Source organism: Dendrobates tinctorius, unplaced genomic scaffold (assembly GCF_039654945.1).
Source record: "Dendrobates tinctorius isolate UK_male_01 unplaced genomic scaffold, ASM3965494v1 ptg000079l, whole genome shotgun sequence".
Lineage (NCBI taxonomy): Eukaryota > Metazoa > Chordata > Amphibia > Anura > Dendrobatidae > Dendrobates > Dendrobates tinctorius.
The window spans coordinates 17,161,065-17,449,422 of NW_027361747.1; the positions used below are offsets into that span (position 1 = coordinate 17,161,065).

Here is a 288,358-nt window from a genome sequence, read left to right on the forward strand (position 1 = left end):
TGCAGACTGGGTCGACCAAAAATATCAAAAGAGGTGCAGCCGTGATTCCAGCCTCACTCGTTATGCTTGCCAAGCGTCTCCCCACGCCCTTTTAAAGCTTCTTGCTACCCGGCATAAAAAAGTTCTCACGTCCTTGTAGATAACTTCTTCTTCTTAGTTGCACATATATTTTTATAGTCTTTTTTCTGTAGTTTTCTTATAAAAATCGGGCAGGCAGTCTCGGAGCGATCACGAGAGGTTCTCCTTCAGGCTGGCTTCCTTTGATCGGTTTCACATGTGGCCACACGCGTTTTTTTGTTTTTTCTTCACTCTTCCAACCTCCAAGCCCTCATCTTCAAATTGTTCCAATGGTTCTTCTGGAGGCAGCTCTCCGGAGCCGCTCCTCCTGGCTGGCTTGCCACTTGTAAGAGAAAATTCTTACTGAGAGCTGGAAGAGCCAGAAAAAGTTGTAGACAATCTTCTTATTGAGCTGAGGTTGAAGTTTATTGAGAGATACATGGCAGAACAGGACAGATAATCAGGAAAGCTGAAGTATGCAGGAAAAACCAGGAAATCAGACGGGCAGAGATTCGCTGTGAAGTCTGGCGGTGAAAAGGCCCCATGTGAAACTATGGGTGCCCTTTTATACATGATACAAACAAAGAAAACTGCATTTGGCCGCAGAGGGCGTTTACATTATAATTCGAAGGCGTTTACATGGTAATCTACAGAAACAGGTATTTTAGAATATAATGATATAATATGACTAGAGTTGAGCGATACCGTCCGATACTTCAAAGTATCGTATCGGATGGTATCGGCCGATCTTTAAAAAAAGTATCGGTATCGCCGATTCCGATACCGGAAGTCCCATTCAAGTCTATGGGACTTCCGGTATCGGAATAAGAAAAACCCTTTCCTGCCCTTGTACAGCCTCTCTGGGGTCTGTACGGGCCTTTCGGGGGGCTGTGCCGGCCTGCCAGGGGGTCTGTGCAGGCTCCGGTGGTCTGTGCCGGCCTGCCGGTGGTCTGTGCAGGCTCCGGGGGGCTGTGCCGGCCTGCCGGGGGGCTGTGCCGGCCTGCCGGGGAGCTGTGCAGGCTCCGGGGGGCTGTGCCGGCCTGCCGGTGGTCTGTGCAGGCTCCGGGGGTCTGTGCAGGCATCGTCCGATGGGACTACAAGTCCCATCGGGCGATGCCTGCTACCATGACAGTGATTGACACATTAGCCAATGATGGGACAGTAGTAGTCCCATCATCCGGCTAATGTGTTAAATGTAAAAAAAAAAAAAAAAAAAAAAATTACATGCTACATACATACAACATGCATACTACATACATGCTACATTCATACTACATACTACATACATGCTACATTCATACTACATACATACTACATATATACTACATGCATGCTACATACATACTACATACATACTACATATATACTACATACATACTACATGCATGCTACATGCATGCTACATGCTACATACAGAACACATATATACTACATGCATGCTACATACATACTACATGCTACATACTACATATATACTACATGCATGCTACATACTACATGCTACATACATACTACATATATACTACATGCATGCTACATACATACTGCATGCTACATGCATGCTACATACATACTACATACATACTACATGCTACATACATACTACATGCATACTACATGCATGCTACATACATACTACATGCTACATACATACTATATATACTACATACATACTACATACATACTACATGCTACATACATACTACATATATACTACATGCTACATACATACTACATACATACTACATGCTACATACATACTACATGCTACATACATACTATATATACTACATACATACTACATGCTACATACATACTACATGCTACATACATACCATATACATACTACATGCATGCTACATACATACTACATGCTACATACATACTACATATATACTACATGCATGCTACATACATACTACATGCTACATACATACTACATATATACTACATGCATACAATACATTCATACAATACATACATAGACATACAGTACATATAACATAGAGTAACATACTTACCAATACTTGTCACATTGTTCCCCGAAGCCATTGTCTTTCCGGAATAAATATTAACATAACAAACCACAAAAATACTCACCCACGATCCGAAGCAGTCCACGAGTGTGTCCCACGACGATCTTGGGTAGAGAACTGCAGCATCAGATGATGCTGCCGTTCTCTACGGGCTGCAGGAATCCAATGATGGAAGGTAGGTATCCTTCCGCACTGTATTCCTCCGCCACTTAAAAAAAAAAAAAGTCCCTAGTCTCACTTTATGCCATTGCTGTGTGGGAATTTCCCACACAGCAATGGCATAAAGTGAGACTAGGGACTTTTTTTTTTTTTAAGTGGCGGAGGAATACAGTGCGGAAGGATACCTACCTTCCGTCATTGGATTCCTGCAGCCCGTAGAGAACGGCAGCATCATCTGATGCTGCAGTTCTCTACCCAAGATCGTCGTGGGACACACTCGTGGACTGCTTCGGATCGTGGGTGAGTATTTTTGTGGTTTGTTATGTTAATATTTATTCCGGAAAGACAATGGCTTCGGGGAACAATGTGACAAGTATTGGTAAGTATGTTACTCTATGTTATATGTACTGTATGTCTATGTATGTATTGTATGTATGTAGTATATATGTGGTATGTATGTAGTATGTATGTAGCATGCATGTAGTATATATGTAGTATGTATGTAGCATGCATGTAGTATATATGTAGCATGTATGTAGTATGTATGTGGTATGTATGTAGCATGTAGTATGTATGTAGCATGCATGTAGCATGCATGTAGCATGCATGTAGTATGTATGTAGTATGTATGTAGCATGCAGTATGTATGTAGCATGTATGTAGTATGTATGTAGCATGTATGTAGTATGTATGTAGCATGTATGTAGTATGTATGTAGTATGTATGTAGCATGCATGTAGTATGTATGTAGCATGTAGTATATATGTAGTATGTATGTAGCATGTATGTAGTATGTATGTAGTATATATGTAGTATGTATGTAGCATGTAGTATGTATGTAGCATGCATGTAGTATGTATGTAGTATGTATGTAGTATGTATGTAGCATGCAGTATGTATGTAGCATGTATGTAGTATGTATGTAGTATATATGTAGTATGTAGCATGCATGTAGTATGTATGTAGCATGTAGTATGTATGTAGCATGCATGTAGTATGTATGTAGTATGTATGTAGTATATATGTAGTATGTATGTAGCATGTAGTATGTATGTAGCATGCATGTAGTATATATGTAGTATGTATGTAGCATGTAGTATGTATGTAGCATGCATGTAGTATGTATGTAGTATTTTTTTTTTTTTTTTTAACATTTAACACATTAGCCGGATGATGGGACTACTACTGTCCCATCATTGGCTAATGTGTCAATCACTGTCATGGTAGCAGGCATCGCCCGATGGGACTTGTAGTCCCATCGGACGATGCTTGCACAGACCCCCGGACATCAGCACAGCCCCCCGGCAGGCCGGCACAGCCCCCCGGCAGGCCGGTACAGACCCCCACAGGGTGCACAGCCCCCCGGCAGGCCGGCACAGCCCCCCGGCAGGCCGGCAGAGACCCCGGGCAGTCCACACAGCCCCCCGGCAGGCCGGCACAGCCCCCCGGCAGGCCGGCAGAGACCCCCGGAAGGCCCGAAATGACGGCGCATCATGATGCGCACACACCGCGCATCATGATGACGTCAGGCCGTCAATCAACTGAACTTCCGATTCCGATGCCGAATTCCGATATTGAAAAAATATCGGAAGTCGGTATCGGAATTCCGATACAGCAAGTATCGGCCGATACCCGATACTTGCGGTATCGGAATGCTCAACACTAAATATGACTATATTAATTAACATTTCCTCACACAACATCAAAACCCATAAAAGTCATTATTATGTATGGCTACTGTCCTTTATCTTATCATTGCCCCCAGACTATATAGATAAATTCGTGCATTTTGACATTTTAATGAGTTTGCTCTTTCTACCAACAATATCACGTATACACATATTGACCATATATTTGGCAACCCTATTCCCCTATTGATCCAATCTTCCTCTATGCACTTCTGCTGAGGTTGCTAGGAGACATGATCTCATTTTCCATCCTCCGTGTAGTACATTTTATTAGCTCTTTTGTAAAAGTGGAATCTTCTCCTAACTTTCACAAGATGGCTGCCTAGCTCATCATGGCTGCTCAGTATATTACAGCTGACCATTCTCTTACAGAGCAACCTTCCCGTTTAGCAGTATAAGTTGTGTTAGGTTGCATACCAGTCCCCGCTGCACTCTAATGCAGACCCTGCCTGCTGCACTCTGATACAAACACTGCCTGCTGCATTTTACTGCAGATCCTGCCTGCTGCACTCAACTGCAGATCCTGCCTGCTGCACTCTGATGCAGATCCTGCCTGCTGCACTCTGATACAGACACTGCCTGCTGCACTCTTATACAAACCCTGTCCGCTGCACTCAGGTGCGAACTCTGCTGCATTTGGATGCAAACTGTCTGCTGCATTCTAATACAAACCCTGCCAGCCGCTCCCTCCAGTCTGTCCCCTGGGTCCAGCTGCTGAGCGTCCGTTGGTCTGTCCTGGAGTGGCACCTCACCATCAGAGGCTCTAGTGAATAGTCAGGTGCTTTCTTAATCATGCCCCTCCAGGCTCTCCATGGTCCGTGGCACAGTGGTTCTACAAACCACGTCTATGACAAAATTAAAGCTGCTAGAATGGCCCAGCCAATCACTGGACCTGAATCCAATAGAAAATTTTTGCAAAGAACTAAAGCTCAGAGTTCATAGAAGGAGCCAACAGAACCTTCAGGAGTTGAAGAGTCTTTGTGTGGAAGAATGAGACAAAATCATAGCTGAGCAATGCGTGCGACTAGTTTCTTCATACATGAGGCATCTTGAAGCTGTCATCACCAACAAAGGCTTTTGTACTAAAAAGCCTTACATTATTAGCTTTATTAAATAAATTTCAGCAAGCATGTTCAATGCTTTTTCCCTGTTTCATGTCTCATTATTGCACATAACTTAATTTAGGGACATCTATGGTTTGATTTATTTGCCTGTGTGGATTGTATTTGTTGTTACTGACATTGGGTGAGAACTTCATGTCAATAGTACCGTTAGAAATATATTTACTTAGAAAATTGGTGACGTGTTCAATATTTATGTCATCCACTGTATATTCTATTGTTTTACATCGCTCCTCCTACCTCCTGGAAAAACATCTCCATTCTGCAGCACATTGCTCCTCTCAGTGTGAGTAGCGCAAACTCCACTTCCTCTCCTTAACTGCATGGGACACCTTATATACCGAGGAAATCAGGAGCACCGTGTATAGCAGCAGAGCGAGATGGGACTGCATTCCTTACTCATTCATTCATGATTCTACCAACTCCACCTTGGACAGATCAGTGATCACGCTTGCACAATCCTACTTCTTCTGAAGAGCTGAAAGTCTAACAGAGGAATCATGGATCAGTCATGTGCGATCCTAGAACTTCAGCACTGCCCATATGCTAATGACAACAGTTACATTGTGCATAATTGACAGTGCAGTTCAGCTGAACACCTATCACGGATGTGTCAGATGCTACAGACAGTCGCTGTGCATCTGGATGCAGAAGGTCTCTGTGTTTGGCATTGCAGACACCTTCTTAATCCTTCTGACTTTTGGACCCAGTGGCAACCTCCCTCCGCCTCTAATTGACACACCTGGACTTGGGTGTTTATAGACTCCCAGTCTGCTTCAGGGAGTGGCCGGTAATATTCACATTTTCCCTTGTGAAGGCTTGGAGCAATAGCTGTCGGCTAACTTCCTTGCTGGTGCTTTTGGAGGACATTTGGTGTTATCTGAGTCTGCTCAAGATAAGTTGTTTCCCCCTTGTTTGTCTTCCTTCTTCTCTTTAGTTCAGTGGGGACTGACCAGTGCTTCCCCCCTTCCCTATTCAGGGCCTAGCTTTAGTGATATACAGGGCTTAGTTTCCTGCTCGGCGATTAATGTGTAAAACCAATATAGGGATGGTAATGAGGCAGGGTGCTATTAGATTTACCTAGGGGTCTCCACTCCCCCTTTGCCTAGCGTTTGGGCTTCCTTCCCCTCTTCCCCTCGTGTTGCACTTAGTCTTCCCACACTGTGTGTGACATTATCACCCGCTGTGCATATTTAGGAAAAAAAAGCAGACACGTGGTTTTATTCGTGTATGTTTTTTTTCCTTTGGGCGTGTTTTTTTCCCCACACTGTGCGTGACAATACCTTATGGGTTCTGTATGTAATGTCACTATTTAATGTCACAGCCCACACAAGTGGCGCATATAACATTAGACAGGTACGGAATTTTCATACAAGTATATTAAAAGTTTATTAACTTTGCTGAGGTATAGCTTAAGGAAAAAAAAATAAAACATTCTAGAGCAACCTCTTTAAAATGCAAAACAGGTTTTAAGAGGTTAATAGGCTTGCTATCCTAAGTCACAGCCAGTCACAATTGTGTGTGGGAGACTGTAATCATACATTTACTGGCTGTATAGAAGAAAAATGGAATAATAGAAAAAGTAAAATTTTTAATCTCACCCCTGCCTGTGATCTACTCTGTTAAATGAGTCATATGGAGGTGAGGTTTTTTTAAGTTCTCCCTGTTAGGGACACTCTGTAGATCGACCCTGACGCTCAGTACTGCTGTATAATATCATCCCGGCTGCTGCTCTTGCTGTGCCTTAACATGTACTACATAGAGAAAAAGAGAGCAGTAATCCCTCATATCTATGTATGCTGTGCATGGGAGACATCATGGTAGATGGTCTCTACCAACTAGCTCTGAGACAACTGAACATCAGAAATAAAGCCTGCAGAAAAACGGGGAAAACTTTTGAGAAATACAAAGCGCAAGTCATGTAAGTTCCAAAAAGTGTTATTCCTCAAGTAAGCATATATGCAAAATTGTTCTGTAAACCTGAAATAACAGATAAACATCTCTTGATTGATTTCATGACGTATGATATTAAATGAAAGTAAATGGTTCCAAACAAATGAATATATTGTAACTTTACTCATTTGCCATGATCTATAAAAATGACGTATGTATCACCTAAATATCATCATTAATGTTTGTTACTTTTGTACTTATAGACTGTTAGGAATTTCAATTAGAGCACCATATACAGTATTTTTGTTCTGTGTGGCGCCTTCAGTTCATTTATGTGCCTTTGTCTAAAATATAACTCAAATTTCTTATTTAATTGTTTAAAGATTGAAGACAAATGTATAAGACCTACTGAATTGTAGCATCTTTCTAAGGCTGGAGTCACACTTAACGTATAAAAATACGGTCCGTTTTACATGGACAAGAAATCGCAGAAATGTTCCCTAAAACAGTGATCCGTATGTCATCCGTTTGCAATGCGAGGATGCGATTTTCTCGCATCTAAGCATCCATGTGACATCCGTACGGCGAGATTTTTTTGCCGGCTTGCAAAGTGGACATATAATGGATCCATGGCCTCAAATATTCGTGAAAACATATATACAGTCTATATATACAACATAAAAACAATGGTCCCTCTCTAGGTTATTAATTTCTGCCCTCAGTCACTGGCTTGCCCTCTATGGCGTAGAAAATTGTGCGGGGGCCCACGCAAGTTTTTTCCGTGAATTAATTCTTTAATTTAACACCTACAGTTCCAAAAATTTACACACACACACACACACACACACACACACACACACACACACACACACTACTAACATTATTAGTGAGTTCTGTAATGATTTTACAGATGCCGACAATTGAATTTTCACCTATTCTGCTATCTGTATCTCTATGAATACTGTATATATACTGTATATACCTATACTATTTGTATACATGTATTCTATTTATTCTAGTTTAACATGTCAGTGTGATTTTACAGTATAGCGCACTGAATTGCCGGCTTTTCTAAAGGACACCGATGCGAATTTCTCGCAAGTCACACGCATGGTTCGTGTGTAATCATTTTTTTTTTCTCACACCCATAGACTTGCATTGGCGAGTCTTGGGCGTAATACGGTGCAAATCGCAGCATGCTGCGATTTCCTCCGCACGTATAATACGGGCGAGAAAAAAACGGATGATGTGAGCTGCCTCATAGATTAACATTGGTCCGAGTGCAATGCGATTTTTTTTCTCGCATAGCACTCGTCTGTACTTCTGTACTTCTCTCTAGTGTGAGTCCGGCCTAAGAACAAGTCTGCTGCTTTCCTTTACTACTGGGGTTGCTCCAGTTTGTACAGAGAGCTGTTCTGGTGATGGTAACATATTAGGAAATCCTCGCAAATGCAAATGAATAGTGGTTTTGCGTCAAGGTAAGATTTTAGCATTTAATGCCATTGCAACTGGAAGTAAATATGAGAAAAAAAACATTTATCACTAGGTGGCAATACAGCATAAGCTGAAAAAATAGCAAACTGCTATAAACCAAACAGAAAGCATTTTCTTAACAAGGACACACAAGATAATCTGGTGCTGCAAGAAAGAAAATATTTAACCTTCATTCTCTTTTTTTTAAATAAACCTAAAGGCAACAAAAATCACACGTAGCCTATACATTTGTATTGCTTTCTCATCCTCTACCTGCAATGTTTCCGCAGTGTCCTTTAAACCAGTTGTGGGTATTTTTTTTTTCAAAATGTTTCACCGAATGTAAAAGTTTACACGCACATACCATTATGAAACAATTTTGAAAGGTCAACAGTAAAAAGCTCTGTTTTCCACTAAGGTTCTGGGAAACTTTGCTGTTCCTATGTTTATGCGTTTGAACTTATTAGATGCTTTCGATGTGATCAGTAAAAATATGTTAAAATGAAACTGTGAAGTCCTTTTTTGCTATTAAACTGCCCCCAATTTCTTGTTGCATTACTGACGTGTTTACCTCAAGCAAAAGGTCCCAGTATTTATCACAAAAATCACTTTTTATACTTTTATGATTGCCCCACTTACCTTCTGTTTCAGTCATAGGGGTGGGGATATCTAGCTTTTCAGTCACGGTGAGTCAAATGCCTTTTTCAAATTCTCTATGCCCATCGCATTATAATTCCTTCCCTTCACTGTTCCCTATGTCACCGCAATCTTCCAGCAGATCCCACGCTTGCGCAATGACTCTCAGCTTTCCAGGCATGCGCACTGAATCTGGGTGTACGTCCCAGCTTCATATCCTATGTGCGCATGCTCCAGAGCCTCTGAGAGTCAGTGAGCGCATGAGCACTATGTGTACCACGGTCTTCCCACTCGCCACTCTGACTCTCAGCGGCTCCAGAGCATGTGCACATCAAGGGATCTTGCTCACTTTTTACAGCTAGCTTGACCTATCCTTTGTGTGTCAGCTTAGTTCTCCTTTCAGGTAACGTAGATGCATGTTCTCTCATCTAAGAAAGGTGGGTGGCTTACGAGAATTGTGACGTCAGCTGCTCCATTGATTGTTAATGTAAGGATTCTCCTCCTGCTCACTGCTGATGGAGTTAATTCACCAATCCTTGGTTCAGTCCTCCCATCAGTGGTAGTGCTGTGATAGGTTTCTGGGCTGGCCCACCTATTATGAAGCGGCTGGGGATTGGCAGAGAGTGCCGGTGTGGGAAGGTTTCTATCTTCAGTTGAGTTATACAAGGTGGCTGTGGTGGCAGTGGTCTCAGACCACACCATGGTCTGGCTGCTATGCCATATGCAAAGGAAAATCTTTCACCTACTATCTACCATTATCCATAATACTTCCAAAAGCATGAAGCATATTGGCATGTATAGTAAAATGTAATGGTTCTAGTCCAGGCCTGGAGTCTGGAGCTAGACTTTAGGAGCTCATTTAAGGCAAATTTAACAGATGTTTTTTTAGGGCGCTGATCCTTGCCATCTTTTTTTGGATACATCACCTAATCATCCTTTTTAGGATGTTTGACAATTACTGCAGGTAGTTCTGAGGCTGTCAACTCCATATATCCTACCGATTGGGGTGGAATTCAAATGACCTATGAGCCTAATGGGGACATAGGATTAATATACTTGAACTGGGCAAGGCAAATGTCATGATCTGACAGTTTTAAATTTGACAAAGTGAATTTTTTTACTTTGTCAAGTGCAAAGTGTGACGTGATTGCCCCCGGTGGCCATTGGAATTATCACACGTGGTGTCTTTCATTCTAAGTTGCCCGGTGGTGGGGAGTGGTATCGCACCTTAGTGGTAGGTTTAATTTGTAATTATAAATCAGGTGTGAGGCTCTATAAATGAGTCTCAGGGTATTCAATCATTGTTGGTGATAGTTGTTCATTTGCAACCAACCTTGGTGGTGGAAGGAGCTGGAGAGATTGCTCAGCTCAATCTGAGTCCTGGTGTGGAAGGAGTCACTGAAGGGAGTTCTTTGCAGCGCTTACTGAACTTGGTGGCAGCTATTCAGGAGGAAGGCTGCAGTCGGTTGCTGGACTCTGTGCTGGAGCATTTGCACAGAGAGAGCTAAGTTTTCTATTTCCCCTGTTTGTGACTTTCCTTATGTGTGATCTAGTGCAGTGGTGGGATTAGTTTCCGCACCGGCCAATGCCATAGTGAGGGACTAGGTTCAGGGCGTCAGGGCATAAGGTTCGCGTGCGGCGACAGGTGCGGAGCCTGTATAGGGAACGTAAGGAGTGCAGGGATGCTTCCTCAGGGGAGCTCAGGAGGTCTCCATGTCCCTATTTCCTATTACAGGGCCCACCACTGTAATTGTTCCTGTGTTTCCCCTTATTATTTAAATTCGCCAGCTGGAGGCGGGGTATCCAGTTTTACGTGTACTTTTTAAATTCGCCAGCTGGAGGCGGTGTATTTGGCTGCACGTCCCGGTATTATTTAAATTCACCCCGCTGGAGGCGCTGTATCCAGGGTCACGTGTGTTATAAATTCGCCCTGCTGGAGGCGCTGTGTCCAGTCACACGTTGACCGTTACATTATCACCAACCATAAAAATTTTTTCTGCTGAGCCATGGACCTAATGCAAACCTTTACCCAGGTACTGCAGACCTTTACTGAAGAGATCAGGGGGCTGCGCGGTGAGATGGTGCAGCAACTGCAGCTGTTGGTGGGCTTTGGAGGTTTGATTCAGGCACAGGCTCAGCCAGAACCCAAGATATCTCTCCCAGACCGGTTTTCTGGGGGGAGAGATCAATTCTTGGTATTTCAGCAAGCCTGTAAATTATATTTCAGGCTGCGTCCTCGTTCTTCAGGGAGCAAAGAGCAACGGGTGGGAATCATTATGTCCCTTTTGAAGGGGGATCCCCAATCCTGGGCCTTCTCCCTGCCGGACGATTCACCATCTTTAGAGTCCGTGGACGAGTTTTTTGCGGCTTTGGCGCTTGTGTATGGGGATCCTGATGGCGTCTCTCTGGCGGAATCCCGACTCCGTAGGTGTAAACAGGGAGCCCGGGTTGCTGAGGAGTACTGCTCCGAGTTTAGGAGATGGGGCACTAACACTCAGTGGAATGACCCTGCACTTAGGAGTCAATTTGTGCAGGGTCTGTCTCCAAAATTGCAGGACACTCTGGTGCAGTACGCCGCCCCCAGGTCGCTGGAGGCCGCCATGTCCCTCGCCATCCGGGTGGATAGACGCCTTAGGGAAAGACATACACAAAATGTGCCCCCTGTAGTCCTCTCCGGGGGGGAGGACCCCCCGGTACGGTTGGTGGAACCCAGGTAGCCCGGTGTTGTTGGTACAAATAGGGGGTTGCCTGGGGTTCGCCGGGGTGGGGGGGTATGCTTTTCCTGTGGGAAGCCAGGCCATTTCATGGGAGCCTGCCCAGGGCGTGCCAAGTCTCCGGACGAACCTATGCAAGTAGGAGGTGTTAGGTTGTGTTCAGGCCTGCCTACGGTTCAGGGAGTGGTGTCGGCATGTTTTTTCTGTGGGCAGACTGGTCATTTCCTTAAGGCGTGCCCATTACGTGCCAAAATATCTGTGTCATCTCAGAAGCCGCAGACCCCTGGTCGTTTGGAGGAAGGCAACCAGGGAGTGTACATTTCCTCCATTTTGCCCTCCCAAGGTATTATGTCAGCAGAAGTGTTGGCTGGCGGGGTACCGGAGGTGGTATCGGTGCTTGTGGACAGCGGAGCAGGAGTCAGTCTGGTGGATGCTCGTTTTGTCCAGACTCATGGCCTGAAGTGTAGGACGCTGGCCCAACCTATAAGCGTCCAGGCCATTAACTCTGTTCCACTGAGCCAGGGGAGCCTTACCCAAGTCGTAGAAAACATCCATCTGCGTATAGGACATCATGAGGAGTCCTTGTCATGCTACGTCTTGGAGGGAATGCCAGTACCTATCGTTTTAGGCTTCCCCTGGCTGAAAAAACACAACCCGGGGATAGATTGGCGAGCAAGGGAAGTAGTCAGCTGGGGGCAGTCGTGTGAGGGCTGCTGCCTTGGGACTACTGTCTCTGCCGTCTCTCTTCAGGGGACCCCTTCCTCTCCAGTGAGAGCAGCGATTGTGCGGCGGGAGAGTAGGGGCAAGTTTCAGCCCTCGCCGCTAGCAAATCCTGTGAGAGGCAGACCTCGTGGTGGAAAGGGTTGGAGTGTGGTGTACCCTATGGTGTAGTGCGGGGGTGTGAGTGTGGTGACACAGGGGGACGCCTCTGTTATCAGGTCCAGAATGAGTTTACCTATTTTATGACAAAACGAATGTGTGCAATAAACGTTCAGGTCCGGACCTGTGTGTGAACGAGCATGTATGGGTGGCCACCAAAAAACATCTTGTGGAAGAGTGTTGTGGAGCCTGATCAGCTCATAACAAAGATACTCATACATAAACTCGTTCCCCAGGTTGGCGCTGGGGAGATGAGTGATGCCTCCAAAATAAACTTTATTGCCAATACCAGCTGTGTGTTTGTCATAAATTTGAATTCAGGTGATGGTGGGGTGAACATTTAGAACACCATTGATTCCATGGTGCTGTACATGAGAAAGGGTTACATGCAAAATACAATATAAATTACAGTCAAGAAACTAACATTCACAGACTGATACAGAAAGGAGAGGGCTGTGAGGTACTCCTGGGGTGGACCCGCTAGACCGTGGCAACGAACCTCCCGGGGGCGAGCTGACCAGGTGGACCACCCCCTATTCAGGGAGTGTTTGGGGCAAGCCCGCGGGTAACTATTACCACGGCAGCTGGTACCCAGGGGATCTATAGACAGACAGAAAGGTAGACACGACTTGGAGACACAGGACTGGCGGGCACGGCTTGGAGACACTGGATAGGCGGGCACAGCTAGGAGACACAGGACAGGCGGGCACGGCTTGGAGACATAGGACAGGCGGGCACGGCTTGGAGACACAGGACAGGGACAGGCGGGAACAGTAGGCACGAACAGAAGGGCACTGGTGCGGGAGCAGAACTGGACGGGACACGACCACGGGCCTCCCGATCCTAGGAGAGAGGACAACGGAAAAGGCAGATGAGTTACGGGCGAAGAGGATGCAGGAGCGTACATAGAGAACGGGCCAGAATCACTAACGAAGCTCAGTGATAATCAGGCACCGCCAGCAGGAAGAGGCGGCCTGATATAGGGGAAGTAGCAGGACCTTCCAGGTCGTGACCTCTCAGTGCAGGAGAGGAAGGCACGCGTCCTCAGGGGGAACAGGAGGCGCGCGTGTGCCCGGGCATAGTGTGTGCGCGCGCCCGCTGAGGAGGAGGGGCGGGAGCGCGCACCCGGCGCGGTCCAGAAGACCGGACGAACGCGATTGCCGGACGGAGGAGAGGAGCCGGGAGGGACCGCGGAGAAGCCTGAGGCAGCCGACGCCGCGGCGAGGAGACCACCGGCGAGCGGGTAAGCTGCGGTCGGGAGGAAACAGTGGGAGGAGTGCGCGGCAGCCGCCGCGTGACAGTACCCCCCCCCTTACGCGCCCCCCTCCGCAGCCCGGAAAAAAATTTAGCCAAGATTCGAGAAGCCTGGATGTTCTCCTGGGGCTCCCAGGACCTCTCCTCGGGGCCAAAGCCCTTCCAATCAACCAAAAAAGGTTCTTCCCTTTTGCCTCCTCATGGCCAAAATATCTTTAACCTCAAACACATCGTCTGCGGAGACAGGCGGAGGCGAGTGAGGAGCCGTGCAATGGAAACGATTGAAGATGACTGGCTTTAGAAGAGACACATGAAAAGCATTAGGGATGCGGAGAGAGGCGGGAAGCCATAGTTTGTAGGAGACGTCTGTTAGCGCGGGTGGTCAGGAGCGGGAACTCCGAGAGTGGACCCTCTGGACCGTGGCACCGAGGGGCCCCGGGCGAGCTGCCAGGTGGAACCGACCCCTATACAGGGACCGTTAGGAGCAGGCCCAGGGGTTCGAGTACCACGGTAGCCGGTACCGAGAGGGGCGGCTCAGGATGGACTGGAGTAAGACTGAGACTGGAGTTGGACGGCAGGAGCACTGAAGACAGGACTGGAGTAGGACGGCAGGAACACAAGGCAGGGCTGGAGTAGGACGACAGGAACACTGCAGGACTGGAGTAGGTCGGCAGGAACACAAGGCAGGACTGGAGTAGGTCGGCAGGAACACAAGGCAGGACTGGAGTAGGTCGGCAGGAACACAAGGCAGGACTGGAGTAGGTCGGCAGGAACACAGGTAGCGGGACTGAGAAGCTGCTGTGAGGAGCAGTCGAGACAGGAACTGCAGCAGCAGTGTGTGCACGAAGGAGCGAGGCCAGAGTGTCAGGAAACACAACGATCAGGCGCCTCCCTCAGGGGGAAACGGCCTGATATGGCCCCGTCTGGTCAGCCATTGGTCCACAGGTGCTTCCGGGTTAGGGCACAGCCGGAGCATAAGAAGCAGGAAGGAGGCGCGGCCGCGGCCTATGGCGCATGCGCATAGCATGCAGGGAAGGCATCGGTCGCGGACCTGTCTCAGGTGACCGCCGCGGCCGTCGGGTGGAGAGAGGCTGCGGCGTGGGAGCGGAGGGCGACTGCGGCGTGGGAGTGGAGGCCGGGTGAGTATGGCGGAGCGGTGTAACAGTACCCCCTCCCCTAAGCCGCCCCCCCCCGGAGGTTAACAAGAAACCTCTTGAGGATACGGGGAGCATTAATATTCTCCCGAGGCTCCCAGGATCTCTCCTCAGGACCAAAGCCCTTCCAATCAACGAGAAAGAAAGTCCTACCTCTAACACTTTTCACAGCGAGGATGTCCTGTACTTCAAAAATGTTGTCGGCCCCCACCGGCTGAGTACCAAGATCAAGCGATAAGTGGAAACGATTCAGCACCACAGGCTTCAGGAGAGAGACGTGAAAGGTGTTCGGGATCCGGAGCGAAGCAGGCAACCTCAATTTGTAGGCAACTTCGTTAATACGTCCCAGAATTTCAAACGGACCAATGTAGCGTGGACCCAACTTGTAAGAGGGCAGTTTTAGTCGGACGAATTTGGAGGAGAGCCAGACCTTGTCGCCAACACGATACGGAGGAGAATCCAACCTCTTTTTGTCAGCATAGTTCTTCATCTGATCAGCGGATCTCTTGAGTGATGTGTTGGTCTCAGCCCAAATCTTAGAAAATTCCGAGGACAAGGCATTGGCCGCGGGTACCTCAGAGGCAGGGGTTATCGGAAGAGGAACACCAGGATGTCTGCCAAAAACAATGAAAAACGGAGACTTGGCCGAAGACTCACCAGCATGGTTGTTATAAGCGAACTCTGCCCAGGGGAGTAAGTTGACCCAATCGTTCTGGTGGGCGTTAGAGAAGTGGCGTAAGTATCCCGTAAGCGTCTGGTTGGTACGCTCTACTTGTCCGTTGGACTGTGGATGGTAGGCCGAGGAGAAGTCAAGGGAAACGTTCATGAGCTTACAAAGCGAACGCCAGAACTTGGAGGTAAACTGAACCCCTCGGTCAGACACAATGCGTCGAGGTAGACCATGAAGCCTGAAGACTTGATGAATGAAGATTTTGGCCAGCTCTGGCGCTGAGGGAAGGCCCGGCAGAGGGATGAAGTGAGCCATCTTGGAAAAACGATCCACCACCACCAGGATGACTGTGCAGCCCGCAGAGCAGGGTAGATCGGTGATGAAATCCATGGCGATGTTCTCCCAAGGAACCGTAGGGACAGGCAACGGAAGCAACAAGCCGGACGGAGATCTTCGTGGCACCTTGTTTTTTTGCACAGGATGGACAAGAAGCCACAAAGTCGAGTACATCTTGGCGAAGTGAGGGCCACCAGTAGTGACGTTTGATAAGGTCAAGAGTCTTCTTAGTTCCGGCATGGCCGGCCAGTTTGGAGGAGTGCCCCCATAGAAGAACCTTTTGCTTGAGATTCTCTGGCACAAGCGTCTTGCCAGGCGGAGGAGTAAGCCAGTTCACTGGAGCCACGGTGATGATCCTAGTGGGATCAATGATATGTGACGGTTCCTCCGTGGATTCGTGTGGTTGGAAGACCCTGGACAGGGCGTCGGCTTTGGAATTCTTGTTGCCGGGACGGAATCGGAGCTCGAAATCAAATCGGGCAAAAAATAAAGACCATCTGGCCTGGCGAGGGGTTAGTCTCTGGGCAGACTGGAGATAGGCCAGATTCTTGTGGTCCGAGAAGATGACAAAAGGATGTACAGCTCCTTCCAGGAGGTGGCGCCATTCCTCCAAGGCCAACTTGATAGCCAAAAGTTCCCGGTCACCGATCGAGTAGTTACACTCGGATGGAGAAAAGGCCTTCGAGAAGAAGCCACAAGGGTGCAGGCGACCGGAGACGGTTCTCTGGGACAACACCGCCCCGGCACCAGTCGAGGAAGCGTCCACCTCGAGTACAAAAGGTCGATCGCTCTCAGGGCGATGCAGGACCGGAGCCGTGGAGAAAGCCCGTTTTAGGGTCAGAAAGGCCTGCTCTGCCTCAGGAGACCAATCCTTGGAAGTAGACCCTTTACGGGTGAGCACAGAAATGGGTCTTGTGATCGCGGAGAAGTGGGAGACAAATTGCCGGTAATAGTTGGCGAACCCGAGGAATCGTTGTATCGCCTTTAATCCGACGGGGCGAGGCCATTTGAGGATGGCAGACAACTTCTCGGGGTCCATCCTTAGACCAGCGTCGGAGATAATGTATCCCAGAAATGGCAGAGAGGTCTGTTCGAAGAGACATTTCTCGATCTTTGCATACAGACGGTTCTCCCGAAGCCGCTGAAGCACCAGGCGGACACTCTTTCTGTGGGACGAGAGGTCCGGCGAGAAGACGAGGATGTCGTCTAAGTACACGACCACACAGGAGTACAAGAGATCCCGGAAGATCTCGTTGACGAACTCTTGAAAGACTGCAGGAGCATTGCAAAGACCGAAGGGCATGACCAGATACTCGTAATGGCCATCTCGAGTGTTGAAAGCGGTCTTCCACTCGTCACCTGCACGGATACGGACCAGATTGTAGGCTCCTCTGAGGTCCAGCTTGGTAAAGACCCGAGCCCCTCTGAGACGGTCAAACAGTTCTGGAATGAGTGGAAGAGGGTACCTGTTCTTGATGGTAATCTCGTTCAAGCCCCTATAGTCGATGCATGGCCGAAGAGTCCCGTCCTTCTTTTTGACGAAGAAGAACCCGGCTCCTGCGGGCGAAGAGGATTTCCGTATAAAGCCTTTGGCGAGGTTCTCTCGGATGTACTCAGACATGGCGGTGGTCTCCACGGGAGACAGAGAGTAGATTCTGCCCCTTGGGGGGGTTGAACCAGAAACAAGTTCAATTGGGCAGTCAAACGGCCGGTGTGGAGGGAGGACCCCCGCTTCCTTCTTATCAAAAACATCGGCGTAGGAGCTGTAAGCTGGAGGAAGACCCGGGAGGTCTGGAGGTGACCGTGGAGCGGCCGCCAGGCGGACAGGAATCAGACAGCGAGCTTGGCACGGGTGCCCCCAGCGGAGTATCTCCCCAGAAGACCAGTCGAGAACAGGCTGATGAGTCCTTAACCATGGAAGACCGAGTAGAATGGCGTGAGAGAGCTTAGGTAAAACGTAAAAGGCTATCTTCTCTCGATGTAAGGCTCCGATTTGCAATTCCACCTCTTCAGTGAATAAAGTGACGGACACCTGTAGCGGTTTGCCATCCACGGTGGCAATCTGAATTGGGTTAGGTAGAGTGACTACAGGAATTCGGTATTTGTCTACCTCCTCCGGCCGAATGAAGTTACCCGCTGAGCCCGAATCCACGTAGGCCACCTCGGAACCACGCCTCCCTCCTGAAACCAAAAGCACAGAAATCGTAAGGGGTTGAGAGGAATCATCATCATCACCTAGGAAGGCCTCTCTTACCTGACCTAGGTGGAGTCGTTTCCCTGTCTCTTAGGACAGGTGCGGATATAGTGTGACGAATGACCGCAATAGAGGCACAGACCTTGTGCCCGTCTCTCTCTCTGACGTAACTTGGCCAACCTGAGATGATCTATCTGCATGGGCTCACCCGAAGAGAGGGAAGAAGATCCGACTGAACGTGAGCTGGCCGACTGAGTGAAAGGAGAAACTGACCTGGAGGAGCGCCTGTCTCTCACTGACTCCCGAGCGCGCTCCAGGAAGCGCAGGTCAATGCGGGTAGCCAGCGAGATAAGGTCCTCTAAGGTGGACGGAGTATCTCGACCTGCGAGTTCATCCTTTATTTTACTAGAAAGACCGCGCCAGAATGCCCCCACCAAAGCTGCGTTATTCCAGCCGAGCTCGGAGGAAATAGTGCGAAAGCGAATAGCGTACTGTCCGACCGTGAGAGAGCCCTGGTGTAAGTTAAAGAGTGACTCAGTGAGAGAGGCTAACCGGCCCGGCTCATCGAAAACCTTACGAAACGTATCCAGGAAAACCGGGAGACTCGAAACGACCGGGTCGTCACGTTCCCAGAGCGGGTTTACCCAAGAAAGGGCCTCTCCCTCCAGATGGGACATGATGAAGGCCACTTTGGCCCGGTCCGAGGGGTATTGCTGCGGCAGCCATTCAAAGTGGAGACTACACTGATTTAAGAACCCCCTACAGAGCTTGGGATCCCCAGTGAAACGAGGCGGCTTGGCGAGGCGGGGCGTCGGAGGAGCAGTAGACGCAGGGGGAGGTGTCGGCACTGCAGCGGCAGCCTGGAGGGCCGACAAGCGACTATCAAAGGAGGCCATGTAGGACAAAATGTGGGTTTGAGTATCTTGCTGCTGACCCAGCTCCTGTTGGAGACTGGCCAGCTGAGTGGCATTTCCAGGATCGGCCACCTGTAAGGCCGACAAACGGGTGTCCATCGACTTCATGATTGACATAATGCGCCCCTGATTCTCCCGTAGGAATAGCAACTCTTTCTGGGTAGCAGCCATAGTACCGGCAGAGTCCATGGCCTGATCGTACTGTTAGCGCGGGTGGTCAGGAGCGGGAACTCCGAGAGTGGACCCTCTGGACCGTGGCACCGAGGGGCCCCGGGCGAGCTGCCAGGTGGAACCGACCCCTATACAGGGACCGTTAGGAGCAGGCCCAGGGGTTCGAGTACCACGGTAGCCGGTACCGAGAGGGGCGGCTCAGGATGGACTGGAGTAAGACTGAGACTGGAGTTGGACGGCAGGAGCACTGAAGACAGGACTGGAGTAGGACGGCAGGAACACAAGGCAGGGCTGGAGTAGGACGACAGGAACACTGAAGGCAGGACTGGAGTAGGTCGTCAGGAACACAAGGCAGGACTGGAGTAGGTCGGCAGGAACACAAGGCAGGACTGGAGTAGGTCGGCAGGAACACAAGGCAGGACTGGAGTAGGTCGGCAGGAACACAGGTAGCGGGACTGAGAAGCTGCTGTGAGGAGCAGCCGAGACAGGAACTGCAGCAGCAGTGTGTGCACGAAGGAGCGAGGCCAGAGTGTCAGGAAACACAACGATCAGGCGCCTCCCTCAGGGGGAAGCGGCCTGATATGGCCCCGTCTGGTCAGCCATTGGTCCACAGGTGCTTCCGGGTTAGGGCACAGCCGGAGCATAAGAAGCAGGAAGGAGGCGCGGCCGCGGCCTATGGCGCATGCGCATAGCATGCAGGGAAGGCATCGGTCGCGGACCTGTCTCAGGTGACCGCCGCGGCCGTCGGGTGGAGAGAGGCTGCGGCGTGGGAGCGGAGGGCGACTGCGGCGTGGGAGTGGAGGCCGGGTGAGTATGGCGGAGCGGTGTAACAACGTCATTAATACGGGACAAGACCTCAAAAGGTCCAATATAGCGGGGACCCAGTTTATGGGAAGGGATCTTGAGGCGAATAAACTTGGAGGCCAGCCAAACTTTATCACCTGGGTGATATGGCGGGGCATCCAGGCGCCTCTTGTCTGCGTGTCTCTTTACCCTGCTACGAACCAACTCGAGAGCGGCCTTGGTCTCCTGCCAGATCCTGGAGAATTCACCGGTCAGAAGATCAGCCGCCGGTACACCCGAGGCAGGAGGAACCGGTAGAGGTACACCAGGATGTTGCCCATAGACGACAAAGAAAGGGGATTTGCCAGAAGACTCACTGACATGGTTATTATAGGCAAACTCAGCCCACGGGAGTAATTCAGACCAGTCGTTCTGGTGGACATTAGAAAAGTGCCGGAGGTAGTTCACCAAACTCTGATTCATCCGTTCTGCCTGACCGTTGGACTGTGGATGGTAAGATGAGGAGAAGTCAAGAGTGACATCCATCGATCTGCATAGGGCTCTCCAGAAGCGAGAGGTGAATTGGACTCCTCTGTCCGAAACAATATGTTGGGGCAGTCCATGAAGACGGAAGATGTGCTGAACGAAAATCTTCGCCAAGGCTGGTGCCGATGGCAAGCCGGGAAGAGGGATGAAGTGTGCCATCTTAGAGAACCTATCTACCACCACAAGGACGACCGTACAGTTGGCAGACTGGGGCAGATTCGTAATAAAGTCCATGGCAATGTGTTGCCAAGGAGACGAGGGTACTGGAAGCGGGTGTAGAAGACCAGAAGGCAGCTGCCTAGGCACCTTGATCTTGGCACAGGAGAGGCAGGAAGCGACGAAATCCCGGACATCCCAGGGAAGAGTCGGCCACCAGTAGTAGCGGGACACCAGGACAAGTGTCTTTTTAAGCCCGAGATGGCCAGCCAGCTTGGAAGCATGTCCCCAGTGTAGGATTCATCTTCGGTCCTTCTCCGGCACAAAAGTCTTGCCAGGTGGAGGTGAAAGGAGAGAAAGCGGTGCCACCGTGATGAGCCTGGATGGATCCAAGATATGCGCGGGTTCCTCTTCGACATCTGCGGAAAAAAAGGACCTGGACAAGGCGTCAGCTTTGAGGTTTTTATTACCTGGACGAAAATGCAGATCAAAATCGAATCGACCGAAGAACAAAGACCACCTGGCCTGTCGTGGGTTGAGTCTCTGTGCAGACCGAATGTAAGCTAGATTTTTATGGTCTGTGAAGATTGTGAAGGGATGTACGGCGCCCTCCAATAAGTACCTCCACTCCTCTAGAGCTAACTTGATGGCAAGCAGTTCTCGGTCTCCGATGGAATAATTCCGCTCTGGAGTGGAGAAGGACTTGGAAAAGAAACCGCACGTAACAAGCCTACCAGAGGGAGACTTTTGAGATAAAACTGCTCCAGCTCCAGTTGCAGACGCATCCACTTCGAGGATGAACGGTTTGTTGACCTCAGGACGATTGAGTACGGGTGCCGTGGCAAATGCTCGTTTCAGAGACAGGAAGGCTTCCTCTGCTTCAGGGGTCCAGACGTGCAGGTTGGCTCCTTTACGGATCAAAGACGAGATAGAGCCAGCCAACGAGGAAAAATGAGGGATGAACTGCCGGTAGTAATTTGCGAAGCCGAGAAATCGCTGAATGGCTTTCACCCCTTGGGGACGTGGCCAGTTAAGCACGGCAGACACCTTCTCCGGATCCATACGCAAGCCAGAGTCGGAGATGATATAGCCTAGGAATGGAAGGGAAGACTGTTCAAAGGCGCATTTCTCCAATTTGGCGTACAGGCGATTCTCCCTCAATCGGAACAGTACTCGGCGGACATCTCTTCTGTGGGTGGACAGATCGGGAGAGAAGACAAGGATATCGTCAAGATACACGACCACACAGGAGTACAGAAGGTCTCGGAAAATGTCAGTCACAAATTCCTGAAAGACTGCGGGAGCGTTGCACAACCCGAAGGGCATGACGAGATACTCGTAGTGTCCACCCCTGGTGTTGAAGGCAGTTTTCCATTCATCTCCGGAGTGAATACGGATGAGATTGTAGGCTCCACGGAGATCCAATTTAGAAAAGATTCGTGCCCCTCGTAGCCGGTCGAACAACTCGGGGATGAGAGGTAGAGGATATCTGTTCTTGATAGTAATCTCGTTAAGACCTCGATAGTCAATACAGGGGCGGAGAGACCCGTCCTTCTTCTTGACAAAAAAGAAGCCAGCTCCAGCGGGAGAAGATGACTTCCGGATGAAGCCTCTGGCCAAATTCTCCTGTACGTACTCAGTCATGGCTTGGGACTCGAGTGGACTCAACGGATAGATTCGCCCCCGGGGCGGAGTCGAGCCGGGGACAAGCTCGATCGGGCAATCATATTGCCGGTGCGGTGGAAGAGTCTCTGCCTCCTTCTTATCAAAGACGTCCGCAAAGTCCCAGTAGGCCAAGGGCAAATCTGCAGGACCCGAGGCTGGAGACGAGCTCTTGAGGGGTTGAACTGGACGGAGACATCTAGTCTGGCAGAAGCGGCCCCAGCGAAGGATATCCCCGGACCGCCAATCCAGGACAGGTTCATGCATCCTCAACCACGGGAGACCCAGGAGCAAGGTGTGGGACAGACGGCAGCACGAAGAAGGTTATTCTCTCACGGTGCAGGACCCCGATCTGTAATTCCAGCTCTTCAGTGACCAGTGTAACGGTCTCGCGCAAGGGAACGCCGTCGACTGAAGCTAACTGCTGAGGAACCTCCAAGGACCTGACAGGTATCCGCAATCTCTTCACCGCCTCGAGTTGGATGAAATTTCCAGCAGCCCCTGAGTCAATATAGGCTATCTCAGAAAAACATTTGGAACCCTGGATAAACAAAACAGGAAGGGTCAAGGGTAGAGAGGTATCAAAGACACCTAGGGAGGCCTCTCTTACCTGTCCTAGGTGGAGGAGTTTCCCGGCCTCACAGGGCAGGAACGCAGGATCGGGAGGCCTGATTATTCTGTGAGGTACTCCTGGGGTGGACCCGCTAGACCGTGGCAATGAACCTCCCGGGGGCGAGCTGACCAGGTGGACCACCCCCTATACAGGGAGTGTTTGGGGCAAGCTCGCGGGTAACTATTACCACGGCAGCTGGTACCCAGGGGATCTATAGACAGACAGACAGGTAGACACGACTTGGAGACACAGGACTGGCGGGCACGGCTTGGAGACACTGGACAGGCGGGCACAGCTAGGAGACACAGGACAGGCGGGCACGGCTTGGAGACACAGGACAGGCGGGCACGGCTTGGAGACACAGGACAGGCTGGAACAGTAGGCACGAACAGAAGGGCACTGGTGCGGGAGCAGAACTGGACGGGACACGACCACGGGCCTCCCGATCCTAGGAGAGAGGACAACGGAAAAGGCAGATGAGTTACGGGCAAAGAGGACGCAGGAGCGTACATGGAGAACGGGCCAGAATCACTAACGAAGCGCAGTGATAATCAGGCACCGCCAGCAGGAAGAGGCGGCCTGATATAGGGGAAGTAGCAGGACCTTCCGGGTCGTGACCTCTCAGTGCAGGAGAGGAAGGCGCGCGTCCTCAGGGGGAACAGGAGGCGCGTGTGTGCCCGGGCATAGTGTGTGCGCGCGCCCGCTGAGGAGGAGGGACGGGAGCGCGCACCCGGTGCGGTCCAGAAGACCGGACGCGATCGCCGGACGGAGGAGAGGAGCCGGGAGGGACCGCGGAGAAGCCCGAGGCAGCCGACGCCGCAGCGAGGAGACCACCGGCGAGCGGGTAAGCTGCGGTCGGGAGGAAACAGTGGGAGGAGTGCGCGGCAGCCGCCGCGTGACAAGGGCCCTACAGTCTACAGCAGGGGTCCCCAACCTTTCATACCTTGAGCGCCACATTCCGCTATGAAAGTTGGTCGAGAGCCACATTGCAGATAAAGACATAGTCAAAGCCAATTTACTAGTAGAAAACAAGAAACAACTGGAAACTAACATGTAGTAGAACTTCAACAGTGCAATGAAACTTGAAAATGTCCAACTTAATTAGTGACTCATTTAAAGGGAACCTGTTACTCCCCCCAGGGCCTATTAAGGTAAAAGAGCCACTTTCAGCAGCACAAAGGCTGCATTCTGTGAAGGTGGCTGCTATGTTTTTTTTTATCCCCATTACCGCAGAAATAATGACTTTTATAAATTTCACACCATACTGGTATTGAGTCAGGGATGTATGTTTTCTCCCCGACTCAAGCGCCTCGTATCCATCTATCATGCCCTCTGGCCATCGGGCGCCGCCTCCTTTGTGTCTCCTCACGTCACCGGCGCCTGCGCTGTACAATCATTTTTCGGGCATGCGCCATGAGCACTGCCCTGGACCTTACATCCACTGATGTACGGAGATCGCGCCTGCGTGTAGCAGAGGCCCCAGATCCCGCCCCGCAGTGTGTTATGATGTGTTCACACTGCGGGGCTGGTAATATGGTGCCTGCGCAGCGAGTCTCTCTGCTCCTGTCCCCATCTCCCTCTGCTTCTTACGACGTATTACAGGCGCAGAGATCCACACTAGACAGGCAACATATTCAGCCCCGCAGGAGGGAGATGGGGACAGCCGCAGAGAGACTTAATGCACAGGTGCCAGATTCCCAGCGCCGCAGTATGAATACATCATAACACACTGCAGGGCGGGATCTGGGGCCTCTGCTACACACAGGCACAATCTCCGTACATCAGTGGATGTAAGTTCCAGGGCAGTGCGCACAGTGCATGCCCGAAAAATGATTGCACAGCGCAGATGCCGGTGACATGAGGAGACATAGAGGAGGCGGCACCCGGGGGACTAAGGGCAATGATGGACAGCTGCAAGGCGCTTGAGTCAGGGGGAGAAAGCTTACCTCCCTGACTCAATACAGGTATGACGCTCAATTTATAAAAGTCAATATTTCTGCGTTACTCGGAATAAAAAACATAAGAGCCACCTTCACAGAATGCAGCCTTAGTGCTGCTGAAGGTGACTCTTTTACCTTAATAGGCCCTGGGGGAGTAACAGGTTCCATTTAAAATGCGGACACTTAAATAAACTTATGGTAAGTGATTTATTTCAATGATCCTGTCCTTCAATTGACAATCAGTGACTGCATTCACGCCTGCGCAGTGGTGCGGGTCACTGTGCTCTATATAAGCAGCAGTAACCAAAGTCTTGTGAGATTTGTGAAGTCTCGCGAGACTTTGCGCGACTTCAATAGATCACAGTGACCCACGCCACTGCACAGGCGTGAATGCAGTCACTGATTGATGCAGGAGGGGCAGCAAATTACAGGCGGTGGGGCAGGTATTACAGGCGGCAGGGCGGGTGTTACAGGCGGTGGGGTGGCTTCCTTTCCTGTGACCGTTGGCGAGCCACGTCAGGAGCAGGTGGTGGGCGGGTATTACAGGCGGCAGGGTGGGTATTACAGGCAGTGGGGAGGCTCCCTTTTCTGTGACCGTCGGCGAGCCACATGTCAGGAGCAGCCGAGCCACATGGCTCGCGAGCTACGGGTTGGGGACCCCTGGTCTACAGGGTAATTGGGAAGGAGACAGTAGGTTGGGGAGTTGCGGCAGCTCTGGTGGTGGTATTGCTGGCTGTAGGTTTTCTTGATGAGATGCGTTTTCAAATTCCATCTGAAACTTCTGAATGTGTTTGATAAATGGACTTGTTGGTGCACAGAATTCTAAAGGATGGGGTTACCTGGGAGAAGTTTTGGATGTTATTCGGTGAGGAACCTGTAAGTGTTGAGAAGAGGAGAAGATCTTGGGAGGACCACTGTTTATGTGTTGGAAGATATCGGGAGATCAGTTCAGAGATACATGGAGACAGACTATGGATGGCTTTGAAGGTCAATGTTAGTAGTCTGAACTGGATACATAGGGGAATTGGGAGCCAATGAGGGGATTTGCAGAGGGGACAAGTCTAGAGGAGTAACAAGGAGAGAGGTGGATTAGGGACGTACTGGAGCACACAGCAGCAGAGGTAAGGATGTACTGGAGAGGTACTGGAGAGGTGCTGGAGTGTTAGCAGGGAGGCCACAGAGAATGCTATTGCAGTAGTCGAGTTCGTGATGAGTTCAGTTTCGTCCACATTGAGTTTTAGGAAGAGAGAGGAGATGAAGAAGGATATGGCCAATAGACATTCTGGGATTCTGGACAGCAAAGAGTTGTTGTCTGGACCAGAGAGGTGGTTCTAAGTGTCATCAGTGCATAGATTGTACTGCAAGCACTGGGACTTTATGAGTTTCCTCAAGACAAAGGAATAGTTTGAGAAAAATAGGGGTCCAAAGAGAGATTTGAGGGACATTGACAAAGAGAGGAAGGGATAAGGAGATTGTACGGGAGTGGGAGACTCTAAATGTGCGATTAGAAATGAATAAGGAGATCCAAGGAGAGGCAAGGGAATTTGATGGCAAGTGAAGAGAGGATATGCAGTAGGAGTGAATGGTTGACTATGCCAACGGCAGAGGATAGATTAGAAGGAAGTGTATAGAGAATTTTCTGTTAGCTTTGGCAGTAATTAAGTTGTTAATAATTTTGGTTAGAGCAGTTTCGGTGGAGTGTTGAGGATTGAAGCCGGTTTGTAGTTTGTCAGAGAGTGAGTTAGATGAGACTTTGGGAGGAAAGCTGTTTGAGGAGTTTGGAGGCGAACAGGAGCAGTCAAATGTGACGATAGCTGGATGTAGAGGTTGGGTCGAGCAATGGTTTCTTCAGGGTAGGTGGCATGTTTGAAAGCCGAAGACAAGGTACCAGAAGTTAACAATAAAGTTGAAGAGATGGGTTAGGGCCAGGATAAGTTTGGTGGTAAGGGTTGGGAGGAGGTAGGATGGATAGAGTCAAGTGCACAAGTAGTGAAGTGCGATTTGGAGAGAAGATGGGTAAGTTCTCCTTCAGGGATGGTGGGAAGGATGTCATGGGTGAAGGGCAGTGGTCTGTTATACATAAGGACTGTAGTGGTTGAGCAGTAAAGACTTGCCTTGTTTGGTGGTTCTTATTTTTGAAATGTGTGGCAAAGTGTTCTGCAGAGATGAGAAAGGTCAGAGCGGCAGTTGTGGGTGGAGGAGGCAGTTAAGTGTTGAATAACCTTTTGAGGTTGTGGAATAAGGAAGATACAATAATTATGAACTAGTCCTATTTAGTAGAGATGAGGGCCAACTTGAATATGAACGTTACTTGTTTGAATGCAGTGAAGTTGTCTAGCGAGTGTGGTTTCTTTCAGGGCCGTTCCGCAGCCTGGACACTTGCCAAAGCTTTTTCGTGAGGTTGTTGTGCCAGGGTTGTCTAATAATTCCACACACTCTGCCATGTATGAGAGGGGTGAACGAGTCAATAGCTGATGCGAGTGGGCAGTTGTGACACTGCCACAAAATGGTGGCACTGTTTGTGTTGTGGAGTAAAGATATGGACAGCAATAGAAAAGACATAGAGTGTATAAATGTCGAGGTGTGTGAGGTTTCAGTGGGGGAGTGTGTTAGTTGCTGGATATGGGGGGGCAGACGAGGAGAACCGGTATGAGAAAATGAGTAGATGGTGGTTAGATAGGGGGAGATATGAGGTTGTAGCTTAGATAGGTGTAAGCAGGTTGCGGGATGCAGTGACGGACAGGTGACAGAGCAAGGGTTAAGAAATGTAACAATTTAATTTAACAGAGTATAAGCTCCTCACACGGAGATAAATGGTTAAAGAGTTAATGCAAGAAACAAAAACAAGGGCACAAAAATGCAGAATAGCAGCAGTCCAATTGCCAAACTTATCGTGTCCTTTAGGTTCCTCCTCCGCAGATGATCCCGCAGGGGTTGCAGCGCCGGCAACGACTGGGAAGAGGTCCATAGCTAGGGTCCTTTAAACGATGATCCGCCTTCTGGCGGTAGCGGACAGTGTCCAGTACCTTCCGCTGAACCCCTAGTCCAATAGCCCGTGCGGCTGAAGCAAGCAGGGCGGCAGCACTCCCAGAGCCAAACTTGAACTGGCATACAGCGGCTGGCTGAGAAGGCCGCAAGCTAATGTCCGGCACCCGGTTTTCTCCCTTCCTCCCTAGTGCGGTACTCACGGTCACTGAGCGCACGGCACCTCCCTCTCTTACTGTCACTTGGCGCACAGCACCTCTCTCTCCAACGTTCCCGCTGGAGACGGAGGGAGCCGACGAATACAGCCTGTCACAGCACTGGTGCTTAGGGGACGGAGCACACTGCTCACCCTGCTGCACCCTGCAGGTTCGCGCCAAACTCCCCGCTATCGTGCGCCCTTTTCTTTTTATATCGTTCCTCCTGTCCAGGTCATGAGGTTGTCTGGTTGGTCTGGTCACTCATTGCTTCCCGCAGGCAACATGGGAGGCAGCCTCAACAATTCCGAACCTGACTTGGTACAGGTATCCACAGCCCGGTTTTACTCCTTACATAGGGAGCAGAGTCGGGTCAAGATAAGGTCTAATGTATGTCCGTCTGTGTAGGTGGCTATGGAGGTCCACTGAGTAAGACCAAAGAATGAAGTGAGCATTGGAGCGTTTGGAGGCTGCCAGACCTGGGGGTTAGTATATGATGGCTATTTGGAGGTTGGAGGTAGAGAAGATTTGGAAAGCGTGTACTTCAAAAGTAGGGAGGGTAGAGATGGGAGTGTATTGAAGGTACAGTTGTTAGGATAAGACCCACTTCTTCACATGTCTATTGCCAGGGCGAAGAGTGTGGATGAAATGAAGGCCACTATAACACAGCGAAGCAGGTGGGGCTGTGTCAGAGGGTGTTAGCCATGCTTCCGTGAGGCCCAGGAAGGATAGAGTGTGAATGGTGAAAAGATAATGAATAACGTGAAGCTTATTGCAGATGGAACAGGCGTTCCAAAGCGCTTCAGAGAAAGGGAGCAGTAGAGTGGGTGGTCTAAGGAATGGGTTTTATGTCGGAGAGATTATGGTAGCTTCTAGGTAGGGAGTGATAGATGTGAGAAATAATGAGGGGGTATCAGCTGGCTGTGGAGATCCAGGACAGGGTTATAGATCATCAGCAGGGAGGATTTCTCTTGTCAATTTTGTCTCCGTACATAGTCTGACGCTGTCAGAACTTACTGGATTCAGGGTATAGGAACACACCCTATTGTCAATAAATGTATGCATTTCCAGGAGGAATAATAATAGAAACATTACAAAGCATTCTTAACAACTGTAAAACTTTTTGTCTCCTTGGTAATAACTAATATTACTTCTGAGTTTAGTGAATGCAATGTTTTATTTATGTAGTTTGCTGAGCTTTGTGGTTTTATTCTGGATGTCCTTAGTGTTACCTCTGAGTATATGCAGAGCAATATCATCTTTTTTGGGCAGTGTATGGTACCAACCTACTGTTTCCTTTTGCATTTTTAAAACCAAAACTTCATTTTCATGTTTTTCTTCTTTCTTTGCAAGAATAATCCCCAAATCTCTTGACACATCATTTTGGTCTGTGCTTTTATGTAAATCACGTCTAAATCAGTATGAAATATATATATATGTTTGCTTTTTTCTTTTACTGAAAGAAAAATATTGCTATCTTCCAATGCATCATAAATATCCAGAAAGAATTTAGTGTGCTTGTTATTTCATCAAAATCTGTATATATAATTGTCTTATGTCTGTCTGTAACCGAAATCCTGCGTCGCTGATTGGTCGCGGCAGTTAGGCCATGACCAATCAGCAACAGTCGCTTAGTCGTCGCGGCAACACGGCCGCATCGCTTATAGTACAGGCACATTACAACCGTTAAAGGCATCACTGCTGCGTCGCTCATTACACAGGCACAGTCCTGTACATATACAATACATTAGACAAGAGCAGAAAAGTGACTGCAGCTCTGGGTGTAACTGGAGTACACTACATTAGGTAACAGCAGAACAGAGACTGCAGCTCTGGGTGTAACAGGAGTACATTAGCTAACAGCAGAACAGTGACTGCAGATCTGGGTGTAACTGGAGTACAATACATTAGGTAAGATCTGAACAGTGACTGCAGCTCTGGCTGTAACAGGAGTATAATACATTAGGTAAGAGCAGAATGGTGACTGCAGCTCTGGATGTAACTGGACTACAATACATTAGGTAAAAGCAGAACAGTGACTGCAGCTCCTGGAATAACTGGAGTACAATACATTAGATAACAGCAGAACAGTGACAGCAGCTCTGGGTGTAACTGGAGTACAACACATTAGGTAACAGCAGAACAGTGACTGCAGCTCTGGCTGTAACTGGAGTACAATACATTAGGTAACGGCAGAACAATAACAGCAGCTCCGGGTGTAACAGGAGTATAATACACTAGATGGTGGTCCAATTCTATCGCATCTGGTATTTTAGAGTCTATGTTAAAATAAAAAATAGTTATATACTCACCTTCCGACGGCCCCCGGACTCTGTCCCTCCTCTCACCACGTGCCCGGCATCTTCCAGTTCCAGTAATGCTTAGCGAGAAGGGCTGAAGATGACGTCACTCTCGCGAGAGCGCAACGTCATCAGCGGTGTTTCGCGCAAAGCATTACTGGAACCGGAAGATGCCGGGAGCGTGGAGAGGAGAGAAAGAGTCCGGGGGCCATCGGAAGGTGAGTATATAACTATTTTTTATTTTAACAGAGACTCTAGAATACCCAATGCGATAGAATTGGGCCACCATCTAGTATAACATAAATGCATAGGCTTGTAGTTCCGTTGCTTCATATTATGAACTGTCTGCTATTGAAACACATAACTGTGTTATATTTATTCAGAGAGCCCCTAAACTGTGGCACAGTTACCCATTAGCCACTCAAGCCAGAGGAGATAGAGGTGACAGCGGCATAGTGAGAGCCAGAGGAGATGGAGGTGACAGCACAGTGAGAGCCAGAGAAGATATAGCTGAGAGCATAGTGAGAGCCAGAGAAGATATAGGTAACAGCATAGTTAGAGCCAGAGGAGATAGAGGTGACAGCAGCATAGTGAGAGCTAGAGGAGATGGAGGTGACAGCAGCACAGTGAGAGCCAGAGAAGATGGAGGTGACAGCATAGTGAGAGCCAGAGAAGATGGAGGTGACAGCATAGTGAGAGCCAGAGAAGATGTAGGTGACAGCATAGTGAGAGCCAGAGGAGATAGAGGTGACAGCATAGTGAGAGCCAGAGAAGATGTAGGTAACAGCATAGTGAGAGATAGAGGTGACAGCAGCATAGTGAGAGCCAGAGGAGATGGAGGTGACAGGAGCATAGTGAGAGCCAGAGGAGATGGAGGTGACAGCAGCATAGTGAGAGCCAAAGGAAATGGAGGTGACAGCAGCATAGTGAGAGCCAGAGGAGATGTAGGTGATAGCATAGTGAGAGCCAGAGGAGATAGAGGTGACAGCATAGTGAAAGCCAGAGGAGATATAGGTGACAGCAACACAGTGACAGCCAGAGGAGTTGGAGGTGACAGCAGCATAGTGAGAGCCAGAGGAGATGGAGGTGACAGCATAATGAGAGCCAGAGGAGATAGAGGTGACAGTAGCACAGTGAAAGCCAGAGGAGATGGAGGTGAAAGCATAGTGAGTGTCATGGTTTGGACAGGGTCAATGTCCAGTCCTCTCAGGGTTAATTGTTGTGGCCTCCTTTTGGATCTGGGAGGGATATTTATACCCATGCTGGACTAGGATTCTCTGTCAGTTATACTCCTGCCCTCGGCTGAGTTAAGTTGACCCTGGTGTTTTGTGTTTTTGTGCCTTGTGCCTGCACTGCGTGTATGTTCCCTGGTTCTGATCCTGTCTGTCCCTCACTTTGCTATTGCCTCTTGATTATGTACCTTGCTGTTCGGCTCTTTTGGTAATTGACATCGGCTTGTCTCCTGACTAAGTTTTTGTCTCACTCCTTTTGTCCTGTGCTGTCCTCCTGTTACTGACCTTGGCTAGCATGACCCCGCTCCCGGCATTGCCGGTTCTTACTTTCTGCCTTGTGCTCCCCAGTTCTCATATTAGCTCTAGCCTTTAGGACCTTCCTGCTCTAGTCACATGACCCACCAGGTCCTTGTCTGTGTCTCTGCACAACGTCGCTTCTGCCTGCTACTTTCTCCGTCCCTCCCCTCTGGAGAGTGTGCTCGGTAAACATCGTCTTCTTCGGTACAGTGTCCTCTCTCTAGTGTGTATGCACTGCACATACTGTCTGACTCTCCCTTCAACTTTAAAAGTACTGTCTTATGGTGAATCCTACTGTATTCCATTTATATGATTTATCCTGGGAACAGACTACACCTACTCCTGACCGATCTTTATCCTCACTCAGTACTGCCTAAGGATTATTCTCCATTAACCTTCATGTGATTGGTGCCTGCGATTACTGAGACACCTTTCGACACCAAGTGGGACTTACTCATCTGCAGCATTTTACTACTTGATTATCAGGACCAGAGGTCCCCTCCTGATTTCATTTGTTATTTGCACTTACCGCTAACCATCTGTATTTATGCTGCTCTTTCGCTTGTTTTAAAGTCTCTCCATATATTAGGAGTTTTAAACCGCAAATTTTACTATTATATTGGAGTACTAGTTCTAGCCTTTAGGACATTCCTGCTCTGGTCACGTGACCCACCAGGTCCTTGTCTGTGTCTCTGCACACCGTCACTTCTGCCTGCTACTTTCTCCATTCCTCCCCCTCTGGAGAGTGTGCTCGGTAAGCACAGTCTTCCTCGGTACTGTCCTCTCTCTAGTGTGTATGCACCGCACACACTGTCTGTCTCCTGACATTATAACTGACCATACAGTTTTTCCCTGGTGGTGAGGTGCGAGTTTATTATGGATCGGGTACGGGCTCTCATGGAGCAGGTTACTGAGCTCTCCAAACTTATGCACAAGCTGTCCATGGAGCAGCAAGCCCTGGTTCACTCGCACCAACAGGTGCAGAGAGACGTGGCGGGCGCCCTACCGGGTCTGTTCCATTGGGGATTCGGGATGGGGGCCCCACTGATGTGTCCCTAATGGACCCCGAACCACTGGTAAAGTTACCTGACAAATTTTCCGGGGATAAAACATTGTTTAGGGTTTTTAAGGAGGGCTGTAAGTTGTTTTTTGTGTTACATCCCCGAGCTTCTGGTAATGAAAGGCAGAGGGTGGGGATCGTTATGTCCTTATTAAGGGGGCTCCACAGGCATGGGCTTTCTCTCTCTCTCTCCCTCTGCTTCTGAACATATGTCGGTGAACCTGTTCTTTGAGGCTTTGGGGCACATTTATGATGAGCCTGATAGAGTGCATCTGGCAGAGGATAAGGTGATGAGTGTGACACAGGGAAGGCACTCAGCCGAATGGTTTTGCTCAGAGTTTAGACCCTGGGCCTCTGAAGTATCCTGGAACGACGCTGCCCTGAGGGGGTTGTTCCGCAGGGGCCTATCCCACCATTTACAGGACTCACTGGCATTACATTATCCCACCGATACCCTGGAGGACGCCATGACGCAGGCGGTCCATATGGACCTGAGGCTCCGTGCTAGAGGAGAGATGCAGCAGGAGACCACATTATACTCCAACTTGTGTGACACAGCATCCATCCCTGAGCCCATGGAGGTTGGGGCTATCTCGATGATTGAAAGAGATTGAAGACACCGCAGAGACAACCAACTATGCTTTTACTGTGGAGCCTCTGGACGTTGGAAAAGGGACTGTTCTTCTTGTCCTTCTTCTGCTATGCCTTCAGGAAATGCCTAAGTCTGGGTAACGATCGAGGAGGTTAACCAGTCAATCAGGTACATCTTTCCTCACTTGCTAAAATTTTGCTCCAGGTGGAATTGGAACTTGCTGGCTGTCCTGTCATGACCCTTGCCTTTGTTGACTGTGGTTCTTCCATTAACCTGATCGATGCCCGGAAGGTAACTCTTAAGAAGATAGGGACAGTCAGGCTTAAGTATCCTGTTAAAATTGTGGCTATTGACTCGTCTCTTCTCATCCGGGACGGAATTTGTTTCCTGTCTGAAGTTTTTCTCTCAAAGTGGGTTCTACTCATGTGGAAAAATTAAATTGTTTTATTCTAGATATTTTGCCTGCTGGACTGGTACTAGGGATGCTTTGGCTTCAAGGCCATAATCCTATCATTGATTGGGTGATGGGGGAGATCACTCAGTAGGGATGTAAGGATAACAGTCTATGTTGTAACCTGGTACCTCTTGTCACCCCTGTAAAATCTGTATCTGTGTCGTCTGTCGGTCTGGAGGGTATTCCGGAATACCTGAAGGACTTTGAAGACGTGTTGTCCCAAAGCAAGGCTGAGGCTCTTCCACCACATAGACCTTTCGATTGTGCCATTGATTTTGTCCCGGGAGCCAAGTTACCCAAGGCTCGCCTGTTTAATTTGTTCGGGACTGAGCATCAAGCCATGAAGGAGTACATAGCAGAGAGTCTCCTAAGGGGCATATTCACCCTTCTGTTTCACCCGTGGCAGCGAGGTTCTTTTTCATAAAAAAGAAAGATGGTGGTTTGCAGCCATGCCTCGACTTTCGGGAACTGAACAAAATTATGGTAAAAAACACGTACCCCTGATCCTCGATTTATTTAACCAACTCACGGGGGCCAAATGGTTCTCTAAGCTTGATTTACGAGGGGTTTATAACCTCACAAGGGTCCGGGAAGGGGATGAATGGAAAACAGCATTCCTGACGACTGAGGGGCTATTTGAAAACTTAGTTATGCCCTTTTGGTCTTACTAACGCTCCTGCTGTTTTTCAAAATTTCATTAATGTTATTTTCTCTGACCTAATTGGGCGTTATGTGGTCATCGACCTGGATGACATTTTAGTGTACTTAGCGGACTGTCAAACCCACTTGCACCATCTGCATATGGTTCTTAGGAGACTCAGGGAGAATCATTTATATGGTAAACTGGAAAAATGCTCATTTTTTATGCAAGAACTGTCTTTTCTGGGTTTACTTGTGTCAGGGGATAGATTCTGCATGGATCTGAAAAAGGACCAGGCTATTACGGATTGGGTGCAGCCTCATGACTTGAAGGGGTTGCAGCGATTTTTGGGCTTTGTTAACTTTTATAGTAAGTTCATTAAGAGTTTTTCTCAGGTGGTAAAGCCTTTGATGGACCGCACCCTCAAGGGGGCTGATGTGAAAAATTGGTCTGTGGCTGCAAAAAATTCTTTCCTGACACTAAAGAAATATTTTACTTTAGCTCCAGTGTTGGCACAACCCGATCCGTCAAGAGTCAAGACCCTTTATTGTTGAGGTTGACGCTTCTGAGGTGGGGGTGGGGGCAGTTTTGTCTGAGGGTCCTTCCACACTCACTAATCTGAAGCCGTGCACCTTCTTTTCTGAAAAATTCTCTCCGGCCGAGAGGAATTATGATGTCGGCAATAGGGCGGATGTTGGCGGTTAAGTTGGCTTTTGAAGAAAGGAAGCATTTCCTGAAGGGGGCCGTCCACCCCATTACAGTTATCACTGATCATAAAAATTTGGCCTATATCGAGTCTGCCAAGAGACTGGCCTCCAGACAGGCTCGGTGGACGCGTTTTTTCTCTCAACTTCAATTTACCATCACATTCCGCCCAGGATCTAAAAATATTAAGGCTGATGCTTTATCTCGAAGCTTTGATTCTGTGTCCCCTCCAGAACCTCCCTCTTCCATTCTTCAGCCAGGAGTAGTGGTGGCTGAAATCTCATTTGATTTGCAGGGAGAGATTTTGGAGGCCCAAACCGGGCTCCTGGTAGTAAACCTCCAGGTAAATTGTACTGGAACGGTTCTGTCTCAGATTCCTGCAGGAGTTTCACATTAAGTGCCCATCCTGGATTGCAGCTACGTGGGGGGCAGTTGCTAGGGGTTTTTGGTGGCCCTCTATGGTATCAGATATTACAAAGTTTGTGACTGCATGTGGAGTATGCGCCCGTTCCAAGAGTTCTCATACCCTGCCGGCTGGGGAATTGGTGTCTTTGCCAATTCCAGATAGGCCATGGACACATTTGTCCATGAACTTTATCACATATCTCCCTCCTTCCAGGGGCAATTCAGTGGTATTAGTGGTGGTGGATAGGTTCTCCAAACAAGCCTACTTTGTACCACTGCCCGCATTACCATCTGCTGAATCCTTGGCCCGCTTATTTATACAGCATGTTGTTCAGTTGCATGAAGTGCCTGTGAATGTGGTGTCGGACAGAGGTGTGCAGTTTGTGGCCAGGTTTTGGAGGGCTTTGTGTAAGAAGCTGGGGATTACGCTGTCTTTCTTCTCTGCCTATCACCTGGAGTCTAATGGACAGACTGAATGCACGAACCAATCTTTGGAGAAAATTCTGAGATGCCTGGCCTCTTCCAGACAGGAGGACTGGTGTGAGGTATTGCCGATTGCAGAATTTGCATTCAACTCTCGTGTGAGTCAGTCCACTGGAAAGTCTCCCTTTCAGGTCAACTATGGGTTTGACCCACATTTTGGGGAATTTTCCCGCATGGATTCAGGTTGTCCTGGAGCTGAATGAATGGTACAATGTTTGAGAACTCTTTGGAGGGAGTTATTCAAACAGGAGCACTTTGAAAGTCATGTGTCAGGATGGGGTGCAGTCTGGAAAAAACCAGCTCCCAAGACCTCAGTCTCAACTGACAGAGACGCTACATTATTTGCAACACATACCAGTGTGAGCTAAGAAGTGTGTGATTTTAGAAGAATTAAACTTCTTCTCGCAAATGAAGCACAAATTATTTTTAACTTTATCCTTAGTCCTTCATGCTCAGTCAGCATAGGAGAAGATATATTTCTTCTCTTGTCACACCATGCTTCTGCGGTAGCTTTGGTATGTGTGCTTATGATCCTGCCACTGTCAGTTGAGACACAGGTCTCAGGAGCAGTGTTTATCAGAAACAGCCCTTCCATAGTGGAAAGAAATAGAGTGCTTGGGATCTTTGTGACTGTATAAATCAGAACGTTGTGGTGACCAGTGCTCATTTATTCTTGTCTTTTGTGGAGAAACTTCATCTTATATACTTTGCACTAGGATTATCCTATCACCAGTGATTTTATGCTTCAGAGAAGGGTCCTACTGATTGGTTTTGTATATTTTTTCCCTATTGATATTTTTTAAAATTCCTTTGACATATTTACATAAAACCTGTCCCCTTCTCATCTCATAGTCCTTTAGATTAATATAAAAAAGTAACATGAACACAAAGTAGGACATTGGATTACATCAGGCATAGTAAAAGTTTGTTAAATTGGGAGTATTTTTATATTAACAGGTTTACAGGGTAATGATAGTGAACATTATATTGTTCATTTAGGTCATCTTTTTCTTTGGAGTTGACAGTAGCAGAAACAAAAAATTGATGTATGTAGTCCAAAGGAGGATGTCTAAATAAATTAATAAGATATGTTTTGCCTCTATCTATCCTCAAGATAATCTGCAGACAGGGACAAGTGCACCCTCCAAATCTAAATTTATGTTCTACATGAAAGATAAATTTCCTTTACTGTGGCAATGGCTGGTGAGCTTGGGCAACACAGTGAGAATGGCTGCTTTAATAACCGATTTTGTGACGCAACAGCAATATCGCTAGTGATCTCGCTTTGTGTGGCACGTACCTGCGACCGACCCGCCCACTGGATATCGCTGATCACGCTGGAACAGCCTGGGCCATTTTTTCATCGCTGACATCCCGCTGGCGCCGACTAGCGACGCATGGACGAAGGCGGAAGTCATCATCGCTGCGGTGTGACAGGTAAGAGCGACCGCCAACGGATTGCTTATCGCTGCTGCGTCGCTGGTGAGATCTGCCTTTTTAGCACCTCACTAGTGACCATTTAGCGATGCACCAGCGATCCTGACCAGGTCGTATCATTGTCATGATCGCTGGTGCTTTGCTAAATGTAACGGGACCCTTACTTTCATGCATACATTCCAGTTTTTACACATTGACAATACACAAGAGATGGTGTCTACATGTGCCATTTCATTTCTACATTGAATTCACTTTGACTTGTTATTAATAAAATGTTGCACATTTAATCCTTAATGATTTACACTGTGCTAAAATTCTAATGTGATTCCAGATTTTAGCCTGAGTATTAAAAAGTTACAAAAGTATTGACTCATCTTTTTGAGAAATTGACGAATTCAGTGAATAATGCATCAAACGTGTTCAGGTAACAGAATGTTTTCTTGCAGTGGTTATATATTAATATTTTATACTGGTACTGAATTCTACTAATAAGTACTTTCAACCTGTAAAAACTATGACAAATACAGAACAGTTTAAGTTAACTTTTTATGTGCTTTCATCCAATATATTGTTGACATACATGCAGAGAAAATGATAAGACTTTTGTGGAGACACAGGGGTCGGCGGGGTGCCCCAGTCCCCTAGCCAAAACCACATGGACCAGGGATCGTCCCACCGAACATCCGCTCTCCATTTAACATGGGCATAATGTTACTAAGACAACATGGGGTTAGGGTAAAGCAGTGTGGCAATACTTTATTGAACCACTAAACAGGCAGATAACATGTAGAATAGTCCTAGCACAGTACCCTAAGATGGTGCACATTACAGAGTTTCACCCTTCTGCTGACTCGCCGGGATAATAGCAGCTGTTTCATCAGATCTTCCAGAGCCGATTACCCCACCTGTGGCATGCACACAGAGAAAAGGTATCAACAAGTGTAAGAAGATGACTGTCCATTCAGATACAAGGGCCAGTTGACGGGAGGATCACAACCTGGCTCCATCTTCCAGGGTTGGCTACCCCACTGGAGGCATGCACACAAAGAGAGGAGGTAACAACAAGCATAGGAAGATGATAGTCCATTCAGATACAAGTGCCAGTTGACTGGAGTGTCACAGTCTGGCTTCATCTTACAGCGTTGATTACTCCACCTGTGGCATGCACACAGAGAGGAGGTAATGACAAACGTAGGAAGATGACAGTCCATTGATGTACAAGGCCAGTTGACCCGAAGCTCACAACCTGGCTTCTCTGAACATCTCCATGGAGCCAGGCGACCGGTGGGTCCCAATCCTGACTTTCTCCAAACGTATCCATGTTTCAGCAATGAGGTAGTGAGGCTGATTTGATCGGTGGAGATCTGCCACCTGAGAATGAGGATGACGATTGAACCTCAGGAGTCTCAGATTGGATTTAAGACAGCCGATGCCCTATTCAGTTGCTGGTGATTCCTTCTGGCTTGTCAGGTCTTCGTTTTCACCTCTGTTCCAGTCATCTAAAGCTAAGTTTTTCTGCTAAAGTTCACACTTGATTTTGTTGGTCTATTCAGTTTTTTGGTGTGGTCAGTCAGCCCCAGCTGGGGGCTGTGCTGAATTTCCACTCTTATTTATCAGTATTTTTCCAATTTGCTTTTTGTCCCTTACTAGTTTGGTCTCTTTTTGCTCTGTCTCAGAATATTTCAGAGTGCTGATATAGTGGGAGAAGTATAGTGACTTCAGGGTTAATTTTGTTATCAGAAGTGTTGGACATTATTTTTGTAGGGCTTTTTGCAGGTTGCAGACATTGTCTTTCCTTTCCTTTCCTCTCTAGTTAGTTTGGGCCCCATCGTTTGCTCAGCCTATTTTCCTGCCTGTGTTTGTGCCTTCATCTTGTTTCACCGTCAATACATGTGTGGGGGCTATCTATTCCTTTGGGGTCTGCTCTGGGGCAGTTAGTTTTTCCCTTTTCATGCTTCAGGCTTATTTAGTCCTCCAGCTGTGACGAAGCATCTAGGAAAATCGTAGGTACGCTCCACGGCTGCTGCTAGTTGTGTGGTAGGATCAGGGATCTGCAATCTGCATAGTTACCAACCTCTCTGGTTTTCTATGACTTAGCTTGTTTTGCTTTTTTCTCCTCGGTGACCCATTCATAACAGAATCACCAGCCATACTGCAGATTCTAGGGTACTCAAAAGCAGGAAAAAGTTGTTAAAAAAAAAAGAAAAGTGTGAGAATGTTTTTTTTTTAATAGCTTTTCCTCTTTTTTCTCTGGGGCTGTAAGAGGATTTTTTTTTCTTTTTCCTAATGGAGATTAAGCAATTGTCTGATCGTGTGGAGCAGCTGGCTACTGAAGTGCAGGGAATTTCCACCTACCTCATTCAGTCACATGCTGCTGAACCTACGATCCCTACTCCTGATGTGTTTTCTGGGGATCGGTCTAAATTTCTGAATTTTAAGAATAATTCTAAATTATTTCTGGCCTTGAAGCCTAACTCATTGGGGAGCTCTGTGCAGCAGGTTAAAATTGTCATCTCCTTGCTGCACGGCGATCCCCAGGATTGGGCTTTTTCTGTGACATCTGAAAATCCTATTCTGACTAATGTGGATGCATTTTTTCAAGCCTTGGGGTTGTTGTATGATGAACCTAATGCTGTTGATCAAGCTGAGAGAACCCTGCTGGCATTAAACCAGGGTCAGGATTCTGCAGAGTTATACTGTCAAAAATTCTGAAAGTGGGCGGTCCTTACTACATGGAATGATAGTGCATTGGCAGCTCTCTTTTGGAAGGGTTTATCAGAGACCGTAAAAGATGTTATGGTGGGATTTCCTGTTCCCTCTGGTCTGGATGATTCTATGTCATTAGCCATTCAAGTTGATTGGCATTTACGTGAACGTAAAACTACACGGGAGGCGCTGCCACCTTTTGAACAAACGTCTGAACCTATGCAATGTGATGGGGTTTTGTCTAGGGCGCAACATCAGGAGTTTAGAAGGCGTAATAAGCTGTGCTTTTTCTGTGGAGACGCTTCTCATATTATTTCTGTCTGCCCAAAACGAGAGAAACGTTTTGCACACACATTTGCTGTGGGCAGTATACAACCTAAGTTTCTTTTGGCAATTACTCTGATCTGCTCCTTATCCACGATTTCCATGAAGGCTTTTGTGGATTCAGGAGCAGCTTTGAATCTGATTGATTTGGACTTTGCTAAACGTTGTGGTTTTTCCATGACGCCTCTGCGGACGCCTATTCCTTTGAGGGGTATTGATGCTACTCCTTTGGCGAAGAATAAACCTCAGTTTTGGACCCAGGTGACAATGCGAGTTGCCCCAGACCACCAAGAAAATTGTAAATTTTTGGTGCTGCATAATTTGCATGATACTATTGTTCTGGGTTTTCCTTGGTTGCAAACTCATAATCCAGTTTTGGATTGGAAATCTGGGTCTGTGGTGAGTTGGGGTTGTCAGTGTATTCTTAGGGACGCTCCTGTTTTCTCCACCTCTCCTCAGTCTCATGATATTCCTGATTATCTAGCCGATATTTCTGATGTATTTAGTGAGAGCAAGTCTGCGTCTTTGCCTCCTCATAGGAGTTATGACTGTGCAATTGAGTTGATGCCTGGGTGTAAATTTCCCAAGGGTCGGCTTTTCAACTTATCAGTACCCGAACATGATGCTATGCGATCCTATATTAAGGAGTCATTGGAGAAGGGTCATATTAGACCATCCTCGTCACCTTTAGGTGCTGGGGTTTTTTTTGTTGCCAAGAAAGATGGTTCATTAAGACCATGTATTGATTATCGTTCCCTTAACAAGATGACGGTTAAATATCAGTACCCGTTACCTCTGATGTCTGATTTATTCTCCAGAGTTAAGAGTGCCTGCTGGTTTACTAAGCTTGACCTCAGGGGGGCGTATAATCTTATTGGCATCAAGCACGGGGATGAATGGAAGACGGGGTTTAATACTCTGGAGGGACATTTTGAGAACCTGGTGATGCCTTTTGGGCTCACTAATGCCCCTTCTGTCTTCCAGTCCTTTATGAATGATATTTTCCGTGACTTTGTGGATAAGTTTTTGATCATCTATCTGGATGATATTTTGATCTTTTCTAGTTATTGGGATTCTCATGTGGAACACGTCCGGACTGTGTTCCGGAATTTTGAGGGAGAATTCCCTGTTTGTTAAGGGATCGAAATGCCTCTTTGGTGTACAGAGGATTTCATTTTTGGGATTTATCTTATCTCCATCGACTATTGAAATGGACCCGGCCAAGGTACAGGCCATTTATGATTGGGTTCAGCCTACTTCTTTGAAGGCCCTCCAGAAGTTTTTGGGTTTTGCTAATTACTATCGTAAATTTATAGGTAATTTTTCTGGTATTGTCAAACCACTAACTGATCTGACCAGGAAGGGCGCTGATGTGCTGAATTGGTCTCCTGAGGCTATCTCAGCATTTCAGGAGCTTAAGCAGAGATTTACTTCAGCTCCAGTTTTACGGCAACCTGATGTCTCACTTCCATTTCAGGTGGAGGTAGATGCTTCTGAGATTGGTGCAGGAGCTGTTTTGTCCCAAAAAGACCCTGTGACTTCTAAGATGAATACCTGTGCCTTCTTTTCTCGAAAGTTCTCCCCATCTGAACGCAACTATGACGTGGGGAATCGGGAATTGTTGGCCATGAAGTGGGCATTTGAGGAGTGGAGACATTCGTTAGAGGGAGCTAGACATCAAGTTGTGGTCCTCACCGATCACAAGAATTTGATTTATCTGGAGTCGGCCAAACGCTTGAATCCTAGACAGGCTAGTTGGCCTTGTTTTTCACGCATTTTAATTTTGTGGTCTCTTTTCTTCCAGGCACTAAGAATGTTAAGGCAGATGCCCTTTCTAGGAGTTTCTTTGCCGATTTTCTTAGTGTGACCGAGCCTACTACCATCCTAGGTGAGGGGGTAGTTCTTTCTGCCATTTCGCCCGATTTGAGACGCACCCTGGAGGAATTTCAGGAGGATAAACCTGAGAGTTGCCCTATGGGAAAATTGTATGTTCCTGACCAGTGGAGAAAGAGATTGATGTCTGAAATTCATTGCTCCGCATTGGCTGGTCATCCAGGTATTTTTGGTACCAGAGATTTGGTGAGTTGGTCCTTTTGGTGGCCTGCCTTATCTCGTGATGTCAGGAATTTTGCACAGTCCTGTGGGACTTGTTCTCGGTCTAAACCCTGTTCTCGTTCTAGTGGGTTGCTGATGCCCTTGCCGGTGCCCAAGAGGCCATGGACCCATATCTCAATGGATTTTATTTCTGATCTTCCTGTCTCTCAGAGCATGACTGTTATCTGGGTGATTTGTGATAGATTTTCCAAGATGGTCCATCTTGTACCACTCCCAAAGTTGCCATCTTCCGCTGAGTTGGTGCCCTTGTTTTTACAACAGGTGGTTCGGTTACGTGGGATTCTTGAGAACATTGTGTCCGATAGAGGAGTCCAGTTTGTTTCCAGATTCTGGAAAGCCTTTTGTTCCAATCTGGGAATTCAGTTATCCTTCTCCTCCGCGTTTCATCCCCAGACCAATGGACAGACTGAGAGAACAAACCAGACCTTGGAGTCTTATTTGAGATGTTTTATATCTGCTGATCAGGATGATTGGGTCTCATTTTTGCCCTTGGCCAAATTCGCACTGAACAATAGAGCTAGTTCTGCCACTTTGATAACACCCTTTTTCTGTAATTTTGGGTTTCATCCTCGATTCTCTTCAGGGCAAGTGGAATCTTCATCCTGCCCAGGTGTGGACACTGTGGTTAAGAGAATGCAGCAGATATGGGACCAAGTGGTGGATAAGTTGTCACTCTCTCAGGAAAGGGTCCAGCGATTTTCCAACCGGCATGGAATCATAGAATCATAGAATCGTAGAGTTGGAAAGGACCTCCTGGGCCATCTGGTCCAACCCCCTGCTCAAAGCAGGATTCGCTAAATCATCCCAGTCAGATGTCTGTCCAGCCTCTGTTTGAAGACTTCCATTGAAGGAGAACTCACCACTTCTCGTGGCAGCCTGTTCCACTCGTTGATCACTCTAACTGTCAAAAAGTTTTTTCTAATATCTAATCTGTGTCTCCTCCCATTCAGTTTCATCCCATTGCTTCTAGTCTTTCCTTGTGCAAATGAGAATAAAGTTGATCCTTCTACAATGTGACAGCCCTTTAGATATTTGTAGACAGCTATTAAGTCTCCTCTCAGTCTTCTCGTTTGCAAACTAAACATTCCCAAATCCTGCAACCTTTCCTCATAAGACAGGGTTTGCAGACCGGTCACCATTTTGGTCGCTCTTTTCTGAACTTGCTCCAGTTTGTTGATGTCTTTTTTAAAATGTGGTGCCCAAAACTGGACACAATATTCCAGATGAGGTCTGGCCAAAGAGGAGTAGAGGGAAATAATGACTTCACGTGATCTAGACTGTATGCTTCTGTTAATACATCCTAGAATTGCATTTGCCTTTTTTGCTGCTGCATCACACTGTTGACTCATATTCAGTCTGTGATCTATTAGTATACCCAAGTCTTTTTCACATGTGCTGTCACTTAGCCCTATTCCTCCCATTCTATATATGCTTTTTGCATTTTTATTGCCCAGATGTAGTACTTTGCATTTCTCCCTGTTAAAAACCATTCTGTTAGTTGCTGCCCACTTCTCCAGTTTATTTAAATCTTTTTGAATCCTCTCTCTCTCTTCTCTAGTATTAGCTATCCCTCCTAGCTTTGTGTCATCAGCAAATTTAATCAGTTTACCCTCAATTCCTTCATCTAAATCGTTGATAAAGATGTTGAACAATACAGGGCCCAGGACAGAGCCCTGTGGTACCCCACTTGAGACATTCTTCCAACTGGATGTGCAGCCATTTACGACCACTCTTTGGGTCCGATCACTAAGCCAGTTATGAATCCACCTAACAGTTGCCTTGTCCATTCCATACTTAGTCATTTTTTCAATAAGGATTGTATGAGAGACTTTGTCAAATGCTTTGCTGAAGTCTAGATATACTATATCTACAGCATTTCCTTGATCCACCCAATCAGTGATACCGTCATAGAAGGAAATTAAGTTAGTCTGACATGACTTATTAGTTACAAACCCATGCTGACTCTGTTTAATCACTTCATTCTTATCCAGGTATTGACATACATGTTGTTTAATAATTTGTTCAAAGATCTTTCCTGGTATTGAAGTCAGACTCACCGGCCTATAGTTGCCTGGGTCCACCTTCTTCCCCTTTTTGAAGATAGGAACAACATTTGCTCTTCTCCAGTCTTCTGGCACTTCTCCTGTTCTCCAAGAATTTTCAAAGATTATGGAGAGGGGTTCAAAAATTTCTTCTGCTATCTCCTTCAGTACTCTGGGGTGTAATTCATCTGGACCTGGAGATTTGAATTCATTTAGGTTAGCTAAGTGTTTCCTCACTATCTTTCTGTTTATAGATATCCTGGATTCTTCTATTCCCTTAATAGGACAGTGAATAACAGTTGATGTTACATTTCCTTTCTGAGAGAAAACAGATGCAAAATAGGAATTTAAAAGTTCAGCCTTCTCAACATCCTGTCTTACCATTTCATCATTTTCATCCTGTAAAAATCCTATAGCATCTTTGACTTTTCTTTTACTTTTGACATATCCCCAAAATCCTTTATTATTGCTTTTGACATCTCTTGCAAGCCTCAATTCATTTTCAGCTTTAGCTAATCTGATTTGTGCCCTGCAGGTTCTGCAGACAGCATTATATTCTTCTTTAGCTATGCCTCCCTCTTTCCATTTTATAAACATTTTTTTCTTCCTTTTTAGCATGTGCTTAAGTTCTGTGTTCATCCATCCTGGTTTCCTTAAATGCTTCCTATTCTTCCCTCTTTTCGGAATTGTTAACAACTGTGCTTTGAGAATTTCATCTTTCAAGATTTCCCATCCTTCCTGGACATTTTTGTCTTTAAGGATATCCAGCCATTGGATCCCTCCAATTCTCTTTCTGAATCCCTTAAAATCTGCCTTTCTGAAATCTAACCTTGACGTCTGAGTCTTCACAGGTCTTCCGCCTCTAGTTATCCAAAATTCTAAAATAGCATGGTCGCTACCTCCTAGGGTCCCAGCCACTTTTACCTCTTCAACCATTTCCTCCCTGTTTATAAGGATTAGATCCAAGGTAGCAGTTCCCTTTGTTTTCTCCCTTACCTTTTGGAAGATAAAGTTGTCAGCAAGAGAGGATAAGAATTTCCTTGACCTGTTAGTTTTGCCTGAGAGAGATTCCCAACAAATGTCTGGATAGTTGAAATCTCCCATGACAACTATGTCATATTTTTTGGAGAACTTGGCCATTTGATGCATGAAGAGTTCATCCATATCTTCAGCTTGCACAGGCGGCCTGTAGTAAATGCCTACAATGGTGTCCTTTCCATTGTTCTGTCCTTGTATTCTTACCCAAACAGTTTCCACAGAACTCCCAGTCTCTGAAGCTTCAATCTCTGTGCAGATATACGTGTTTCTAACATACAATGCGACACCCCCTCCTCGTTTATCAAGTCTGTTTCTTGTAAATAAGTTGTATCCTTCTAGTCTTGTATTCCAATCATGTGTATTGTCCCACCAAGTTTCAGTGATTCCAATGACATCATATTTCTTTTCCTGTGTTAGTAGTTCCAATTCTCCTTGTTTGTTGCCCATGCTTTGTGCATTAGTATAGAAACATTTTAGTTTGTGATTGGTTTCTCTTTCTCCAATATTTTTATTAATTAGATTCTTTCGTCTTTGTTCTTCCTTTTCACTTCTAATAGCAGAGTTCTCAATAGCATTTGTCAGGTGTATGGCTTTTTCTGGTCTTTTGCTTCCCTTCCCATGTTAGAATCATAGAATCGTAGAGTTGGAAGGGACCTCCTGGGCCATCTGGTCCAACCCCCTGCTCAAAGCAGGATTCGCTAAATCATCCCAGTTAGATGTCTGTCCAGCCTCTGTTTGAAGACTTCCATTGAAGGAGAACTCACCACTTCTCGTGGCAGCCTGTTCCACTCATTGATCACTCTAACTGTCAAAAAGTTTTTTCTAATATCTAATCTGTGTCTCCTCCCATTCAGCTTCATCCCATTGCTTCTAGTCTTTCCTTGTGCAAATGAGAATAAAGTTGATCCTTCTACAATGTGACAGTCCTTTAGATATTTGTAGACAGCTATTAAGTCTCCTCTCAGTCTTCTCTTTTGCAAACTAAACATTCCCAAATCCTGCAACCTTTCCTCATAAGACAGGGTTTGCAGACCGGTCACCATTCTGGTCGCTCTTTTCTGAACTTGCTCCAGTTTGTTGATGTCTTTTTTAAAATGTGGTGCCCAAAATTGGACACAATATTCCAGATGAGGTCTGACCAAAGAGGAGTAGAGGGAAATAATTACTTCACATGATCTAGACTGTATGCTTCTGTTAATACATCCTAGAATTGCATTTGCCTTTTTTGCTGCTGCATCACACTGTTGACTCATATTCAGTCTGTGATCTATTAGTATACCCAAGTCTTTTTCACATGTGCTGTCACTTAGCCCTATTCCTCCCATTCTATATATGCTTTTTTCATTTTTATTGCCCAGATGTAGTACTTTGCATTTCTCCCTGTTAAAAACCATTCTATTAGTTGCTGCCCACTTCTCCAGTTTATTTAAATCTTTTTGAATCCTCTCTCTCTCTTCTCTAGTATTAGCTATCCCTCCTAGCTTTGTGTCATCAGCAAATTTAATCAGTTTACCCTCAATTCCTTCATCTAAATCGTTGATAAAGATGTTGAACAATACAGGGCCCAGGACAGAGCCCTGTGGTACCCCACTTGAGACATTCTTCCAACTGGATGTGCAGCCATTTACGACCACTCTTTGGGTCCGATCACTAAGCCAGTTATGAATCCACCTAACAGTTGCCTTGTCCATTCCATACTTAGTCATTTTTTCAATAAGGATTGTATGAGAGACTTTGTCAAATGCTTTGCTGAAGTCAAGATATACTATATCTACAGCATTTCCTTGATCCACCCAATCAGTAATACCATCATAGAAGGAAATTAAATTAGTCTGACATGACTTATTAGTTACAAACCCATGCTGACTCTGTTTAATCACTTCATTCTTATCCAGGTATTGACATACATGTTGTTTAATAATTTGTTCAAAGATCTTTCCTGGTATAGAAGTCAGACTCACCGGCCTATAGTTGCCTGGGTCCACCTTCTTCCCCTTTTTGAAGATAGGAACAACATTTGCTCTTCTCCAGTCTTCTGGCACTTCTCCTGTTCTCCAAGAATTTTCAAAGATTATGGAGAGGGGTTCAAAAATTTCTTCTGCTATCTCCTTCAGTACTCTGCGGTGTAATTCATCTGGACTTGATGAATGGAGACTTGAATACATTTAGGTTAGCTAAGTGTTTCCTCACTATCTTTCTGTTTATAGATATCCTGGATTCTTCTATTCCCTTAATAGGACAGTGAATAACAGTTGATGTTACATTTCCTTTCTGAGAGAAAACAGATGCAAAATAGGAATTTAAAAGTTCAGCCTTCTCAACATCCTGTCTTACCATTTCATCATTTTCATCCTGTAAAAATCCTATAGCATCTTTGACTTTTCTTTTACTTTTGACATATCCCCAAAATCCTTTATTATTGCTTTTGACATCTCTTGCAAGCCTCAATTCATTTTCAGCTTTAGTAATCTGATTTGTGCCTTGCAGGTTCTGCAGACAGCATTATATTCTTCTTTAGATATGCCTCCTTCTTTCCATTTTATAAACATTTTTTGCTTCCTTTTTAGCATGTGCTTAAGTTCTGTGTTCATCCATCCTGGTTTCCTTAAATGCTTCCTATTCTTCCCTCTTTTCGGAATTGTTAACAACTGTGCTTTGAGAATTTCATTTTTCAAGATTTCCCATCCTTCCTGGACATTTTTGTCTTTAAGGATATCCAGCCATTGGATCCCTCCAATTCTCTTTCTGAATCCCTTAAAATCTGCCTTTCTGAAATCTAACCTTGAAGTCTGAGTCTTCACAGGTCTTCCGCCTCTAGTTATCCAAAATTCTAAAATAGCATGGTCGCTACCTCCTAGGGTCCCAGCCACTTTTACCTCCTCAACCATTTCCTCCCTGTTTATAAGGATTAGATCCAAGGTAGCAGTTCCCCTTGTTTTCTCCTTTACCTTTTGGAAGATAAAGTTGTCAGCAAGAGAGGATAAGAATTTCCTTGACCTGTTAGTTTTGCCTGAGAGAGATTCCCAACAAATGTCTGGATAGTTGAAATCTCCCATGACAACTATGTCATATTTTTTGGAGAACTTGGCCATTTGATGCATAAAGAGTTCATCCATATCTTCAGCTTGCACAGGCGGCCTGTAGTAAATGCCTACAATGGTGTCCTTTCCATTGTTCTGTCCTTGTATTCTTACCCAAACAGTTTCCACAGAACTCCCAGTCTCTGAAGCTTCAATCTCTGTGCAGATATACGCATTTCTAACATACAATGCGACACCCCCTCCTTGTTTATCAAGTCTGTTTCTTGCAAATAAGTTGTATCCTTCTAGTCTTGTATTCCAATCATGTGTATTGTCCCACCAAGTTTCAGTGATTCCAATGACATCATATTTCTTTTCCTGTGTTAGTAGTTCCAATTCTCCTTGTTTGTTGCCCATGCTTTGTGCATTAGTATAGAAACATTTTAGTTTGTGATTGGTTTCTCTTTCTCCAATATTTTTTTTAATTAGATTCTTTCGTCTTTGTTCTTCCTTTCCACTTCTTATAGCTGAGTTCTCAGTAGCATTTGTCAGGTGTATGGCTTTTTCTTGTCTTTTGCTTCCCTTCCCATGTTGTTCTAGTTTAAAGCTCTCCTTACAAGTGTAGCAAGGCGACTTCCAAATACCTGCTTTCCAGTCTTCGTAAGGTGCACCCCATCTCTAGCAAGTAGTCCATCGTATAAGTAGTTCACTCCGTGATCCAGAAATCCAAATCGTTGCTGACGGCACCATCGACGTAGCCAGTTGTTCACCTGCAGAATCTTATTCCACCTCCTTGTTCCATGGCCATCCACTGGGAGGATGGAAGAGAAGACCACCTGCGCTCCCAGTTCTTTCACTTTCTTGCCTAAGTCTTCAAAGTCTCTGCAGATGGTTTCCAGGTCGTTTCTTGCGGTGTCATTTGTCCCCACATGTAGTAGCAGGAATGGGTAGTCATCTGTAGGTCTGAAGAGTCCTGATATCCTGTCAGACACATCTTTAATTTTTGCACCTGGAAGACAGCACATTTCTCTTGAAGTTATATCCGGTCTGCAGATAGCGGCCTCTGTTCCTCTCAACAGGGAATCCCCCATGACCACCACTCTCCATTTCTTCTTCACAACATTTTTCTTTCTCCATCCAGGAGGACTCTGAAGGCGTACAAGGTTGCTGTTTGTTGGCAAAGTCTTATCCTGATGTATTTCTTCATCGTTTTCCTGCGTGAGAGCCTGGTACTGGTTTCTGAGCAGTATGGGTGCTGACTGCCTCCTGATCCTCCTGCTTCTCTGGGTCACATGTCTCCAATCCTCTGTTTCTTCAGGTGCACTTCGAATTTCTTCTCTTTCTGTAACATGAAGAGATAATTCTGCTCTGTCCAAGAACTCTTCACCTTCCTTAATGATCTTCAACGTAGCTAACCTCTCTTCGAGATTTTGCAACTTTTCCTCCAACAGGGTCACAAGCTTGCATTTGTGGCATGTGAAGTTTGGCTTTTCCACTGGTAAATCTGTGAACATGTAGCAAGAAATGCAGCTCACCAAATGGCTCCTGGCCTCTTCCATCTTGAGATTTCTTAAAAAGATGAAAGATGAGCCAAAATTCGCGCGCCGACAGGCGTGCGGTTTCTCCGATTTCCTCTTTTCAGCTGCAACGGCCAAAACCCAGTGATCGTTGAGCTCGCGGAGACTCTTCACTTATCCCAGAAGGCACTGGGAATATGCAAATGATCTCCTCAAGACTCTTCCCCTGGTTTCTCCGATTTCCTCTTTTCAGCTGCAATGGCCAAAACCCAGTGATCGTTGAGCTCGCGGAGACTCTTCACTTATCCCAGAAGGCACTGGGAATATGCAAATGATCTCCTCAAGACTCTTCCCCTGGTTTCTCCGATTTCCTCTTTTCAGCTGCAACGGCCAAAACCCAGTGATCGTTGAGCTCGCGGAGACTCTTCACTTATCCCAGAAGGCACTGGGAATATGCAAATGATCTCCTCAAGACTCTTCCCCTGGTTTCTCCGATTTCCTCTTTTCAGCTGCAACGGCCAAAACCCAGTGATCGTTGAGCTCGCGGAGACTCTTCACTTATCCCAGAAGGCACTGGGAATATGCAAATGATCTCCTCAAGACTCTTCCCCTGGTTTCTCCGATTTCCTCTTTTCAGCTGCAACGGCCAAAACCCAGTGATCGTTGAGCTCGCGGAGACTCTTCACTTATCCCAGAAGGCACTGGGAATATGCAAATGATCTCCTCAAGACTCTTCCCCTGGTTTCTCCGATTTCCTCTTTTCAGCTGCAACGGCCAAAACCCAGTGATCGTTGAGCTCGCGGAGACTCTTCACTTATCCCAGAAGGCACTGGGAATATGCAAATGATCTCCTCAAGACTCTTCCCCTGGTTTCTCCGATTTCCTCTTTTCAGCTGCAACGGCCAAAACCCAGTGATCGTTGAGCTCGCGGAGACTCTTCACTTATCCCAGAAGGCACTGGGAATATGCAAATGATCTCCTCAAGACTCTTCCCCTGGTTTCTCCGATTTCCTCTTTTCAGCTGCAATGGCCAAAACCCAGTGATCGTTGAGCTCGCGGAGACTCTTCACTTATCCCAGAAGGCACTGGGAATATGCAAATGATCTCCTCAAGACTCTTCCCCTTGTTTTCCGATTTCCTCTTTTCAGCTGCAACGGCCAAAACCCAGTGATCGTTGAGCTCGCGGAGACTCTTCACTTATCCCAGAAGGCACTGGGAATATGCAAATGATCTCCTCAAGACTCTTCCCCTTGTTTTCCGATTTCCTCTTTTCAGCTGCAACGGCCAAAACCCAGTGATCGTTGAGTTTGCGGAGACTCTTCACTTATCCCAGAAGGCACTGGGAATATGCGAATGATCTCCTCAAGACTCTTCCCCTTGTTTTCCGATTTCCTCTTTTCAGCTGCAACGGCCAAAACCCAGTGATCGTTGAGTTTGCGGAGACTCTTCACTTATCCCAGAAGGCACTGGGAATATGCAAATGATCTCCTCAAGACTCTTCCCCTTGTTTTCCGATTTCCTCTTTTCAGCTGCAACGGCCAAAACCCAGTGATCGTTGAGTTTGCGGAGACTCTTCACTTATCCCAGAAGGCACTGGGAATATGCGAATGATCTCCTCAAGACTCTTCCCCTGGTTTTCCGATTTCCTCTATTCAGCTGCAACGGCCAAAACCCAGTGATCGTTGAGTTTGCGGAGACTCTTCACTTATCCCAGAAGGCACTGGGAATATGCGAATGATCTCCTCAAGACTCTTCCCCTGGTTTTCCGATTTCCTCTATTCAGCTGCAACGGCCAAAACCCAGTGATCGTTGAGTTTGCGGAGACTCTTCACTTATCCCAGAAGGCACTGGGAATATGCAAATGATCTCCTCAAGATCATTGGTCCCCGGTTTAAAGTGGGTGATATGGTTTGGTTGTCGTCTAAGAATATTCCTATGAAGGTTGCATCTCCTAAATTTAAGCCAAGATTTATTGGTCCTTATAAGACTTTGGAAATTCTTAATCCTGTTTCGTTTTGATTGGCTCTTCCAGTTACGTTCAAGATCCATAACGTATTTCACAAATCTCTGTTGAAGAGGTTTGTTGAGCCAGTGGTTCCTATGGCAGCACCTCCTGACCCTGTGTTGGTTGAAGGCAATGTAGAATATGAGGTAGAGAAAATATTGGATTCTCGTTTGGTTAGACGGAGACTCCAGTATTTGGTCAAATGGAAGGGTTATGGTCGGGAGGATAATTCTTGGGTCTCTGCCTCCGATATTCATGCCAATAGATTGGTTTGTGCTTTTCACTGGGCCCATCCTGATCGGCCTGGTGGCGTGGATGAGGGTTTGATGACCCCTCCTCAAGGGGGGGTACTGTTGTGAGTTCATTCTCTGGTTCACCAGTTGTGAGTTCTCCTTCCAGACTCCCTCTGGTGGTAACAGGAGGTAGTGAGGCTGATTTGATCGGTGGAGATCTGCCACCTGAGAATGAGGATGACGATTGGACCTCAGGAGTCTCAGATTGGATTTAAGACAGCCGACGCCCTATTCAGCTGCTGGTGATTCCTTCTGGCTTGTCAGCTCTTGGTTTTCACCTCTGTTCCAGTCATCTAAAGCTAAGTTTTTCTGCTAAAGTTCACACTTGATTTTGTTGGTCTATTCAGTTTTTTGGTGTGGTCAGCCAGCCCCGGCTGGGGGCTGTGCTGAATTTCCACTCTTATTTATCAGTATTTTTCCAATTTGCTTTTTGTCCCTTACTAGTTTGGTCTCTTTTTGCTCTGTATCAGAATATTTCAAAGTGCTGATATAGTGGGAGAAGCCTAGTGACTTCAGTGTTAATTTTGCTATCAGAAGTGTTGGACATTATTTTTGTAGGGCTTTTTGCAGGTTGCAGACAGTGTCTTTCCTTTCCTTTCCTCTCTATTTAGTTCGGGCCCCATCGTTTGCTCAGCCTATTTTCCTGCCTGTGTTTGTGCCTTCATCTTGTTTCACCGTCAATACATGTGGTGGGGCTATCTATTCCTTTGGGGTCTGCTCTGGGGCAGTTAGTTTTCCCTTTTTCATGCAGGTACACTCCACGGCTGCTGCTAGTTGTGTGGTAGGATCAGGGATCTGCAATCTGCAAAGTTACCAACCTCTCTGGTTTTCTGTGACTTAGCTTGTTTTGCTTTTTTCTCCTCGGTGACTCATTCATAACAGGGTCCCTTGGATGTTTTGATGTCTTGGCAGAATCTCTGTCTCTATGTACAGAGGCATGAAACCTATTTTTATGCTTAACAAGTGTCCTTCATTCAGTATTTACATAGAGGGGGGAGTGAACATATAATCCCTATAAAAACTATTTTGTTTCATACATATAAAAAACACCAATTTCCCAGTGAAACCATGGCAAATGCCACAATAAAAGACCTGAACTGAGATGCTGCAAAGCCCTGCAATAAGCCTTTCTGATACCTTCCTATCCGTGGAGGTTGGCACCCTAGGGATCCCGATTTTGGCGCCCCCACTCAGCAAGGACTGTCCCTTACTGCCCTGTAGGTCCCTGATATCACAGGTGTGAAAACAATGACCAATAATGCAGAGATGAATGGTAAAAAAATGCCCTAAACTAATGCAGGCAATCCCAGAAAAATAGAATAACAATTACCACATCATGACATCAGGGTCCACAAAAAATGTAAAAAGACATACCCTCACAATGGAGCATATATATAAACAAAAATGACCACTTATCATTTGTGGAGTACCCCAACGCATTTCATCAGGAGGCAAGAGAGATAGAAACGGTGTCCATCATGTCAGATATCAGGATGAGGTGGAATGATAGATATGTGTCCCTCTTGTTGGAACCATGATGTATCAGCAGCAGTCCTGTAGGGTCGCCTGGATGTTTTGATGTCTTGGCAGAATCTCTGTCTCTATGTACAGATGCATGAAACCTATTTTTATGCTTAACAAGTGTCCTTCATTCAGTATTTACATAGAGGGTAAGAATGAAGATGAGATCAAGTAGCATTATTTGATTATTTCATCTATTTGCATAGTCTTTCCTCTGTTTTTTAAGCAACAACTATCTGGCCTATACAATGCATAATTAGCATAGCAGTAAACATCACTAGTCATTAGAGTTGAGCGAAACGGGTCGAAAAAATTCAAAAGTCGCCGACTTTTGGCAAAGTCGGGTTTCATGAAACGAAACCCGACCCTAGGATGAGGTTGGCCACGAGGTCGGCGACTTACGCGCCAAAGTCGCGTTTCAAAAGTTTGTTTTGCGCTCTTTTTCAGCCAATCAGGATCCACGGACACTGTGGGCAACGTGATGACATAGGCACGGGTCACCACCATCTTTCAGAAGGGCATGCAAGTGATTGGCTTGCTTTGGTGGGCGTCACAGGGGGTATAAAAGGGCGTGCACGCCGACCGCCATCTTACTTCTGCCGATCTTAGTATAGGGAGAGGTTGCTGCTGATTCTGTAGGGAGAGCGTTAGGCAGGGAAGAAGACAAAAAAACTGCTTCTGCTGCTAGCGATTTGGCCTGCACAACACACAAGTCACTGTGTGTGCAGTGCAAGGGGAGGCTATATTGTGGTGTATCAGTGGTGTTGGTTGTTGGGCTGCCTTTTAAGGCTTCCTGACACGCTGGCATTGCTGTTTACCCACTGCTCCGCAAACTGCTTTTTTAAAAGCAATCCAATCTCCCTTATCCTCTCGTCACTTTGGTCACAGGCAGCTGTGCCATCGAGCGTGTCACATAGCGCTCAGATATCAGTGGGCCGCACACAATCCACAAGTGTCCACTGTCCACAAGTGTACGCAGAGATTCAAAATCTCCATTATCCTCTCGTCACTTTGGTCACTGGCAGCTGTGCCATCGAGCGTGTCACATAGCGCTCAGATATCAGTGGGCCGCACACAATCCACAAGTGTCCAGTGTCCAAAAGTGTACGCAGAGATTCAAAATCTCCATTATCCTCTCGTCACTTTGGTCACAGGCAGCTGTGCCATCGAGCGTGTCACATAGCGCTCAGATATCAGTGGGCCGCACACAATCCACAAGTGTCCAGTGTCCACAAGTGTACGCAGAGATTCAAAATCTCCATTATCCTCTCGTCACTTTGGTCACAGGCAGCTGTGCCATCGAGCGTGTCACATAGCGCTCAGATATCAGTGGGCCGCACACAATCCACAAGTGTCCAGTGTCCAAAAGTGTACGCAGAGATTCAAAATCTCCATTATCCTCTCGTCACTTTGGTCACAGGCAGCTGTGCCATCGAGCGTGTCACATAGCGCTCAGATATCAGTGGGCCGCACACAATCCACAAGTGTCCACTGTCCACAAGTGTACGCAGAGATTCAAAATCTCCATTATCCTCTCGTCACTTTGGTCACAGGCAGCTGTGCCATCGAGCGTGTCACATAGCGCTCAGATATCAGTGGGCCGCACACAATCCACAAGTGTCCAGTGTCCAAAAGTGTACGCAGAGATTCTAAATCTCCATTATCCTCTCGTCACTTTGGTCACAGGCAGCTGTGCCATCGAGCGTGTCACATAGCGCTCAGATATCAGTGGGCCACACACAATCCACAAGTGTCCACTGTCCACAAGTGTACGCAGAGATTCAAAATCTCCATTATCCTCTCGTCACTTTGGTCACAGGCAGCTGTGCCATCGAGCGTGTCACATAGCGCTCAGATATCAGTGGGCCGCACACAATCCACAAGTGTCCAGTGTCCAAAAGTGTACGCAGAGATTCAAAATCTCCATTATCCTCTCGTCACTTTGGTCACAGGCAGCTGTGCCATCGAGCGTGTCACATAGCGCTCAGATATCAGTGGGCCGCACACAATCCACAAGTGTCCACTGTCCACAAGTGTACGCAGAGATTCAAAATCTCCATTATCCTCTCGTCACTTAGGTCACAGGCAGCTGTGCCATCGAGCGTGTCACATAGCGCTCAGATATCAGTGGGCCGCACACAATCCACAAGTGTCCAGTGTCCAAAAGTGTACGCAGAGATTCAAAATCTCCATTATCCTCTCGTCACTTTGGTCACAGGCAGCTGTGCCATCGAGCGTGTCACATAGCGCTCAGATATCAGTGGGCCGCACACAATCCACAAGTGTCCACTGTCCACAAGTGTACGCAGAGATTCAAAATCTCCATTATCCTCTCGTCACTTTGGTCACAGGCAGCTGTGCCATCGAGCGTGTCACATAGCGCTCAGATATCAGTGGGCCGCACACAATCCACAAGTGTCCACTGTCCACAAGTGTACGCAGAGATTCAAAATCTCCATTATCCTCTCGTCACTTTGGTCACAGGCAGCTGTGCCATCGAGCGTGTCACATAGCGCTCAGATATCAGTGGGCCGCACACAATCCACAAGTGTCCACTGTCCACAAGTGTACGCAGAGATTCAAAATCTCCATTATCCTCTCGTCACTTTGGTCACAGGCAGCTGTGCCATCGAGCGTGTCACATAGCGCTCAGATATCAGTGGGCTGCACACAATCCACAAGTGTCCAGTGTCCAAAAGTGTACGCAGAGATTCAAAATCTCCATTATCCTCTCGTCACTTTGGTCACAGGCAGCTGTGCCATCGAGCGTGTCACATAGCACTCAGATATCAGTGGGCCGCACACAATCCACAAGTGTCCACTGTCCACAAGTGTACGCAGAGATTCAAAATCTCCATTATCCTCTCGTCACTTTGGTCACAGGCAGCTGTGCCATCGAGCGTGTCACATAGCGCTCAGATATCAGTGGGCCGCACACAATCCACAAGTGTCCACTGTTCACAAGTGTACGCAGAGATTCAAAATCTCCATTATCCTCTTGTCACTTTGGTCACAGGCAGCTGTGCCATCGAGCGTGTCACATAGCACTCAGATATCAGTGGGCCGCACACAATCCACAAGTGTCCACTGTCCAAAAGTGTACGCAGAGATTCAAAATCTCCATTATCCTCTCGTCACTTTGGTCACAGGCAGCTGTACCATCGAGCGTGTCACATAGCGCTCAGATATCAGTGGGCCGCACACAATCCACAAGTGTCCACTGTCCACAAGTGTACGCAGAGATTCAAAATCTCCATTATCCTCTCGTCACTTTGGTCACAGGCAGCTGTGCCATCGAGCGTGTCACATAGCGCTCAGATATCAGTGGGCCGCACACAATCCACAAGTGTCCACTGTCCACAAGTGTACGCAGAGATTCAAAATCTCCATTATCCTCTCGTCACTTTGGTCACAGGCAGCTGTGCCATCGAGCGTGTCACATAGCGCTCAGATATCAGTGGGCCGCACACAATCCACAAGTGTCCACTGTCCACAAGTGTACGCAGAGATTCAAAATCTCCATTATCCTCTCGTCACTTTGGTCACAGGCAGCTGTGCCATCGAGCGTGTCACATAGCGCTCAGATATCAGTGGGCTGCACACAATCCACAAGTGTCCAGTGTCCAAAAGTGTACGCAGAGATTCAAAATCTCCATTATCCTCTCGTCACTTTGGTCACAGGCAGCTGTGCCATCGAGCGTGTCACATAGCACTCAGATATCAGTGGGCCGCACACAATCCACAAGTGTCCACTGTCCACAAGTGTACGCAGAGATTCAAAATCTCCATTATCCTCTCGTCACTTTGGTCACAGGCAGCTGTGCCATCGAGCGTGTCACATAGCGCTCAGATATCAGTGGGCCGCACACAATCCACAAGTGTCCACTGTTCACAAGTGTACGCAGAGATTCAAAATCTCCATTATCCTCTTGTCACTTTGGTCACAGGCAGCTGTGCCATCGAGCGTGTCACATAGCACTCAGATATCAGTGGGCCGCACACAATCCACAAGTGTCCACTGTCCAAAAGTGTACGCAGAGATTCAAAATCTCCATTATCCTCTCGTCACTTTGGTCACAGGCAGCTGTACCATCGAGCGTGTCACATAGCGCTCAGATATCAGTGGGCCGCACACAATCCACAAGTGTCCACTGTCCACAAGTGTACGCAGAGATTCAAAATCTCCATTATCCTCTCGTCACTTTGGTCACAGGCAGCTGTGCCATCGAGCGTGTCACATAGCGCTCAGATATCAGTGGGCCGCACACAATCCACAAGTGTCCACTGTCCACAAGTGTACGCAGAGATTCAAAATCTCCATTATCCTCTCGTCACTTTGGTCACAGGCAGCTGTGCCATCGAGCGTGTCACATAGCGCTCAGATATCAGTGGGCCGCACACAATCCACAAGTGTCCACTGTCCACAAGTGTACGCAGAGATTCAAAATCTCCATTATCCTCTCGTCACTTTGGTCACAGGCAGCTGTGCCATCGAGCGTGTCACATAGCGCTCAGATATCAGTGGGCCGCACACAATCCACAAGTGTCCAGTGTCCAAAAGTGTACGCAGAGATTCAAAATCTCCATTATCCTCTCGTCACTTTGGTCACAGGCAGCTGTGCCATCGAGCGTGTCACATAGCGCTCAGATATCAGTGGGCCGCACACAATCCACAAGTGTCCACTGTCCACAAGTGTACGCAGAGATTCAAAATCTCCATTATCCTCTTGTCACTTTGGTCACAGGCAGCTGTGCCATCGAGCGTGTCACATAGCGCTCAGATATCAGTGGGCCGCACACAATCCACAAGTGTCCACTGTCCACAAGTGTACGCAGAGATTCAAAATCTCCATTATCCTCTCGTCACTTTGGTCACAGGCAGCTGTGCCATCGAGCGTGTCACATAGCGCTCAGATATCAGTGGGCCGCACACAATCCACAAGTGTCCACTGTCCACAAGTGTGTGCAGAAATTCTAAAACTCCCCTGTCCTATAGACACCTTGTACCTTGTTTTACATTACTATATAGTTTGTTGGATTTTGTGTACATTTCTACCAAAAATGAGGAAGGCTGGTGGAAGAGGCCGTGGAATTGGGCGGGGGTTGGCAGCTGGTAATGATGGTGTTGGTGGTGGATCTGATGGTAGTGGCAAGAGCAAAATAGGACCGAATGCAGGAGGTGCTGACCCTGCGTCATCGTCTGGCTACATAAGGACTCGAACGCTTAGTTTTCTAGGAGTTGGCAAACCGCTTTTAAAGGCAGAGCATCAGGAAAAAGTTTTGTCTTACATTGCTGACTCAGCCTCCAGCTCTATCGCCTCCTCTTCTTCAGTTGTAAAAAGTAAAAGCACTGAGTCGTCATTGGAGGCTCATGTTCATGAACCACACCTTTCCTTGTGTCCTTCACCCCAACCAAGATTGAAGGATGTCGCAGGCCATACTACTGATTACTCCATGGAGCTGTTTTCACATACCATGCCTGGATTATCAAGTCAAATGGTGAATTACCCAGGCCAAGATGAATCTGACATGGAGTGCACTGATGCACAGCCGCTGATGGATGATTCTGCTGGTACATTCACTCAGAGCACTACATTGTCCTCGCAGTGTACAGAGCCAGATTTTGACCCTGATGAGACTCAGGTGCCCCTTCCTGCACACTATACCACCATACACGGTGACACAGAGAAAGGTGCACATGACATAGAAGAGGAGGTGATGGATGACCCAGTTGTTGACCCAGATTGGCATCCATTGGGGGAAGAGGGTGCTGCTTCCAATAGCTCAGATGAGGAGCATCCACAGCAGACATCGACATCGCAACAGCTGTTATCTGGCAGGCCCGGAGCACTCCAAAGACAGGTTCCAAACATCAAAAGAGTTGCTGGACAGCTTGTCCAGAGGGTCAAAAGATCACAGCGTGCTAGGCCGCAAAATGTCTGCCAAAGTAGGAAGAGTGCAGTGTGGCACTTTTTTGAACAAAATCCTCATGATCAGGCCAAGGTTAACTGTAAGAAGTGCGCAAAGACCTTTAGCCGAGGGAAAAATCTGAAAAATTTGAATACCAGTTGCATGCTTAGACATTTAACCAGCATGCACTTGCAAGCGTGGACACAACACCAAACCTCAAGTGCCACATGTGCAACTGATCACAACGAAGGTAGTCAGCAACGCTACATTGTTTCCCCCACTGTAAGCCCACCGGTTAGCACAGCAGCAAATGTTGAGGTGTCGTTGCAAGGCCACAGCAGTCAGGGAATCCCACTGTTATATCAACGAAAGACTGATTCTAGGCCATCAGAAAGAACACCAACTCCATCACCATCATCAACCCTCTCTCAGTCCGCCCTGTCCATCGCTACTTCCACCATATGCAGCTCTCAAGTCCAGCTCACCCTCCCAGACACTATGAGTAGGTCAAGAAAGTACTCAGTCTCTCATCCGCGTACACTGGGTTTAAACGCCCACATTGCCAAACTAATCTCGTTTGAGATGATGCCCTTTCGGTTGGTGGAAAGCACAGCTTTCCGCGAACTCATGGCCTATGCAGTACCACGCTATGACCTACCCAGTCGCCACTTCTTCTCTCGCAAAGCCATCCCAGCCCTCCACCATCATGTGAAAGACCGCATTGTCCATGCACTCAAGCTGTCAGTGAGCGGAAAGGTGCACCTCACAACTGATGCATGGTCCAGTCGGCATGGCCAGGGCCGTTACGTGTCCATCACTGCGCACTGGGTTAATGTGGTGGATGCAGGGTCCACAGGGGACAGCGGTGGTGGGACAGTGCTGCCTAGCCCACGGTCTAGGAAACAGTTGGCTGTAGGCGTTCGACCCTCCTCCTCCTCCTCCTCCTCCAGAAGCGACAGCTCGTCCACAGAGCGCAGTCGTACGAGCACTCCATCTGCAGCTGCCACTGTTGCACACGATGTGTCCCCCTATCGAGCAGCTAGTGGAAAGCGTCAGCAGGCTGTGTTGCAGATGATGTGTTTGGGCGACAGACACACCGCCGAGGTGCTGGCCGAGTACTTGAAGCGACAAACTGAGTCATGGCTGGGCAGTGTACATCTTGAGGCAGGCAAGGTAGTTAGTGATAACGGCCGTAATTTTGTGGCAGCCATAGCCCTTTCAAAACTCAGCCACATACCTTGCTTGGCTCACACCTTGAACCTGGTGGTGCAGTGCTTCCTCAAAAATTATCCGGAGTTAACAGCCCTGCTCCAGAAGGTGCGAAGACTGTGTGCGCACATCCGCCGGTCGCCTGTACACTCCGTTCGTATGCAGAAGCTGCAGCGATTGCTCCACCTTCCCAACCACCGCCTCATTATCGACATTGCAACAAGGTGGAACTCCACCCTGCACATGGTGGAGTGGCTGTGCGAGCAGAGGCAGGCCATAATGCATTTGTGGGAGGATACACGGCCAGGCACTTTGAGAGCAGACATGGAGTTGACAGGCGTGCAGTGGTCGAAGCTGAAAGACCTTTGTAAAGTCCTTCAGTGTTTTGAGGAATGCACACGGCTGGTAAGCGCAGACGACGCCATCCTAAGCATGAGCATCCCACTTATGCGTCTGCTCATACAAACTTTGACGCACCTTAAGGAGCAGGCGTCTGCAGCCAATGTTGATGAGGAGGAAGAGGAGGAGGGAATCCTTGATGACATTCAGCCATTGTCTGCTCAGGGACCTCTCCTGGACGAGGTGGAGGAAGAAGAGGAGGAGGAGGATGATGGGGATGATTACTTAGGGGAGGAGGATGCATCTCGTGGGGCAAGTGAAAATGTTGGCGTGGCAAGGTCTGGTACAGGGTTTGTGCGTGACTGGAGGGATGTGGATTTGCCAGAAAGTGCTCCTCCACCCAGCACTCGCAGTGCATCATTGACACCGGGAACATTGGCCCACATGTCAGATTATGCCTTGCGGATCCTAAAAAGGGACCCCCGCATTGCCAAAATGATGAACGATGACGACTACTGGTTGGCCAGCATCCTGGATCCACGCTATAAAGGCAAATTACAAAACATCATGCCACAGGAGAACCTTGACCTAATATTGGCTAATAAACAAGCAACTCTGGTAAATCGGTTGCTTGAGGCATTCCCAGCACACAGCAGCGGTGATGGTTCTCACACGAGCCGTACGGGCCGGGGGCAGCTTGGCAGAGGTGTTCGTGGTGCACACAGCAGAAGTGGCGTTGGAGACAGGGGTTTCATGACAATGTTGTGGACTGATTTTTCAAATACCGCTCACACAACTGGTAATACTGCATCGATGGAAAGTGACAGGAGACAGCAGTTGTCAACTATGGTTACAAACTACTTTTCCTCCCATATCGATGTTCTCCCACACAGGTCATTCCCCTTTGACTATTGGGCCGCTAAACTGGACACCTGGCCTGAATTGGCCCAATATGCCTTACAGGAGCTCGCTTGCCCAGCTGCAAGTGTGCTATCGGAAAGAGTCTTCAGTGCAGCTGGATCAATCCTGACAGAAAAAATGACCCGTCTGTCAACCCAAAATGTGGATGATCTAACCTTCATTAAAATGAACCACGCATGGGTTTCCAAGGATTTTGTCCCACCTTCCCCTGATGACACATAGGGTGACAGAAAAATGGCTTGCTTTGGTCCACCTCTTCCTGGTACTTCACCTATTTCGCCTTTTGCATCAGTTGAATGTCCAACATCAACTTATGCCACTTTCTAAAACTCCCTAACTGTGCTGCCTCTCCCCCCATGGCCGGGGTCACCACCTAGCGCACGACACCGTGCGAGTGCCGTTGCCCTGAACAGGTGGGTAGGCCGACTCTTGGGCGCGGGCACTGGCACAGGGTCCCTCATAGTGCAATCAAGTGTCTCTGACGGTGGTGGTGCACACCCGCCGTCAGACACACCGCTGTACTATGAGGGGCCCAGTGCCAGTACCGACGCCCACGAGTGGGCCCCCCTTGCTTGGCCAGGGCCCCAGCATTTGCAATCTTTACCTCTCCCTGCTCCTCCGCTGTGTAATCTGGGCCGTCAAATCCATACTGTGCCTGACACCGTCTGAGCCTGCCTCCTGAGACATATATTTTGAATGTGTACGCTATCCATACATGTTATCCGGGGATACGGTACCCTTTCTAACCTTTGTGCAATGACGTGCAATCCATACTGGGCCTAACACCGTCTGAGCCTGCCTCATGCTGTATAGACATATATTTTGAATGTGTACGCTATCCATACATGTTATCCGGGGATACGGTACCCCTTCTAACCTTTGTGCAATGACATGCAATCCATACTGGACCTAACACCGTCTGAGCCTGCCTCATGCTGTATAGACATATATTTTGAATGTGTACGCTATCCATACATGTTATCCGGGGATACGGTACCCCTTCTAACCTTTGTGCAATGACGTGCAATCCATACTGGGCCTAACACCGTCTGAGCCTGCCTCATGCTGTATAGACATATATTTTGAATGTGTACGCTATCCATACATGTTATCCGGGGATACGGTACCCCTTCTAACCTTTGTGCAATGACGTGCAATCCATACTGGGCCTAACACCATCTGAGCCTCCCTCATGCTGTATAGACATATATTTTGAATGTGTACGCTATCCATACATGTTATCCAGGGATACGGTACCCTTTCTAACCTTTGTGCAATCACGTGCAATCCATACTGGGCGTGAGAACGGCTGACGAGCTGTTAAGCAAGCTACAGCACCTGTCCAGACAAGTACAGGGATTCCCTAGCGAGGAGACTTATTTGATTGTTTTCAATGTTGGGACAGCAATTTTTGGGTAGCACTATACTCTGGAGAATGATAGGTGGGGCCCACCATACACTGGAACATTCCAAAGGTGGACATCAGACACTGGAGCAGCATTTACAGGGCCCATTATACACTAGAGCAGTAGAAATGGGGCCCATTATGTTTGGAGCATTATTTGGGCCCATAAGACAGTGGAGCTTCATCCATGGGGACCAACATATACTGTAGCATTATGTGGAGCTCATCATATACTGTTTCAAACATTATATGGGACCAATGATTTTGTATGGAGAAATAGATGGGCCTCGTCATGAGATGTAAAAAGTGAGGTATTTTTCATTGTACTATACCGCTATTTCTCTGCCGTATCGGAGCATGATGAGTTGTGGTATGTGTTAAAGGGGCGCTCTTTCGCCCAGGGCACATGAAAACCTGCAGCCAGCCCTCCCCCCCCACAAATTTAGCCAAATAACCCCCATTTTTCAGTGCGTAACTTGTATTATGAAGTTAATTAAGGTTGACAAGCTTAAGTAAGAAGAATTGATGCTTTTGGCATTCAAATGGGCACTGTAGGTGTGTTTCCTGTCCTCCTCTCACTGCCGACTTTTATTCCCCATTGACTTACTTTGGGTTTCGTGTTTCGGGACGACCCCGACTTTTCCCTATAATCGGACGATCTTGCTCGAAACGAAACGCGACCCTAAAAAAGCAAAAGTCGCTCAACTCTACTAGTCATCAAGGATAAGAGCACACTATGTTATATCAAATATCAGCTTACAAGTCAATATTACAGGCTTACACGGACAAAAGTCTGTTTTCTTGACCAGCCAGAAAGAAATGCTTAAATTCAAAAGTCAACATATAGAAAATAGCCTATTCTTTCCGGCTTGCTAAAAATAGTCATCTGGTTAATTAAGATACATTGCTGTGTCTCCACAGCTTTACATTCCTTTTACCAGAATGACCACAAAATCTTGTGAGATACCATATGAAGAAGGGGAGGGAAATTCTTTACAGCATCTTTATGGTAAATTGAGTTTCTTGCTCAGATTTGCTGTATTTGCCGATTTATAGTATTTTATCTTGTTTTGCCATTTAATCGACTCACTTATATATAGAACACAATGGGCAAATCAATATACTAATATTACTCATTAATTCACCAAAAGATAATTATTTCACCAATGTATCCCAGCAAGATGCAAGTCACGCAATGGTTTACCTAACTTTCAAAAAGCCTGAACTTTATTTCATACAAAATCCTGTTCTTACGGCACTGGTGTAGGATATCCCAGGTCTGGGGGCTCCTTACCTATCCCTAAAGATAAGGGTGCTTTAGTTATCCCTGCTTCCTGGATTACTTCTGGTAATGAAGACGATAGGGCCACGTGTTTTGCTGAGCTCCTAAGTGAGTCTTTATTTGTCACTTCCCCCACCCGGGTAAGTGAGCAGTTATGGTGTATAAGAATACACAAACCAGACTAACGAGGTAAGACGTACAGGAATAAATGAAAATACCAATCATATAAACAACAGAGGGGAACATGGGGAAGCAAAGGAAGGAAAAAACAAATAGGAGAGGATGAGGATATGCACACAAACAAATCACCAACAACAGTCTTCTGAACAACACTCCAAATGCCTCCTCAAAAAAACCTCCAACTCCAGAACCAGGCAGTATGAAACTAACACTGGCAATCTCTGATTGCCAGAGGCGAATATATATAGCAAACGGGAGTAGCCAACACTGAACAGGTGAGACCATTAAAGCAGGAAAACTCCAAGAGCTCTCAACTGAACAGATTAACCCCTACTGTTATGAATGAGTCACCGAAGGAGGAAAAAACAAAAATACAAGCTAAGTCCAGAAAACCGGAGAGGTTGGTAGCTATCTGATTGCAGACCCCTGATCCTATCCACAACAACTAACAGTAGCCGTGGGGGTTCCTACGATGCCCTTGACCCCTTGATCACAGCCGGAGAACTAAGTAGGCCTAAAGAAAGAAAGGGGAAATCTAAACTGCCCCAGAGCAGACCCCAAAGCAATAGGCAGCCCCCAACATATAATGACGGTGAAGCAAGATGAAAACACTAACACAGATAGAAAGATAGGTTGAGCAAATGATGGGGCCCAAGCTAACTAAAAAGGACAGGATAGAAAAGCTGCTGTCTGCAATCCATAAAAAACCCTACCAAAAAATGTCCCAACCGTCTGATAGGAAAAACAGGCCCTGAAGTCGCTAGGACTTCAAAAAGACTATATCAGCACTCAGGTAGATACTGAAGACAGAGCAAAGAGACAAACTGATCAGAGACAAAAATGGAACTCAGCACACCCCCGACCGGGGATGGCTGAACTCCAAAAAACAAGGTAAACAAAACAAAACTAATAAGTTCAATAGCCGAGCAAAAACTTATCTTTGGGAAGCAGGAATCAGACTGGTCTCCAAGAATCCAGCAGAGAAATCACCAGCGACTCAGAAGGGTGTCGGCTGCCTTATATCCAGTCAGAATTTCCTGTTACGCAGTCACCATCTACCAGATCAGGTGTTTGGTAATCAGCCTCACTACCTTCCTTCACCAGAAGAGGGAGTTCATCAGATATCGACGGTGAAGGGGAAAATGAAATCACAACAGTACCTCCCCCTTGAGGAGGGGTCACCGAACCCTCATCCACGCCACCAGGGCGATCAGGATGGGCCCGATGAAAGGCACAAACCAATCTTTCGGCATGAATATCGGATGCAGGGACCCAAGAATTATCCTCCTGGCCATAACCCTTCCATTTAACCAAATACTGGAGTCTCCGTCTAGCCAGGCGAGAATCCAGTATCTTCTCAACCTCATATTCCACATTACCTTCAACCAATACCGGGTCAGGAGGTGCCACCACAGGAACTACTGGCTCAACAAACCTCTTTAACAGAGACTTATGAAACACGTTATGGATCTTAAATGTAACAGGAAGAGCCAATCGAAAAGGGACTGGATTAAGAATCTCCAAAATCTTGTAAGGTCCAATAAATCTAGGTTTAAACTTTGGAGAAGCCACCTTCATAGCGATATTCTTTGATGACAACCAAACCATATCACCCACCTTAAACTGGGGACCAATGGTCCTATGCTGGTTGGAAAACCGCTGGGCCTTTTCCTGGGAGAGAGACAACTTATCCACCACTTGGTCCCAGATCTGGTACATTCTCTCCACCACAGTGTCAACACCTGGGCAGGCAGAAGGCTCCACCTGCCCTGAAGAGAATCGAGGATGAAACCCAAAGTTACAAAAAAAAGGTGACCTCAAAGTGGCAGAACTAGCTCTATTATTTAAAGCAAATTCGGCCAAGGGCAAAAATGAAACCCAATCATCCTGATCAGCAGAAATAAAACATCTCAAATACGACTCCAAAGTCTGGTTTGTTCTCTCCGTCTGCCCATTGGTCTGAGGGTGAAACGCAGGGGACAAGGACAACTGAATTCCCAGCTTGGAACAGAAAGTCCTCCAAAATCTAGACACAAACTGAACTCCTCTGTCAGATACAATGTTCTCAGGAATCCCGTGCAAGCGAACCACCTGTTGCAAAAACAAGGGCACCAACTCTGAGGAAGATGGCAACTTAGGGAGTAGTACAAGATGGACCATCTTAGAGAATCTATCACAAATCACCCAAATAACAGTCATTCTCTGAGAGACAGGCATATCAGAGATAAAATCCATTGAAATATGGGTCCATGGCCTCCTGGGCACCGGCAAAGGCATCAACAACCCACTAGAGCGAGAACAAGGTTTAGACCGAGAGCAAGTCCCACAGGACTGCACAAAATTCCTGACATCACGAGACAAGGCGGGCCACCAAAGAGACCGACTCACCAAATCTCTAGTACCAAAAATACCTGGATGACCAGCCAATGCAGAGCAATGAACTTCAGACATCACTCTCTTCCTCCACTGGTCAGGAACATACAATTTTCCAATGGGACAACGCTCAGGTTTGTCCTCCTGAAACTCTTCCAGAGCACGTCTCAAATCGGGCGAAATGGCAGAAAGAACTACCCCCTCACCTAAGATGGTAGCAGGCTTGGTCCCAACAGGAGAATCAGCAAAGAAACTCCTAGAGAGGGCGTCTGCCTTGACATTCTTAGTGCTCGGAAGAAAAGAGACCACAAAATCAAAACGTGTGAAAAACAAGGCCCACCTAGCCTGTCTAGGATTCAAGCGTTTGGCCGACTCCAGGTAAATCAAATTCTTGTGGTCAGTAAGGACCACGACTTGATGCTTAGCTCCCTCCAACCAATGTCTCCACTCCTCAAATGCCCATTTCATGGCTAACAGTTCCCGATTCCCCACATCATAGTTACGTTCGGATGGAGAGAACTTTCGGGAAAAGAAAGCACAGGGATTCATTTTAGATGTTACAGGATCTTTTTGGGACAAAACAGCTCCTACACCAATCTCAGAAGCGTCCACCTCTACCTGAAACGGGAGTGAGACATCAGGTTGCCGCAAAACCGGAGCAGAAGTGAACCTTCGCTTCAGCTCCTGAAAGGAAGAAACAGCCTCCGGAGACCAATTCAGCACATCAGCACCCTTCTTAGTCAAATCAGTCAATGGTTTGGCAATACCAGAAAAATTAGCTATAAATTTACGATAAAAATTAGCAAAACCCAAAAATTTCTGGAGGGCCTTCAAAGAAGTGGGCTGAACCCAATCATAAATGGCCTGTACCTTGGCCGGGTCCATTTCAATAGTTGACAGAGACAAAATAAATCCCAAAAATGAAATCCTCTGTACACCAAAAAGGCATTTTGATCCCTTGACATACAGGGAATTCTCCCTCAAAATCCGGAACACAGTCCGAACATGTTCCACATGAGAGTCCCAATCCTTGGAAAAGATAAAAATATCATCCAGATAAATGATCAAAAATTTATCCACCAAGTCTCGGAAAATATCATTCATGTAGCACTGGAAGACAGAAGGGGCATTAGTGAGCCCAAAAGGCATCACCAGGTACTCAAAATGTCCCTCCGGAGTATTAAACGCCGTCTTCCATTCATCCCCAAGCTTAATGCGAATAAGATTATACGCCCCCCTGAGGTCAAGCTTTGTAAACCAGCAAGCACCTTTAACTCTGGAGAATAGATCAGAAATCAGGGGTAACGGATACTGATATTTAACAGTAATTTTGTTGAGGGAACGATAGTCAATACAAGGCCTTAATGACCCATCTTTCTTAGCCACGAAAAAAAACCCCCAGCACCTAAGGGTGAAGAGGATGGTCTAATATGACCCTTCTCCAACGACTCCTTAATATAGGATCGCATAGCCTCGTGTTCGGGTACAGATAAATTGAAAAGTCGACCCTTGGGAAATTTACACCCAGGGCTCAGCTCAATTGCACAGTCATAACTCCTATGAGGAGGCAAAGACGCAGACTTATTCTCACTAAATACATCATAATAATCAGCCCAATAGTCAGGAACATCATGCGACTGGGGAGAGGTGGAGAAAACAGGAGCATCACTAAGGGCACACCGACAACCCCAACTCACCACAGACACAGATTTCCAATCCAAAACTGGATTATGGATTTGCAACCAGGGAAACCCCAGAACGATGGTATCATGCAAATTATGCAACACCAAAAATCTGCAATTTTCTTGATGGTCTGGGGCGACCCGCATTACCACCTGGGTCCAAAACTGAGGTTTATTCTTCGCCAAAGGAGTAGCATCAATACCCCTCAAAGGGATAGGCGTCCGCAGAGGTGTCATAGGAAATCCACAACGTTTAGCAAAATCCAAGTCCATCAGGTTCAGAGCTGCTCCCGAATCCACAAAAGCCTTAGCGGAAAATGTGGACAGGGAGCAGATCAGAGTAATTGCCAGAAGAAACTTAGGTTGAACACCACCCACAGCAAATGTGTGTGCAAAACGTTTCTCTCGTTTAGGGCTGACAGAAATAATATGCGAGGCATCACCACAGAAGAAACACAGCTTATTACGCCTTCTGAACTCCTGACGTTGCGCCCTAGACAAAACTGAGTCAGATTAGGATCATCAGGTTTCAAAGAAAACGCCCAATCCTGGGGATCGCCGCGCAGCAAAGAGATGACAATTTTAACCTGCTGCGCAGAGCTCCCCGATGAATTAGTCTTCAAGGCAAAAAATAATTTACAATTATTCTTAAAATTCAAAAATTTAGACCGATCCCCAAAAAACACATCAGGAGTAGGGATCTTTGGTTCAGCAGCATGTGAATGAGCAAGATAGGCGGAAATTCCCCGCACTTCAGCAGTGAGCTGCTCCACATGATCAGACAATTGCTTAATCTCCATTGAGAAAAAACTCCTCCTATGGCCTCAGAGAAATAGAGGAAAAAATATACACGAAAAAAAAAATAGTGACACTTTTTTTACAATTCTTTCCTGCTATTGAGTACCCTAGAATCTGCAATATGGCTGGTGATTCTGTTATGAATGAGTCACTGAAGTAGAAAAAAAACAAAAATACAAGCTAAGTCCAGAAAACCGGAGAGGTTGGTAGCTATCGGATTGCAGACTGTTGTGAGTTCATTTTCCCCTTCGTCACTGAGGTCTGGTGAACTCCCTATTCTGGTAAAGGAAGGTAATGAGCCTGATTATCAGGCACCTGAGCCTAATGAGGATGACTGGCTGAGTGGAGTCATGGACTGGATATAAGGCTGCCGACGCCCTTCTGCCCTGCTGGTGATTTCTCTGTGGACTTCTAGGACACCAGTCTGATTCCTGCTCCTCTAAAGCTGTTTTCTGCTTTGCCTGTTAGAATTTATGTTTTGTTTTTGTTTTCCTTGCTTTTCTGGATTCTGCCATTCCCAGCTGGGGTGAGCTGAATCTCCTTTTGCCTGTAGCTCTGTCTTCAGAATATTCCTGAGTACTGACATAGCTTTTTTGAAGCCTAGCGTCTTCAGGGCCTTTTTCACTGTCAGTCTGTTGGCTCTTATTTTCATAGGGTTTTTCACGGATTGCAGACAGCAGCCTTCCTGTCCTTTTCTATCTAGTTAGCTTGGTCCCCGTCTTTGCTCAGTCTATCTTTCTGCCTGTGTTAGTGTTTTCCTCTTGCTTCACTGTCATTATATGTTGGGGGCTGCCTATTGCTTTGGGGTCTGCTCTGGGGCAGTTTAGATTTCCCCTTTCTTTCTTTAGGCCTATTTAATTCTCCGGCTGTGATCGAGGGGTCTAGGGCATCGTAGGAACCCCCCACGGCTACTGCTAGTTGTGTTAATAGGTTCAGGGGTCTGCAATCCGATAGCTGCCAACTTCTCTGGTTTTCTGGACTTAGCTAGCATTTCTGTTTTTGCCTCTTACGGTGACTCAATCATAACAGCAGACCCCTGATCCTATCCACAACAACTAACAGTAGCCGTGGGGGGTTCCTACGATGCCCTAGACCCCTCGATCACAGCCGGAGAACTAAATAGGCCTAAAGAAAGAAAGGGGAAATCTAAACTGCCCCAGAGCAGACCCCAATGCAATAGGCAGCCCTAAACATATAATGACGGTGAAGCAAGATGAAAACACTAACACAGATAGAAAGATAGGTTGAGCAAACGATGGGGCCCAAGCTAACTATAAAAGACAGGATAGAAAAGCTGCTGTCTGCAATCCGTAAAAAACCCTACCAAAAAATGTCCCAACCGTCTGATAGGAAAAACAGGCCCTGAAGTCGCTAGGACTTCAAAAAGACTATATCAGCACTCAGGTAGATTCTGAAGACAGAGCAAAGAGACAAACTGATCAGAGACAAAAATGGAACTCAGCACACCCCCGACCGGGGATGGCTGAACTCCAAAAAACAAGGTAAACAAAACAAAACTAATAAGTTCAATAGCCGAGCAAAAACTTATCTTTGGGAAGCAGGAATCAGACTGGTCTCCAAGAATCCAGCAGAGAAATCACCAGCGACTCAGAAGGGCGTCGGCTGCCTTATATCCAGTCAGAATTTCCTGTTACGCAGTCACCATCTACCAGATCAGGTGTTTGGTAATCAGCCGCACTACCTTCCTTCACCAGAAGAGGGAGTTCATCAGACATCGACGGTGAAGGGGAATATGAACTCACAACACCCTACACTACTAGCAGAAACCTGCAATGTTTAGTATGTTGGTGAAGTGCTTCTAGTTAGTGCAGGACTACTTGAAAACAGACAGCACAGTCTTCTGGCCCCTCTCTGTCACGGTAAACCCGTGACACCTGTCTTTTATCAGATATGTAGTAAGATGTCCCTGTGTGTTTGTTAGCCAGATAACACAGGATACAGCCGCTTTTAAAGGGTTATTCTGTAAGAGGTGGACATAGCTGCTTGTAAAGGATTCATCTTCCAAACAATAAATCAACTGCCTGTAAAACGTTAAAGGAATTGTCAGGGCTAAAATTAAAAATTCTGATTTGTAACAATGTTTGATCTGCACACTGTCAAAATTCCCCATATTTGTGGGTTATCATACAACCACATGAATAGCCTTATCTCACTTCTCTCAATTCTCTTTTATTGAGGGAAGTGCAGGAGTCTAGTCAGCACGTGACCACAAGTATATTGAAAACAGGTACATGTCATAATTCAGCAATCTGCATTCATATAGAGTGCAAATATCAAAAAATTGACCATCACTTCCAAACAGAAAACAGATGTGAATACAGTTGTGACCAAAAGTATTGACACCCCTGCAATTTTGTCAGATAATACTCAGTTTCTTCCTGAAAATTAGTGCAAACACAAATTCTTTGTTATTATTATCTTCATTTAATTTGTCTTAAATGAAAAAACACAAAAAGAATTGTCCTAAAGCCAAATTGGATATAATTCCACACCAAACATAAAAAAGAGGGTGGACAAAAGTATTGGCACTGTTCGAAAAATCATGTGATGCTTCTCTAAATAGTGTAATTAACAGCACCTGTAACTTACCTGTGGCACCTAACAGGTGTTGGCAATAACTAAATCACACTTGCAGCCAGTTGACATGGATTAAAGTTGACTCAACCTCTGTCCTGTGTCCTTGTGTGTACCACATTGAGCATGGAGAAAAGAAAGAAGACCAAAGAACTGTCTGAGGACTTGAGAAACCAAATTGTGAGGAAGCATGAGCAATCTCAAGGCTACAAGTCCATCTCCTGTGTCTACCATACACGTCTTCCCCCGACCTTACCCCCGCTGTACTACAGAACGCCAGTGACTGTCTGTCCGCAGTCTCCAATATCATGTCCGCTCTCTATCTGAAACTCAACCTCTCCAAAACTGAACTTCTGCTCCCGCCGTCTACTAACCTCCCTAAATCTGACATTTCCTTCTCCGTGGGTGGTACCACAATAACACCCCGGCAGCAGGTGCGCTGTCTGGGTGTTATGTTTGACACCAATCTCTCCTTTACATCCCATATACAATCCCTTGCCCGCTCTTGCCGCTTACACCTAAAGAACATCTCTAGAATCCGCCCTTTTCTCACTATGGAAACAACAAAAACCCTCACTGTTGCATTGATCCACTCTCGCCTGGATTACTGCAACGCTCTATTAATTGGCCTCCCCGTCACTCGACTATACCCTCTCCAGTCCATACTCAATGCAGCAGCCAGGATCGTCCATCTGGGTAATCGGTACTCGGACGCGTCCGCTCTTCGCCAGTCCTTACATTGGCTGCCCATTCATTATAGGATCCAATTCAAAGTACTTGTTCTCACCCACAAAGCTCTCCACAGTGCGGCACCCCTTTACATCTCTTTTCTCATTTCTGTCTATCGGCCTAGCCGATCGCTGCGCTCTGCAAACGACTTTCGACTAACCTCTGCACTAATCCGTACCTCCCACTCCCGACTCCAAGACTTCTCCCGTGCTGCTCCTATCCTCTGGAATGCTCTACCCCAAGAAATCAGGACTATCCACAATTTGCATAGTTTTAGGCGCTCCCTCAAAACACACCTGTTCAGAGTGGCCTATCACATTCACTAATCAAAGTCATTCTCTGTGTAAGTGTGCGTGCGTAGCCCATTCACTATCTCCATCCATCCTTCACTCCTGCAAGATGGCTCGACCTTCATTGTAATTACACCATTGTAAATACACACCTGTACTCTATATCTCCCTCACCTCATTGTAGATTGTACGCTCTCACGAGCAGGGTCGTCTTATTTCATCTTATTTTGCTTTAATTATTGTATTGTTAGCGTTGTTACTTATGACTTGTGTTTTGAAACTGTTAAACTGTAAAGCGCTGCGGAATATGTTGGCGCTATATAAATAAAGATTATTATTGTTATTATTATTACCATGCGCAGTGTCATCAAGACGTTTAAAGCCCATGGCACTGTGGCTAACCTCCCTAGATTTGGACGGAAAAGAAAAATTGACAAGAGATTTCAACGCAAGATTGTGCGGATGTTGGATAAAGAACCTCGACTAACATCCAAACAAGTTCAAGCTGCCCTGCAGTCCGAGGGTACAACAGTGTCAACCCGTATTATCCGTCGGCGTCTGAATGAAAAGGGATTGTATGGTAGGAGACCGAGGAAGACCCCACTTCTTACCCCGAGACATAAAAAAGCCAGGCTGGAGTTTGCCAAAACTTACCTGAAAAAGCCTAAAACATTTTGGAAGAATGTTCTCTGGTCAGATGAGACAAAAGTAGAGCTTTTTGGGCAAAGGCATCAACATAGAGTTTACAGGAGAAAAAAAGAGGCATTCAAAGAAAAAAACACGGTCCCTACAGTCAAACATGGCAGAGGTTCCCTGATGTTTTGGGGTTGCTTTGCTGCCTCTGGCACTAGACTTCTTGACCGTGTGCATGGCATTATGAAGTCTGAAGACTACCAACAAATTTTGCAGCATAATGTAGGGCCCAGTTTGAGAAAGCTGGGTCTCCCTCAGAGGTCATGGGTCTTCCAGCAGGACAATGACCCAAAACACACTTCAAAAAGCATTAGAAAATGGTTTGAGAGAAAGCACTGGAGACTTCTTAGGTGGCCAGCAATGAGCCCAGACCTGAATCCCATAGAACACCTGTGGAGAGATCTAAAAATGGTAGTTTGGAGAAGGCACCCTTCAAATATCAGGGACCTGGAGCAGTTTGCCAAAGAAGAATGGTCTAAAATTCCAGCAGAGCATTGTAAGAAACTCATTGATGGTTACCGGAAGCGGTTGGTCGCAGTTATTTTGGCTAAAGGTTGTGCAACCAAGTATTAGGCTGAGGGTGCCAATACTTTTGTCTGGCCCATTTTTGGAGTTTTGTGTGAAATGATCAATGTTTTGCTTTTTGCTTCATTCTCTTTTGTGTTTTTTCATTTAAGACAAATTAAATGAAGATAATAATACCAAAGAATTTGTGATTGCAATCATTTTCAGGAAGAAACTGAGTATTATCTGACAAAATTACAGGAGTGTCAATACTTTTGGCCACAACTGTAGGTGCATACTAAGAGTAGTATTTAGTATACAACTGTTCAAATCTGTTTTCTGTTTGGGTGTGACGGTCAGTCTTCTGATATTTGAACGCTTAGGCTATCTGACCGAGAATTCCACCCATTAGCCAGTAGCGGTTTGAGTCACAGCAGGATCCTACCTACCCATATAAATGCAGGCTATCAGCCCAAGAAAGGAATCATATTAGGTTAGGTTTCCAGAAAAGAGGATTACAATGTCATGGCTACTGGGCAGACATGAATTGGCCAATTTATGTGCTAAGTATGTTTTTTGTTTTTACCTATTTTCTAGCCCAGTAATGCAGTTCAAATTTCATATACTCGTATTTTATGTTTACATGCTATAGCGTTATAGAGTGCAGCTTTATTTTGCAGTCACATAGAAGGAGATAAATAGACATATATAGTTTTGTGAGAAAAAAAAGATTCACTATAACCAGTGTTTTAGTCATTTAAACCTCTGCGCTTCCTTTGTTTCTATAAAAATTTTGGTTAAGTTTTTTCACAATATGTATTAAAAAAATAGATATCTTGCAATTTTCATACTACCCACTGGGGCTATTCTAGACCCAACTTCCTATTCTATTGTAGACTCATTTCTTGTTCTAGTCCAGACTCATACTTCCTGTTCTATTCCAGACTCATACTTCCTGTTCTACTCTAGATTCATACTTCCTGTTCTATTCCAGACTCATACTTCCTGTTCTATTCCAGACTCATGCTTCCTGTTCTATTCTAGACTCATACTTCCTGTATCAGACCGGATATAACCTCAAGAGAAATGTGCTGTCTTCCAGGTGCAAAAATTAAAGATGTGTCTGACAGGATATCAGGACTCTTCAGACCTACAGATGACTGCCCATTTCTGCTACTACATGTGGGGACAAATGACTCCACAAAAAACCACCTGGAAACCATCTGCAGAGACTTTGAAAACTTAGGTAAGAAAGTGAAAGAACTGGGAGCGCAGGTGGTCTTCTCTTCCTTCCTCCCAGTGGATGGCCATGGAACAAGGAGGTGGAATAAGATTCTGCAGATGAACAACTGGCTACCTCAATGGTGCCATCAGCAAGGATTTGGATTTCTGGATCACGGAGTGAATTGCCTATACAATGGCCTACTTGCTAGAGATGGGGTGCACCTTACGAAGACTGGAAAACATGTATTTGGAAGTCGCCTTGCTACACTCATCAGGAGAGCTTTAAACTAGAACAATGTGGGAAGGGAAGCAAAAGGCCAGAAAAAGCCATACACCTGACAAATGCTATTGAGGACTCTGCTATTAGAAGTGGAAAGGAAGAACAAAGACAAAATAATCTAAATAATAAAAATATTGGAGAAAGAGAAACCAATCACAAACTAAAATGTTTCTATACTAATGCACAAAACATGGTCAACAAACAAGGAGAATTGGAACTACTAACACAGGAAAAGAAATATGATGTAATTGGAATCACTGACACTTGGTGGGACAATACACATGATTGGAATACAAGGCTAGAAGGATACAACTTATTTGCTAGAAACAGACTTGATAAACGAGGAGGAGGTGTCGCATTGTATGTTAGAAACGCGTATATCTGCACAGAGCTTCAGAGACTGGGATTTCTGTGGAAACTGTTTGGGTAAGAATACAAGGACAGAACAATGGAAAGGACACCATTGTAGGCATTTACTACAGGCCGCCTGTGCAATCTGAAGATATGGATGAACTCTTTATGCATCAAATGGCCAAGTTCTCCAAAAAATATGACATAGTTGTCTTGGGAGATTTCAACTATCCAGACATTTGTTGGGAATCTCTCTCAGGCAAAACTAATAGGTCAAGGAAATTCTTATCCTCTCTTGCTGACAACTTTATCTTCCAACAGGTAGGGGAGAAAACAAGGGGACTGCTACCTTGGATCTAATCCTTATAAACAGGGAGGAAATGGTTGAGGAGGTAAAAGTGGCTGGGACCCTAGGAGGTAGCGACCATGCTATTTTAGAATTTTGGATAACTAGAGGAGGAAGACCTGTGAAGACTCAGACGTCAAGGTTAGATTTCAGAAAGGCAGATTTTAAGGCATTCAGAAAAAGAATTGCAGGGATCCAATGGCTGGATATTCTTAAGGACAAAAATGTCCAGGAAGGATGGGAAATCTTGAAAAATAAATTTCTCAAAGCACAATTGTTAACAATTCTGAAAAGAGGGAAGAATAGGAAGCATTTAAGGAAACCTGGATGGATGAACACAGAACTTAAGCATATGCTAAAAAGGAAGAAATGTTTATAAAATGGAAAGAGAGAGGCATATCTAAAGAAGAAAATAATGCTGTCTGCAGAACTTGCAGGTCATGAATCAGATTATCTAAAGCTGACAATGAATTGAGGCTTGCAAGAGACGTCAAAAGCAATAAAAAAGGATTTTGGGGATATGTAAAAAGTAAAAGAAAAGTCAAAGATGCTATAGAATTTTTACAGGATGAAAATGATGAAATGGTAAGACAGGATGTTGAGAAGGCCGAACTTTTAAATTCCTATTTTGCATCTGTTTTCTCTCAGCAAGGAAATGTAACATCAACTGTTCTTCACTGTCCTATTAAGGGAATAGAAGAATCCAGGATATCTATAAACAGAAAGATAGTGAGGAAACACTTAGCTCACCTAAATGAATTCAAATCTCCAGGTCCAGATGAATTACACCACAGAGTATAGGCTGGTGAGTCTGACTTCTATGCCAGGAAAGATCTTTGAACAAATTATTAAATAACATGTATGTAAGTACCTGGGTAAGAATGAAGTGATTAAACAGAGTCAGCATGGGTTTGTAACTAATAAGTCATGAGACTAACTTAATTTTCTTCTATGAGAGAATCAGATTGGGTGGATCAGGGAAATGCTGTAGATATAGTATATCTTGACTTCAGTAAAGCATTTGGCAAAGTATCTCACACAATCCTTATTGAAAAAATGGCTAAGTATGGAATGGACAAGGCAACTGTTAGGTGGATTCATAACTGGCTTAGTGATTGAACCCAAAGAGTGGTCGGAAATGGCTACAAATCCAGTTGGAAGAATGTCTCAAGTGGGGTACCACAGGGCTCTGTCCTGGGCCCTGTACTGTTCAACATCTTTGTCAACAATTTAGATAAAGAAATTGAGGGTAAACTGATTAAATTTGCTGTGTCATCAAAGATCTTTCCTGGCATAGAAGTCAGACTCACCGGCCTATAGTTGCCTGGGTCCACCTTTTTCCCCTTTTTGAAGATAGGAACAACATTTGCTCTTCTCCAGTCTTCTGGGACTTCTCCTGTTCTCCAAGAATTTTCAAAGATTATGGACAGGGGTTCAAAAATTTCTTCTGCTATCTCCTTCAGTACTCTGTGGTGTAATTCATCTGGACCTGGAGACTTGAATTCATTTAGGTGAGCTAAGTGTTTCCTCACTATCTTTCTGTTTATAGATATCCTGGATTCTTCTAATCCCTTAATAGGACAGTGAAGAACAGTTGATGTTACATTTCTTTTCTGAGAGAAAACAGATAGGATGGATAGCAAATACTAGAGAAGAGAGAGAGAGGATTCAAAAAGATATAAATAAACTGGAGCAGTGGGCAGCAACTAACAATAGTTTTTAACAGGGAAAAATGCAAAGTACTACATCTGGGCAATAAAAATGAAAAAAGCATATACAGAATGGGAGGAATAGGGCTAAGCAACAGCACATGCAAAAAAGACTTGGGTATACTAATAGATCACAGACTGAATATGACTCAACAGTGTGATGCAGCAGCAAAAAAGGCAAATACAATTCTAGGATGTATTAACAGAAGCATACAGTCTAGATCACGTGAAGTCATTATTGCCCTCTACTCCTCTTTGGTCAGACCTCATCTGGAATACTGTGTCCAGTTTTGGGCGCCACATTTTAAAAAAGACATCAACAAACTGAAGCAAGTTCAGAAAAGAGCGACCAGAATGGTGACCGGTCTGCAAACCCTGTCTTATGAGGAAAGGTTGCAGGATTTGGGAATGTTTAGCTTGCAAAAGAGAAGAATTAGAGGAGACTTAATAGCTGTCTACAAATATCTCAAGGGCTGTCACATTGTAGAAGGATCAACTTTGTTCTCATTTGCACAAGGAAAGACTAGAAGCAATGGGATGAAACTGAATGGGAGGAGACACAGATTAGATATTAGAAAAAACTTTTTGACAGTAAGAGTGATCAATGAGTGGAACAAGCTGTCACGAGAGGTGGTGAGTTCTCCTTCAATAGAAGTCTTCAAACAGAGGCTGGACAGACATCTGTCTGGGATGATTTAGCGAATCCTGCTTTGAGCAGGGGGATGGACCAGATGGCCCAGGAGGTTCCTTCCAACTGTACGATTCTATGATTCTATGTTCTATTCTAGACTCATACTTCCTGTTCTATTCCGGACTCATGCTTCCTGTTCTAGTCTAGACTCATACTTCCTGCTCTATTTTAGACTCATGCTTCCTGTTCTATTCTAGACTCATACTTCCTGTTCTATTCCAGAATCCTATTTCCTGTCCAATTCCAGACTCATACTTCCTGTTCTAGTCTGGACTCATACTTCCTGTTCTAGTCTAGACTCATACTTCCTGTTCTATTTTAGACTCATACTTCCTGTTCTATTCCAGAATCATAGTTCTTGTTCTATTCTAGACTAATACTTCCTGTTCTATTCCAGAATCCTATTTCCTGTTCTATTGTAGAATCATACTTCCTGTTCTATTACAGACATATACTTCCTGCTCTTCTGTTGTCTATGTTGTAGGAGGAGTTCAGCTGTAACATCACTTGTTATGAATGGTACAGTAGCTCCTGTCTTGTTAACTGTGCATTGAGGTGTTACCAAGCACTGTAATCCTGTCTGTGATGATAAAGAAACTATTAGAGACTTGTGGAATAGTTTTAGTGGCCATTTGAAAATTGAAAAATGTCGTTTTTTAATACAGCTTGTGATTAGTGATGAGCGTGCTTGGATATTATCTGAATATCTCGGACATGCTTAAATAATATGTTCGAGTCCCCGTGGCTGCATGTTTCGCAGCTGTTAGACAGTCGCAACACATGCAGGGATTGCCTAACAAACTGTTAGGAGTCAGATTTCTGCCTCTCCTTTGCTGAAATCTAGATCCTCACATTCTGCAGTCTCCTGCTCTTCATCTGCTGTAGAGGAGACTGCAGAGGAGATTGCCTTGCGGCAACTCTCACCAGAGGCTAAGTCTTCTACCCCTGCATCTGAGCATGCTCATGGGACAAACTCCCATTGGAGTTCGGGAGTCAGGTGTTTAGGTCCTGTGTCAGATCCCATTGGCTCCTCTTGGAGACCTGGAGATTTCCGGAAGGTCCCTTTCGCTATAAAAAGCGCGCATGGTTGTTCCGCCATGCGCTAGTATAGCCATACTGCTGCTGTATGTTTGTTGATGGATGCATGGACTGGTGAATGACTCATTGGAAACCCCTACCCTCTGATACTATGTCTGTGAGAGTTCCTGAGTTATTGCCAGTGTCAGCGCCAGTGTGCTATTGCTCCATCGCCTCAGCAGCCTAGCATCAGCATTGCGCCTGCTAGTTAGCAGTGTCATTGCAGCGGCTCTGTTCTTGCTGCACTGCAGTTGCAGCTCTGCGTGCGTTCGTGGTTGCGACGCTCTACACCCGATCCTTGTCTGTAGGTCTAGACGGAGTAAGTGCCGCCATCTAGTGCTACTCCTGTGACCAGATACCGCGGGTGCACTGCTGTAGTTCTGTGTCCTAAACAGACTCAGCGTTTTTGTGTTTATTGTTGTTTCTAGGACTCTGTGAGTTCAACAGAGTCTGTGCAGTGCACATTGGGTGCAGTTAACCCAGTGCACACTACCGCCAGATTGCTCTGTCGTCACCTAGCAGCCGTTATTACATCCTCTGCACGGTGGACCCCGAGTGGCGAAGGCACTTTATTTATATTTTTATTCAGTGCCTTCCGCCACTCCTAACACAAACAGGCAATGCCCGCATGTGTTGACTTGAACATTACTCGAGCATTATTCTGAGACACTTGGTAACACCTGAGCATGCTTGGAAAACACGTTATCGGAGTACGCTTACTCATCACTATTTGTGATATAAAAAAAGTTGTAAAAAAAAGGTAAAAATGCATGTAACACAAAAATGTGATTTATAGGTCATTTTCTGATGATGCATTCCATTTATTTTTTAACATTAAATGTGTGCATATGCATGTAATGTAGGGTGAGTGTATTAATATACTCCTCTGCTCTCTCCAGCGTCCAGTGTCGTTTGTCTTCTCTTCTCAGTGACGTCACCACTTTGCAAAGACTCTCTGGGTCGCGCCGCATGACACGGAAGTGGTTTAAGCCTACGGAGCATCAGAGCGAGACTCAGAACAAGGCTCCATACGCTTACATTATAAAATAGACTTCCGGCTCAGGCATCGAGTAGGAGATAAGCCGGATAGTTGGAATTGTGGTGACGTCACTGCGAAGAGAAGCAGAATGTCACTAGATCCCAGAGAAAGCAGCAGTAGGTAACTATACTAATACACTCACATTACAATACATGCACATGTAATAAAAATAATATAGATGGGAGGGCATTTTTACAAAAGCTGTGTTATTTTATGTGTGTGAAACAATTTATTCTTGTATTTTTGAATCCACAGTAAAACACTGTGACGCGTAACCACACCCTATAGTTATAAATTCATGGATTGAGGATAAACTTTTTCTGAATTTGTTAAAATAAAAGATAAGTTTATTTAGCGTAACTTTTCACTACAATAAGGCAAAAATAAAGTACAAGCGTTGCATTCATCTGGTTGATGGTGACACATGAAATATAACAGCTGCGTAAATAAATGAAACATTCAGTCTAACAGATACAAAATGTTTTAAAACGGTGATCGGAGAATTGCCTTTATTTACAAGACATTATAGACGCGTCCAGCAACTTTCGGAGCGGCAGCATTCTGCATGCAGAGTTCTTCAGCTGCACCTGTCATTAGTCATTCTCATTATACACCATAGTAATACACAGTAGAACACTGAAAAACAATGTTTAAATATGCTTTTAATATAACTGAGAAATAAAGGAAAATTTGGCAGTTGTAGCCAAAAATAATTTATGATAATATCCTTTACATTCTATTGTGATAGATTGTTACAAGTTTACAATATGGGGTGTCCATGTCTTTGTAGTCAGGCCTTCATCAGCCATCTGTAAGAAAGAAACGATAAGGTCAGAGACACGTATGTCCGTTATTGTAAAATGGTAATAAAATTGTAACTACTGCAATATTGAACTTTCTAAAATGGTGTACAAACTAAAAACTAAAAGTATCTAGTGCAACAGTGCACAAACTATTGCACTAGATACTTTTCTTACATGAAAAAACATCTTTCTTCTTGATTGATATTTCCCAGAGGAGCATTGCGGCTTAAAAGTCTCCTCATCTTGTCATCCTTAACATGTCATTCTCCAAAAGGAGAAACGATACCCCTAGAATCCCGGTCAGACGCCTCTCACCCAGCCAAACCAGATCTCACTCTTTGCACTGATGAGGGGCAGTACACCGAAACACAGTGTCTGCAAATTGAGATTCTGGTTTTGGCTTTTATCTTAAGTCATGTGACAAGGTTCATTAAAGGGTCGACATTGACTTCAAGGATTGCTACTTTCCATAGGTGGCACTAGAGTTCTAGTCCTCTTTGTCTTTGAAGAGACAATTTGCATATTTCTCAGAGGAGCATTGTGGCTTAAAAGTCTCCTCAACCCGGCATGCTTGACATGTCATTCTCCGCATGGAGAAACGTTACCCCTTGGACTCCTGTTTGATTGAAATATGAAGGTAGCAGCCAATCATTGATCAGCTGCAGCTGTCATGTGATGCTTGAACCAGATGTTGATGTCTAGAGACTTGTGGGGACACAGTACCTAGTGTGGTGAAATGGCGCTGGTCCAGAAGGTCGTTTTATTTTGTTACCCCACCATGGTATCTTAACTATGCATTTTAGAACCAGTAGAATTTTCAGGTCTTTTTTTGTTAGGAATCACTATGACTCTACCTTTGAAGCTGCTTTAAGGTCTCAAATTTTGCTTTTCAATGTTTTTAAGTGCTTATAAAAATTTATGAATTTTTCGTATTTTTAATACTGTACTTTACGTGCGCTTTGAGGGGGATTTTTTTTGTCGCACTTGAAAGACTTTCTTTAAATTAAAGTGCCTTTGGTGTTGCATTTTAATTCATTAGGGCATGATCACACAGAAGCTTTTTTTTACTTTGTGTTTTTTCCAGCTGACTTGAAAAACTATGGGTCTAATTCCTCATTAGATTTTTGCCATTTTTTTGCGCGAATACCTATCTATAACTATAATAATTACTAGTAATTGTTTGATTTTCCATAATAGATTTGCTACTTTTAAGTTGCCTTTTGTTAGTTCTTAGATTTTTAAATCAATGTTTCTTTTCCAGATTCATTTTTTAAAAGTTGCAAAATATCTACATAAATATTCTCCATCCTCACCCTCCACGTGGGAATTTTTGGATCCCAGAAATTTCTGCACAAAATTTGAAACATTTTGCAGAACATGCAACTATTTGCTCTAAAAAGTAGTAAAAAGGTTAAAGGCAAAATTAACTTCCTCTATAAGCCACTCACACTGCCTCTATCACCATCCCCTGATGATGATTCATTTCAAGGGAAAGGTACAGTGGTGTTTGAAGAATTGACTGTATCGGCGGCTGTGACTGAGGATGTGGTCAATTCTCAATCACCTCAACTGGACCAGGATGTCATTAGCTGTGCTAAGTGATCACAGTGCCACTCCCTGATGGCTTTCTTTTTCCGAAGGAATGATATACTCTGCAGAGAAGTGAGTGCAGCCCCAGCCTCCTGTGACGTTCTGGTTGAGACTCCTCTCAAACATAGCGTCAGAGAAAGTAAAGAAACAAAAGACATATAGGAAACAGCAGTGTAAGGAGAAGTGTAGGGAATTTAATAATGAAGCTGGATACAAAAGTAGTTAGGGCTTAAGAAAGGTATCGGACCACCACTTAAAACTCTTTCCTGGTATTTCTATATTGTAGCTTGTATGGACACCACTCTCTTTCCTAAAGTATCCTCTCTACACTGCATTTGCATTGGTTGAACTGTGTGCTCATTGTATTATATCTTTGCTAAAAATATATAACCCAGATATATGCTTTAAGAATTGATTGTGCCACATAAATAGTAATAATGGGAAATAATGCTTCTCATTCTTCTCGGTAAATTTAAATGGTGAATTGACTGATTTATTAAAAGGAGATCATGCAACTGAAACATAATTTTAGGGTACCAGACTAAGGGAGCCTGCTGTCAATAAATAGTCAAACAGAATAGCACTATCTGGCACGGTATAGACAGAGAGTCTGGATTCCTGCCCTGTTATACACTAATCTAAATAAGAAGCTTAAATTGCCCAATGCATTAAATGTAATGATACCCTACATCCTGTAAATGTAGACAGGCTGCAAAGTCAAGACCCATCAATTTTGCCATTTTTCATCAATTAATTTTTAACACAGTAGTCGACACGACAAACAAGAATAAGACAGCGAAGGTACAGGATCAATATCTACTGAAGCATTTTATGTAAGGCATTTAAACATTGCTGACTGTATGGAGAAATACCAGTATTTTAGCAATAAAGCCCATTTAAAGTGAACGTGAGCAAGTTTTTGACTTGCTGTTTCTATTAATAACCAATATTTAAACATACTGAAACTGGTCATGCATATAGTATAGCGGTCGGCCGAGTGACAGCCATCGCTCCCGACTCCCCACACACACGAGAATGATTGGCCACTACCAGATTGTCGCCTGACCCCTGAATCTGTCGGGGGGGGGGGAGAGTTAGGAAACCCCCATGCACATCAGATTCTTGGCTGATCCCACCAAATTGTAAGATGTTTGGCCTGTCATCTTCCTTTGATGTGCATACGGGTCTTAAGTATTCTAGCTATAGACCTGATTCTTGCCTTTTTTTCTCGCACTGGAACATACATAAAATAAGACACCCTAGTAGCCTGAGCATAGATAGATGTTTATAATTGTGAAAATTATTTACATGCACTAATGAGACTGTAATGTAGATCTTCTAGAATATTTCTTTAATTCATAGGATGCAATTTAAAGGGAACCTATCAGCAGAAAATAAGCTATTAACCTGCAAATAAGGGTTAATCTACAGGTTAGTAGCTTTATTAACCTGCTGGGAGTGTTTTTTTCTGGTGACAGGTTCCCTTTAAATAGCAGAGCTCAGTTAGCTAGTTGCTAAAATTACAAAAAAACTTGCAGCATTTTTGCTAGTACTTCTAACATTTCTTCCTCTTACTACTAACAGAACCAATCCTGATACTAGCTAATAGAAATAATCTTATATTTGTGCATTTCTCTAGTATAATCTTTAGTGTTTGCTCACATGAGTGTTGAAACTCTCATGCGAGAGAATCGGATCAATTATGGTAATTGATCAAACTTGGATCAGAGTTTTATCTGAGTGTCAGCTTAGTGTCATCCGATTCTCTCAGATGAGAAGATCGAGAATAAAATTTCTCCCTGTTCTCCATTGTGTTAGTTTGCGGAAATCAGACTGCACTCAGATGTCATCTGAGGCTTCCAAGGGTGCACCAACCTTGTGGTCACATCAAGGGTGCATCAACCTCATGGCCATGCCAAGGGTGCATCAACCTCGTGGCCTCGCCAAGGGTGCGCCAACCTCGTGGCCACGCCAAGGGTGCACCAACCTCATGGCCACATCAAGGGTGCACTAACCTCATAGCCACATCAAGCGTGCACGAACCTTATGATCATGCCAAGGGTGCACCAACTTCATGGCCACGCCAAGGGCGCACCAACCTCGTGGCCACGTCAAAGGTGCACCAACCTCTTGGCCACGCTATTGGTGCACCAACCACATGATCATGCAAAGGGTACACCAACTTCATGGCCACGCCAAGGATGCACCAACCTTGTGGCCACATCAAAGGTGCACCAATCTCTTGGCCACGCCAAGGGTGCACCAACCTAGTGGCCAAGCCAAGGGTGCACCAATGTTGTGGCAACACCAAGGGTCCACCAACGTCGTGGCCACGTGTGGGTGCACCAACCTCGTGGGCACGCCAAAGGTGCATCAACTTCATGGTCATGCCAAGGATGCACCAACCTCGTTGCCATGCCAAGGGTGCACAAAAGCCTCCTCATTTGCAAAAGGGATATGATGAGTTTTCAAATTGATTACAATGAAATAAATATATACTGCGAATATGATCTTTATAGGGACTAAGTCCTTGATATAACTGTTTATTTTAGTTTACTTTGACAGAATCCCTTTAATGTATTCTTTATAGAACTTATGTAATAACCAGGTACAGTATTTTTTTATTTTTGAAGCTGATGATTTTGCTTTGTGAAATGCTGTAAATGCAGTCAGACAAGAAATATTCATATATTTAGATCTAAATACCTCTTAGCGGAAACCTGCTGATCTTCTTCCATTACGTGGCTGGAAAAGAAAAACAAATTAGATAATGAGTTCTACAGATTAAAAAGAAAACTTGATAATTAGGCAGGTAATATACCCATGATCTAGCTTTTCTTAATAAGCAATTATATTTTTAGAACCTCACGCCACCGGCCATCATGTGGCATAGGAAAGATGAGCTTATTGTATGTGGTCAGGAAAAGGTGTCTTGGTTCTTAAACTGTTATACTAGGGTGTTTGGGGCACACAGATTTTCCATTGCAGTAGACCTTCATATTTGACCAGGCACAGCATGCATATAAATGGGGGAGCTGACAGCTAACTTATGGCAAACATAAGGATTAGGATGTAGGTATACAGTGGGGAAAAAAGTATTTAGTCAGCCACCAATTGTGCAAGTTCTCCCACTTAAAAAGATGATAGAGGCCTATAATTGACATCATAGGTAGACCACAACTATGAGAGTCAAAATGAGAAAACAAATCCAGAAAATCACCTTGTCTGATTTGGCAAGATTTATTTTGCATATTATGGTGGAAAATAAGTATTTGTTCACCTAAAAACATGCAAGATTTCTGGCTCTCACAGACCTGTAACTTCTTCTTTAAGAGGCTCCTCTGTCCTCCACACATTACCTGTAGTAATGGCACCTGTTTGAACTTGTTATCAGTATAAAAGGCACAACCTCAAACAGTCACACCCCAAACTCCACTATGAAGAAGACTAAAGAGCTGACGAAGGACACCAGTGTTACACCGCTCCGTCATACTCACCCGGCCTCCGCTCCCACGCCGCAGCCGTCCTCCGCCCCCACGCCGCAGCCTCTCTCCACCCGACGGCCATGGCGATCACCTCTGACGGGCTCGTGGCCAACGCCATCTCTGCATGCAATGCGCATGCGCCATAGGCCGCGGCCAAGCCTCCATGCTGCTTCTTGTGCTCTGGCTGTGCCCTGACCCAGAAGCACCTTCGGACCAATGTCAGACCAGAGGGAGGCGCCTGATCATTGTGTTACCTTGCACACTGGGCCCTGCTTCCTCCTGTGCTCTCTACAGTCTCTCGGTGCCGTCCTCAGTGTTTCCTGCAGCAGCCTCGCAGCCTGTCTTTCGTGTTCGCTAACAGTGTTTTTCAGTCCTGCTCCAGTGTTTCTGTTTCGTCCGTCTCCTGCCTCCGGTGTTCCTGTTCCATCCTGTTCCAGTCCTGCCGTCCTACTCCAGTCCTGCCTCCGGTGTTCCTATTCCATGCTGTTCCAGTCCTGCCATCCTACTCCAGTCCTGCCTCCGGTGTTCCTGTTCCATCCTGTTCCAGTCCTGCCGTCCTACTCCAGTCCTGCCTCCGGTGTTTCTGTTCCAGTCCTCCCGTCCTCCTTTATTCCTGTCTCCTGTGTTCCAACTCTGTCCTGTCAACTACACTTCAGTTCCTCCACGTTCCAGTCTATAGTCTTACTCCATTCCTGTATCCTGTGTGCCAGCCATGTTCTGTCATCTACACTTCAGTCCCACTGTCCTACTCCTGTCCATCCTGAGCCGCCCCTCTCGGTACCAGCTACCGTGGTACTCGAACCCCTGGGCCTGCTCCTAACGGTCCCTGTATAGGGGTCGGTTCCACCTGGCAGCTCGCCCGGGGTCCCTCAGTGCCACGGTCCAGAGGGTCCACTCCAGGAGATTCCGGCTCCTGACCTCCCACGCTAACAGTATGATCAGGCCATGGACTCCGCCGGTACTACTGCTGCTACTCAGAAAGAGTTGCTCTTCCTGCGGGAGAATCAGGGACGCATTATGTCGATCATGAAGTCTATGGACACCCGTTTGTCGGCCCTGCAGGTGGCTGATCCTGGAAATGCCACTCAACTGGCCAGTCTCCAACAGGAGCTGGGTCAGCAACAAGATACTCAAGCCCACATTTTGTCTTACATGGCCTCCTTTAACAGTCGCTTGTCTGCCCTCCAGGCTGCTACCGCAGCCCCGACTCCTCCCTCCGCGTCTACAGCTCTCCCGACGCCCCGCCTTGCCAAGCCGCCTCGCTTCACGGGGGATCCCAAGCTCTGTAAGGGGTTCTTAAATCAGTGTAGCCTCCACTTTGAATGGTTGCCGCAGCAATATCCCTCTGATCGGGCCAAGGTGGCCTTCATCATGTCCCATCTGGAGGGGGAGGCCCTGTCTTGGTTGAATCCCCTCTGGGAACGTGACGACCCTGTAGTCTCGAGTCTCTCGGTTTTCTTGGATACTTTTCGCAGGGTCTTCGATGAGCCGGGCCGGTTAGCCTCTCTCACTGAGTCACTCTTTAACTCACATCAGGGTTCTCTCACGGTCGGACAGTACGCTATTCGCTTTCGTACTGTCTCCTCTGAGCTCAGCTGGAATAACGCGGCTTTGGTAGGGGCATTCTGGCGCGGTCTTTCAGGCAGAATAAAAGATGAACTCGCAGGTCGAGATACCCCGTCCTCCTTAGAGGACCTTATCTCGCTGGCTACCCGTATTGACCTACGCTTTCAGGAACGCACTCGAGAGTCAGCGAGAGACAGGAGGTCCACCAGGCCAGTTCCCCTTTTCACCCGTTCTGCCAGTCCCCATTCTCCCGGGTCCCTTTCTCCCTCCTCGGTCGCATCCATGCAGATAGATCACCTAAAGTTGGCCGAGTTGCGTCAGAGAGAGAGGCGGGTACAAGGTCTGTGCCTCTATTGCGGTGATTCGTCACACTATGTCCGCACCTGTCCTAAGAGACAGGGAAACTTCTCCACCTAGGTCAGGTAAGAGAGGCCTCCCTAGGTAATGATGATCCCTCTCAACCTCTTACGATTTCCGTGCTTTTGGTTTCAGGGGAGAGACGTGGTTTCGAGGTGGCCTACGTGGATTCGGACTCGGCAGGTAACTTCACTCGACCTGAAGAGCTGGACAAATACCAAATTCCCGTGGTTACTCTATCTAACCCTATCCAGATTGCCACAGTGGATGGCAAACTGCTACAGGTGACCGTCACCTTGGTCACTGAAGAAGTGGAGTTGCAAGTCAGAGCCTTACACCGAGAGAAGATAGCCTTCTACGTTTTGCCTAAGCTCTCTCACGCCATTCTACTCGGTCTTCCATGGTTAAGGACTCATCAGCCTGTTCTCGACTGGTCTTCTGGGGAGATACTCTGCTGGGGGCACCCGTGCCAAGCTCGCTGTCTGACTCCTGTCTGACTGGCGGCCGCTCCTCGGTCACCTCCAGACCTTCTGGGTCTTCCTCCAGCCTACAGTTCTTACGCCGATGTTTTTGATAAGAAGGAAGCGGAGGGCCTTCCTCCACACTGGCCGTTTGACTGTCCAATTGAACTTGTTCCCGGTTCAACCCCTCCAAGGGGCAGAATCTACCCCTTGTCTCCTGCAGACACCACCGCCATGTCCGAGTATGTCCGAGAGAACCTCGCCAATGGCTTTATAGGGAAATCCTCTTCGCCCGCCGGAGCCGGGTTCTTCTTCGTCAAAAAGAAGGATGGAACTCTACGGCCGTGCATTGACTATAGGGGCTTGAATGAAATTACCATCAAGAACAGGTACCCTCTTCCACTCATTCCGGAGCTGTTTGACCATCTCAAAGGGGCTCGGGTCTTCTCCAAGCTGGACCTCAGAGGAGCCTATAATCTGGTCCGTATCCGTGCAGGTGACAAGTGGAAGACCGCTTTCAACACTCGAGACGGCCATTACGAGTACCTGGTCATGCCCTTTGGTCTTTGCAATGCTCCTGTGGTGTTTCAAGAGTTCGTCAATGAGATCTTCCGGGATCTCTTGTACTCCTGTGTGGTCATGTACTTAGATGACATCCTCGTCTTCTCGCCGGACCTCTCGTCCCACAGAAAGTGTCCGCCTGGTGCTACAGCGTCTTCGGGAGAACCGCCGGTATGCGAATATCGAGAAATGTCTCTTCGAACAGACCTCTCTGCCGTTTCTGGGATACATTATCTCCGACGCTGGTCTAAGGATGGACCCCGAGAAGTTGTCTGCCATTCTCAAATGGCCTCGCCCCGTCGGAGTAAAGGCGATACGATTTCTCGGATTCGCCAATTATTACCGGCAATTTGTCTCCCACATCTCCGCGATCACAAGACCTATTTCTGCTCTCACCCGTAAGGGGACTACCCCTAAAGATTGGACTCCTGAGGCGGAGGAGGCCTTTCTGACCCTAAAACGGGCTTTCTCCATGGCTCCGGTCCTGCATCGCCCTGAGAGCAATCGACCTTTTGTTCTCTAGGTGGACGCTTCCTCCACAGGTGGTGGGGCAGTATTGTCCCAGAGCACTGCCTCCGGTTGCCTGCATCCTTGTGGCTTCTTCTCAAAGGCCTTCTCTCCATTTGAGTGTAACTACTCGATCGACGACCGGGAACTCCTGGCCATCAAGTTGGCCTTAGAGGAGTAGCGTCACCTCCTGGAAGGAGCTGTTCATCCCTTTGTCATCTTCTCGGACCACAAGAATCTGGCCTATCTCCAGTCTGCCCAGAAACTCAACCCTCGTCAGGCCAGATGGACCTTATTTTTCGCCCGATTTGACTTCAAGCTCCGTTTCCATCCTGGCAACAAGAATACCAAAGCCGACGCCCTGTCCAGGATCTTCCAGCTACATGAAACAACGGAGGAACCTTCGCATATCATTGATCCCACTAGGATCATCACAGTGGCTCCAGTGAACTGGCTTACTCCTCCCCCAGGCAAGACACTTGTGCCTGAGAACCTCAAGCGAAAGGTCCTCCTATGGGGGCACTCATCCAAACTGGCCGGCCATGCCTGAACTAAGAAGACCCTTGATCTTATCACGCATCACTACTGGTGGCCCACGCTTCGCCAAGATGTACTCGACTTTGTGGCTTCTTGTCCATCCTGTGCTACAAACAAAGTGCAACGAAGACCTCCGTCTGGCTTGTTGCTACCGTTGCCCGTTCCTACGGGTTCCTTGGGAAAACATCGCCATGTATTTCATCACTGACCTACCCCGCTCTTCGGGCTGCACAGTCATTTTGGTGGTGGATCGTTTTTCCAAGATGGCCCACTTCGTCCCTCTGCCTGGTCTTCCCTCGGCGCCGGAGCTGGCCAAAGTTTTCATTCACCAAATCTTCAGACTCCATGGACTACCTCAACGCATTGTGTCTGACCGAGAGGTTCAGTTTACCTCCAAGTTCTGGCGTTCACTTTGCAAGCTCATGAACGTTTCCCTCGACTTCTCCTCGACCTACCATCCACAGTCCAACGGACAGGTAGAGCGTACCAACCAGACATTAACGGGGTACCTACGTCATTTCACCAACGCCCACCAGAACGATTGGGTTGACTTACTCCCCTGGGCAGAGTTTGCTTATAACAACCATGCTGGCGAGTCCTCGGCCAAGTCTCCGTTCTTCATTGTTTTTGGCAGACATCCTGGTGTTCCTCTTCCGATAACCCCTGCCTCTGAGGTACCCGTGGCCATCACCTTGTCCTCCTGAATTTTCCAAGATTTGGGCCGAGACCAATACGTCACTCAAGAGGTCCACTGATCAGATGAAGAATTATGCCGACAAAAGGAGATTGGATCCTCCACCGTATCGTGTTGGGGACAAAGTCTGTCTCTCCTCCAAATTCATCCAATTGAAATTGCCCTCCTACAAGTTGGGACCACGCTACATCAGTCCATTTGAAGTTCTTGGATGTATCAATGAAGTCGCCTACAAATTGAGATTGCCTGCTTCGCTCCGGGTCCCGAACACCTTCCACGTCTACCTCCTGAAACCTGTGGTGCTGAATCGCTTCCATTCCTTGCCTGATCCTGTTCCTCAGTCGGTGGGTGCCGATGATGTCTTTGAAGTGCAGGACATTCTCGCTATGAAGAGGGTTAGAGGAAGGACATTCTTTCTTGTTGATTGGAAGGGCTTTGGTCCTGAGGAGAGATCAATGCTCCCCGTATCCTCAAGAGATTTCTTGCTAATCTCCGGGGAGGGCGGCTTAGGGGAGGGGGTACTGTTACACTGCTCCATTATACTCACCCGGCCTCCGCTCCCACTCTGCAGCCGGCCTCCGCTCCCACGCCGCAGCCTCTCTCCACCCGACGGCCACGACGGTCACCTCTGATGGGCTTGCGGCCGACGCCATCCCTGCATGCAATGCGCATGCGCCATAGGCCGCGGCCACGCCTCCCTGCTGCTTCTTGTGCTCCGGCTGTGCCCTGACCCGGAAGCACCTTTGGACCAATGGCAGACCAGACGGGGCTATATCAGGCCGCTTCCCCCTGAGGGAGTTACCTTGTACACTGGGCCCTGCTTCCTCCTGTGCTCTCTACAGTCTCTCGGTGCCGTCCTCAGTGTTTCCTGCAGCAGCCTCGCAGCCTGTCTTCCATGTTCGCTAACAGTGTTTCTCAGTCCTGCTCCAGTGTTCCTGTTTCCTCCGTCTCCTGCCTCCGGTGTTCCTGATCCATCCTGCTCCAGTCCTGCCATACTACTCCAGTCCTGCCTCCGGTGTTCCTGATCCATCCTGTTCCAGTCCTGCTATCCTACTCCAGTCCTGCCTCCGGTGTTCCTGTTCCATCCTGTTCCAGTCCTGCCGTCCTGCTCCAGTCCTGCCTCCGGTGTTCCTGTTCCATCATGTTCCAGTCCTGCCGTCCTTCTCCAGTCCTGCCTCCAGTGTTCCTGTTCCATTCTGTTCCAATCCTGCCGTCCTACTCCAGTCCTGCCTCCGGTGTTCCAGTTCCATCCTGCTCCAGTCCTTCCGTCCTCTTTTATTCCTGTCTCCTGTGTTCCAACTCTGTCCTGTCAACTATACTTCAGTTCCTCTACGTTCCAGTCTATAGTCTTACTCCATTCCTGTCTCCTGTGTGCCAGCCATGTTCTGTCATCTACACTTCAGTCCCACTGTCCTACTCCTGTCCATCCTGAGCCGCCCCTCTCCGTACCGGCTACCATGGTACTCGAACCCCTGGGCCTGCTCCTAACGGTTCCTGTATAGGGGTCGGTTCCACCTGGCAGCTCGCCCAGGGTCCCTCAGTGCCACGGTCCAGAAGGTCCACTCCTGGAGATTCCGGCTCCTGACCACCCACGATAACAACCAGAAACACAATTATAGCCTTGTACCAGGCTGGGAAGATTGAATCTGCAATAGGCAAGCAGCTTGTTGTGATGAAATCAACTGTGGGAGCAATAAAAAGAAAATGGAAGACATACAAGACCACTGATAATCTCCCTCGATCTGTGGCTCCACGTATCATCCCACCCCGTGGGGTCAAAATGATCACAAGAACAGTGAGCAAAAATCCTAGAACCACACGGGGGGACCTAGTGAATGTCCTGCATAGAGCAGGGACCACCATAACAAAAGGTACCAGCAGTAACACACTACACCACCAGGGACTCAGATCCTGCAGTACCAGACGTGTCCCCCTGCGTAAGCCAGTACATGTCTGGGCCATACTGAAGTTTGCTAGAGAGCATTTGGATTATCCAGAAGAGAATTGGGAGAATGTCATATGGACTGAACTGTTTGGTAGAAGCAAAACACGTCGTGTTTGGAGGAAACAGAATGCCGAGTTGCATCCAAAGAACACCATACCTACTGAAAAGCACGAGGGTGGCAACATCATGCTGTGGGGCTGTTTCTCTGCAAAGGGACCAGGATGACTGATCCAAGTACATGAAAACATTTTGAGTGCAAACCTCCTTCCATCACCAAGTGCATTGAAGATGAAACATGGATGGGTCTTTCAGCATGATAATGATTCCAAACACACCTCCAGGGCAATGAAGGAGTGGCTTCGTATGAAGTATATGAAGGTCCAGGAGTGGCCTAGCCAGTCTCCAGATCTCAACCCCATAGAAAACCTTTGGAGGGTTTGAAAGTCTGTGTTGCCCAGCGACAGGCCCAAAACATCACTGCTCTAGAGGAGATCTGCATGGAGGAATGGGCCAACATACCACCAACAGTGTGTGTCAACCTTGTGAAGACTTACAGAAAACGCTTGACCACTGTCATTGCCAACAAAGGATATATAGCAAAATATTGAGATGAACTTTGTTAAAGGGAACTTGTCACCTGTTTTGGCTGCTATAAGATGCGGCCACTGCCTTTCAGGGCTTATCTACAGCATTCTATAATGCTGTAGATAAGCCCTTGGTCCAACCTGAAAGATAAGAAAAATAAGTTTTATTATACTCACCCGGGGGGCGGTCCGATGCGGTCCGGTCTGATGGGTGTCGCAGGTCCGACACCTCCCATCTTCTTGCGATACCGCCTTCCTGCTTGCTTCCTCGCTCCCGGCATTGCACTTCTTCGCAGGCGTACTTCTCTGCCCTGTAGCAGTAGCAAAGTACTGCAGTGCGCAGGCGCTGGGAAAGGTCAGACCGGACCCAGACCTGCGACACCCATTGGACCACCCTCCCGGGTGAGTATAATAAAACTTATTTTTGTTATCTTGCTGGTCGGATGGGGGGCTTATCTACAGCATTATAGAATGCTGTAGAAAAGCCCTGAAAGATGGTGGCCGCCTCTTATAGCGGACAAAACAGTTGACAGGTGCACTTTAATGTCCAAATACTTATTTTTCAACATAATTTGAAAAATTAAATCTTGCCAAGTCAGACAAGGTGATTTTCTGGATTTGTTTTCTCATTTTGACTCTCATAGTTGTGGTCTACCAATGATGTCAGTTGCAGGCCTCTCTCATCTTTTTAAGTGGGAGAACTTGCACAATTGGTGGCTGACTAAATACTTTTTTCCCCACTGTATACCTACATCCTAATCCTTATGTTTGCCTTATGTGTTTCCCCTCTGTAGGTATACATTATATACACTGTGGTAAGTTACTACACTCGGACCCCAATAACATTCTGGAGCTAGGGTGTCTCACATCTTTTTAGTAATATTTGGAATCATATTGTCACTTCCAGTTTTAAAGGGAACCTGATATGTAAAAAAAAAAAAAAACCCACAATAAACCTGAAGATAAGGGGTTAATTGCATTCTAAAGCCATGTGGCCGCCACACTGAAAGCCCGGCTGCTGGAAGGAAATTAACTTTATCCCTGACAGCCTCAGGCTTTCAGTCACAAAGGCGAGGCTCCAGTCACCATTCAGTACATAGTGAGCGACGGCTGTAACCACACCCCAGTACTGACTGACATCCAACTCAGCAGTGCATCAGTACAGAACCGACAGTCAGTGTCAGCGAGTGATTACAGCTGCCACTCAGTATGATGCCACAGCTCATGACGAGCTGCGGTGTAACTTATGCCAGAAATCTTACTCCAGTCCTTGATCGGAGTAAGATCTGTGGCAAGTCACATGTAATTTTTCAGACGTGTCAGATTCATTAAGAGGCATGAACCTCTAAGGCCTGTTTCACACATCTGTTTTTCCCCATCAGTCAAAATCCGCCGTTTTGCAAAAAAAACAGATCCGCCATTTTTCTTGGCGGATCCATTTTTTTCCCCATTGACTTGTATTAATGGCGGATCTTGACGGATGGTCATCCGTTCGATCCGTTTTTTTACGGATCCGCCAAGATTTTGTCTCTCTCTCTCACTCTTCCTTCGCCGGATCTGTTAAAACAACGGTCCGGTGCCAAACATTGTGGTCAGTACAGGAACGGATCCGTTGTCCACCATTTTAGCGGATTTTAACTGACGAAGAAAGCTGATGTGTGAAACAGGCCTACATGACACAGATGCTTGTGGCTCATACAAGTCCCCTTGAAGTATTTGGGCCATAAAGCTTTATTCTTTGTGTAATTAAAGGGGTATTCTCATCTCCAATATTCTAGCCCAATATGTAATAGGTGTTATAATAATCATATTAGCAAATACCTCCAATTAGAAATGTAGTACAGTTCTTCTGCTAAGCTATGTTGCTTATCCCATGCGCAGAGCATTGCAGTAGCTTATGTGCCAAGGTTGTGACCACTAACAGTTGTCACTATATGAGTGGTCGTAACCATGGATACCTAAGCTACTGCAATGCCCTGCACATAGGGTAAGCGACATAGTTTATCAGAAGAACTATGCTACATTTCTAATTTGACGTAAGTGCTAATATTATTATTATTACACCTATCACATACAAGGATAGTATCCTGGAGATGGGAACACCTCTTCAATTGCCCACCCTATAAAATGTTACAGCATATCACTAATATAAGATGTAATACTAACATCAGTGTGCGTCTGAGCAATAGCCTGTCCATATACTGTAGGCCATCCATCCACCCCTGTGAAGGAAATTTCAATACGGCTCCAGTCAATGGAAGAGGTCCCCCGTGTAGGACAAAGTTGTGAAAAGCCTCTTATTTATTCTGAGATTTGATAGTGTGATCTTAAAGGGAATCTGTCACCAGGTTTTTGCCACCTAATCTGAAAGCAGCATATTGTGGAGCCTGAGACCCAGATATCAGCGATGTGTCAATTGATTGCTGTAGTTTTGATAAAATCATTGTTTTATCAGCAGCAGATTATCACTAAAGGACTTGAAACCTGCTACCATGTAGTCTTCCATTTTCATGAGCTGTGTAAAACCCCACCTTCATCACTGTTTGGCAATTTTCTGCCTATGCACAGTGTACATAGAAAGCTGTCAATCAGTGGTGAGTGTGGGGTTATACACAGAGAACAGCTACATCTTCAGCATTGAAAATGGGGATGTTATCAAAACTGCATCAAGGGGCCATGTAAGTGAATCAGTGTCTCTGCCTCTACATAATGTTGCTCTCAGGTGAACTTAGTGACAGATTCATATTAACTGAACCTTTTGTAATATCATAGTCCACAAATATTTGTCAGATTTTTTTTGCATTTTAAAAATAACATAAATAACATACCCGGAACAAAAAGTACCCTCTGCTTAAAACTCCTCCTGGTCCCTGCACCTCTTCCTGGAATTAAAATGAAAAAAAAAAACACAATAAATTAAATACACATATTTTTGTACACTTTAGAGGTATCAGGTTGTATGTGATTTTTTTCCATGCATATGAGCTGTCAGATCCCTTGGTATACTGTGCTACTGTGCAATTCACAAATTCATTGGGCAGGAAAAACAGTCGTGTTATTGATATTGCCAATTCTATAGAGTCTGAGAAGATACAATAGCATCATTTAGTATGCATGGAAACACAATGCACATGTGCAACACAAACACATGATATGGCAATGAGATAAAATCAAGTATAATAGACATGATGTCAAATGTTTAATGGATAATATTTGTATTCAGTGTTATTTCTGTTTTTTTAAATATACAGACACATATGCAGGTTTAAATGGGGTGTTCTCATGTTCTTAAATTGCTTTAATTAGGCAGCATGACAATAAGCAAGTTTGCAATTGACTTGCTTTTTCTTTCTGCTGTCATTCTCCTGCAATGGTAGATTTGATCTTTGTGGCTATGTTCATAAGTCCAGTAATGATCCATTAGAATGGATCGAGCAACAATCAGTTGTTAAAAAAGAAACCGCTTTTTAGTCCCTTTTTAAAAAACTCATCTCTACTGGATCCGTTTGCCATTGAAGTCTAAGGAAAACTGATCCGTTAATTAGCTATTTGTTTTCTTCAATTTGTATCAGATCCAGTAAGCAAAAAACAAATCCTTTACAAATGAAAGAAAAACTGATTGCTAATTAACAGATCCATTTTCAATAGACTTCAATGTTAAAAGAAAGATCCAACAGAGATCAGTTGTTTAAAAACAGACTAAAAAAGTTGTGTCAGCACAACTTTTTTGCCAATGGATTGCAGCTGGATCCATTCTAAAGGATCATTACTGTACATGTGAAAATAGGCTTATAAAGTATCCATGGAGTCCTGCAGGCGTGAGCAGGAGTTACAATCCAGAAGATGGGTTAACTCTTAACATACCAGTCATCTCTCTCCTTTCCATTGATATACAGCAGCTAGCTGCTCACCTCCCTCCTCGCCCTCTCATCTTTTGAAGAGATACAGCTGATACTGCGCTGAACAGTGCGCTTGTTCAAATATCTTATTATCTGTATATGTAAATTTAGTGATAACTTTGTAAAATCACGGATAAGAAAATGTGTTATAGCAGAACTTGCACTTTGTTTTATAGTTCTGGTAATAGTTCTACTAATACTACATTCTTATTCCTGTCACTCAAGATGGAAAGCCCACCATGCCAGAAACCAGGATGTAAAGAAACTGTTATGAGTATCAAAGCTCTGAACTGCTCAGAAGACAACTTGAGAATACCAATTTAACTGAATATGTGAAGTCGCCATGGATGCATGATGTCTGTCAGTTTAAAGGGGTTGTCTGTGATTTTAACATCCTCAGGATAGGTCATCAGTGTCTGATCGGTGGGGGTGTCATGCCCAACATCCTTGTCAATCAACCGTTCTCGGTGTTGACGGCGGCAGGAATCGCTCAGTTATGGAGCTGCACAACACAGCTCCATTGATGGAACAGTGGTCGCGGCTGGGCACTGGACATCCACCCCCTATTGATTTGAATAGGGGCAGATGTGCAGCCACTATACAGTTAACAAAGCTGTGCTGTGCAGCTCCATAATTGAGCAGTTCTGGCCCCGCCAACACCGCACCATCACCGATCAAACATTGCAGACCTATCCTAAGGATAGGCCATTATTGTTAGCATCCACGATAACCCTTTTAACAATCACAATCCTGGCTCAGTCACAATCCATGTCACTTCAGGCAAAAGAAATGGGGGGAATCAATTGCGCCAGATCATAGAATCATAGAATGTTAGAGTTGGAAGGGATCTCCAAGGACATTGTATCCAACTCCCTGCTCAATGCAGGATTCACTAAACCATCTCAAAAAGATTGTTTTTTGGCAGACATTAAACAGATATAAATGTTCAATGTTAGCGTACATAGTATACAATGCGCAAAGAACTTTTTGTGAAGTAAAATGACTTTTAGTTCTGCTTATACACATCACAGTCATTAGTATTGAAGATAAGATATTCAGGTTTATACGCCATGGCTACATTGCAGTACAACCTATTGTCATTCAATTTTTTGATAGGAAAGAAAGTAATAAATATAGGAAAACAAGGCAACAAAATAACAATGTTCCCATGTAATGCAGATACTGTTTTTTGTGTGCAGAAAATTTGCTGCATTGAACTAGACAAGCAAAGTGGATGTGATTTCATGAAAACTCCTGCTCACTGTACATCTAAGGTCTGTTGAAGACTGGTTTCACATGTCCTGACTCCTGATATTTCCGGTACCGGAGATGTCAGTGTCCGTGTATCTTTGTATGTTATACTTACGGCCTACGTGTGGCTACCATGTGCTGTCTGTGTGCCGCATCAGTACTACACGCATGGACGCCAGGGTATCAGGGGTACACTAAGTGCTGTTCATGCTAAAGACTACTCTCATCATTCTCCTCTGCTCTGCCGATGATCAGAGCGAGCAGGGGAGAATGATGAGAGTTATATTCAAGTGATAGGAGAGTCAGCAGGCTGCAGCTGAAGTGACTATTTCTCCCATTAGCCTACACCTGCTGCCACTAATAAGAGTGAGAGCAGGAGCGGCTGATGGGAGTATTCATCAGCTGGCGCACGTTCTATATATAAAGAAACACATAAAAAATCAGGTGTGTGTTCCCCTGTATTTTTGATAAACATCCAGGCAAAAATCACAGCTGAGGGCTACAACCCTCAGCTGTCAGTGTTAGCAAGGCTGGTTATCTAGAATAGAGGGGTCCCCACGCTGGTGTTTTAAAGTTATTTTTATAAATTATTTTAAAAAACGGTGTGGGGGTTGCCCCCAATTTTGACAACCAGCCTTGCTAAAGCAGACAGCTGGGGGCTGGAATTCTCAGGCTGGTAATGGACCATGGATATAGGCCCCCAGCCTAAAAATAGCAGCCAGCAGCCACCCAGACAAAGCACATCTGTTAGCGGTGGCAAAAGGGGTTCATATTTGTGGGGTTGATGTCTCCTTTGTATTGTCTGGTGACATCAAGCCCAAAGCTAAGTAATGGAGAGGTGACACCTGTCCATTACTAATCCTATAGTTATACGGTAAATAAAGACACAGCAAGTATGAAGTCCTTTATTTAAAATAAAACAAACACGGACTTTTTACATTTTTATTTAAAAATAGATTCATCTAACATCTAATTCCACTGAATCCATAGACTCCTGTAATAAAAAAATAAAAAAATAACAATATCCCTCACCTGTCCGTCATGCTGTCCCACACCATAATCTATGTCTGGGGGATAAATAGTTTTCATCCTGAATGGTGCCAAGTACTACTGTCCAGGCTGAGAACCACTGATGAATGACCTGCTGCAAGCACAGCATCATTGATCAGCGGTGACATCATTGAAGTTACCGCCAGTGAGGCTGCATTCCCAGCTGGACTGAACTGCGGTGACCTCAGCACCGTGGGAAAAAGTCAATGATGAGGTCACCGCAGTTCAGCTCAATGAGTTTACAGCAGAATACGGAGAGACATTCTCACCATGATCTGCTGTGAACTCACTGAGCTGAACTGAGGTATAAAGAACTTTATACTTGCTGTGTTTTTATTTACTATATAACTATAGGATTAGCAATGGATAGGTGTCTTATAGACACCTTTCCATTATTAAGCCATGGGCTTGATGTCACTAAACAATAATATAGGTGATATCAACCCCATAAATATGAACCCCACATGCCATCGCGATAGGACAAGTGGGAAGAGCTAGGCAAAGCACGAGAACTGGCGCATCTAAAAGATGTGCCTTTTCTGTGCAGCTGCAGGCTTCTACTTTTAGGCTGGGGGAAACTACATCAATGGTCCCTTACCAGTCTGAGAATATCAGCTCCCAGCTGTCTGCTTTACCAAGGCTAGTTATGAAAAATGGGGGACCCCATGCCATTTCTTTTAAATTATTTAAATAATGAAAAAAAAAAGAGCATGAAGACCCCTCTATTCTTGATAACATAACCAGCCTTGCTGAAGCTGACAGCTGAGGGTTGCAGCCCCACAGCTGTGAGTTTTGCCTGGCTGGTTATAGAAAACACAGGGGAACCCATGCTGAATTTATTTATTTATAAGATGGGGGCCGACTGATGAATACTCCCATCAGTCGCTTCTGCTCTCACAGTTAGTAGCAGCAGCAGGTGTAGGCTGACGGGCGTAGTAGTCCCATCAGCTGCCGCCTGTTGTCATCATTGTTATCACTTTAATATAACCTTCATCATTCTCCCCTGCCTGTGCTGATCGCCAGCAGAGTGGGGGGGAATGAGAGCTGTCTTCAGCACCCAGCGGGGAACAGCGCTAACTGTACCGCTGCTTCTCGGGTGCCGGGATGTGTCACATGGTTGATATCGTAGTGTGTCATCCGTGTGTACGTGTGTGGGATGTTTTGCGGCCCGTGCTGCTGGTATAAAACAGACATGTCTATGTGTGGGTCACATGGAAACACACTGACATGTGCACAGCAACATAGATTTCAATGTGTCTAAGTCTGTAGGTGTCTTTGGCATGTGTGAAAACTGTCACCACACCTACCGAACGCACTGAACTGTGCATTTCTTTATCTGTACGCTTACATGGGGAGCCTGAGAAAATGAAGGTAAAAAAAGTTTTTACCCCTCTTAACATATTACAATCATCATATTATACAGCATTGTGTACTTACAATTGCTCATTTTGCCTTTCTACCCAGTTAATTCTTCTCTTTACCATTAGGTCTATGACATCATGTGATTAAAAGCTGACAAGCATAATCCTTCTAAGGCTACTTTCACACATCAGGTTTTTTCTGACAGGCAGGATCCGGCTATTTTTAGAAAAAACGGATCCAGCAAAATCAGGCGCCGGAACCGTTTTTCTCTCATTGAATTGTATTAGCGCCAGATCGCGCCGCATGGCCTTCCGTTTCTTCCGTTTTTTGCCGGATCCGGCAAAAATTTTGATTCCGGCGTCTGGAAAAAAACGTCTCTACTAACGTTTTTTGTCTGCGGCGAAAAACCGGCGCTTCCGGCTTTTTGCCACAATGGAAGTCTATGGGCGCCGGAATGCGCCGGATCTGGAAAAAGATGGATCCGGCCACCGGATCTGTTTTTTTAAGTCTGCGCATGCTCAGATCCACTTGGCCAGCCCCCAAGAAACAGATATAAATAATAATAATAATAATAAATTTTATTTTTATAGCGCCGACATATTCCGCAGCACTTTACATTTCAGAGGGGACTTGTACAGATGATAGACATTACAGCATAACAATAATCACATAGATCATAACAGATACCAAGAGGAATGTGGGCCCTGCTTGCAAGCTTACAATCTATGAGGAGAGACACGAAAGGTGGGTGGTAACAATTGCCCTGATTGTTTGGATCAGCCATATAAACCTGCTAGACGGATCCGGTGGAAAAACGGATGTTTCTTCAGTTCTCCAACATTTACGCAGGATCCGTTTTTTCTAAAAATAGCCAGTTCCTGCCTGTCGGAAAAAACTGATGTGTGAAAGTAGCCTAAGCTCTATATGGAAATCGGAAGTCTCTTCCTCCTGACAGGGACTTTTGCAGTGACTCATGAGTCATGCAGGGAGGAGAGAACAGCTGGGTATGGAGTTGATGAGGGGATTGATTTTTGCAGGGAAAAGAGACTTCATGTTTATACATAAAGCCCAGAAAAGAAGAATTTACTGGGTAGGAAGGTAAAATGAGCAATTGTAAGTACACAATGCTATGTAATATGATAATTGCGATGTACAGGATAAAAACTTTGGTGGGAGGAGGAGTGCTTCTTTAAGTGGAGAATTAAAGCTTTTCTGTATACCCCCCCCACCACACATTTGTAAAAATGCTGCTTCAAATTTGCACTGAAGATGAAGATTGTTATTGAGTATGTTGTTACATAAAATGTGGCTAAAGTGCAGCAGAATAAAACCGCATTAACACTATGTGTGAACATGGCCTTGGCATGCTGCAATGTGATGTGTGAGCCTAGTCTGAAAACTCATGCAAATTAGAGAAATGTTTTCATTATGCTGTTGAAATTGGCTAATGACCTTGTTTACACTTATATTATTTTTTACAGCTTGTTTGTGTTGTGGAAAATATATTGTCCAGGTGTTAATTAGAAGTGAATGGGAATTATTATATATATCATATAAGAAAGTTATTAAGGGTTTTCTTTGCTGATTTAAGTGCACTCAACAGTTTACACAGCTCACATACAAATTTTCCTTTAGGATCTGTTCACATGTTCGTTCATCCTTTCCAACTATCTGTTCCATTTACAACAGACAAACAGAACAGATATCAGAATTAGGCCGGGGTCACACTAACCGACGCAAAATACGGTCCGTAGTTTACAGGCGTAATACGGATGAATGACCCCTAAATAGTGCTCCGTATGTCATCCGTAAGCAAGGTGTGGTCGCGTATTTTGCGCATGTGCGCATCCGTATGTAATCCGTATGGCATCCGTATGCAATCCGTATGGCGAGATTTTCTCGTCGCCTTGCAAAATGGACATATAATATATATATATATATATATATATATATACACACAAGTCATTGAGACAAACATATATATATATATATATATTTATATTTCACAGAGTTCTTCATAGCAGAATAGCCACTAATTAAATTGTCGGCTTCTATCAAATCATTCCCCAACCCGACATGAAATGACACATGATTTACATTCAGTAAAGCATTTCATTTCATGTTTTTTAATATGTCCCTGACTAATAATTAGATGAGGGTTTGTGTGCAAAATTTGGGAGTTGTAGTTGTTATTTTAAGGGGTTAATTCGTTGGTAAAAAATGCATTGGCTTCCCATTGCCCTATAGTGGTGGCGAATGGGTTAATCTAACAAAGGGTTAATATCACCTTACAATCGAATGGTGGCATTAACCCTTTGTTAGATTAACCCACTCGCCACCACTGTAGGGCAATGGGAAGCCCACGCATTTTTTAACAATGAATTAACCCCTTAAAATAACAACTACAACTCCCAAATTTTGCACACAAACCCTCATCTAATTATTAGTCAGGGACATATAAAAAAACATGAAATGAAATGCTTTACTGAATGTAAACCATGTGACATTTCATGTCGGGTTGGGGAATGATTTGATAGAAGCCGGCAATTTAATTAGCGGCTATTCTGCTATGAAGAACTCTGTGAAATATAAATATATATACATATATATATATATATATATTTGTCACAATGACATGTATGTATATATATATGTATTCTATGTGTAGATATCTATTCTTTTGTTTCTTTATTAAACCTGTCAGTGTGAGTTTACTGTATAGCGCACTGAATTGCCGGCTTTTCTAAAAGACACCGGGTGCGTATTTCTCGCAAGTCACATGTGTGGTCCGTGTGTAATGCGTATTTTTAGGGCACCCATAGACTTTCATTGGCGTATTACGGGCGTAGTAAGCTGACAATCGCAGCATGCTGCGATTGGCATGGACCGTAGAATACGCCCGAGAAATATACGGCTGTTGGGAGCAAACCCATAGAGAATAATTTGTCTGTGTGTAATGCGTGCTTTTAACGCCTCTCACTCGTCCATATTCCTCGCCAGTGTGACCCCGGCCTTAGTGCCCTGTGCTCCTTTTAATTTATACAGAGTCCGCTCCATCTAGTTTCCATTTGGTGTCAGTTTTTAATAATTCCTGCATACATAACTTTTTCTTCCATTCTAAAGATAATAATCAACAAATGAAAACCTGATGGACCCCATGTTAATCAATGGAGCCCCTCTGCTCCTGTTTGAAGTACAAATGCCCAGAATGCTAATTCCATTGATCTGTAACATTGTTATAAACAAACATGTGAACATAGCCCTATTGTGGTCATGCATGTGAGGTGGGTTCGGGAATGGGCGGCCATGTTCTTGTGATTACCAGGAATTTCAACAGTCCCACCAATCTAACGTTTAACACCTTGGACTATATGGGAGAGAGGAATTTATCAAGATTAGTGCTTCCTACAAGCATTTTGCACCTAGAGCCACAAAATAGCAATTGTAGGGCAGCACCTCAACACAAACTAATTAATATGTATGTAGGGTTGCAAGTATGCCAAAACTGGGATGATCCCAGTCCTCCATAAGATCCAAAAGTGAAGAAAGCGATAACAGCATCCTCGGTAGTATCTTCTTTATTAATACTTAGGGGAGACAGCAACGTTTCGACCTCATAAGATAGACTTATCTTTCTTGTAGGGTCAAAACATTGCGCTTTCCCTGTACTACTGTATGAGATGTAGTAATAAAGATGATTTTTTTTTTTGCTATCGTGGATGCTGTTAACGCTTTCTTCACTTTTGAATCCAAAGCCTAGTGGAGTAAGGTCTATCAAATTTATTTAGATGGGCATCTTAGTAGAATAAAGCCCAGTTTATACCATACATGCTAGATCATAATAATGGTTGTCTCATCAGAAATGACTTCCATTTGCACTTTCATATATCAGATTTACAATATAAGCTGCAGATGAGCATTCTCAGCCAATCTAAAGTAAAAAAAATGTATGACTTCCTTATCGGTCCGATGAGAATACTAGACACTTAAAATACAATATGTTCAAGTCGTCACCGTGACGCAAGACAATAATTAATGGCAAACAATGTAAAAAGCAAAAAAAAAAAATCATGTTACATACTTCAGATTTGAATCTCTTCATCCTCCTGTCATGAAGCTGAGGAACGAGTTGCAGCAAAGGATGCAGGACAGACGACTGAGAGGACATGAAGACAGACAAATGAGCAACAATGGACACCTGGATGCACAGGATGTCTTCATCGCCATTACATGGACAGACGCTAAACAAAAACACTCAACATGTCCCTTTATACCACAAAACTCAAAAAAAAGATGAGAGCTTGTGTTATCTACTTTTCTGGCATTCCTAGAAAAAATAATCATCTGATAAAGAAAGTCAATAACCAGTCATGTTGCTGCTATCTTGATAATCTCCATGCAGAGGTATAACTTCTAGTCTCCAATGCTAAAGCTGGTAAAACTCTCCCAATATAATACTTGTGACTTTTTATCCAGTAGATGCACCTTTGGGCCTCCTCAAGCAGCACGGTCTGGGGGCAGAAGATACTTTGGAACCCCTAAAAGCTGTGCCCATGATTACATAGAAGCTTCAATTATGGTGAACCTACAGGAGTATATTATGCATTTCTATGCTTAGTTGTACAATACAAAATAAAATTGTGGTACTGTGTTAGCCAGAAAAATAGATGTAAATACTTATGTCCCCCCAAAAAAATTGAGAAAAATATTCAAGGTGTGATACCTTTATTGGCTAACCAGAGAAATTATATTTGCAAGCAAGCTTTCAGGGCTCAAAAGGCCCCTTCATCAGGCTGGATTACAAGTGACTCACTTGTAATCCAGCCTGATGAAGGGGCCTTTTGAACCCTGAAACCTTGCTTGCAAATATAATTTCTCTGGTTAGCCAATAAAGGTATCACACCTTGAATACTTTTCTCAATTTTTTGGGGGGGACATAAGTATTTACATCTATGCTTAGTTGTAATAGATGAACAATATGGTGCAGATTTTGCATTGATGATCCTAAGATTAAAAGAAGACTTATGAGGTGAATTATATGAGGTCAAATTATAAAACCTTTCTCAAATGTACAGTACTGTTCAAAAGTTTTAGGCAGGTGTGGAAAAAATGCTGCAAAGTAAGAAAGCTTTCAGTAATAGAAGTTTTAATGGTTTATTTTTATCAATTAACGTAGTCAATAAACGAGAATAAAATTGATTTATTTAAAAATTGATTTGAATCAAAATAATACTTGGTGTGACTCAGTGGCGTAACTACAAAGTTATGGGCCCCGGTACGAACTTTCAAATGGGGCCCCCCATGCCAAAATACACGCACATCTCCGCTCCGTACACCTCGTACACACGCGGCTCCTCTCTATCCACCTCGTACACATGTGGCTCCACTCCGTACACATCGAACCCACGTGGCTCCGCTCCGTACACCTCGTACCCACGCGTCTCCGCTCCGTACACCTCGTACCCACGCGGCTCTGCTCCGTACACCTCGTACCCACGCGGCTCCGCTCCGTACACCTCATACCCACGCGGCTCCGCTCCGTACACCTCGTACACACATGGCTCCGCTCCGCACACCCCATACACACACGGCTCCGCTCCATACACACACAGCTCTACTATGCACACCCCATATTCACACATCTTCGTTCCGTACACCTCGTACACACACGGCTCCGCTCCGTACACCTCGTACACACACGGCTCCGCTCCGTACACCTCGTACACACACGGCTCCGCTCTGTACACCTCGTACACACACGGCTCTGCTCCGTACACCTCGTACACACACGGCTCCGCTCTGTACACCTCGTACACACACGGCTCCACTCCGTACACCTGGTACACACGCGGCTCTGCTCCGTACACCTCGTACACACGCGACTCCGTTCCGTACACCTCGTACCCACACGGCGCCACACACCTCGTACACACGCGGCTCCCCTCAGTACACCTCATACACACACAGTTCCGCTCTGCACACCCTGTACACACACAGCTCCGCTCTGCACACCCCATACAAATGCGGCTGCGCTCTGCAGACCCCATACACACACGGCTCTGCTCCCTACACCTCGTACTCACACGGTTCCACACACCTTGTACACACACAGCTCCGCTCTGCACACCCCATACACACACGGCTCCGCTCCGTACACACACACAGCTCCGCTCCGTACACACACACAGCTAAGCTCTGCACACCCCATACACACACATCTTCGCTCCGTACACCTCGTATACACACAGCTCTGCTACAGCTACCCTGTAAACCCCCCCTGACCCCACAAAGAAACTTTACCTCATCCAGCATCATGAGAACCAGCAGAGTCCTGCATACACAGAGGCTCCTGATCATGTGACTCGTGACTCCTCCCCTCCTGTGACCTCATCACAGGTCCTGTGCACACAGAAAAGGACTTCATTGCAGGCAGGAGGGTGAGGATGGGGTGCATGGCAGGTGGCGGCTCAGTGCGGGAGGTGGGGGGAGTCAAAAATGGGACAATCCCGTGAGAATCGGCAGGGTTGGGAGATATCACGGCCTGACCTACCGGGTCCCTCACTCCCCCCGGGCCCATTCGCAGTGGCGACCGCTGTGATTGTGGTAGTTACGCCCCTGGTGTGACCACTCTCTGTCTTTAAAACAGCATCAGTTCTTCTAAGCAAATTTATCCAAGTTCAGGGATCTTGTGAGATCTGCAATATTCCGGTAAGTTATATGGATATTCTAATTAAAAATAACAAACAGATGATAAGTATCATCATTTTCAAATATGAGTTAAAACTTAGTTATTAACGGAAAAATAAAATAGCTGTGTAGAAAGCGTAAATCCAGCTAAGGAACAGCCAAACTCTGCTACATAGTTGAGGTAGTGGAAGACAGTTTCATCTCAAAGGCCATGCACCATGGCCAGACTGAGATTAGCAACAAGACACAAGGTAGTTATACTGCACCAGCAAGGTCTCTTACATGTGAAGGTTTCAAAGAAGACTGATTTCAAGATGTGTGGATCAAACTCTTTTAAAGAAGCACCAAGAAATGGGCAATGTTGAGGATCATAGATGCAGTGGTCAGCCAAGGAAACTTTGTGACCTGATGATGTCTAGCAGTGCCATCAGCTCAGAACTGGCAGCAGCTACTGGGACCCAGCTACTGTTCAAAGAAGTCTGGCTACAAGTGCTCTTCATGGAAGAGTTGTGGCCAAAGAGCCATACCTTTAACATGGAAGAAAGGCTAAGTGACTCAGCTATGTACAAAAACATAGAAACTGGTATGCAGAAATATGGCAGCAGGTACTTTGAAATGATGTGCAAAAATGTGAAATATTTGGTTGTAATAGAAGGTAGTTTAATCACTGAATTGCCAGAGAGTAACAATAATGAGCATCTGCAGGCAACAGGGAAGCATGGTGGAGGGTCCTTGCAATTTTTTGGCTACATTTCAGCAAATGGAGTTGGGAATTTGGTCAGGATTATTGGTGTCCTCAGTACTGAGAAATACAGGCAGATACTTATTCATTGTGCAATACCATCAGGGAGGCATCTGATTGGCTCCAAATTTATTCTACAGCAGGACAATAACCCCAAACCTATAGCCAATGTTATGAAGAACTATTTTCAATATAAAGGAGAACAAGGATTCCTGGAAATGATGATAAGGCCTCCACAGAGCCCTTATATCAAAATCATCAAGTCTCTTTGGATTTATATGAAAAGACTTTGCATAAAAAGGGGTAATAAACCCAACTCACTCTAGGAGTAGCTTACCTATAGTACTTGGTCATTACTAAAGAGACACATCTCCCTACAGCAATCCAATATTGTGTCATGTTATATTTTGCTCTGATCCCTGCAGTATTGCTTGACAGCCTCTGTTCCTGCATGCATTTTTTACATTACGTTTGTTTAATTAATGACATGTAATAAAAGTGTTATTTATGGCTCATATACTCGTTGGGTTTATCACCTCCTTTTTTGGTCCAATATATGAGTTTGAGTTTGCAAATTCCTAACTTTCCTATCAATGGGCATTCAGTGTACAGGATTTGCATAAGCCTACATCCATAGAAGATTTGGTCTAGCTGTCCAAGATGGTTGGAACAACCTCCTTGCCAAACTCATTCAAAAACCTTGTGCAAGTCTATCAAGAACGATTGATGCAGTTTTGATGCCAAAGGGTGGTCACACAAAATATAGATGAGTTTTAGTTTTCTCTCTTGTTCATCTTCTTTCCATTTTGTTAATTTATAAAAAAATTATAACATTTCTGTTTATGAAGCTTGCAGCATGTTTTCCACACCCAACTAAAGAGTTGGGACAATAGAGTATATATTTAGGAAAAGTATACAAAAAACTTCCCTAATATAGTAATAAAAGCTTTAGCCGCTTGAGAGACGGACGCTGAAGTCATCCAAAGTTAGGATCAAAATCGTCTCACCATTTTGACAACTGTGTGGCTCTGAGCTGGTAGACCCCACTTTGAAGGAGGAGACTGTGTGCACACTGTCTTCATGCTGAGTGTAATGGTTTTTGTTGCAATGTAAGGTTGATTATTGTATATTAAGGATCGTCAGGGGAGAAAGATGCTTGATAAAACAGCTACAGAGGTAAAACCTGTCACAGCTTCTCATCAGTGTGTATTTAGTGAGATACACTGCTAAACCTTTTAGAGACAGTTATGTCCTCCTCTAGTTGTTTAACCCTTTACATGCAGTTATTTCCTCGTCCAGTATATTAACCCTGAATATATTGACTATGCAGTAAAACCTGGCATCTCTGTAATTGTTTTTTTTAATCTCCTAAGCGATAGGTCCTCTTTACATAATACTTCTGCTTATATGATTCCAATAGCTAAAAGAAGAAACTGGGTTAATTTTATTTAACTACAACTTCAATGGACCTAATGATAAGATATTGGAAGCAAAAACATGTGATGAGGTATAAAACAAAAAAATGCAAAAAAAACAGTGATAGTTCATATCCAAATGTCATAAATGTCAATCAGGCCCTAGGAACTCATTCTGCGCCACCTATATTAGGTATTTTAGGACACTTTTTTGACTCGGTAGAAGGGGGCAGAGCTTAAATCTAGCACTGTGTGCCAATATCTGGGTTGCATTAAATTAAACTATCTACAGTAAATAGTTGACACCATTAGTGAATCTGCCGCAGTAAATCAAGCAAACGTGCAACTGTCACCTAATGGATCTGAATAGGAAACCAAATCAGATCTCAGGTTTTCAATATATGGTGCAGTGCCTGAAATTACAGTGTTTGAGAATGGGAAGGTACCATATACTCAAAATAAATTGACTATTAAATACAGTCACACTTTAACTAATACTGCCTCTATGTAGAAAACAAAATTAGACAGTGTGTGTTAGATTTGGCCTATATTGCATAAGTTCTACACATGAGCCTATAATAAATAAATATGCGCCTGTAGATCTCCAAAGCAACTTCTCCTGTTCTACACTCTTGAATACTATCAAATAAGGCATGCAAGTCTGTTTTATTTGCAGAAATCATTTATAGATTTGTCTTAATTCATTTGCACCAAAAGGGAGATGCAACTTACCATATGTCATATATATACAGGGTGGGCCATGTATATGGATACACCTAAATAAAATGGCGGTGGTTGGTGATATTAACTTCCTGTTTGTGGCACATTAGTATATGTGAGGGGGGAAACTTTTCAAGATGGGTGGTGACCATGGTAGCCATTTTGAAGTCGGCCATTTTGGATCCAACCTTATTTTTTCCAATGGGAACAGGGTCATGTGACACATCAAACTTAATGGTGACAGTTTTCTTGCTTAGGGTGTCTTGCATTGAAATCTGCTGCAATGACCTGAGTACTGCATTCACCAGATATCAACACAATTTCTATCTGCTCCTGCAACATGTCAATGACTGTAAACAAAGAGAAACTTGTAAATAACTCATGAAAGAATAAAGTTATGTTAAAACCAAGCACACCATTGATTTTCTTGTGAAATTCTCAATAAGTTTGATGTGTCACGTGACCCTCTTCCCATTGGAAAAAATAAAGTTTGATCCAAAATGGCCAACTTCAAAATGGCCGCCATGGTCACCACTAGTGTTGAGCGATACCGTCCGATACTTAAAAGTATCGGATCGGAATGGATCGGCCGATCTAAAAAAAATATCGGGTATCGCCGATTCCGATACCGGAAGTCCCATTCAAGTCTATGGGACTTCCGGTATCGGAATAAGAAAAACCCTATTTTTGCATTGTACAGCCTCTCTGGGGTCCGTAAGGGCCTTTTGGGGGGCTGTGCCGGCCTGCCGGGGGTCTGTGCCGACTGCCCGGGGGTCTGTGCGGACTGCCGGGGGTCTGTACCGGCCTGCCGGGGGTCTGTGCCGACTGCCCGGGGGTCTGTGCAGGCTCCGGGGGTCTGTGCCGACTGCCCGGGGGTCTGTGCGGCCAGCCGGGGGTCTGTACCGGCCTGCCGGGGGGGCTGTGCCGGCCTGCCGGTGGTCTGTGCAGGCTCCGGGGGTCTGTGCGGGCATCGTCCGATGGGACTACAAGTCCCATAGGGCGATGCCTGCTACCATGACAGTGATTGACACATTAGCCAATGATGGGACAGTAGTAGTCCCATCATCCGGCTAATGTGTTGAATGTAAAAAAAAAAAAAAAATACATGCTACATACATGCAACATGCATACTACATATATACTACATGTAACATACATGCTACATACTACATACATGCTACATACATACTACATGCTACATACATGCAACATGCATACTACATACATGCAACATATATACTACGTGCATGCAACATACATGCAACATATATACTACATGCATGCAACATGCATACTACATATATACTACATGTAACATGCATACTACATATATACTACATGCTACATACATGCAACATACATACTACATACTTGCTACATACATACTACATACATGCTACATACATACTACATACATACAACATATATACTACATGCATGCAACATGCATACTACCTATATACTATATATACTACATGTAACATACATACTACATATATACTACATGCTACATACATGCAACATACACACTACATGCTACATACATGCAACATACATACTACATACATGCTACATACTACATGCATACTACATACATTCTACATGCATACTACATACATACACTACATGCATGCAACATACATACTACATATATACCACATGCATGCAACATGCATACTACATATATACTGCATATATACTACATGCATGCAACATACATATATACTACATACAATACATACATATAGACATACAGTACATATAACATAGAGTACATACTCACCGTCACTTGTCACTTTGATCCCCGAAGCCATTGTCGCCTGAGGAATAAATATCAAAATAAAAAACCACCAATATACTTACCCCAATCCGCAGAAGTTCACGAGGGTCCCACGTCGATCTTGCGTGGAGAACAGCAGCATCAGCTGATGATACCGTTCTCTACCAGCTCCAGTAATACAATGATGGAAGGTAGGTCTCCTTCCGCACTGTATTCCTCCACCACTGTAAAAAAAAAGTCCCTAGTCTCACTTTATGCCATTGCTGCGTGGGAACGCAGCAATGGCATAAAGTGAGACTAGGGACTTTTTTTTTTTTTACAGTGGTGGAGGAATACAGTGCGGAAGGATACCTACCTTCCGTCATTGTATTACTGGAGCTGGTAGAGAACGGTAGCATCAGCTGATGCTGCTGTTCTCCACGCAAGATCGACGTGGGACCCTCGTGGACTTCTGCGGATCGGGGTAAGTATATTGATGGTTTTTTATTTTGATATTTATTCCTCAGGCGACAATGGCTTCGGGGATCAAAGTGACAAGTGACGGTGAGTATGTACTCTATGTTATATGTACTGTATGTCTATATGTATGTATTGTATGTAGTATATATGTATGTTGCATGCATGTAGTATATATGCAGTATATATGTAGTATGCATGTTGCATGCATGTGGTATATATGTAGTATGTATGTTGCATGCATGTAGTGTATGTATGTAGTATGTATGTAGTATGTATGTAGTATGCATGTAGTATGTAGCATGTTTGTAGTATGCATGTTGCATGTATGTAGCATGTAGTATATATGTAGTATGTATGTTACATGTAGTATATATAGTATATATGTAGTATGCATGTTGCATGCATGTAGTATATATGTTGTATGTATGTAGTATGTATGTAGCATGTATGTAGTATGCATGTAGCAAGTATGTAGTATGTATGTTGCATGTATGTAGCATGTAGTATATATGTAGTATGTATGTTACATGTAGTATATATAGTATATATGTAGTATGCATGTTGCATGCATGTAGTATATATGTTGTATGTATGTAGTATGTATGTAGCAAGTATGTAGTATGTATGTTGCATGTATGTAGCATGTAGTATATATGTAGTATGTATGTTACATGTAGTATATATAGTATATATGTAGTATGCATGTTGCATGCATGTAGTATATATGTTGTATGTATGTTGCATGCATGTAGTATATATGTATTATGTATGTAGTATGTATGTAGCATGTAGTATGTATGTAGCATGTATGTAGTATGTAGCATGTATGTAGTATGCATGTAGTATGTAGCATGTATGTAGTATGTATGTTGCATGTAGTATATATGTAGTATGCATGTTGTATGTATGTAGCATGTAAATTTTTTTTTTTTTTTTTTTACATTCAACACATTAGCCGGATGATGGGACTACTACTGTCCCATCATTGGCTAATGTGTCAATCACTGTCATGGTAGCAGGCATCCCCCAATGGGACTTGTAGTCCCATCAGACGATGCCTGCACAGACCCCCGGAGCCTGCACAGCCCCCCGGCAGGCCGGTACAGACCCCCGGCAGGCCGCATAGACCCCCGGGCAGTCGGCACAGACCCCCGGACAGTCGGCACAGACCACCAGCAGGCCGGCACAGCCCCCCGGCAGGCCGGTACAGACCCCCGGACAGTCGGCACTGCCCCCCGGCAGGCCGGTACAGACCCCCGGGCAGTCGGCACAGACCACCGGCAGGCCGGCACAGCCCCCCGGCAGGCCGGTACAGACCCCCGGACAGTCGGCACAGCCCCCTGGCAGGCCGGTACAGACCCCCGGACAGTCGGCACTCGGCACAGACCCTCCGAAGGCCCGAACTGATGGCGCATCATGATGCGCACAGACAGCGCATCATGATGACGTCATTTCGGCAGCCAATCAGAGCCACAAAAGTGGCTCATTGCATTTTGGACTTCCGATTCCGGTATCCGATACGAAAAAAGTATCGGTACTCGGTATCGGAATTCCGATACGGCAAATATCGGCTGATACCCGATACTTGCGGTATCGAAAAGCTCAACACTAGTCACCACCCATCTTGAAAAGTTTCCCCCTCCCATATACTAATGTGCCACAAACAGGAAGTTGATATCACCAACCATTCCCATTTTATTTAGATGTATCCATATACATGGCCCACCCTATATATATATATATAATATAATAATACACCACACTACATTTTTGCAGTAATGAAGAAGAGCTATTAATCAGATAGATATAAAGATAATTCAAATGCATTGAATGTCTACTAATGAGTACAGATCCTGAAATGAGAATTACTGTGTATCAAAGACCACAGTTCAGGAGACACTATTGTACTTCTTATTAAGCTATTATGAGTAGTGTTGAGCATTCCGATACCGCAAGTATCGGGTATCGGCCGATACTTGCTGTATCGGAATTCCGATACCGACTTCCGATATTTTTTCAATATCGGAATTCGGCATCGGAATCGGAAGTTCAGTTGATTGACGGCCTGACGTCATCATGATGCGCGGTGTGTGCGCATCATGATGCGCCGTCATTTCGGGCCTTCCGGGGGTCTCTGCCGGCCTGCCGGGGGGCTGTGCCGGCCTGCCGGGGGGCTGTGTGGACTGCCCGGGGTCTGTACCGGCCTGCCGGGGGGCTGTGCCGGCCTGCCGGTGGTCTGTGCACCCTGTGGGGGTCTGTACCGGCCTGCCGGGGGGCTGTGCCGGCCTGCCGGGGGGCTGTGCTGATGTCCGGGGGTCTGTGCAAGCATCGTCCGATGGGACTACAAGTCCCATCGGGCGATGCCTGCTACCATGACAGTGATTGACACATTAGCCAATGATGGGACAGTAGTAGTCCCATCATCCGGCTAATGTGTTAAATGTTAAAAAAAAAAAAAAAAAAAAAAAAAAATACTACATACATACTACATGCATGCTACATACATACTACATGCTACATACATACTACATATATACTACATACATACTACATACATGCTACATACATACTACATGCATGCTACATACATACTACATATATACTACATACATACTACATACATACTGCATGCTACATACATACTACATACATACTACATACATACTACATGCATGCTACATACATACTGCATGCTACATACATACCACATACATACTACATATATACTACATGCATGCTACATACATACTACATGCTACATACATACCACATATATACTACATACATACTACATATATACTGCATGCTACATACATACTACATATATACTACATGCATGCTACATACATACTACATGCTACATACATACTACATATATACTACATGCATGCTACATACATACTACATATATACTACATGCATGCTACATACATACTACATGCTACATGCATGCTACATACATACTACATACATACTACATGCTACATACATACCACATATATACTACATACATACAATACATTCATACAATACATACATAGACATACAGTACATATAACATAGAGTAACATACTTACCAATACTTGTCACATTGTTCCCCGAAGCCATTGTCGTCTACGGAATAAATATTAACATAACAAACCACAAAAATACTCACCCATGATCCGAAGCAGTCCACGAGTGTGTCCCACGACGATCTTGGGTAGAGAACTGCAGCATCAGATGATGCTGCCGTTCTCTACGGGCTGCAGGAATCCAATGACGGAAGGTAGGTATCCTTCCGCACTGTATTCCTCCGCCACTTAAAAAAAAAAGTCCCTAGTCTCACTTTATGCCATTGCTGTGTGGGAAATTCCCACACAGCAATGGCATAAAGTGAGACTAGGGACTTTTTTTTTTTAAGTGGCGGAGGAATACAGTGCGGAAGGATACCTACCTTCCGTCATTGGATTCCTGCAGCCCGTAGAGAACGGCAGCATCATCTGATGCTGCAGTTCTCTACCCAAGATCGTCGTGGGACACACTCGTGGACTGCTTCGGATCGTGGGTGAGTATTTTTGTGGTTTGTTATGTTAATATTTATTCCGTAGACGACAATGGCTTCGGGGAACAATGTGACAAGTATTGGTAAGTATGTTACTCTATGTTATATGTACTGTATGTCTATGTATGTATTGTATGAATGTATTGTATGTATGTAGTATATATGTGGTATGTATGTAGCATGTAGTATGTATGTAGTATGTATGTAGCATGCATGTAGCATGTAGTATGTATGTAGCATGCATGTAGTATATATGTAGTATGTATGTAGCATGCATGTAGTATATATGTAGTATGTATGTAGCATGTAGTATGTATGTAGCATGTAGTATGTATGTAGTATGTATGTAGTATGTATGTGGTATGTATGTGGTATGTAGTATGTATGTAGCATGCATGTAGTATATATGTAGTATGTATGTAGCATGCAGTATATATGTAGTATGTATGTAGTATATATGTGGTATGTATGTAGCATGTAGTATGTATGTAGCATGCATGTAGTATATATGTAGTATGTATGTGGTATGTATGTGGTATGTATGTAGCATGCAGTATGCATGTAGCATGCATGTAGTATATATGTAGTATGCATGTAGCATGCATGTAGTATATATGTAGTATGTATGTAGCATGCAGTATATATGTAGTATGTATGTAGTATATATGTGGTATGTATGTAGCATGCATGTAGTATATATGTAGTATGTATGTAGCATGCAGTATATATGTAGTATGTATGTAGTATATATGTGGTATGTATGTAGCATGTAGTATGTATGTAGCATGCATGTAGTATATATGTAGTATGTATGTGGTATGTATGTAGCATGTAGTATGTATGTAGCATGCATGTAGTATATATGTAGTATGTATGTAGTATGTATGTGGTATGTATGTAGCATGCAGTATGTATGTAGCATGCATGTAGTATATATGTAGTATGTATGTAGTATGTATGTGGTATGTATGTAGCATGCAGTATGTATGTAGCATGCATGTAGTATATATGTAGTATGTATGTAGCATGTATGTAGTATGTAGTATGAATGTAGCATGTATGTAGTATGCATGTTGTATGTATGTAGCATGTAATTTTTTTTTTTTTTTTTTTTTTTACATTTAACACATTAGCCGGATGATGGGACTACTACTGTCCCATCATTGGCTAATGTGTCAATCACTGTCATGGTAGCAGGCATCGCCCGATGGGACTTGTAGTCCCATCGGACGATGCCTGCACAGACCCCCGGAGCCTGCACAGCCCCCCGGCAGGCCGGCACAGCCCCCCGGAGCCGGCACAGCCCCCCGGCAGGCCGGCACAGCCCCCCGGCAGGCCGGCACAGCCCCCCGGCAGGCCGGCACAGCCCCCCGGAGCCTGCACAGACCACCGGCAGGCCGGCACAGCCCCCCGGCAGGCCGGCACAGCCCCCCGGAGCCTGCACAGACCACCGGCAGGCCGGCACAGACCACCGGAGCCTGCACAGACCCCCTGGCAGGCCGGCACAGCCCCCCGAAAGGCCCGTACAGACCCCAGAGAGGCTGTACAAGGGCAGGAAAGGGTTTTTCTTATTCCGATACCGGAAGTCCCATAGACTTGAATGGGACTTCCGGTATCGGAATCGGCGATACCGATACTTTTTTTAAAGATCGGCCGATACCATCCGATACGATACTTTGAAGTATCGGACGGTATCGCTCAACTCTAATTATGAGATATTAAATAAGACACACTAAAACATATTTCATAACAAAAATCTTAGATGCTTAGCATTTGCTAATAATAAAGCACAGTCCTATGGTAATTACAGAACATTAGCTCTGCAAACCAGATATTCGTGGGCATAGAGACTATAGATATATTTTTTCTCTACATAAATATTTATTTTTCCCAGTAAGCTCTGTCACATTGTTAGCGCTGCTCCACATAACAGGAATTCTACAAATGGTTGTGACTCTAGGCAGAATTCATATTTAGCAGTGTTAGCACCCAGCAGGTAGCCACGAGAACAAATCCTAACAAGGATGCCTTCAGATGTCTGCAAACAGCACAGTGTTGTTCAGACTAAATATGAAGTGAAAGAATACATCTGTGTAATAAGAAAGCAACCTTTGAGTTAAGGATCGAATTCTAGGTTTCTTCCTTTTCGCAGTAGCTTATTTCCCCACAGATCCGCTGTGCTTTACCTTTTATTGTGTTTTCTTCTAGCACAATCATTAGTAGTCGGGTGTAGAATACTTGATCTACAATCTTTCACAATTCTTGACATTTTCGCTACACCATTATTGGAGTAGTGGAAAACATTCATTAGCATTGCGTCCGGTGGGCTCACTTAGCTGCTCTTCGAGGTAGACACAGGCACACATGGGGTTAAAATCTCTAGGTGGTTTATTGTATCATAAACCAAAAACCCAATATGGTAACGGAAAAACAGCCGGTCTGGCGCAAAAGAAAACAAACAGTTCATGCACAGCCCTGCCCAGTACTTCTAGGACCACACACAGAGCAGCGCTCACAGGGGCTTCAGTATGGAGACTTCCTTGCGTCCACACAACACAGACACACAAGAAAAAAAACTGTCGGGACATTTATTTCCCCAGCCACACCCTTGAGGTGGAGATATGGTGAGTAGGCGTCGCGCCCAGCTCTTTACCTACTTACCTAAAAACCCGCCCATAACATGGCGGCTTAACTCCTTTAGCGCATATCATGCTGAAAAGAAACTTACGGGTTTCTAGTTCACGGAGGAAAGCAATCTCCGTGACACATATCTCCCCTCACAAACAGCCTTGTCACAACATACATATTATTTGCTGGACAATCCTCCCTTATCAAAAGAGGAGTACGTTAGTCCGAAGTTGTTACCACTATATCTGGCTTTTAAATGACTTGTATCCTATATTTCCATCAGTTTCTTCTGCAGGCTCCTTCTCTAATTGTCAGCTAGTAGGGAGACACCACGGCTTACTGCTATTATGTGTGCAATACACTGAACAATGCAAAGATGTCAACCCAGGAGAGTTCTTCACAGCGTGACACATAAATAGAAGGTCACTCCAAAAATGTCTTCTTTAGAGGATGTGGCTTATATAACAGACCTCTAACTTAATTCACACCTCAGACCAGACTACACTGTATACTTCTCACACACACCAGGCTCTCGCTTCATTCATCACAAACAGAGGCATCCACCGCTTCACAACCAAAAAAGCAATTGCTCTCCCACACGTCACTTTACTACTCTCTTCTATTAGGCTGTGTGCCCACGTTGCGTTTTTTAAGGGTTTCCGTCGCATTTTTGCCGCTGCGAAACCGCTTAAAAAATGCTAACAAAACGCATCCCATGCAATCCTATGGGATTCCGCAGTTGTTGTGCCAATGCTGCAGATTTTTTGGCTGTGGAATCGCACAGAGGAAAAATCAGCAGCATGTCCATTAATTTTGCGGAATCGCGGCAATTCTGCCGCCATTGGATTGCATTGAAACGCTCACTTTACGCATGTGCCTATGCCCACCATGCGTAAAGTGAGCGCTTCATGTGTGGAAGGTACCCAGGGTCTGGAGGAGAAGAGACTCTCTTCCATACCCTGCGTACCATATTCCTATAAAAAAATAGAATTAAAATAAAAAATTGGGATATACTTACCCTCTGTTGGCCCCCGGAGTCCTCAGCGGCGCTGCCGGCAAGTAACGTTCCCAGGCGTTTTTTGCGAGAATGACTTCTGATGACGTCACAAACATCATTCTCGCAAAGCACGCCTGGGAACGGAACTTGCCAGCAGCGCCGTTGAGGACCAGGATCGCCGCTGAGGAGATCGGGGGCAGCCAGGAGGTGAGTATATCCATATTTTTTATTTTTTTTAAATTATTTTTAACATCTTATCTTTTACTATTGATGCTGCATAGGCAGCATCAATAGTAAAAAGTTGGTCACACTTGTCAAGCACTATACTTGACAAGTGTGACCAACCTGTCAATCACTTTTCCAAGCTTGGAAAAGCGCTAGCATTCTGCAAGTTAAAAACGCTTGCAAAACGGTTGTGTTTTGCAGGAAAACGCATGCGAATTCCGCATGCGTTTTATCCGCGGTGGGGAGTTGCGGAAATGCTGCGGACAATTCCACAGCACTTCTGCAACATGGGCACATAGCCTGAGAGTGCAATACTCTGAGATTAGAGATCTCAAACACAGGACCCTCGTGCCGCATGCGTGATGATTGCAGCCCAGTCCATCAATCCAGAGGCCGCCGATGCCAGCACTTCGCTCCATTAAATTGAAACGTCTGCACCTTAATACCATTACCAGCCACAAGCCAATCAGAGGCAGCTGACGTCGGTGTTCCGGCACATCAATGCCATGCCGCCCTGGCCGTGCAGGAGGAAGAGGTCGCTCTTTGCCGAGCGAGTTAGGTCAGGTGAGAAGGACTTTTTCTCTGTGAATGTAAAGAGCAGTAACATTGGGAATGTTTTCTACAAGAAGTTGACCAGGATAGGGACATTGCTATATGAAACTGAGCTGCTATAAAATTGTACCATAATTCCTATGATGAATGGCATTAAAAAAAAGCCAAAAATGATCAAAAATTTGTATGAAAAAAATAATGCTATCACTGAAAATGTCAGCTCATCCTGCAAATAATGTGGCCTGTTAAAATTCATTTTTTTCTGTCTGCAGCCCATATACCCAATCAAGTTTTGGGCCCCCGGCACTAAATGACAGAAATCACATATATTAATTTGGGTCTGTTCTTCCCTAACTGCTTTCCCAGCCAGAAAACTACTATCTGTTCTGAGGCTATACAGGTGAGTACTCTGCACAATCCAATATTGCCCAGAAATAGCTATATCTCACCAAGCAAGGAAGGCTGAAAACAGGGTGAGTTCCTGTAAACCCGGGTGTGTTGACATGTCTGACGCAGTTGCGTATTTATCAGATCGTGGTGTAGTGCGGTCTAACATAGCTGTCAGGCAGCTATAACATCAATACTAGTGATGAATGAATACATTCGGCACTATTCGTTACTCGCATGAATAGTACGCTATTCAGGCTATTCATTACTCGGCGAGTAATTTGCTATTCGCCTCGGTATATTTGAGTGACCCGCTCAGCATGTTTGGCGCTTTATTTGCAGCCAATGAACATGCTGGGCTGGCTTGCCAATCACAGTAAGGCTGGAGCCATCTTTGGCCTGGCATTACTGTGAATGGCTGGCCTTACAGCGTCATAGGGGATATTTAATCTCTGCCGGCTCCATCCTGCTTACATTGTAGCCGGAAACAGTGTAGTGTGAGCGTAGGGAGAGTAAAAGCAACTTATAGGGAGAGTTTGTGATTCCAAAAAGCTCTTTTAAGAGCTCATGAGGGTGAAGATTAGTTCTTTGTTAGGTGGAGAAAGCGTAGGGAGAGATTTAATAGGAGGGAGAGTAAAAGGCAGGCACCTGGGTGTTATCATCATGCAAGTACATGCTGCAGATCTCTGCTATTTTCCATTTTGTGTATAGTTTAGTATTGGGAACAGACTGTGGGCATTGGGAGAGATACATAATATTTCTACGTACCAGCATATATATTTTATTTTACAGCTAAATAATATTCCTCAGTGCCAGCATATAGTAAACATCCTTTTTAAAAGCTAATTGCTAAATAATATTCCTCGCCTATTCCTAAAATACCTAATATTTATCTAGCAGTTGTGCGACTGGCGCAAAACCTGCTTAGCTACGCAAACGTCACTTTTTACCAGTAATTTTCCTGAGTCTGCTGTTGGCATGTCTCATAAAGGTGATATAAAAAAAATTAAAAAAATCATATTGGTTAACTAAATAGCGTATCTTTATCTAGCAGTTGTGCAACTTCTGCAAAGCCTGCATAGATACGCAAATGTCACAATTTACCAGTGGCAATAATTTTCCTTACTCTGCTGTTGGCGTGTGTCCTAAAGGTGATATGAAAAAATTAGAATTTTCTATCGGTTAAATAAATAGCGTATCTTTATCTAGCAGTTGTGCGACTGGCGCAACGCATGCAGAAATACGCAAATGTCACAATTTACCAGTGGCAATAATTTTCCTTACTCTGCTGTTGACTGGTTTCATAAAGGTGATATAAAAAAATGAACATTTGACTCTTTGTAGCAGAGGTCATGTACAGATGCCTTTCCCAAGACCCTCACGTGAAAGACATTTTGTCCACCATGAAATACTGGTTGTGCACCTTTCTTGACCCACGGTACAAGGAGAAATTTCCTTCTCTCATGTCGGAGCCAGATGTGCCATTTTCAGTGCATGCATGCCAAAGGGCCGGTGTGGAAGACTTTCTGGAGGGGAATGTCCACCAACTGGGCCATTTTCATGAAACCGTCACATCAGCAAGGGCTATCTGTGGGTTCAACTATGATGAGGAGGGAGAAGTTGACCAAGATGGTGAAGGAGCACTGAAGTGACCATACCAGCGTCCTTTCTGATTCTTTAGTGCCCTTTCACTATTGGTTGTTCAAGCTGCACACTTGGCCCGACCTCTCTTTGTACGCCTTGGAGGTGCTGCATGCCCTGCCACCAGTGTGTTATCTGAGCAGGTTTTTAGTTTGACTGGTACAATCATAACGGATAGGCGCATACACCTGTCAACATACAATGCAGATAGGCTGACACTTCTAAAATTGAACTAGATTTCCTCTGACTTTGTAAGCCCTGCGAATGACAGTAACGTAAATGCAGCCCAAATCTTTTTTTGGGAAGTTGTCTTAACGTCCATGCCTTACCATCCAAACCCATTTTCCTCAGGAAATCACATCCTACTCCTCCTGCTTCTGCAACAAGTACTTAGTGGTCATACAGTATATGTATACCCCACGTGTGTAATATTTTTTAATTTTTGGAAACTATTGTGTAGTAGTGAAACTTGTACTCCCTATCTCTACCTATTCTAATAACTGTAAAATGTATTGTGAGGTCCCCATCATGGTCTCTTTCAACGTGTGTGATCCAGACACCTTGAGTAATTTTTGGAAAACTTTGCACATTGTGCAATTGTGAACTTGTACTCCTTATCTATCCCTTCCTGCTCCACTATCTCTCTGTATCATACCCTTAAAAGCAGCAGCATGGAGCAAATTATACAGCAAAGCTGTGCAGAGTAGCTGTGAATGCAGCACTGGGGTGAGATAAAATACTTAAGAGCTGTAGTTTTCTGCATCAGAATACTTCTCCCCTTTCTCATCCCTCTCTAAAGATGTCTATAGACCGCACGTAATCTTATCCCGCCATGAACTGAAAGTCTGTCTTGGCCATAAGAATTTGAGAAGAGGATTCTCTTTTTAGTTTATAAAATTTATCATATTTGCTTGTACTAGTGACCTATGCAAAGTCTATTGAAGAAGCAGAGCCATCTTTTTTCTACCCATAAAATAGACATATTTTCAGTGCTTAGTGCTGCAATAAATAGGTCCCTCGGTTTAAGCTTATACATTGGTTCCAGTTTTTTATCATGCTGCAAATGCCAAAATCAAGTACATGACCAAGGGGATGTCTAATATTAGGCTGCTGTGCCTGAGGAGATAGTAATAGGAACGTGTGAAATCTGCTGGAATTTGGAACCATTACCTTCACAGATACATAAAATTGAGTTAAGCATACCTTTAACTCATTTTCCTTAGTTTATGAAAAAACTAAAAGGATGTAGTAAACTGCAATAGACAAATGTTTGCCCTATCCACATGAAAGAACAATAACAAAGATACACTATTGATATTTAACGAAAGTGAGTGAATACTTGTTTCATCACCTATTTATCCTTTTCCTTCTATTTATTCTTAAACTATCACTATATCATAGAGATCTGCAACTACGTTAAGGTAGTTGGTATATAGCCTGTTCTGCCCATTCATGTGCAGCAAGACATTTCTTATGTGCTGTTCCAGCTATGGCCATTAGATGTCATAGTTGCCCTTCTCTTTCCTATTCAAGTGTTTAGAATCCTTTCCCTTTAATGGCTAATCTGTTCAGAACCGCCCCTTCATCTTCCAGAACTGAAGCATGTAGCCATTTTCCCTCGGATCCCTTAGCTGTTCACACGTGTCCTGTTCCCTGCAAAATCACTGCTTATATCAAGCGGATTCCATATTTACCTGATTCATCCACAATTGTGTTCAACAACCTCTGATGTCATCTACTACTGTGTTCTACTATACCATCTGTTTTCATCTCCCATTGTTGTCCATATCATCCCAATAAACATATACAGTACTTAAGCACCCATACAGTCTTGTTACTGGGAGTGGATGAAGGGTTTAGCCGTGTGCTGGAATCCACACAGCGTCATACGTGGAAGAAGGCAGACAGGTTTTTTAAGTTATGGTTAGAAGTGACAATTCTAGAGATTATATTAGAGGTCACTTAAATGTTGTATGATCTATGCGTCTGCTCACATGTCCGATTTTTTTTTGCAGACTGAGCAATGCAAAATGGAGAAGGCTGATATTGATTCAAGTGTCTAAGTGTATAAGTTAAGCATTGAATCTTTGTTTCATGGATGGCAATGGTTAAAGCTGGATATACACATAAGATCTCTGTCAACTGACGCTCGATCTTCTGCCAACTAGTCCTTCTGACTTCGCCATACACATGCACACTCTGCTGGTTTCTGTGTCTCTCCTAGACACCTCTGATGACAGCTTGTTTATGGTGAAAACAAAAGGATTGGGCATGTTGAAATTCAGGTGCTCAATCCTTCTGTCTCCAGAAATCTGCAGTCAAGAGAGGGGGAAGAGGCCCTCGTACGCATTAGGTCGGCCCGCCTCAATTAGAAGATTTGGCCAACTTTCATCCAGTGTAAATGACCATCTTAAATCTGGAGATATCACTTCTGAGCAACACTGTCTGTCATTAGGGGTCTTCAGGGCACTGTGCAGCTTCTGTTTATCACAGTCTAGGATGTGAATCTTATGTGAGATATAGTCTGGAGGTATTTTTCCCCAAAACTGCAACTTACCGTGATGTCTGAGTTTCCTGAGTCATGACTCTTAGAATAATGAAATAAGAACTGTGCAGAAAAGAAATTAAGACGCTATTTTACTTCACAAAAAGTTCATTGAATAAGGACATCGTCACAATTTTAGTGCAGCTTAACACAACTCACCCTTTTAGAGTCATCTTTTTCCTCTAATCCCTGCAAAACAGAAACAATAATTCATTCTAAAGAAACAAATGCCCCATTTGTCATAATCCTTTTAAATATATATATGGCCTAAACCAATGAGTATTTACCAGGAGGGTCCAAAATCCCCAAATAAACATATACTAACGAACATTGTATAAGACATGGGGAAAAGTGCATCCTCAATACACTGTGATCTCAGGTCAGTACACATTAATACTTTAAAGGAGTTGTTCTAACTGATTCATTAGATGATCGCTGCATGCAGGTTCAACTCCTGAAACTCCTGGCTCCGAGCTGTAATTAGTTACCAGATATACCATATACAGTATGCACAAATATAACATTCCTGCGGGACACTTCAACAACAATATAACCTATAAACAGACCCCAGAGTGCATAAATCCTATAAAAATGCACAATTTATTTTATTAAAATTTAAAATCATGAATACGTGAATAAAATGGCAGCAACCAGATTGGGAAAACAATAAGGATAAGCAATCAATGCTTTATAATGAAGGGCTACCTACCTAAGACAGTACAAGTTCCTATGCTAGTATATAGGAAAATATTGACAAGACAATAATATTGAAAGATATAGGAACAAATAAAAATGGAGGAGTGAGCTGACGAATTGACCTGACACTGCAATGTGTGTTTTACCCTGCTTCTTCAGGGACAAACACCAGAAGCGTTTCACCTAAATTCTTCAAAGGTACCTATGCCCCATAAAATAACAGAACGTAAAGTGCAGTGAAGCAATGGGGCTTCATGTCAGTTCACTTCTTCATTCGTAAGCGTGCCTGCCTATACCAGAATTTGACTATTGTTTTGTTCAATATTTTCCTGTGTGGTAGTAGAGGAACTTGTCCTGTAGCCACTTTAGGAATATGTGTCACTACTGCTTTCTTTATTCATACACTTAAGGTAGGAAACCATTCATTATAGGGCAAACTTCTCTTATTCCTAATCTGTATATTTTGCTTATTCTTAATCTGTATGATTACTGACATTTATTTCATGTGCAATTATTTTAAAATTTAACTTTTTTATACCCAAACTGATGGCATGTACTGTATGTAAAGGTGCTTTAATGCTGAGTAAATCCTTACCTTGCTTGTAGAAATCCATTTTAGAGAAATCCATAGTTGAAATTGTTTGCTACTGAGTCTCAAGTGCAGTGATCGGGGGGCCTGACCTCACAGCTCTCCCACCTCTCTCCATACTTCCTGCCTGCTGCCTGCCTCCTGTCTCTGACTGACAAGTAACAGAAACATGAGTAACGGTAGCGGGCAAATATTTAGGAGAAAGGGCAGGTGAGCTGTGAGTGCAGCGCCAGCTCACTGCACTTGCAACTCATTAACATAAAATTTCAACTATTTCTCTAAAACAGCAAAACAGATTTCTACAAGGAAGGTAAGGATTTACTGAGCATAAAATTGCCTATAAATACATGCCATTATTTTGAGGTATAAAATTCTGATAACCAGTTCCCTTTAAATGTGTACAAATTTCCCCTGGGTGATATAGTAGAGTGTGATCTTAGAGGCTGATACTGAACAATTTATAGATAACCAAAAATAATTTGCAAGTTGTCCTAATGAAGTAGCTCAGGAAAGGGACTAGTTATCAATATAAAGAAGGATTTGAGGCGGTTAGGGTGGACGTGCCCAAATATGAAAGTAGTGTGGCCTGGTATGGTACCCAGAAGGAGTTGGCGTGGGGCCCGTTCAATGAAGAGAATTGACAAGGCCCATATTAAAATCAACAAGGAGATATCCAAGTGGGTAGTCCGGAACGGGGGCGTGGCGATACGCCATGCGGGGTTAGATTCCATGGAGGAAGACTACTGGTTGGCGGATGGGGTACACCTGAATGCACGGGGGATGGAATTGTGGATTGGAGGATTACGGGAAGGGATGCTGAGGGCCACAGCAGTAATGGTTGGTGGGGTCTCGAGCACTTGAAAGGGTCAAGTTGCTCTCGGTGTTGCGTTGGTGGGCCTTCGAAGCTGGTAAATAAAATGAGGAAATAGGGGATTCTGGCATTGCGGGGATCCCCCTTATTGGATGGTTATGTGTTGGTGGTCTGGTGAGAAGTGGGTGATGCCCGACGAGGGTCGGGGTCACATTACGAGGGCACCCAGTGATTGTAGTCGGGTGCATAGTAAAGAATGGTGGGTACCAGATGACAGTAGTCGGGTACAGGTTAACGGTGGAGGCAAAGAAGTGGCTGGAAGTAAGGCTGGGAGGGAAGGGGAAATGCCAATGGCGGCACAATCATCAGACCAGGACAGTGATAGCTTCAAGGGGGACCCACCAAGTGTCTTTAATTATTAATAAAAGTTGGCTGCTGCGGCCATCCTTATCCAAAGTTGAACGTGTGGTGTGTCCTTTGTTTAGAAATAGTAAAGGGGGAGTGCTGGGAAGGGGAGGGTGAGTGGGGTGACAGTCACATGAACTCGACCTTTCCAGAGTCAAGTAACTGCCGAACGAGACCCCAGAAGTGGGTTGGAGGTAGGCGAGCATGACATTGGTAGGGAGGAAGTGACTGGGAAAAAAGGGGTAAAGGAATTGGGGAAAGTGAAATGGACAGAGGAGGGGTAAGGGACAACAAAAGGACTCAGGAGAGGCTGGACCCCTCTCTTCGACCAGGACGCCGGACAGCAAGTCCCACCTGCCCACCCTAAGGAAAGAACGACCGGGCCGCAGTGGCCACATCTGGATGCTATAATACCAATTACATATGGAATAGTTTGGCAGTTACCTTCTAAGCCCAGGGGAAGGGCAATCCGCCAGCCATGGTACCCTGGAGGTTTCCCCCACAGGGGGTTTTTCCTCTCCTGCCTGGCGGCGCATGGCTCTTCGTGAGCCGGAGGTTCTGTACACATTTTTAATGATGATTTTGGAGCGTTGGTGGGCCCTTAAAGCTGGTAAATAAAATGAGGAAGTAGGGGATTCTGTTATTGCGGGGATCCCCCTTATTGGATGGTGATGTGTTGGTGGTCTGGTGAGAAGTGGGTGATGCCCGACGAGGAAGTCGGGTCACATTACGAGGGCACCCGGCGATGGTAATCGGGTACATAGTAAAGATAGGTGGGTACCCGACGACGGTAGTCGGGTACAGGTTAATGGTGGAGGCAACCTCTTCCCTCGATTCATGGTGCTTCCGAGCAGGAAAAGATGCGTCTGGAAGTAAGGCTGGGAGGGAAGGGGCAATGCCAATGGCGGCACAATCACCAGACCAGGACAGTGATAGCTTCGAGGGGGACCCACAAAGTGTCTTTAGTCATTAATAAAAGTTGGCTGCTGTGGCCATCCTTATCCAAAGTTGAACATGTGGTGTGTCCTTTGTTTAGAAATAGTAAAGAGGGAATGCTGGGAAGGGGGGGGGGGCGAGTGGCGTGACAGTTAAGGGAACTCGACCTTTCCAGAGTCATGACTTTCAGGATGTCACAAAAGACACATCAGAATATATTAAAAGACTTTTGGAACTTCTGTTCATTGCAATAGAAGATGACCAGACATGTGCAGCCATCACCTATTGATGTTTGGCACCAGCATTGTTAAGGGCTCATTCACAAGACAGAATTTTCAGTTCGAGTATTATCTGTAGAAAAAAGGACCTGACTCAGACCAATGTTATTCAATGGGGCAGACCGAAACTGCAAGTGAAAAAAAAATCACAGCATATTCTAATTTCTTCCATAAATCGGATGAGACTCGCCCATTCAAGTTTGTTGGTGCACGGAAAAAATTAGATGGAATCACAGCATATAGCATCCGATTTATACGGATATTTTGCAATTCTGTAACACAGGAAACTGTAAATGGTCTTGTAAATTATTAATAGCTGCTGCTGTTAAAAAACTGGATTGCACACTGATGACAAGTGAGAACAAAAATCTCTGAATGGTTTTTTATATGCTCGTGTGAACCTATTGTTAAGTGAATTGTACCACTCAGACATTGATGGAACTCGGCATCATATCCAGATACTGACAATTCATATTACTGTCCAGTCTACGCTCTATATTACATAAATGGCACATCGATCCTGTAAACTGTATTAGCTCTGAACACAGTTTTTACCACTTCCAAGTAATTATTACAATTTATGGAAAGTTTTGCTTACCTGAGACTTCTGCAGAATTCCCATTGCCATAAAGCAAAGTTCTTCTAGAGCACTTGATACCTGCACATAAAAGACAAGAAGTGCCGTCAACTCACAGCCCTATTTTTATACTGTAGTAAATGGATAAGGTACAGTAATTAATGTGAACTCACCGCAGGCTGGGAATCTGACAGGACTGCAGAACATGCATCATCTATCTGTAGACACAGGGAAATCACAAAAGAAGAATAAAACCTACAAGCTGCTGACAGTCAGCAGATTGGTACATAACACTGTTAGGAAAATACAGGCTTACATTATTTAACAGCTAAAGACATTAATAGTGATTAGCGAATGTGCTGGGATAAGGTGTTATCTGAGCATGCTCGTGTGCTAACCTAGGGTCTTCATGGTACTCGAAAAATATATTTGAGTCCCCGCAGCTGCACGTTTTGCGGCGGTACGACAGCCGCAACACATGCAGGGATTACCTAACAAACTGGCCATCCCCCACATGTGTTGTGGCTGTCGAACAACCGCGAGACCTGCAGCTGCGGGGACGCAAACATATTTTTTGAGCACACCCAAGACACTCGGTTAGCGCCTGAGTATGCTTGGATATTACCTATCCTTCGATCATCACTAGGCATTAACTCTAAATAGTATATGGACCAGTAATGCAGAATATACAGTATTTCTATACAGTGATGGACGTGTCTGATTTCTCTCATGTATCAGAAGTAGTACTTCTTTTGAAATAATATAGGTAAATGGCAAAATAAACCGAAGTGGATTCAATCAGTAATTTCTTTGTTTTATTGGGAATATGCCATTAAAGGCTACGTACACATTCACACTAAATTAATTTCAGTGCTCATTTTCTACCTAATTGCAAAATTAAGCAATTTGCTAAATAGATTTTCTGAAAAATTTCCAACATTGTTGCTGCTGCAGAGTGTAAGTTCTTTACAATGGATAGAGAGTCTACACACTCCTGTTACCATGCCAGTTTTTTGTCATGTAATAAATCACACCAAGAAGAATAACTTCAGAACCTTTTTCACCTTTATTGCCACTCATAACCTAGACAAATCCATTGACAAATAAACTTTTTCCTTTTTTCACACTCGAAAAGATTTCAAAGAACCAAAATAATGTGGTTGTATAAATATTACACCCCTAGCGTATGTGCAGATGATCCGGAACGGGCAGCGTTTTGGATGCAGCACATGTTCGCTGCATCCAAAGTGCTGCCATCTATTGAAGGCAGGTAAATCTGCATGTGATCTCTGAACTGTGCGCATTCACCGCGTACAATACATTGTATGGGTGAAATTTCTCTGCAAGATAAATAGACATGCTGCAGTCTGAAAAGACCCACCGCATCAGGGCCATCCCTAACGTATAGTGTTGTGAGTTCATTTTCCCCTTCATTACTGAGGCCCGAGGAACTCCCTCTTCTGGTAAAGAAAGGTAGTGAGCCTGATTATCAAACACCTGAGGCTGATGATGACTGGCTGAGTGGAGTTACTGACTGGATATAAGGCTGCCGACGCCCTTCTGCCCTGCGGGTGAGTTCTCTGTGGGATCCTTGGAGACCAGTCTGAATTCCTGCTCCTCTAAAGCTAAGTTTGCTGCTCGGCCTTTTGCATTGGTGCTTTGACTTTGTTTTGCTTTGTTTTTCTGGATTTCTGCCATTCGCTGCTGGGGTGTGCTGAATTCCTTTAGCTCTGTTTTCTGAAAATACCTGAGTGCTGATTTAGTTTTTGAAGCCTAGCTGCTTCAGGGCCTTTTTCATATCAGCTTGTTGGCTTATGTCTTTGATAGGGTTTTGGCAGATTGCACACAGCAGCCTTCCTGTCCTTTCCTATCTAGGTAGTTTTGGGCCCCGTCTTTGCTCAGTCTATCTTTCTGTCTGTGTTAGTGTTTTCATCTTGCTTCACCGTCATTATATGTTGGGGGCTGCCTATTGCTTTGGGGTCTGCTCTGGGGCAGTTTAGATTTCCCCTTTCCTTTCTTTAGGCCTATTTAATTTTCCGGCTGTGATCGAGGGGTCTGGGGCATCATAGGAACCCCCCATGGCTACTGCTAGTTGTGTTGATAGGTTCAGGGGTCTGCAATCTGATAGTTGCCAACTTCTCTGGTTTTCTGGACTTAGCTTATATTTCTGCTTTTGCCTCCTACGGTGACTCATTCATAACAGAATCACCCGCCATACCGCAGATCCTAGGGTACTCAATAGCAGGAAAGAATTGTTAAAAAAAAAAAAAAAAAAGTGTGTATATTTTTTCCTCTATATCTCTGAGGCCGTAGGGGGAATTTTTTTTTTCTCTCAATGGAGATAAAGCAATTGTCTGATCGTGTGGAGCAGCTCACTGCGGAAGTGCGGGGAATTTCCGCCTACCTTGCTCATTCACATGCTGCTGAACGAAAGATTCCTACACCTGATGTATTTTTTGGGGATCGGTCTAAATTTTTGAATTTCAAAAATAATTGTAAATTATTTTTTGCCTTGAAGCCTAACTCGTCAGGGAGCTCCGCGCAGCAGGTTAAAATTGTCATCTCTTTGTTGCGTGGCGATCCCCAGGATTGGGCGTTTTCTTTGAAACCAGATGATCCTATTCTGACTAATGTGAACGCATTTTTTCAGGCCTTGGGGTTGTTGTATGACGAACCTAATGCCATTGATCAGGCTGAAAAGACCCTGCTGGCATTGATCCAGGGTCGTGATTCTGCAGAATTGTACTGTCAAAAATTCTGAAAGTGGGCAGTACTTACTACCTGGAATGATAATGCCTTGGCTGCTCTCTTTCGGAAGGGGTTGTCAGAAGCCGTAAAAGATACTATGGTGGGATTTCCTGTTCCCTCTGGTCTTGATGATTCTATGTCATTAGCCATTCAGGTTGATCGGCGTTTGCGCGAACGCAAAGCTGCACGAGAGGTGTTGCCACCTGTTGAACAAATGTCTGAACCTATGCAGTGGGATAGAGTTTTTTTCAGAGAGCAGCGTCAGGAGTTCAGAAGGCGTAATAAGTTGTGTTTTTTCTGTGGAGATGCCTCGCATATTATTTCTGTCTGTCCTAAACGAGAGAAACGCTTTGCACACACGTTTTCTGTTGGGGGTGTTCAACCTAAGTTTCTTCTGGCTATTACTCTGATCTGCTCCCTGTCCACATTTTCCGCCAAGGCTTTTGTGGATTCGGGAGCAGCCCTAAACCTAATGGACTTGGATTTTGCTAAACGTTGTGGATTTCCGATGACACCTCTGCAGACGCCTATCCCTTTGAGGAGGATTGATGCTACTCCTTTGGCTAAAAATAAACCTCAGTTTTGGACCCAGGTGGTAATGCGGGTCGCCCCAGACCATCAAGAAAATTGCAGATTTTTGGTGTTGCATAATCTGCATGATACTATTGTTCTGGGGTTTCCCTGGTTACAAATTCATAATCCAGTTTTGGATTGGAAATCTGTGTCTGTGGTGAGTTGGGGTTGTCGGTGTGCCTTTAGTGAGGCTCCGGTGTTTTCCACCTCTCCTCAGTCGCATGATGTTCCTGATTATTTGGCGGACTTTTATGATGTATTTAGTGAGAATGAGTCTGCGTCTCTGCCTCCTCATAGGAGTTATGACTGTGCAATTGAACTGAGCCCGGGGTGTAAATTTCCCAAGGGTCGGCTCTTCAATTTATCTGTACCCGAGTACGAGGCTATGCGATCCTATATTAAGGAGGCGTTGGAGAAGGGTCATATTAGACCATCCTCGTCACCCTTAGGTGCCGTTTTTTTTTTGTAGCCAAAAAGGATGGATCATTAAGACCTTGTATTGATTATAGTGCCCTCAACAAAATTACTGTTAAATATCAGTATCCGTTACCTCTGATTTCTGATCTATTCTCCAGAGTTAAAGGTGCTTGCTGGTTTACCAAGCTTGACCTCAGGGGGGCGTATAATCTTATTCGCATTAAGCATGTGGATGAATGGAAGACGGCGTTTAATACTCCGGAGGGACATTTTGAGTACCTGGTGATGCCTTTTGGGCTCACTAATGCCCCTTCTGTCTTCCAGTGCTTCATGAACGATATTTTCCGAGATTTTGTCGATAAATTTTTGATTATCTATCTGGATGATATTTTGATCTTCTCCAAGGATTGGGATTCTCATGTGGAACATATTCGGACTGTGTTCCGGATCTTGAGGGAGAATTCCCTGTATGTCAAAGGATCTAAATGCCTTTTTAGAGTACAGAGGATTTCTTTTTTGGAATTTATTTTGTCCCCGTCAACTATTGAAATGGACCCGGCCAAGGTACAGGCCATTTACGATTGGGTTCAGCCCACTTCTTTGAAGGCCCTCCAGAAGTTTTTGGGTTTTGCTAATTTTTATCGGAAATTTATAGCAAAATTTTCTAGTATTGCCAAGCCATTGACTGATTTGACTAAGAAGGGTGCTGATGTGTTAAATTGGTCTCCGGAGGCTGTTTCTTCCTTTCAGGAGCTGAAGCGAAGATTCACCTCCGCCCCGGTTTTGCGGCAACCTGATGTCTCACTTCCATTCCAGGTAGAGGTGGATGCTTCTGAGATTGGTGCAGGAGCTGTTTTGTCCCAAAAGGATCCTGTAACATCTAAAATGAATCCCTGTGCTTTCTTTTCCCGAAAGTTCTCTCCATCTGAACGTAACTATGATGTGGGGAATAGGGAACTGTTGGCCATGAAATGGGCATTTGAGGAGTGGAGACATTGGTTGGAGGGAGCTAAGCATCAAGTCGTGGTCCTCACTGACCACAAGAATTTGATTTACCTAGAGTCGGCTAAGCGCTTGAACCCTAGACAGGCTAGGTGGGCCTTGTTTTTTACACGTTTTGATTTTGTGGTTTCTTCTCTTCCTGGAACGAAGAATGTCAAGGCAGACACCCTCTCTAGGAGCTTCTTTGCTGATTCTCCTGTGGTGACCAAGCCTGCTACCATCTTAGGCGAAGGGGTAGTTCTTTCTGCCATCTCGCCCGATTTGAGACATGCTCTGGAAGAGTTCCAGGAGGACAAACCTGAGCGTTGTCCCAGTGGAAAGTTGTATGTTCCTGACCAGTGGAAGAAGAGAGTGATGTCTGAAGTTCATTGCTCTGCTTTGGCTGGTCATCCAGGTATTTTTGGTACTAGAGATCTGGTGAGTCGGTTTTTTTGGTGGCCCTCCTTGTCTCGTGATGTCAGGAATTTTGTGCAGTCCTGTGGGACGTGCTCCCGGTCTAAATCGTGTTCTCGCTCTAGTGGGTTGTTGATGCCTTTGCCTGTCCCCAAGAGGCCATGGACCCATATTTCAATGGATTTCATCTCTGATATGCCTGTCTCTCAAAGGATGACTGTTATTTGGGTGATTTGTGATAGGTTCTCTAAGATGGTTCATCTTGTACCACTCCCTAAGTTGCCGTCTTCCTCTGAGTTGGTGCCCCTGTTTTTACAACAGGTGGCTCGTTTGCACGGGATTCCTGAGAACATTGTATCTGACAGAGGAGTCCAGTTTGTGTCTAGATTTTGGAGAACTTTCTGTTCCAGGCTGGGAATTCAGTTGTCCTTCTCCTCTGCTTTTCACCCTCAGACCAATGGGCAGACAGAGAGAACAAACCAGACCTTGGAGTCATATTTGAGATGTTTTATTTCTGCTGATCAGGATGATTGGGTTTCATTTTTGCCCTTGGCCGAATTTGCTTTAAATAATAGAGCTAGTTCTGCCACTTTGATGTCACCTTTTTTTTGTAACTTTGGGTTTCATCCTCGATTTTCTTCAGGGCAGGTGGAGCCCTCTGCCTGCCCAGGTGTTGACACTGTGGTGGAGAGAATGCACCAGATCTGGGACCAAGTGGTGGATAAGTTATCTCTCTCCCAGGAAAAGGCCCAGCGGTTTTCCAACCGACATAGGACCATTGGTCCCCAGTTTAAGATTGGTGATATGGTGTGGTTATCATCAAAAAATATTGCTATGAAGGTGGCTTCTCCTAAGTTTAAGCCTAGATTTATTGGACCTTACAAGATTGTGGAGATTATTAATCCGGTCTCTTTTCGTTTGGCTCTTCCTGTCACATTTAAAATCCATAATGTGTTCCATAAATCTTTGTTGAAGAGGTTTGTTGAACCTGTTGTTCCGGGGGTGCACCTCCAGACCCTGTATTGGTTGAAGGTAACATGGAATATGAGGTAGAGAAAGTACTGGATTCCCGTCTGGCTAGACGGAGACTCCAGTATTTGGTTAAGTGGAAGGGTTATGGTCAGGAGGATAATTCCTGGGTCTCTGCCTCTGATATTCATGCCAAAAGATTGGTGCGTGCCTTTCATCGGGCTCACCCTGATCGCCCTGGTGGCGTAGTTGAGGGTTCGGTGACCCCCTCCTCAAGGGGGAGGTACTGTTGTGAGTTCATTTTCCCCTTCATTACTGAGGCCCGAGGAACTCCCTCTTCTGATAAAGAAAGGTAGTGAGCCTGATTATCAAACACCTGAGGCTGATGATGATGACTGGCTGAGTGGAGTTACTGACTGGATATAAGGCTGCCGACGCCATTCTGCCCTGCGGGTGAGTTCTCTGTGGGATCCTTGGAGACCAGTCTGAATTCCTGCTCCTCTAAAGCTAAGTTTGCTGCTCGGCCTTTTGCATTGGTGCTTTGACTTTGTTTTGCTTTGTTTTTCTGGATTTCTGCCATTCCCTGCTGGGGTATGCTGAATTCCTTTAGCTTTTTTTTCTGAAAATACCTGAGTGCTGATTTAGTTTTTGAAGCCTAGCTGCTTCAGGGCATTTTTCATATCAGCTTGTTGGCTTATGTCTTTGATAGGGTTTTGGCAGATTGCAGACAGCAGCCTTCCTGTCCTTTCCTATCTAGGTAGTTTTGGGCCCCGTCTTTGAAGATGAAAACACTAACACAGACAGAAAGATAGACTGAGCAAAGACGTTTGCTCAGTCTATCTTTCTGTCTGTGTTAGTGTTTTCATCTTGCTTCACCGTCATTATATGTTGGGGGCTGCCTATTGCTTTGGAGTCTGCTCTGGGGCAGTTTAGATTTCCCCTTTCCTTTGTTTAGGCCTATTTAATTTTCCGGCTGTGATCGAGGGGTCTAGGGCATCGTAGGAACCCCCCATGGCTACTGCTAGTTGTGTTGATAGGTTCAGGGGTCTGCAATCTGATAGTTGCCAACTTCTCTGGTTTTCTGGACTTAGCTTATATTTCTGCTTTTGCCTCCTACGGTGACTGATTCATAACAGTATAGGCGAACTAGGCGGCCGCCTAGGGCGCCAACCCAAAGGGGGCGCCAGAGAAGAAATAGAAAAAATTATAAAAAAATCTTTTCAAAAGGCAAAAAGTTTTAGGAATGGAAAGAAAAGTGTACATATTTAAGGGCAAATATGACGCAAGAGAGGTTGGTTGGGTTGGCAACAATTTCGATAGAATCTGAAGTTGCTAACCAATTAATCTCGGTGACTTAGTGTCATCCTTTTAAAAAAAAAAAGGCAAGGAAACAAAAATTTTAATTACCTATGGTCGTTTTTGTTTTGTGTTATTGATTACTTTGTATATATTTGTCCTATACAACTTCTCAGAAGATTAAAGAGTTAGGAGAGAGTTAATTAATCATTGTTGTTGTGGTTTATTTTGCTCCTAAATTTATATCCCAAGTTTTCATCTACTGCCAAGAATAGTAGGGGCGCAACAAAATAGTTTCGCCTAGGGCGCCGTAATCTCTCGGGCCGGCCCTGCACCGCATGTCCGTCTCTGCGGGTGATCCGCAAACGTCTCTGGACGCAGTAGACATGGGATTTCTTGAAATCCCATCCACTATGCTGTAACATCTGGACGCTGCAGGTCGGACGCTGCACAAGTATGCCGCGTCCAACCAGCAGCGTTTACTGATAATCTGCACATACCCTTAATCTACGGTAATACTTTGTTTAAGTACCCTTTGAACTTATGATAGAATTCAGTCTTTTTGTTTAGGAGCGTGACACATCTAGAATTGGCAGCATTTGTCCGCTTTTCCTTGCAGTTATGCTCCAAATCTATCAGATTGATAGATCATCACCTGTGTACAGCACCCTCTTCTGGTGACCCACAGATTTTCAATTGGATTCAGGTCTGAGCTTCTTGCAAAGTCATTATTTTGAGTATGATTAGTAGTGATGAGCGAGTATGCTCATTACTCGAGTTTTCTGAGCATGCTCGGGTGATCTCCGAGTATTTTAGGCGTGCTCATAGACTATGTTTGTGTCTTCGCAGCTGCATGATTTGCGGCTGCTAGCCAGCCTGAATACATGTGAGGAATGCCTGTTTGTTAGGGAATCCCCACATGTATTCAGATTGTCTAGCAGCCACAAATCATGCAGCTACGGCGACAGAAACTAAATCTCCGAGCACGCCCAAAATACTCGGAGGATACCCGAGCACGCTCAGGAAATCTAAAGTAACGAGTATACTTGCTCATCACTAATGATTAGGGTATAACATTCTGAAAGGGGAAGTTCCTATTCATTTTCAGCTTTTTTGCAAAGGCTAGAAGTTTGTTGCAAAATTGACTGATATCTGGAACTGTTCATAATTCCCCTCCAGTTTGACTAAAACCTCAGTTCTAGCTGTCACAAAACAGCCCCAAAGCATAATGCTGCTTCTACCATGTTGTTATAGTGATCTTCTGACTATGCATTATGTTAGTTTATGTGCCAAACATACAGTACCTTTTGCAATTATGGCTAAAAAGTTCAACCTTGGGCTCATCAGACATAACACTTTTATTTTCACATACCTTTGGTAGGCTTGATGTAGGTTTTGTGAAAACATAGCTGGGCTTGGATATAGCTACCTTACCTCATATTACAGACATTCAAAAAATATTGGAAATTATGATCACGTGCAGTACACAACCAGTACTTGCCAGAAATTCCAGCAGTTCCTTTAATGTTGCTGTAGGCCTCTTTGCAGCCTCCGGGAACAATTCTCTTCTTGTCTTTTCATTAATTTTTGAGGGACATCCAGTTCTAGATAATGTCACTGTTGTGCAAAATTGAAGATACTTCTTGATGACCATCTTCTCAATGTTCCATGATAAATATAATGCCATGGAAATTTTTCTGAACCCTTACCCTGATAGATTACTTTCATCAATGAGATCCCTTTGCTGTGTTGAAAGCTGTTTACGGACTATGGCTTTAATGTGGATTTAATCAGAATCACTTAAAATGATGGCAGCTGTGTACTCTACTAAGTCTACTACTGACTACTGTTTTTAAACAGACAGGGAAATGTTTTACCTCACAGAAAGCAGCATCTGGGATCTTATCCTGTCATGTCTGTATACTCTCTTTTACTTCCTCTCCTGCACAGGAGCTGTAGTATGATCAGACCATGTCCCTGCTTGATATTATTCAGACATAGCCATTACACAGTACATGGTAGGGGCACAATTATAAGATTATCTCAGCACAGGAACATATTTTTTACACACATCCAATTGTGGAACTTATTTTTATTTCAAGATCAAGTGATTAAAATGTACTTTGTCATTGGGAAATCCTCTTTAAAATTAGTTTAAATGTGCTAATTCTGAGCACAACCACATCCCCAATCATAAGAAGCTGTTCACACTTATGTAGACACATTTTTTTATTTTATTTTTATTTTCCAAAAACTTGATTCCAGCTCACCCAGTTGCTCTATGCTTATCCACCTGGGGCTCAGACACTGGCCTCGCCCTGGCCAGGGCCGCCATCAGGGCATTACTGCCCTGACTGGCTTATGGGGCCCAGTTAGCAGAGGGGGCCCGCATCGGGCCCCGTCTCTTCTGCTGATCGGGCCCCAGCGGTAGGTTATTGCCGGTGCAGTATCTGAACCCTGCGTCCGAGACGTTCAGTTACACTCTATTGCCATGCAGGCCCACTGGGCCTGCATGGCAATAGTTAAAGCCGCCAGCCAATCAGAGGCTGGCAGCTGACATCAGCATGCACGTTGTCAGCGTCTGATGTCATTGTCATTCACCGGCGAGTGCGCGCTTTCAGCCTGGAGGGAAAGATCACTCGCCGCAGGAGCGCGGCAAGGTAAGGAGAAAGGTTCTTTTCTAAATTTTTATTTTTATTGAAAGCGGCAAGCCGGCAGGATGGAGATAAGTGTCCATCCTGCCAGAACAGAATGGAGATGGGATAGAATGGAGACAGGGGGCAGGATGAAAGATATGGGGGCATGATTTGAGATGCAGGGGGCATGATTGGAGACACAGGGGCATGATTGGTGACACGGGGGCAGAATGAAATATGTGGGGGCATGATTGTAGACACAGGGGGTATGATTGGAAACACAGGGGCCATGATTGGAGACACAAGGGGCAGGATTGGAGACACAGGGGGCAGGATTGGAGAGACAGGGGGATTGGAGACATGGGGCAGAATGGAGACACAGGGGACAGGATTGGAGACACAGGGGGCAGAATTGCAGACACAGGGGGCAGGATTGGAGACAGGGAGCAGGATTGGAGACAGGGGGCAGGATGAAAGATATGGGGGCATGATTGGAGACACAGGGGGCATGATTGGAGACACAGGGGGCATGATTGGAGATGGGGCAGGATTGGAGACACGAGGCAGAATGGAGACATGAGGCAGAATGGAGACATGGGCAGAATGGAGACACAGGGGGCAGGATTGGAGACAGGGGAGCAGGATAAAAGATATGGGGGCATGATTGGAGACACAGGGGGCATGATTGGAGACACAAGGGGCATGATTGGAGACACAGGGGGCATGATTGGAGACACGGGGCAGAATGGAGATACAGAGGGCTGGATTGGAGATACAGGGGCAGGATTGGAGACACGGGCAGAATGGAGACACAGGGGGCAGGATTGGAGACATGGTGGCAGGATGAAAGATATGGAGGCAAGATTGGAGACACAGGAAGTATGATTGGAGACATGGTGCGGGATGGAGACAGTTGGAGCAGGAATATGGGGCAGGATGGAGACAGATCGGGCAGAATGGAGACAGATGGGGCAGGAATATGGAGCAGGATGGAGACAGATCAGGCAGGATGGAGACAGATAAGGCAGGATGGAGACAGATGGGGCACGATCATGGGGCAGGATGGAAACAGATGGTGCAGGTGCATGGGACAGATGGGGCAGGATAATGGGACAGATGGGGCAGGATAATGGGACAGTTGTTGCAGGATCATGGGACAGTTGTGGCAAGATCATGGGGCAGGATAGGGAGATCATATGGGGCAGAATGGATACTCATGAGGGCAGGATGGGAGAACATATGGCTGGAGCCAGGAATGAGACACACGGGGGCCAGGATGGGTGATATTATTACCATAGGGGCTAAATAAGGTATATTATTACTGCAGTGATGTATTTATTTTATTTTCTGAGTATACTGTTTTAAATGTGGAGGCGGTCCTGTTACTGTGTAGAGTGACACTATGTTGCCTTTTTTTCTTCATTTGGTGTAGTGTAGAAGTTGGGAAAAAATAAGTAATGTGTTCTGCAAGCAGTGCTCTAGATAACTGTGCTATTTCCTGCAGAAACAAGCCCTGGCTGGAAGAAGTGATGTCAATCTGTGCTGGATGAAGATGAAAGATTTCACCTAGAGGTTTCACTGGTGAGTCAATGTGTTACCTATACACTGATACTATACACTGTATACTATATACAGCAGTCCTGTGTACAATGTCACCAGTGATCACTGTATTACTGCATACTAAGTACAGATCTCCTGTGTATAATGGCACATATGGTTATATTAGTATTGAGTTTTTTTATTACTGATCAGTATTTGAGTATTCGGTCACAAAGTGGTGGTAATATGTTGTGCGGCCATGGTGTGGTAGTATTTGTTCCTTGTATGTGGGATTATGTGGTATTATTGGTCACCATGTGGTGGTAATATGTGGTCTGGTCATGGTGTGGCGGTATTTGTCCCTTGTATGTGATATTATTCAGTCACTGTAGTTTTAATATGTGGTCTGGACATGGTGTAGCGGTATTTTTTCTTTGTATGTGGTATTATACGTCATTATGTGGTGGTAATATGGTGTCTGGTCATAGAATCATAGAATCCGTAGAGTTGGAAGGGACCTCCTGGGCCATCTGGTCCAACCCCCTGCTCAAAGCAGGATTCGCTAAATCATCCCAGACAGATGTCTGTCCAACCTCTGTTTGAAGACTTCCATTGAAGGAGAACTCACCACTTCTCGTGGCAGCCTGTTCCACTCATTGATCACTCTAACTGTCAAAAAGTTTTTTCTAATATCTAATCTGTGTCTCTTCCCATTCAGTTCCATCCCATTGCTTCTAGTCTTTCCTTGTGCAAATGAGAATAAAGATAATCCTTCTACAATGTGACAGCCCTTGAAATATTTGTAGTTAGCTATTAAGTATCCTCTCAGTCTTCTCTTTTGCAAGCTAAACATTCCCAAATCCTGCAACCTTTCCTCATAAGACAGGGTTTGCAGACCGGTCACCATTCTGGTCGCTCTTTTCTGAACTTGCTCCAGTTTGTTGATGTCTTTTTTAAAATGTGGCACCCAAAACTGGACACAGTATTCCAGATGAGGTCTGACCAAAGAGGAGCAGAGGGCAATAATGACTTCACGTGATCTAGACTGTATGCTTCTGTTAATACATCCTAGAATTGCATTTGCCTTTTTTGCTGCTGCATCACACTGTTGAGTCATATTCAGTCTGTGATCTATTAGTATACCCAAGTCTTTTTCACATGTGCTGTTGCTTAGTCCTATTCCTCCCATTCTGTATATGCTTTTTTCATTTTTATTGCCCAGATGTAGTACTTTGCATTTTTCCCTGTTAAAAACCATTCTGTTAGTTGCTGCCCACTGCTCCAGTTTATTTATATCTTTTTGAATCCTCTCTCTCTCTTCTCTAGTATTAGCTATCCCTCCTAGCTTTGTGTCATCAGCAAATTTAATCAGTCTAAATTTAATCCATCTAAATCGTTGATAAAGATAAAGATTTGGTCATGGTACGGTGGTATTTGTCCCTTGTGTGTTACATTATTGGTCATTTAAAAATTCTAGGAAAATTTGCCCTCCAGGAGGCAAATAGTGCCTCATCTCTACCGAGACTGGCTAAGCAGTACTGTACAGCCACATATGGGGTATTTCTATATTCAGCAGAAATTGTGGGACAAATTCTGGTGCCAATTTTTACCCACTTCTTGTGTGAAAATGTTAAATCTGGGGCTAAAACTAAAATTTTGTGGCAAAAATGTAATTATTTTTTCTTCACAGCCCAATGGTATACAATTCTGTGACCCACAGGTGGTGTGAAAATGATCACTGCACCCCTAGATTAATTCATCAAATGATGTATTTTGTAAAATCGGGTCACTTATGAGGAGTTCTGCTGTTCTGGCACCTCAGCGGCTCTCCCAGTGGGTTATGGCACACTCAAACCATAATTGTAAAATCTGCACTATAATATGGGTCTCTTTTCCTTTTGAGCTTTGCACTGTGCCTCAAAAGTAGTTTTCACACACACATTGGGTATTGACACACTCAAATGAAATTGCACAACAAATTCTGGGGTCCATTTTCTCCTGCTACCCTTGAGAAAATAAAAAACTTGGGGCTAAAAGAAAAATTTTGCTGAAAAAAATTTGATTTTTTTAAAATTTATTTAGATCTGTTACAAACTTCTGTAAAGCACCTGGGGGATCAAGATGCTCACCACATATCTAGATAAGTTCCTTGAGCGATCTAGTTTCCAAAATGGTATTACTTGTAGTGGGTTTCCACTGTTTAGGCACATCGGGGACCCTCCAAAAGTGACATGGCACCCTCTCTCGATTCCAGACAATTTTGTTTTCAAAACATGAAACAGTGCTCATTCCCTTCCTAGCCCCTCGGGGCGCCCAAACAGAGGGCCTTCCTCCACACATGGGGTATAAGCATACTCAGGAGAAATTGCACATCAATTTTTAGTGTTCATTTTCTCCAGCTACCTTTGTTAAAATAAGAAAATTGGGGCTAAAAGATGATTTTTGTGGAAAAAATTAGATTTTTACTTTTCACGGCTCTACGTTATAAACTTATGTGAAGTATGTGGGGGTTCAGGGTGCTCGCCAAACATCTAGATAAGTGCCTTAAGGTACTCCTTCCCTTGCGAGCTCTGCCGTCCGCCTAAAGAGTGGTCTTCCTTCACACATGGGGTATTGGCGTACTGAGGAGAAATTGCCCAACAAATATTGTGGTTCATTTTCTCCTGATACCCTTGAGAAAAAAAATTGTGTGCATATTAAATTTTTGTGAAAAAAGTTAAATGTTAATAATATTTATTATTGAATAATATTGCACGCCCCACTTTTCAGTTTTTGAATTTCCAAAAAATTTTAAAATGACCAATACATTTTGACCAACTTTACAATTGTGTTCCACTTGTTGTTGATTCTTCACCAAAAATTTACATTTGGTATCTTTATGTTTGACGCATGATATGTGGGAAAAGGTTGAAAAGTTCCAGGGGGCCAAATACTTTCGCAAGGCATTGTATCTATACTTACCACAAGAACTTAGTCTATCTGCAGTCTGCACAGCAACTAAAGCTGCGTCAAGCAAGGTGATCTTTGTTCTTTGCTTGCTTTGATTATGTTCTCCATTTCCGGCTGGCAGACAAGAACATTAAGGTAGATGCATTTTCTAGGTCCTTTCTGTCTTGTGACCAGGAGGAACAGCCTGAGCCGATCACTGAGGTCTCCAAGATGCTTACTCAGGGCCGGCCCGAACGTATAGGCAAACTAGGCGGCCGCCTAGGGTGCCGACCCAAAGGGGGCGCCAGAGAAAAAATAGAAAAAATTATAAAAAATCTTTTCACAAGGCAAAAAGTTTTAGGGATGGAAAGAAAAGTTTACATATTTAAGGGCAAATATGACGCAAGAGAGGTTGGTTGGGTTGGCAACAATTTCGATAGAATCTGAAGTTGCTAAACAAATTAATCTCGGTGACTTAGTGTCATCCTTTTAAAAAAAAAAAGGCAAGGAAACAAAAATTTTAATTACCTATGGTCGTTTTTGTTTTGTGTTATTGATTACTTTGTATATATTTGTCCTATACAACTTCTCAGAAGATTAAAGAGTTAGGAGAGAGTTAATTAGGTAATCATTGTTGTTGTGGTTTATTTTGCTCTTAAATTTATATCCCAAGTTTTCATCTACTGCCAAGAATAGTAGGGGCGCAACAATAGTTTTCGCCTAGGGCGCCGTAATCTCTCGGGCCGGCCCTGTGCTTACTGTCACTCTAGTGGGGCAATAGGGCACTGGGGGTGAATGTGAGAGGATGGGGGTATTGTGACTGAGGGGGGACAGGGCAAGGAAGGTGAATGTGGGATGTTGGGGGTATTGTGGGGTCAGGGGGACAGAGCACTGAGGGGTGCATGTGAGAGGATGGGGTGTGGGAAGGGGACGGGGGAGGTAGGGGGCTTTTTTTACTTGTCAGCTCATTAATACTTTAAAAATAGATTAACATTTCAGTATTAGTATAACAAGAGCACAGACAGACGGCCGTATAACTCATGCAAGGATCGCACCGCAATCTTCGGACTGGCTGGTACTGCTCCTAGCATGAGTGTGACAGCATGATGTATTACAATACAGCTGTTACACTCAGTTGTGGAGAGCGGAGGGTCAGTCTGAGGATTGCGATGTGATCCTTGCACAAGAAATATGCCCGTCTGTCTGCCTCCTAACAAGTATAACCATACAGTAACCATGAGCTGCATTCTATGTAATAACTTAATAATAAGCAATTTATTATTACTATAACGTTATTAAAGGCTTGAGATAATTGTCTGCAGTCACTGTGAGACTACAGACCACAAAATCACGATGGGGTGCGCCTGCCGTCATGAGACCCCAAGACCACTGGTGCGATCAGGAGGTTTGCTATTTGCACGTTTCGACTAGATAAGTTTGACTTCACTCAAGTGAAGATAATTGGGAGAAGCCAAAAGAGTCGTCACACGACCCCCTGCTCACATCAGTGAATCTGGGGCTATTACTACTGTACATAGGGGGACTCAGTTAAATATTCAGTGGGCACTTAGGAAGCATTAACCCCTTCCTGACATCCGACGTACTATCCCGTCCACGGTACCCGGGCCCGTATGACCGTGGACGGGATAGTATGTCGGGCCCTTTAATGCGATACCGCGACTAAAGTCGAGGTGATCGCATTAAAATTCCGATGCCATCTCACCTTACAAAAGATGGCGTCGGCATCCCAGGCTGCGATCCTGCCCCCCCGGCATCCAGAGCACCCGGATTGGCGCGATCGCCGATCTGATCGATCGCGCCAATCGCAGTGCACAGCGGCGCTATATCGCCGCTGTGCCCTGCCAGTACCGGCCAGGATCGGTGCTATATTAGCACCGATCCTAGGCTGGAGCCTGATGCAGGCCCAGCAGGGCCTGCAGGAGTTGGCTGGCGCGATCGATTAGATCGGCGATCGCGCCAACCACAGGGCACAGCTGCAGTCACCATGTGACCACTCTGTGCCCTGCTGGTGACCTGGGCATGACCTGCCTAGTAATCGGAGCCGTGAGCTCCGATTCTAGGCAGTTGCCATGGTCACCAGGCAGATCAGAGATTGGTGGGATCGATGTAATCATTCGATCCCCCAATGACAGCAGCGATGTGACCGCTCTGTGACCTGCCCCCTGACCTGCCTCTGACCTGTCTGACCAGTCTGCAGGGGTCCTCCCTCTAGCTGAGGATTCCTGCAGAGAGGTCGGACGCAGCAAGAGCTCCTGTGCTGGGTATTGTGGTGCCACAGCTTGTAGCATCACAATCCCTGCAGAAGAAAGAAGAAAGAAGAAAGAAAACTACAACTGTAAGTGTTAATTGATCCCTGATCCCCTGCCCAATCTATCTTCACCCCCCCAATCTATCTTCATCCCCCCATCCCCCCTCCACCCCCCTCTTACCCCCCTTCACCCCCCTTTTACCCCCTCCACCCCACTTTTGCGCCACCTCCGTGCGCAGCCGGCGAGCGTTGATCGGTGACGCAGTTCACCGATCAACACTCGAGCTCGCTTTTTTTTCCTTAGCCCCCTTTGCGCCACTTCCGTACACCCATCCCGCAGCCGCAAAAGTTGGATAAGTGACACACGTCACTTATCCAAGCTTGTGCCTGCCGTTTTTCATTTTTTTCACCCCCCTTTGTGCCACCTAACTACAACCCTAACTGTTGATCCCTGCCCAATCTCTCTTCATCCACCCCAATCCCCCCATCCCCCTTCCCCCTATTTTTACCCCCTCCACCCCACTTTTGCGCCACCTCCGTGCGCTGCCGCCGAGCGTTGATTGGTGACGCAGTTCACCGATCAACACTCGAGCTCGCTTTTTTTCCTTAGCCCCTCCGTACACACATCCCGCAGCTGCGAAACTTGGATAAGTGACACAGTTCACTTATCAGAGTTTGTGCCTGCCGTTTTCCTTTTTTTTTTTCCACCCCCCCTGCGCCACCCCGTGCGCACATCCAGCAGCCTAGTTTTGATAAGTGACACTTATCAGCTATGGCCTGCTGTTTTAGACTTTTTTCCACAGCTTTTTCTTTACAGAAAGTTTACACCAATCACTCCCCCCCTCACGTACACATACAGTTTTCAATAAAGTGTACACCCAAGCACCATATTTACACAAAAATGTCATCAAATTCATCCCAACAGCGCTATTCAGTGAAGGAGGCATATGCTTTACTTGCCTCCGACACTGATAGCGATTTGGATGACGATCAGACTTTTCTTTATTTTTCGGATTCTTCATCCTCTTCTTCTTCCTCTTCCCCCTCCTCATCTTCCTCCTCGGGTCCTGCGGAACCGCCACGCAGACGCTCCAGGACAGAAGATGAGGCAGCGCCCACCATGCCCACAGCTGACCCAGTGCTCCCCGTATGGACCTCGCCCCCCGAAAATTACGAGCCACTGATTCCTGATTTTGTGGCAGAATCAGGAATCAAGTTTGACACCACCGGCCTCACAGAAATTGACTTTTTCAAAGTCTTTTTCTCTGAGGATTTTGTTAACCTCATGGTGGAGCAAACTAATTTGTACGCTCGTCAATTTTTGGAGCAAAACCCGCGTTCAACATTTTCAAACTGGTCTCCTGTAGACGCAGTTGAAATGACGCAGTTTTGGGGCCTGGTCCTCCATATGGGGATACTGAAGAAGCCGGAAATTAGGCAATATTGGAGTGTTGATATTTTATACAACACTCCAGTGTTCTGAATGGTCATGGCCCGGACGCGTTTTGAGGCCATCCACAAGTTCCTGCATTATACTGATAATGCAGAGTGTCCCGCACAAGATGACCCCAACTTTGACCGTCTGTTCAAAGTTCGGCCGGTCATCGAACACTTCAACAAAAAGTTTGCTGAAGTGTACGTGCCCCAAAGGGACATCTGCGTGGATGAGTCCTTGGTTCACTTCAAGGGAAGGCTGTGATTCCGTCAATACCTGCCCAGTAAGAGGGCCAGGTACGGAATCAAACTCTATAAGTTGTGTGAGAGTACCTCAGGGTACTTCCACAAGTTTAGAGTTTACGAAGGGAAGGACACCCAGATTGAACCCCCTGAGTGTCCTCCTTTCCTGGGAGTGAGTGCACCCACTGCTGGATAAAGGTTATCACCTCTACACTGATAACTTTTATACCAGCATCCCACTCTACAAATCCCTCTCTGAGTGACGTACCGCAGCCTGCGGTACTGTCCGCAAAAATCAGAGAGGCCTCCCAAAGACGCTACTTGGGCAGATGCTCCGAAAAGGTGAGAGCAGAGCCCAATGTAGCGACCAACTGCTGGTGGTCAAGTACAAGGACAAGAGAGATGTCCATCTCTTGACCACCATACACGGTGATGGCAGTACCCTCTGCACTGTACGGGGTACCTCTACACAGGTCTGCAAACCGACATGTGTAGTGGGGTACAACAAAAACATGGGGGGAGTTGATCTCTCCGATCAACTCCTCCAACCGTACAATGCATTGAGGAAGGCCAAGGCGTGGTACAAAACGCTGGCCGTGCACATCATCCAAATGGCAATGCTCAACGCATTCCTGCTGTCACAATGTGCATGCCCCAGCGATACGGCGTACCTTCATTTCCAGGAGGTAGTGGTTAAGGCCCTGATGTTTGGCGCTCAGGAAGGAGCGGGCCCCAGTACTTCTGGTACTGAAGGTGCTCGTATTGTCCCAGGTCAGCATTTTCTGGGGGTGGTCCCGCCAACCCCAAGAAAAGGTAAGCCGCAAAAAAGGTGTCAAGTGTGTTACAAAAAAGGAATTCGCAGGGACACCACTTATCAATGCGACACCTGCCCCGAAAAACCTGGCCTGTGCATGAAGGATTGCTTCAAATTTTACCACACCTCCATGCACTACTAATTTACATTAGATTAGTTGGGGGCACATCTAGATTTGTTCTTTGGGGGTCTAGTATCCAAAATGATGTCATATGTGGGTTTTTTCCTGTTTAGGCACATCAGGGACTCTGCAAATGGAACATGACGCCAGCAGACCATCAAAGTCTGCATTCCAAAACAACACTACTTCCCTTTCGAGCCCCGACGTGTGCCTAAACAGTTTTTTTCCCACATGTGGGGTACCAGAGTACCCAGGACAAATTGGACAACGACTTTTGGGGTCCAATTTCTCCTGTTACTCTTGGGAAAATTAGAAATTGGGGACTAAATAATCATTTATGTGGGAACAAAACAGGATTTTATTTTCACGCCTGGGCATTATAATCTTTAGTGAAACACTTGGGGGTTCAAAGTGCTCACCACACATCTAGATAAGTTCCTTAGGGGGTCTAGTTTCCAAAATGGGGTCACTTGTGGGGGGTTTCCACTGTTTAGGCACATCAGACGCTCGTCAAACGTAACATGGCGTCCGATCTCAATTCCAGCCAATTTTAGGTTGAAAAAGTCAAACAGGGCTCCTTCCCTTCTGAGCCCTGCCATATGCCCAAACAGTGGTTCCCCCCCACATATTGGGTATCAGCATACTCAGGACTAATTTGACAACAACCTTTGGGGTCCAAATTCTCCTGTTACCCTTGGGAAAACAAAATATTGGGGACTAAATGATCATGTTTGTGGAAAAAATATGATTATTTATTTTCACGCCCGGGTGTTATAAACTTCTGTGAAGCCCTTGGGGGTTCAAAGTGGTCACCACACATCTAGATAAGTTCCTTAGGGGGTCTAGTTTCCAAAATGGGGTCACTTGTGGGGGGTTTCCACTGTTTAGGCACATCAGACGCTCGTCAAACGCGACATGGTGTCCGATCTCAATTCCAGCCAATTTTAGGTTGAAAAAGTCAAACGAGGCTCCTTTCCTTCTGAGCCCTGCCATGTGCCCAAACAGTGGTTCCCCCCACATATTGGGTATCAGCGTACTCAGGACAAATTTGACAACAACCTTTGGAGTCCAATTTCTCCTGTTACCCTTGGGAAAACAAAATATTGGGGACTAAATGATCATGTTTGTGGAAAAAATATGATTTTTTACTTTCACGCCCGGGTGTTATAAACTTCTGTGAAGCATTTGGGGGTTCAAAGTGGTCACCACACATCTAGATAAGTTCGTTAGGGGGTCTAGTTTCCAAAACGGGGTCACTTGTGGGGGGTTTCCACTGTTTAGGCACATCAGACACTCGTCAAACGCGACATGGCGTCCTATCTCAATTCCAGCCAATTTTAGGTTGAAAAAGTCAAAAGGGGCTCCTTCCCTTCTGAGCCCTGCCATGTGCCCAAACAGTGGTTCCCCCCCACATATTGGGTATCAGCGTACTCAGGACAAATTTGACAACAACCTTTGGGGTCCAATTTCTCCTGTTACCCTTGGGAAAATAAAAAAAATGTTGCTAAAATATTATTTTTGTGACTAAAAAGTTAAATGTTCATTTTTTCCTTCCACGTTGCTTCTGCTCCTGTGAAGCACCTGAAGGGTTAATAATCTTCTTGAATGTGGTTTTGAGTAGCTTCAGGGGTGCAGTTTTTAGAATGGTGTCACTTTTGGGTATTTTCTGCCATATAGACCCCTCAAAGTGACTTCAAATGTGAGGTGGTCCCTAAAAAAATGGTTTTGTAAGTTTTGTTGTAAAAATTAGAAATCGCTGGTCAAATTTTAACCCTTATAACTTCCTAACAAAAAAAATGTTGTTTCCCAAACTGTGCTGATGTAAAGTAGACATGTGGGAAATGTTATTTAGTAACTATTTTGTGTCACATATTTCTCTGTTTTAAGGGCATACAAATTCAAAGTTTGAAAATTGCAAAATTTTCAAAATTTTTGCCATATTTCTGTTTTTTTCATAAATAAACGCAAGTTATAGTGAAAAATTTTTACCACTAAAGTGAAGTACAATATGTCATGAGAAAACTATCTCAGAATCGCCTAGTTCCGTTGAAGCGTTCCAGAGTTATAACCTCATAAAGGGACAGTGGTCAGAATTGTAAAAATTGGCTCGGTCATGAACGTGCAAACCACCCTTGGGGGTGAAGGGGTTAATATTTATAGGGGCACCAGTAGGGTAACTACCGGGTGGCAGACGGTGCTAAGGCGGCTGTCAGTGAGTGCCAGGGCGAGGTTACAGCCACCACTCTCTGTATACAGAGCGGTGACTGAAACCGTGCCAGTGTAACCCATATGACTGGAAGAGCAATGCTGCCGGGAGGAGTAAAGTTAATTTCCTCCCTGCAGAGGAGCTCTCAGTGCAGGCACCGCACGGTGTCAGAACACTATTAACTATTATACTGTGTATTGGAGGAGCAGTAGGGACATCATTCTATGTATAGGGGAAGCCTGGAGGACATCATACTGTATGTACGGGAGGTGCGGGCCCATCATACTGTATATAAGCGAGATGTGGGCCCAGCATACTGTATATAAGGGAGCTGTGGGCCTACCATACTGTGTATAGGGGAGCTGTGGGATCATCACACGGTGTAGAGGGGAGCTGTGGGTCCAGCATACTGTATATAGAGGAATTATATATGGGCAACTCGGGGCATTATTAAATGTTAAGTGGGCACTTAAACATTGTTATAGGGGCTCTCAGTATTGTGACCATCAAAGTTGCACATGGAGTATTATTACTTTCTAGGGACAAAATTTGGAGGGCACATGCACAGGAAATTAATATTTTCTAGGGGACAATTTTACCATGTATAGAGCACAAAAGAGGCATTATTACAATGTAAGGGGCACAGTGATGGTATGGCGCCCCCAGGAGTATGGTCGCCACAGTGGCATTGCCTTCCCCCAGGAAGGATGATGTCAGGCTAGGAAGCAATGAAGGGTCTCTCTAGCAGTTAACCATAACATGCAACACAGTTCCCACTCCGAGCCAGCAGAGGGATCGCTGAACCAGAATTGGGGGAGGAGTGCTCTCTGAGGGCCAGGAAGGGAAATGAGGAGTTAGTGTGAGGAGGCCGAAGTGTGTAGACGTGGAGAGAGAAGCTGGGAGACTGTGCGGGGTTGAGAGCTCGTTCCCAGCTGGAGCGCATGATCTGGAGCCTGGTCTCCACGGTTTTATGGATACTGATGTTCCTGCAACAGAAACCAGAGGAATAGGAAGCTGTAAATGCTCTATTCCCATCTAAGACTCAGAGGCACAACAGCAATGGGTGAGCCAGGAGAAGAGATAGAAGGCTACAGCTGTCTGCCATACTAGGTAGATCTGAGAGGAAACAAGAAGGAGGAACTTCAGTGTAACACAGTACTGCATGTACCTCAAGTGAGCGCTAGGAAGGAGACTGCACAACCTATCTGTATAGAGAGATTCCTGAGTTGCTTCCAGGCTACTCAGCTCCTGTGCCATCTGTAATCTGGACCCTGGACTGCACTTACAAAGTAAAGGTAAAGAAACTACATTCCGCTGTGTCCTTGCCTTCTTTCTGCAACTTCTCCAGCACTGCTACATCTCTGTGCCAGACACGGCACCCTCTTCCCCAACACCGATCTACACTGCCCAGGGACTACAGCCCTGCCTGTGGAGGGCTACACCATCATTGCTGCACCACACCATCTGTCCCAGAGGATCTGTCTGCAGCGTCGGCTTAACATGTTCATTGCCGAATACCACAGGTGGCGTCACGAAACATTCATTAATAAACTTTATTCCATCACTCAGCATTCACCCTTTTACATGGGCGCCCAGGGCCACGGACCGGGTCACCGCTGCTGTGACACCTCCCTCTGAGAGAGACCGGCCCGTTACCGAGTACCCCACAGTCCTGGGAGGGCGACCCAATGGCATTACTATGTGGGGCAGTAAGAGGAGCTCTGTTATTGTGCCACACAGCCGGTGCAGTAAGAGGGACACACACGGCAGCAGCAGCTCAGTATTGGGGTATCGGCAGGTTGAGGAGTTTGTGCAGGTTGGGAATACATTTGCACATGGAAACATGAGAAGCAATGGGATGAAACTAAAAGGGAGAAGACACATATTAGATATTAGAAAAAACTTTTTGACAGTGAGGGTGAGCAATGAGTGGAACAGGCTGCCACGAGAGGTGGTGAGTTGTCCTTCAATGGAATAGTTCACACAGAGGCTGAGATGGTTTAGTGAATCCTGCATTGAGCAGGGGATTGGACACGATGACCCTGGAGGTGCCTTCCAACTCCAACATTCTAGGATTTAATGATTCTACATGTGTACGGTGCTGGAAATGTGAGAAGACAGATGTGTTTTTGTTGTAATCTCTGCAGGTGAGTCCTGGCTGGAGAAGTCGACATGTCGGTCTGGACCAGATGGAAAAGATGGGAAAAGTGAATGACTCCACCAGAAAGAATGTCCTCTGTAAGTCACCATCTACAACTGTGCAGTAATCTCTATATGTCCTGCAGAACTAGTATCTACCACTATATGTCACCATAAGGCGGTAATATCAGTGCTGATATTTGTATAGATTTTTATTTTCAATAACAGTGCGGTCATCTCCTGAGGTTCCCCTATACCACCATAGTTATAATCATGCTTATCTGGTTAGGGGCCACAGGCAGACACAGACAGAAAGTGCCCCTGTTCAAGAACAATATACAGTATGATCCCTTTGCAGCCCAAGAGCCCCTAAAAATGCAAAATTGCACCTTTTTTGGAGGTAGATATGGGCCCATGTGCGGCCGCGCAGATTGCACCAATGATATGTCCGCATGTTAGGGGCCCATTCAGATGTTTCGCCCCCCCCCGAGCTGAACCCCTAGCAACGCCTTTGGTTGGGTCACTCATCTAAATTGGCTGGTCATGCTGGACAGAAGAAAATGGCTCTTCTCATCTCTTGGCTTCATTGGTGGCCATCCATGAGTGATCTTCCAGTCTCGGCTGCAAGTATCATCATTTGGGTAGTTGTGGATCACTTCCCAAAGATGGACCACTTTACTTGTTGGTCTGGTCTCCCTTCTGCACCAGTGTTTGCTTAGAAGTTCATCCAGCACATCTTGCGTCTTCATGGGTTACCTCTCTATATAGTTTATGACAGAGGCATCCAGTTCACATCTTGGTTCTGGAGGGCCACCAGTAAGCTACTAAATATAACCCTGGATTTCTCTTCAGCCTATCATCCCCAATCCAATGACTAGGTAATGACCAGGCCAGAGGGTCAACCAGATCCTAACCAGCTTCCTGCGTCATTTTGTCAATGCTCAGTGTTTGGGCCAGACTCCTGCCTTGGACTGAATTCTCATATAACAAAAAATGTAAGTCCTCAGTTAAATCTCTGTTTTTATTATGTACGGTCAACACCCCCATGTTCCCTTCCCTGTAATTACTACCACAGAAATTCCTGCTGCTGAAACTCTCATCAATGGCTTCTCTAAAATTTGGGAGATTACCAAGGCCACATTAGTGAAATCTTCATAGTGAATGAAGAGACACGCGAATAAGAGGCATCTAGACTCACCTATGTTTCATCTGGAGACAAGGTTTGGCTTTCTTCGAAGTTTGTCTGTATCAAGCTACCTTCGTACAAGTTGGGTCCTCGCTTTATTGGTCCTTTCTCAAACAGATAAATGTCGTATCTAAAAGCTCAAACTCCTAGCCTCTTTACGGATCCCCAATTTATTCCACATTTTATCCTGAAGCCTGTCGTCTTTAGCTCCTTCTTCAAGGACCAGGGTACCACTCCACCTTCAGTCAGCTCTGATGATGTTTTTGTGGTAGAGAATGTTCTGGCCACAAAAAGAGTAAGAGGACAAATATTTTTTGTTGATTGGAAGGGGTTCAGTCCTGAGGAGAGATCGTGGGAGCCCCTCTCCTTATGGGGAGATTTCTTTTGGGCCTGAAGAACAGAGGGCTTAAAGGGGGGTAGTGTGGCATCTGCATTCCTGCATAAATCCCATACTCCTCTCCTACAGCAGGGGTTCTGACTCACTCACTTCCCCAGCCCTCGGCCCATGCTCCCTCCTGCTGCTGCCTCCTGGGGTCTGCACATGTCTGACATATGACTGGGTATGGTATCCTTCCACAGACAGCTGTTTCGGGGTATTGCCCCTCATCACTGTGGAGTAGGAAACTGGCCAGTAGGAGCAATGCCTAGTAGAAGACTGTGAAAAATGAGGATGAATGAACTCATGGAGATCAACATCCAACACTGCGGAGACACCATCATACATTTCTCAACGCAGTGATTCTAGAGCAATGCCCCCATCCCTTATGGGAAATATGTAAAAACATGCAAAACACAAGCCACGGAGACACCATCACATGTTTCTCAACGCAAGCAATGACTAGCCAGCTCTTTCCCCGGGAAGGAACAACCACGGGAAGGGCAGTCTCCAATGTTGGGAGGTGCCTGAACAACGTGTTCTGTCAGTTTGTCTGCATGCTTGCTAACTGTCAGGCCCCCTGTTCTTTTACACCTGCCTGTACCTACCTGTACCTGCCTGTTTCTGCCACTACTTGCCTGTTCCTATCAGTACCTGCCTGTACACACCTGCCATGCCTATCTTTATACCAGTCATGCCTTCCTGTATAAAAGCCATGCCTGCCAGCATCTGCTGTGGTTTCCTGTATATCAGCTGTGCCTGCCTGCAGCTTCTTAGCCTTCCTGCACACCAGCCGTACCTCCTTTAATACCAGACATGCCTGCCAGCATCTGCTGGGTCTTCCTGTACACCTGCCGTGCTTCCTGTATATTATCTAAGCCTACCTGTCCCAGTCATGCACACTCATTCCTGGCTGTTCCAGCTTCCTACTGCTTTGGAGATCAGTTGCTGTGTAATCAATGTCTGTCCTGGGGTAGCACCTGGCATCTATCTGGATCCAAATCTATCCACACCTTCAGGAGCTCTATCAAAAAAGTCAGGTGTTCACCTAATCATACCACTCTAGGGCACTTCCCTGTTCAATGCACAGTGGTTCCATTACCACATTTGTTACACTTAAATAAGGGTTGTGACTGTCACAACCCCCCATGTGAGCAGAAATCATTTTTATCTCTTTATTTTCTACTCGGATGAGACTCTATGGTGCTTATAGTCTTTCCAGTTTTTACCTTTTGCAGGAATTACTGTATAATAATGCAAATTCCTCACGATAGGATTTTCATTCATTACTATAGGAGGAGTAAGGCAGAAAAAAGCTTAAATATTATGGCAAATGCGCAAATCGTAAATGAAAAAGCTTTACATTAGTGCATTCTGGGTAAATCTGTAGAAAAAAATAACAAATAAGTTTAATTACACTTATAGTTCTAAGATAAATCTAGATATGAACTTACCCCATTCCACAACTGCAGCTCTTCTTCTGCTCTAAGCACAGGGGATGAAAATGGGGCGCCTGTAAAACAAAATGAATAAATTGCATGGAATATTTATAATGATTAGTGTACATATTATTAAATATTTAAAATTTGTGAAAGGTCACAGCGCTCAGCTTACTAAACATAGGGACAGAAAAAGGCAGAAATTTGATTGTGTTGTACTACTACACTAGTCAAGTTGGAGAAGTCAGTCTGTGAATAATAATCCAAAGATTCAGCTGAGATAGGGAGGTGCTGTACCTGCATAGTCAGTATGACTGTGAACCCTGTACAGTAGTTACAGCAAAGCACTTTATCACTGCAATTGCAAACCAGGAGGGTGGTGTAATACCACGTCATAATTTTGCTATTAAAAATCCATTCTAAAGCTTGTATGTCACAGGCTGGGAAGACATTTAGAAAAAAAATATAAATCACAGACCCCTGCAATCCAGAAATAAAAAATCAACTGTCTACCTATTGTAAGTATCATCATTTTACAATAAACTCTGCCGATGTGTCCATATCAGCATACTGAGCGATGAACGTTTTACAGTTTAGAATGTTTAGCTGTCTATTATTTTAGCAGTTTTTTTTAAGGAAAAGGAGGATAGCAGAATATATGTCAGGATACTGTTTGTTAAAGGGAATGTATCACTTACATTTTTTTTTAAACTAAATCAAGACATATAATTTTACTTACCTATTTGATAACAATATTAAATAACAATATAGAAGACGGGTTCAGAAGTGTTTTTAAAGGCCCCCAGGATTCTAAATAAATAAAAAAATAATGCATACTTACCCCCTTAACCAGCACCCTGTCTCCACCCTAATCAAATTAGTGGACACACTGTGATTTAACATGTCCCTTTTGTCACATTATTTTCAGAGATACCATCATTTCTGTCCAGGCCTATTTCATGACTTTTATGTTTTTTAAAAATCTGTGGAAGCATGGTTGAAAAGCAATGTCTGACTTTCATTTGTTCATTTTCATAGATTTTTGATTTATTATTACTTTTGTCAGATTCAAGTTATTTCTGTCAACATTGTGGGGTTTTCTGTCATTAAACGAGGGGCACCAACAATTTTGACCATGTGTATACTAGGTGCCAAGGAAATGCATGGTAAAAATTAAGTTGCAAGTTTTTGAAGGTCTTACCTCCTAATTTTGTTCCTTTTTGGTCATAGATATTTTATAATTTTCTTTTGTTAAGATTAGTTATCATTTACTGGTTGCTCAATGGCACATCATATTGCAGTTTTAAATATTTGTTTAGTATTTATCGTCATGCATATCCTATGTATGTATGATATGTTATGCCATTTACCGATCAGATTAATTGATTTTATATTTTGATAGATCGGGCATTTCTGAACGCGGCGATTCCAACGGGTGTTTCTGAACGCGGCTGTAGGTAACAGCAGGTACGCAGGATGCAGTGACGAGACGCGAGACTGGATTGAACTCTGGCTAGAGAACTTTTATAAATTTAAGCCGCTAGGGCTATGCTAAGCAACCAAAACACAATAACAGCTATTGTCCTCGCAGGGACTCTGCACAAACAAACACTTTCAGAGAGAACACGACTAACCCGGCAAAGGCCGGTTGCTATAGGGCCGCGATATGGCCGACTACGGGTCCTTATTTCCTATAGTGTCACTTATCCATCCTGACATCCCTCGGCGTCTCTGATGAGGCTGCTTTGGTGTAGCAGCCACTGAGCCCAGCTACTGAAGATCTGTCGCAGTCTTCGGGCGCCCCGGCGCCCAGGAGGAGTTGGGGCACAACAGGCCCTGAGGAAGTCCTTTGATGAGGTAACCCCCTGTAGAACCAGCGGGGTTCTGCTTGTAGGTGAATTCAAAGAGACTCCAGTCTCCAAGCAGGAGTGTGTTGCAGTTACCAGGAGTGGTGGTTGGCAGGCCACGTGCACGGCCTGGCCCTAGGCAAAGAGCTTCTCTGTAGGCGAGGAGTAGGCCCCAACTGTCAACTGTAGCGGGGTGACGTCAACTCCGGGCGATGATGAACAGGCCGCAGCCGCGGGCTGAAGTGGGGCGGTAGAGGAAAGGCCGCAGCCGCGGGCTGGAGTGAAGCGGCAGCGGCTGCGAGGGGTGGTGGACAGGCCGCAACAGGCTGGAGCACAGCGGTAACAGCTGCGGATGACCGTGGGCAGGTAGTGACCCCGGATTGGAGTGAAGCAGCAGTCTCTTGTTGGTAAGTTCGGCGCTTACTCTCCGTAGGCCACTGTAAGTCTCCCCTCTGCCGCTGGTCTCCTCTCTGGTCTTCGTCTGTCACTCTGGCTCTTTCAAACTCCCACAATCTGTTGCTTCGTGTCTGCCGTCCCGCCAACTGACTCCCCTGCGCGCTCCCTGTCCCTTTTATACTCGCCCCTCCCCTTGCTGTCCTGTCACTCTCAGCAGTCCACTCTCCTCCTCCGTTCCCAGGGTACAGTTCCCTTAGGAACCAAGATGGCGGTCCCCTTGGTTCCGGCCCGGACACTCTGTGGGGGCCCTTCTCCCTACACAGCGATACCAAATGTGTGTATATTTTTTAACCCTTTAATCTTCAATGGGGCGAAAGGGGGGTGATTTGAACTTTTAGGGTTTTTTTTATTTTTATTTTTTAATTTTTTACATTTTTTTTACTATTCCACATGGAATAATTCTCATGCCTTGAGCAAGTGGTAAATCTAAATTTAATGTCAAAATATTTTACATGGTGAATCCTTATGCCAAAAGGAACAAATTTGAGGGGTAAGACTTACCAATTTGCAAACTTCATTTTTCCTTGGCACCCTAGTGTGTACGTCAGCAGTGGCTCAATATTGGGGAGACAGTAGGATGAGTTTGTGCAGGTTGGGAATTGATGATGACGGTGAAAGAAATGTGAGAAATCAAATGTGACTTTGTTGTAAACTCTGCAGACATGTCCTGGCTGGAAGACGTTGTAATGTCGGTCTGTGACAGATGGAAAAGTGATCGACTCCATAAGAAAGAACGTCAGCTGTAAGTTCCTGTATATAACTGTTTTGTAATCACTTGTATGTTCTTGTAGGACTGGTATCTACCACTATACCATCATGGCCAAAAGAGTTGATACCTTTGAAATTGTTCCAGGAAATGAAATATTTTTCCCAGAAAAAAATTATGTTTTGTTATATACATGCTTATATCCTTTGTGTGTATTGAAACAACACAAAAAACAGAGAAAAAAAGACAAATTCGACATAACATCACACAAACCCCCCAAAATAGGCAGGACAAAATTGATATCAGTGTGCTACCTTGGTTGTAATCAGGGTAAACGGTTAGGGGCCACTCAGATGTTTCGCTCCCCCTGAGCTGAACCCCTAGCTACGCCTCTGGCACCCATACAAGTTTATTGGTGCATGTGAAACATTGGACTACACATGGATGACATCCAAGAAATTAAGTTCTCCGTCTTCTCTGTACCTCTGTTGCAATTTTCTCATGCGAGAAAACAGAACACAGTAAGATGACACTCAGACCAAACTCTGACTGTGGTTAAGCTGAGTGTCATTAGCATAATTCACCCGATTTTCTCATAAGAGAGAATCGACACAAGTGTGAGTGTTACCCAACACTGTATATATTAAACCAGATTGTGGACCACAGGAAGTGTTTTTTAGGGTGACTGCTGAAAAGTGCCAATGAAAGATGTACTCTTTAAACACAACAGAGCAAGGTTGACTAAAGCCCATCAAAATGGTCACGCCTCACTTATTTTGGTGGCTTTGTCTATTTTTCTTTTATGGGCTAAATAGTTGTTGTTTGTTAAATGAAGAAGCTATAGTTTTTTAACAAGCCTTCCAAGTTGTATCCTTATTTTGGGATCAGTAACAGATTCAAAACAAGAATCAATAACTTATTAACAAGCCACAATGACACTGATGATACTACTGTTATCCCTAAGGACAAATTTAGTAGCCTTCAATAGACAACATACATCCCTCATTAGGTGTCAGTTGTGGATTTAAAAGTAACCCACAATGATCTTTGGCCGCTGCATATATCGGTCACCGCTAGAGATGAGCGACTTTGCCTTTTTTAGGGTCGAGTCGGGTTTCATGAAACCCGACTTTCTCAAAAGTTGAGTCGAACGAAATCGGCTGACTATCAGGAAAAGTCGAAGGTCCGACTCAAACACGAAACCCAATGCAAGTCAATGGGGAAGCAAAGTCGGCAGGGAGTGGAGGACAGTAAACACACCTACATGCCGGACCGCTCTTTTAAAGTGCGCAAAACTCTCTCTCTCTCTCCCCAGACACTGCACATGTCATCTCGTTGCCCACAGTGTACGTCCTTGCTCAGTCACTGAAAAAAGTCACGTGCAAGCATTCTGGGAAATCTGACTTTGGCGCTCGTTTTGTCGACCGCATGGCCGACTTCACGCTGTGGTCGGGTTTCGGTCAGCGAAACCCGACTTTGCCATAAGTCGGCGACTTATGAATCTAGCTGACCTGTTTCGCTCAACTCTAGTCACCAAACTCCAGCGGCAATTCAGGTGATGCTCAAACATTCAATTCTGTTTTTGCAAATCCCAGAGGACATATTCCACTACAATAGTTGAAATGCCCATACACTTTCCTGACTTTGGCCTCAACCCTCCTCTAGTGGGTATATTTCTTTAAGAAATTATTACAATAAATTCAGGATGTGTTCAATGCAGAAATCATTAGCTACTTTGTCCAAGCATTGCTGTTCATGACAATTCCCAGTTGCAGTTGACGGAGATTCATACAATGTGAGATTTGATGTATGACAGCAACTCGTTCACTGTATGGCTTTGGTTGCACATGCTTACAAGCTGTAAATCTTCTTGGTAGCATTTTACCTTTGATGAACAAATAGACTTAGGGCAGGCTAGGATGAAATGTAGTATCCTGCTCCTATTGGAGATGGGGTTATGTCTACTGAATTTGCGAAGTAGGTGTAAGAGGATACAGATAACCACTGTCATGTGGTGGAAACAGATAATGTAAAGAGGTCGATCGGACCGTGGGTACCTGCATGCCAGGTCCAGAACTAAAAAGGCTGCATCCTCTGTTCCCGGGGGAAGGCTTTAGTGAGGCGGACCTTCCCCTGTTCCAGGGGGGAAGCCTGAGTGAGCCGGACCAACCTCTGAACCCAGGAGGGCGGGGAGAGCCTGAAAAGGGCGCGCAGCATCAGAGGGATAAAAAGAGAAAGTGCGCGAAGCAGGGGAATCTTATGCCGGTGGAGAGCAGTGCAGAGGGAAGTGTGTTGAGCAGTACACAGAGCGGTGAGCAGTGCGCTCTGCTTCCCCCACCAGAGATGACTGGCTTGGCGATGGGCCGTATAGGAGCCCCTTTTGCCTGCTGAAAGAGCCGTGCGGAGCAGATCCATGCCAGCAGAGAGAGCCATGCCAGCAGAGCAGAGCCGTGCAGAGGAGCCGTGCCAACAGAGCAGAGCCGTGCAGAGCAGAGCCATGCGGAGCAGAGCCGTGCCAGCCGAGCAGAGCCAAGCCAGTTGCTGCAGCAGCCAGGGAGAGGAGTGCTCCACCTGGGGAGCACCAGCTCCACACAGACCAGTGACCGCTGTCGCCCATCTTCAACAGCGAGGACTGGAGAAATAGAGACGGCAGTGTGTGCCCAGTGACCGTCATAAACCCAGGTACCAGATGCTTCAGGATCGTGAGTATCGTGCGAGAGATGCCTTAAAGAGCCCGGGAGCGTGACCGTTTTCTACACCCCGACTGTGCTAGAGAATATCTGCCCAGACACATTTGACCTGACTTTAGCAGCGCATATTTTGAGGAGCCACGTTGGGCTCGTATAGGACTCTGGCCCTCACCATTGTTTAGTCACTACAGTATATGGACTAGGGGCAGTGGAAGGTACCGGAGACCAACCACTGTCACCGGAAGACAGGGTATTGTTGTTTGCCAGACCCCACTAGAAAAGACACTGCGCTCGCCGTTGTCAGTGCTATTAAGTTCGCAGCAGGAGCTGAAGTGTCAATATACGTTTGCTACCGAATTGCTGTTATTTGAACCATTGCACTTCACTTTGCCATTTATACTGTTTAACTCTGTACCTCACTGTGTGGAGTATTCCCCTGTTAATAAACCTGTTAACCCTTGCTCTGCCTCTCATCCATCACTGCATCCCGCGTTCCTACGATTTCTACAATATAGCCCCCAACTTTAGAGGCTTCACTTCTCGTCTTGTTATTGGTGGTGCTCTGCTGCCACTGAAAACATTCATCCAGTGGTCCATAAAAGACATGTACAGTCCTTGTTCATGACTCTATGTGTCTATGGTGCAATGCACTTTCAAAATCAAAGACAATTCAAGAGAATGTGAAAGCTCATAGCAGGCACACCTCTCTATGAGGAATAATGGCAGCTGGGAATATTTCTATCTTCTAGCTTCTGCAGTGTGTATAGTTGTGAAAGTGTACTAGTAAATAAAGCTATGAAAAAAGTTTACCATGTTTTTTTTAAATATCTTTTAAAAGTATTCTCACTCCTAGCCAATAAAGCTGTAACAAAAAATGCTACTATGATAGGTACATGCCTCAAAAGCAAACTGTGGTGACAGCCCACAGTATTGTTGTGACATGTAATGGTGGGAAATTGACCTAATAAAACAGGTTCTCAATCATAAACAAATAAATCGAACCTTAACCAAGAACCTAAAGGCAAATAATGAAAGAAATAAAAATTATAAAATGAAAAAAAATGTATCTGTCTAAAGGTATGACATGGGGGGGATTACATACTAATTATTGGCTTTCACTGTGATAGTTCCTTTTAATCACTGTGATAGAACCTAACAGCAAAAATCCCTGTTGTTGCCGAGTGCCAGCCAGCAGATCTCGTGTTATGATTGAGTCACCAAGGAGGAAAAAACAAAAATGCAAGCTCAGCCCAGAAAATCAGAGAGGTTGGAAACTAGCAGATTGCAGACCCCTAATCCTATCACACAACTAGCAGTAGCCGTGGAGTGTTCCTACGGTGATCCTAGACACCTCGTCAGAGCCGGATATCTAAATAAGCCTAAAGAGAGAAAAGGGAAAAACTGACTGCCCCAGAGCAGACCCCAAAGCAATAGGCAGCCCCAACATATAATGACGGTGAAGCAAGATGAAAACACTAACACAGATAGAAAGATAGGATGAGCAAATGATGGGGCCCAAGCTAACTAAAAAGGACAGGACAGAAAAGCTGCTGTCTGCAATCCGAGAAAACCCTGCTAAAAATATTACCAACACAACTGATAAGCAAAAAGGACCCTGAAGTCACTAGACTTCAAACCATATATCAGCACTCAGAATATTCTGAAAGCAGAGCAAAAGAGAACACTGATCAAGGAATAAGAATCCAGCACACCCCCAGCCGGGGATGGCTGAACTCCAAAACAAGGTAAACAAAACCAAAACTAATAAGTTCAATAGCAGAGCAAAAACTTATCTTTGGGAAGCAGGAATCAGACTGGTCTCCAAGAATCCAGCAGAGAAATCACCAGCCACTCAGAAGGGTGTCGGCTGCCTTAAATCCAGTCTGAAGTTCCTGTTACCCAGTCACAATCCACCTGATCAGATGTTTGGTTTCTTTCATCCAAATCAGCTTCACTACCCTCCTTCACCAGAAGAGGGAGATCCTCGGACACAAAAGGTGAATGAACAGATGAGCTCACAACATCTCGGCAGGCAGACTGTGAATGTGTTCAACATTTTTTTTTCAAGAAGAGGAGATGGAGGGTCCAGGAATGGAGCAGGAGGGACCGAGGGGGAGCTTGGGGACATCATTTATCTCTCCTCTGACATATATATCATGTCAGAAGAAAGAGAAATTATATTAATACTGGGCACATTTTTTATGTGATTGTGCAATAGCCCTGGTATGGGGCCAATCCGTTCACTGTTACCACCCCGAAGCAGTGTCCACAGCCGATAGAATACTCACAGACAACAGGTCTCGGGGATAATAGCTGCTTACTTCAGCAGAACGGGGAGATATAACATGTAGTTATAGTAACAGTTCACGTGGGGAATCCACGGCCAATACAGTTCAGGATTGGATTCTGACACAGAATTGAGGTCCTGGAGCTTTGAGAACCTGTATTAGTTAGAAGCAGGACTTGCAGGTAATTATAAGAGAGTTCAAAGTCTGTTGGTGGCATAAAGGCAGAAGATGGAATATATGGCAATATGTACAGACCTGAAATCCCGTATTCATTTTCTCAGCTGGTCACAGTACGTGCAGAAATATACTTGAAGTAAATAATGGATAATTTGCGGTAAGGCGGGGGACCCTCGATTTCCTCAACAGGCAGAGCAATAGGTTCTTCTGTACACATTTAGTGTGACCTAATGCTGGAGAAACACGCCTTAAACCGGACAGCGGGGATCCAGGGTTAAAAAAAGGTTAAAAGTCTTCAGCCATCTTGGCCGTAGAAGTCAGGGGAAGATCCAAGGCATTAGGCCTGGCTGTAAGTCTTGAGACGAAGAGAAAGATGAACCTCCAGGCTTGGAGCCTGAAGGGGTTCAGGAGACCCCTCACACGAGGTCTGTTCTGGGTCACATCTTGAATCAGAATCCATTCCTCAGGGAACTTTCCAGAACCCTGTCTTGTCTAGACCAGGGTTCCCCAACTCCAGTCCTCAAGGCCCACCAACAGATCATGTTTTCAGGATTTCCTTTGTATTGCACAGGTGAAGCAATTATCACCTGTACAATACAAAGGAAATCCTGAAAACATGATCTGTTGGTGGGCCTTGAGGACTGGAGTTGGGGAACCCTGGTCTAGACAGACACTGGAGGTAGCTCCTCCCATTGAACCTTAGTGACAGGGTCACCGACCAATAGGATAACTGTCAATTCTTGTGTCACACTTGACATTGTGAGAATAATTTATAAATCATGCATTTCACCAGCTGGAACACACCAAATGAAAAGTGCACTTAATAGAACGCTGAAACACATACCTGAGAAATATATGAGATTAGTGAGTTTTTGATTCATTTAAACTATATAACAGTAAAAGGATATCTTAGGAGTGATTTGTAGTGTACAGAAGCTACTCACGGTCCAGGGATACTTAAAGGGGCATTTCCTGTCTGGACCGGATCACTACATATGCTGTTATTCATTGGGGACCTGAAAATTTGACCCTGATCATGTTCTCCAGGGTCTCAGCTACCCTCAATCATATTAAACACCTTTGGGAAGAACTAGAAAGCAAATTAAACCCAGATTGGGAGTCATGCCCTTTTGTATAATGTCAGTTTCTGATCTCATAAATACTATCCTAAGTGACTTGGCAAAACAGGCAAAAATTCCCAGAAACACACTATAAAATCCTGTAGAAAAGCAGGGTGGCATCTATTATAGCTGCAAAGAGGGACCAACTAATAGTCTTATCAATATAGTGTAACTTTACTAGTTGATATAGTGCATAAAAATATATGGAGGGACGTGACTTCGACAGTATATACATTTTCTATAATTATTTGATTTGCACCTCATTTGCTCATCTCTGTAAGAATGCATACACACACACACTCCTGTGCGCCTGTGCAGAACCATACCAATTGCTCCATGACACATGGAAGTCCAGCATAGTTCAAGAGGCCATAAGGGTATGTGCACACGTTGCGGATTTGTCTGCGGATTTTTCCGCACAGAATCCACATCTCATGCCAGAAAACGCAGGTGCGTTTTTGGTGCGGATTTGATGCAGTTTTCATGCATTTTTTACATGCGGATTTGTATGCATTTTTGTAAGCTAAATAAAGATATGTTATTTAGCAAAAAAAAATTCCATAGCAAGCCGCAATGGATCAGAAGATGCAGCAAGGACCGGAGAGGTGGCAGTGAGAGGTGGAGGTGAGTATAATGTTTTCTCGATTATTTTTTTCACCTTTTCACAGCCCATTATAGTACAGAAAAGTGGCAGCCAGTGACAGCCATTTTGTTGTGTCTGCGTGGAAGCGAATTACTAAAAATCTGCATTTTGGAAAATTCAGGGATTTTAAGTACAAGTACAATTTGATTCCACTCTAATTTATTCTCTCATTCCTAAATATTCCTTTTAGCTACAGTGCCTTGCAAAAGTATTCGGCCCCCTGGAACTTTTCAACCTTTTCCCACATATCATGCTCCAAACATAAAGATCTCAAATGTAAATTTTTGGTGAAGAATCAACAACAAGTGGGACACAATTGTGAAATTGAATGAAATTTATTGGTTATTTTACATTTTTGTGGAAATTCAAAAACTGAAAAGTGGGGCGTGCAATATTATTCGGCCCCTTTAGCTTAATACTTTGTTGCGCCACCTATTGCTGCAATTACAGCTGCAAGTCGCTTGGGGTATGTCTATCAGTCTTGTACATTGAGAGACTGAAATTCTTGCCCAGACAGCAAACTATAAAAAGACAGCTGACAGCACAGCAAGGATGATGCGGATGCAAGCTCCAAGTTCACGAACCCAAATGAACAAAAATATCCATGTAGATCAAAGAGAGAGCAGCATCCAATCCGGGTGAAAAAAGTATTAAAGATTTATTCTGCCAATCACAAATACAACGTTTCATCCATATTGAGGCCTTTGAAAAATGTGCTTTTTTCACCTGGATTGGATGCTGCTCTCTCTCTTTGAGCTACATGTAATTCTTGCCCATCCTTCCTTGGCAAACAGCTCGAGCTCAGTGTGGTTTGATGGAGATCGTTTGTGAACAGCAGTTTTCAGCTCTTTCCACTGATGAAAAGCAGGCCCAAACCATGATGCTGCCACCACCATATTTGACAGTGGGGATGGTGTGTTCAGGGTGATGAGCTGTGTTGCCTTTACGCCAAGTATATCGTTTGGCATTGTTGCCAAAAAGTTGGATTTTGGTTTCATCTGACCAGAGCACCTTCTTCCACATGTTTGGTGTGTCTCCCAGGTGGCTTCTTGCAAACTTTAAATGACACTTTTAATGGATATCTTTGAGAAATGGCTTTCTTCTTGCCACTCTTCCATAAAGGCCAGATTTGTGCAATGTACGACTGATTGTTGTTCTATGGACAGACTGTCCTACCTCAGCTGTAGATCTCTGCAGTCCATCCAGAGTGACCCTGGGCCTCTTGGCTGCATCTCTGATTAGTCTTCTCCTTGTTTGAGATGAAAGTATAGAGGGACGGCCAGGTCTTGGTAGATTTGCAGTAGTATTATCCTCCTTCCATTTCAATATGATCGCTTGCACAGTGCTCCTTGGGATCTTTAAAGTTTTGGAAATCATTTTGTATCCAAATCTGGCTTTAAACTTCTCCACAACAGTATCACGGACCTGCGTGTTGTGTTCCTTGGCCGTCATGATGTGCTCTGTGCTTCAAACAGAACCCTGAGACTATCACAGAGCAGGTGCATTTATACGGAGACTTGATTACACACTGGTGGATTACATTTGTCATCAATAGTCATTTAGGACAACAATGGATCATTCAGAGATCCACAATGAACTTCTAGAGTGAGTTTGCTGCACTGAAAGTAAAGGGGCTGAATAATATTGCACGCCCCACATTTCAGTTTTTGAATTTCCACAAAATTTAAAATAACCAATAAATTTTGTTCAACTTCACAATTGTGTTCCACTTGTTGTTGATTCGTCACCAAAAATTTACATTTGGTATCTTTATGTTTGAAGCATGATATGTAGGAAAAGACTGAAAAGTTCCAGGGGGCCTAATACTTTTGCAAGGCACTGTATTTAGAGCAAAAAAAAGGTGCAAACTTTGATGCATTTTCAGACTCAGGATCACATTACATGTTCAAAATCTCTGTGAATATTAAGTAGAAATACATTTGTGCTCAAAAGTTTACATACCCCTGCAGAATTTTGCTTTCTTGGCCTTTTTTCAGACAATATGAATGATAACACCAAAATTTTTCTCCACTCATGGTTAGTGGTGGTTGGGTGAAGCCATTTATTGTTAAACTACTGTCTTTTCTCTTTTTAAGTCATAATGACAACCTAAAGCATTCAAATGACCCTGATCAAAAGTTCACATACCCCATTTCTTAATACCGTGTGTTGCCCCCTCTAACATCAATGACAGCTTGAAGTCTTTTGTGGTAGTTGTGGATGAGTTTCTTTATTTTCTCAGATGGTAAAGCTGCCCACTCTTCTTGGCAAAAAGCCTCCAGTTCCTGTAAATTCCTGGGCTGTCTACCATGATCTGCGCGCTTGAGATCTCCCCAGAGTGGCTCAATGATATTGAGGTCAGGAGACTGAGATGGCCACTCCAGAACCTTCACTTTGTTCTGCTGTAGCCAATGACAGGTCGACTTGGCCTTGTGTTTTGGATCGTTGTCATGTTGGAACGTCCAAGTACGTCCCATGCGCAGCTCACAGGCTGATGATTGCAAATTTGCCTCCAGTATTTGTTGATAATGTGCTGAATTAATCTTTCCTTCAACTCTGACAAAGTTTACTGTGCCTTTGTAGCTCACACATCCCCAAAACATCAGCGATCCACCTCCATGCTTTACAGTAGGAATGGTGTTCCTTTCATCATAGGCCTTGTTGACCTCTCTCCAAATATAATGTTTATGGTTGTGGCCAAAAAGTTGAATTTTGGTCTCATCACTCCAATTTACCTTGTTCTAGAAGTTTTGAGGCTTGTTTCTGTGCTGTTTTGCATATTGTAGGAGAGATACTTTGAAGCATTTTCGATGTGCCTCCTTATTGTGTATCTTGAAGCAGCCACACCACTGGTTTTCAGAGAGTCCAGTATTTCAGCTGATGTTATTTGTGGGTTTTTCTTTACATCCCGAACAATTTTCCTGGCAGTTGTGGACGAAATTTTTGTTGTGCTACCTGACTGTGGTTTTGTTTTTACAGAGCCCCTGATTTTCCATTTGTTAACCACAGTTTGAATGCTGCTGACTGGCATTATCAATTCCTTGGATATCTTTTTGTATCCCTTTCCTGTTTTATACAGTTCAACTACCTTTTCCCGTAGATCCGTTGACAATTCTTTTGCTTACCCCATGACTCACAATCCAGATATGTCAGTGGCTGGATGAAAGATGCAAGAGTCTAGATCCCAGAATCTCACTCAGCTTTTATGCACACACTAATTACAAGAAAACAGGTCACAGGTGAGGATGTTACCTTTAGTAGCCATTCAAACCCATTTGTGTCAACTTCTGTGCATGTTAGGCCCAAATCACCAGACCAGGGTATGTGAACTTTTGATCAGGGTCATTTGGATGTTTTGGGTTGTCATTATGACTTAAAAAGAGAAAACACCGTAGTTTGACAGTAACTGGCTTCACCCAACCACTAACCATGAGTGGAGAAACAGTTTTGGTTTTATCATTCATATTCTCTGAAAAAAGGCCAAGAAAGCAAAAATTCTGCCAGGGTATGTAAAGTTTTGAGCATAACTGTAGCTATAAATGTCTTGAGGCAGTTTTTTCTATAATATTCTGCATTCAAAACAAATATATTGTCTCGTCTAAGAAACATCATAGTAAACACCTTGTTCAACTGCTGATTACTAATAATCTCAAAATTATTTAATTTTTGTATAAAGTTGTTTAATTAACAATCTTTGCCCCATTTTTGGTCATTTCTCCATGGATCTGAGATTCATACACTGTATGTATAAATATACAGTAAATAAAAATATAATAAATGAAAGCTGACACTTTAATTGTTACTAGTTAACTAGAGAAGAACTGTACATTGTTACTTTCACCATTCCGTGGACGAACACTGCTGGAGACATCTCAATTTATTTTATGACTTTGCGTAATTCCCTGTGCGCGTACCTGAGGGAACCTTCAACACAATCATGCTCTGAACACTGCCAAACATAAGAGGATAATTCTGTAAAGTAAAGCGGAGGTATAAATCCTGCACTGATACCCTTAATTAATTATTTGATTTGGTTACAGCTTATTGTCAAAATTATTTTAAGCATAATTACATAAGCGCATGCTGTTTTTATTACTGCCGTGATTAAATCTGTTCCTGGAATCACCGTCTTTCACCAATTCCAGGTTCTGCAAGCTAAGAGCAGAAAAATAAGATGCAACAACCAGTAATTCATATATTTGTACAATAGTTATGAAGGACATTCAATGTGCGACACTGGCCACACACATACCACGGCACGTTTATTGGAAGTCCAAATAATGGCTATCAGTGGGATATTAGATTTAGATTTTTGACACTTTTAATTGTACTTTTTAGTATTGTGAACATATTGAAATCAGGCATAACATAGAAACCACCTGCCTAATATGACTGGGGGAGGCATAAACTTCACAAGACCTCGGAATGTGTCCGGTGAAATCTGGCACCAAAAAATAAGCTGTTTGGAGAACAAGTGAACATCCTAAACTCTTTCTCAAAACCACTCAAACCATTCCTGAACAATTTTCTGCTGTTTAGCAGTGGGCAAGAACGGGCCGGCGCTAAAATTCAGCTTTGGCATTTGAAAGCTCACAGGCCCATTCCGGCTCCATCCCCTTCCCTAGATTGGAGTCTCTATTACGGTACTTAAATTACCCCTCCTGCATGAAATTAAGATTTAATACTAACTATACTCCCAATAACACCGTTATATAAAGGCTATATAAGATTTAATTATCATAATATTGCAATACAACAGGCAAATAACACCAACATAAAGTTGAAACCAGAAGTTTGCATACACTATATAAAACGACACACGGGCATGTTTTTCTCAATATCTGACATAAAATCAGAATAAATCTTTTCCATTTTTGGTCACTTAGGATTACCATAATTATTAATATTTGCCAAATGCCAGAATGAGAGAGAGAAAACGTTTTAAGGCATTTTATTACTTACTGCAAAGTCAAAAGTTTACATACACTAAGATCACTAAGCCTTTAAACAATTCTGGACTGCCCATATGATGATGTCTTGTTTGGAAGCTTCTGGTAGGTTTTTTGGCAACATCTGAGTTAGGCCGGGGTCACACTTGCGAGTGTGATGTGAGAAACTTGCGCGAGTCTAATAAAGAAGAAGAGAAAAGAAGCACAGAATAACGTGCACACAACAACAAATTATCCATGTGAATAAAGGCTTTTATTGAACTTACAATAGCCAGAAAAACCAAGTGTACAATAAAAACAATTAAAACCACGAATAGACCAAATGTGGGCAGGTGAAGGGTAAAGACATGCGATATACACACACATAAAAAATTATCATCAAATATTCCAAATGTATATTCTCAACAATGCCCTCTCTCACCATATGATATGCATTGAATGTTTAATGAAGACCCATGAACGATTTGCAGGAATGAAAACCTACCCTATTTACTATATAATCACATAAATGGTGAAAGGGTACAAATGATAGCAAATAGTAAACATATAAATGTCAGGGACGAAGCTGCAGGCAGCAGCGACACGCGTTGGGTACTGTGGGCAGTGTGAGTATTCCTAGGTAATTACTATGTGACCCAGCAATTGCCTTTTCTCATCCATGGACTTGCATGTGAACCATTTGGATTCATTTATATGTTTACTGTTTGCTATCATTTGTACCCTTTCACCATTTATGTGATTATCTAGTAAATAGGGTAGGTTTTCATTCCTGCAAATCGTTCATGGGTCTTCATTAAACATTCAATGCATATCATATGGTGAGAGAGGGCATTGTGGAGAATATACATTTGGAACATTTGATGATAATTTTTTATGTGTGTGTATATCGCATGTCTTTATCCTTCACCTGCACACATTTGGTCTATTCGTGGTTTTAATTGTTTTTATTGTAAACTTGGTTTTTCTGGCTATTGTAAGTTCAATAAAAGCCTTTATTCACATAGATAATTTGCTGTTGTGTGCACGTTATTCTGTGCTTCTTTTCTCTTCTTTTTTATTTAACTCTTTTAGCACAGTGTTGCACCCAGCCACTTTATATATGGTATAAATTTTGTGGTGCCCACCTATATACATATATAAAACTCGTGCGAGTCTCTCGCATCGATACCTGGCATTGCCACTGGCACTCAGGGCTAGAATGTGCGGCTGCATGTATTTCTATGCAGGCGTACACTCTGGAGAGAGACTCGCGGGACTTTCTCGCATCACAATCACAAGTGTGATCCCGGCCTTAATTAGACACACAACTGCTGATGTATTTTAATGCGCACCAGAAACACACTGCTTCTTTGTGTAGCATCATGGGAAAGTCTCAAGAAATCAGCCAAGATATCAGGAAGAGAATTGTGGACTTGCAAAAGTCTTCATCCTTGAGTACAATTTCAAGATACCTGAAGGTGCCTCGTTCATCTGTACAAACAATTATATGTAAGTAAAACCAGATGGGAATGTCCAGCCATCATACCGCTCAGGAAGGAGACGAGTTCTGTGTCCCAGAGATTAATGTGCTTTGGTCCAACATGTGAATATCAACCCAAGGACAAAAGCATCTTGTGAAGATGGTGGTGGAAGCTGGTAAGATTGTGTCAGTATCCACAGTGAAACGAGTACTGTGTCATCATGGGCTGAAAGACCCACTCTGCCAGGAGACATATCCTGTGGTCTGATGTAACTAAAATGAATTTTTTTTTGGCATAATAATGATCGTTACATTTGGAGGAAAAAGTGAGAAACTTGGGAGCCTAAGAACACCATCCCAACTGAGAAACACAAGGGTGACAGCATCATGTTGTGGGGTTGTTTTGCTGCAGGAGGGACTGGTGCAGTAAACAAAATAGATGGCATCATGAGAAAAGAAGATTATGTGGCAATACTGAAGGAACATCACAACACATCAACCAAAAAGTTAAAGATTGGGCGGAAATGGGTTTTCCGAATGGACAATGACCTGAAGCATACTGCCAAAATGGTAACCAAGTGGCTTAATGATAACAAAGTCAATGTTTTGGAGTGGCCATCACAAAGCCTTGATCTCAATCGTATTGAAAATATATGGGCAAAGATAAAAAGGCAGATGCAAGGAAGGCCACCTACAAACCTGGATCAGTTACACCAGTTTTGTCAAGAGGAATGGGCCCAAATTCCGACTAACTATTGTGAGAAGCTTTTGGAAGGATATTCCAAACGTTTGACCCAAGTCATTCAGTTTAAGGGCAATGGGACCAAATAATAATATTTTGGTAAATATTAATAATTATGGTAATCCTAATTGACCGAAAACACCTGAGTCACCACTCTACGCTGTCACATGAAACTGTTCAGAAGCATCCACGTGAAATCAAGATATTATTCAACTAGAGAAAAACTTTCCTAGACAGATCAAATAAAGTTTTGCTGTCATTGCTTCCTTTGATTTCACACACTTTGTTGATGAAATCAACTTTTCCACCTCTGATGTGATTCTCTCTTTCTCCCTTGTAAAGTATAGCCTCTTATTGTAAGCAGGCTCCGCTCTCTTCTGTAGAGTGTAAACTTATCTTTAGCAGAGTCCTCTCTCTCTCTTCTGTAGATTGTAAGCTCTTATGGTCTTTCTTCATTAGTATTTTATGATCAATTACAAGCTTTTCTGTATTGAAATTTGTGTAATTTATTTACAAATCCATAATAGTGAGTTTTACCTTCTACAGCAATTTGTAGTGCAATGCACTTTTTCCCAAAACGTAAAAACACTTTTTTGTTCATTCTGCCTCCCAAAAACCGAAATAGAGAACGATCAAAAAATGTTATATGCCCAATAATGGTATCAATGAGAATGTCAACTCATGCCACAAAAAGCGATCCCTCACAGTACTCTGTTGGCAGAAATATAGAAAAACTGTGGTTCTCAAAATATGGCGATGCAAAACATTGCTTTGAAAAATAAAGTATTTTTTAGTGTGTAACAGCAGCAAAACATAAAAATCTGATATAAATCTGGTATCGCTGTTATCGCACTGACCCAAATAATAAATTTGCCTAATCACTTATATTGCACGAGGAACAGTGTAAAAAATAAATAAAACCAAATTCTTCACATGCTGTTGATGTTTTCACTCTGCCTCCTAAAGAAAAAAAAAAAAACAATTCTTGATCTGCGGGTGATATATTCATTCTGTCTCCCAAAGATCGCAGTAAGGCTCAGTACACATTTATCCTGCTTTCTACGCTGAGAGCTTACATTGGGGTTTCCGTGTAAATCTCTGAAATACTTGATTCAGATAGAACCACCGGTCATAGATTCCCTATAATGAGGCAGATGGAGACACTGTGGACGCTGTCTGACCTGTGATCCGATGGTGTCTGTCCTTTTAAGCATGCATAAAAGCGCTGTTAGCCACAGTTTTGTGCACCTCTGAAAAGAAGGACAACGTTGAACAGAGGCCAGATGAAGTGCAGATTAACTCTGCTGCCTCATTATAGTGAATGGACCCGTTGGGGGTTTCATCTAAAACAAGTAAGTGCTCAGCATTGAGCGCCAGATAAATGTGATCCAAAATGTTATGTAAAATGTTCCCAATTAAAAACTTCAACTCAATCCACAAAAAAGCAAGTCCCCACTCAGGTCCGTCACCTGTTAATGGAAATATTGTGGGTTTCCACATTACTGGTAGTACAAAGACTCTGGAAACGGGTTTTAGGAAGTTTTGCCCCCAGCATTTCGTCCCCAGCTATTTGCTCCCAGCAGTTCGCCTCCAGGTACCTTTCGCCCCCACACATTTCACCCCTATCATTTCACCCCCAGGAGGATTCGCCCCTGCACATTTCGCCCCCGTACATTTCGTCCCCACATTTTGCCCCCGGCAGTTTGCCCCTGGATTTTTCGCCCCCAGCAGTTCACCCCCAGATGTTTCGCCCCCAGCAGTTCGCCCCCGGATGTTTTGCCCCTGGATTTTTCGCCCCGGATGTTTCGCCCCCAGCAGCTCGCCCCGGATGTTTTGCCCCTGGATTTTTCGCCCCCGGCAGTTCGCCCCCGGATGTTTTGCCGCCAGCAGTTTGCCCCTGGATTTTTGGCCCCCAGATTTTTCACCCCCAGCAGTTCACCCCCGGATGTTTCGCCCCAGCAGTTCATCCCCGGATGTTTCGCCCCCGAATGTTTCACCCCCAGCAGTTCACCTCCGGTAGTTTGCCCCCGGATGTGTGTACCCTGTTTTGCCCCCAGAATTTTGTGTTTGGATGTTTTGCCAGTTTGTCCTTCTGGTTCATGAATTCCCGTCCGTCATCAATTCACATGTCACAAAAGTACTGTACAGAGTGCTGCACTTTTGTGACATTTTAAATCAACTGTTTCCATCTGTAAACCTCACAACTGATTGCATTATAGTGTCAGAGCATTTAGCCCACAATTTTAACAAGACATTTTCCAAAACGTTTCTAAAACGTTTTTGGTTACAAAAACATACAACAAAAAAAATAAACGGATTCAAAAAATGTAGTGTGAATGAGGCCTGATTTAGGTGGGGAATGTAAACCACTCTAAACTCAAAACATTTTGTGAACTTTTACCTGACTCCGCACTGACCTGCTTTTTTGCAAGTTTTGTTGCAGATGTAACAATTTTCATGTCAGGTGTCCTGCAAGTTACATTAGACTAGCTTTTATTCCATCTTTACATCAGAATATAGCAGTGTCTGAAATCTCTACAAAGAGAGAGGTTTACTAGCACAAAAAATCTGTCAGCTTCCACAGCAATTCACTTTCTACAAGTATGAATTCAGTTCTATCCAAACGTGGGAAGAAGTTGGTCTACGAGAATCACATTTACGTATTTTCCAAATGAACGGCTGACGATGTCTATTCCATATGGGTGTGTGAAAAACGGTTGACTTGCAAGGGACGTGTTTGGACCAATGAAGCATCAGGTGAAATGGTGAAACATGGATTTTTGTAATAACTCACTGTAAAATCCTTTTCTCCGAGACGCTCATTGGGAGACACAGATACTGTGGGTGTATGCTTCTGCCGCTGGGAGGCTGACACTAAGTGAAAAAAAAAGAGGTTAGCTCCTCCTCCGCCGTATACACCCTCGCCCCTATTGCGGGCGGAAATCAGTTTGGTGCCAAAGCAGTAGGAGGACAACAAAATCAGCCTTAATACAGGTACAACATGTCCAAAACACCACCCTTATATCAAATTAGTAAATGCATATAAATTTAAACAAAACAAGAGCCAACTGGCTAATAGGGTGGGTGCTGTGTCCCCCAATGAGCGTCTCGGAGAAAAGGATTTTACGGTGAGTTATCACAAAAATCCATGTTTCTCCTTCGCCTCATTGGGGGACACAGATACTGTGGGATGTCCTAAAGCAGTCCCTGGGTGGGAGATTGACTCACCGATCCAAGCTACAAGCACCTCTTGTTTACAGGTGCGCCACCGCTGCTTGGAGAATCCTTGTACCCAGGCTCGCAGCCGCCGAGGCCTGAGTATAGATATTATAATGTTTGGCAAATGTGTGCAGGCTGGACCATGTTGCCGCTTTGCAAACCTGTTCCGTCGAAGCCTGGTGCCGAAGCGCCCAAGAGGCGCCCACTGCCCGAGTAGAGTGCGCTCTGATTCCTCCTGGAATCGGCGTGCCTCTAATGCGGTAGGACTCCTGAATAGTCAAATGAATCCATCTGGCTATGGTCGATTTTGAGGCAGCGAGTCCCTTCCTGCACCCTTCGGGGAGCACGAACAGCGTGTCTGTCTGACGATAGGGTGCCGTCCTCGACACGTACCTCCGGAGGGCTCTTACCAGGTCTAACGTGTGAAGAGCCTTTTCCACACGGTGCACCGGTGCTGGACAAAATGAAGGCAAGACAACATCTTCATTAATGTGAAAAGAGGACACGACTTTTGGCAGAAAAGGAGGGGCTGGTCTGAGCACCACCTTATCCTTATGGAAAGTGAGGAACGGGGCTTGGCAGGACAGAGCTGCCAGTTCTGAAACCAGCCTGATAGATGTGATGGCCACTAGGAACACCACTTTCCAGGAAAGGTACCTCAGGGAGATATCCTGAAGCGGTTCAAATGGAGCTTCCTGCAGAACACTTAGGACCAGGTTAAGGTCCCAAGCGTCCATAGGCGCCTTCTAGGGAGGTACCAAGTGGGAGACTCCCTGGATGAAAGTCTTCACCTGCACATTGGTAGCAATTCTGCGCTGGAACAGGACGGATAAGGCCAATATTTGTCTCCTGAGGGAACTTGGGGCTAAGCCAGAGTCTAGGCCCGACTGGAGAAAAGTCAAGATGTTGGGGATCGAGAATCTCAGCGGAGAAACACCGTGGCCTCAACACCAAGCAAATAACACCTTCCAGGTGTGGTGGTAAATTCGTACTGAAGCAGGCTTCCAGGCACTAATCATTGTAGCGACCACCTTGCTCCCGAACCCTGCCTGGGTTAGAATCCAAGATTCAATGGCCATGCCATCAAACACAGGGCCTCTGAGTTCGGGTGGCAAATCGGCCCTTGAGAAAGTAGATCTGGGCGCTCTGGCAGGTGTCAAGGAACGTTGGCGAGCAGCTGCATTAGATCTGTGTACCATGCTTGACAGGGCCAGTCTGGGGCCAGCAGAATCACCGGAACACCTTCCGTCTTGATCTTCTTGATGACCCTCGGAAGTAGTGGCAGCGGGGGAAATAGATATGAGAGGCGAAACTGGTTCCATGGCAGAACCAACGCGTCCACAGCGATTGCCTGCAGGTCCCTGGCCAGAGCAACATATGTGGCAGCCTTGGCATTCACTCTGGACACCATCAGATCCACATCTGGAGTTCCCCACAGCTGACAAATCTGCCGGAAGACTTCGGGATGAAGAGACCACTCTCTGGACGCAAGACCATGCCAGCTGAGAAAGTCTGCGCATGGTTGCTCTGCTGCGGGTGCCCCCTTGGTGATTTATGTAAGTCACCGCCGTGGCGTTGTCCGACTGAATCCGGACAGGGCGGCCTGCTAGAAAGTCATGAAACTATTGCCGAGCCAGCCGAATTGCTCATATCTCCAGTAAGTTGATCGGGAGGCATGCCTCCTGTGGCGACCACCGTCCCTGGGTCGTGTGGTGGCGAAACACCGCTCCCCAGCCAAGGAGACTGGCGTCGGTTGTTATCACCAACCAATGGTCTGGGGGGAAAGGTTTCCCCTGGGTCAGAGAGCAACTGGTTAACCAGCATCCGAGCGACTGCCTGACTTGAACAGTCGGCACTGCCGATCGAGTGTGAAGGGATTCTTGTCCCAAGCTGACAAAAGGGCGTGCTGCAGGGGGCGAAGATGGAACTGGGCGAACTGTACCGCTTCCATTGCTGCTACCATTTTCCCTAGACTCCTCATCCTGGATCGGATGGTATGAGGGACTGGTTGCTGAAGTGTCCGGACTCCCTGCCGGAGCGCTAGCACCTTTTCCTGAGGGAGAGATACCAATCCTCGGCGAGTGTCGAGAATCATTCCTGGAAAGGAGATCATTTGAGCTGGCACAAGGAATGACTTCTTCGCATTGACCAACCACCCTAAGCGGGCAAGAGTATCTAGCGTGATGTTGACATTTTCCTCGCATGCCCGCATTGAAGGGCCTTTGACCAAGAGGTCGTCCAGATAAGGAAAGATGACTATGCCTCGAGAATGCAGTATGGCCATGACAACTTCCATAACCTTTGTGAACACTCTGGGAGCCGTGGCTAGCCCGAAGGGTAGTGCTACGAACTGAAAATGTAGGTCGCTGATGGCGAAGCGTAGAAACCTCTGATGAGGAGGAAAAATGGGAATATGCAGATATGCATCCTGGATATCTATTGAGGCCAAGTATTCTCCCTGCTCCATGACTGATATGACTCCATCCAGAAATGTCTGATCCTGATGAATTTGTTCAGAAGCTTCAGGTCCAAAACAGGCCTGACAGACCCGTCCTTTTTGGGGACCGCAAAAAGGTTGGAATAGAATCCCTGATTTTTTTCGTGTTCCGGCACTGGAACAATGACTCCGTTGTGCTGGAGCAATTTGATGGCTCCCAATATAGCCCTTGCCTGGGCATCCACTCTGGGAATCCGGGAAAGAAAAAATCGTGTTGGCGGGTATCTGACAAATTCTATTTGGTAACCTGAGGCCACCAATTCCTTTACCCATGCGTCGTGAGCGACATTGGCCCAGACGTGGAAAAACCAGAGTAGGCGGCAGCTCACCTTGCTGGTGTCGTCTGGTAAAGGCCTCGAGTCATTTGACCGACGATCTTTGAGATCTAGATCCCCTCGATCGGGGCTGCTGAGCACGCAATCTCCCCAATGGGTTGGCTCTATATGAGACCTGCCGCTCCCTCTCCTGGTTGGGGCGGCCTGAGGCGGCGGAATTGGCCACTGTAGTCCACCCGGTGTTGCGAAAGGCCCAAAAATGTGTCTGAAACGGGTGACGAAAAAGCGGTTTGACCCTTTGTTGAGGGAGAAACCCACTCGTCCCTCCTGTGGAGTCAGAGATAAGTTGATCCAACTTCTCCCCAAATAGGCGGCCGCACTGATAAGGCAGGGAAGTCAAGGACTTCTTAGAAGAAGAATCGGCTCGCCATGTTCTTAACCATAGGGCTCTTCTGATCGAAATTGCATTAGCGGCAGCAAGTGCCGAGCAATTGGCCGCATCCAAAGACGCATTGATTACATAGTCTTCGGCCATCGCCATCTGACCTGCGACCTCCGAAATCTCTGCAGGTAGCTCCTGCTCCTGGGCGACCTTGTTTAATGTTTCTGACCATGATATCATAGCCTTGGCTACCCAAGTTGCTGCGAACGAGGGAGCGAGTGCTGATCCTGACGCCTCATATACTGAGCGAGCTAAGCTCCCTATAAGGCAATCCGTGGGATCCTTAATTGAGGAACCACTAGGGACGGATAGCAGGGTCTTAGTGGCTAGGCGCGAAACCGGAGTATCCACCATCGGGGATTCCATCTATCTTTTAAGGAGGTCCGGAGCAAACGGATACCATGCTTCGAGTGCCTTTTGACCCGAGAAACGCCTGTCTGCATGTTCTCTGTGCCGCTGCACTATGTCCTCAAACTCTGGGTGAGAGGAAAAAACTCTGTGCGGGCGCTTCACTCGCTTAAATGCCACTTTATGCCCCGTAGCCACTGCGGGATCATCCTCAATCCCCAGGGTCTGATTGACGGCTTCTATGAGGCTGTCCACTGTTTCACGTGACCCTGGAGTGTCCAGGTCAAGGGGCTCGTCTGAGTCTCAATCTGAGGTCTGCTCGCTATCAACCACTGGTGACGGGGAGCGAGAAGCAGAGCTTACGGATGCCAAGGCACCGGATGGACTGGGCAACACCATGTGGATTCGATTCCTCCGAGTCTGCCTGGAGTGAGAGCGGCACCTGCAGGCCGGAGGCTTTTGTGCAGTGGAGGTTCCCTCTAAGGCCGGCGAGCCATTGTCCCTGCCCCTATCTGGGGCTTGAAGGGACTCTATTGCTCTCGTAAGCGACGCCATGGACTGTGACAGTGATTGGGCCCATTCCGGGGGATTTGACACATTGGTCACAGTCACAGGGGAGGGCTCCTGGGCGCTTTCGGATTCGCAGGCTTCGCATAATCGCTTGCTCTGCGCCCGCGGAAACGCAGCCCGACAAGAGATGCATGCAGGGTAAAAGAACGTGTGTGTCTTTGCCTTTTCGGACATGCTGTATCTGTCCGCTGCTGGGGATGTGGGGAGGAGGTAGCACCTCGTTTTCCCTGTAGCGTGGCCTCTCGGGCAGCACTTACCCCAGTCCTACGCCCCCTCGTCCTGGCTGCTTCCTTTAAATCACGCGCCACCAGCTGTGGGAGTGAACCTGCATGTAAAACCGCTCTAGGGGCGGTGTTTCCGTTCTGTGGCCTAGCCGCACTCCGAAGCCGGGGCCGCACGGACTAGTCTTGTGCCTCTGTACAGCCCATGGTTTCAATACCTAGGGGTGGTCAGGGCTAAGTCCGGCATTGTGTCCCACGACGCGGGAGAGGATATGCGGAGGCGACACTCTCACGTGCTCGCCCGTTGTTGGTTTGGGGAAATCGTACCCTTTCAATTGGATCCGTTGCCCCTGTCACATCTTCATGGAAAAAGATGAAAAAAGTCTGGAGAAAAAAACAGACGTGTGCCTCCATGGACACTAAGCAAAAAACTGATTTCCGCCCGCAATAGGGGCGAGGGTGTATTCGGCGGAGGAGGAGCTAACCTCTTTTTTTCACTTAGTGTCCGCCTCCTAGCGGCAGAAGCATACACCCACAGTATCTGTGTCCCCCAATGAGGCGAAGGAGAAAGTAACCAATCCCCACAACCACGCAGCACAAGCAGCAAGACCTGAAGCAATCCGACTTGTCAATGAAGCGGTCACCAGGGCAAGGACAACACAGGAGACACCACAACAGATTCTCCTAGAAGTCATTTCAGGAGCCCATTCTAATGTTGTAGCACTTCTGCCAAAGAAAGCATCACTGAAGAGAACAATACGATTATCAAGGCAACTTGGCAATATTCCAAGGTTGCCCCAAAACCTTGATCAACTTGTTATTCCCCAGGAGTTCCAGGGGATCAATATTGATGGTATCCAGCAGCAGTTCCTTCTGCATGACTCTGGTAAGCATTTAACATTTCCATTATATAGAATTATTGCAAAGTTTATGTTGCACAAATGTGAAAAATTATCTATTACAAAGTGCTGAGATAGAATACTATGTGATTATTTTACCTTAAAAGGAAACTTTGAGGATAGTATAATGTAGGGTGAGGCCTACTGATTCCAACTATGCCTCACTTGTTTAGTTGCAGTCTGATTCTCTGCTCAGCTTCAAAGTAGAAGTCCTGCCTTTGAGATACAGTGGTCTGCCATGTTCATAAGCAGAGTGGTAACCTTGTCCACCAACCATGATTTGCAGGTATCCAGCCATTGTCAATCACAGCCAGAGGACAAGGTTGTCACATCAAACCCGCATCACTAGATGTCAATTTTAGTGTAGAATTTTCTGCTATAAATTAGCTGCAGATTGTCTGCTGCAACTACTTAGTGCATGTGAATGGACCTTAAGGATTCATTAACATGTCTCCTAACCTCTGCCCTGCCCCTTTAGCCATGCCCCCTGCCAACAGCCTGAAATGAAGTTCCAATGCTGAATTAGTGCTGGGAAGAGGGTACACCATGCCCCGGTAGGTGCCGGTCACTTACCGGAGCATGGCAGGGGGTTAATTAATATTCACCACCTGCTGCCACATGCTGCTTTGATACAGGGCCTGGAAAGATGTATGCAATCATGTGATCACTCACGTCTCAGGATTTGCATCGAAGCAGAGTGAGGAAAGCAGCGCAGAAGCAGGCGGTGTTAGTTTATCCTTGCCATGCTCTAGGAGGAGACAGGCACCTACTAGAGCATGATAGATCCAGGGGGCCCGCTGTTCATGGGTGCATTGCACCCCTTGGCGGCAGGCCCCTGACGGCCCGAGGGCAGTGGCGTCCCCTGCCTACATGGTAGGTACGCCACTGCTGCACTGCATGTCATTTTTTTTAACTGTGCATTTTTTCATGAGCATGTAGATGGGATTTAGACATTTACGCTGCATATGACCCCGACCTAATGAACCGTTGAGTTAGTATGCTTTTTTCACAAATACTTCTTACATGTTTGCTCGTTTTTCCTGATGTAAACCTTTTATTATCATGGAATTCTGCATTTTGCTAGTTTCTGCTGCCGTTATTCCTTTCACGACTTTGATAATGTGACGTTTTTGAAGCTTGAAAGCATTTTTAAACAGGAATATATCATTTTCCACTGGGACAATACATGTCATAGAAAAAACTATTGTTTAGCTCCTTCACACCAGATTTTGCTTCAATTGAATGTTTCTGTTATAAAATCAGAAAATCTGAAGCAAAATGTGAGTTTTTAACGTAAGATATGAACAACGGATGCTTCTGATTAGGAAAATTCATTGTGAATTCATCCCTAAATTCTCTGTTGCGCATCCACCCTTTTTGCACTGCACCGAGCGCACAAAAATGCAACACGGTGCGCTTGGTGCATGACGGCACAGAGCAAAAAGGGAGGATGCGCGGGCAAAAGTGTACCAGCGCACGACCAGCGTACCCAATGCTAATTATAGGGTATGCTGATCGCATGCAGCGTCATATGATCAGAGGAGCTGACCGGAGGAGGCACGGCGGGGGGCGGAGCTTAGCGGCGGCCCTGCGCTGCGCCCAGTAACGCTAGTATGAAACTAGCCTAAATGTCCAAGAAAAAATATGCAACTCCAGGTAGAGAAAAGTTAATCCATGTGACAGAAATGACAAGAGTACATATTAGAGATTTGAAAGCTAAGGTATAAGGAAGATATATAAAAGAAAAAGTGTTGCTACATTACCTTAAGTAGTGGCGGTACCCCATCGCGCATTTCGCATTTGCTTTTTCAAGGGGAGTGTGTTTTTTAATATAATCAGGTAAAATTACATTTGAGTATCTTTTATACAGGGTGCCACTACCTCCTGGACTAGCGCGTCCACCCCGACGTGCATTTCGGCTCCTTTCTCAAGGGGCCTGCTACCAACCATGTGTCTCCATTATTTATATCTCCCAGCCACAGCGTGGTATACCGCGCAACCGGAAGTCACGCTCACCACCCAGATGTGACACGTCACATCCGGGTGGTGAGCGTTACTTCCAGTCGCGCGGACCAGAAGTGACCACGGTTATCTGATTATATTTGCTGAGTATTATTGTAATTATGGGTATGAGGGTTATTGCCAGGCAAGCGGCATTGTTTTATGGTGGACATCTAGATCATAATCTGTGATGTGGCCTATACAGCTTGCAATATAAATATGGCTATATTAATATTTGTAGTAGTTTATTATTAGCGCCTTTTCAGTTCTGCCCCTTGTAGCTGCAATATATTGCTGGCAGTCCCTATGTCTATCCGTTTTCGTGGTAGCTGTCTCTTCCTGGATTTGCGCGTTTAATGAGTGACTGTGAGCAATGAGTGCATCTGTACTCTCCTACTTCCCCAGTTTTGGCAGTATGGTTTTAATGAATTTGTTTTAATAAAAATTATATTTTCATACACACAAATAATTGCCTTGTGATCATCCTTTTTCCTATGGTTCTATGAGGTACCGACAGACACGGAGGGTCCTCTTCAGTCCTCTTCCATGCAATTCCACATTGTGTGAATATGTCATCGTTCCTGAGGGAATCCCTTTCATTATTCCTAGCTAGAGATTCCCTTGATCAAGAAGACTCTCCACACAGGTAGGGACCTCGGCAAAGGGGAGAGAAGCGATTTTTATTTTCTGATGAGCAAACTCCAAACATTGTCTGTTTTGGGTCGGTGTGGTTGAACTCGAGCAGGCAATGTTCGATACGAAACTTTCAAGATCGGGTTTGCTCATCACTAGATATAGTATGATATGTAATAGATGACAAAAAGAAGCCATTAAGAGTAACACCACTAGTACATGACAGTAAAATGATGGTCACTTGTCTTAGATCAGGGGTGTCAAACTCATATTCACCAAGAGCCACACCAATTTAATGGTTGTCCCCAAAGGGCCGTTTGTTACTGAAAGACCAGATGCACACAGTCGAGTCCCGTCCAGAACATGCATTTCTCTGCACAGAGCAGTGCATGCCCCTGTATATTGCATGTCACGGTGGATCAGCTCTTTACCAAGCGCTGTCACATCTTCCCTGGATCTCACTGAAATCATGGAGAGCTATGGCTGCAGCTTCCAGTCACTTGTCCTTGTCGTTGGTGCTGAAAGCTGCTGATAAACAGCTGGTTCAATGCAGAATACAACTGGACCCTATTCTTGGCCTAATCTGAGGAATGGGCATCAACAGAAAAAGGGATCCTGAAGTGAGAATACCACTTTTATCAGGTGCCCCATTATTTGGTGTACTGGCAGAGTGTTCTGTGAGGGCTAATCCCAAAACCCCCTTTCTGAAGACCTGATAAAGAGGTTCTGTAGGAGCTTGTTAACCACCACTTTAGTTCAGCAAAGCCAATATCTCAGTTCTGCAGAGATGGCTGGTGGGATTAACCGTGTAGTCAGTCAACAGTCCCGCTGCTTCCATACATAGCCTGCATTAAAGGGGTATTCTCATGCCGAACAGCAAAATAAGGCAGCATGCTTTCAGCAATCATGTTGTGGTAAGCATGCTGCCGATCTTCCCCTCCTGGTACTTACCTAGAGGTCTTCTGCTCATCTTTGCCTGATCTTCTCCTGATTGTGTGGGCTGGCGATCGCCTTGCTGGATCCGGAGGCCACCACGAGTCCTCTCCTCTTTCCCAGCGTCCTCTTCTTCTGCTTGGTCTCATCGCGGCACTGCGCATGCGCAGCAGTGTTTTGGTGACAGGAGAGGCACCCTGCCCCCTGGATTGACTGATGAATGGGGCAGGAGTGACATCATGTCAATGAGCGGCCAGGAGACATTCGGCGTCACTGCCGTGGCATTCTTCATGCTTCATGGATCAGTGATCCAGGCAAGATGAAAAGACAGCCAGAAGCAGGAGATGACATCACCGGGAACCGCTAGACTGCACTCCGGGACCCAAGAGCTGAAGCTACGACAGGTAAGTATGTCAGTTATTTTGTGTTCTAGGGTGATAATACTCCTTTAAGGCCAGCCAATGGAGCTGCTGAAAAGGCAGCCATAAGAATCCCCAGCAATTGGGGTCCTGTATATTTTACCCCCAGGTATGTTCAGCCCTAGATGTTTTGTTCCCTGTATGTTGACCCCAAAAGCTGAGGGTGAAACATCTGGGGTCAAAATGCTAAGGGCAAAACATCAGATGGTGACACTTCCAGGGAAAAAATGCTGCAGGTGAAACATCCGGGGTAAACTGCTGGGGGCAAAAAATCCAGGCGCGAAACATCCAGGGGCGAAACATCGGGGGGCGAACTGCTGGGGGCGAAACATCCGGGGGCAAAAAATCCAGGGGCGAAACATCCGGTGTCGAACTGCTGGGGGCAAAACATCCAGGGGCGAACTTCTGGGGGTGAAACATCTGGGAGCGAACTGCGGGGGCGAACTGCTGGGGGCGAAACATCCGGGGGCGAACTGCTGGGGGAAAACATTCGGGGGTGAACTACTGGGGGTGAAACATCCGGGGGCAAACTGCTGGGGGCAAAACATTTGGGGGCAAACTACTGGGGGCGAAACATCCGGGGGCGAACTGCTGGGGCGAAACATCTGGGGCAAACTACCGGGGGCGAACTGCTGGGGGTGAAACATCCGGGGGCGAACTGCTGGGGGCGAACTGCAGGGGGTCAAACATCTGGGGGCGAACTGCTGGGGGCGAAACATCCGGGGGCAAACTGCTGGGGGGTGAAACATCCGGGGGCAAACTGCCAGGGGCGAAACATCCGGGGGCAAACTGCCGGGGGCGAAACATCCAGGGGTGAACTGCTGGGGGCGAAACATCCGAGGGCGAAAAATCCGGGGGCGAACTGCTGGGGGCGAAACATCCGGGGGCGAACTGCTGGGGACTGCTGGGGGCGAAATGTGCAGGGTGAAATGTGCGGGGGCGAAACCTCCTGGAGGCGAAATGCTGTGGACGAAATGTGCGGGGGCGAACTGTCCCCGGGGGCAAACTGCTGGGGGGCGAAACATCCAAATCCCCTGGAAAAGCGCTATGGCTCCTTTTCCCTAAAAGAAATCCAGTGAATTCTGTGCTCCAAAATTCAAATGCCTCTGTCCCTTCAGAGCCCCACAGTGTGCCTAAACCACATTTAGTATCCATATGTTTGGCATTTCTGTAGTGATTTTTTGTGGGCAAAATGTATTTTTTCATTTTCACAGCTCAACGTTACAAAATTATATAAAACACTGGGGGTTCAAGGTGCTTGAGAAAATGAAAACACGTTGGGGTAAAATTACAATTTTTGCTGGAAAATTTTTATTTTTTTCATTTTCACAGCTCAACATTATAATATTCTGTGGAGCACATGTGGGTTCAAAGTGGTCTCCACACCTCTAAATAAGCTCCTTGAGAAGTTTAGTTTTCAAAATTGGGTCACTTGTGGGGGTTTCCACTGCTTAGGTAAATTTGTGAAATCCTAAATTTGAGGCTAAATCAACATTTTTGTGGGAAAAAATAAAATTTTCATTTTTTTCCTTCCACATTGCTTTAATTCCTGTGACACATCTGAGGGGTTAATAAACTTAGTGAATGTGGGTTTGAGTACTTTGAGGGATGCAGTTTTTAAAATGGTGTCACTTTTGGGTATTTTATCTCATATAGGCCCCTCAAAGTCATTTCAAATGTGATGTGGTTCCTATAAAAATTGGTTTAGTAAAATGTGTTGGAAAATTGAGAAATTAATTTGCTGACCAAATTTTAACCCTTCTATCTTCCTAACAAAAAACTATGTTTAAAAACTGATGCTGATGTAAAGTAGACATTTAGTAAACGTTATTTTTTAACTATTTTGCGTGACATAACTCTCTGGTTTAAGAGCATAAAAATGTAAAATGTAAAGTTTGAAAATGGCAAAATTTCAAAATTTTTCCCAAAATTCAAATTTGTTCTGTACTTTTAACTGGGGTTGCATACTTCTTCCTCCTGTATGACGCTGACCAATCATAAGAAGGTGAGCAACATAGACGTGCAGAAGATCCTGTGATGATGTCATCAGGGTCACATGACCTGACTTACAAATCCTGCCAGGTAGAGAGTAACCTAAATAAGCACTTTAGCCATATGACACAGGACAGAAGTGTGGAACTATTTACATAATAATGCCGTATTGAGAAAAAAAAAAGTCAAAATGCCAGAAATGTGGAGGTATTTTAAGTTGTCTAAAATATCCAAAAAGTCCAAACAAAAAAAATTACGGTAACTATCACACAGCCTCATCGATGGAAAAATAAAAAAGTTGTAAGATACAAACCCAATTTTTTCTTCAAAATTCCTATTTCTTTCACCATTTAAATAAATAAGACTATATATTTTTGGTATCACTGTAATCATGTTGCCATGGATTATTATGTTGCAAGTCCTTTTATAATTATAACACAAAAAAACACTATAAAACAAGACACAAAAAAACTATGGCGGAATCATGGTTTTTTTTTTGCTATTTCACCTAACTTGGAATTTTTTCCTTTTTTTCCTGTTTCTCAACACATTGTATGAGAAAATGAATGTGTCATTCAAAATTGTGGAAACTACAACTCATTCCACAAAACACCGAGCCTTCATATGGCTATGGAAAAAATAAAACGCTATGGCTCTTGGAAGAAGGGGAGGAATAAAAGAAGTGCAAAAATGGAAAAGAGCCCAGGAGTGTAGGGATTCAAGGTAAAATATCACACACAAATATACTTTTACACTTTATGAGCAGTTACACAAGACCATAGCAATGAATGAGGTGGTGGATCTAAATACCCTTAAAAGCTGAATAATAAGGGGGACAATGAGAGTAAAACAAGCTCACAAACTGTCCACTTTTATCCTGGTGACAAGCCCTCTTTAAATGGTTGGTACCAAGTCATAAGTTATCAACTATTCCAGAGATGGATGATAACGTACTGATTCCTGGGAATCTGATCATCTAGAGCAGGGGTCCCCAACCGCCGGTCCGCGGCCCAGCACCGGGCCGTTGCAGTGCCCTTGCCGGTCCGCGGACACAAGGGGAGCCAGGGGGCGGTGCAGCAGCTGATACTCACCCTGCATCCCGCGGCGGCTTCATCCAGCGCTGAGCGGTCACGTGCTACCGCTCATTTAAGGTCATGAATATGGACGCCACTCATCTCCCATAGGCGTGGCGTCCATATTCATAGACCTTAATGAGCGGTAGCACGTGACCGCTCCGCACAGGAGCTGAAGCGCCGCGAGATGCAGGGACGTGCAGCGACGGGAAGGAAGTTCAGCGACGTGAGGGTAAGTATGATGGGGAGGATGGGGGAGCCAAGCGGAGCCATAAATATAAGGGAGAGAGAGTGGGAGCGGAGCCATATACACAGGGGAGGGAGAGTGGGAGCGGAGCCATATATACAGGGGAGGGAGAATGGGAGCGGAGCCATATATACAGGGGAGGGAGAATGGGAGCGGAGCCATATATACAGGGGAGGGAGAATGGGAGCGGAGCCATATATACAGGAGGGAGAATGGGAGCGGAGTCATATACACAGGAGGGAGAATGGGAGCGGAGCCATATATACAAGGGAGGGAGAATGGGAGCGGAGCCATATATACAGGAGGGAGAGTGGGAGCGGAGCCATATACACAGGAGGGAGAATGGGAGCGGAGTCATATATACAAGGGAGGGAGAATGGGAGCGGAGCCATATACACAGGAGGGAGAATGGGAGCGGAGTCATATACACAGGGGAGGGAGAATGGGAGCGGAGCCATATATACAAGGGAGGCCGAGAGACTGGGAGCGGAGCCATATATACAAGGGAGGGAGAATGGGAGCGGAGCCATATATACAAGGGAGGGAGAATGGGAACGGAGCCATATATACAGGAGGGAGCGTGGGAGCGGAGCCATATACACAGGAGGGAGAATGGGAGCGGAGCCATATATACAAGGGAGGGAGAATGGGAGCGGAGCATATACACAGGAGGGAGAATGGGAGCGGAGCCATGCATACAGGAGGGAGAATGGGAGCGGAGCCATATATACAAGGGAGGGAGAATGGGAGCGGAGCCATATATACAAGGGAGGGAGAGTGGGAGCAGAGCCATATATACAAGGGAGGGAGAGTGGGAGCGGAGCCATATATACAAGGGAGGGAGAATGGGAGCGGAGCCATATACACAGGAGGGAGAATGGGAGCAGAGTCATATACACAGGAGGGAGAATGGGAGCGGAGCCATATATACAAGGGAGGGAGAATGGGTGCGGAGCCATATATACAAGGGAGGGAGAGTGGGAGCAGAGCCATATATACAAGGGAGGGAGAGTGGGAGCAGAGCCATATATACAAGGGAGGGAGAGTGGGAGCAGAGCCATATATACAGGGGAGGGAGACTGGGAGCAGAGCCATATATACAAGGGAGGCCGGGAGAGTGGAAGCAGAGCCATATATACAAGGGAGGGAGAGTGGGAGCGGAGCCATATATACAAGGGAGGGAGAGTGGAAGCAGAGCCATATATACAAGGGAGGGAGAGTGGGAGCGGAGCCATATATACAAGGGAGGCCGGGAGAGTGGGAGCGGAGCCATGTATACAAGGGAGGGAGAGTGGGAGCGGAGCCATGCATACAGGATGGGACAGGGGAGCCATGTATACAGGATAGAAGAGTGGGAGCAGAGCCATGCATACAGGATGGGAGGATGGGAGCGGAGCCATGTATACAGGATGGGAGAGTGGGAGCAGAGCCATGTATACAGGATGGGACAGGGGAGCCATGCATACAACAGGGGGAGCCACACAGAGCTGGACGGGGGGGACCACACATACATTTTCTGATGATTAGAAAATAATCAGCATGTACAGTACTCCAGTACAATTGTTCTTAAGTGTTCAATGCTCCATTTCCTTGTAGGTTCCAATCATCATTAGCAGTGACGGTCATCAGTAGAAGTAGCCCAGTGCTCCCACTGAAACAGAAACAAGCCAGGTGCTCCCACTCATTCAAAACCTATGGTGAGTTGAGTCACATTAAAAATGTTATAATTAAATGATAAATATGCACTGCTAAACTACAACCGTGTCCATAGCCCCGCCCCCTTATGACCAAAGCCCCGCCCCTGTCACACCTCCATCCCCGCCCTGCCGGGCCATGGAAGAATGGTCTTGGTTCAAGCCGGTCCCTGGTGCAAAAAAGGTTGGGGACCACTGATCTAGAGCATGGTGCGCAGGTCAATCTTGTGCACCACTGGACTATTCCTTGTCTACGGAACCTCTGGCGTCTACTGCAACACTATGCCGAGTCCCATCTTGGGGATCAGTTGGTATTGGTAAGTTAGATGAAACTTTCCAACTTGGTACAAAAACTTTAATGTCTTAATTCACTCTTGATTAATTCAGTATAATGGTCCTCTATAAATATAACAGTCTTTTTTCTATTTTATCATCTGGGATACATTAGGATGACTTCTTACAGAAAGACCTTAGCTCAGTATTATGCAACTTGTTAACTTGTTGGACGGGAGATTGTATCACCATCAGTATTTTTACCACTACTGTATGGCAGACTTTAGTGATTTGTAATAATAGCATACCAGAACTAAATTAACATATGAAACCTCATATTAGGCAAACAAGGATCCTCTCAAAAGGACATAGAAAATACATACAATTTATAGAGAGTTGGAAGCGCTCAACGTAAAGCGCAGGATAAATGTACGCCAAACCTTATTGCGATATTTGTGAGGCAGAATGAACAAATTCACATTAGGCAAAGAATTGGTTTTATTTTTTTACACCGTTGCTCATGCGGTATAAGTCATTAGGCGTCCTTATTGTTCGGGTCGGTGCGATTATAGCGATACCAGATTTATATCCTTTTTTATGTTTAGCTTCTGTCACACACTAAAAGATGCTTTTTTTGCAGGAAGAAGTTTTTTGCATTACCATATTTTGAGAGCTATAATTTTTCTATATTTTGGTCAACAGAGTCATGTGAGGTCTTGTTTTTTTGCGGGACGAGCTGACGTTTTATTGGTACTATTTTCGGGCAAATGACATTTTTTGATTGCTTTCTATTCCGATTTTTGTGTAGCCAGAATGAACAAAAACCAGCAATTCAGGAATTTTTTTTCTACGTTCTGCGTGTGCTAAAATTGATTATGCAGTTTTATTCTTTGGGTCAGCATGATTACAGCAATGCCACATTTGTTTATTTTTTTAAGTTTTATCGCTTTTACACAATAAAAATTATTATTTTTGCATTGCTTTATTCTGAGAGCTATAACTTTTTTCATTTTTACACTGCTGGAGCTATATGGGGGTTTATTTTCTGTGGGACAAGATGGCGCTTTCAGTGATATTATTTTATTACCATTCATCTTTTTGATCTTTTCCAAGCGGTATGATGATAAAGTATAGTTTGCTACTTTTTTGTGTTTTTTTACGGCGTTCACTGAAGGAGTTAACTAGTGTGACACTTTTATAGATTGGATTGTTCCGGACGTGGCGATACCAAACGTGTACTTTTTTTTTTACATAAAAATTTGTATTTATTAGTGGATTTTTAAAATTATCATTATTATTTTATAATTTTTTTTACGGATTTTTTAACAAATGTTTCCTTTTTTACCTAGTCCCTTTATGGTACTTTCACTTTTTCCACTTTGATTGCAGGTATAATGCATTGCAGTGTACTGGACGTTAATGGGTTATCCTGTTTAGCTGATTTACAAAAGTAGTGGCCACAGGGAGAAAATGAAGTTTTATTTTCCCTGGAGCCACTTGTTTTCAGTCACATTCTGCACACACACGCTACATACATATACTGCAGGGCAGGGAGTAATTACAGCTCAATCAGCATGTTTTGAACAGTGACTGTAACCGCTCCCTGCACCGTTTCAATGATGGGAAGCGAGCAGCTGCAGGGAGAATAAAATTTTCTCCCAGTAACCGCTGCTCCAGTAATCTGGTTGAAAAGGAATTAAAGACTATTTACCTACAGATTAACCCTATATCTGTAGGTAAATAGCATTTCTGGGAGGGACACGTCCGCTTTAATGTGTTTCTGCAGTCAAATCAATATTTTGGTGGCCTCTTGAGTATTTCTGGTGCTCAGGTCTCAAAACATCTGCAGTAAGTCTTTACTTTGCAAATGGAAATAATCTTATTTATACATTTACTTATATCTTTATCATGCCTAAGGCTACAACCTGCCGACAGTATATGACTTGACAGTGGCAGTATGTCGTAAATCATTAGCATGTTGACGCATTCACATCTTGCCCTCCATAAATGCGTAGGTTTGACAGTAAATACACAATATCTGGAATAAAATATCAATCCAATCAATTACATTTCCATAAAGTTACATCATTACTCAGTAATATATTTACATAAAGTCGGAATATGTGCATATAAACTAAGGTGTTATATCAGAGCGGGCAATAATGAAGATATGTGAAACAGAAACAGCTCATCGCTTATTTATAATGGCAGGGAGAATCTCAACTTTCTGATAGATCAGATATCTCCATTCTGAATCTTGAAGGGTCAGAAATGTTATTTTCCTTGCTTGTCTGCAGCCTTTTCATGCAAAGTGCAACTGAAAACATGAAGCTGGAGAGACGCCGTGTGAAGCACAAGAGTGCCTGGAGGAATAAGGTCCAATTAAAAATAAAGAAAACCTCTGTACTGATGAGGTCTGACCAGGAGTAGGGGACCAGTTGTATTGTTAGACCCTTTAAAGTTATGGAATTACATATTATGTTTCCAGATATTAATATCATGTGATATAAAGATAAAACACAAGGAATCCTCGAAAGCCTGTAAAACGTGTCATTTCTTAGCCCTGGCACCTCTAGCTGTATATTCCATACATATAAGTTTTTGCTTTATAAGGGACCTTAGGGATCCATAGAAAGATCCAGTTAATCATAAATGTCCATGCATGGCCTGCTTATAGAGACCATCACCAATCAGGAGCTGCATAGATCAGTGTTTAAGGACATGTCTAATATAGGAATTTATTGGGAATATGTCAGTAGGGTCACCCTTCTTAAGCCGTCTATATGGACATATAAGTCATAGGAAGCTGAATAAAATGATAAACTTGATATCTGCGATCCGATCTACATTTTTTTTTATAAATGTAAATGAGCTCTTTCAGGTTATGGGCCGGCATGATCATGTGCCTCCAGAGATTATTTTAAATGAGAGAAGATGTGAGGTGATGTGTAATGGCCTTTCTCTGCTCTCCTGATCTCACTGCAGAGATGTGTGTGATAATACCTGACCCTTCTGCAGGTTCCTCTCCGACCTTCAGCTTCCATTTAACAGGCAGACAGGCTTGTAATACAGCAGAGCTGTGAGAGCTGCAGCTGCTACAGTGTTTGTAAGAAGACAAAGTTCAGTTCTACTGTTCTGCATTAGTTACATGTCTCACACTGGTAAGTCTCCCATTACTTAAAAATAATCCCTGGAGGCAGATCCTCGTGCAGATCAATGTCCCCACATAGATCTTAACCGCTCCTTTACAAATAAGGAGAGTGTGGATTTCTCGGGAAAAAGACATCAGATTTGCAGATATCAAGGTATCATTTTATTCAGCTTCCTATGACCTGTATGCCCATATAGATGACTTAGGAGGGCTGATCTTACTGACAGATTCACTTTAAAAAAAAAAACTTTTTGGGTAAGCCTACATAAAAATGATCAACAACTAACACAGCTAAGCTCTGATGATGCATAGGTTCTTAGTAAGAGCATGAGTGAGTTTTGCTCAATGTTAAGCCAATATCTACAAGTTCGTCATATAATTTCAGAACAACCAGTATCTTTAAAATAATGATCTATAAGTACTATACATTTCACCGTTTTGGTAGATTATTCTGCCGTGTACTGGGAATTAGCTGTATTGTGGTATCATGACCTTCTTACAGTCAGAAGCCTCACACATGAATTCAATGGCTCATAATGATTACTGCGCTCATACTCGGATTAGAAGGATTATTGCTATTAAAATGTACCCATCATTTCCAGTTCAGAATAAGCTGTCCCGTGTGTACATGAGATATAAAACTATATGAGGCCATTATATAAGTTGTTTTCTACATTCTTCAGCAATTTTCTCTTTTGCAGACTCTATATCTTTTTCAGTTGCCTCTGAGCTAGTGCATGAAGACTAGCTGCTATGATGCCTCCCACACACTTAGCACAGGTAGATGAGTGTTTCCTGCTTTCCTGACGTAATGTAGCACATGTTTAGAAGCAGCATGGAGGAAGTCGCATGGCAGAATTGAAAAGTTCCGCTGTGTTTCCAACTCTCATTTACTAGAATAAAGCAGCAGCATCTGTATGAGTCCGTCTCAATCTACTGCTCTGCATGGACTTTAAAGGGATTCTGTCTGCCCAAACTGACAGCATAACCTAAGCATAACGATAAATCCCTTTTAAAAAAATGCACCTTTAAAGTTTCATTCACTACCTCGACTTTTCAGAAACTAAAATGTAATCAAATATTGTAATTACGGTGCCGAGGCTCACTGCACAATTTTGCCCACTGGTTTTGCATGCCATCCCCTCCCTCATAAGTGATTCACAGGGCTGGCAGTATCTGAAAAATGGAGGCAGCGATTAGAGCACTGAAGGTGCGATTATAGGGGTTGTATCCCCTACAAGACCATGTGCTGACTTTATACTTTTAGTTTTAGTCCACCTTTATTAACCAAGATGTTTTTGAGAAGTTTTACTCACAGACCAAATGAATAGACCAAAAGGCAGAAAACAATGTGGCACATAAGTAGGCATATTTCTATGATAAGATGTATTTTAAACTGTCTTATATTAGCTTGAAACATTGAATAATGCAAAGTTTGTTGAAATGACACTGGCCAGTTAAGGCCTCTTTCACACATCAGGTTTTCGCCGTCAGGCGCGATCCGGCGCTTTTGACAGAAACCGGATCCGGCGAAATGCAATGCCGGATCCGGTTTCCCCCCCATTGACTTGCATTTGCGCCGGATCGCGCCGGATGGCCATGCGTTTCATCCGGTTTTCGCCGGATCCGGCAATGTGTCGCGATCCGGTGTCTGGAAAAAACGGCTACTGTAACGTTTTTGTCTCCGGCGAAAAAGCCGGACACGCCGGATCCGGCGCATCCGGCTTTTTCACACAATGAAAGCCTATGAGCTCCGAAATGCGCCTGATCCGGCGAAAGCCGGATCCGGTGGCCGGATCCGTTTTTTTTGGTCTGAGCATGCTCAGTAGCTCTGCCCACAAGACATATATAAAAGCAAGACAGTGGGACCCACAGCCACACCCAACATGCCACCCAAGAAAGCAACCAAGCGCAGCAGGAGAAAGCAGGAGACCACTGCAGCACCATCAGCACCACCACCACCCCAAATGGAGCAGCAAATGGAACATGCTGAGGAGGGGAGGCCAGCAGCAGATGAGAGACGGTAATTATCAAATCCCCCATTCCTCCAAACTAGGGCTATTGAATATCAAGATATTCATTGGCCCTTTGTTTCTCTTTATTCAACAGCCACCCAATAGATGCAGCAGCAGCAGCAGCAGCAATGGCAGCAGCTGGAACACCACCCACAGGCATGGAGTGTGGCCACCAGGAAGACAGCACATCATCTTCTGGGAGCCCTCCCTCGCATCGTCAGCGTTTGACGGTAAGTTTTTATTTCCAAAATCCATCATCTCTGTAATATATGTCTATTCATTGCCTTTTATTTCAAAACAGGATTCACAAGATGAAGAGGAGCTCCCAGAAGAAGAAGGAAGGGGTGGACAGACACTTGGAGTGGGCTCACAATTGGTAAGTTTTTTGCATCAAACGCAGAAACACAACATCACACTACACACAACACATAGAAAACAATGTTCTGCAGACCACACACAGCAAACAAATGCCTACATCCAAAGACATAACATTTTTTGTTTTCTTCTCTAGTCTTCCCAATCTGGTGCTCGGCCAAGAGGTCCTCGCAGTGCCTCCCAGGGTCGTCGGCGACAGCAACGCGGCGGTCACCAGCGTGTAAGTATAAATATTTTTGCTTTGTTTTTTTGCACTTTTTATTTCATTTCTTTTGTGGAGGCTAATTATGTTATTTTTGTCTTTTTCTTTAACAGCCTTCACAGCGTGCTCCCGACTCTGACGGTGAGGATGGAGGACTCGATGTGGACCACCTCATCGATCTCGTCAGAGAAAGGGAGCCGCTCTGGAATATGGCTGACCGCCGCCACGCTGACCTTATTGTTACCCGACGACTCTGGGAGGAAATCTGTTCGCTCCTTGTGGGCCGCTGGGAGGACCTCGATGTTCGGGCCCAGATTAAAGAGCGTAAGTATATACAGTACCGGTTGCTTGATGTAAACCAGTGTTTCCCGAACTCCAGTCCTCGTGGTCCCCACGGATCATGTGTTCAGGATTTCTATTTACTATGGAAATCCTGAAAACATGACCCCTGGGGACCATGAGGACTGGAGTTTGTGAAACACTGATGTTGTATACTAACCACTCCTTTCTCGTTTCAGGGAACAGAATTGTGAATCGGTGGCGGTCTGTGAGGGATCGTTTCAAGAAGGAGTTCAATAAAGAGATGCGGGCCCCGAGTGGATCTGGAGGACGCAGTAGCAAGTACAAGTATGCACAAGCCCTGTCGTTCCTCCGGGAAACAATGGTCACTAGAAGGTAAATATTACACACCACATGTGAAAAAAAATGTTAGATGTAACTTTTTTTTTTCAGCCAGGGCCATACCATGTCAGTATTTTAATTGTTTTTTTTCTCTTTATTCCACAGCACGGTGAGCAGCACTCGGGAGCCTGCACGATTGGACCCTTCTGAGGCGATCCCTGAGGAGACCGGCACCGAGGGACACTTCGACCGCCCCGGTACATCTGCACCTTCCCAGCCTTCCCACACATTCGACCCATCTGTCCCATCCACCAGCACAGGAGCATCGTGGCCGCCTACATTACATGAAGCTGCTGGTGAGGAGATCGCTTTCCCTTTACCCCACCCTTCTGCCCCTGCCACCTCTAGTACACCTGCGGGTACTGGGCGGCAGCGGCAGAGGGGTCAGGAAAAGAGTTATGCGCCAGAGTTCTTGCATCTGAATGCATCTTTCCAGAACTGTCTAAAAGTCTTGTCAGAGCAAATCTCCGCAGGCTTTCAGCAGATCAACTCCAGCATTCTGGAGGTGAAGACACTTCTGCAAACCATGCATTCAGAAGCAAGATCTTCGCCAAACCACACCTTTTTCAGGTCTGTTGTGGAGCGCATGGTAACACTATCTCCTACCCAGCAGATGCATGTAATGCATTCGTGCCACGGTGCTCTACAGCAGGTTACCTCCCAACCTCCACCTCCCACCACTGTAGTTCCTCCACCTGCACCCCCTCCAGCCACTTTCCATCCTCCCCCTCCTATTACATCTGCACCCCCTCCAGCCACTTTCCATCCTCCCCCTCCTATTACATCTGCACCCCCTCCAGCCACTTTCCATCCTCCCCCTCCTATTACATACCAGCAACCTCACCAGTACCAGCAACCTTCCCAGTACCAGCAACCTCCCCAGTACCAGACATCTCCCCACTTCCAGCAACCTGCCCCGTACCAAACTCCTTCCCCGTACCAAACTCCTTCCCCGTACCAAACTCCTTCCCCATACAACTTTCCATCAACATCATCTGCTCCTACAGTCCCTGCCCAACCCTCCACTCCACCGCCCACCACCTCTTCTGCCTCCCACATGTCCACCCATTCTGTAGCTTTTTCCACACCATCACCTCTAACTGTTCCTTCCCCACCACGATCCCAGTCCTCTCTCCACACTCCCATTGTCGAAGTGTCCCGCAGCCCCTCCAGCAGTATTTCCACCCCACACTACACCGAGTTATAATGTTTTTTTTGTAATAAAAATGCCCATTTGGTTGGTTTCAAACCTTTATTAAAAAAGTTTTTTTAACTTTAAAAACAGTTTACACAAAAAAAATATTTTAAATAAAAGTTAAATTATTGTTTACACTGGTTGTCTGTCATTTCTTTCTGCGGCGAAATATGTTTAAAAAAAAGGTTAAATACAGGGTATTTAAAAGGTAAAAAGGTATTCAAAACCAGGTATATAACTGTGGGTAAATTTTAGCTTTTTGCCACAGTTGTGTTCCTGGTTGTGTTTGAAGCAAAGTATTTCACCTGAAAAGTTGTGTTTATTGTTGGTGATTTCCTAACAATGTACACAACTTTTGTTAAAAGGTGAAATACTTTGCATAAAACACAACCAGGTACACACCTGTGGCCTAAAGCTAAAAATAGTAAGACCATGACAAGATAGCCAACTTTGGTTGGCAAAGGTATATACTGTTGGTCCAGAAGGTACACAAGTTTGGTTAGGGCACAAATCTTTCACACTCTGTCATCCTGCCAGTGTACTCTGCCTTGAGGTGACATAAAGTATAGTGCAAAATTGTCCCTCATTACTGAAACCGTCACAGAACTTCTAGTGGTAATATTTCCAATGACAACATCCATCTTCGCCAGTAACTTGCTCTTCTCTCCAACCTGCACTTTCTCCTCTACAACCTGTCAAAGAAGGGCTGTAGGAACATGCTATATATAGTTTTCCAGTAGCCAATCCCGTTCGGAAGGCCACAAGGGTCAATTTTAAAAACCGGATCCGGCGTAATCCGTCGAAAAACTGATAGAAAAACGGATGAACCGGATGAGACGGATCCGGTTTTGTCTGTCAAGAACAAGACGGATCCGGCAGAAAACCGGATCCGGCACATCAGGTTTTACAAAACATTTGCCGGATCCGGCATTCCGGCACGACGCCGGATCGCGCCTGACGCCGAAAACCTGATGTGTGAAAGTAGCCTAATGGGAATCTGTCACCATATGTCACTTATTAGGCTGCTTACTATAGCTTCATTAAGGTTTGTCCGGTCAAAATCGATAAGTCTGCAGTCACTCTGTTTGACTTCAGACTTATGAATAATCTATTGCGTGCACTGTGCCCTGCAGGGATTGGCTGGTTTCTGAGCCACGACCGGAGGGTATGTATGAGTTATACATACTCTCATCCAGTGGGTGCGGCCTCACTCTCCATGCCCTTGTATGAAGCGAGGCCGAGCCCTCTAGTTGTCCACGCCCACTGGTCATCCATGTCACTATATAGGGCGTGGCCTTGCTCTATACATATGTATGGAAAATTGGTTAATTGCTTTCTCTTAGGCCTCTTTCACACTTCCGTTTTTTACAATCAGTCAAAATCCGCCAGGTTTTGAAAAAAACGGATCCGCAATTTTTTTTTGCGGATCCATTTTTTTCCCCATTGACTTCCATTTTTGGCGGATTTTGACGGATTGCCGTCCGTTGGATCCGTTTTTGTGAGGATCCACCATAATGTTGCTGTCCGTTAACATCCTCAAAGATTTTCAAACGGAGCTTGCAACGTTTTTTTGGCCAGCGGATCCTCCAGACACTGATTTAACCCGAAATTCTGTCTGGGTGCCGGACAAAAAAAAAAATCTCTCTCTCTCTCTCTCTCTCCTTCCCGGCCAGCGGTTCCTTTAAATTTCCTCATTTGGCGGATCCGTCAAAAAACGGATCCTGTGCCATCCGTTCACATCAGTTAAGAACGGATCCGCTTCTCCGCCTTTTTGGCGGATTGTAAGTGACACAAAAAACTGAAGTGTGAAAGAGGCCTTAGTGGCCGGCAGCATGTCTATTACGAGGATAAAACTGTTAAGAACCTTTGGTGACATCACGGTCTTGTGTCACCAAAATTCCTTTAACTGCAGGAGTGTATAAGAAGTACAGAGGAAACAGGCTGATATACAGGGCTGGCTTTAGAGGAAGGGGGAAGACAAGCTGGGCAATTTCTCAGAGCCTCCAGTTTCCTAGGGTCCCCAGCATTTCTATTCTGGGGTTAAGACTGCTTAAGGACCTTTGGTGACATCACGATCATGTGACCATCATGTCACCAAAAGTCCTTTAACTGCAGAACTCTACAGAAATTGAAGAGGAGACAGGCTGGTATGTACCATATGGGAAGTGTGTTAATATTTACATATGTATGTGTTGTGTGTGTGTGTATACATGTGTATGTGCAGTGTGTGTGCATGTACATACCTGTTAATGTTTAGTGTGTGATTACATGATTATATTTGAATAAAAGTTGTTTTTTTCGTTCAATTATAAATGTGGATTGTTGCTCATGGAAAAAAAAGACATTCCCTGAAAATAAGCTCTAACCCAACTTTTAGAGCCAAAAATAATATAAGACCCTGAATTGTTTTCAGAGAAACACAGTACTTGTTCAAGCAGAGAAGAATCATGTATTAGGTATAATCCCCCAATAGTTAATATACTCCCCATTGACATACAACACTATAAAGGGTTATAGATGTCATTGAGGGGATCCCATGCTCAAGACTGTCCTCTATGAGCCACAACTACTCTCTGGCGGAATTAAGACATCTATGGCCAAATAGACTCTAATGTGAGAAGGATTGCCTGTCGTGAGCAATCCCCTTTGATAGACTGTACTTTTAATAATCAGTTTTAGTTGGGCATGACACTTCCAAAGGAATAGCCATAATTAGCCAGTTGTCTGCAGTAGAGGAAAGAAAAATAGTTTATCGTTTCACAAAGTTAACGCGACCCTGCCACCTAGGACCCCAGGACTGTAGAGTGCCTATTCATATCTTATGTAGAATCACTCCACCTGGTGCCCTCCAATTGTCTCCTCCACTCAGATCGGCCTTCCTTTCATTCCACTTCCATGATGATCACTGCAGTTGCATGGGAAGTGTAGTGGGAAGTCTAACCTATGCTGTTATGAATGGGTCACCGAGGGGAAAAAAAACAAAACAAGCTGAGCCACAGAAAACCAGAGAAGTTGGTAACTATGCAGATTGCAGATCCCTGATCTTACCAAACAACTAGCAGTAGCCGTGGAGCGTGCCTACGATGTTCCTAGATGCCTCGTCACGGCCGGAGGACTACATAAGCCTAAAGCAAGAAAAGGGACTAACTGCCCCAGAGCAGACCCCAAAGGAATAGATAGCCCCCACACATGTATTGACGGTGAAACAAGATGAAGGCACAAACACAGGCAGGAAAATAGGCTGAGACAATGATGGGGCCCAAACTAACTAGACAGGAAAGGAAAGGCAAGTCACTGTCTTCAACCCGCAAAAAACCCTACAAAAATAATGTCCAACACTTCTGATAGCAAAATTAACCCTGAAGTCACTAGACTTCTCCCACTATATCAGCACTCTGAAATATTTTGAGACAGAGCAAAAAGAGACCGAACTTGTAAGGGACAAATAGCCAATTGGCAAAATACTGATAAATAAGAGTGGAAATTCAGCTCAGCCCCCAGCCGAGGCTGGCAGACCACTCAAAAAACTGAATAGACCAACAAAATAAAGTGTGAACATTAGCAGAAAAACTTAGCTTTAGATGACTGGAACAGAGCTGAAAACCAAGAGCTGACAAGCCAGAAGGAATCACCAGCAACTGAAAAGGGCGTCGGCTGTCTTAAATCCAATCTGAGAATCCTGAGATCCAATCGTCATCTTCATTTTCAGGTGGCAGATCTCCACCGATCAAACCAGCCGCACCACCTCCCGAACCAGAGAATGAACTCACAACAGTACCCCCCCTTGAGGAGGGGTCACCGAACCCTCATCCACGCCACCAGGCTGATCAGGATGGGCTCGGTGAAAAGCACGAACCAATCTATTGGCATGAATATCAGAGGCAGAGACCCAAGAATTATCCTCCTGACCATAACCCTTCCATTTGACCAAATACTGGAGTCTCCGTCTAACCAAACGAGAATCCAATATTTTCTCTACCTCATATTCCACATTGCCTTTGACTAACACAGGGTCAGGAGGTGCTGCCATAGGAACCACTGGCTCAACAAACCTCTTCAACAGAGATTTGTGAAATACATTATGGATCTTGAACGTAACTGGAAGAGCCAATCGAAACGAAACAGGATTAAGAATTTCCAAAATCTTATAAGGACCAATAAATCTTGGCTTAAATTTAGGAGATGCAACCTTCATAAGAATATTCTTAGACGACCACCAAATCATATCACCCACTTTAAACCGGGGACCAATGGTCCTATGCCGGTTGGAAAATCGCTGGGCCTTTTCCTGAGAGAGTGACAACTTATCCACCACTTGGTCCCATATCTGCTGCATTCTCTTAACCACAGAGTCCACACCTGGGCAGGACGAAGATTCCTCTTGCGCTGAAGAGAATCGAGGATGAAACCCAAAATTACAGAAAAAAGGTGACATCAAAGAGGCAGAACTAGCTCTATTGTTCAGTGCGAATTCGGCCAAGGGCAAAAATGAGACCCAATCATCCTGATCAGCAGATATAAAACATCTCAAATAAGACTCCAAGGTCTGGTTTGTCCTCTCAGTCTGTCCATTGGTCTGGGGATGAAACACGGAGGAGAAGGATAACTGAATTCCCAGATTGAAACAAAAGGCTTTCCAGGATCTGAAAACAAACTGGACTCCTCTGTTGGACACAATGTTCTCAGGAATCCCATGTAACCGAACCACCTGTTGTAAAAAACAAGGGCACCAACTCAGCGGAAGATGGCAACTTTGGGAGTGGTAGAAGATGGACCATCTTGGAAAATCTATCACAAATCACCCAGATAACAGTCATTCCCTGAGAGACAGGAAGATCAGAAATAAAATCCATTGAGATATGGGTCCATGGCCTCTTGGGCCCTGGCAAGGGCATCAGCAACCCACTAGAACGAGAACAGGGCTTAGACCCAGAACAAGTCCCACAGGACTGTACAAAATTCCTGACGTCACGAGATAAGGCAGGCCACCAAAAGGACCGACTCACCAAATCTCTGGTACCAAAAATATCTGGATGACCAGCCAATTCGGAGCAATGAATTTCAGATATCACTCTCTTTCTCCACTGGTCAGGAACATACAATTTTCCCATAGGGTAACGCTCAGGTTTATCCTCCTGAAATTCCTCCAAGGCGCGTCTCAAATCGGGCGAAATGGCAGAAAGAACTACCCCCTCACCTAGGATAGTAGTAGGCTCAGTCACACTAAGAGAATCGGCAAAGAAACTCCTAGAAAGGGCGTCTGCCTTCACATTCTTAGTGCCCGGAAGAAAGGAGACCACAAAATTAAAACGCGTGAAAAACAAGGCCCATCTAGCCTGTCAAGGATTCAAGCGTTTGGCCGACTCCAGATAAATCAAATTCTTGTGATCGGTGAGGACCACAACTTGATGTCTAGCTCCCTCCAACCAATGTCAACACTCCTCAAATGCCCACTTCATGGATAACAATTCCGGATTCCCCACGTCATAGTTGCGATCAGATGGGGAGAACTTTCGAGAAAAGAAGGCACAGGGATTCATCTTAAAAGTCACAGGGTCTTTTTGGGACAAAACAGCTCCTGCACCAATCTCAGAAGCATTTACCTCCACCTGAAATGGAAGTGAGACATCAGGTTGCCATAAAACTGGAGCTGAAGTAAATCTCTGCTTAAGCTCCTGAAATGCTGAGATAGCCTCAGGAGACCAATTCAGCACATCAGCGCCCTTCTTGGTCAGATCAGTCAGTGGTTTGACAATACCAGAAAAATTACCTATAAATTTACGATAGAAATTAGCAAAACCCAAAAACTTCTGGAGGGCCTTCAAAGAAGTAGGCTGAACCCAATCATAAATGGCCTGTACCTTGGCCGGGTCCATTTCAATAGTCGATGGAGATAAGATAAATCCCAAAAATGAAATCCTCTGTACACCAAAGAGGCATTTCAATCCCTTAACAAACTTATTAAACGCCATCTTCCATTCATCCCTGTGCTTGATGCGAATAAGATTATATGGCCCCCTGAGGTCAAGCTTAGTAAACCAGCAGGCACTCTTAACTCTGGAGAATAAATCAGACATCAGAGGTAACGGGTACAGATATTTAACCGTCATCTTGTTAAGGGAGCGATAATAATCAATACACGGTCTTAATGAACCATCTTTCTTGGCCACAAAAAAAAACAGCACCTAAAGGTGACGAGGATGGTCTAATATGACCCTTCTCCAATGACTCCTTAATATAGGATCGCATAGCATCATGTTCGGGTACTGATAAGTTGAAAAGCCGACCCTTGGGAAATTTACACCCAGGCATCAACTCAATTGCACAGTCATAACTCCTATGAGGAGGCAAAGACGCAGACTTGCTCTCACTAAATACATCAGAAAAATCATAGAATCATAGAATCATAGAATCGTAGAGTTGGAAGGGACCTCCTGGGCCATCTGGTCCAACCCCCTGCTCAAAGCAGGATTCACTAAATCATCCCAGACAGATGTCTGTCCAGCCTCTGTTTGAAGACTACCATTGAAGGAGAACTCACCACTTCTCGTGGCAGCTTGTTCCACTCATTGATCACTCTAACTGTCAAAAAGTTTTTTCTAATATCTAATCTGTGTCTCCTCCCATTCAGTTTCATCCCATTGCTTCTAGTCTTTCCTTGTGCAAATGAGAATAAAGTTGATCCTTCTACAATGTGACAGCCCTTTAGATATTTGTAGACAGCTATTAAGTCTCCTCTCAGTCTTCTCTTTTGCAAACTAAACATTCCCAAATCCTGCAACCTTTCCTCATAAGACAGGGTTTGCAGATCGGTCGCCATTCTTGTCACTCTTTTCTGAACTTGCTCCAGTTTGTTGATGTCTTTTTTAAAATGTGGTGCCCAAAACTGGACACAATATTCCAGATGAGGTCTGACCAAAGAGGAGTAGAGGGAAATAATGACTTCACGTGATCTAGACTGTATGCTTCTGTTAATACATCCTAGAATTGCATTTGCCTTTTTTGCTGCTGCATCACACTGTTGACTCATATTCAGTCTGTGATCTATTAGTATACCCAAGTATTTTTCACATGTGCTGTTGCTTAGCCCTATTCCTCTCATTCTGTATATGCTTTTTTCATTTTTATTGCCCAGATGTAGTACTTTGCATTTTTTTCTCTGTTAAAAACCATTCTGTTAGCTGCTGCCCACTGCTCCAGTTTATTTATATATTTTGAATCCTCTTTCTTCGCTAGTATTAGCTATCCCTCCTAGCTTTGTGTCATCAGCAAATTTAATCAGTTTACCCTCAATTCCTTCATCTAAATTGTTGATAAAGATGTTGAACAATACAGGGCCCAGGACAGAGCCCTGTGGTATCCCGCTTGAGACATCTCGAATTTCTTGTGTTTTGCTCTTGAATGCAACCATTGAGCTCAAGAGAGTAATAATTAATTCTAAGTGAGAAGAGAAACAGTAATCAGGATGTGACTTATTTATGAGTTCAGTCAAAAATTGGAGTTACCCACAGATTTTTTCTTTCGTCTTCCAGTGTTCCCTATAGAAATTCCAACTGAAATATTATTGGTTGGCCAGATCAAAACCTATTTTAGAAATGCACCGCTTTTTAATAAACGTACTGAATAATTCACCTTTTAATTGTTTTGTCTTGTGTAAATTTAAAGGGATTTAAATTTAAAGGGACTTATATACACTCATAAACGATGTATAGCCTTGTCATACCCAATAATATGTTAGTGCCATATACCCACCAGTTCAGAAATACTAGGGCATCTGTAAGGGCGAGAAGGTGCCTTTCCTTATTAAGTATTGCCAACGCCTACGCATTTTGTGACTATATAGTAATGTTTTTGCAATTTTTGATGTCTTGTCTTATGGCAAAATGCTGCAGGAGTCACAAACATTTGTCAGAAAATGCAATCCGCTTTATTACTTTATAATCTGCTTGAAAATAGACTTTTGTTCTTATGTGAGATCTATTCATCATATTCCTATTTGGGATCATCATAAAATCATGAAGAAAAGATGAATGATCGGTCCTGTTTGTACATTTTATTATATTGCTGCAAAGGAAATAATGCCTGAAGACATTATATTATGGCTATGTGCCCACGTAGCTTTCTTTAAACGCTCAGGAAACGGGTTCTCCTTCCCAGAAAACGCGCATTTTTGCCGCGATTTTTGCGCGTTTTTGATGCGTTTTTTCTACACGTCTTTTGGACTATAGGAAATAGCCAAAAACGCGGACCTTCTTCTTCTTCTTCTTCTTTATTTTTTTTATATAGCGCTAACATATTCCGCAGCGCTTTACAGTTTGCACACATTTCATCACTGTCCCCGGTGGGGCTCACAATCTGAATTCCCTATCAGTATGTCTTTGGAGTGTGGGAGGAAACCGGAGTGCCCGGAGGAAACCCACGCAAACACGGGGAGAACATACAAACTCCTTGCAGATGTTGTCCTTGGTGGGATTCGAACCCAGGACCCCAGCGCTGCAAGGCTGCAGCGCTAACCACTGAGCCACCGTGCTGCCCATAAACCTAAACAGAACCTAAACCTAAACCTAAACCTAAACAGAACAGGACCTAAACAGAAATTAATGAACATGCTGCGTTTTTTACCGCTAAGCGCTTCCTTAGCTGCAAAAAAACGCACCCATTGGCACAAAAAGGCCAAAATGCATTTAAATGAATGAGATGCTTCTTTTAAGTGTTTTTGATGCGGTTTGACCCCGAAAAACGCATCAAAAACGCTTAAAAAAACGCTACGTGGGCACACAGCCTTAGTGTGCTAAATAAATTCTGTCAATATAAGGCTGAAGATAAAAACATTATGTAACATGTCCGATCTTCACTAGACTCCAACCTTGGATAATTTATTAACTGTACTGTCTCCTTTTCACAATAAAAAAGTGAAATATTGCAGATACCATATAGAAAGCTGCTGTTTCCATCTACATTCTGGTTGATGCTGTGAACACATGCCAACACTTGCTGCTGATAATTTAGCTTTTCACATTCCAGCTCCCTATATGTAAAGCAACACACAGGTGGTGCTCCTAGCAAGCAATGGGGAGGAGCAGTGTGCCATCTTAGTGAGCAAGCAATGGGGAGCAGCAGTGTGCCATCACAGTGAGCAAGCAATGGGGAGCAGCAGCAGTGGGCCATCACAGTGAGCAAGCAATGGTGAGCAGCAGTGGGCCATCACAGTGAGCAAGCAATGGGGAGCAGCAGTGGGCCATCACAGTGAGCAATCAATGGGGAGCAGCAGTGGGCCATCACAGTGAGCAAGCAATGGTGAGCAGCAGTGGGCCATCACAGTGAGCAAGTAATGGGGAGCAGCAGTGGGCCATCGCAGCGAGCAAGCAATGGGGAGCAGCAGTGTGCCATCACAGTGAGCAAGCAATGGGGAGCAGCAGTGGGCCATCACAGTGAGCAAGCAATGGTGAGCAGCAGTGGGCCATCACAGTGAACAAATAATGGGGAGCAGCAGTGGGCCATCGCAGTGAGCAAGTAATGGGGAGCAGCAGTGTGCCATCACAGTGAGCAAGTAATGGGGAGCAGCAGTGGGCCATCACAGTGAGCAAGTAATGGGGAGCAGCAGTGGGCCATCACAGTGAGCAAGCAATGGGGAGCAGCAGTGGGCCATCACAGTGAGCAAGCAATGTAGAGCAGCAGTGGGCCATCACAGTGAGCAAGCAATGGTGAGCAGCAGTGGGCCATCACAGTGAGCAAGCAATGGGGAGCAGCAGTGGGCCATCACAGTGAGCAAGCAATGGGGAGCAGCAGTGTGCCATCACAGTGAGCAAGTAATGGGGAGCAGCAGTGGGCCATCACAGTGAGCAAGCAATGGGGAGCAGCAATGGGCCATCGCAGTGAGCAAGCAATGGGGAGCAGCAGTGTGCCGCCAGTGACCATCATGGGTCCCTGTGGGGAAAGCACCAACTATTCACATAAGTATCTGTTGTTAAAGCTTGTAAGATTATAGAAACTCAAGATAATTTGCCCTTAATTAAATATTCGCTCCATAGTTTGTCCAACATGATGTATAAAATTCGGGAAGTTTCAATACCTCTAAATTTTAATCCAACTCCACCTAGATACCCCTATTTATTATTACTGGCTTTATTTGGAAAATGTGATATAGAGCTGATTTAGTCAGGCACAGTGATCTGTCCATGTCATTAATGCACTGAAAACATTAAAAAAAAATATGTATCCATGTTGCCTTGCTTTGGCTCATTTGTTCTGTTTACAGAACACTATGGAACTTTATCTACTTAAGCATAATGATTTTCCGGGATTATTTATGTAGCGCTCTTCAAAGCAAGTTACAAAAATCATTTAAAGGGAATCTGTCACTTCAGACTGTCCTCAGATTACATAGCGAAAACCTGCTGACAGATTGCCTTTAAGTATTTTTTCCCTTCTCTGACATTTATTCTATATTTGACAAGCAGCCGCATTCAGTTTTTTTGTTTGACTCTTTCCCAATCTTTTTTAAGATTGATAAATTTTTCCCTAACCCATAGACTTCATATGACAGTGCCCCAGGTCAGGGAACTAACTACCGTATTCTCCCAGTAAGGAAAACATCTGCAAAGGACTCAATGAAAACTAAAAATCTTCAACCACTTCGCCATACAAGGATCAGGATGACCAAACATCTCTTACAGTTATGCCCCATCCTGGGCTTCCATCACTGTGCAGGTCTTAAAAAAGCGATATACTGAACACGTTTTGAACATCAGATCTCTTTAAGAAGCCCATTTTTGCTTTGTATACTGGACATAATGCACAATACATAGGACCTGTTGACTCGTATTTGTAAACCTAGAAGAAATACCATAAAATATTTTCTATTCTTTGTGTATTATGTATCATTTTGTAACCATGAACTTTAAACCTCTACATAGTCATGTGTCATCTAAATTGTCCAATGCTAATATAATATTGTTCTCTCAAGTTTAGCCCTTATTTCCTTGTAATGATTTACTATGGTAATTCATATTAAAGGCAATTTAGTGCGCCTTAATTCAGTCCAGCATAACTCAATTGGGCAAATTACATTGAAGCCAGTACAGAAGCCTGACCTGGGCATTACTGATGAGCATTACTAGGAACTTTTACCATGAGCCATGTATTCCAACATACTGGGATGAAAAAAGACAAAAACTGATGTCGCTAAGAAAATTATTTTACATTTACTATTGAATTATTATAGCCGCTGAGCAGATCTGCGACATCTGAATTTATAACTCGCAATTCACCTAAAGAGAAATAAAGTTATCATGCAACTTCTACCAATACTGACACACGGTAAAGATAGCATCACTAACATATTTATTTTTATTTATTTATTTTACTCCTTTATATGGTGCCATTAATTCCACAGCGCTTTACAGACATTATCATTGTCCATATATATATATATATATATATATATATATATTCTATATATATATGAAGGTAAAGTTTCTGTTGCATTCCACTGCACAAACACACAAATATATGTATAATGTGCAGTGGGATTCAACAGAAACTTTACCTTCAAATAATAGGAATAACACCGTGGTATAATATATATAAAATCATTTATATATATATACATATACATATATATATATATATATATATATATATATATATATATATATAAATATAGAACTTACAGAAGAGTATAAATATATATTTGCATATATACTGCTCAAAAAAATAAGGGGAACACTTAACCAACACAATGTACCAGGACGTGTTTCCTTCATTTTTTGAGCAATATATATATATATATATATATATATATATATATATACACATATATAATGTTTTTTTCTGCTCCAGTCCACATAGTGCTGGCCTCTAATAATCTCATTTTACCCAGCTGTCAGTTCCTACTTTCTCTGATGCATGGCATTTTAATGAGCAGTATTTGGAGGAAACCAAATTATGAGAACAGACAGGAAAGCGGAGTTCTCCATGTGTCTATTGAGAGGTCAGTAGGTTGTGCAAAGTCAGGAACCTCAGTGGGAACCACGCAGGCACCTGACAGATGGCACCCTGACTCCAGGCTGACCAGTCAGGCACAATGGGTGGGCATTGAGCACTGGGCATTACTGGAGGTGTTGGCAAAATGGCAACAAGGAACTTGACAAGAAACTGTAATATTATCTCTACTGATGAGTCCAGTAAACCCCATCAGATACTGTCCCATCCCATAATCTATGTAAAACTAGGTACAATCCCAGTTCCATAATAGCCCTATTCCCATCTGTGAGCTGTGTCGTCTTACACTGCAGAAATAGCTAATGCTGGGAGCTGTAGTTCCACTTGGGTAGGAGACTAAACATACAGATGGAGGACATACCTGTCCCTGACATCAGTGTCACTCAGTGCTACACTACCAGCAACATATGCCTGCTGTCAGAGCATGCTGAGATTTGTAGTACCACAGCAGATGTGCGTGTCTCATACAGGAATGTCACAAGCAAAGTTTCCCTAGTTATTACTCAATGTCTGATCCCAGACTATAACCTGTAAAGTTTGCTAGTCCTTCCTGGCACATGGTCAGAGCTGCTGCTTGAAGCCCCTTTCCCCAGAGTTCTGTGCCTACAAGTGTCCGCTAACTTCAGAGCAGCAGGTTACAGCAGCTGTAAGGGCTGGCACGGGCACGCTTAGACTTGTAGTTCCACAGACTGTGATTTATATGGAATGTAGAACGCTCTGTACCTCTATGAAAGGACGGCACTTGTTGCTAGGTGTGGACATTACCTTCACAGATGCTTGTCCAAGATATGAAGAGGATGAGAAGGAGCAGCCCACAGGTGGAGCGCCCCCTGACGCCGGGCTGGAGGCACCTGCTCTGGGCTGTGTCCTCACTGACTTTCTGCATAGCCAGCTGCCTCTTACAGGAGCTGGGGCTCAGCATGGCGCAGGCTCCCCCGGCTGTGGATAGGACGCAGTGCTGACGGTGATCCCAGCAGCGGCTTCTTCCTGCGCTGCGCTATTAGCCGTGCGCTTTTATAGTGTAGCCACGTGGTGGTGCGCACGGAGAGACCCCGCGTCATCAGCGCGTCCCCCTGCCCGCACCAGAGGCGCACACGTGTGTACTGACCCCTGTCACTGCCCAGGGCACAGGGATCAGCTGAGATCAAACAGGAACGACTTCATGGAAGTTTCCCTCTGTGATCAGATGTGTCCTGGAAATGATTAGTTATCACCATGATGGATCACCGATCACCATGCCCCCAGAGCAGAGGTCTGATCAAGAGGAACCAAAGGAGATCAATGCTGCCGGACTGCAGCCCCAGAGTATTGGTGGACAGCTCCATGGTGCTGATCTAGGGCTGGAGCTCACTCATTGTGCGATCAGCTGCTCCGGCCAATCTGCACTGACAGACTGTCACTGCACTGCACTGCACTGTCACTAATGACTCCTTATTACTAGTTACGGTGCAAACTCCTGTCCAGGACTTACTACAATCATTACAATTCAAAGGTGAATTTTTCACCGTATGAACCATATCTTGGTAAAATGTTGATATAACAGTTTTTTTTTCAACAAAAGTAGAGCATTTTAAGAGGGATTGAAACCCATAAATATATATAATGTGTGCCACTATTGATTTAAGACCATGCTCTAGAAATCAGATTAATTGATTTTGGATGTGGAGTTAATCATTTATCGTGTATGAAAGTTGTGAGGATCAGGAATTCTAAGACTTATATAGAGGATATACACATATTACATATGACTTACAGGGGACTTTTTTTTATATTTTTGGGGGATGGGGAGGGTGTAAATTAGAACATTTTTCCTTATTTGAAGCTGTAGCTACATTCAGCAATTATTGCCATGTAGTGATAGTTGTAACATTGCTCTTTGTCTTGTTAGAGCCAGCAATTTTACTTAATGGAAACCTAGGAACCTCTTATCTGTGATCTTACCACCATAGCTAAAGGGAGACCTGAATAATGTAGAGTCATAAACCTTGATTCTAGTGATATGTCACTTACTGGGCTTCTTGTTGTAGTTTTGATTAAAAAAAACCCACAGTTTTATCATCAGAAGATTATCACTAGAGGGCTAGTAAACCTGCTGCCATGTAGTCCTCCATATTCATAAGCTCTGTATAACCCCACCACCACCACTGATTGGCAGATTTCTGTATACACTGTACATGGGCAGAAGGCTATATATCAATGGTGAGGGTAGCATTATACAGATCTCAGCTTTAAGAGAACTGGTAGATCTGCAGCTGATAATACAGGGATTTTAATAAAAAATACACCAAGCAACCTTATAAGTGACACATCACTGGAATCAGGGTCTCTGCCCCTACATCATGCTGTTCTCACATGAGGTAGCAAAAATATGGTGACAAATTCTCTTTAATGCAGGAAACATCATTGTTTTATTTTGTAACACCAACTCATCCCCAGTGCTTTCTAAATTCTTGAATATAGGGGAAACCCTGTAGTTCTTTCACTTTTTGGAAAGCCTTGTTCCAACATCATGCCCACTTGTTGTGAGGGTGTCACGCATGGAATCTTTAGACCCACCGGAGGAAATGATTCTATACACGTCCATGGTTAATTACTTCGTAGTCTGAGATATGCTAGACTTATTATTAAGCTAATATATAATCGTCTAATTCTGTCTGTCTGTAACGGAAATCCCGCGTCGCTAATTGGTCACACCCGCCCGTGCGCGACCAATCAGCAACAGGCCACAGTGCCACATAGTTTAGTCACGTTTACTGGACAAGTTCTGTCAGTCACAGTGCCACATAGTTCAGTCATGTTTACTGGACAAGTTCTGTCAGTCACAGTGCCACATAGTTCAGTCATGTTTATTGGACAAGTTCTGTCAGTCACAGTGCCACATAGTTCAGTCACGTTTACTGGACAAATTCTGTCAGTCACAGTGCCACATAGTTCAGTCACATTCGCTGAACAAGTTCTGTCAGTCACAGTGCCACATAGTTCAGTCATGTTTACTGGACAAGTTCTGTCAGTCACAGTGCCACATAGTTCAGTCATGTTTATTGGACAAGTTCTGTCAGTCACAGTGCCACATAGTTCAGTCACGTTTGCTGGACAAATTCTGTCAGTCACAGTGCCACATAGTTCAGTCACATTCACTGAACAAGTTCTGTCAGTCACAGTGCCACATTGTTCAGTCACATTCACTGAAAAAGTTCTGTCAGTCACAGTGCCACATAGTTCAGTCACATTTACTGGACAAGTTCTGTCAGTTACAGTGCCACATAGTTCAGTCATGCTCACTGAACAAGTTTTGTCAGTCACAGTGCCACATAGTTCAGTCACGTTCACTGAACAAGTTCTGTCAGTCACAGTGCCACATAGTTCAGTCACGTTCACTGAACAAGTTCTGTCAGTCACAGTGCCACATAGTTCAGTCACGTTTACTGGACAAGTTCTGTCAGTCACAGTGCCACATAGTTCAGTCACGTTTACTGGACAAGTTCTGTCAGTCACAGTGCCACATAGTTCAGTCATGTTTACTGGACAAGTTCTGTCAGTCACAGTGCCACATAGTTCAGTCACATTTACTGGACAAATTCTGTCAGTCACAGTGCCACATAGTTCATATACGATTACTGGACAAGTTCTGTCAGTCACAGTGCCACATAGTTCAGTCACGTGTACTGAACAAGTTCTGTCAGTCACAGTGCCACATAGTTCAGTCACGTTTACTGGACAAGTTCTGTCAGTCACAGTGCCACATAGTTCAGTCACGTTTACTGGACAAGTTCTGTCAGTCACAGTGCCACATAGTTCAGTCATGTTTACTGGACAAGTTCTGTCAGTCACAGTGCCACATAGTTCAGTCACATTTACTGGACAAATTCTGTCAGTCACAGTGCCACATAGTTCAGTCACGTTTACTGGACAAGTTCTGTCAGTCACAGTGCCACATAGTTCATATACGATTACTGGACAAGTTCTGTCAGTCACAGTGCCACATAGTTCAGTCACGTGTACTGAACAAGTTCTGTCAGTCACAGTGCCACATAGTTCAGTCACGTTTACTGGACAAGTTCTGTCAGTCACAGTGCCACATAGTTCAGTCACGTGTACTGGACAAGTTCTGTCAGTCACAGTGCCACATAGTTCAGTCACGTTTACTGAACAAATTCTGTCAGTCAGAGTGCCACATAGTTCAGTCACGTTTACTGGACAAATTCTGTCAGTCACAGTGCCACATAGTTCAGTCACATTCACTGAACAAGTTCTGTCATTCACAGTGCCACATAGTTCAGTCACATTCACTGAACAAGTTCTGTCAGTCACAGTGCCACATAGTTCATTCACGTTCACTGGACAAGTTCTGTCAGTCACAGTGCCACATAGTTCAGTCACGTTCACTGAAAAAGTTCTGTCAGTCACAGTGCCACATAGTTCAGTCACGTTTACTGGACAAGTTCTGTCAGTCACAGTGCCACATAGTTCAGTCACGTTTACAGGACAAGTTCTGTCAGTCACAGTGCCACATAGTTCAGTCACGTTTACTGGACAAGTTCTGTCAGTCACAGTGCCACATAGTTCAGTCACGTTCACTGAACAAGTTCTGTCAGTCACAGTGCCACATAGTTCAGTCACGTTTACTGGACAAATTCTGTCAGTCACAGTGCCACATAGTTCAGTCACATTCACTGAACAAGTTCTGTCAGTCACAGTGCCACATAGTTCAGTCACGTTTACTGGACAAGTTCTGTCAGTCACAGTACCACATAGTTCAGTCATGTTTACTGGACAAGTTCTGTCAGTCACAATGCCACATAGTTCAGTCACGTTCACTGAACAAGTTCTGTCAGTCACAGTGCCACATAGTTCAATCACGTTCACTGAACAAGTTCTGTCAGTCACAGTGCCACATAGTTCAGTCACGTTCACTGAACAAGTTCTGTCAGTCACAGTGCCACATAGTTCAGTCACGTTCACTGGACAAGTTCTGTCAGTCAAAGTGCCACATAGTTCAGTCACTTTTACTGGACAAGTTCTGTCAGTCACAGTGCCACATAGTTCAGTCACGTTTACTGGACAAGTTCTGTCAGTCACAGTGCCACATAGTTCAGTCACGTTTACTGGACAAATTCTGTCAGTCACAGTGCCACATAGTTCAGTCACATTCACTGAACAAGTTCTGTCAGTCACAGTGCCACATAGTTCAGTCACGTTCACTGAACAAGTTCTGTCAGTCACAGTGCCACATAGTTCAGTCACGTTCACTGAACAAGTTCTGTCAGTCACAGTGCCACATAGTTCAGTCACGTTCACTGAACAAGTTCTGTCAGTCACAGTGCCACATAGTTCAGTCACGTTCACTGAACAAGTTCTGTCAGTCACAGTGCCACATAGTTCAGTCACGTTCACTGGACAAGTTCTGTCAGTCAAAGTGCCACATAGTTCAGTCACTTTTACTGGACAAGTTCTGTCAGTCACAGTGCCACATAGTTCAGTCACGTTTACTGGACAAGTTCTGTCAGTCACAGTGCCACATAGTTCAGTCACGTTTACTGGACAAATTCTGTCAGTCACAGTGCCACATAGTTCAGTCACATTCACTGAACAAGTTCTGTCTGTCACAGTGCCCCATAGTTCAGTCACGTTCACTGGACAAGTTCTGTCAGTCACAGTGCCCCATAGTTCAGTCACATTTACTGGACAAGTTCAGTCAGTCACAGTTCCACATAGTTCAGTCACATTCACTGAACAAGTTCTGTCAGTCACAGTGCCACATAGTTCAGTCACGTTTAGTGGACAAGTTCTGTCAGTTACAGTGCCACATAGTTCAGTCACGCTCACTGAACAAGTTTTGTCAGTCACAGTGCCACATAGTTCAGTCACATTTACTGGACAAATTCTGTCAGTCACAGTGCCACATAGTTCAGTCACGTTTACTGGACAAGTTCTGTCAGTCACAGTGCCACATAGTTCAGTCACGTTCACTGAACAAGTTCTGTCATTCACAGTGCCACATAGTTCAGTCACGTTCACTGAACAAGTTCTGTCAGTCACAGTGCCACATAGTTCAGTCACGTTTACTGGACAAGTTCTGTCATTTACAGTGCCACATAGTACAGTCACGTTTACTGGACAAGTTCTGTCAGTCACAGTGCAACATAGTTCAGTCACGTTTACTGGATAAGTTCTGTCAGTCACAGTGCCACATAGTTCAGTCACGTTTACTGGACAAGTTCTGTCAGTCACAGTGCCACATAGTTCAGTCACGTTCACTGAACAAGTTCTGTCAGTCACAGTGCCACATAGTTCAGTCACGTTCACTGAACAAGTTCTGTCAGTCACAGTGCCACATAGTTCAGTCACTTTTACTGGACAAGTTCTGTCAGTCACAGTGCCACATAGTTCAGTCACGTTTACTGGACAAGTTCTGTCAGTCACAGTGCCACATAGTTCAGTCACGTTTACTGGACAAATTCTGTCAGTCACAGTGCCACATAGTTCAGTCACATTCACTGAACAAGTTCTGTCAGTCACAGTGCCACATAGTTCAGTCACGTTTACTGGACAAGTTCTGTCAGTCACAGTGCCACATAGTTCAGTCACATTCACTGACCAAGTTCTGTCAGTCACAGTGCCACATAGTTCAGTCACGTTCACTGGACAAGTTCTGTCAGTCACAGTGCCACATAGTTCAGTCACGTTTACTGGACAAGTTCTGTCAGTCACAGTGCCACATAGTTCAGTCACGTTTACTGGACAAGTTCTGTCAGTCACAGTGCCACATAGTTCAGTCACGTTTACTGGACAAATTCTGTCAGTCACAGTGCCACATAGCTCAGTCACATTCATTGAACAAGTTCTGTCAGTCACAGTGCCATATAGTTCAGTCACATTTACTGGACAAATTCTGTCAGTCACAGTGCCACATAGTTCAGTCACGTTTACTGGACAAGTTCTGTCAGTCACAGTGCCACATAGTTCAGTCACGTTTACTGGACAAGTTCTGTTAGCCACAGTGCCACATAGTTCAGTCACGTTTACTGGACAAGTTCTGTCAGTCACAGTGCCACATAGTTCAGTCACGTTTACTGAACAAGTTCTGTCAGTCACAGTGCCACACAGTTCAGTCACGATTACTGGACAAGTTCTGTTAGCCACAGTGCCAGATAGTTCAGTCACGTTTACTGGACAAGTTCTGTCAGTCACAGTGCCACATAGTTCAGTCACATTTACTGAGCAAGTTCTGTCAGTCACAGTGCCATATAGTTCAGTCACATTTACTGAACAAGTTCTGTCAGTCACAGTGCCACATAGTTCAGTCACGTTTACTGAACAAGTTCTGTCAGTCACAGTGCCACATAGTTCAGTCACATTTACTGAACAAGTTCTGTCAGTCACAGTGCCACATAGTTCAGTCACGTTTACTGAACAAGTTCTGTCAGTCACAGTGCCACATAGTTCAGTCACGTTTACTGAACAAGTTCTGTCAGTCACAGTGCCACATAGTTCAGTCACGTTTACTGGACAAGTTCTGTCAGTCACAGTGCCACATAGTTCAGTCACATTCACTGAACAAGTTCTGTCAGTCACAGTGCCACATAGTTCAGTCACATTCACTGAACAAGTTCTGCCAGTCACAGTGCCACATAGTTCATTCACGTTCAATGGACAAGTTCTGTTAGTCACAGTGCCACATAGTTCAGTCACGTTCACTGAACAAGTTCTGTCAGTCACAGTGCCACATAGTTCAGTCACGTTTACTGGACAAGTTCTGTCAGTCACAGTGCCACGTAGTTCAGTCACATTTACTGGACAAGTTCTGTCAGTCACAGTGCCACATAGTTCAGTCACGTTTACTGGACAAGTTCTGTCAGTCACAGTGCCACATAGTTCAGTCACATTTACTGGACAAATTCTGTCAGTCACTTTGTCACATAGGTCAGTCACATTCACTGAACAAGTTCTGTCAGTCACAGTGCCACATAGTTCAGTCACGTTTTCTGGACAAGTTCTGTCAGTCACAGTGCCACATAGTTCAGTCATGTTTACTGGACAAGTTCTGTCAGTCACAGTGCCACATAGTTCAGTCACATTTACTGAACAAATTCTGTCAGTCACAGTGCCACATAGTTCAGTCACATTCACTGAACAAGTTCTGTCAGTCACAGTGCCACATAGTTCAGTCACATTCACTGAACAAGTTCTGTCAGTCACAGAGCCACATAGTTCATTCACGTTCACTGGACAAGTTCTGTCAGTCACAGTGCCACATAGTTCAGTCACATTCACTGAACAAGTTCTGTCAGTCACAGTGCCACATAGTTCAGTCACGTTTACTGGACAAGTTCTGTCAGTCACAGTGCCACATAGTTCAGTCACGTTTACAGGACAAGTTCTGTCAGTCACAGTGCCACATAGTTCAGTCATGTTTACTGGACAAGTTCTGTCAGTCACAATGCCACATAGTTCAGTCACGTTTACTGGACAAATTCTGTCAGTCACAGTGCCACGTAGTTCAGTCACATTCACTGAACAAGTTCTGTCAGTCACAGTGCCACATAGTTCAGTCACGTTTACTGGACAAGTTCTGTCAGTCACAGTGCCACATAGTTCAGTCATGTTTACTGGACAAGTTCTGTCAGTCACAGTGCCACATAGTTCAGTCACGTTTACTGGACAAATTCTGTCAGTCACAGTGCCACATAGTTCAGTCACATTCACTGAACAAGTTCTGTCAGTCACAGTGCCACATAGTTGATAGGAACTGAAGGAGTTAAATTGAGTTCTGTCTATGTTGCATTCTCTTGTTTAAAACCTTATCTGTTCTTCGAGGAGATGTCTCAGACATCTCCCTTGTGAACCAAGGTCAAATACCTCTGCTTTTTCGCCTAAATGACTTTCTTTGTCTAAAACAAGTTGTAAAATCATTTGTACTGCGCATGTCTGTAAATGTCTAAATTCTTTACTATAAAAGACGGAAGCCTAACTGATAAGCCAGAGGCGTCTTGGCAGGCATCCCGAGTGGTATTATACAGCCGTGTCTGTGTTATCCTTCTCGACGGAGCAATTGATTAGAGACATATGGTGCTTCACACCTAAGAACATCGGTCCTTCAGATGAAAGAGTAATCTGAGGGATCCCGACAGTTTCCTGGCGCCCGAACAGGGACCTGATATAGGCACCTCTCCAAGACTACCCGATCTACAGACCACTCCAGTTACTGATGAAATTGTGAACAGCAGACCTAAACACCTGGCCAGGTAAGAGATCAATTTTTCTCTTCTCTGCTCTTCATAATCTATCATTATAACTAAGGTCCGTATAAAGGGGAATCTAGTAGAGGAGGGGGCCGTAAAATCAGGTCCATATAAGAACTCTGAGGAAATCGGGTGTGACACGCATATGTAATTTCTGCTCGAATGAGAGGTTACTGTAGGTTCTGTCTGTGCACAGCTATTTTTAGAAAAAGAGCTGATGCAAATCAAAATGGGAGAGGTCTGACATTACGGAATATAAGGCTGGGTGAACAGTTCATACTGCGCAGCCCGGACGGACAAGTTTTTCACAATAGACGGTTCCGCACTAGAAATAGAGGAGGTTGTTGAGTGACTGCCTTGATTTGAAAGGTTGTGGAAAGTAGACAAATAAGCTGCACAGTAGGTATTCGTTCAAAGAGTGGTGATATTGCCTAACTGGGTCATGTGACAGCGTCCTTTCGGGGAGGTCACCGCCTAAGCTTAAATCAACACCCTTTACGAATAAACCTTGTGACAGATAAGAGTGTGACCGAATGAGCACAGGACCGTGAAATGAGCCTGTGACAGGATATGACTGAAGAACCCCGATAGATGGACACTTTATTTACAATCCTGTGTGTTGTGGGAGTATTTCTGTTCGGATCCTACATAGCATATAAGTACACGAAACACGTAGTACACCGAGGAACAGACACTCCATTTAGCCTGTTAGCACCTTAGGAAGAAGGTAACGAGGTATAGTAGAGCCTAGTCTTGAGCTTACCCAATACACCACCTAAGGCAGGGGACTAACAGGAAGACAACAAGAGAAACAGGATAAGAATAAAAGATAAAATGGGGAACAGTCAGGGAAAGACACCTGAAGAAGGAAATCGGTTATGTGATATAATTGAGGATAGATATGGAAGTAGTGCAGCAAAGAACCTGGAAAAAGTATTAATCAAATCCAAAGTGCAAGATAGGCAGGCTGTGTGAATCCTTGTATATATGTCTATGAGAACCTCTGAATAAGATGAGAGATGAGTAATTGAGTATAAAAAAAAAAAAAAAAAATCAGTGAATGAGCACGTATGAATGAATAATCACACATCGTTTTTGTGTCAAGAGATTTATGACCTTTCTAGTTGTGGTGGAATCCCGGACAGATGCGTTATAGATATTTCAAATCTACATCTGAGACTGAATGAATTGAGTAATGATATAGTTCTGTTATATGTGGCATTACATTGTAAAGTTTCCTGAATGCATTTGGCCAGAAAAAGGGCAAGGCATGGTTAATCTCATTATACAGTTATCTGCCCTTACAGTGAAATCCCGTGATTTTGAGTTTCTTTGTAGAAATTGATTTTGATAAGTCTAAAGAACTACAGAATTCTGTGAAGGACGACGCTGCATTCTGATGGGAGGGGGGAATGATACCGCTGCGTAGTTTTTCTTCTCCCTTCGCTCTTGTCTCTGCTGAGTGTGAGCTGTGCTCAAAATTCTCTGTAATTCTATCCGTAAGGTACGCGCTGAAAGATTTGTGCATTTTAAAGCAACAATACTTAATTGAAGATTGGAAGTTAAAAGTAAGATATGGTGCCTAATTTAGAAGGGAATTGTAAGTGATTGCTTGGTCATTAATGTGTTTGAACCTGCTTCTAGTTGTGTGATTGATTTGTATAGCAAATTGTGTCAAATTACAAGACACAGAGAAGGAAGGAGGCAGTAAAACAAGTGGGACAAATATTGAAAAAGGCAAAAATACCAGAGTGTGAATGTTTGGATGTACAAAAAGGCACAGACAAGGGAAGAAAATAGCAAGTGAATAAATGATGCTTGAGAATGTGCAGCAGTGTGGAAGGTGTATTATGAATGTTTGATTGACAAAGTGTAACCAGAGACCCAGACAAAATAGATGGACTTGTAAACACTGTGGTCAGACTCAGACAAATCCAGACTGAATAGCTACTTGTGTGACCTGTGCTACTGACCTAAGAGAATTGCACTAAATCCTATCCAGACAAGATCATAAGAAGCTGACATGATAGTGTGGATAGTGGGGACATTGGCCCTTGAGGAGTAAGCTGACAGTAGACATCAGACGGCCAACCCCATCAGGACCTAGAAGTGTGACTAGAATAAGAAAGATGCAGGTGTATTATCCCTGGAGCCCCTCTGACCAGCTAGCTTTGCTGAAGCAGCTGCCTGCCCCTGAAGACCAACCATTCCCGTTTTACAGACACATAAAGGAAGTACAGCAGACATATAAGTGTACCTGGGCAGACCTAGAGAGGTTGGTGAGTTTAAAGGCAGGTGACGCACTAGATCATATAATTAAGACACACAGATGAGACAAAGAATCAGGCTTGGGGCATGGATGATAAATCTGCACGATCTGGGGAGACGTACTGTGAGTCACTAAGACAATGGGCTGCAGTGGAACAATCAGAGCAGTCCGTACTCCTGACTAATGTGACACAGCAAAAAGGAGAGAGAGTAGAGATGTACTTTGGACGGTTACAGCTGAAATGGGCAGACATGGGGTACATTTGCATAAACCCACTTGATGTTAGAATACTGGTGGATGCATTCATTGACGGTATGAACAAAGACTTACGAGACGCAGTACAGACAGCCAGACCTGAATGGAGACATGTAGATCCGAAAGACCTCCTTAAGGTAGCTAAAGAAATTGAGCAAACAAGGACAATAAAACGACCTGTCATGTATGCTGGAGCACAAGGAAAAAAGTGGAGACGTAATAGGGAGGACATGTGAGATGACACTGACGTTTCTTTTGACAATCTATTCCCCACATGACATCCATGCCATACTCCTACAAGTTCAACCAAAACATCTGTCTATGGCCAGACAGCTCCGACTTGAGTGTGCTCTACTAATTCCTGAGTATGTCACTCCTCAAAAGATGTAACGTTCTGAATCCAGCCACCCTCCTGCCTGTGGATTCAGAAAAGGGGGAATTGGTGACCGTATTGGCAAGTGAGGAAGGATACTTTGACATGACGCATGAACATGTCTGCATAGAACTGATGAGTCAGGAGACAGTTGGGTTTGCACACATTCATGAAAAACCTGTTCCTAATGCAGACTTTGAGTTTCTTTTTTGTAGATGGCCCCAGATACCACCAGGATGGATGATTCTACACTGGATATGCAGTAGTATCCTCACATGAGGTAATCCGAGCGGAACCACTCTCTCCTCACATGTCGGCGCAGGAGGCAGAGTTGAAGGCACTCACTGAGGCGTGTAGAGCCGCTGCAGGTAAAGTCACTAATATTTTCACAGATTCGAAGCCCATTAAAAATGCAGAGCTGGTGAAACAATTGATGGAGGCATTGATGTTACCAGTCCAGGTTGGCATTGTCAAGGTAAAAGCACACACAAAGGTGACTCCGTGGAGGTAGAGGGCAATAGAAGGGCGAACGAGGCTGCTAAAATAGCACAAGGCGGCCTAGAGAGAGCAGTGGACGGTGGCGGGGAGTCAGCGTATTCCAGCCACATTGGGTCTAGATGTCCTGAAATCCCTCCAGCAAAAGGCTGCCCAAACAGAGAAGGTACACCGGGGGAGACTGGGAGCTGAGCTGAACTCAAATGGAGTATGGGAGAATAAGGATAAAATGTGCCCACAAAAGTCCCTGTTCCCAATCATGGCGCAAGCAGCACATGGCCCCAATCACACCTCAAAAAGTCACATGTGTGCCATGGTAGATGCCTTCTGGATCGCTCCTGGCTTCAGTTGCGCAGCCGCGAAACTTGTACAATCATGCCTCATCTGTGCACAGCACAACCCAGGTAAAACAGTAAAAGTCCCTAAGAAAGCGACACCTAGGCCTCTCTACCCGTTTCAGAGACGGCAGATTGACGACATACAGCTACCAAGGTAGGAGTGTATGCAAATATCCTAGTATGTGTAGATCTCTTCTCTGGATGGCCAGAGGCCTACCCGGTGAAAACGGCTACAGCTCGAGCTACTGCAAAGAAACTGGTGATGGAACTAGTACCACGATTCGGTGTCCCTGAGACAATTGAATCAGACAGAGGCACACATTTCACTGCTGAGGTAATGCAAAATGTCATGCAAATGATAGGTGTAGAACAAGCATTTCATACACCCTACCACCCACAGAGTTCAGGGAAGGTAGAGAGAATGAACGGGACACTAAAATTGAAAATACAGAAAACCATGGAGCAGACCCATAGACCATGGCCAGAGTGTCTCCCATTAGCATTATTCTCAGTAAGGTACACACCCACGGGGAAAGCTAAACTGTCACCCTTCGAGATACTGTTTGGAAGACCACCGAACACAGGGTTGTACTACCCACAGGTCTTAACACTTAATGTGGATAATTTGGCAAGTTATGTAATCCAGTTGCAAAAGCATTTAACTTAAATGCATTCTCTAGTTTTCTCTTCCATTCCAGATCCAGATAGTGTGGAAGGAACTCACTGTCTACAACCTGGTGACTGCGTATATGTCAAGAAACACTCCAGAAAGACCCTTGAACCCCGATATCAAGGACCTTACCAAGTACTCCTAACAACGCCTACTTCTGTTAAGTTGGAAGGACGACCAACCTGGATCCACGCATCGCATTGCAAACTAGCCACAGGAGTTAACAAAGCATAAGAGTAATATACCTTGCAACGAGTCATCTGGATATGAGAAAGGAACTCCCACCTGTGGAAATCCCGATGTAGGGTATTGTAGCCCTTTGGGACAACTTCCAAATTGGTGTATGCTTCAGAATGTATCTGCGTTCATAGATTTAGTTCATAGACTGGTATTACAACATTCAGCCCTATGGGACCTACCTAGTGACATGTACTGGATATGTGGAGACAATGCATATAAATGGTTGCCAGTAGGGGTAAAAGGTGCTTGTACTCTGGGTCGTTTGACTCCAGCTACCTTTGTTATTCCGAATGACCAGTTGAATACTCAGAGCATGCCTAAACACACGTTGTACAAAAGAGCTGCTGATAATACACCTCGCCTCTCTGGGAGACCACATATAGTGCAGATGAGTGTAGCCAATAAAATTGTCAGCTCTATTTTTATTTATCCTATGATTACTCAAATGTGGGATAAATTAGTCAGGGCTACAGATTACTTAGATGACCAAATATGGGATATATTGGATATATTGAACACCACCGTTGCTGTCCAAAATCAGCTCATCATAGCCACTAATCAGCATACCATAGTATTAGATTAACTGCAGCGCAAGGAGGTATGTGTCAAGTCATCGGACCAGCTTGCTGTCATTATATAGATCCCAACAGCATTATAAAGTTAAAATTGAAAATAGAGGATGTTCAAAAACTTAGAGATCAGTACGATAAAGACAATAATCGTACTAAGGATAGTTGGTGGTCAGACACATTCTCTTTTCTTAATCCAGCTAATTGGTTTAAGGGTATTGGAGGCTGGATAGCTGGGATAATACTAAGTCTATTACGTATTGTTGTTTGTATCTTTGTAATATATGTGCTATTGAAACTTGTTTTTTGGTGTATCTCTGTATGCAAGAAAAGATGTAGAAATAGATAAGGAAGTTTGACTGTAAACAACAAGAATTTAACTATTATTCCTTTGAGTCCTAGATTGACATCTCATTTCTGGCATGAAGGAGCGTACTCTTGCAATGATGGACATGGCTTCAGTATCTGGGGGATGGAGAAGGTAGAAGACCTGTCTCCCTTGAGCAACCCGTCAGCCTGGGATAGTACCTGGTGAACGAGCCACTATCCGCTGTTGTTGCAGGATCCAGTGTTCCAGATTGTGGAAAATGAAGATGTCAAAGGGGGGAATGATAGGAACTGAAGGAGTTAAATTGAGTTCTGTCTATGTTGCATTCTCTTGTTTAAAACCTTATCTGTTCTTCGAGGAGATGTCTCAGACATCTCCCTTGTGAACCAAGGTCAAATACCTCTGCTTTTTCGCCTAAATGACTTTCTTTGTCTAAAACAAGTTGTAAAATCATTTGTACTGCGCATGTCTGTAAATGTCTAAATTCTTTACTATAAAAGACGGAAGCCTAACTGATAAGCCAGAGGCGTCTTGGCAGGCATCCCGAGTGGTATTATACAGCCGTGTCTGTGTTATCCTTCTCGACGGAGCAATTGATTAGAGACATATGGTGCTTCACACCTAAGAACATCGGTCCTTCAGATGAAAGAGTAATCTGAGGGATCCTGACAGTTTCCTGGCGCCCGAACAGGGACCTGATATAGGCACCTCTCCAAGACTACCCGATCTACAGACCACTCCAGTTACTGATGAAATTGTGAACAGCAGACCTAAACACCTGGCCAGGTAAGAGATCAATTTTTCTCTTCTCTGCTCTTCATAATTGATTAGAGACATATGGTGCTTCACACCTAAGAACATCGGTCCTTCAGATGAAAGAGTAATCTGAGGGATCCCGACATAGTTCAGTCACATTCACTGAAAAAGTTCTGTCAGTCACAGTGCCACATAGTTCAGTCACGTTTACTGGACAAGTTCTGTCAGTTACAGTGCCACATAGTTCAGTCATGCTCACTGAACAAGTTTTGTCAGTCACAGTGCCACATAGTTCAGTCACGTTCACTGAACAAGTTCTGTCAGTCACAGTGCCACATAGTTCAGTCACATTTACTGGACAAGTTCTGTCAGTCACAGTGCCACATAGTTCAGTCACGTTTACTGGACAAGTTCTGTCAGTCACAGTGCCACATAGTTCAGTCATGTTTACTGGACAAGTTCTGTCAGTCACAGTGCCACATAGTTCAGTCACATTTACTGGACAAATTCTGTCAGTCACAGTGCCACATAGTTCAGTCACGTTTACTGGACAAGTTCTGTCAGTCACAGTGCCACATAGTTCAGTCACGTTCACTGAACAAGTTCTGTCAGTCACAGTGCCACATAGTTCAGTCACGTTCACTGAACAAGTTCTGTCACTCACAGTGCCACATAGTTCAGTCAAGTTTACTGGACAAGTTCTGTCAGTCACAGTGCCACATAGTTCAGTCACGTTTACTGGACAAGTTCTGTCAGTCACAGTGCCACATAGTTCAGTCACGTTTACTGGACAAGTTCTGTCAGTCACAGTGCCACATAGTTCAGTCACGTTTACTGGACAAATTCTGTCAGTCACTTTGCCACATAGTTCAGTCACATTCACTGAACAAGTTCTGTCAGTCACAGTGCCACATAGTTCAGTCACGTTTTCTGGACAAGTTCTGTCAGTCACAGTGCCACATAGTTCAGTCATGTTTACTGGACAAGTTCTGTCAGTCACAGTGCCACATAGTTCAGTCACATTTACTGAACAAGTTCTGTCAGTCACAGTGCCACATAGTTCAGTCACGTTTACTGGACAAATTCTGTCAGTCACAGTGCCACATAGTTCAGTCACATTCACTGAACAAGTTCTGTCAGTCACAGTGCCACATAGTTCAGTCACATTCACTGAACAAGTTCTGTCAGTCACAGTGCCACATAGTTCATTCACGTTCACTGGACAAGTTCTGTCAGTCACAGTGCCACATAGTTCAGTCACGTTCACTGAACAAGTTCTGTCAGTCACAGTGCCACATAGTTCAGTCACGTTTACTGGACAAGTTCTGTCAGTCACAGTGCCACATAGTTCAGTCACGTTTACAGGACAAGTTCTGTCAGTCACAGTGCCACATAGTTCAGTCATGTTTACTGGACAAGTTCTGTCAGTCACAGTGCCACATAGTTCAGTCACGTTTACTGGACAAATTCTGTCAGTCACAGTGCCACGTAGTTCAGTCACATTCACTGAACAAGTTCTGTCAGTCACAGTGCCACATAGTTCAGTCACGTTCACTGAACAAGTTCTGTCAGTCACAGTGCCACTTAGTTCAGTCATGTTTACTGGACAAGTTCTGTCAGTCACAGTGCCACATAGTTCAGTCACGTTTACTGGACAAATTCTGTCAGTCACAGTGCCACATAGTTCAGTCACATTCACTGAACAAGTTCTGTCAGTCACAGTGCCACATAGTTCATTCACGTTCACTGGACAAGTTCTGTCAGTCACAGTGCCACATAGTTCAGTCACGTTCACTGAACAAGTTCTGTCAGTCACAGTGCCACATAGTTCAGTCACGTTTACTGGACAAGTTCTGTCAGTCACAGTGCCACATAGTTCAGTCACGTTTACAGGACAAGTTCTGTCAGTCACAGTGCCACATAGTTCAGTCACGTTTACTGGACAAGTTCTGTCAGTCACAGTGCCACATAGTTCAGTCACGTTCACTGAACAAGTTCTGTCAGTCACAGTGCCACATAGTTCAGTCACGTTTACTGGACAAATTCTGTCAGTCACAGTGCCACATAGTTCAGTCACATTCACTGAACAAGTTCTGTCAGTCACAGTGCCACATAGTTCAGTCACGTTTACTGGACAAGTTCTGTCAGTCACAGTGCCACATAGTTCAGTCTTGTTTACTGGACAAGTTCTGTCAGTCACAGTGCCATATAGTTCAGTCACGTTTACTGGACAAATTCTGTCAGTCACAGTGCCACATAGTTCAGTCACATTCACTGAATAAGTTCTTTCAGTCACAGTGCCACATAGTTCAGTCACATTCACTGAACAAGTCCTGTCAGTCACAGTGCCACATAGTTCAGTCACGTTTACTGGAAAAGTTCTGTCAGTTACAGTGCCACATAGTTCAGTCACGCTCACTGAACAAGTTTTGTCAGTCACAGTGCCACATAGTTCAGTCACGTTCACTGAACAAGTTCTGTCAGTCACAGTGCCACATAGTTCAGTCACGTTTACTGGACAAGTTCTGTCAGTCACAGTGCCACATAGTTCAGTCACGTTTACTGGACAAGTTCTGTCAGTCACAGTGCCACATAGTTCAGTCACATTTACTGGACAAATTCTGTCAGTCACAGTGCCACATAGTTCAGTCACGTTTACTGGACAAGTTCTGTCAGTCACAGTGCCACATAGTTCAGTCACGTTCACTGAACAAGTTCTGTCAGTCACAATGCCACATAGTTCAGTCACGTTCACTGAACAAGTTCTGTCAGTCACAGTGCCACATAGTTGATAGGAACTGAAGGAGTTAAATTGAGTTCTGTCTATGTTGCATTCTCTTGTTTAAAACCTTATCTGTTCTTCGAGGAGATGTCTCAGACATCTCCCTTGTGAACCAAGGTCAAATACCTCTGCTTTTTCGCCTAAGTGACTTTCTTTGTAGAAAACAAGTTGTAAAATCATTTGTACTGCGCATGTCTTTAAATGTTAAAATTCTTTACTATAAAAGACGGAAGCCTAACTGATAAGCCAGAGGCGTCTTGGCAGGCATCCCGAGTGGTATTATACAGCTTGTGTCTGTGTTATCCTTCTCGACGGAGCAATCAATTAGAGACATATGGTGCCTTACACCCAAGAACATCGGTCCTTCAGATGAAAGAGATATCTGAGGGATCCCGACAGTTTCCTGGCGCCCGAAACAGGGACCTGATATAGGCACCTCTCCAAGACTACCCGGTCTACAGACCACTCCAGTTACTGATGAAATTGTGAACAGCAGACCTAAACACCTGGCCAGGTAAGGGATCAATTTTTCTCTTCTCTGCTCTTCATAATCTATCATTATAACTAAGGTCCGTATAAAGGGGAATCTAGTAGAGGAGGGGGCCGTAAAATCAGGTCCATATAAGAACTCTGAGGAAATCGGGTGTGACACGCATATGTAATTTCTGCTCGAATGAGAGGTTACTGTAGGTTCTGTCTGTGCACAGCTATTTTTAGAAAAAGAGCTGATGCAAATCAAAATGGGAGAGGTCTGACATTACGGAATATAAGGCTGGGTGAACAGTTCATACTGCGCAGCCCGGACGGACAAGTTTTTCACAATAGACGATTCCGCACTAGAAATAGAGGAGGTTGTTGAGTGACTGCCTTGATTTGAAGGACTGTGAAAAGTAGACAAATAAGCTGCACAGTAGGTATTCGTTCAAGGAGTGGTGATATTGCCTAACTGGGTCATGTGACAGCGTCCTTTCGGGGAGGTCACCGCCTAAGCTTAAATCAACACCCTTTACGAATAAACCTTGTGACAGATAAGAGTGTGACCGAATGAGCACAGGACCGTGAAATGAGCCTGTGACAGGATATGATTGAAGAACCCCGATAGATGGACACTTTGTTTACAATCCTGTGTGTTGTGGGAGTATTTCTGTTCGGATGCTACATAGCATATAAGTACACAAAACACGTAGTACACCGAGGAACAGACACTCCATTTAGCCTGTTAGCACCTTAGGAAGAAGGTAACGAGGTATAGAAGAGCCTAGTCTTGAGCTTACCCAATACACCACCTAAGGCAGGGGACTAACAGGAAGACAACAAGAGAAACAGGATAAGAATAAAAGATAAAATGGGGAACAGTCAGGGAAAGACACCTGAAGAAGGAAATCGGTTATGTGATATAATTGAGGATAGATATGGAAGTAGTGCAGCAAAGAACCTGGAAAAAGTATTAATCAAATCCAAAGTGCAAGATAGGCAGGCTGTGTGAATCCTTGTATATATGTCTATGAGAACCTCTGAATAAGATGAGAGATGAGTAATTGAGTATAAAAAAAAAAAAAAAATCAGTGAATGAGCACGTATGAATGAATAATCACACATCGTTTTTGTGTCAAGAGATTTGTGACCTTTCTAGTTGTGGTGGAATCCCGGACAGATGCGTTATAGATATTTCAAATCTACATCTGAGACTGAATGAATTGAGTAATGATATAGTTCGTGTTATATGTGGCATTACATTGTAAAGTTTCCTGAATGCATTTGGCCAGAAAAAGGGCAAGGCATGCTTAATCTCATTATACAGTTATCTGCCCTTACAGTGAAATCCCGTGATTTTGAGTTTCTTTGTAGAAATTGATTTTGATAAGTCTAAAGAACTACAGAATTCTGTGAAGGACGATGCTGCATTCTGATGGGAGGGGGGAAGGATGGAGCTGCGCAGTTTTTCTTCTCCCTTCGCTCTTATCTCTGCTGAGTGTGAGCTGTGCTCAAAATTCTCTGTAATTCTATCCGTAAGGTACGCGCTGAAAGATTTGTGCATTTTAAAGCAACAGTACTTAATTGAAGACTGGAAGTTAAAAGTAAGATATGGTGCCTAATTTAGAAGGGAATTGTAAGTGATTGCTTGGTCATTAATGTGTTTGAACCTGCTTCTAGTTGTGTGATTGATTTGTATAGCAAATTGTGTCAAATTACAAGAGACAGAGAAGGAAGGAAGCAGTAAAACAAGTGGGACAAATATTGAAAAAGGCAAAAATACCAGAGTGTGAATGTTTGGATGTACAAAAAGGCACAGACAAGGGAAGAAAATAGCAAGTGAATAAATGATGCTTGAGAATGTGCAGCAGTGTGGAAGGTGTATTATGAATGTTTGATTGACAAAGTGTAACCAGAGACCCAGACAAAACAGATGGACTTGTAAACACTGTGGTCAGACTCAGACAAACCCAGACTGAATAGCTACTTGTGTGACCTGTGCTACTGACCTAAGAGAATTGCACTAAATCCTATCCAGACAAGATCATAAGAAGCTGACATAATAGTGTGGATAGTGGGTAGTGGGGACATTGGCCCTTGAGGAGTAAGCTGACAGTAGACATCAGACGGCCAACCCCATCAGGACCTAGAAGTGTGACTAGAATAAGAAAGATGCAGGTGTATTATCCCTGGAGCCCCTCTGACCAGCTAGCTTTGCTGAAGCAGCTGCCTGCCCCTGAAGACCAACCATTCCCGTTTTACAGACACATAAAGGAAGTACAGCAGACATATAAGTGTACCTGGGCAGACCTAGAGAGGTTGGTGAGTTTAAAGGCAGGTGACGCACTAGATCATATAATTAAGACACACAGATGTGACAAAGAATCAGGCTTGGGGCATGGATGATAAATCTGCACGATCTGGGGAGATGTACTGTGAGTCACTAAGACAATGGGCTGCAGTGGAACAATCAGAGCAGTCTGTACTCCTGACTAATGTGACACAGCAAAGAGGAGAGAGAGTAGAGATATACCTTGGACGGTTACAGCTGAAATGGGCAGACATGGGGTACATTTGCATAAACCCACTTGATGTTAGAATACTGGTGGATGCATTCATTGACGGTATGAACAAAGACTTACGAGACGCAGTACAGACAGCCAGACCTGAATGGAGACATGTAGATCCGAAAGACCTCCTTAAGGTAGCTAAAGAAATTGAGCAAACAAGGACAATAAAACGACCTGTCATGTATGCTGGAGCACAAGGAAAAAAGTGGAGACGTAATAGGGAAGGCATGTGAGATGACACTGACGTTTCTTTTGACAATCTATTCCCCACATGACATCCATGCCATACTCCTACAAGTTCAACCAAAACATCTGTCTATGGCCAGACAGCTCCGACTTGAGTGTGCTCTACTAATTCCTGAGTATGTCACTCCTCAAAAGATGTAACGTTCTGAATCCAGCCACCCTCCTGCCTGTGGATTCAGAAAAGGGGGAATTGGTGACCGTATTAGCGAGTGAGGAAGGATACTTTGACATGACGCATGAACATGTCTGCATAGAACTGATGAGTCAGGAGACAGTTGGGTTTGCACACATTCATGAAAAACCTGTTCCTAATGCAGACTTTGAGTTTCTTTTTTGTAGATGGCCCCAGATACCACCAGGATTGGCGATTCTACACTGGATATGCAGTAGTATCCTCACATGAGGTAATCCGAGCGGAACCACTCTCTCCTCACATGTCGGCGCAGGAGGCAGAGTTGAAGGCACTCACTGAGGCGTGTAGAGCCGCTGCAGGTAAAGTCGCTAATATTTTCACAGATTCGAAGCCCATTAAAAATGCAGAGCTGGTGAAACAATTGATGGAGGCATTGATGTTACCAGTCCAGGTTGGCATTGTCAAGGTAAAAGCACACACAAAGGTGACTCCGTGGAGGTAGAGGGCAATAGAAGGGCGAACGAGGCTGCTAAAATAGCACAAGGCGGCCTAGAGAGAGCAGTGGACGGTGGCGGGGAGTCAGCGTATTCCAGCCACATTGGGTCTAGATGTCCTGAAATCCCTCCAGCAAAAGGCTGCCCAAACAGAGAAGGTACACCGGGGGAGACTGGGAGCTGAGCTGAACTCAAATGGAGTATGGGAGAATAAGGATAAAATGTGCCCACCAAAGTCCCTGTTCCCAATCATGGCGCAAGCAGCACATGGCCCCAATCACACCTCAAAAAGTCACATGTGTGCCATGGTAGATGCCTTCTGGATCGCTCCTGGCTTCAGTTGCGCAGCCGCGAAACTTGTACAATCATGCCTCATCTGTGCACAGCACAACCCAGGTAAAACAGTAAAAGTCCCTAAGAAAGCGACACCTAGGCCTCTCTACCCGTTTCAGAGACGGCAGATTGATGACATACAGCTACCAAGGTAGGAGTGTATGCAAATATCCTAGTATGTGTAGATCTCTTCTCTGGATGGCCAGAGGCCTACCCGGTGAAAACGGCTACAGCTCGAGCCACTGCAAAGACACTGGTGATGGAACTAGTACCACGATTCGGTGTCCCTGAAACAATTGAATCAGACAGAGGTACACACTTTACTGCTGAGGTAATGCAAAATGTAATGCAAATGATAGGTGTAGAACAAGCATTTCATACACCCTACCACCCACAGAGTTCAGGGAAGGTAGAGAGAATGAACGGGACACTAAAATTGAAAATACAGAAAACCATGGAACAAACCCATAAACCATGGCCAGAGTGTCTCCCATTAGCATTATTCTCAGTAAGGTACACACCCACGGGGAAAACTAAACTGTCACCCTTCGAGATACTGTTTGGAAGACCACCAAACACAGGGTTGTACTACCCACAGGTCTTAACACTCAATGTGGATAATTTGACAAGTTATGTAATCCAGTTGCAAAAGCATTTAACTCAAATGCATTCTCTAGTTTTCTCTTCCATTCCAGATCCAGATAGTGTGGAAGGAACTCACTGTCTACAACCTGGTGATTACGTATATGTCAAGAAACACTCCAGAAAGACCCTTGAACCCCGATATCAAGGACCTTACCAAGTACTCCTAACAACGCCTACTTCTGTTAAGTTGGAAGGACGACCAACCTGGATCCACGCATCGCATTGCAAACTAGCCACAGGAGTTAACAAAGCATAAGAGTAATATACCTTGCAACGAGTCATCTGGATATGAGAAAGGAACTCCCACCTGTGGAAATCCCGATGTAGGGTATTGTAGCCCTTTAGGACAACTTCCAAATTGGTGTATGCTTCAGAATGTATCTGCGTTCATAGATTTAGTTCATAGACTGGTATTACAACATTCAGCCCTATGGGACCTACCTAGTGACATGTACTGGATATGTGGAGACAATGCATATAAATGGTTGCCAGTAGGGGTAAAAGGTGCTTGTACTCTGGGTCGTTTGACTCCAGCTACCTTTGTTATTCCGAATGACCAGTTGAATACTCAGAGCATACCTAAACACACGTTGTACAAAAGAGCTGCTGACAATACACCTCGCCTCTCTGGGAGACCACATATAGTGCAGATGAGTGTGGCTAATAAAATTGTCAGCTCTATTTTTATTTATCCTATGATTACTCAAATGTGGGATAAATTATTTAGAGCTACAGATTACTTAGATGACCAAATATGGGACATATTGGATATATTGAACACCACCGTTGCTGTCCAAAATCAGCTCATCATAGCCACTAATCAGCATACCATAGTATTAGATTATTTAACTGCAGCGCAAGGAGGTATGTGTCAAGTCATCGGACCAGCTTGCTGTCATTATATAGATCCCAACAGCATTATAAAGTTAAAATTGAAAATAGAGGATGTTCAAAAACTTAGAGATCAGTACGATAAAGACAATGATCGTACTAAGGATAGTTGGTGGTCAGATACATTCTCCTTTCTTAATCCAGCTAATTGGTTTAAGGGTATTGGAGGCTGGATAACTGGGATTATACTAAGTCTATTACGTATTGTTGTTTGTATCTTCGTAATATATGTGCTATTGAAACTTGTTTTTTGGTGTATCTCTGTATGCAAGAAAAGATGTAGAAATAGATAAGGAAGTTTGACTGTAAACAACAAGAATTTAACTATTATTCCTTTGAGTCCTAGATTGACATCTCATTTCTGGCATGAAGGAGCGTACTCTTGCAATGATGGACGTGGCTTCAGTATCTGGGGGATGGAGAAGGTAGAAGACCTGTCTCCCTTGGGCAACCCGTCGGCCTGGGATAGTACCTGTTGAACGAGCCACTATCCGCTGTTGTTGCAGGATCCAGTGTTCCAGATTGTGGAAAATGAAGATGTCAAAGGGGGGAATGATAGGAACTGAAGGAGTTAAATTGAGTTCTGTCTATGTTGCATTCTCTTGTTTAAAACCTTATCTGTTCTTCGAGGAGATGTCTCAGACATCTCCCTTGTGAACCAAGGTCAAATACCTCTGCTTTTTCGCCTAAGTGACTTTCTTTGTAGAAAACAAGTTGTAAAATCATTTGTACTGCGCATGTCTTTAAATGTTAAAATTCTTTACTATAAAAGACGGAAGCCTAACTGATAAGCCAGAGGCGTCTTGGCAGGCATCCCGAGTGGTATTATACAGCTTGTGTCTGTGTTATCCTTCTCGACGGAGCAATCAATTAGAGACATATGGTGCCTTACACCCAAGAACATCGGTCCTTCAGATGAAAGAGATATCTGAGGGATCCCGACATAGTTCAGTCACGTTCACTGAACAAGTTCTGTCAGTCACAGTGCCACATAGTTCAGTCACGTTCACTGAACAAGTTCTGTCAGTCACAGTGCCACATAGTTCAGTCACGTTCACTGGACAAGTTCTGTCAGTCAAAGTGCCACATAGTTCAGTCACTTTTACTGGACAAGTTCTGTCAGTCACAGTGCCACATAGTTCAGTCACGTTCACTGAACAAGTTCTGTCAGTCACAGTGCCACATAGTTCAGTCACGTTCACTGAACAAGTTCTGTCAGTCACAGTGCCACATAGTTCAGTCACGTTCACTGAACAAGTTCTGTCAGTCACAGTGCCACATAGTTCAGTCACGTTCACTGAACAAGTTCTGTCAGTCACAGTGCCACATAGTTCAGTCACGTTTAGTGGACAAGTTCTGTCAGTTACAGTGCCACATGGTTCAGTCACGCTCACTGAACAAGTTTTGTCAGTCACAGTGCCACATAGTTCAGTCACATTTACTGGACAAATTCTGTCAGTCACAGTGCCACATAGTTCAGTCACGTTTACTGGACAAGTTCTGTCAGTCACAGTGCCACATAGTTCAGTCACGTTCACTGAACAAGTTCTGTCAGTCACAGTGCCACATAGTTCAGTCATGTTCACTGAACAAGTTCTGTCAGTCACAGTGCCACATAGTTCAGTCACGTTTACTGGACAAGTTCTGTCATTTACAGTGCCACATAGTACAGTCACGTTTACTGGACAAGTTCTGTCAGTCACAGTGCCACATAGTTCAGTCACGTTTACTGGATAAGTTCTGTCAGTCACAGTGCCACATAGTTCAGTCACGTTTACTGGACAAGTTCTGTCAGTCACAGTGCCATATAGTTCAGTCACGTTCACTGAACAAGTTCTGTCAGTCACAGTGCCACATAGTTGATAGGAACTGAAGGAGTTAAATTGAGTTCTGTCTATGTTGCATTCTCTTGTTTAAAACCTTATCTGTTCTTCGAGGAGATGTCTCAGACATCTCCCTTGTGAACCAAGGTCAAATACCTCTGCTTTTTCGCCTAAGTGACTTTCTTTGTAGAAAACAAGTTGTGAAATCATTTGTACTGCGCATGTCTTTAAATGTTTAAATTCTTTACTATAAAAGACGGAAGCCTAACTGATAAGCCAGAGGCATCTTGGCAGGCATCCCGAGTGGTATTATACAGCCCGTGTCTGTGTTATCCTTCTCGACGGAGCAATTGATTAGAGACATATGGTGCTTCACACCTAAGAACATCGGTCCTTCAGATGAAAGAGTAATCTGAGGGATCCCGACAGTTTCCTGGCGCCCGAAACAGGGACCTGATATAGGCACCTCTCCAAGACTACCCGATCTACAGACCACTCCAGTTACTGATGAAATTGTGAACAGCAGACCTAAACACCTGGCCAGGTAAGAGATCAATTTTTCTCTTCTCTGCTCTTCATAATCTATGATTATAACTAAGGTCCGTATAAAGGGGAATCTAGTAGAGGAGGGGGCCGTAAAATCAGGTCCATATAAGAACTCTGAGGAAATCGGGTGTGACACGCATATGTAATTTCTGCTCGAATGAGAGGTTACTGTAGGTTCTGTCTGTGCACAGCTATTTTTAGAAAAAGAGCTGATGCAAATCAAAATGGGAGAGGTCTGACATTACGGAATATAAGGCTGGGTGAACAGTTCATACTGCGCAGCCCGGACGGACAAGTTTTTCACAATAGACGGTTCCGCACTAGGAATAGAGGAGGTTGTTGAGTGACTGCCTTGATTTGAAGGACTGTGAAAAGTAGACAAATAAGCTGCACAGTAGGTATTCATTCAAAGAGTGGTGATATTGCCTAACTGGGTCATGTGACAGCGTCCTTTCGGGGAGGTCACCGCCTAAGCTTAAATCAACACCCTTTACGAATAAACCTTGTGACAGATAAGAGTGTGACCGAATGAGCACAGGACCGTGAAATGAGCCTGTGACAGGATATGACTGAAGAACCCCGATAGATGGACACTTTGTTTACAATCCTGTGTGTTGTGGGAGTATTTCTGTTCGGATGCTACATAGCATATAAGTACACGAGACATGTAGTACACCGAGGAACAGACACTCCATTTAGCCTGTTAGCACCTTAGAAAGAAGGTATCGAGGTATAGTAGAGCCTAGTCTTGAGCTTACCCAATACACCACCTAAGGCAGGGGACTAACAGGAAGACAACAAGAGAAACAGGATAAGAATAAAAGATAAAATGGGGAACAGTCAGGGAAAGACACCTGAAGAAGGAAATCGGTTATGTGATATAATTGAGGATAGATATGGAAGTAGTGCAGCAAAGAACCTGGAAAAAGTATTAATCAAATCCAAAGTGCAAGATAGGCAGGCTGTGTGAATCCTTGTATATATGTCTATGAGAACCTCTGAATAAGATGAGAGATGAGTAATTGAGTATAAAAAAAAAAAAAAAATCAGTGAATGAGCACGTATGAATGAATCATCACACATCGTTTTTGTGTCAAGAGATTTGTGACCTTTCTAGTTGTGGTGGAATCCCGGACAGATGCGTTATAGATATTTCAAATCTACATCTGAGACTGAATGAATTGAGTAATGATATAGTTCTGCTATATGTGGCATTACATTGTAAAGTTTCCTGAATGCATTTGGCCAGAAAAAGGGCAAGGCATGGTTAATCTCATTATACAGTTATCTGCCCTTACAGTGAAATCCCGTGATTTTGAGTTTCTTTGTAGAAATTGATTTTGATAAGTCTAAAGAACTACAGAATTCTGTGAAGGACGACGCTGCATTCTGATGGGAGGGGGGAATGATACCGCTGCGCAGTTTTTCTTCTCCCTTCGCTCTTATCTCTGCTGAGTGTGAGCTGTGCTCAAAATTCTCTGTAATTCTATCCGTAAGGTACGCGCTGAAAGATTTGTGCATTTTAAAGCAACAGTACTTAATTGAAGATTGGAAGTTACAAGTAAGATATGGTGCCTAATTTAGAAGGGAATTGTAAGTGATTGCTTTGTCATTAATGTGTTTGAACCTGCTTCTAGTTGTGTGATTGATTTGTATAGCAAATTGTGTCAAATTACAAGAGACAGAGAAGGAAGGAAGCAGTAAAACAAGTGGGACAAATATTGAAAAAGGCAAAAATACCAGAGTGTGAATGTTTGGATGTACAAAAAGGCACAGACAAGGGAAGAAAATAGCAAGTGAATAAATGATGCTTGAGAATGTGCAGCAGTGTGGAAGGTGTAGTATGAATGTTTGATTGACAAAGTGTAACCAGAGACCCAGACAAAACAGATGGACTTGTAAACACTGTGGTCAGACTCAGACAAACCCAGACTGAATAGCTACTTGTGTGACCTGTGCTACTGACCTAAGAGAATTGCACTAAATCCTATCCAGACAAGATCATAAGAAGCTGACATGATAGTGTGGATAGTGGGTAGTGGGGACATTGGCCCTTGAGGAGTAAGCTGACAGTAGACATCAGACGGCCAACCCCATCAGGACCTAGAAGTGTGACTAGAATAAGAAAGATACAGGTGTATTATCCCTGGAGCCCCTCTGACCAGCTAGCTTTGCTGAAGCTGCCTGCCCCTGAAGACCAACCATTCCCGTTTTACAGACACATAAAGGAAGTACAGCAGACATATAAGTGTACCTGGGCAGACCTAGAGAGGTTGGTGAGTTTAAAGGCAGGTGACGCACTAGATCATATAATTAAGACACACAGATGTGACAAAGAATCAGGCTTGGGGCATGGATGATAAATCTGCACGATCTGGGGAGACGTACTGTGAGTCACTAAGACAATGGGCTGCAGTGGAACAATCAGAGCAGTCTGTACTCCTGACTAATGTGACACAGCAAAAGAGGAGAGAGAGTAGAGATATACCTTGGACGGTTACAGCTGAAATGGGCAGACATGGGGTACATTTGCATAAACCCACTTGATGTTAGAATACTAGTGGATGCATTCATTGACGGTATGAACAAAGACTTACGAGACGCAGTACAGACAGCCAGACCTGAATGGAGACATGTAGATCCGAAAGACCTCCTTAAGGTAGCTAAAGAAATTGAGCAAACAAGGACAATAAAACGACCTGTCATGTATGCTGGAGCACAAGGAAAAAAGTGGAGACGTAATAGGGAAGGCATGTGAGATGACACTGACGTTTCTTTTGACAATCTATTCCCCACATGACATCCATGCCATACTCCTACAAGTTCAACCAAAACATCTGTCTATGGCCAGACAGCTCCGACTTGAGTGTGCTCTACTAATTCCTGAGTATGTCACTCCTCAAAAGATGTAACGTTCTGAATCCAGCCACCCTCCTGCCTGTGGATTCAGAAAAGGGGGAATTGGTGACCGTATTGGCAAGTGAGGAAGGATACTTTGACATGACGCATGAACATGTCTGCATAGAACTGATGAGTCAGGAGATAGTTGGGTTTGCACACATTCATGAAAAACCTGTTCCTAATGCAGACTTTGAGTTTCTTTTTTGTAGATGGCCCCAGATACCACCAGGATGGACGATTCTACACTGGATATGCAGTAGTATCCTCACATGAGGTAATCCGAGCGGAACCACTCTCTCCTCACATGTCGGCGCAGGAGGCAGAGTTGAAGGCACTCACTGAGGCGTGTAGAGCCGCTGCAGGTAAAGTCGCTAATATTTTCACAGATTCGAAGCCCATTAAAAATGCAGAGCTGGTGAAACAATTGATGGAGGCATTGATGTTACCAGTCCAGGTTGGCATTGTCAAGGTAAAAGCACACACAAAGGTGACTCCGTGGAGGTAGAGGGCAATAGAAGGGCGAACGAGGCTGCTAAAATAGCACAAGGCGGCCTAGAGAGAGCAGTGGACGGTGGCGGGGAGTCAGCGTATTCCAGCCACATTGGGTCTAGATGTCCTGAAATCCCTCCAGCAAAAGGCTGCCCAAACAGAGAAGGTACACCGGGGGAGACTGGGAGCTGAGCTGAACTCAAATGGAGTATGGGAGAATAAGGATAAAATGTGCCCACCAAAGTCCCTGTTCCCAATCATGGCGCAAGCAGCACATGGCCCCAATCACACCTCAAAAAGTCACATGTGTGCCATGGTAGATGCCTTCTGGATCGCTCCTGGCTTCAGTTGCGCAGCCGCGAAACTTGTACAATCATGCCTCATCTGTGCACAGCACAACCCAGGTAAAACAGTAAAAGTCCCTAAGAAAGCGACACCTAGGCCTCTCTACCCGTTTCAGAGACGGCAGATTGACGACATACAGCTACCAAGGTAGGAGTGTATGCAAATATCCTAGTATGTGTAGATCTCTTCTCTGGATGGCCAGAGGCCTACCCGGTGAAAACGGCTACAGCTCGAGCCACTGCAAAGACACTGGTGATGGAACTAGTACCACGATTCGGTGTCCCTGAAACAATTGAATCAGACAGAGGTACACACTTTACTGCTGAGGTAATGCAAAATGTAATGCAAATGATAGGTGTAGAACAAGCATTTCATACACCCTACCACCCACAGAGTTCAGGGAAGGTAGAGAGAATGAACGGGACACTAAAATTGAAAATACAGAAAACCATGGAACAAACCCATAAACCATGGCCAGAGTGTCTCCCATTAGCATTATTCTCAGTAAGGTACACACCCACGGGGAAAACTAAACTGTCACCCTTCGAGATACTGTTTGGAAGACCACCGAACACAGGGTTGTACTACCCACAGGTCTTAACACTCAATGTGGATAATTTGACAAGTTATGTAATCCAGTTGCAAAAGCATTTAACTCAAATGCATTCTCTAGTTTTCTCTTCCATTCCAGATCCAGATAGTGTGGAAGGAACTCACTGTCTACAACCTGGTGATTACGTATATGTCAAGAAACACTCCAGAAAGACCCTTGAACCCCGATATCAAGGACCTTACCAAGTACTCCTAACAACGCCTACTTCTGTTAAGTTGGAAGGACGACCAATGGATCCACGCATCGCATTGCAAACTAGCCACAGGAATTAACAAAGCATAAGAGTGCATAATGTTTTGGTTTGGTTTTGTTGCATTATCTGTAATAATGGTAGCTGCGTGGGACAATCTAAATTCTCCAATGTCCTTGAATAATAAGTTTATACAACATCATGAAAAATTACTGAATGATTCGTCAAATCATTTGCTGGATCTGCACACATTCACCAGTATCAGCCACTAGTATTCCGTTCCTTGTTATTCCTGTGCCACCCGAGGAATTATTTGCCTGGACCAGTTGTTCTGATACACTTGCTTATAATGCCACAAATAATGTGAAGTTATGGAACACAACTGTTGGAATACCTATTGTGGGATGGGTAGGATACCCTTGGTGGCAGGGTAACCTTTCAGGAAGTAATACACACCTTCAATATCTGGCATATAAAGGGGGGCTTGGGTACCCAGGAATAGAACTCGATTAACCTACCTGGGGCAAATTCCAATTTATGGCCTACAAGTTAGTTTTAATGTAACTTCCCACTCTACTGATGCCTTCAAACCAATACTGCTAGAAAGAAGGTTGCATAACACGTCCTGGGAGTATTCCAATTTATTTCCCCAGGGCAATAATGAAACTTGTTTTAATATTTCAGTTAATATACCTTGCAACGAGTCATCTGGATATGAGAAAGGAACTCCCACCTGTAGAAATCCCGATGTAGGGTAGTGTAGCCCTTTAGGACAACTTCCAAATTGGTGTATGCTTCAGAATGTATCTGCGTTCATAGATTTAGTTCATAGACTGGTATTACAACATTCAGCCCTATGGGACCTACCTAGTGACATGTACTGGATATGTGGAGACAATGCATATAAATGGTTGCCAGTAGGGGTAAAAGGTGCTTGTACTCTGGGTCGTTTGACTCCAGCTACCTTTGTTATTCCGAATGACCAGTTGAATACTCAGAGTATACCTAAACACACGTTGTACAAAAGAGCTGCTTACAATACACCTCGCCTCTCTGGGAGACCACATATAGTGCAGATGAGTGTGGCTAATAAAATTGTCAGTTCTATTTTTATTTATCCTATGATTGCTCAAATGTGGGATAAATTAGTCAGGGCTACAGATTACTTAGATGACCAAATATGGGATATATTGGATATATTGAACACCACCGTTGCTGTCCAAAATCAGCTCATCATAGCCACTAATCAGCATACCATAGTATTAGATTATTTAACTGCAGCGCAAGGAGGTATGTGTCAAGTCATCGGACCAGCTTGCTGTCATTATATAGATCCCAACAGCATTATAAAGTTAAAATTGAAAATAGAGGATGTTCAAAAACTTAGAGATCAGTACGATAAAGACAATGATCGTACTAAGGATAGTTGGTGGTCAGATACATTCTCCTTTCTTAATCCAGCTAATTGGTTTAAGGGTATTGGAGGCTGGATAACTGGGATTATACTAAGTCTATTACGTATTGTTGTTTGTATCTTCGTAATATATGTGCTATTGAAACTTGTTTTTTGGTGTATCTCTGTATGCAAGAAAAGATGTAGAAATAGATAAGGAAGTTTGACTGTAAACAACAAGAATTTAACTATTATTCCTTTGAGTCCTAGATTGACATCTCATTTCTGGCATGAAGGAGCGTACTCTTGCAATGATGGACGTGGCTTCAGTATCTGGGGGATGGAGAAGGTAGAAGACCTGTCTCCCTTGGGCAACCCGTCGGCCTGGGATAGTACCTGGTGAACGAGCCACTATCCGCTGTTGTTGCAGGATCCAGTGTTCCAGATTGTGGAAAATGAAGATGTCAAAGGGGGGAATGATAGGAACTGAAGGAGTTAAATTGAGTTCTGTCTATGTTGCATTCTCTTGTTTAAAACCTTATCTGTTCTTCGAGGAGATGTCTGACGAAGGACGCTGGTTCCGAAACGCGCGTCGGGGAGTGCCGGGCAATACCTTGTGGCTGTCTCCATATTACGGGTATGTTACATGTATATTGGCTCACATAGTTTGAGCATCATTCCATGGTCACACACTGTGTTATAGGTCTATTCACTACTATGACATATGATTAAAATGGATTTATATACTAGTTTATAACCCAATTGTGGACAGAATTATTCTGCTGTGGTATGTGGTAATTTGATATATTTGCTAGTTTATATATTGTTTACATTTTATATATATTAAATTCTTTATTGACATCTTTGTGTGGTATGGAGATATACTATATCATGTTATGATACCTTTTATCAGACAGTCCGTATGAATGATCATACATTTGTATAGAGTAATTATATAAAAATTTTTTAGGTTTGCCCTTGGCACTTGCTTTTACACTATCTATGATTGCCTGTATTGAATTAATTAAAGAATAAAAATATTTTGTTTTAATATTTATTCCAGTCTCATTGTCTTTCTATTTTTGATGGTCCACACATAGTGGTTTGTTTCTATAAAAGACGGAAGCCTAACTGATAAGCCAGAGGCGTCTTGGCAGGCATCCCGAGTGGTATTATACAGCCCGTGTCTGTGTTATCCTTCTCGACGGAGCAATTGATTAGAGACATATGGTGCTTCACACCTAAGAACATCGGTCCTTCAGATGAAAGAGTAATCTGAGGGATCCCGACATAGTTCAGTCACGTTCACTGAACAAGTTCTGTCAGTCACAGTGCCACATAGTTCAGTCACTTTTACTGGACAAGTTCTGTCAGTCACAGTGCCACATAGTTCAGTCACGTTTACTGGACAAGTTCTGTCAGTCACAGTGCCACATAGTTCAGTCACGTTTACTGGACAAATTCTGTCAGTCACAGTGCCACATAGTTCAGTCACATTCACTGAACAAGTTCTGTCAGTCACAGTGCCACATAGTTCAGTCACGTTTACTGGACAAGTTCTGTCAGTCACAGTGCCACATAGTTCAGTCACATTTACTGGACAAGTTCAGTCAGTCACAGTGCCACATAGTTCAGTCACGTTTACTGGATAAATTCTGTCAGTCACAGTGCCACATAGTTCAGTCACATTCACTGAACAAGTTCTGTCAGTCACAGTGCCACATAGTTCAGTCACATTCACTGACCAAGTTCTGTCAGTCACAGTGCCACATAGTTCAGTCACGTTCACTGGACAAGTTCTGTCAGTCACAGTGCCACATAGTTCAGTCACGTTTACTGGACAAGTTCTGTCAGTCATAGTGCCACATAGTTCAGTCACGTTTACTGGACAAATTCTGTCAGTCACAATGCCACATAGCTCAGTCACATTCATTGAACAAGTTCTGTCAGTCACAGTGCCATATAGTTCAGTCACATTTACTGGACAAATTCTGTCAGTCACAGTGCCACATAGTTCAGTCACGTTTACTGGACAAGTTCTGTCAGTCACAGTGCCACATAGTTCAGTCAGGTTTACTGGACAAGTTCTGTCAGTCACAGTGCCACATAGTTCAGTCACGTTCACTGAACAAGTTCTGTCAGTCACAGTGCCACATAGTTCAGTCACGTTTACTGGACAAGTTCTGTCAGTCACAGTGCCACATACTTCAGTCACATTTACAGGACAAATTCTGTCAGTCACAGTGCCACATAGTTCAGTCACGTTTACTGGACAAGTTCTGCCAGTCACACTGCCACATAGTTCAGTCACGTTTACTGGACAAATTCTGTCAGTCACAGTGCCACATAGTTCAGTCACATTCACTGAACAAGTTCTGTCAGTCACAGTGCCACATAGTTCAGTCACGTTTACTGGACAAGTTCTGTCAGTCACAGTTCCACATAGTTCAGTCACGTTTACTGGACAAATTCTGTCAGTCACAGTGCCACATAGTTCAGTCACATTCACTGAACAAGTTCTGTCAGTCACAGTGCCACATAGTTCAGTCACATTTACTGGACAAGTTCTGTCAGTCACAGTTCCACATAGTTCAGTCACGTTTACTGGACAAATTCTGTCAGTCACAGTGCCACATAGTTCAGTCACATTCACTGAATAAGTTCTGTCAGTCACAGTGCCACATAGTTCAGTCACGTTTACTGGACAAGTTCTGTCATTTACAGTGCCACATAGTTCAGTCACGCTCACTGAACAAGTTTTGTCAGTCACAGTGCCACATAGTTCAGTCTCGTTTACTGGACAAGTTCTGTCAGTCACAGTGCCACATAGTTCAGTCACGTTTACTGGACAAATTCTGTCAGTCACAGTGCCACATAGTTCAGTCACGTTTACTGGACAAGTTCTGTCAGTCACAGTGCCACATAGTTCAGTCACGTTCACTGAACAAGTTCTGTCAGTCACAGTGCCACATAGTTCAGTCACGTTCACTGAACAAGTTCTGTCAGTCACAGTGCCACATAGTTCAGTCACGTTTACAGTACAAGTTCTGTCAGTCACAGTGCCACATAGTTCAGTCATGTTTACTGGACAAGTTCTGTCAGTCACAGTGCCACATAGTTCAGTCACGTTTACTGGACAAATTCTGTCAGTCACAGTGCCACGTAGTTCAGTCACATTCACTGAACAAGTTCTGTCAGTCACAGTGCCACATAGTTCAGTCACGTTTACTGGACAAGTTCTGTCAGTCACAGTGCCACATAGTTCAGTCATGTTTACTGGACAAGTTCTGTCAGTCACATTGCCACATAGTCCAGTCACGTTTACTGGACAAATTCTGTCAGTCACAGTGCCACATAGTTCAGTCACATTCACTGAACAAGTTCTGTCAGTCACAGTGCCACATAGTTCAGTCACATTCACTGAAAAAGTTCTGTCAGTCACAGTGTCACATAGTTCAGTCACGTTTACTGGACAAGTTCTGTCAGTCACAGTGCCACATAGTTCAGTCACGTTTACTGAACAAATTCTGTCAGTCAGAGTGCCACATAGTTCAGTCACGTTTACTGGACAAATTCTGTCAGTCACAGTGCCACATAGTTCAGTCACATTCACTGAACAAGTTCTGTCTTTCACAGTGCCACATAGTTCAGTCACATTCACTGAACAAGTTCTGTCAGTCACAGTGCCACATAGTTCATTCACGTTCACTGGACAAGTTCTGTCAGTCACAGTGCCACATAGTTCAGTCACGTTCACTGAACAAGTTCTGTCAGTCACAGTGCCACATAGTTCAGTCACGTTTACTGGACAAGTTCTGTCAGTCACAGTGCCACATAGTTCAGTCACGTTTACAGGACAAGTTCTGTCAGTCACAGTGCCACATAGTTCAGTCACGTTTACTGGACAAGTTCTGTCAGTCACAGTGCCACATAGTTCAGTCACGTTCACTGAACAAGTTCTGTCAGTCACAGTGCCACATAGTTCAGTCACGTTTACTGGACAAATTCTGTCAGTCACAGTGCCACATAGTTCAGTCACATTCACTGAACAAGTTCTGTCAGTCACAGTGCCACATAGTTCAGTCACGTTTACTGAACAAGTTCTGTCAGTCACAGTGCCACATAGTTCAGTCATGTTTACTGGACAAGTTCTGTCAGTCATAGTGCCATATAGTTCAGTCACGTTTACTGGACAAATTCTGTCAGTCACAGTGCCACATAGTTCAGTCACATTCACTGAATAAGTTCTTTCAGTCACAGTGCCACATAGTTCAGTCACATTCACTGAACAAGTCCTGTCAGTCACAGTGCCACATAGTTCAGTCACGTTTACTGGACAAGTTCTGTCAGTTACAGTGTGTCTGTAGAAAAATATATATATATATATCTTCTTGCACGGTTGAGAATCAAAAAGTAAAAGCAATGTTGAGGATAAAATAAATCTTGTTTTTAATTATTCATTTCAAAAAGTGATTACAAAAATGAAGAAAAGTAAGTTCATGACATGCAGTAATTATTTGAAGAGAAAACGAGCATTGTTCTTACATATAGTCTTGAGCAGCTGTCCGGGTGTTCGAGAGTCTCAAGGGATATGAGATCTCCTGAACAAGAGTTAGGCCGGCTTATATACTATTCTGACCTATAACCTACAACCACATATGGTGGCTTGCCACTATGTTCAGAAGTTCTTCCATATTAAGTGAACCGTAGTTATTTTAACAATATGCATACAGTTATTTATGCATTACCTTAGTCTGAGATATTTAAGCCTAAAGTCTGAGATCTTTAGAACCATTCATTATCTCTAAATAGTCACATTTTGACAGCTTTGACAAGTGACCTATACATTTGACAAGAGAGACAGCTGTGTGAGCCAAGGAATCCAGAATAACTCAGTCACTTCTCTAAAGTAAGCAAAGCCTGTTAGCTAGATTCTGTATGAGAGAATTAATCCATATATTTTTTATTATAGAAATACTGATATTTTACAGTCCCCCCTGATTATGATTTGAGACATATCATAATCAATCCTAACTCATTTTCTCACCATTCGTATCACATTCATTCTTTATTCTGAAAACCTTGTATCAACATCTGCCCTGAATGTCATCTGAATTTTCAAACCTATTGTAAAAACAAAAATTAGATCAGAGAGTTATATTTTTTTCGTTTTAACATCTCTCTTAAAATATCATCTTCCTTTTTCATTTCTATCTTTATATTCTTATAAATTCTCCTAATTTTACACATAATAATTATTTGATATATTATACACAGCAAAACTATGATAAATAGAATAACAATCGGATTAGACAATACATTCCCTGCTGCCATTTTCGCTGAAGACTGTGACCAACTAGTTACAGATTTTCCTAAATTTCTCCACCAAGATGAGCCTGACATACTCGTCCATTCATGTTCAATATCATTTAGATTACCTTGTTCATGTCTAAATACAATTTCAGCTTCTTTTAATTGTTTTGTCAGCAGATTTAATAAACCCTTGTCTTTCTTTATTTCATTTGTCCACAAATCCCAAGGGAATTTATTGACTTGTGACAAATTGAACTGGATCGGAAGGATTTTCAGACGTCTTGAGCTTATTGACGTAATATTAATACTTCCTTCCTTCTTTGTGAGAGTTTTAACATTTCCCTCAATACAATATAAACCCATTGTCAGATTTTCGGCATGTACACAAGATGAGAAGAATGCAGAAACTGCTTCTTTTCCTGACATGACTTGGAAACAAGTTTTGTTAGCGCTTACTGGTGTCACCAAGTCATGTATCGTGTGGACATTCTCAACTCTGGCATAACAAGAAGTATGATTATGGAAACATGAATGATAAATGACTTTATCCTGTCCAGGTAGACACATTACCTTGGAAACAAAATTTAAGCATGACGAAATGTCTAATTGTTCAGTGTTGATACCATCAAATGCAAAATCTGTGTACTGTAATTGATAATATAGCAATTGTGTAGGACTGACAGGAATTCCCAGAACACCTATAGGAACCAGGGTTTCTTCTCTTCCTGACACTGGAATCAGTGATGTTCCTACACAAATGTTCTGTTCACATCCTAACCACTTATTTACCCACAAATCTGTATGGTTTAACGCAAAGTTATATTCTATGGGCAAATTTCTTATTAGCCCTAAAGGGGTAATTCCACTTTGTAAGGCTTGTGCAATCATTTTCAGATTGGTGGAATATTCAATCTGAATTTCTAGACATGTTTTGGCCACTTGAGATTCCTGTTCACTTTCCATTAAAGCTAAAGTAGCATCCTGAAGATGTGATACAGAAGATCCCAATACAGTAGCAGTGTTCAAAACCATCTTTTCAAGGACTTGATTCAAGCTTTTCTGAATCTCTACCCCTTTTCCTCCAATATACCCAATATTTTCCAGATCTGATTTAAGTGTATGAATGTCCATAGTGTTAATTAAACTTCCTACTGTTCCTAATCCCCCCAAAATACCTTCAAACACTCCCCTCTTACTTCTAACCTGTGTTGAAGTTCTTTTCCCAAACCATTGTTCTATTCCCATCTCCATGTTAGTGAGATGTGGTTGACACTGGGGATATCTAGAAGAGATTTTCCAGTTAGACATGTTAAAGGTCCATACCATGGTCAGAAACACTCCATCTCGTAACAGAGGTTTAGTTTGGAACTGATTGATCTGAAAAGGAGTAGATGGTTGAAATCTTGTCTGTGTGCATACATTATCTACTGCTGACCATATATTTACCTTTACATCTCTACATTGTTTGTAGTTATATTTCGTTAAAATACAACATTGGTAAAGTCCAGAATCCTTAGGAGATGGATTATCTACAGAAAAAATAAAATCCTTATTTAACCATCTCACGTTACCGGATTGACCTCTGTGTATAACATTTGTTGGACCATTTGAAAAACTTCCCAAAAATGATTTATCTTTGGTCCATATTAACAAAGATTCTGTAGGTAGCTCTAACCTCGTGCTGCATTTTAATAATAAAGGAGACATATTTTCTTGACTATATACTGCTTGTGGTGTAACCCTTACTTCTGGAGCTATAGTATTTGAAACTGTAAAAACTACAGATACCTGTACTTGTACTGGTTCTCTGGTTATCTGAAAATTCCATGTTTTTACCCAATCCTCGTCTCCTTCTGTAATAGAAAGAAATGCAGGATCTAAAACTTTCCCAAATAGTTGTGTCCTTAACCAAGCATCTGTTTTGGATGTTTCAACTTTCCCTTTTGCGATCATATCATTTGTAATGTCGCCTGACCACACAGCTTTCTCTTCACCTCTTATCTCTATATTCCAGAATAACACATCTGTAGGACTACATTCCCATGTGCCTGTCTTATTATTGTGTATATAATCTCCTTGTAACTGTGTGAACTTCGTCTTAGGTCCTGTGGCTGCGTGTAATATTATGTCAGTGTCATGTATGAAGTGTAGCTCAATACAGCATTTTGCACCAAAACCCATGCAAATGTTTCCAGTAATATCTACTGAATCGTCCGGTATGTCCTCATCTATTAAGCTTTGTAGATTCGTTCCTCTTGGTTTCCTTGGATGTAAAGTTCCTTTGAAAAGTTCCTTCACTTCACTAGTATTTGTTCCATGGTGTGAAATATCTTCAGCGTAGATCACAGTTGAAACAGTACAAAACAGCAGAAATGTGATTCCCATCAGATAGTAGCTTTTCCTGGGAAATTTCTTTTTCTCCTGAAGGATTGGTGTTGAATCCCTTCCATCAAGGACGTGGAGTTTCGTATTCCAGTTCTTATTGGAATCCATTTCTTCCTAAAAGAAATGCAGTATCATTATTTTGCAATATACAGTTTGCATTGATCAACATGTACCCACAATTTTTGTTGTCTGCGGGTATTTTTAACCACCTTAGATGCTCGTTGCACAAGTATCATCACTTGTCCCATGGTTTCGATAATTTCAAAGGGACCTTCCCAATTACTTTCCCAAGGTCCATTCTTCCTGAAAGTTTTAATCATCACTAGAGCCCCTTTCTTGAATTTGGATACATATGGTGGCTCCATTCTCTGCATTCTTGATGCAGCATGTGGAAGAATCGTTTTCAAATTTTCCTGCAACAATTGCAACCATTTGGACCTTGCAACAGCATCTTTTTGTGGTGTAGACAAAAATGGTTCATGAGGAAAAATCAATGGCATTTTTCTTCCTGTCATCAGTTCAAAAGGAGTAAACTGAGTTGTGGCAGAGGTTGTTCCTCTTACACTCAACAGTACAAAAGGTACTGCATCAACCCAAGTATTGCCTTTGTCCAATAACATCTTGGCAATTCTGGATTTTATTGTTCTATTCATCCTTTCCACAATACCAGCAGACTGTGGATGGTAGGGTACATGAAACTGCTGTCGTACCCCTAGAATAGCACAAACGGCTTGCATGATTTTTCCTGTAAAGTGACTTCCTCGATCAGAGGTGATCATTCTTGGGATCCCCCAAGTACAAAAGACATGATTAACTAATGCTCTAGCTGTAGACAAAGCATCATCTTTTCTGACAGGTAAAATTTCAACCCACTTAGAAAAAACATCTACCACAACCAATGCATACCTGAGACCATTTTTACCTGATGGTAACGGTCCAATGTAGTCGATTTGTAACGTAGACCATGGACCCTCTGCAGGTGCGATTCGGAGTAGTGGCGGTTTCTGTCCTTTTGGTCTTGGATTAATTTGGGCACAAATGAGACATGATTGAACAACACTTTGCACTGTCTCTTCCATCTTTTCCCAGTAAAATTTCTCTCTGAGAATGCCTAACAATTTTTGTTGGCCCAAATGACCCAAACTTTCATGATTGTATTTTGTGAACTCAACCTGTAGATGTCTTGGGACAACAGGACGCAACTCCCCGTTTAAGTCATGACACAAAACCCCGTTTTCACAAACAAAGGGAGGTTTTGGATCAACCCGGGAAGCAACAAGAGATGAGTCTTTTTCTTGTTCTTCCGCAAAAGAAGGGATATGCGTGTCTGTTCTTTGAACTGCTGAAACCTCGAGAGGTTCAGGTTCAAACACCTCTTCTCCTGTCAGGGCTGCCTCTTTGGCTAGCATATCTGCGGTTGCATTTCCAACAGATAATTCATCATCAGATTTTTTATGGGCCGGAACCTTGACAATAGCAAAACCATTAGGGTTTTTTGATGCTATCCTGAAAATTGTCTTCAGTGTGTCACTGTGAACAAGAGTCTTATTAGATGAATCTACATAGCCTCTTTTTTCCCAAACTGACAAGTAATCTGTCAGTGATCTTACAACATAAGAGCTATCACTGTAGATCACAATGGGACACTGATCATCTGCTTCATTCAGCTGTAGTACCATTTTTACTGCTTCTAGCTCTGCTCTTTGAGCTGAAAAATGACTCGGTAATTTGTGCTTCACAACCTGTCCTCTGTTGGGATAAAAAATGGCATATCCTGAATAATAGTGCCCATCTGAATAGAATCTGGAACCATCTACAAAAATTGGTTCGTCTGTTACCTCTGCTTTCCGTCTGAAAAGTGATGGACTTGGATCCTGAAAAGACTGTAAACAATCATGAGTTTGTCCTTCATATTGCATCAGCTGAGGAAGAACATATTTGGCCTTGTAATCTACCTCAATTTGTTTGGGAGACAATGACAATAACCAATGAGCAAATCTCTGATGTGACACACCTGGGATATTATTCTCAAAGAGAAGTTTTAGTGTAGAGTGAGGAGTTTGCAAAATGATTTTGTTGAACCCGACAATATGTTCGGTTGCTTTGACTGCAAAGTACACACCTACCAAGTGTCTTGCACAGGTCTCAAAACCTTTTTCAACAGGTGAGAGAAGTTTTGAAAAATAGCCCAAAATTCTCCACTCTTCTCCCTGTAATTGCAGCAATACAGCAGAAACAGATGTTCCCGATGTATGCACTTGCAAAGCAAATGGAGCCGAAGGATCTACTGTGGACAAAGCAGGTGCATTTTGCAAATTCATTTTCAATTGTTCAAATGAGGTTTGCTGTTCATCACCCCAAGGACCAAAGTAATCACTGTTTTCACCTTTCAAAAGATCATATAAAGATCTGGCCTTATCTGCAAAATTCTCAATGAAATCCCTTGAATAATTCATAAGACCTAAAAAATGTCTCAATGCCTTGTGTGATGTCGGAATTGGTAGGGAAGCAATTGCCTCAATTCTTTCCTGCAGTGGCTGCCTTTTTCCTGGACTCAACAGCACTCCTAAAAATCTGACCTCAGTCTGCATTAATTTGACCTTTTTGGTGTTCAATTTCAACCCTGCATCATGCAGCAACTCAAACAATTCTGTCAGAAGAGAAACATGTGTCTCTTTATCCTCTGTAGACAATAAAATATCATCCACATATTGCAGAATGCAATCAGGCCTCGAAAATCTGGATAATACCTTTGCCAATGCCTGATGAAAAACACTAGGTGACAAATGTGCTCCTTGAGGTAACCTGCAAAACAGATATTGCTCGTCCAAGAAAGTAAATGCAAACTTATACTGACAACTCTTTTCAAGAGGTATACTGAAAAAACCATTGCTAATGTCCAGTATAGAGAAGTATTTGGCCTTTGCATTTAACCTTGCCATCATGTCATGAGTATCTGCCACAATTGGTGCGACATTGGGTGTATGCTTATTGAACATCCGTAAATCCAATATCATTCGATAAGAACCATCAGATTTCAAAACACACCACAAAGGATTGTTACTTACAGAATTAGCCTTTCGGATAACACCTTGATCTAACAATTCCTGTATGATCTTTGACATAGAGTCAATTGATTCTGGAGGCAATTTATACTGACGCTGTGGCGGGGGATCACGCCCCTCCACATTCACGATAACGTCTTTCATTGTTCCAACCTGATTCCTGAACTGAGCCCAAAGAGAAGGAAAAAGCTGTACAATTTCTGTCAATACCTTGTCATCATTAGTGTCAGGCCACAAATGGTCAGATGACACCACATCATTCAAGCAAATACTTCCAACATGGCTATAATCATTAGGATCAATGACTACCGGTTTACAACCATTGGAATCTTTCCAGATCACTTGATTTCCTAGGTCAACTACCCATCCGAATTTCTGCATAAAATCTGTGCCAAGTATATTTTCAGAATCACGACAATACCAGATGTCAATTTCTGTTTTGAAAGAACTAGGTATTTCCAAAATCACATTGGGAACTAAGGTTGCTTTAGTTCCACCTTTTCCACTGAAACCGACAATTGTACAAACTGGTGAATCTGGGTTTAGCTTCAAATCAAGGTTTGTAACACTTAACTGAGCTCCTGTGTCAATAAGAAATACAACATTCTGGCCTGCTAAACTTACTTTGATAAATGGTCTTCCACAGTCATCCAATGTAACTCGAGTCACAAATTCCAATGGATGTGGTACAGGAATAGTCTGTGATTGTCAGAAAGATGAAGGAGATGGGAGAAGACCAGTGTCCTTTTTAAAAGACCTTGGAATTCTATCCCTTGACTCTGTTTCCTTCACTGTCATTTCTCTGATCTGTCTGATTAATGGTGCATATGGTGACTGTGTTTGTCTGTTGGCAGTATGAGCAGGTGCAGATGATTGTAATGCAGGTGCGGAAGGTGTGTTGTATGATTTTGGCATGAGTCCGTTTTCCCTTCCAAGCTTACCTGTTCCTTGTGTACCATCTCTGATTCTGCTCTCAAAAATTTCCTGCACTGCCACTTCAAGTGTCCAGGTATACCACAAAAATAACAATGGATATTGTTCCTTTGTGTAGTATTTTTACCTCTATGTTCAATGTAATCCCTGCTCTTGGAGATTACTGTGGCTCTAGGTTTCAGCTGACTGTCTTTCTTCTCATGAACTACCGCTATTTTAGCCTTGACCTGATTTTGTTTCATGGATCTCCTTATTCTGTCAATAAAATCTGTTGCTTCTTGCAATGATGGCTGAGTGTTAGCCAATTGCACTGAGGCAGGATCTAAGTACTTGAACTTCTTTACAAAAAATTTGATCATGGATGCTGGCTCTTCGTGAGGCCTGAGATCCATTACCATCCTATAGGCCTGTTCAAACTTTACCAAAAAAGAGAATGGGTCTTCAGAAATATTTGTTTGTAAACTCCCTAAAATATCAACTGTAGGCATGTCTTCTCCAGTTGTAAACAATACTAATTGTCTAAGTCTGTCTTCTTTTGTACTATGTGCCATTTCATTCTCATCATTTAATCTGGGTGTGGTCTGTAATCTTTTTCCCATATGTGAAGGTAACCAAACTTTGAATATTTTATTCTTTTGCTCATCATTCAGATTGTATTTGTCTGTGTTTGATTCAAAAGTGTCCGCATTATAAAAGGCATCCATCTTATCATTGTAATTTGGAATGTCTTTTACAATTTTCATTAGCTGATCGTGTATTTTCAGATTAATGCGTGCTGCTCTGTCATGTAATTTTTTCCGTTGTAATTCTACTGCCTCTAATTCCTCTACTGAAGCATCTGGATTTTGCATATTTGGTACAAATGAAGAGGCAACACTGTCCTCCTGTTTACCTGTTGATCTTGTGTTAACAGAAACCCTCTTTATATCTTGTCGTAATTTAGACAATAACTCTGTCCTGGTATCTATTTGATCTTCCAATTGTTCTATATGTTCTGACAAAATCAAACAATTTGGACAATCAAAGTAATCCCCGTCAGACTCTTGTGTGTCACGTGGTGTGTCAGTGTGATTAATGTCTTGTGTGACAATGCATGTTTTATAGGTGTTAGGTTCAGTTTTCTCAAAGACTAGGCTATTATACACATGAACTAGCTGCATAACATTCTGAAATTTCCTTTGTAATTTTCTAACTGAGAAAAACCTTTTGTCAATTTTAACATTTTCTGCCTCACATTGATTATACAAACTAGACCATAATTGGGCATCCGTATGATTATAAACAAACTTGAAATCTATGTTACTTTTCTTAGCATAATCATGTATAAAATCCATTATATTTTTTTCTCACCTATTGAGAGTCTTTCCCGTCAATGGATGGTCCTCTGTGTCCTTATGCAATCCTCAGATCTCCGTCTGGATGAGACGCATGCAGCTCTTTACGATCCTCACCCGTCGTCTTCAGGTTCAGTGTGATTTTTGTGCCGTGAAATAGTAGAATTCCTGAGGAAGCTTGTACAACAGGTGGTTTTTAGCAGAGTTCGTGCTCCCCCCTTGTACAATCGAGGAAGGAATGCCAACCAAAATTAGCACAAAAGATCAGGCTGGCTACGGCTCGCCAAAATGTAGAAAAATATATATATATATCTTCTTGCACGGTTGAGAATCAAAAAGTAAAAGCAATGTTGAGGATAAAATAAATCTTGTTTTTAATTATTCATTTCAAAAAGTGATTACAAAAATGAAGAAAAGTAAGTTCATGACATGCAGTAATTATTTGAAGAGAAAACGAGCATTGTTCTTACATATAGTCTTGAGCAGCTGTCCGGGTGTTCGAGAGTCTCAAGGGATATGAGATCTCCTGAACAAGAGTTAGGCCGGCTTATATACTATTCTGACCTATAACCTACAACCACATATGGTGGCTTGCCACTATGTTCAGAAGTTCTTCCATATTAAGTGAACCGTAGTTATTTTAACAATATGCATACAGTTATTTATGCATTACCTTAGTCTGAGATATTTAAGCCTAAAGTCTGAGATCTTTAGAACCATTCATTATCTCTAAATAGTCACATTTTGACAGCTTTGACAAGTGACCTATACATTTGACAAGAGAGACAGCTGTGTGAGCCAAGGAATCCAGAATAACTCAGTCACTTCTCTAAAGTAAGCAAAGCCTGTTAGCTAGATTCTGTATGAGAGAATTAATCCATATATTTTTTATTATAGAAATACTGATATTTTACAGTGTCGGGATCCCTCAGATACTTCTTTCATCCAAAGGACCGATGTTCTTGGGTGTAGGACACCATATGTCTCTAATTGATTGCCCAGTCGAGAAGAATTACACAGACACAAGCTGTATAATACAACTCGGGATGCCTGCCAAGACGCCTCTGGCTTATCAGTTAGGCTTCCATCTTTTATAGCAAAGAATTTAGACATTTACAGACATGCGCAATAAAGAAAAGAAAAATAGTTACTTCTACAACAGCTTTGCCATGTAAGCAGGAAATATTTGACCTTGGTTCACAATTGAGATGTCTGAGACATCTCCTCGAAGAAAAGATAAAGTTCAGCAGAATTCATTTAACTCATTCAGTTCTTATCATTCCCCCCTTTGACATCTTCATTTTCCACAATCTGGAACACTGGATCCTGCAACAACAGCGGATAGTGGCTCGTTCACCAGGTACTATCCCAGGCCGACGGGTTGCCCAAGGGAGACAGGTCTTCTACCTTCTCCATCCCCCAGATACTGAAGCCACGTCCATCATTGCAAGAGTACGCTCCTTCATGCCAGAAATGAGATGTCAATCTAGGACTCAAAGGAATAATAGTTAAATTCTTGTTGCTTACAGTCAAACTTCCTTATCTATTTCTACATCTTTTCTTGCATACAGAGATACACCAAAAAACAAGTTTCAATAGCACATATATTATAAGGAGACAAACGGCAATACGTAATAAACTTAGTATAATCCCAGCTATCCAGCCTCCAATACCCTTAAACCAATTAGCTGGATTAAGAAAGGAGAAAGTGTCTGACCACCAACTATCTTTAGTATGATCATTGTCTTTATCATACTGATCTCTAAGTCTCAGGACTTCAGAAGGAGACAAGCCTGTGTTTCTATTTGGAGTGTGTCTGACTGAAAAGAGTGCAAGAGGCAAGCACTCCACCCAGCTCTTTCCTGTGTCTGCCATGGCCTTTTGAATTTTTAGTTTGTGTCCCATTTAGTCTTTCCACTTTCCCACTACCTTGTGGCCTATATGGTGTATGAAATGTTTGCTGTACACCCGGGGCCTGCATGACTTCCCTCTTTATTTCTCCCGTGAAGTGTGCACCCTTATCTGTTTCTGTGGTTTCTGGGACACCATACCTGCAGATCAGTTCTTTCATCAGTTTGTCTGTAGTCATTTTAGCATTTGCACGTTTTACCGGATAGGCTTCCGGCCAACCAGAGAAGAGATCTACACATACTAGGATATTTGCATACACTCCTACCTTGGTAGCTGTATGTCGTCAATCTGCTGTCTCTGAAACGGGTAGAGAGGCCTAGGTGTCGCTTTCTTAGGGACTTTTACTGTTTTACCTGGGTTGTGCTGTGCACAGATGAGGCATGATTGTACAAGTTTCGCGGCTGCGTAACTGAAGCCAGGAGCGATCCAGAAGGCATCTACCCTGGCACACATGTGACTTTTTGAGGTGTGATTGGGGCCATGTGCTGCTTGCGCCATGATTGGGAACAGGGACTTTGGTGGGCACATTTTATCCTTATTCTCCCATACTCCATTTGAGTTCAGCTCAGCTCCCAGTCTCCCCCGGTGTACCTTCTCTGTTTGGGCAGCTTTATGCTGGAGGGATTTCAGGACATCTAGACCCAATGTGGTTGGAATACGCTGACTCCCCGCCACCGTCCACTGCTCTCTCTAGGCCGCCTTGTGCTATTTTAGCAGCCTCGTTCGCCCTTCTATTGCCCTCTACCTCCACGGAGTCATCTTTGTGTGTGCTTTTACCTTGACAATGCCAACCTGGACTGGTAACATCAATGCCTCCATCAATTGTTTCACCAGCTCTGCATTTTTAATGGGCTTCGAATCTGTGAAAATATTAGCGACTTTACCTGCAGCGGCTCTACACGCCTCAGTGAGTGCCTTCAACTCTGCCTCCTGCGCCGACATGTGAGGAGAGAGTGGTTCCGCTCGGATTACCTCATGTGAGGATACTACTGCATATCCAGTGTAGAATCGTCCATCCTGGTGGTATCTGGGGCCATCTACAAAAAAGAAACTCAAAGTCTGCATTAGGAACAGGTTTTTCATGAATGTGTGCAAACCCAACTGTCTCCTGACTCATCAGTTCTATGCAGACATGTTCATGCGTCATGTCAAAGTATCCTTCCTCACTTGCTAATATGGTCACCAATTCCCCCTTTTCTGAATCCACAGGCAGGAGGGTGGCTGGATTCAGAACGTTACATCTTTTGAGGAGTGACATACTCAGGAATTAGTAGAGCACACTCAAGTCGGAGCTGTCTGGCCATAGACAGATGTTTTGGTTGAACTTGTAGGAGTATGGCATGGATGTCATGTGGGGAATAGATTGTCAAAAGAAACGTCAGTGTGATCTCACATGCCTTCCCTATTACGTCTCCACTTTTTTCCTTGTGCTCCAGCATACATGACAGGTCGTCTTATTGTCCTTGTTTGCTCAATTTCTTTAGCTACCTTAAGGAGGTCTTTCGGATCTACATATCTCCATTCAGGTCTGACTGTCTGTACTGCGTCTCGTAAGTCTTTGTTCATACCGTCAATGAATGCATTCACCAGTATTCTAACATCAAGTGGGTTTATGCAAATGTACCCCATGTCTGCCCATTTCAGCTGTAACCGTCCAAAGTACATCTCTACACTCTCTCCTTTTTGCTGTGTCACATTAGTCAGGAGTACAGACTGCTCTGATTGTTCCACTGCAGCCCATTGTCTTAGTGACTCACAGTACGTCTCCCCAGATCGTGCAGATTTATCATCCATGCCCCAAGCCTGATTCTTTGTCACATCTGTATGTGTCTTAATTATATGATCTAGTGCGTCACCTGCCTTTAAACTCACCAACCTCTCTAGGTCTGCTCAGGTACACTTATATGTCTGCTGTACTTCCTTTATGTGTCTGTAAAACGGGAATGGTTGGTCTTCAGGGTCAGGCAGCTGCTTCAGCAAAGCTAGCTGGTCAGAGGGGCTCCAGGGATAATACACCTGCATCTTTCTTATTCTAGTCACACTTCTAGGTCCTGATGGGGTTGGCCGTCTGATGTCTACTGTCAGCTTACTCCTCAAGGGCCAATGTCCCCACTACCCACTATCCACACTATTATGTCAGCTTCTTATGATCTTGTCTGGATAGGATTAGGATCAGTAGCACAGGTCACACAAGTAGCTATTCAGTCTGGGTTTGTCTGAGTCTGACCACAGTGTTTACAAGTCCATCTGTTTTGTCTGGGTCTCTGGTTACACTTTGTCAATCAAACATTCATAATACACCTTCCATACTGCTGCACATTCTCAAGCATCATTTATTCACTTGCTATTTTCTTCCCTTGTCTGTGCCTTTTTGTACATCCAAACATTCACACTCTGGTATTTTTGCCTTTTTCAATATTTGTCCCACTTGTTTTACTGCTTCCTTCCTTCTCTGTCTTTTGTAATTTGACACAATTTGCTAAACAAATCAATCACACAACTAGAAGCAGGTTCAAACACATTAATGACCAAGCAATCACTTACAATGACCAAACAATCACTTACAATTCCCTTCTAAATTAGGCACCATATCTTACTTTTAACTTCCAATCTTCAATTAAGTACTGTTGCTTTAAAATGCACAAATCTTTCAGCGCGTACCTTACGGATAGAATTACAGAGAATTTTGAGCACAGCTCACACTCAGCAGAGATAAGAGCGAAGGGAGAAGAAAAACTGCGCAGCGCCATCCTTCCCCCCTCCCATCAGAATGCAGCGTCGTCCTTCACAGAATTCTGTAGTTCTTTAGACTTATCAAAATCAATTTCTACAAAGAAACTCAAAATCACGGTATTTCACTGTAAGGGCAGATAACTGTATAATGAGATTAACCATGCCTTGCCCTTTTTCTGGCCAAATGCATTCAGGAAACTTTACAATGTAATGCCACATATAACACGAACTATATCATTACTCAATTCATTCAGTCTCAGATGTAGATTTGAAATATCTATAACGCATCTGTCCGGGATTCCACCACAACTAGAAAGGTCACAAATCTCTTGACTAGTGTTGAGCATTCCGATACCGCAAGTATCGGGTATCGGCCGATACTTGCTGTATCGGAATTCCGATACCGACTTCCGATATTTTTTCAATATCGGAATTCGGCATCGGAATCGGAAGTTCAAAGTTGATTGACAGACTGACGTCATCATGATGCGCGGTGTGTGCGCATCATGATGCGCCGTCATTTCGGGCCTTCCGGGGGTCTCTGCCGGCCTGCCGGGGGGCTGTGCCGGCCTGCCGGGGGGGCTGTGTGGACTGCCCGGGGTCTGTACCGGCCTGCCGGGGGGCTGTGCCGGCCTGCCGGTGGTCTGTGCACCCTGTGGGGGTCTGTGCCGGCCTGCCGGGGGGCTGTGCCGGCCTGCCGGGGGGCTGTGCAGGCTCCGGGGGGCTGTGCCGGCCTGCCGGGGGGCTGTGCCGGCCTGCCGGTGGTCTGTGCAGGCTCCGGGGGGCTGTGCCGGCCTGCCGGGGGGCTGTGCCGGCCTGCCGGTGGTCTGTGCAGGCTTCGGGGGTCTGTGCAGGCATCGTCCGATGGGACTACAAGTCCCATCGGGCGATGCCTGCTACCATGACAGTGATTGACACATTAGCCAATGATGGGACAGTAGTAGTCCCATCATCCGGCTAATGTGTTAAATGTTAAAAAAAAAAAAAAAAAAAAATACTACATACATACTACATGCATGCTACATACATACTACATGCTACATACATACTACATACATGCTACATACATACTACATACATGCTACATACATACTACATACATACTACATGCATGCTACATACATACTACATGCTACATACATACTACATATATACTACATACATACTACATACATGCTACATACATACTGCATGCTACATACATACCACATACATACTACATACTACATATATACTACATGCATGCTACATACATACTACATGCTACATACATACCACATACATACTACATACATGCTACATACTACATACATACTACATACATACTACATACATGCTACATGCATGCTACATGCATACTACATGCATGCTACATACATACTACATGCATGCTACATACATACTACATGCATGCTACATACATACTACATGCTACATACATACCACATACATACTACATACATACTACATATATACTACATGCATGCTACATACATACTACATGCATGCTACATACATACTACATGCATGCTACATACATACTAAATGCTACATACATACATACTACATATATACTACATGCATGCTACATACATACTACATGCTACATACATACCACATATATACTACATGCATGCTACATACATACTACATATATACTACATGCATGCTACATACTACATGCATGCTACATACATACTACATGCTACATACATACATACATACTACATATATACTACATGCATGCTACATACATACTACATGCTACATACATACCACATACATACATGCTACATACATACTACATATATACTACATGCATGCTACATACATACTACATATATACTACATGCATGCTACATACATACTGCATGCTACATGCATGCTACATACATACTACATACATACTACATACATACCACATATATACTACATACATACAATACATTCATACAATACATACATAGACATACAGTACATATAACATAGAGTAACATACTTACCAATACTTGTCACATTGTTCCCCGAAGCCATTGTCGTCTACGGAATAAATATTAACATAACAAACCACAAAAATACTCACCCACGATCCGAAGCAGTCCACGAGTGTGTCCCACGACGATCTTGGGTAGAGAACTGCAGCATCAGATGATGCTGCCGTTCTCTACGGGCTGCAGGAATCCAATGACGGAAGGTAGGTATCCTTCCGCACTGTATTCCTCCGCCACTTAAAAAAAAAAAAGTCCCTAGTCTCACTTTATGCCATTGCTGCGTGGGAAATTCCCACACAGCAATGGCATAAAGTGAGACTAGGGACTTTTTTTTTTTTTAAGTGGCGGAGGAATACAGTGCGGAAGGATACCTACCTTCCGTCATTGGATTCCTGCAGCCCGTAGAGAACGGCAGCATCATCTGATGCTGCCGTTCTCTACCCAAGATCGTCGTGGGACACACTCGTGGACTGCTTCGGATCGTGGGTGAGTATTTTTGTGGTTTGTTATGTTAATATTTATTCCGTAGACGACAATGGCTTCGGGGAACAATGTGACAAGTATTGGTAAGTATGTTACTCTATGTTATATGTACTGTATGTCTATGTATGTATTGTATGAATGTATTGTATGTATGTAGTATATATGTAGTATGTATGTAGCATGCATGTAGTATGTATGTAGCATGCATGTAGCATGCAGTATGTATGTAGCATGCATGTAGTATATATGTAGTATGTATGTAGCATGCATGTAGTATATATGTAGTATGTATGTTGCATGTATGTAGCATGCATGTAGTATGTATGTGGTATGTATGTAGCATGTAGTATGTATGTAGCATGCATGTAGTATATATGTGGTATGTATGTAGCATGTAGTATGTATGTAGCATGCATGTAGTATATATGTAGTATGTATGTAGCATGCAGTATGTATGTAGCATGCATGTAGTATATATGTAGTATGTATGTAGCATGTAGTATGTATGTAGCATGCATGTAGTATGTATGTAGTATGTAGCATGTAGTATGTATGTAGCATGCATGTAGTATATATGTAGTATGTATGTAGTATATATGTAGTATGTATGTTGCATGTAGTATTTATGTAGTATGAATGTAGCATGTATGTAGTATGTAGTATGAATGTAGCATGTATGTAGTATGCATGTTGTATGTATGTAGCATGTAATTTTTTTTTTTTTTTTTTTTTACATTTAACACATTAGCCGGATGATGGGACTACTACTGTCCCATCATTGGCTAATGTGTCAATCACTGTCATGGTAGCAGGCATCGCCCGATGGGACTTGTAGTCCCATCGGACGATGCCTGCACAGACCCCCGAAGCCTGCACAGACCACCGGCAGGCCGGCACAGCCCCCCGGCAGGCCGGCACAGCCCCCCGGCAGGCCGGCACAGCCCCCCGGAGCCTGCACAGCCCCCCGGCAGGCCGGCACAGCCCCCCGGCAGGCCGGCACAGCCCACCGGAGCCTGCACAGCCCCCCGGCAGGCCGGCACAGACCACCGGAGCCTGCACAGACCCCCTGGCAGGCCGGCACAGCCCCCCGAAAGGCCCGTACAGACCCCAGAGAGGCTGTACAAGGGCAGGAAAGGGTTTTTCTTATTCCGATACCGGAAGTCCCATAGACTTGAATGGGACTTCCGGTATCGGAATCGGCGATACCGATACTTTTTTTAAAGATCGGCCGATACCATCCGATACGATACTTTGAAGTATCGGACGGTATCGCTCAACTCTACTCTTGACACAAAAATGATGTGTGATTATTCATTCATACGTGCTCATTCACTGATTTTTTTTTTTATACTCAATTACTCATCTCTCATCTTATTCAGAGGTTCTCATAGACATATATACAAGGATTCACACAGCCTGCCTATCTTGCACTTTGGATTTGATTAATACTTTTTCCAGGTTCTTTGCTGCACTACTTCCATATCTATCCTCAATTATATCACATAACCGGTCTCCTTCTTCGGGTGTCTTTCCCTGATTGTTCCCCATTTTATCTTTTATTCTTATCCTGTTTTTCTTGTTTCTTTCCTGTTGGTCCCCTGCCTTAGGTGGTGTATTGGGTAAGCTCAAGACTAGGCTCTACTATACCTCGTTACCTTCTTCCTAAGGTGCCAACAGGTTAAACGGGGTGTCTGTTCCTCCTTGTACTACGTGTCTCGTGTACTTATATTCTAGGTAGCATCCGAACAGTAACACTCCCACAACACACAGGATTGTAAATAAAGTGTCCATCTACTGGGGTTCTTCAATCATATCTCGTCACAGGCTTATTTCATGATCCTGTGCTCATTCTCTCACACTCTTATCTGTCACAAGGTTTATTCGTAAAGGGTGTTGATTTAAGCTTAGGCGGTGACCTCCCCGAAAGGACGCTGTCACATAACCCAGTTAGGCAATATCACCACTCTTTGAACGAATACCTACTGTGCAGCTTATTTTTCTACTTTCCACAATCTTTCAGATCAAAGCAGCCACTCAACGACCTCCTTGATTCCTAACGCGGAATCGTCTATTGTGAAAAACTTGTCCGTTCGGGCTGCGCAGTATGAACTGTTCACCCAGCCTTAGATTCCGTAATGTTAGACCTCTCAACGTATCATTCAATGGGATATGTGTATTTAATGCTAGTAATATCCACCATTCATCTCCTTTACGTACGTGGTGAAATTTTTGTATATTCAACCCTGGGACTGTTCCCGCAAACGTCCATGCACCATACCCATTTTGATTTGCATCAGCTCTTCTCCTAAAGATAGCAGTATACAGGCAGAATCTACAATAACCTCTCATTCGAACAGAAATTACATATGCGTGTCACACCCGATTTCCTCAGAGTTCTTATATGGACCTGATTTTACGGCCCCCTCCTCTACTAGATTCCCCTTGATATGGACCTTAGTTATAATGATAGATTATGAAGAGCAGAGAAGAGAAGAATTGATCTCTTACCTGGCCAGGTGTTTAGGTCTGCTGTTCACAATTTCATCAGTAACCGGAGTGGTCCGTAGGTAGGGTAGTCTCGGAGAGGTGCCTATTTCAGGTCCCTGTTCGGGCGCCAGGAAACTGTCGGGATCCCTCAGATACTTCTTTCATCCAAAGGACCGATGTTCTTGGGTGTAGGACACCATATGTCTCTAATTGATTGCCCCGTCGAGAAGAATTACACAGACACAAGCTGTATAATACAACTCGGGATGCCTGCCAAGACGCCTCTGGCTTATCAGTTAGGCTTCCATCTTTTATAGCAAAGAATTTAGACATTTACAGACATGCGCAATAAAGAAAAGAAAAATAGTTACTTCTACAACAGCTTTGCCATGTAAGCAGGAAATATTTGACCTTGGTTCACAATGGAGATGTCTGAGACATCTCCTCGAAGAAAAGATAAAGTTCAGCAGAATTCATTTAACTCATTCAGTTCTTATCAAGTGCCACATAGTTCAGTCACGCTCACTGAACAAGTTTTGTCAGTCACAGTGCCACATAGTTCAGTCACGTTCACTGAACAAGTTCTGTCAGTCACAGTGCCACATAGTTCAGTCACGTTTACTGGACAAGTTCTGTCAGTCACAGTGCCACATAGTTCAGTCACGTTTACTGGACAATTTCTGTCAGTCACAGTGCCACATAGTTCAGTCACGTTTACTGGACAAGTTCTGTCAGTCACAGTGCCACATAGTTCAGTCACATTTACTGGACAAATTCTGTCAGTCACAGTGCCACATAGTTCAGTCACGTTTACTGGACAAGTTCTGTCAGTCACAGTGCCACATAGTTCAGTCACGTTCACTGAACAAGTTCTGTCAGTCACAATGCCACATAGTTCAGTCACGTTCACTGAACAAGTTCTGTCAGTCACAGTGCCACATAGTTCAGTCACGTTCACTGAACAAGTTCTGTCAGTCACAGTGCCACATAGTTCAGTCACGTTCACTGAACAAGTTCTGTCAGTCACAGTGCCACATAGTTCAGTCACGTTCACTGGACAAGTTCTGTCAGTCAAAGTGCCACATAGTTCAGTCACTTTTACTGGACAAGTTCTGTCAGTCACAGTGCCACATAGTTCAGTCACGTTTACTGGACAAGTTCTGTCAGTCACAGTGCCACATAGTTCAGTCACGTTTACTGGACAAATTCTGTCAGTCACAGTGCCACATAGTTCAGTCACATTCACTGAACAAGTTCTGTCAGTCACAGTGCCACATAGTTCAGTCACGTTCACTGAACAAGTTCTGTCAGTCACAGTGCCACATAGTTCAGTCACGTTCACTGAACAAGTTCTGTCAGTCACAGTGCCACATAGTTCAGTCACGTTCACTGAACAAGTTCTGTCAGTCACAGTGCCACATAGTTCAGTCACGTTCACTGAACAAGTTCTGTCAGTCACAGTGCCACATAGTTCAGTCACGTTCACTGGACAAGTTCTGTCAGTCAAAGTGCCACATAGTTCAGTTACTTTTACTGGACAAGTTCTGTCAGTCACAGTGCCACATAGTTCAGTCACGTTTACTGGCAAGTTCTGTCAGTCACAGTGCCACATAGTTCAGTCACGTTTACTGGACAAATTCTGTCAGTCACAGTGCCACATAGTTCAGTCACATTCACTGAACAAGTTCTGTCAGTCACAGTGCCACATAGTTCAGTCACGTCTACTGGACAAGTTCTGTCAGTCACAGTGCCACATAGTTCAGTCACATTTACTGGACAAGTTCAGTCAGTCACAGTTCCACATAGTTCAGTCACGTTTACTGGACAAATTCTGTCAGTCAAAGTGCCACATAGTTCAGTCACATTCACTGAATAAGTTCTGTCAGTCACAGTGCCACATAGTTCAGTCACATTCACTGAACAAGTTCTGTCAGTCACAGTGCCACATAGTTCAGTCACGTTTACTGGACAAGTTCTGTCAGTTACAGTGCCACATAGTTCAGTCACGTTCACTGAATAAGTTCTGTCAGTCACAGTGCCACATAGTTCAGTCACGTTCACTGAACAAGTTCTGTCAGTCACAGTGCCACATAGTTCAGTCACGTTTACTCGACAAGTTCTGTCATTTATAGTGCCACATAGTTCAGTCACGTTTACTGGACAAGTTCTGTCAGTCATAGTGCCACATAGTTCAGTCACGTTTACTGGACAAGTTCTGTCAGTCACAGTGCCACATAGTTCAGTCACGTTTACTGGACAAGTTCTGTCAGTCACAGTGCCACATAGTTCAGTCACGTTCACTGAACAAGTTCTGTCAGTCACAGTGCCACATAGTTCAGTCACGTTCACTGAACAAGTTCTGTCAGTCACAGTGCCACATAGTTCAGTCACGTTCACTGGACAAGTTCTGTCAGTCAAAGTGCCACATAGTTCAGTCACTTTTACTGGACAAGTTCTGTCAGTCACAGTGCCACATAGTTCAGTCACGTTTACTGGACAAGTTCTGTCAGTCACAGTGCCACATAGTTCAGTCACGTTTACTGGACAAATTCTGTCAGTCACAGTGCCACATAGTTCAGTCACATTCACTGAACAAGTTCTGTCAGTCACAGTGCCACATAGTTCAGTCACGTTTACTGGACAAGTTCTGTCAGTCACAGTGCCACATAGTTCAGTCACATTTAATGGACAAGTTCAGTCAGTCACAGTGCCACATAGTTCAGTCACGTTTACTGGACAAATTCTGTCAGTCACAGTGCCACATAGTTCAGTCACATTCACTGAACAAGTTCTGTCAGTCACAGTGCCACATAGTTCAGTCACATTCACTGACCAAGTTCTGTCAGTCACAGTGCCACATAGTTCAGTCACGTTCACTGGACAAGTTCTGTCAGTCACAGTGCCACATAGTTCAGTCACGTTTACTGGACAAGTTCTGTCAGTCACAGTGCCACATAGTTCAGTCACGTTTACTGGACAAGTTCTGTCAGTCACAGTGCCACATAGTTCAGTCACGTTTACTGGACAAATTCTGTCAGTCACAGTGCCACATAGCTCAGTCACATTCATTGAACAAGTTCTGTCAGTCACAGTGCCATATAGTTCAGTCACATTTACTGGACAAATTCTGTCAGTCACAGTGCCACATAGTTCAGTCACGTTTACTGGACAAGTTCTGTCAGTCACAGTGCCACATAGTTCAGTCAGGTTTACTGGACAAGTTCTGTCAGTCACAGTGCCACATAGTTCAGTCACGTTCACTGAACAAGTTCTGTCAGTCACAGTGCCACATAGTTCAGTCACGTTTACTGGACAAGTTCTGTCAGACACAGTGCCACATACTTCAGTCACATTTACTGGACAAATTCTGTCAGTCACAGTGCCACATAGTTCAGTCACGTTTACTGGACAAGTTCTGTCAGTCACAGTGCCACATAGTTCAGTCACGTTTACTGGACAAATTCTGTCAGTCACAGTGCCACATAGTTCAGTCACATTCACTGAACAAGTTCTGTCAGTCACAGTGCCACATAGTTCAGTCACGTTTACTGGACAAGTTCTGTCAGTGACAGTGCCACATAGTTCAGTCACATTTACTGGACAAGTTCTGTCAGTCACAGTTCCACATAGTTCAGTCACGTTTACTGGACAAATTCTGTCAGTCACAGTGCCACATAGTTCAGTCACATTCACTGAATAAGTTCTGTCAGTCACAGTGCCACATAGTTCAGTCACATTCACTGAACAATTTCTGTCAGTCACAGTGCCACATAGTTGTCGGGATCCCTCAGAGTACCTCTTTCACCTGAAGGACCGATGTTCTTGGGTGTGAGACACCATATGTCTCTAATTGATTCCTCCGTCGAGAAGAATAACACAGGCTTACGCTGTATTGTACAACTCGGGAAGCCTGCTGAGACGCCTCTGGCTTATCAGTTAGGTTTCCATTCTTTATAGCAAAGAAGTTAAACATTTACAGACATGCGTAGTATAAAACAATTTCACAACTGGTTTCAACAAGACAGAGGAAGCCACGTAGGCTGAAAAACAGGAATTCATCTGTTATCTGGTTTTAGTTCTCAAGGGAACAGGTAAGATGAGTCTAAACAAGAAAATACAACATAGACAGAACTCAATTTAACTCCTTCAGTTCCTATCAGTCCCCCCTTTGACATCTTCATTCTTCACAATCTGGAACACTGGATCCTGTAATGACAGCTGATAGTGTCCTATTCACCAGGTACTATCCCAGGCCGACGGGTTGCCCGAGGGAGACAGATATCTTCTTTTACCCTCTCCATCCCCCAGTTACTAAGGCCACGTCTGTCATCACAAGAGTACGCTCCTTCATGTCAGAAATGAGATGTCAACCTAAGACTTAAAGGAAACAATTATCAACTTTGGTAAGGGTTCTGTCATTAATTCATCTTTCTCATCTGTTTCTGTATCTTTTCTTACACACAGTTAAACACCAAAAAACAAATTTTAAAAATACATATATTACGAAAAGACAAACAAAGATACGTAGTAGGCTTAATATAATTCCAGCTATCCAACCCCCTATACCTTTAAACCAATTGGCTGGATTCAAAAAGGAGAAGGTATCTGACCACCAACTATCTTTATTGCGATCATTGTCTTTATCATACTGATCTCTGAGTCTTGAACATCCTCTAATTTTAGTTTTAATCTTAAAGTTTTGTCAGGATCTATATAATGACAGCAAGCGGGTCCGATGACTTGACACATACCTCCTTGTGCTTCAGTTAAATAATCTAATACTATGGTATGCTGATTAGTGACTATGATAAGCTGATTTTGAACAGCAACAGTGGTGTTCAGTATATCTAAATAATCTGTAGCTCTAACTAATTTATCCCACATTTGAGTGATCATAGGGTAGATAAAAATAGAGCTAACAATTTTATTGGCCACACTCATCTGCACTATGTGTGGTCTTCCAGAGAGGCGAGGTGTATTATCAGCAGCTCTTTTGTACAACGTGTGTTTAGGTATGCTCTGAGTACTCAACTGGTCATTCGGAATAACAAAGGTAGCTGGAGTCAAACGACCCAGAGTACAAGCACCTTTTACCCCTACTGGCAACCATTTATATGCATTGTCTCCACATACCCAGTACATGTCACTAGGTAGGTCCCATAGGGCTGAATGTTGTAGTACCAGTCTATGAACTAAATCTATGAACGCAGATGCATTCTGGAGCATGCACCAAGGTGAAAATTGTCCTAAAGGACTACAATAACCTGCATCAGGGTTTCCACAAGGGGAGGTTCCCTTCTTATATTCCGAGGACTCGTTACAAGGCATATTACCAGGAATATTAATACAAGTTTCGTTAGTGCCCTGGGGAAATAAATTGGAGTACTCCCATGACATATTATGTAACTTTCTTTCTAGCAACATTGGTTTGAAGGCATCAGTAGAATGGGAAGTTACATTAAAGATAACTTGTAAACCATACTTTGGAACTTGTCCCAAGTAGGTTAACCGGGTTCTATTCCTAGGTACCCAAGCCCCCCCCTTATATGCCAGATATTGAAGGTGAGTACTACTTCCTGAAAGGTTACCTTGCCACCAGGGATATCCTACCCATCCCACAATGGGTATACCAACCGTTGTGTTCCATAACTTCACATTATTTGTGGCATTATTAGCAAGTGTATCAGAACAACTGGTCCAGGCAAATAATTCCTTGGGTGGCACAGGAATAACAAGGAACGGAATACTGGTGGCTGATACTGGTGAATGTGTGCAGATCCAGCAATCTGCTGGAGACTGAGTGTCATTTGACCAATCATTCAGTAATTTTTTATGATGTTGTATAAACTTATTATTCAAGGACATTGGAGAATTTAGACTGTCCCACGCAGCTACCATTATTACAGATAATGCAACAAAACCAAACCAAAACATTATGCACTCTTATGCTTTGTTAATTCCTGTGGCTAGTTTGCAATGCGATGCGTGGATCCAGGTTGGTCGTCCTTCCAACTTAACAGAAGTAGGCGTTGTTAGGAGTACTTGGTAAGGTCCTTGATATCGGGGTTCAAGGGTCTTTCTGGAGTGTTTCTTGACATATACGTAATCACCGGGTTGTAGACAGTGAGTTCCTTCCACACTATCTGGATCTGGAATGGAAGAGAAAACTAGAGAATGCATTTGAGTTAAATGCTTTTGCAACTGGATTACATAACTTGTCAAATTATCCACATTGAGTGTTAAGACCTGTGGGTAGTACAACCCTGTGTTTGGTGGTCTTCCAAACAATATCTCGAAGGGTGACAGTTTAGTTTTCCCCGTGGGTGTGTACCTTACTGAGAATAATGCTAACGGAAGACACTCTGGCCATGGTCTATGGGTCTGTTCCATGGTTTTCTGTATTTTTAATTTTAGTGTCCCATTCATTCTTTCTACCTTCCCTGAACTCTGTGGGTGATAGGGTGTATGAAATGTTTGTTCTACACCTATCATTTGCATTACATTTTGCATTACCTCAGCAGTGAAATGTATGCCTCTGTCTGATTCAATTGTTTCAGGAACACCGAATCATGGTACTAGTTCCATCACTAGTTTCTTTGCAGTGGCTCGAGCTGTAGCCGTTTTCACCAGGTAGGCCTCTGGCCATCCAGAGAACATGTCAACACACACCAGAACATATTCATATGGTCCACTTCTGGGGAGTTGAATGTAGTCGATCTGTAGTCTCTGGAAGGGATATAACGGCCTAGGACTGTGTTTCCGTGGAGTTTTCACTACCTGTCCGGGATTGTGTGCTAGGCATATGGGACAGAAGGTACAGTGTAGCTGCGCCACCTTCCCAAACCCAGGAGCAATCCAAACCTTCGTGACTAGGCGTGTCATTCCATTGGCGGACATGTGAGTTGGAAGGTGAACTGCTTCTGCCATCCTTGGGTACAAAACCCTAGGCAAGCAGTACTTCTGTTCTTTCTTCCACATTCCGTTCGTCTTCTCAGCTCCCATCTTTTCCCAAGTTTCCTTGTCCGTCTGAGCGGAGTCTTCTTGGAACCTTTGTAAGTCTGTAAACAATTCTGATGCATCCTTGTGCACTATGTTTACTTTTTCTGGAGTCCCCAAGGCAGCTTGCTTCGCCGCCTGGTCTGCTTTCTCGTTGCCTTTTGCTTCCATGTTGTCTTTTCTGGTGTGTGCTGGCACCCTCATAACGGCCACCCCCTGTGTCTGGGCCACATTCTCGAGGATGTCTCTGATCAGTGTGGCATGTTTTATGGGTGTTCCTGCTGCTGTCATGAAACCCCTTGTGCGCCACAAAACCCCAAAATCATGTACTATCCCAAAGGTATATCTTGAGTCAGTGTAGATATTTGCTGTTTGTCCTTTGGAAAGTTTTAATGCCTCATTCAGAGCTGTCAGCTCAGCCTCTTGTGCGGACATGTGGGGTGGAAGTGCCTTTGCTACAATAGTCTCATGTGGTGACACTACCGCATATCCTGTGTGGAATTTTCCACTTTCATCGGCATATCTGCTGCCATCCACAAAAAATATAAAGTCTGGATTTGACAATGGTGTGTCTGTGACATTGGGCAAGCCAACAACTTCTTGCTGCATCAGTTCTATGCAATCATGTTCAACCTCGTGTGGGGGCTCAAAAGAAAGCGATAATGTGTTCTCATCTATATCCCCCCTTTCAGAATCTGCAATTGGCAACAATGTAGCCAGATTCAGATTCTGAGTTTTAGTAAACGTAACATTAGGAGGCATAAGCAAGACACATTGCAATCTGAGTTGTCTTGTCATAGAAATATGTTTAGCAGAAACCTGATTCAGGATACCGTATATATCATGTGTGGTACAGACAGTTAGTGGGTTATCCAGTACAATATCAGAAACTTTGTCAAGTAGCAATGCGATTGCAGAGACTGCTCTAACACAGGATGGTGTTCCCTGTGCTACTGAGTCTAGTTTGGCAGAATAGTATGCAAGGGGTCTATTCTTTTTGTCATGTTTCTGTGTCAAAATGCCAGTAGCATGCCCTCTAATTTCAGCGGCCATCAGTTGAAAGGGTATATCATAGTTAGGTATACCTAATGCTGGGGCTGACACTATGGCCTTCTTCAGATACTGGAATGAGTCTCGTGCAATGTCAGTCAGTTGAAAAGGTATTGTGTTGATGCAATCATACAGTGGCTGCATATGTTCACTAGCATGTATGACCCATTGGCGGCAAGACGAAACTAAACCCAAAAATGCTCTCAACTGCTTGTGGGTTGTCGGTTCCTTCATTTGTTGTACAATTGTAATTCTGTCATTGGTTAAGTGTCGGGTACCGTGTGATAGACAATGTCCTAAGAATACGACTTTTGGTTGGCAAAACTGTAACTTTTCTCTGTTGACCTTACATCCATTGTCTGATAAAAACATCAGTAGTGAAAGTGTATGGATTCTACAGTTAGCCTCATCAGGTGCACAAAGCAACAGGTCATCCACATATTGTAAGAGCACAACATCAGGTGGGTGTGGCCAGCCGGCCAACACAGATTGCAATGCCTGCGTGTACAGTGTGGGTGAATGCTGCATGCCCTGTGGCAGTCTGGTCCAGGCATATTGTTTGCCCTTAAATGTAAAAGCGAACAGATGCCAACAGCTTTTGTGGAGGGGCACTGAGAAAAATGCGTTTGACAAATCAATCACTGAAAAACATTTCGATTGACTAGGGATTTTTGCCAATAGCGTGTGTGGGTTAGGTACTACTGGTGTCAAAGGAACAAGGACCTTATTTATCTCTCTCAGATCATGTACCATGCAATATTTCGGGGCATCACCTGGTCCTCCTTTCTTTTTGACAGGAAACAATGGCGTATTAGCTTGTGATTTAATTGACACCAATGCTCCATTGTTTACAAGATCAGTGACTTGTGCCTCAATAGCAGCCTCTTGTTGGGCACTGATAGGGTACTGCCGCAGCTGTGGCAATCTTGTGTCTGCGGGCACCTCTACCACAACTGGGGATACGGGAAGTAAGCCAATATCCGCATTCCCTTTTGCCCATAAGGTATCAGGTAATTCGTCTAGGGCTGAGTCCCATGGTTGTGATGTGGTGTCATCATGATTTTGTGACTCGAGAGCTTGAATTATCATGCAAGCCTCAATAGCATCCCCTTCCTCATCTGGAATGGTAAGGTGTACTGTACCATCTTCAGTAAATTTGATGTCTGCCTGCAGTTTCTTTAGTACATCTACTCCCAATAGGCAAATTGGTGCTTTTTTGACAAACAAAAATTTATTCAGAAACATTTTAGGTCCTACTTTAACTGGCAGAGGTTTGCTAAAAGGGATTAAGCTAGATTGTCCACTAAATCCTGAAACAAAGGTCGAGTTTTCTGAAAGGACATCTGGAGTTATTACTTTGTCATTAACCACTGAAGAGGTTGCTCCGGTATCTACTAGAAAGGGTACCTTTTTTCCATTTACTTTGATTTTAACTACTGGTTCCCTAGAATCAAGTTGCATTCTAACTGCACCTAGTCAGTTAGTAGGTTCCTCCCTCCTAGGCTGAGATTCTCTATCCGCTTTTCGTTTACGGCAATCTCTCTGGAAATGACCTGGCTTTTTACAGTAATGACATGTAAAAGTTCTCCTCCTAACCTCATTGATTGGATGTCCTTGGTTGTCAAATTGGGTCACCGCTACTCTTGTTTTGGCCGGTGGTGCATTCTTCCTTTCCTGCAAATCTAATTCAATGCCCATAGCTTTTTGTCTTAATCCATGGACATCAGGTACTGATCTCCAATCAGGGGTGCTTATTTTCAGGGGATCTCGTATTTCTTTGAGCAACCCTTCCATAAAGGCTTTTGCCAATAGTCGTGATACCCCCTCATTATTTGTATCAAGACCCTCATCTTGGAACGCCGTTTCCAATATCCAAAAGAAATCGGTCACTGACTGTCCCGGTTTCTGCGGTATGGCTGTCATGTTACCTCTCTGTCTCTGCTTCGTCTGCATAAAATTGTCAAGGGCAGTTAAAAAGGGCTCTCTCGAAGCCTGAGTTCGAGGATTACCTTCTTGATCATTATCAGCGGGTCTATTTGGTCCAACAATCTGTGAAAACTCCCCTTGGGTAGTTATTGGTAGTTTTAATCTGCATAAGTCTTCCCCATCCAACCAGGTCCCTCTGTGTACAGTCAGTACTTGTCTTATGTACCGGGCAAACCCCATAGGAAAGGTAGTGGGATCTGGAGCATTAGACAATAATGCCATACATTCTGGAGCGGACCATGGAGTATAATGGGTAGTCTGAATCTGTCTGGTGCGGGTAACACCCTGTTCATCTGTTTCCCTGAAAGGGCGTGTTTGGGTCCTAACGGGGGCTAATCTGCTAGGGTGATGGTAACGGGGTGCTCCACAGGCTAGACACGTCTCTCTCCAGTCTGGATTTTGTTGACCACAATTATTACAAGTCCATCCTAGATCGCCATTGCTAGGTAATGGTGATTGTACATCAGGGCACAGTCCGGTGGGCAGTGATATAACCGGTGCTGCAGGTGGGGTTGTTATACGGGCTGGGGCAGGATATGGTGGTGGTTCCTGCTTCTCTGACACAGGGCTAAATTCTTTGGGACGAATCCATCGTTTTGTTTTCTCATTATATGCCCAGTTCTCTCGCTTAGCAACCTGTGATACTTTAATGCATGCCTCCACTTGTTCCCCCCCACTCATTGTCTGCAATTCTTCCTGATTTTATGTCTTTTATCTCCTTCCACTTTTCTTCATCTAGAGCTTCTTTACCTTTTAACTTAAACTCTCTTAATACTGCTTTTAGGTCCTTTGCTGCACTACTTCCACATCTGTCCTTTATTATCTCACTTAACAATTTTCCTTCTACCACTGTTTTCCCCTGACTGTTTCCCATTTTCTTGTCCCGTATCACTTATCCCTTCTGTTAGTCCCCTGCCTTAGGTGGTGTATTGGGTAAGCTCAAGACTCAGCTCTACTATACCTCGTTACCTTCTTCCTAAGGTGCTAACAGACTGAATGGAGTTTCTGTTCCTCTTTGTATTATATGTTTCGTATACTTATACGCTATTTACACTGCAAACAGAAGCACTCCCACGATACACAGGGATGTGAACAGGACATCCATTCACTGGGTTTCTTCAGTCATATCTTGTCACAGGCTTATATTGTTATCCTGTGCTCATTCAATCACACTCTTATCTGTCACAAGGTTTATTCGTAAAGGGTGTTGATTTAAGCTTAGGCGGTGACCTCCCCGAAAGGATGCTGTCACATGACCCAGTTAGGCAATATCACCACTCTTTGAACGAATACCTGCTGTGCAGCTTATTTTCTACTTTCCACAATCCTTCAACTCAGAGCAGCCACTCAACAACCTCCCTGATTCCTAACACGGAATCTTCTATTGTGGAAAACTTGTCCGTCTGGGCTTTGTAATATGAACTGTTCACCTAGCCTTATATTCCCTAATGTCTGACCTCTCAACGTATTACTCAATGGGATATGTGTATTCAATGCTAACAGTATCCACCACTGATCTCCCTTTTTGGCATAATGAAACTTTCTTATATTGGTGTCTGGGGTTGTTCCTGCAAATGTCCAATCACCATACCCGTTATGATTTGCATCAGTTCTTCTCCTGAAGATAGCAGTACACAGACAGAATCTGCAATGACCTCTCATTCGAGCAAAAATTACATATGCGTATCACACCCGATTTCCTCAGAGTTCTTATATAGACCTGATCCTACGGCCCCCTCCTCTACTAGATTCCCCTTTATACGGACCTTAGTTACAATGATAGATTATGAAGAGCAGAGAAGAGAAGAATTGATCTCATACCTGGCCAGGTGTATAGGTCTGCTGTTCACAATTTCATCAGTAACTGGAATGGTCTGTAGATCGGGTAGTCTTGGAGAGGTGCCTATATCAGGTCCCTGTTTCGGGCGTCAGGAAACTGTCGGGATCCCTCAGAGTACCTCTTTCACCTGAAGGACCGATGTTCTTGGGTGTGAGACACCATATGTCTCTAATTGATTGCTCCGTCGAGAAGAATAACACAGACTTACGCTGTATTGTACAACTCGGGAAGCCTGCTGAGATGCCTCTGGCTTATCAGTTAGGTTTCCATTCTTTATAGCAAAGAAGTTAAACATTTACAGACATGCGTAGTATAAAACAATTTCACAACTGGTTTCAACAAGACAGAGGAAGCCACGTAGGCTGAAAAACAGGAATTCATCTGTTATCTGGTTTTAGTTCTCAAGGGAACAGGTAAGATGAGTCTAAACAAGAAAATACAACATAGACAGAACTCAATTTAACTCCTTCAGTTCCTATCATAGTTCAGTCACGTTTACTGGACAAGTTCTGTCAGTTACAGTGCCACATAGTTCAGTCACGCTCACTGAACAAGTTTTGTCAGTCACAGTGCCACATAGTTCAGTCTCGTTTACTGGACAAGTTCTGTCAGTCACAGTGCCACATAGTTCAGTCACGTTTACTGGACAAATTCTGTCAGTCACAGTGCCACATAGTTCAGTCACATTTACTGGACAAATTCTGTCAGTCACAGTGCCACATAGTTCAGTCACGTTTACTGGACAAGTTCTGTCAGTCACAGTGCCACATAGTTCAGTCACGTTCACTGAACAAGTTCTGTCAGTCACAGTGCCACACAGTTCAGTCACGTTCACTGAACAAGTTCTGTCAGTCACAGTGCCACATAGTTCAGTCACGTTTACTGGACAAGTTCTGTCAGTCACAGTGCCACATAGTTCAGTCACGTTTACAGGACAAGTTCTGTCAGTCACAGTGCCACATAGTTCAGTCATGTTTACTGGACAAGTTCTGTCAGTCACAGTGCCACATAGTTCAGTCACGTTTACTGGACAAATTCTGTCAGTCACAGTGCCACGTAGTTCAGTCACATTCACTGAACAAGTTCTGTCAGTCACAGTGCCACATAGTTCAGTCACGTTTACTGGACAAGTTCTGTCAGTCACAGTGCCACATAGTTCAGTCATGTTTACTGGACAAGTTCTGTCAGTCACATTGCCACATAGTTCAGTCACGTTTACTGGACAAATTCTGTCAGTCACAGTGCCACATAGTTCAGTCACATTCACTGAACAAGTTCTGTCAGTCACAGTGCCACATAGTTCAGTCACATTCACTGAAAAAGTTCTGTCAGTCACAGTGCCACATAGTTCAGTCACGTTTACTGGACAAGTTCTGTCAGTTACAGTGCCACATAGTTCAGTCATGCTCACTGAACAAGTTTTGTCAGTCACAGTGCCACATAGTTCAGTCACGTTCACTGAACAAGTTCTGTCAGTCACAGTGCCACATAGTTCAGTCACGTTTACTGGACAAGTTCTGTCAGTCACAGTGCCACATAGTTCAGTCACGTTTAGGCCTCTTTCACACATCCGGTTTAGGGTTCCGGCGGCGTGCGGCGAAAAGCCGTGCCGCCGGAACCGGCCTGTAGCGGTGACACCGGATGTGGATGCGTCGCCGGATGCGGCCTGGATAAAATTTAAAGGAGCCGCAGCATCGGGCGACGAGAGCCGCGCTGTAGAGACGGGAGCCGCGCTGTAGAGACGGGAGCCGCAGCGATGAGAGCCATCTGGAGCGAGCGGGGGAACGAGTAGTCAGACAAAGAAAGGTATGGAGAGAGAGAGAGAGTCTTGCGCTTGCCGGGCACCTGTGGGGTTAAATCACACAGTGTCCGGGCATGCGCACTTTAAAAAGCCGTTCCGGCGCTGCCAAAAAACGTTGCAGGGAACGTTTTTTGCAGAAGCCGGACGGCGCATTTTTGCCGTATCCGGAAAGAACCTGGGCCGCTGCATGTACATCCGGCACGATGCGGCGATCATTACTTTCTATGTGACAAAACCGGATCCAGTTCCGGATCCGGTTTTCACACTTTTCGCCGCATCGTGCCGGATTAAAAAAGACGGATGTGTGAAAGTAGCCTTACTGGACAAGTTCTGTCAGTCACAGTGCCACATAGTTCAGTCACGTTTACTGGACAAGTTCTGTCAGTCACAGTGCCACATAGTTCAGTCACATTTACTGGACAAATTCTGTCAGTCACAGTGCCACATAGTTCAGTCACGTTTACTGGACAAGTTCTGTCAGTCACAGTGCCACATAGTTCAGTTACGTTCACTGAACAAGTTCTGTCAGTCACAGTGCCACATAGTTCAGTCACGTTCACTGAACAAGTTCTGTCAGTCACAGTGCCACATAGTTCAGTCACGTTTACTGGACAAGTTCTGTCAGTCACAGTGCCACATAGTTCAGTCACGTTTACTGGACAAGTTCTGTCAGTCACAGTGCCACATAGTTCAGTCACGTTTACTGGACAAGTTCTGTCAGTCACAGTGCCACATAGTTCAGTCACGTTCACTGAACAAGTTCTGTCAGTCACAGTGCCACATAGTTCAGTCACGTTCACTGGACAAATTCTGTCAGTCACAGTGCCACATAGTTCAGTCACATTCACTGAACAAGTTCTGTCAGTCACAGTGCCACATAGTTCAGTCACGTTTACTGGACAAGTTCTGTCAGTCACAGTGCCACATAGTTCAAGTCACGTTTACTGGACAAGTTCTGTCCGTCACAGTGCCACATAGTTCAGTCACGTTTACTGGACAAATTCTGTCAGTCACAGTGCCACATAGTTCAGTCACATTCACTGAACAAGTTCTGTCAGTCACAGTGCCACATAGTTCAGTCACATTCACTGAACAAGTTCTGTCAGTCACAGTGCCACATAGTTCAGTCACGATCACTGGACAAGTTCTGTCAGTCACAGTGCCACATAGTTCAGTCACGTTTACTGGACAAGTTCTGTCAGTCACAGTGCCACATAGTTCAGTCACGTTTACTGGACAAATTCTGTCAGTCACAGTGCCACATAGCTCAGTCACATTCACTGAACAAGTTCTGTCAGTCACAGTGCCACATAGTTCAGTCACATTTACTGGACAAATTCTGTCAGTCACAGTGCCACATAGTTCAGTCACGTTTACTGGACAAGTTCTGTCAGTCACAGTGCCACATAGTTCAGTCACGTTTACTGGACAAGTTCTGTCAGTCACAGTGCCACATAGTTCAGTCACGTTTACTGGACAAGTTCTGTCAGTCACAGTGCCACATAGTTCAGTCACGTTTACTGGACAAATTCTGTCAGTCACAGTGCCACATAGCTCAGTCACATTCACTGAACAAGTTCTGTCAGTCACAGTGCCACATAGTTCAGTCACGTTCACTGAACAAGTTCTGTCAGTCACAGTGCCACATAGTTCAGTCACATTCACTGAACAAGTTCTGTCAGTCACAGTGCCACATAGTTCAGTCACGTTTACTGGCCAATTCTGTCAGTCATAGTGCCACATAGTTCAGTCACGTTTACTGGACAAGTTCTGTCAGTCATAGTGCCACATAGTTCAGTCACGTTTACTGAACAAGTTCTGTCAGTCACAGTGCCACATAGTTCAGTCACGTTTACTGGACAAGTTCTGTCAGTCACAGTGCCACATAGTTCAGTCACGTTTACTGGACAAGTTCTGTCAGTCACAGTGCCACATAGTTCAGTCACGTTTAGTGGACAAGTTCTGTCAATCACAGTGCCACATAGTTCAGTCACTTTTACTGGACAAGTTCTGTCAGTCACAGTGCCACATAGTTCAGTCACGTTTACTGGACAAATTCTGTCAGTCACAGTGCCACATAGTTCAGTCACGTTTAGTGGACAAGTTCTGTCAATCACAGTGCCACATAGTTCAGTCACTTTTACTGGACAAGTTCTGTCCGTCACAGTGCCACATAGTTCAGTCACGTTTACTGGACAAATTCTGTCAGTCACAGTGCCACATAGTTCAGTCACATTCACTGAACAAGCTCTGTCAGTCACAGTGCCACATAGTTCAGTCACATTCACTGAACAAGTTCTGTCAGTCACAGTGCCACATAGTTCAGTCACGATCACTGGACAAGTTCTGTCAGTCACAGTGCCACATAGTTCAGTCACGTTTACTGGACAAGTTCTGTCAGTCACAGTGCCACATAGTTCAGTCACGTTTACTGGACAAATTCTGTCAGTCACAGTGCCACATAGCTCAGTCACATTCACTGAACAAGTTCTGTCAGTCACAGTGCCACATAGTTCAGTCACATTTACTGGACAAATTCTGTCAGTCACAGTGCCACATAGTTCAGTCACGTTTACTGGACAAGTTCTGTCAGTCACAGTGCCACATAGTTCAGTCACGTTTACTGGACAAGTTCTGTCAGTCACAGTGCCACATAGTTCAGTCACGTTTACTGGACAAGTTCTGTCAGTCACAGTGCCACATAGTTCAGTCACGTTTACTGGACAAGTTCTGTCAGTTACAGTGCCACATAGTTCAGTCATGCTCACTGAACAAGTTTTGTCAGTCACAGTGCCACATAGTTCAGTCACGTTCACTGAACAAGTTCTGTCAGTCACAGTGCCACATAGTTCAGTCACGTTTACTGGACAAGTTCTGTCAGTCACAGTGCCACATAGTTCAGTCACGTTTAGGCCTCTTTCACACATCCGGTTTAGGGTTCCGGCGGCGTGCGGCGAAAAGCCGTGCCGCCGGAACCGGCCTGTAGCGGTGACACCGGATGTGGATGCGTCGCCGGATGCGGCCTGGATAAAATTTAAAGGAGCCGCAGCATCGGGCGACGAGAGCCGCGCTGTAGAGACGGGAGCCACGCTGTAGAGACGGGAGCCGCAGCGATGAGAGCCATCTGGAGCGAGCGGGGGAACGAGTAGTCAGACAAAGAAAGGTATGGAGAGAGAGAGAGAGTCTTGCGCTTGCCGGGCACCTGTGGGGTTAAATCACACAGTGTCCGGGCATGCGCACTTTAAAAAGCCGTTCCGGCGCTGCCAAAAAACGTTGCAGGGAACGTTTTTTGCAGAAGCCGGACGGCGCATTTTTGCCGTATCCGGAAAGAACCTGGGCCGCTGCATGTACATCCGGCACGATGCGGCGATCATTACTTTCTATGTGACAAAACCGGATCCAGTTCCGGATCCGGTTTTCACACTTTTCGCCGCATCGTGCCGGATTAAAAAAGACGCATGTGTGAAAGTAGCCTTACTGGACAAGTTCTGTCAGTCACAGTGCCACATAGTTCAGTCACGTTTACTGGACAAGTTCTGTCAGTCACAGTGCCACATAGTTCAGTCACATTTACTGGACAAATTCTGTCAGTCACAGTGCCACATAGTTCAGTCACGTTTACTGGACAAGTTCTGTCAGTCACAGTGCCACATAGTTCAGTTACGTTCACTGAACAAGTTCTGTCAGTCACAGTGCCACATAGTTCAGTCACGTTCACTGAACAAGTTCTGTCAGTCACAGTGCCACATAGTTCAGTCACGTTTACTGGACAAGTTCTGTCAGTCACAGTGCCACATAGTTCAGTCACGTTTACTGGACAAGTTCTGTCAGTCACAGTGCCACATAGTTCAGTCACGTTTACTGGACAAGTTCTGTCAGTCACAGTGCCACATAGTTCAGTCACGTTCACTGAACAAGTTCTGTCAGTCACAGTGCCACATAGTTCAGTCACGTTCACTGGACAAGTTCTGGCAGTCAAAGTGCCACATAGTTCAGTCACTTTTACTGGACAAGTTCTGTCAGTCACAGTGCCACATAGTTCAGTCACGTTTACTGGACAAGTTCTGTCAGTCACAGTGCCACATAGTTCAGTCACGTTTACTGGACAAATTCTGTCAGTCACAGTGCCACATAGTTCAGTCACATTCACTGAACAAGTTCTGTCAGTCACAGTGCCACATAGTTCAGTCACGTTTACTGGACAAGTTCTGTCAGTCACAGTGCCACATAGTTCAAGTCACGTTTACTGGACAAGTTCTGTCCGTCACAGTGCCACATAGTTCAGTCACGTTTACTGGACAAATTCTGTCAGTCACAGTGCCACATAGTTCAGTCACATTCACTGAACAAGTTCTGTCAGTCACAGTGCCACATAGTTCAGTCACATTCACTGAACAAGTTCTGTCAGTCACAGTGCCACATAGTTCAGTCACGATCACTGGACAAGTTCTGTCAGTCACAGTGCCACATAGTTCAGTCACGTTTACTGGACAAGTTCTGTCAGTCACAGTGCCACATAGTTCAGTCACGTTTACTGGACAAATTCTGTCAGTCACAGTGCCACATAGCTCAGTCACATTCACTGAACAAGTTCTGTCAGTCACAGTGCCACATAGTTCAGTCACATTTACTGGACAAATTCTGTCAGTCACAGTGCCACATAGTTCAGTCACGTTTACTGGACAAGTTCTGTCAGTCACAGTGCCACATAGTTCAGTCACGTTTACTGGACAAGTTCTGTCAGTCACAGTGCCACATAGTTCAGTCACGTTTACTGGACAAATTCTGTCAGTCACAGTGCCACATAGCTCAGTCACATTCACTGAACAAGTTCTGTCAGTCACAGTGCCACATAGTTCAGTCACGTTCACTGAACAAGTTCTGTCAGTCACAGTGCCACATAGTTCAGTCACATTCACTGAACAAGTTCTGTCAGTCACAGTGCCACATAGTTCAGTCACGTTTACTGGCCAATTCTGTCAGTCATAGTGCCACATAGTTCAGTCACGTTTACTGGACAAGTTCTGTCAGTCATAGTGCCACATAGTTCAGTCACGTTTACTGAACAAGTTCTGTCAGTCACAGTGCCACATAGTTCAGTCACGTTTACTGGACAAGTTCTGTCAGTCACAGTGCCACATAGTTCAGTCACGTTTACTGGACAAGTTCTGTCAGTCACAGTGCCACATAGTTCAGTCACGTTTAGTGGACAAGTTCTGTCAATCACAGTGCCACATAGTTCAGTCACTTTTACTGGACAAGTTCTGTCAGTCACAGTGCCACATAGTTCAGTCACGTTTACTGGACAAATTCTGTCAGTCACAGTGCCACATAGTTCAGTCACGTTTAGTGGACAAGTTCTGTCAATCACAGTGCCACATAGTTCAGTCACTTTTACTGGACAAGTTCTGTCCGTCACAGTGCCACATAGTTCAGTCACGTTTACTGGACAAATTCTGTCAGTCACAGTGCCACATAGTTCAGTCACATTCACTGAACAAGTTCTGTCAGTCACAGTGCCACATAGTTCAGTCACATTCACTGAACAAGTTCTGTCAGTCACAGTGCCACATAGTTCAGTCACGATCACTGGACAAGTTCTGTCAGTCACAGTGCCACATAGTTCAGTCACGTTTACTGGACAAGTTCTGTCAGTCACAGTGCCACATAGCTCAGTCACATTCACTGAACAAGTTCTGTCAGTCACAGTGCCACATAGTTCAGTCACATTTACTGGACAAATTCTGTCAGTCACAGTGCCACATAGTTCAGTCACGTTTACTGGACAAGTTCTGTCAGTCACAGTGCCACATAGCTCAGTCACATTCACTGAACAAGTTCTGTCAGTCACAGTGCCACATAGTTCAGTCACATTTACTGGACAAATTCTGTCAGTCACAGTGCCACATAGTTCAGTCACGTTTACTGGACAAGTTCTGTCAGTCACAGTGCCACATAGTTCAGTCACGTTTACTGGACAAGTTCTGTCAGTCACAGTGCCACATAGTTCAGTCACGTTTACTGGACAAGTTCTGTCAGTCACAGTGCCACATAGTTCAGTCACGTTTACTGGACAAATTCTGTCAGTCACAGTGCCACATAGCTCAGTCACATTCACTGAACAAGTTCTGTCAGTCACAGTGCCACATAGTTCAGTCACGTTCACTGAACAAGTTCTGTCAGTCACAGTGCCACATAGTTCAGTCACATTCACTGAACAAGTTCTGTCAGTCACAGTGCCACATAGTTCAGTCACGTTTACTGGCCAATTCTGTCAGTCATAGTGCCACATAGTTCAGTCACGTTTACTGGACAAGTTCTGTCAGTCATAGTGCCACATAGTTCAGTCACGTTTACTGAACAAGTTCTGTCAGTCACAGTGCCACATAGTTCAGTCACGTTTACTGGACAAGTTCTGTCAGTCACAGTGCCACATAGTTCAGTCACGTTTACTGGACAAGTTCTGTCAGTCACAGTGCCACATAGTTCAGTCACGTTTAGTGGACAAGTTCTGTCAATCACAGTGCCACATAGTTCAGTCACTTTTACTGGACAAGTTCTGTCAGTCACAGTGCCACATTGTTCAGTCACGTTTACTGAAGACGTTCTGTCAGTCATAGTGCCACATAGTTCAGTCATGTTGACTGAACAAGTTTTACCTGGAAAATCCTGTGTATTCATTGCATTATTCTTAAATCTTCATAAATAAACTACATACATATTCTAGAATATTCGATGCGTTAGAATTGGGCCACCATCTAGTAAGATGTAACAGTTTATATGTCATTTTAATAGAAAAGTAGACTTATAAGGGGATGTTTTCAAAGGGCTGTGCTTTGCTGAAACTTTGCAAACCCTTATTGGGTCGGAGTCTGATCCAGTAGGAGTTCGGTGGGTAAATTCCATAAACCCGGCTTCTCATGCTGAATGACTACATTGGGGGCGCCTTACGACTGGTGCAGGTTGCATAATTATTTGGGACATCAGACTTTCTGGAGGTTGAGTGATTAAATGATCTCAATACTATTTACAGTATTGTTTTATCACATACTTCTTATGGCATGTTAAGAATTGTATATTGTAAAGGATACTGAATGCATTGTCTTCATAAGTAATGCATTAAAAGTTACAGTTCCATGAATTACTAAATTAAATTAAGGTCTAAGGGGTAAGGTT

General features: G+C 44.4%; 2 protein-coding genes across 6 annotated transcripts; both read right to left on the minus strand.

Annotated features, from left to right (window-relative positions):
- Positions 1 to 82,366: 82,366 nt before the first annotated feature.
- NMU (neuromedin U) lies at positions 82,367 to 213,484 on the minus strand. 5 transcript variants are annotated; one of them, XM_073583561.1, is made up of 10 exons: positions 213,237 to 213,483; positions 158,051 to 158,109; positions 131,481 to 131,525; positions 131,329 to 131,388; positions 127,175 to 127,204; positions 127,028 to 127,102; positions 106,775 to 106,849; positions 97,960 to 98,013; positions 87,141 to 87,179; positions 82,367 to 82,850 (listed from the first exon to the last, which is right to left on the minus strand). In XM_073583561.1, exons 1-9 carry the CDS (start codon positions 213,391 to 213,393, stop codon positions 87,144 to 87,146), a joined length of 591 nt encoding a protein of 196 aa, XP_073439662.1. In that variant the 5' UTR covers positions 213,394 to 213,483; the 3' UTR covers positions 82,367 to 82,850; positions 87,141 to 87,143. The 5 variants fall into 5 exon arrangements, with proteins under 5 accessions (XP_073439662.1, XP_073439663.1, XP_073439665.1 ...); XM_073583562.1 differs by having other exon boundaries at positions 127,028 to 127,078; positions 213,237 to 213,482; XM_073583564.1 differs by lacking the exon at positions 106,775 to 106,849 and having other exon boundaries at positions 213,237 to 213,484.
- Positions 213,485 to 214,699: 1,215 nt separating this feature from the next.
- LOC141096815 (uncharacterized) lies at positions 214,700 to 258,790 on the minus strand. Its single transcript, XM_073583661.1, has 3 exons — positions 257,921 to 258,790; positions 251,754 to 252,686; positions 214,700 to 214,723 (listed from the first exon to the last, which is right to left on the minus strand). Exons 2-3 carry the CDS (start codon positions 252,678 to 252,680, stop codon positions 214,700 to 214,702), a joined length of 951 nt encoding a protein of 316 aa, XP_073439762.1. The 5' UTR covers positions 252,681 to 252,686; positions 257,921 to 258,790.
- Positions 258,791 to 288,358: the final 29,568 nt, after the last annotated feature.

Excerpts from the sequence above, each read along its gene's own strand:
- NMU (XM_073583561.1), bottom strand. The coding sequence starts at position 213,393 with ATGCTGAGCCCCAGCTCCTGTAAGAGGCAGCTGGCTATGCAGAAAGTC. Across the intron at positions 127,205-131,328 it reads GAATTCTGCAGAAGTCTCAG|GGATTAGAGGAAAAAGATGA; the intron begins GTAAGCAAAACT and ends TCTGTTTTGCAG. Across the intron at positions 87,180-97,959 it reads GAGGGTACTTTTTGTTCCGG|CCACGTAATGGAAGAAGATC; the intron begins GTATGTTATTTA and ends TTTCTTTTCCAG.
- LOC141096815 (XM_073583661.1), bottom strand. The coding sequence starts at position 252,680 with ATGGATTCCAATAAGAACTGGAATACGAAACTCCACGTCCTTGATGGA. Across the intron at positions 214,724-251,753 it reads ACAGAGGTCAATCCGGTAAC|CTGCAGATCTACCAGTTCTC; the intron begins GTGAGATGGTTA and ends CTGTATTATCAG.